General features: G+C 45.2%; 21 protein-coding genes across 39 annotated transcripts in view; 9 read left to right on the forward strand and 12 right to left on the reverse strand.

Annotated features, from left to right (window-relative positions):
* Window positions 1-206: 206 nt before the first annotated feature.
* On the forward strand, window positions 207-16,308 carry slc12a5b (solute carrier family 12 member 5b). 3 transcript variants are annotated; one of them, XM_067239171.1, is made up of 25 exons: window positions 207-236; window positions 397-537; window positions 3,500-3,646; window positions 6,634-6,688; window positions 6,993-7,123; window positions 7,800-8,047; window positions 8,206-8,417; window positions 8,611-8,778; window positions 9,165-9,263; window positions 9,456-9,513; window positions 9,765-9,939; window positions 10,422-10,540; window positions 10,652-10,750; window positions 11,053-11,172; window positions 11,580-11,684; window positions 12,125-12,293; window positions 13,228-13,423; window positions 13,548-13,717; window positions 13,939-14,070; window positions 14,171-14,278; window positions 14,708-14,833; window positions 15,193-15,407; window positions 15,695-15,709; window positions 15,927-16,060; window positions 16,217-16,308. In XM_067239171.1, the coding sequence occupies exons 1-25, from the start codon at window positions 222-224 to the stop codon at window positions 16,306-16,308; spliced, it is 3,249 nt and encodes a 1,082-aa protein (XP_067095272.1). In that variant the 5' UTR covers window positions 207-221. The 3 variants fall into 3 exon arrangements, with proteins under 3 accessions (XP_067095272.1, XP_067095274.1, XP_067095273.1); XM_067239173.1 differs by having other exon boundaries at window positions 15,220-15,407; XM_067239172.1 differs by lacking the exon at window positions 15,695-15,709 and having other exon boundaries at window positions 15,220-15,407.
* Window positions 16,309-23,618: 7,310 nt separating this feature from the next.
* rh50 (Rh50-like protein) lies at window positions 23,619-26,251 on the forward strand. The gene has a single exon (XM_067239174.1). It carries the CDS (start codon window positions 23,619-23,621, stop codon window positions 25,041-25,043), a length of 1,425 nt encoding a protein of 474 aa, XP_067095275.1. The 3' UTR covers window positions 25,044-26,251.
* Window positions 26,252-28,664: 2,413 nt separating this feature from the next.
* rbm39b (RNA binding motif protein 39b) lies at window positions 28,665-35,184 on the forward strand. 5 transcript variants are annotated; one of them, XM_067240084.1, is made up of 17 exons: window positions 28,665-29,048; window positions 29,417-29,471; window positions 29,749-29,802; window positions 31,011-31,060; window positions 31,173-31,367; window positions 31,775-31,840; window positions 31,939-31,992; window positions 32,091-32,208; window positions 32,323-32,475; window positions 32,629-32,766; window positions 32,917-32,982; window positions 33,093-33,297; window positions 33,425-33,514; window positions 33,647-33,782; window positions 33,898-34,003; window positions 34,181-34,259; window positions 34,369-35,184. In XM_067240084.1, the coding sequence occupies exons 2-17, from the start codon at window positions 29,421-29,423 to the stop codon at window positions 34,467-34,469; spliced, it is 1,662 nt and encodes a 553-aa protein (XP_067096185.1). In that variant the 5' UTR covers window positions 28,665-29,048; window positions 29,417-29,420; the 3' UTR covers window positions 34,470-35,184. The 5 variants fall into 5 exon arrangements, with proteins under 5 accessions (XP_067096185.1, XP_067096180.1, XP_067096184.1 ...); XM_067240081.1 differs by lacking the exon at window positions 29,749-29,802 and having other exon boundaries at window positions 28,691-28,721; window positions 28,919-29,048; XM_067240080.1 differs by lacking the exon at window positions 29,749-29,802 and having other exon boundaries at window positions 28,742-28,760; window positions 28,919-29,048.
* Window positions 35,185-36,161: 977 nt separating this feature from the next.
* On the reverse strand, window positions 36,162-41,738 carry pabpc1l (poly(A) binding protein, cytoplasmic 1-like). The gene is made up of 16 exons (XM_067240086.1): window positions 41,628-41,738; window positions 40,694-40,893; window positions 40,329-40,522; window positions 40,103-40,218; window positions 39,293-39,432; window positions 39,053-39,147; window positions 38,692-38,829; window positions 38,470-38,565; window positions 38,123-38,386; window positions 37,828-37,915; window positions 37,634-37,753; window positions 37,294-37,433; window positions 37,094-37,202; window positions 36,857-36,987; window positions 36,642-36,717; window positions 36,162-36,305 (listed from the first exon to the last, which is right to left on the reverse strand). Exons 2-15 carry the CDS (start codon window positions 40,887-40,889, stop codon window positions 36,655-36,657), a joined length of 1,890 nt encoding a protein of 629 aa, XP_067096187.1. The 5' UTR covers window positions 40,890-40,893; window positions 41,628-41,738; the 3' UTR covers window positions 36,162-36,305; window positions 36,642-36,654.
* Window positions 41,739-42,592: 854 nt separating this feature from the next.
* Window positions 42,593-46,329, reverse strand: LOC136945944 (14-3-3 protein beta/alpha-2). The gene is made up of 6 exons (XM_067240085.1): window positions 46,200-46,329; window positions 44,761-45,062; window positions 44,493-44,616; window positions 44,225-44,388; window positions 43,890-43,985; window positions 42,593-43,663 (listed from the first exon to the last, which is right to left on the reverse strand). The coding sequence occupies exons 2-6, from the start codon at window positions 45,052-45,054 to the stop codon at window positions 43,607-43,609; spliced, it is 735 nt and encodes a 244-aa protein (XP_067096186.1). The 5' UTR covers window positions 45,055-45,062; window positions 46,200-46,329; the 3' UTR covers window positions 42,593-43,606.
* Window positions 46,330-50,880: 4,551 nt separating this feature from the next.
* ognb (osteoglycin, paralog b) lies at window positions 50,881-52,916 on the forward strand. The gene is made up of 6 exons (XM_067239926.1): window positions 50,881-51,023; window positions 51,193-51,277; window positions 51,389-51,553; window positions 51,694-51,896; window positions 52,057-52,149; window positions 52,301-52,916. Exons 1-6 carry the CDS (start codon window positions 50,925-50,927, stop codon window positions 52,469-52,471), a joined length of 816 nt encoding a protein of 271 aa, XP_067096027.1. The 5' UTR covers window positions 50,881-50,924; the 3' UTR covers window positions 52,472-52,916.
* LOC136945847 (ubiquinol-cytochrome c reductase complex assembly factor 5) lies at window positions 52,556-53,873 on the reverse strand. Its single transcript, XM_067239927.1, has 2 exons — window positions 53,599-53,873; window positions 52,556-53,282 (listed from the first exon to the last, which is right to left on the reverse strand). The coding sequence occupies exons 1-2, from the start codon at window positions 53,750-53,752 to the stop codon at window positions 53,221-53,223; spliced, it is 216 nt and encodes a 71-aa protein (XP_067096028.1). The 5' UTR covers window positions 53,753-53,873; the 3' UTR covers window positions 52,556-53,220.
* A 736-nt stretch (window positions 53,874-54,609) lies between these two features.
* Window positions 54,610-57,307, reverse strand: LOC136946142 (coiled-coil domain-containing protein 71-like). Its single transcript, XM_067240368.1, has 2 exons — window positions 57,157-57,307; window positions 54,610-56,079 (listed from the first exon to the last, which is right to left on the reverse strand). The coding sequence occupies exon 2, from the start codon at window positions 56,038-56,040 to the stop codon at window positions 55,039-55,041; it is 1,002 nt and encodes a 333-aa protein (XP_067096469.1). The 5' UTR covers window positions 56,041-56,079; window positions 57,157-57,307; the 3' UTR covers window positions 54,610-55,038.
* Window positions 57,308-58,331: 1,024 nt separating this feature from the next.
* Window positions 58,332-61,071, reverse strand: kctd6b (potassium channel tetramerization domain containing 6b). 3 transcript variants are annotated; one of them, XM_067240377.1, is made up of 3 exons: window positions 60,971-61,071; window positions 60,163-60,278; window positions 58,332-60,056 (listed from the first exon to the last, which is right to left on the reverse strand). In XM_067240377.1, exons 2-3 carry the CDS (start codon window positions 60,196-60,198, stop codon window positions 59,370-59,372), a joined length of 723 nt encoding a protein of 240 aa, XP_067096478.1. In that variant the 5' UTR covers window positions 60,199-60,278; window positions 60,971-61,071; the 3' UTR covers window positions 58,332-59,369. The 3 variants fall into 3 exon arrangements, with proteins under 3 accessions (XP_067096478.1, XP_067096479.1, XP_067096477.1); XM_067240378.1 differs by having other exon boundaries at window positions 60,172-60,282; window positions 60,971-61,064; XM_067240376.1 differs by having other exon boundaries at window positions 60,163-60,282; window positions 60,971-61,064.
* Window positions 61,072-61,269: 198 nt separating this feature from the next.
* On the reverse strand, window positions 61,270-96,576 carry LOC136945512 (serine/threonine-protein kinase WNK2-like). Of its 5 annotated transcripts, none has more exons than XM_067239386.1 (29): window positions 96,474-96,576; window positions 95,238-96,055; window positions 84,566-84,738; window positions 84,104-84,324; window positions 83,846-84,003; window positions 82,540-82,628; window positions 81,807-82,026; window positions 79,634-79,913; window positions 79,399-79,514; window positions 78,100-79,020; window positions 75,869-77,314; window positions 75,695-75,733; window positions 74,953-75,141; window positions 74,257-74,727; window positions 73,782-74,081; window positions 73,587-73,636; window positions 72,815-72,977; window positions 72,603-72,719; window positions 71,381-71,551; window positions 70,923-70,974; window positions 70,502-70,600; window positions 69,447-70,177; window positions 69,041-69,095; window positions 68,846-68,907; window positions 68,031-68,677; window positions 67,565-67,794; window positions 67,082-67,309; window positions 63,983-64,287; window positions 61,270-63,874 (listed from the first exon to the last, which is right to left on the reverse strand). In XM_067239386.1, exons 2-29 carry the CDS (start codon window positions 95,883-95,885, stop codon window positions 63,542-63,544), a joined length of 8,514 nt encoding a protein of 2,837 aa, XP_067095487.1. In that variant the 5' UTR covers window positions 95,886-96,055; window positions 96,474-96,576; the 3' UTR covers window positions 61,270-63,541. The 5 variants fall into 5 exon arrangements, with proteins under 5 accessions (XP_067095487.1, XP_067095488.1, XP_067095489.1 ...); XM_067239387.1 differs by having other exon boundaries at window positions 67,577-67,794; window positions 79,399-79,517; XM_067239388.1 differs by having other exon boundaries at window positions 61,270-62,888; window positions 79,399-79,517.
* A 780-nt stretch (window positions 96,577-97,356) lies between these two features.
* Window positions 97,357-103,236, forward strand: LOC136946250 (ninjurin-1-like). The gene is made up of 3 exons (XM_067240534.1): window positions 97,357-97,498; window positions 101,123-101,360; window positions 103,094-103,236. Exons 1-3 carry the CDS (start codon window positions 97,454-97,456, stop codon window positions 103,234-103,236), a joined length of 426 nt encoding a protein of 141 aa, XP_067096635.1. The 5' UTR covers window positions 97,357-97,453.
* Window positions 103,237-105,039: 1,803 nt separating this feature from the next.
* LOC136945864 (caspase recruitment domain-containing protein 19-like) lies at window positions 105,040-108,663 on the reverse strand. Of its 4 annotated transcripts, none has more exons than XM_067239952.1 (7): window positions 108,540-108,663; window positions 107,815-107,888; window positions 107,311-107,478; window positions 107,025-107,181; window positions 106,632-106,700; window positions 105,951-106,016; window positions 105,040-105,840 (listed from the first exon to the last, which is right to left on the reverse strand). In XM_067239952.1, the coding sequence occupies exons 1-7, from the start codon at window positions 108,550-108,552 to the stop codon at window positions 105,725-105,727; spliced, it is 663 nt and encodes a 220-aa protein (XP_067096053.1). In that variant the 5' UTR covers window positions 108,553-108,663; the 3' UTR covers window positions 105,040-105,724. The 4 variants fall into 4 exon arrangements, with proteins under 4 accessions (XP_067096053.1, XP_067096055.1, XP_067096054.1 ...); XM_067239954.1 differs by lacking the exon at window positions 108,540-108,663 and adding an exon at window positions 107,994-108,097; XM_067239953.1 differs by lacking the exon at window positions 106,632-106,700.
* Window positions 108,664-108,795: 132 nt separating this feature from the next.
* Window positions 108,796-113,700, reverse strand: LOC136946005 (uncharacterized). Its single transcript, XM_067240170.1, has 5 exons — window positions 113,464-113,700; window positions 111,538-111,720; window positions 110,551-110,698; window positions 110,077-110,226; window positions 108,796-109,986 (listed from the first exon to the last, which is right to left on the reverse strand). The coding sequence occupies exons 1-5, from the start codon at window positions 113,534-113,536 to the stop codon at window positions 109,626-109,628; spliced, it is 915 nt and encodes a 304-aa protein (XP_067096271.1). The 5' UTR covers window positions 113,537-113,700; the 3' UTR covers window positions 108,796-109,625.
* Window positions 113,701-121,524: 7,824 nt separating this feature from the next.
* fgd (faciogenital dysplasia) lies at window positions 121,525-162,893 on the reverse strand. Of its 2 annotated transcripts, none has more exons than XM_067240176.1 (19): window positions 162,774-162,893; window positions 136,865-137,041; window positions 135,813-136,008; window positions 134,737-135,376; window positions 132,927-133,016; window positions 132,012-132,148; window positions 131,344-131,500; window positions 131,096-131,234; window positions 130,304-130,362; window positions 128,930-129,076; window positions 128,757-128,849; window positions 128,571-128,650; window positions 128,433-128,463; window positions 127,420-127,524; window positions 126,731-126,784; window positions 125,874-125,972; window positions 125,574-125,708; window positions 124,061-124,201; window positions 121,525-123,058 (listed from the first exon to the last, which is right to left on the reverse strand). In XM_067240176.1, the coding sequence occupies exons 1-19, from the start codon at window positions 162,793-162,795 to the stop codon at window positions 122,813-122,815; spliced, it is 2,748 nt and encodes a 915-aa protein (XP_067096277.1). In that variant the 5' UTR covers window positions 162,796-162,893; the 3' UTR covers window positions 121,525-122,812. The 2 variants fall into 2 exon arrangements, with proteins under 2 accessions (XP_067096277.1, XP_067096276.1); XM_067240175.1 differs by having other exon boundaries at window positions 125,874-125,975.
* Window positions 162,894-166,151: 3,258 nt separating this feature from the next.
* LOC136945573 (protein bicaudal D homolog 2-like) lies at window positions 166,152-209,572 on the reverse strand. Of its 2 annotated transcripts, XM_067239477.1 has the most exons (11): window positions 209,077-209,572; window positions 191,411-191,623; window positions 183,064-183,216; window positions 181,995-182,209; window positions 181,630-181,876; window positions 179,283-179,540; window positions 178,955-179,158; window positions 178,208-178,747; window positions 177,520-177,671; window positions 171,566-171,803; window positions 166,152-168,378 (listed from the first exon to the last, which is right to left on the reverse strand). In XM_067239477.1, exons 1-11 carry the CDS (start codon window positions 209,314-209,316, stop codon window positions 168,376-168,378), a joined length of 2,463 nt encoding a protein of 820 aa, XP_067095578.1. In that variant the 5' UTR covers window positions 209,317-209,572; the 3' UTR covers window positions 166,152-168,375. The 2 variants fall into 2 exon arrangements, with proteins under 2 accessions (XP_067095578.1, XP_067095577.1); XM_067239476.1 differs by having other exon boundaries at window positions 166,152-171,803.
* A 394-nt stretch (window positions 209,573-209,966) lies between these two features.
* Window positions 209,967-212,334, forward strand: adtrp1 (androgen dependent TFPI regulating protein 1). Its single transcript, XM_067240379.1, has 6 exons — window positions 209,967-210,138; window positions 210,374-210,523; window positions 210,643-210,744; window positions 211,131-211,246; window positions 211,359-211,540; window positions 211,768-212,334. Exons 1-6 carry the CDS (start codon window positions 209,974-209,976, stop codon window positions 211,791-211,793), a joined length of 741 nt encoding a protein of 246 aa, XP_067096480.1. The 5' UTR covers window positions 209,967-209,973; the 3' UTR covers window positions 211,794-212,334.
* Window positions 212,335-216,274: 3,940 nt separating this feature from the next.
* Window positions 216,275-219,306, forward strand: ptpdc1b (protein tyrosine phosphatase domain containing 1b). Its single transcript, XM_067239022.1, has 10 exons — window positions 216,275-216,284; window positions 216,394-216,559; window positions 216,641-216,721; window positions 216,817-216,935; window positions 217,135-217,272; window positions 217,382-217,934; window positions 218,040-218,400; window positions 218,583-218,765; window positions 218,928-219,038; window positions 219,172-219,306. Exons 1-10 carry the CDS (start codon window positions 216,275-216,277, stop codon window positions 219,304-219,306), a joined length of 1,857 nt encoding a protein of 618 aa, XP_067095123.1.
* Window positions 219,307-219,442: 136 nt separating this feature from the next.
* Window positions 219,443-222,381, reverse strand: fbxw12 (F-box and WD repeat domain containing 12). Its single transcript, XM_067239356.1, has 10 exons — window positions 222,225-222,381; window positions 222,054-222,091; window positions 221,737-221,906; window positions 221,520-221,644; window positions 221,176-221,382; window positions 220,906-221,070; window positions 220,593-220,803; window positions 220,307-220,485; window positions 220,072-220,202; window positions 219,443-219,961 (listed from the first exon to the last, which is right to left on the reverse strand). Exons 1-10 carry the CDS (start codon window positions 222,318-222,320, stop codon window positions 219,862-219,864), a joined length of 1,422 nt encoding a protein of 473 aa, XP_067095457.1. The 5' UTR covers window positions 222,321-222,381; the 3' UTR covers window positions 219,443-219,861.
* A 688-nt stretch (window positions 222,382-223,069) lies between these two features.
* Window positions 223,070-229,996, forward strand: LOC136945492 (protein Wnt-7a). The gene is made up of 4 exons (XM_067239357.1): window positions 223,070-223,343; window positions 223,854-224,080; window positions 226,542-226,813; window positions 228,746-229,996. The coding sequence occupies exons 1-4, from the start codon at window positions 223,273-223,275 to the stop codon at window positions 229,226-229,228; spliced, it is 1,053 nt and encodes a 350-aa protein (XP_067095458.1). The 5' UTR covers window positions 223,070-223,272; the 3' UTR covers window positions 229,229-229,996.
* Window positions 229,997-250,958: 20,962 nt separating this feature from the next.
* Window positions 250,959-270,205, reverse strand: LOC136945875 (fibulin-2-like). Its single transcript, XM_067239971.1, has 16 exons — window positions 268,867-270,205; window positions 263,340-263,457; window positions 262,653-262,782; window positions 261,506-261,707; window positions 260,752-260,967; window positions 259,704-259,811; window positions 259,026-259,127; window positions 258,004-258,135; window positions 255,879-256,016; window positions 254,136-254,279; window positions 253,879-254,007; window positions 252,753-252,878; window positions 252,459-252,575; window positions 252,248-252,376; window positions 251,955-252,078; window positions 250,959-251,843 (listed from the first exon to the last, which is right to left on the reverse strand). Exons 1-16 carry the CDS (start codon window positions 270,203-270,205, stop codon window positions 251,486-251,488), a joined length of 3,612 nt encoding a protein of 1,203 aa, XP_067096072.1. The 3' UTR covers window positions 250,959-251,485.
* Window positions 270,206-278,957: 8,752 nt separating this feature from the next.
* nup210 (nucleoporin 210) overlaps window positions 278,958-282,900 on the forward strand; it is a 20,534-nt gene continuing 16,591 nt past the window's right edge. For both annotated transcript variants that reach the window (XM_067240535.1, XM_067240536.1), the window contains exons 1-7: window positions 278,958-279,388; window positions 279,915-280,054; window positions 280,583-280,714; window positions 281,350-281,437; window positions 281,623-281,773; window positions 282,260-282,392; window positions 282,523-282,681. In XM_067240535.1, coding sequence (XP_067096636.1) covers window positions 279,234-279,388; window positions 279,915-280,054; window positions 280,583-280,714; window positions 281,350-281,437; window positions 281,623-281,773; window positions 282,260-282,392; window positions 282,523-282,681 — 958 coding nt within the window. In that variant the 5' untranslated portion in view covers window positions 278,958-279,233. The remainder of the gene's footprint in view (window positions 279,389-279,914; window positions 280,055-280,582; window positions 280,715-281,349; window positions 281,438-281,622; window positions 281,774-282,259; window positions 282,393-282,522; window positions 282,682-282,900) is intronic.

Consider the following 282,900-nt stretch of genomic DNA (forward strand, 5'->3'; position numbering starts at 1 on the left):
TTATTAACAAACAACCCATTCATATTCATGGAGACCTAATCATTTTACTTCCCTGTTGAAACAATGGGATTTCTCTTTCAGAGAGAAGACTACAAGCATATTAAACCCGTGTTGTGTGTGTGTGTGCTGCAGGTGATGGAAATCCCAAGGAGAGCAGTCCCTTCATCAACAGCAGCAGCACCAGTGATGTGGAGAAGAGCCAGCAGTATGATGGCAAGAACATGGCTCTTTTTGAGGTCAGATATACATTATCCATACTGGAACCCACTTCATGAAGGGACTGCATTTATGGTACACGTGCTACATGTAGTGCGTCAGACAGCATATTCAATTCTGCTGTATTGATGCATGTCTGTTTGTGTGTGTGTGTGTGTTTGTGGTGTGTCTGTGATGCAGGAGGAGATGGACACCAGCCCAATGGTGTCGTCTCTCCTCAGCAGTCTGGCCAACTACTCCAACCTGCCTCAGGGCAGCAAGGAGCATGAGGAGGCGGAAAACAACGAGGAGGGGGCCCGTCCGTCCAAGAAGCCCATCAAGGTACCTCCCCCTCTGCTCCGTCTGTCCTCTCTGTCCCCCATCAAGGTACCTCCCCCTCTGCTCCGTCTGTCCTCTGTCCCCCATCAAGGTACCTCCCCCTCTGCTCCGTCTGTCCTCTCTGTCCCCCATCAAGGTACCTCCCCCTCTGCTCCGTCTGTCCTCTCTGTCCCCCATCAAGGTACCTCCCCCTCTGCTCCGTCTGTCCTCTCTGTCCCCCATCAAGGTACCTCCCCCTCTGCTCCGTCTGTCCTCTCTGTCCCCCATCAAGGTACCTCCCCCTCTGCTCCGTCTGTCCTCTCTGTCCCCCATCAAGGTACCTCCCCCTCTGCTCCGTCTGTCCTCTGTCCCCCATCAAGGTACCTCCCCCTCTGCTCCGTCTGTCCTCTCTGTCCCCCATCAAGGTACCTCCCCCTCTGCTCCGTCTGTCCTCTCTGTCCCCCATCAAGGTACCTCCCCCTCTGCTCCGTCTGTCCTCTCTGTCCCCCATCAAGGTACCTCCCCCTCTGCTCCGTCTGTCCTCTCTGTCCCCCATCAAGGTACCTCCCCCTCTGCTCCGTCTGTCCTCTCTGTCCCCCATCAAGGTACCTCCCCCTCTGCTCCGTCTGTCCTCTCTGTCCCCCATCAAGGTACCTCCCCCTCTGCTCCGTCTGTCCTCTCTGTCCCCCATCAAGGTACCTCCCCCTCTGCTCCGTCTGTCCTCTCTGTCCCCCATCAAGGTACCTCCCCCTCTGCTCCGTCTGTCCTCTCTGTCCCCCATCAAGGTACCTCCCCTCTGCTCGTATGCAGACTTAGTTCTCATTTCTCTGATCTTGACACCGAAAAAAACACAAAGTCACAGATGTTGTTCCGGAGAACTGTTCTAAAAAGTAATCTACCGCCAAAAGGCGAGGTTTGTGATTGGGGAGATTAAATCTGCGAAGCCACTCACTGCGCTGACTCATCACTCCTCAGAGCCTTCAATCTCGGCGGAAGGCACAACTTCCAAACATCATTAAGCTTTGAGCTGATCACGGCTAGCAGAGTGTGTCCCTCCATCCTCTTCCAGGCGAGGTCTATGGCAATAGGTCAAATACGGGCCCCGTTATTAATGATCTTGTCCGCAATGTTTAGAGCTGGACTGAAAGTTATCGATGGCCGTGTGCGCTGGCCTTTTCTTTCCAGCCGTTACACAGCAGTTTGGTAATTTATCTGGCCTCAGCAGGGCAACGTTAGGCCCATTATCACCCATGGGAGCAGCGGAGCAGAAGACAGCTACAACAAGCTGCTCTCTCTGTCTGCCGCTCAACTTCCTGCTTCGGTCCGCTTCTTTCATCATTCCAGCCTGAATCCACAGCCAGAAGGCCAGAAGGGGAACAACATGATAAGAGACTAGAATGGGTAGATGTCAGGCTGAGTGGATGGGATGTATTTCCTACTGTAGCATGGTAAGCATGGTCCACGCAAGGAGGGTTTTGAAGCGTCACGCCAGCTTTGCTCAACAGCTTGACGTGTGATGTGCTGAATGTGGGCCACATGACTCCACTGCATACTAATACATCCCACAGTTTATTTTGGTAATAGTGTGTTTCCATCTTCAGAGACGTGTTTAGAGAACTAGTTTATGTTGAGAAAAGCTGATGCATATGTATGTATCATGGAAAATAGGGTTTCCAATTCCAGCGATCAGATAAACCATTCTAGAATGCTGAGGATTGGGTGCTTTATGTGCAAGGCCCTAAAATGATAGAGTCACCTGGAACTCTGATGGTCCAAGGGCAAAAGCTGAGCCAGACAGCCTGTCAGAGTGTCTCTACAGTGGACTACCTCTAGCTGTCTCTCCCCCATGGATACAGCAGACCTCCAGGGCAATGACATCCTTCTCTCCATGCATATTTCAATTTTCTCTTCATCTCACGGCCCTTCCCTGGGCTCCACCGAATTTAAATGAGGAGTTTCAGACGCTTAATCAGAATGTCAGAGAGACAGGCAAGGACTAAGAGGACAAATGAGTTCTTTCACTTGTGCTGTGTTTAACAGTGCCAGTGATGTCACATCCTGTCATGACAAAAACGAGAATGTTTTATGAACAACTGGGATTAAAACTGCCATCCTTTCAATCTAATCCTGGGAAATATTGGTTTTAGTGGCAACCAATGTAATGGAACAAATATTTCATCCTGCTCAGTAATGAGAAATGTCCCACATGAGTGGACAGCGGCTCGCACCATCTGACTGTGAGGAGGGGCTCTATATGACAGCACATTCTGCCGAGGTCCTATGAGAGTTGACACAGCCATTTCTCATCAAGTGCGTAGTTTAGGAACTGTGCCATGGGCAGACATTATAGAGATAATTACATTTATCTCCCACATATAGACAGACAGGGCACACCAGCAGAAGTTAATGAGGGCTTTTCTCCCTCTATCTTCGTCATTCGAAAATGGGTGAGTGCACGATGCGTAGACAGCCATAAACATGACGGGAGAGATGTGTTTGCACAGATAAGGTATAAACACATCTATTATATGTTCCTTGCTTTCAAAAAGACACAGTGAAGCGTAAGCCCGATTTTGGGCTTAATTGCCTCAGACGCAAAAGACCTTCCGCCATTTCAGAGCCAAAAACTTATCACCAGACCAAAATAATGAGGAAAAGGAGAAGACGGCCCTATCTCACACTGCCATTCAAACAGGTTAATGAGAGAGATGTTCCCATTCTGACTGAACAAAGAGGTTGTCATCCTCTCCTCAAATGGTGATGAGTCTTAGTGCCTGAATTGAGGAGGACGAAAAGGGTTGAGAGGATGTTTGGGGGGAGGGGGATTCTCTGAGCCTGACCCAATCTCATAATCCACAGCTAATTGGGGAATGATTCTATTTGTTCACTTCATGGCAGAGGAAGGGCGTCTTTGATCAGTCCTACTGTGTGTGACTGTGAGACTGGAGATGAACTGAATCTCGGTTGGGTTGTGTTTGTTTCCCAGGCTCCTCAGCTGGGCACTCTGATGGGCGTGTACCTGCCCTGCATCCAGAACATCTTTGGAGTGATCCTGTTCCTGCGGATGACCTGGATGGTGGGGATCGGAGGGGTCTTGGGCTCCTTCTTCATCGTCTTCATGTGTTGCTCAACAGTAAGTGCATCTTCTGTCCAGCATGGCCCACTCAGGGATGAAGGGAAGATGCCTGAAAGGTCATCTCCAACACTGACCAAGTGTAAACACTGCTGACACAAAACGTTGGAAAACGACGAAAAAACATCAAACCAAAGCAACGCATTTGAACATTTACTGCGTCATTCAAAGCCATATGCTTGGGAAAAAGTCAGATCTGACGTATGGTCTGCTTCAAATGCCATCTGAATCATCAGCATCTGTGGTGAGATCACACGCACACAGCATCACGTTGGTGCCTTCTCTCTCGACATGAGACCCAGTACTTTGGTAGGAGGGGAGCAGCATGAAAGCCCAAGCTCAACTATTTCCTACTTGTATGTTGGAGGCATATCACTTGTCGCTTCCAACATGGGGAAATGTGTCCAAACCTTTGACTGGTACTGTACATGTGATAATAATACATGGTCTAGACTCCAGCCATATGTTTCAGCAGTAATATGGGTACATGACTACTATTCCCATTCTGCACTACATTTAATCTTGTATTTTTGATCATCCTTTCACTATTACAACTGTGCACACCGTTACCTCTCCGGTACTACTGTATGTCTGTGTCTGTGTTTCCCCATATATCTCTATGTCTGTCTTGCATCTAAAGTTGGTCCATCATTCTCTTTCTATCTCATAGGAAGTACCTTTGGTATCTTGTGTATTGGCTTCTCCCTCTCTATGTCCTTCTCTCTTAACTCCCTCTTTCACTATCCCCCCCTCTCTTTCTCTCTCTCTCTTTCTTGTTTATGGGTGTTAGGATGGGCTGTGTGCCAGTGTGAGATAGAGTAAGGGCAGTGTGAGCTGGGCAGAGTAAGGGCAGTTTTCAGCCCAGATCAAAAGATCCTACATGCCATTCCCAGGTTCATTCTGTTTGATGTTAAAAGCTCTCACTGTTGTGTAAATCCCATTTTAATCCTATTTTGACCTGAGGTGGCTGTAAAAGCTTTCAAATACATTTACAACTCATCCTCTCATTTACAAAAAGTACACATATTTCACCCATTGGGGCAGCTTTGCTATTCCATCAGATACATTTATTTGACATCCTTATGCAATTTGGGCATTTGGGCAATTTCCAAATCCAAATGCCTTTACTCACAGTAATGGTCATATAAAAGACTCAAATCTGCATGATGGCAGAGAAGCCACCCTGAAGCACGCACTGATCAAACACCAGCACACAGCCCAGCTCCTCTGATCTGGCGTCCAGCCCCTGCTCCCTCCCCCTCTCCCATCCCCCCTCCCTCTCGGAGACAGCCTCACCTGCAGCCGTACACGGAGGTGGTGACCTGGCCTCTCGAGGGAGCCCTCTTTAGTGCCACCACAGGGAGGTGCTGTGCCAGTGTGTAACAGTACTAATGGAGTGGCCCACAGCACCACGCCACCACGCCTCCCTCTTTGTCCAGCAGTTAGTGGACATGCATGGGGAGAAGCCCTCAGATGACCTGAGGAGATTTGACAGCAGGGTTTTCATGCATGGGAGAAGAGCATGGGTGGCTGTGTTCGGAGAAGTGCTGCTTCAAAAAACATTGATTTTCATAGATGTATCATCAGGGTCACAGTGACAAGTGTAAATATAAGTAGCCTCTAACACAATGTCCATGATCATAGTGTTTCACACAGTCCAATCCCCTAGATCCAAGATGACTGCAAACCTGCCACACGTTCTCTCTGCTTGTCCACTACACATCCTGCCCAGTCGCCAGCAGCCACCCACTTATCTTTGCAGCAGTTTCACGTAGATAGCACTAAAACAATTAGGTTCTTATCAGTGATCCACAGAGACCAGGGTCACTTCATTAGGACCTGATTACAGAGTCACTTAGCACAGTCTCCAGCCTTGCCAGAAAAGGTAGGCTGGATCTGAATTTAACATTGATCTATGGACACCCCCCCCCCCCCCCCCCCCCCCAGCTGCAGGGCCCTGGAGACACATGCACATTGTGGTTATTGATCAGCTTCCATCATCTCTCTCGTTTTGTTCTCTCGTCCACTATCTCCCTCTGTTTCTCCCTCTCATCGCTGACTTTTTCTTTCACCTCCCTCTGTCACTCCTAATACATGTTTCTGTGGCTGACGGCAACTCTCTCCCTTTCTAGGATCTCTTTTCTTCACTACCTTTAAAACCACCCTTTTCTCTCCCAGCCTCTCATTCTGACCTATTCGGTATTTATGTCAGTCCAGCAATCTTTTCCACTCCCCTGGCTATTTCCTTCCTTCTTGGCTAACTATTGTCTTCAGATGATTGACTAACACTATATCATGTCCTCTCCTTCCCTTTGTCTTTTCCATCTATTTTCCTTTCTCCTCTTGTCACTTTGATCTACTTCCTCTCCCACTTTTTGTCCCATTCTTTCTCTCTCTCCCTCCAGTCTTTCACTGGTATTTTCCTCAGATTCTCATTCCTTTGATATTCTTCTCCCACTCATTCGTCCTGCCATTTATCACACCCACCTATACTTTTACCTCACTCTGTCTCTCTCTTCCTTCTTTATCTCTCTCTTTTCTCCGTCTCCCTTTGTCACTGCCTTGTGTCAAGTGAAATGCCCTCTCTGCATCAATGAGCATTAGCAGACAGTCTGCCTGCCCAACATATTCATTATTAATCCTTTATTTAGCGTAAGTCCTTGTCTGCTGTGTGGCTGGCGGACACAGCTGAAAGGATAGAACACACATAACAAGCTATGCAGGTTGCTCCCACACAAATGTAATGATTAGTCGAGCTTGTTATGTGATGATGTGTCACGTCACCTCAATCCACTTGGGCTTCTTACTGATACAATCATGAATACATTACTGAGGTGCAATTCATTTGAAGGTCACCAATTTGTAATAATTAGTCATCCATATAGTGCAGTGCAACGTTAGTTGTGAGGTTGGAGTGATATGCTAGAGGCTAACAGAGCTTTTCTCCTGCTCCATTTAAAAGGTTTTTTTTTTCTCCCTCCTTTTAGACCATGCTGACCGCCATTTCCATGAGTGCCATTGCAACAAATGGAGTTGTGCCAGGTAAATTGGTGTGTGTGTTTGTGTGTGTACGTGTATCCCAGGAGAGGTGTGGGTGCTACAGTGAAATCCTCGTGTTCTTTCAAGCCCATTAGGTTTTAGTGCCCTGTGATGAGGTGCCCGTTGCTCAGATGTATAGAAGTACTGGCCAGGCTACTGCAATGGCCTAATCACTGCCATACCACTTTATACTTATCTTAAATCACAACAAATACGTTTTCCAATTGAGTTATATTATAGTAGGAGCAATACAGATTACCAACAGCTTGTGTGTGTATACATGTGTGCCTATGTGTGTGTGTTCCAGCTGGAGGCTCCTACTACATGATCTCTCGTTCTCTTGGGCCTGAGTTTGGTGGAGCTGTTGGAATCTGTTTCTACCTGGGAACCACGTTTGCGGGTGCTATGTACATCCTGGGCTCCATAGAGCTTCTGCTGGTGAGGAACCCGGATTTAATCTGGTCTGCTTTGCATGCTATCTGTTTTTATTCCCCAGTTTCTTGTACAGAACTTTATTCTGGGGATGTTAACATGAAATATTTATGAACGTGGAGTAGTGATGCACACTTACATTTTTGTCAATTTGTAGGTACACAGCAAGGTTTTGGGGGAGAAGATAAGGCAGACACATAGCCACACTATTTACAAAGCACATTTAATCTATTCTAAATAAATTTATTTTCTTCAACAAGCACTCTACAGCCGTATTATTTATTTCTGATGTTTGTCAGAAAATAGTGCATTATTATTCAATATCTCTTTGATATAGCGAGTCAGTTGTTGGAGCTGTCACAGTCATCATTGCAACATAAAAGCTTTTCATTATTTATCAAGTTCTCACCCTTTCCAGAGATAATGTCTTCATCCCTCCCTCCCTCCCTGTCTTTCTCTCTTGCTCATTTTATTCCAAACACTCCTCACTCCCTGCTTATCGTTCCCATCTCTTCTAATAATAATAATTGATTTTATTTGTAATGCACTTAACATTTGAAGCAAATCTCAAAGTGCTACAGTTATGATTATAAAAGCAAGGTAAGAACATCAATATAAAATACAAATAGATAATATTCTTCTTCTCGCCTCGTCCCTCTCCCTCTCTCTCTTCCTCTCCCAGATCTACATCTTACCCCAGGCAGCTATCTTTAAGCTGGAGGGACTTGAGGGGCCCGAGGCCGAGGCGGCCCTGCTCAACAACATGCGTGTGTACGGCACCATCGTGCTCAGTCTCATGGCCCTGGTGGTGTTTGTGGGGGTCAAATATGTAAACAAGTTGGCCCTGGTTTTCTTGGCCTGTGTCATCCTGTCCATTGTGGCTGTGTACGCTGGGGTCATCAAGACTGCCATAGATCCTCCAGACTTCCCGTGAGTACATTTTCCTCCTGACCAAACTTACAAAGGAGGAAAAGCTTCTTGTAAATCTCTCTTTCTATAGGTAACATCTACCCCTATTTGTGGCTCTTGCATAACCATCATTTACTGGAACCTAGGGGCAGTAATGCTATGTCTGCTCTGCTCTACAGCATCTGTGTGCTGGGAAATCGAACGCTGATCTCCAAGGGCTTCGACGTGTGTGCCAAGGTCATCGAGAAAGACAACGGTACCGTCACCACAAAGCTGTGGCGCATATTCTGTGACTCGCCCTTCCTGAACGCCACCTGTGATGAATTCTTTGTCAACAACAACGTGACGGAGATCCAGGGTATTCCGGGGGTCGCCAGCGGCATCCTGGCAGGTGGGATCCCATCCAGTCTGGTCAAGCAGGACCAAATCCAATCACATTAGATCGTAATTAGACATCAAGCAGTAGTCATTAAAGGGCTTGTTAAGGGCTTTTAAAATACTTAAAGGATACTTTTTCACTATAAGTTCACTTATAGTTAACTATACTGTTCACCCTCAAAACATTTCCTCTCGTTGTGTTCCAGAGAACCTGTTTGGTTACTACCTGGATAAGGGGGATGTCTTGGAGAAACGTGGGGTACCGTCCGTAGCGGACCCTGATGCTCCCATGACCAACAGCAACCGCTATGTCCTGGCTGACATCACCAGCTTCTTCACCCTGCTGGTGGGGATCTACTTCCCCTCCGTCACAGGTCAGCCACAGTAGGCAGCCTTATACAATGACCACTGCTCTGAGCCCATTATGCCTGTTCCATATCTGTTCATTAGCAGAAATTCTGGGGAATACATGAGTCACAGTCCCACTACCAACAGCCACGCATAGAACAATATCTATTTTGTTGTTGGTCTGTGACATTACAGCAGGGTTAGTCTAAATTAAGCAAAATAAATCAAGCATAGACTTTGACAAGTTTTTTGTTGTTGTGGTACCTCATCTGATCACAAACTATCTGATGAATTTAGATGAAAAACTTTCCGATTTATACTGTGTGTATAGTAAAGATGGAAGGAAAAGGTGTCTCTGTCAGATGTTCGGGTTACACACATCCTGTTATCGTCCTGCCTGTCTATCTACCAGGTATCATGGCTGGCTCCAACCGCTCTGGAGACCTGCGTGATGCCCAGAAGTCCATCCCCATCGGCACCATCGCTGCCATCACAACCACGTCCATAGTGTGTATCTTTTATCATCAGGCTCATGAGGGGCCGTGGGGATGAACTTACTGTTCTCTGTAACCATCACTGTTCTTCTTAACTATTTCACTTTTTGTTTTTTGTTTTTTTACATTTGTAAAAGTAAAACATGTAGATTTGGTTGTAGTTTTGACCGAAGGGTGGAGGTCATTTCGTCCTTAATCGCTCCTTCCAGACATGTCTGCTGTGGTGCTGTTTGGAGCTTGTATTGAAGGAGCTGTCCTGAGGGACAAGTGAGTCATTTTTCTATTCCAAACTTCCAAAAGTATATCCCAAATTACATTTGTTATGATCTACTTGACCTATGCTCTTTTGTAAATCTCTCTCTTGGAAGTCGCTTTGGATAAAAGCGTCTGCTAAATGCATAAATGTAAATGTACTTCAAATTAAGAAGCTTTATGTTCAAATGTGCAGTAGGCATTACCAATTAGTACAGAAACATGTAAAGAGTCATTTGATCATCAATCCTCATGTTTTCCCTTAGGTTTGGTGAAGGGGTCAACGGTAACCTTGTGATAGGTACACTGGCATGGCCTTCCCCTTGGGTCATCGTGATTGGCTCTTTCTTCTCTACTTGTGGGGCGGGGCTTCAGAGTTTGACTGGAGCGCCACGTCTCCTCCAGGCTATCTCTCGCGATGGCATCATCCCTTTCCTGAGAGTGAGTACACACGTCCTGTACAACCATACCATACACACACACAGATTGTTCAGTACACACACACACACATACGCACACATACTAGACTATGGTTTACTCAACTTAGATAAGCTAATAGTTTCAGTAGAAAGCAGTGATTACCTATGCATGGCCAGACTACAGTCCGACCTCAAGTTGACGTGTTGTGAAGGGAGCTGTCTAGCGCCCACTGATTAAAAAAGGAGCAGCAGTCCAGGCAGAGCAACAGACCTGTCTGCACCGTTTGAGACAGCAATGATTAATGACCCTGCATGGGGGACCAATGTGACCTGAATGAGGGCTACAGAGGGGCTGGAACACCTCAACTGTATTTCAGAGCTTTGAAAGTAGCTAAAAGGTGGAGGGTGTAAATGTTTGCGCATGAAATGCCCGTGGGTCATACTGTGTGTGTTAGCTTTGTGCCCATGTGTGGGTGTCTAGTGTCTGTGTTTTGTGTCTCCTAGGTGTTTGGCCATGGTAAGGCCAATGGGGAGCCCACCTGGGCCTTGCTTCTCACAGCCAGTATCTGTGAGATTGGCATCATCATTGCCTCCTTAGATGCTGTGGCTCCCATCCTGTCCATGTAAGGCTTCCCTTGGCTAATATTCTTATTAAAGTCCCTTAATGGTTGTTCTTCTAATTACTGCCCTAAATCTGTATGACTACTGATGCTCAAAGTGTTTCTCCTCTTTAGGTTCTTCTTGATGTGCTACATGTTTGTCAACTTGGCATGTGCCCTGCAGACTCTGTTGAGAACCCCGAACTGGAGACCTCGATTCAAGTTCTACCACTGGTCAGTTAGTATTTAAACATGCTGTCAGAAATTACCGTTTTGTAATAGCTGTGAAATAGACTGATAGCTAAAGAGGGCAAACAATGGGGCAGATGAGGCTACATGTTTGTCACAATGGGAATTTGGAGACTCTATGATTTTGTTTATCTTTACTGCCAGCAACATAATAGCAACAGACTAAATATGACATATACTGTATATCCTGTCCCCAATCTATGTTCACTATTGTCACTATCTCCCTCTGGTGTGAATGTAGCAGCAGTTAGCAACAGACTGAGATTGTGACTTCCTGTCCCCTGCAGGGCTCTCTCCTTCCTGGGCATGAGCTTGTGTCTGTCGCTCATGTTCATCTGTTCCTGGTACTATGCCATCGTTGCCATGGTGATCGCTAGCTGCATCTACAAATACATTGAGTTCTGTGGGTGAGTGAGCTAGCTCTCAGCCCTTTGAGAATAACCTTGGACTATCAGCAGAAAAAAAAAAATATTATTGCATCAAACTAGACAAGCTTGGCTGCAGCGAGATAGAGACACTGTCATTCTCAGTTTGTCTTGCCATGTATCTTCATTCTGTTGCCAGTGGGTTATCACGTTTTATTAACTTAGTGGCACTGATGAACTTGGCTCCTTTAAGGAAAACACAGACTGGCTTTTCTGTTCAGCACAAACACAAATGAGCACGTATTATTAGCTAAAGACAAAAGGTTTCGACAAATTCTTTAGAGGTTAAGCAACAGCTGTGGACTGTTAAGCTGCTGTAAGCCACAGCAGCATGAGGATGTGCAAGCTGAGGGGCACCTTAACCTGTCTGCCTGTGGTGTGTGTGACAGGGCGGAGAAGGAGTGGGGAGATGGGATCCGTGGCATCTCCCTCAGCGCTGCACGCTTCGCCCTCATGAGGCTGGAGGAAGGGCCGCCGCATACCAAGAACTGGAGGTCCCCCCACACACACATGCATTAGACATTTGAATAATACATTTTGATTACTTTCCAAAGTAACCAATCATTTTTTAAACAGATAAACAGATCTGACTCAATAGTGGAGAAGAGGGTTGGAGTCATTTCAATATCAGTTTCATTAATTCTGAATTCAATTATTTCAATAATATAACAGTTCCATAATATTTGAGGTTTTGTTTTCAATATTTGACATAATTTTACATTTTCCCATTTTACTATAAACATGCTAAATAAAACTCACTTTCGAAGTTCAGTCTAACCCTGTTGGAGAACATTGTGTCGTGGCATTTTCACTTACATTAGCATATTCAGGTCAGTCCTGTCCTGTGCCATGCTGGGCAGATAATTTCCTATCCTTTTGCTGCACAAACCCATGTCCCAGTTGCAGTAGCAGTGTTTGTATTCCCTCTGGTTAGGCCCCAGATCCTGGTCCTGGTGAGTGTGGACGCAGAGCAGAACGTTGAGCAGCCCCGCATGCTGTCCCTGACCAATCAGCTGAAAGCAGGAAAAGGTCTGACTATTGTTGGCACCTCTGTGGAGGGCACCTTCCTCAACAACAGTGCAGAGGCCCAGAGGGCAGACCAGGTTAGTGTTCATAAGGGCACACACACATACCCTGCAAATCTTACACGGATGCACACATACACATATGCACAGACACACACACAAACACACAAAATGTAGCACGCAAACAGAAGAACGTGCTGGATAGGCATTCAGATAGACATACAAGACACATACAGTAATTACACCTGACATTTGCATACTGAAGCACACGTATTCCTGAAGCACACACATCCCTATCCCTCCCCACAGCCCTGTACACTGACCGCCATATCTCCCCGCTCCCCACAGCCCTGTACACTGACCGCCATATCTCCCCGCTCCCCACAGCCCTGTACACTGACCGCCATATCTCCCCGCTCCCCACAGCCCTGTACACTGACCGCCATATCTCCCCGCTCCCCACAGCCCTGTACACTGACCGCCATATCTCCCCGCTCCCCACAGCCCTGTACACTGACCGCCATATCTCCCCGCTCCCCACAGCCCTGTACACTGACCGCCATATCTCCCCGCTCCCCACAGCCCTGTACACTGACTGCCATATCTCCCCCCTCCCCACAGCCCTGTACACTGACCGCCATATCTCCCCGCTCCCCACAGCCCTGTACACTGACCGCCATATCTCCCCGCTCCCCACAGCCCTGTACACTGACCACCATATCTCCCCGCTCCCCACAGCCCTGTACACTGACCGCCATATCTCCCCGCTCCCCACAGCCCTGTACACTGACCGCCATATCTCCCCGCTCCCCACAGCCCTGTACACTGACCGCCATATCTCCCCGCTCCCCACAGCCCTGTACACTGACCGCCATATCTCCCCGCTCCCCACAGCCCTGTACACTGACCGCCATATCTCCCCGCTCCCCACAGCCCTGTACACTGACCGCCATATCTCCCCCCTCCCCACAGCCCTGTACACTGACCGCCATATCTCCCCCCTCCCCCCTAGGCTCTGAGGAAGCTGATGGAGACAGAAAAAGTGAAGGGCTTCTCACAGGTGGTCATCTCCTCCAACCTGAGGGATGGCACATCCCACCTGATCCAGGTTGGGGGTCTGGGAGGCCTGAAGCACAACACTGTGCTAGTCAGCTGGCCACGCACCTGGAAACAGCCTGAAGAAAACCTGCGCTTGAGGAACTTTGTCGGTGAGCTTGTTGTGGATCTGTTGGTTTAGACCTCCTGTCAGTTACCAGGCTTTTGAGAATAACGATCAGACAGTGAAAGCAAGAGATGTTCTCAGTATGGTCTATGTGTTCTTCCCGGATGCAGAGGTGGTTAGAGAGACAACGGCTGCCAGCCTGGCCCTGATCGTCCCTAAGAACATCGCTGCCTACCCGTCCAATGGTGAGCGCTTCACTGAAGGCCACATCGACGTGTGGTGGATCGTCCATGACGGAGGCATGCTGATGCTGCTGCCCTTCCTTCTTCGCCAGCACAAGGTGACCAATGGCTCAGCAGGAATTAATCCCACATTTTGTCACAATGATTAGGATGAGAATGATCATGACAAGATCGCGCATTATGGGAATATCATCATCAAGGGTTTGGATAAAGGATGAACGGAGAGATATACCGGATGTTAAGAGGATGATAAGTAACCAATGAGTTATTCTAGTTTTAGCAAAAGAACCACCCACCAGAAATGTTGTTGCATTGACAGGTGTGGAGGAAGTGCAAGATGCGCATCTTCACCGTGGCTCAGTTGGACGACAACAGCATCCAGATGAAGAAGGACCTGATCACCTTCCTGTACCACCTGCGTATTGATGCGGAGGTGGAGGTGGTGGAGATGGTGAGACTTCTCACATTCCCTCCAAATGACACATTTGGAAAAAAAGCTGTCCCAACATGGATTGACAGTGACGAATATCTATCCATCTCCCCGCCCCCAGCATGACAGTGACATCTCAGCCTACACTTATGAGAAGACTCTGGTGATGGAACAACGCTCGCAGATCCTCAAACAGATGCACTTGACCAAGAATGAGAGGGAGAGAGAGGTGAGACATCACCTGAAGTTTTTTTTACATAACTGAATGAAGATATAACTGGAGGTGACATTTTAATGGTATATTGTAGCAGGCTTCTGCTTAGTGTTGTTTGTTTTCAACCTCCCACCATCACATCTAATTATCAAAGCCACCAACCAAGGGAGGCAGCAAGGGAATGATTTATAATTAGCAAGTTAGAGTTGGAAATTAAATCTCTGTGCCTGCACTTGCCCGGTGTGATTGCTCTCATTAGTTGAAATAAAGTGACTAAAAATACTGTATATAAAGCTCCACAGGAACATCTGAAATGATGAAGCACTTTAAAGTCCTTGCTTTACCGTGCATTTCAAAAGTTTTCCCGAAACGTGGCCTCAAACGCTAATAACAGTTTATATTTCAACCGTATACATTTCCAAACACTGTTTCTTTGGTGACCAGATCCAGAGCATCACTGATTCGTCCCGTGGCTCCATCCGCCGTAAGAACCCGTCTAACCTGCGCCCCCAGCAGAGCACCAGCGAGGAGCCTGCTGGAGCCAGCCTGGCAGAGAAACCAGAGGAAGAGGTATTGAAAACCCCCTATTCTGTGGATGAAGCATCTCTCTGTAAAACCTGTACTCATTATCACACCTCATCTGGCTATCGTTAAACTGCTCACAAAGTCTCTCTCGCATTTCCATTGGCTGACTTGTATTCTCTGGGGTCTTTCTTGCTCTACACTGGACTGTATCGGCTGTGCTGCCTGACTGAATCCTCTGTTATCTGTCAAACATTCATGCTCTGGCTGTGACAGTGTCCTCTAGCTGGGGTATTCTTTGGGGACATGTTCCTCCACACCTCATGCGTTTGAGTTTCACCCGTACTGACAGGTGTCTCTTTCTCTCCTTCACCCTCTCATGGTGTTGTGCGGTGTCCCTCTCTTAGCCTGTCGCTGTCTCCCGCCCTAAACAGGTGCAGTTGATCCACAATAAGAATGCCACCCCAACCTCCACCGGCCCCACCTCCCCCACCGGGCCCCCAGGGGGCGCTGGCACACCAGGGCAGGAGGTGCAGATGACCTGGACAGAAGAGGCGGAGAAAGGGAAGAGCCAGGCAGCAGCCAACCCAGACAGCATCAAAGACATCTTCAACATGAAGCCGTGAGTGTGCTATTCACTCATCACATCAGTCCCCAGACCTGTACTGACCACACATTGAACTGACAGGAAGAACAGAAATACCATGCTCAAGCCAATAACAAGATTGAAGTGGATATTTTGTTTAATTTAAACAAAAAGCCATAAAATGAAACATGCAAAGTTTATATTCAAGCTTTTTTGCATGCCAGCATATAATCGTATATCAGATTATGCTCATGTAAACAGTACATAATACTGTATGTTCAATGCAATGAGTGACTGTGTAATTTTTTATGACACTGCTGCAGGGAGTGGGAGAGCCTGTAAGTATCACCACATCACGCCTTTTGTATTGTTTTACAAAGACACCAGTAACAAGTTGGAATACTGATCAATGGTCAAGTAGAGAGAAGATACTGATAAAGGAATTTACTTTTTAATTAGGGTCTGATGTATCCTAGCTAGCCTGTGTTTACTGTATGTCCATGACTCCATGTGTGTCTTTACCCTGCTTCCTGACTAACCTTCAACTGTCAACAGGAACCAGTCCAATGTGAGGCGCATGCATACAGCGCTGCGGCTCAATGAGGTCATCATGAAGAAGTCTAAAGAGGCCAAGCTGGTTCTGCTCAACATGCCCGGACCCCCTAAAAACCGCATGGGCGACGAAAACTGTATCCTGCTGCTTGACGTGTTTGATAAACTGCTCAAATATTGATATTGATAATAATATATTTCTGTATGAAAGACACAGAGCACACATGTAGGTGTGGAAGGTAAGTCAGTCAAATCCACATCTACATATTCCTTCACTCTGTTGTCTCTCCCAGACATGGAGTTCCTTGAGGTTCTTACAGAGGGGCTGAACCGGGTCCTATTGGTTCGTGGGGGCGGACGTGAGGTCATCACCATTTACTCCTGAAGGGACAATCTGACTGACATAATCCCGCCTCCCCCTGTGTCTACATGGGTTGTGCCCCCCCTTCCCCACACACACCACCTCCACATCAATCATCACATATCAGTCCACTTTGCACTATGTATCATGGTCATCCCCTGTACACACACCCCTTAGGCAGGAGCTATGTCCAGACAACAGATTTACAGACAACCACGACCAGCATCATATGGAGGCGTATATTTGCTCCGACCATTGTCTAGCCTATAGAGTTGTGCAATCATCTCACCTATATACTTCAATTGTCAGGTGATAGATAGAAGATCATTAGCATATAAGTTTTATTTTACAAAAAGCATCTGAGAGAAAGTAGGACATTTCCTTTCAGGAATGGACTCCCAAAGACCAACTAATCCCAACCTAATGGTAATTTCTGCTCATAAGGCTTTTGTTTTCAACTCTTTCTTCCTTGTTGAATGTTTCACCTGTCATGTGGCTGTTTTTCTTTTTTGAGATGTGGGCCGCTCAGTGAGAGGAATGGCTAGTTTAAAAGATTATAAGTGTTTATTTTTTACAATTTATTTATTCCTTTAATTTGACAGTACAACTCAACCATTTTGTCTGTGTTGTCTGTGCGTTTGTTTTATATGTAGCACTAATGTACATTGTGTTAAATTGGTTGTGCTAAGGATAAGGGAGGGGTCGAGAATTAATCAATCATAATGAACATGTCTTCCTATGAATTGTCGCCTTGGGGACAAGTTCAGTTGAGGACTGAGTATGGTATCTCATATCCGTCCACAGTGAGCAACTACGGTGACACAGCACAGAGCAACATGAGAGAGATAAAAACTTCTGGCTTTCTCCAAATATTAACATTCTTTTCAGTTGCTTTAGTTTTTCCAGAAGCTTTTTTATTTAGTATTTAAGATGAAGAATAGTGAGTGTGTCATTCTCAACAGTCCAAAAGAAGCAGTTTGAGATGCACTTACCATGTGTGATATGCAGTTGTCTCGTGTTCAGTGTGTGGCCCGAGGAATTGGGAGGATTGAGGCTCCCTGGCTTTAAAATGCCAAAGAGAGAAATGCCAGGTTTCAATTGAGGCTTAGGGAGTGTACTTTTACCAGGGTTGGGGTCATCTTTAATGAACTCTGTTAAAGAATATACACTTGGGTAAATTCATTGGGGTAAATTGAAATTGTTGCATGGTTGATCAAGTGTATTGTCATATACCACAAGTCAGGCAAGTTATGCGACTAAAAGAGAGGGTTGTTTCAGATATATTTGGTTGTTGAACCCCAGCCCTGGCTGTTCTACTGTGATGCTATGAACCTCTGTGGCTTTCATCTGTGTTTGAGAAGAAAAAGTCAAATGAATGATATGCTGCGAGATACACCGTGACCTCAACTTTTAACCCCAGTGCTGATCACTGTAAATAGTGTGCAGCCATTTGATATTTCTACCAGCGTCCTGCACCAACTGCTCCACTTCATCAGGGCCTGTAGACATGTTCACTGGTAGCTACATGTTCGTCTCTATTGCTATAATACAGTGGAGTACTGTGAATGTCTCAAATGTCTCAATATTAGTTATGTAAATAGTACAGTATAGCTTATTCATGAGAAGATAATAAATGATTTAAAAATTCCTTATGGAATTCGGCAAAATACATTATAACAATAGATTTAAAGCGTCAACTAATTGAAAGATACTTATTGACACTATTTGTTCAAATAGTAAATACATTCTTTTCTTCTTATTTGGTAAAAAAAAAAAATCCAATCTAGAATTGTGAACTCTACAATTTTTGCCAAATACCAACAGCAAATCGTGCCATATACAGTGAAGAAAAGTTTTATACCAACCTCTTTTTTAGTACAAGTCAAATGTCAAATGAAATGTGGAGTATGTGTAAGTGGAATTTAACAATGAAATTATAGCAGATTTTGAATCCAGCATCTATCTAAACTTTCATACAACCTTGTCTGTAATGGGAATAATGTTCAGACTGATTTTAGTGTGGCACAGTTTTTCTGGTGGTAAGTCATTCAACAATATTTATTAAAAAAAATATTTATTTGATATATATATATATATATATATATATATTGTATTTGTGAAGGAAATGCCTAAAGCATAATCCTTGTACTAATAATTTAATCATATTATTTTTGTAAACAAATATAAAGTATCAAGATGTACATATAGGTAGATCTCATATTTACAAGTGTTTCACATATTAGATTTATGCAAGGAGGGCACTGTAATTTATTACCATGTGGTAGAAATAGAGTATACAATATAAAAATATATCTTGATAAATATATCAATTATTTTTTGTATGCTATTTGTTTTGAGAAAAAAATACAATTATTGAATTGATGTATTCTTTAATAGATTAAAATATATTTAGTGCTTGGTGTTTGCTGTATTTCAGTGAAGAGTATACTTTCAAAACATGATGTATGAAATTTCAAATGCTGCTATACAAATTTATGTGTATATATTGAGCCAAAACGCAACAGTAAGGGAATCCATAGGAAATGGGTCTGAAGAGCAGGTAGACAGGGTTAAAATTACTTAAATAGCAAGCAGGGTCATTTGGCACAAGTGTTTTTTTTCCTCGCTGTCCTTGAAGTTTGCAACAACAAAAAAATTCATGATCTGTTGTTACAGCTAATCAACAATTGTAGTTGTAGCCACTGCTCAATGTCAAAATTAGATTGATGCCCCATTGTAACAGTCCTCAAAAGTGGACCTTGGACCTTGTAAAATTAAGAAAATATTTAGTTACAATTGCAGATCAAAGTAGGGTTGCTGTCGGTTAGGTTCGGTTGTATGGTTCAAGAACTTATGTACTTATGTGCTAATTACTGTAAATTGTAAGCTGAAACCTATGACTGACTGTGTTTGAACTAAACTTAATTTCTGATCATTTTAATTATAACCCCTGGAAATTAGGGAAAAAGGGAATCTGATCCCTCTATCATATTATTATGATAAACACATCTTCAGCCAGCAAATTACTTACAAAAATAATTGTGTCATGCAAATACTACCTACAATCAAAATAATATTCATATATACCTTTAGCTATACAGACTGTACGAGTATATTTAAGTAGAATCAAATAATGTAAATAGAATAACTGCGCATATGATTATGATAGGATATGTCAGAAAGTTTGACGTTAGAAACAATGTAATCATATTGTTGTTTGCATGGCATTTGTTGCTGTAGACTCATACAGTGTCTACTAAAACAGTTGGATGTCAAGCTATATCATGGAGGCACACAGTGTTGTCTCCTTTTCTCCACCTGGTAAATGACGTTGCACCACCGTGTTGTTGACCGCTACACTTGTCGAGTGATAGACTAGAACATACAATGCATTAGTACAGATTAAATTAGATATTCAATTTTACATTATCTTCATGATTCACATGCTACTGCAATGCGACCATTAATTGCACTGCTATTCTCTTGCTTTTTCCCAGTTGATTTTCTTTCCATAAGAGACCAATGGCGACTTGGGTTAGGGTAATTTATGGGCCACATTATTTCAGTCGACAGTGACTAAGCTTATTGTTAATGTTGCTTACAGTAACTGGTACATCACAATTTTTCAGGAAAAGAGTTACTCTAGAATAAATGTCTTTACAGATCAAATTTGTGTTCAAGAGTTGAAGACTGTAATCCGGGGCTTTATGCGATTTGAAAAAATGAAATTAGTTTTATACTAATTGTTCTAAATGTGAGTAATGCTGCACAAGATTTTGACGGAGATAGACTATACCCAGATCTCGAGTTAAACGATGAGTCTAATGTGGCTCAAATCTTTTGATTGGAAGTATATTATTACTATGTTTAAATGAATGTTATTACAAGTGATTTTGCTTACATGTTGTACAGATATATGTTGAGCTACGATGTTTCACAATGTTTCTCCTAGTTATGTGGTATTTCCAAGAGGCATAACGTCCCCCTAAAACTTAATGACTAACTGATCCACCAGCAGTGTGACTGTGGTAGTTTATCTTATCAGTGATGATCAGTAACTATAAACCAGGGCTTCCAGCATTGACAAAGATAAATAAGGCCTTTATGCAGTGGTGATCAACATGTTTGATGACCTCAGAGCTGAGAGTGTTACCAGAGGCAGAATTGCTGCAGAAAGCTGCCATCATTCAGGTGTTTCCCAACAATCGTGTCAAACAGACAAGAGTTGAACCCTATTGCAAAAAAATACATATTAATTAAATATAAAAGATGTCAGATCATTTGTATTCTTAAACAGGGTTTGAAAAGGGCTCTTCGATGCATGTATCCTTACCCTGTGTCATTGGGTTTTGCTGTGAGCTCCATACTTTAAAGTTAAGTTTGATAGAAAATCTGTTTTTAACCCTATTGAATGACATAAATATACTTGGCCAATTCCATTAATTAGTGCTAAATCAATTTTGTAATATTGGTGAAGGCTTTATGTTTGAGTCGAAAGCAGGTTCTGGCTTGTTCACTGTGATTGTTCTAGCACATACAGTATGTAGTATGCAGTGCAAAGTGAATCGTTATTATTTTCATCCTTAATGCATGCTAATTATGTTCTGTTATTGCAGATGTTTCTTCTTACTTTGTGTGTTTTGGCTCTTTAATTTGAATTAAGAGACTGGCCACTCATTATCAATAAAAAATTACTATTTTGTTCCCAAGTAAACTGTATGCCACAGTGCATAATATTTAAGTATGGTGTTATCATCAGAATAGGGGACTTACTGTACAACCATCACTATTTTTATTTTCTAAAGATATTAATATTTTGTGAAGCAAGAGTTAGACCCTTCCTTCTAGTAGCTCCATACTATACTGTACTAAACCTTCTGTGTTCACCATGACAAATTCTTCTCAAATAACTGTGCTCCATATTGATTCTTGATAAAGAAATATGGATTGTCTGAAACATTTCATAGTAAGAGAAAAATTCTGTAGTTAGCTTTTACTGAGAATTCACTTTCATTCCCTTGCAATTCTGGTTCCCTCAGATGTTACAACCGAGTATATGCATGTAGGTGTATTGTTTTCATTGCAGTCAAGTAAATCTCACCTCATTGTACTAAAGTTAATTAAGTCTCCATTTTTTTATGTTGAAGTGTGTGCAACCGTAAATTATTCCCACATCCTCCCAAGAAGTGCGTGCACGTAATGCGAGCAAGAACAAAAAACAAGAGCTAGTGTTTCTAAATCTTCACATATGATACTGTATTTATACTTGATCCATAAGAGCATTGTGATGCTCTTAAGCTTTTAAAATACATTAATATAGATCTAAAATAGATATCTTGACTAGTTATTAGAAGTTTTGTGTTCACAATTATTGGTTCCCTTCCCCAGGAATGGAAGATATATGATGTGTGTGTGCATGTGCACAACCATGCTTCTGTGTTTGTTTGTTTGTTTGTTTGTGTGTGTTTGTGGGTGTGCGTGTGCATGTGAATGTGTGTTTCAGTATTTGCGTGTGTTCATGCATGCATGACTGCATTTAAGTGTGTGTGCATGAATGTGTGTATGCATGCATGTATGTGTTTGTGTGTTTTGTTTGTGTGTCTGTGTTTGTGTTTGTGCACGCATACACACATATACATTAATATGTAAGGGAGAGTGCAGTGTATCTGTATGGGAAGGGTCAAAGATGGGACATCTGTAAATACATTAATGGTTAAGACCAAATTAGAACCTAGATGTTTACTTTGTGTGTCATTGCAAGTTTAATATTTTACAGATATAGAAATATGTATTATCTATTGTGTTAAATAATGATATATAAACAGTTGTTTTACCATGTTGTTTTACCATGTCAAATGCTTATACGTCTATGGCTAATGGTTTCCCAAAACCATTTTATAGATTTGTCTGCACAAAATGCAATAAATTAAAGTCATTTTACTACAGCCTCCTCGAAGAAGTGTTATTTGTTGAATCCCTTGTAAAGTCATGGCCAAAACTATTGGCAGTGACATAAGTTTTGTGTTTCGCAAAGTTTGCTGCTTCAGTTGTTGTGGTGTTGATTCACATTGTTTCTAGATAATTGTGCAGTGGTCAGATGCATTTTTTATAAAATCTTCATTGGCCCCCAAAAAACACAAAAGCACACATTTTACTGTTTTTGGGCCTTTGCACAAAATGTCCAGCTAACATAATTTCACTAATCATATCATTAGCACATGGGAAAATATGTACGAGAACTAGTCAGGTGAAATCACTCTCTCGTTATGATTGGTTAATAAGAGCAAACCGACTGCTGTAAAAAGGGGGACTCTTTGCATACATTTAATGTTTTTGCCAATAAAAGCCTTAAAAACTTACAAAATACTTATCATAGAAACCAAGACCCATATTTTTTATTTTGGCTGGACTTTGTTGCTCCAATTTTTGCTCCAGTCTTGCTATACAGATTTTCTCTTGATCTTTATGAAATTACATGTATACTGTCATTTCAAGAAAAACCTTAAACTGTAGGTAATATTAGTTGACATTGACATCAATAACTTGTGCATTACAAGTTTGAACAGGTTTCCATGCTGACTGTTGGGAATGTGTTACATCATAAATTATGGTTAGACATTGCTGGGCAATTCTTCTTCTTGAAGAAATGCTTCAGACATGGGCCATAAAGCAAAAGATATCAAGGGGCAGACTATAGTTTCTACAGTATGACTGGTGACAAACTAAAATGCTTTACAGTCTTAACACTATCCCCAAGTTGGCTTATGTTAACTGTAAATAATTGTGCTACCCTAGTTTAAAATAAAAACAAAAACAATTCATTGTTTTTGTTGCATGCAGTTGTAAATGTTTGACGCAAGTTGCAGAAAGAAAGGGCATACTGTTCAAAGTCCAACAAACTTTTTCCTCTTGGTAACAATAGTGTGATAATGCTCTTAGTGGATAATTCCTCCCCATGTGTTCATCAAAGAAGTATTATATTATGCTTTGTGAAAGGGAACACAAACATGAGCACAAACACAAAGGCACTGTAACCTCGGGTAGCTAGCTTACGAAGATCATTTGGATGTCAGATATGCAGTTTTTGTTCTTGTGATATTGTTGTTTTATTGGGGCTTTTACTCTGTAGTCACGGTTACAGACATGCTGAATTCTCAGAACTGGCTTATGAGGGCCAAAGTACAAATATCCGTTTCCTGCAAGACTGATTTGTCGTATGATCATCAGTCAGAGGGAAAGATCAACCAATGTCTTGCCTTCCTTATCTGTGTAGTGATACAGTCATATACAGCCAGTAAAGTAATGCTGCTCATTTGGCTGTCAAATTTCCAAGCATGAAGAAACGTTCCACCAGTCTCCGGATCAGGCTCCCTGTTCTAGTGCTTGTCCTGGAGGGGCTCCTCCTAAGTCTCTATGCTGCCTTTGTTACCTACGATGACCAAGCTAATGCCAGACTACAGAGCAATGACACCAACCCCATGGATAACACACTGTATCAAGACTACCCCTTCTTCGTTGACATACAGGTCATGATATTCTTGGGTTTTGGGTGTCTCCTAGCATTTTTCAGACTCTATGGCTTTGGAGGGATGGTTTTCAACTTCCTCACTGCTACCTTTTCTATCCAGTGGGCTATTCTAGTGCAGGGTTTTTTTCAGTTCAGATTCGATGACGGTAAGATCCACCTGGGAGTTGTCAACCTGATCAATGCTGAGTTTGCCTGTGCTGTGGTGCTAATTTCTTGTGGAGCCGTGTTAGGGAAAACCAGCCCTGTGCAGCTGCTCGTCATGGCCCTATTGGAGGTTCCCATCTTCACCATTAATGAATGGGTTGTGCTGGAGTACATACGAATCACCGATGCAGGTGGCTCTATATTAATCCACTTGTTTGCATGTTACTTTGGCCTAGGTGTCACATTCATGCTATACAGGCCGTGTTTAAATCAGGGCCATGCAAAAGAGAGCACCAGCTACCATTCGGACATCCTGTCTGTGATGGGGACCCTGATCCTGTGGGTGTTCTGGCCCTCCTTCAACTCTGCACTGACCCTGAAGGGAGACGACCAGCACAGGGCCATTCTCCACACCTTTATTGGTCTGAGCGCCTCCACACTCACAGCCTTCGCCCTATCTGCAATGCTTAACAAGAATGGAAAGATCACGATGGCTGACGTCCAGAATGTGACCTTGGCTGGAGGGGTGACAGTTGGGGCATGTGTGGATATGATGATATCCCCAGCAGCTGCTTATGCGTTGGGTATGATGGGCTGCACTGCCTGTATGCTGGGGTACAAATACCTCAGCCCCTTTTTGGCTCAACGCCTCAGGGTCCAGGATCAGTGTGGCATACATAACCTACATGGCCTGACCGGACTCATATCCTGCACTGCAGGGATAGCAGCCATACTGACCGCCTCTGAGGAAGTGTATGGGCCTAGCATGTATGAGATATTTAGTCATAGGGCACCCATGGAGGGGGACCCGAAGCTTCTTGAGCTACAGGCATTGATCCCTGGTTTGCAGCCTGGCCTGGGTCGTAGTGCAAAGGAGCAGGCCCTCTACCAAGTAGCAGCTGTCTTCTCCACAATTGGAATGTCAACACTGGGAGGCATTTTCACAGGATTTGTGTTGAGTCTGCCATATCTTGCATCACCATCAGATGACCTCTGCTTTGATGATGAGTTGTTTTTTGAAGTTCCATCTGACTATGACTCTCCAATGGGCCTTAATAATACAAACACTGAGGATGCTGTAGCTTAAAACAGCTAAGCAGTTCTCTTAGGCTGGTTCTTTACTTCCAAAATAATTTTTGATCTTATTTTTTAACAAGTTTTTACAGTTCAACGTAGGTATTAATTATGGACCATCAAGATTTATTACACAGGTGAAAACATCCATGACATTTGACTCAAACTATGTGATAACCACAGATAACTATGTGAACAACGAACAACAAAATTATGTAACCTCATTGTAATAGAATTTTGGGTTGTATGTAAAATGAATGTGTTTTAATTGTGGTTGAATTGTAAGCTCCTTTGTTCATTGTTAAGGAACATCCTGTGACTAGCTTACATTTTTGCAAAAAATGACTTAGGTTAAGAGGGGTGAAGGATTTAGAGAAATGTTGGTTAGGGGGCTAGTTTGACCAGGGAGGGAAATCCAGACACAAAGTTTGGGTGATTTAAGAGTTATGAGTTTTGGGGAATGTGTTGAAGAGAAGATGCATTACCTTTTCCTGTTAAGACATCCATTATGGAGAAGCGTGTGTTCAATGTTTATATTGATTGATTGTTGTTTAGAGAGACCAGATGCTTGACAATTCCAGGGCACTCCTTTAAATATCGAAGCTGAAGATATGTTAATCAGAACTTGTGAGACGCTGTTTGGGCGTGAGCTAATTCTGATGCCATCTGATCAGGGCATCAGTAACATGTTAAGTAACAATGTTTGTGTGTTAGTGTGTGTGTCAGTGAACAACAAAACTGATGTTTGACATGAAATTAGAAGGCAGAACTTCTTAAAGCAGGTTGTAGTTGCACCCATTGCCATACTTTGTCGTTGTGGTACCGTTTTAAATTAGACAATGAGTTACTACGACGTAGTGTTTTTTAACAGTATTTCCACGCAGGTCGTGTTTTGTCTGTTTGTTTTGACCGTCCTCTTGTCGAGTGACTGGAAAACCGAAATGCTGCCAAACGTCGGACTTAAGTGGACGGGGAATCTTCTATTTCAGTTTCAGTCGAACTCGTTTTGTCCTGCTAGACTACTGCCCAGTTCAAGCTGTGACTGCTCAATTCTGTGTGCATGTGTGACGCAGGTGCAAGAGGTTGCGTGTTGGTAGCTCAATCAATAGGATAAAACGGATGTCATATAAAATAAAATAAATCGCCATGACTATAGGATACATATTGTTACATTTTTGCACCGCGATGTCTTGTACCACGATATATTGTTACACCCCTATAATTCCCTCATAACTCAGTTTAACGATTGATTATCTTAAAACAGTCATACAAAAACACTTTGTGTACATTGGTGTACACAAAAATGTACACCAATATAATTTGATACTATAATCATGAATAAATAACTATTTCAACCAGCTGATATATTGTGTTCCTTATCTTGTTACACTGAATCCAGTATTTAGAAAGGTGAAAGGTAATTTAGGTGAAAGGTAATGGTCCGTAATGGTCAGAATCTGAGAAGCATAATAAGTAATAGGTAATGTAGCAAAGTATAGCAAAGTGCCATAGAGTATTCCTAAACTGGCATGCATTGGGATGGATGGACGAGGGTATTGATACCTAGATATCAATTAAATGCCATTACACATAGTCATTGTTTGGAATCTCCAATATATTGGATGGAAGCCAAAGAACAGATGTTCTCATTCAATAAGATTTTTCCACCGTGTCTTACAGGTATGTATGGAATACCCATTTCCGCCAGTAAAAAAAAAAGATGACAAATTAAGTCATAATTATGAGATACTAAATCGAAATTATGAGATATGTAAGTCATAATTATGAGATACTAAATCGAAATTAAGAGATACTAAGTCATAATTATATGAGATACTAAGTCATAATTATGAGATACTAAATCGAAATTATGAGATAGCCTAAGTCATAATTATGATATAGGCTACTAACTACAGCGTTTTTTAACGGGTAGTTCTAATAAATACCACTTTTACACAACATCTGTGTAAAAATAGGCTACACAATATTTTACTAGTGCAAGATTACAGTAGACTACATGTTATGCCACCGGTAACTCAACCAGTCGTGTGTCGGCGGGGCTAGCGAGCTAGCAGAGAAGATTCATGTACTGTGACGAGACAAGTTTAAAAACACACCCGGGACACTGGCAACATCGGGAACCCTGCACCAGTGGCGATTTTAGACCCTTTTTAGGGGTGCTCAAGCACCCCTAAATTTGATCTCAGCACCCCTAAAAATAATAATAATTTCAAAGTTCATGAAGAAAGGGACATCCTTAGTTTTTTCATTCATTCAATATTTTGCATAATACATAAAAGTATGAATTGTTATCCAGTGAAATTAGGGATTTATTTATAGGCATGCAAACTCCTCACCTTTTTGAAGCCAAAATGGGTAACCTACTGATTTGTGGCCGTGGCCAACACATCATTTTACCCATGCTTCCCAACTTTACAACTGGCTCTAGAACCAATGCTATACAAACAATGTCTTTATGGTTAAAAGAACATGACATTGTTTACAAGAGCACAGATTCTACATAGCCTCTTAATTTTGCTCTCAAAGTGCACCAGATTCATGCTTTTAACTTTAAAATGTTATACATTTTCTTCCGAGGAGCATGCCCCCGGACCCCCCTAAAGGGTCGGGGTTTCGCCGTATCCTTCTCATCTTTTCACCCTTGACCTGTTTGCATGCCTGTTATTAGCAAGGGGGCTTTGCACTTTTGCAAGGCACTGTATTCATGTCACATTGTCATTGGGGGCTGAGCACCCCTAAATGTCTGATCCTAGAATCGCCCCTGCCCTGCACCATTCATTATTATTTTAATGTAATCTTTAAATTCAGGTTCGTCACATTACGTAACTTTGTTCTGAACAGGAACGCCCGGCTTCATTGTTAAATGAATTGGAAGCCGACGCTCCGCGCCGCCCGCTCAGCTGTAGTGGACACTGTTAGTATCTCATAATTATGACTTAGTATCTCATAATTATGACTTAATTTTCTTTTCTTTTTTTTTTACTGGCGGAAATGGGCTTTCATAGAGGTAGCCTATGCCTGCCTACCTACGATGCTAAACGGGGTTGATAAAAACATTAGGTGCTTCTAGCATCCCAGCAGTAGGTGGCATTAAAGAGCCATGTTTCTAACAAGGGAGGTGAAATATTTGTATCTCTCTGCAATCACAATAGGATTCTCATCTTCACCAGAAGCAAAGCTGGCATTCACCTAAAAACTGCGTTATCAGTTAGGCTACCCTATAGTTTCAGAGTTCAAATCCATATCGACAACTTAATAATTCTGGAATTGGATAAAGGTATACATACTGAGTATATTGATTGGGTCAGTTTTCTTATTTGTACAATACCAGAACAACTTTCCATTCACAACCTGAGATTGTTAGAGTTGCATTCTCTATTTGACGTTTTAGAGTCCTACTTATTTTGATAGATGTAAAACATTGTAAAAAAGAAGAAAATAAAAAAGTATATTTTGTATATATATGTATAATAGTGTCCGTAGATTTTAATAAGGTTGTTTTCAAAACATTATATAATTGTCCAGGGGGTAATTACGCATTGATAGCGGATTTTTGGAAGCTGTCAGTTGACATGCCTGGTAAATTTACTTCTCGCGAGATGAGAAAGGCCGATTGCTGCGCCATTTCGTGTTGGACGAGGAGCTTTGCAGAGACTGGACATTGTTTACTGTGAGACAAAACTTCAAACTCTAATGACTAATGTCAAAGGTAGCAAAGACAGATCAATATATAACTTTGTATAAGAAAACAAATTTAACGCAAACAAAACGGAGGAATCAATCGTAAAGTTAAGATCCCGTGCCGAGGTCAAATTGGGCCTTGCTGATGCTAGTTTGCTAACTTGGTGGCGATCTTGTATAAGCTAGCTAGCAGGCCAAGGGAACGTGAGGTGAGGCCCTGCTGCATACCCGCTGCTTGGGTGGTAACGAAGAGCCTGACGACGGCGAGGACATTACTGTGGAATCTGTAGTGCTCGTCACGACACATTTTCCAAAGGTATTTAAAGCTAAAGTTACATAGATGTTTATACTGTTAGTGCGAAAGTAACATTCAAAGTCAGCTTCTGGCTAAGTAGTAGATAACTACAATTTACTTCCGTACTGTAGCTATCGAGCTAATCTGTTTGTAGTACTACTGTCTCTAGCTCTAGACACTGAAAAACAACCCAGTTTCTGAACCTGTCTTGAACCAACGTTTAGCTACGGTTTATATCGATTGAAGGTGGCATAACTTGAATAATCAAGCAAACGAAAGGCATACAAGTTTGGTAGCGAGCCAGCTAAAGTATATTAAATGAATTAATAAACGAACAGATACCTCCATAATCTCTAACGCGCAGATGTTTGACGTGTGCTTTCCCATAGGACCATGGCAGACGATTTTGATATTGAAGCCATGCTGGAGGCTCCGTACAGAAAGGTGGGTGGTTTTGAAGTTTCATTTTCATACAGTTTATACTGTGAAACCTGTAGTCTACGGTTAAATTACTTCGTGTTGCTGCTGTATGAATGTGGAGTGGTGTGATGCTTTCAAACATGATCCAGATTTTGAATAAATGCCCATCTATCTCTCTTTGTAGACTTGCCTAATGATATCTCACCTCTACTCCCATGAATTCACCTTTGATCCCAGTGTGAACTGTGAAAAAAGTAAGGTAGCAATTGCGCAATGTATTGATGTACTGTGATCCCCCTAGGACTTTAAAGAGCCTCATCTTAGAACATCCAATCACCTGTTCGATTGCAACAAGGTGAATGCAAAATGGATGATAAGCGCATTTTACCAGACATGGAGGCAGTATTCAGATTTTCTGTTGGCATGGTAAAGGTGTACAATAGTGCTACCATGTTAGACCTTACTATTTCATTGAGTGTTGTTTTGCAAATTGAGCCAGCAACTCTGCCCTGAACTAAAACCATAGGAGGCTATACCTTCTAGCTTTAATGTACACTGGAATGGCTCAAACAAAACATTCTTACAAGTTGATCTTATTTGTTCAGTACTGTTTCAATAGTATTGTGGTCTATTTTTTAAAGTTGTACACAATCATTAAGATTACAAAATGTTTTAAGTGGTATTTTATTTATTTGTCTTTGTTTTGTTTTTACAATTGAAGCAATTTATAATGAAATATGAATACTGCCTCTTTACCAAATTCTCTTGTAATTGTTTTCAGATAGGAAAATCAGCATCTTGACTGCATGCCTCAACACCAGTGCTATATGATTTCATTTAATTTGTAAAATAGAAACTTGTTTTTCATTATACATTTCAAAGTTAATAATTTCACCAGTAGGAGTAGTTTTTCCCGTCATGAAATTAAATCCTAAATGGTTTACCTCCATTCATCTGGCTCAGAAAAGCCATGGCCAGTTAACATTAGGCTGAACTAGTGGATTTTTTCTTTTCAGTTTTTCTTCGCAGTCTATATTACTAAGCAGTGTGAATCCCTGTTTGCTTCAGGGCGAGATGTGTGACAGAGGTGGCATCGAGCTCTTACAGTCCAAGAACGAAAATGGGTGAAGATCACTGGACTGACACCAACCACACAGGATCTCTTTTAGTGGCTGTGGGCCATGCATGATGGCCTCATTGGGCTTAGGCACAGATAGTGGTATTGGTACGACTAATCAGAATGAGTTGGGTTGAGATGACCAAAGTATTCCCCAAGGCTGACTAGTATGCCTAAATGTAAGATACATTCCCCGTAGATGTTAACTTGATGTTTGGTTGGACTGAGAACTGTACAAAGTAGTTATATGGGGGAGTGGGATGAAAGTCTAAAGGGGTCATTAAAAGACACCTATTTGTCCAGACATGAAAGTATTGTTAAAAGTATTTTTACTAAATGAATATATTCTGTATTTTCTCTTGCCCCTACCCCCTCCCCCTCTTACCCTGACGACTTGAATTGTTTCCTCTACGTCCTCATGATGTTCTTCTATCGACCCTGCTTAGGATGAGATCAAGTCCTCTAATGCAAATGGACATGAGGAGCGCAGTAAGAAGTAAGTGTCTTTCTGTCCATGTAACCATTTAGCTGTTGATTGTTACTTGCATGCGCCTCGCAAAAATTCATGATCACAAAGGTCGTCATGGTGATCTCATATTGTGTTCAAGGAAAAAGAGGAGCCGAAGTCGGAGCCAGAGCCCGAGCTCTGAGAAGAGAAGCAAGAGCAAGGACAGGAAGAAGAACCGCGACCGGAAGGCTAGCAAGAGCCGGGAGAAAAAACGCAGCCGCAGCAAAGAGCGCCGTCGCAGTCGTTCTCGCAGCAAAGAGCGCACTGGCCGCTACAGAGGACGTCGCAGCCCCTTGTACGTAACTGTTTAGAAAACAGCTCAAACGGCAGCTCTTAAGACATCCATACCAATTCTGTTAAATGTACAAAACAAACTGTCAAAGAATTTGGCTATATTACACTAACTTAGTTATTTCAATACAGTTTGTGTATTCCCGAAACTAGAGCTGAGGTTTGTTGTATACAAGAGATGGGACCCTCCCCTAAAATGCCTATGTAGAGAACACAATATGGTCACTCGCCATCCTGCTCTTGACAGGAATGTATAATGAGTCAAGTGGTAATTATGTTCTGCTTCAGCAGAGCAGAAAAACAGGTGCTGCTTACACCCCCATATTCATCTTAGGGGTTCCTGCACCTGAGCTATGCAGGCACACACTGAAAACCCAGAAAATACCACCTGAGCCTTGTTTTTTTCTCTAGTTTGGGTCCAAAGTTTAATGGTGGTCCAGGAGGAAAAATTGGCCCACCACATGCCAACAAACTAAGGTTTTTATGATTTAATTTAATAACTGAATTTGTCATGTTGGTCAATGGAGTTCGTGTTTCATGATTGGATAAACTAATCTTTAGAGATATTATTTCAGCCGGAGACGTTCCAGAAGCCGAAGTCCCTTCAGGAAAGACAAGAGTCCAGTAAGGTAAGAGACAGTCCTGTGCAGATGACCGTCCCCTGGTTGTCACATTCTCTACTGTTTGGTGTACCATGCCATATACTGAAGATTGATTTATTTTGAAGGCAACCAATTGACAACCTAACGCCAGAGGAGAGGGATGCCCGTACTGTGTTCTGCATGCAGCTTGCAGCCAGGATCAGACCTCGAGACCTGGAGGACTTCTTCTCAGCAGTTGGAAAGGTATGTTCTCAAATCTTAATTTGATCATATTTGATCATTGTTCGGTGTGTAATGGACTTGAGTCTGAGAAGTAGCATGCTCTCAATATGCTCATCTGATGTTCGATCTCTCAAGGTTCGGGATGTGCGCATGATCTCTGACAGAAACTCCCGAAGATCAAAAGGCATTGCCTACATTGAGTTTCTGGAAGCTAATTCAGTTCCTCTGGCAATTGGTCTGACTGGGCAGAGGCTTCTAGGAGTGCCGATAATCGTCCAGGCCTCTCAGGTGAATCAATGTTTTTCTATAAATTGCTTCTAATATCGGCATCATTAGCTCATGAGCTTGAAAATACAAAAAGCCACCATATTGTATCATCAGTTTGGTCTTACAATTCTGATTGAACAGCTAATGCTCATCACTATTTGTAACTTTCTGCAGGCTGAGAAAAACAGGGCCGCAGCAATGGCCAACAACCTGCAGAAGGGCAATGCTGGGCCAATGAGGCTGTATGTGGGCTCACTGCACTTCAACATAACAGAGGACATGCTGAGAGGAATCTTTGAGCCTTTTGGAAGGGTGGGTGGGAAATAGTCAATCTTCTATTTCAAGTTTTTCTATATTCCTGTGATATCATGCACCACTGTCCATATGGGCTTTCAGCCTCACAAAGTCTAACAATACACAGCACATAACCTGTATCCAAAATGGTTGTTTTGTCTTCCACAGATTGAGAGTATCCAGCTGATGATGGACAGTGAAACTGGAAGATCCAAAGGATATGGCTTCATTTCGGTAAGAATTCAAACTAGTTTGTGATTAATACAAGATCTGGATTGTTACAGTGTGTTTTGTTCTGCTTTATTTTGCACCGTGAGCGAGCCTCTTGTATTGGCACATTTCAGTTTGCAGATGCGGAATGTGCAAAGAAAGCCCTGGAGCAGCTGAATGGTTTTGAGCTGGCAGGGCGGCCCATGAAGGTGGGTCACGTGACCGAGCGCACTGACGCGTCCACGGCCAGCTCCTTCCTGGACAATGACGAGCTGGAGAGGACTGGCATCGACCTGGGAACCACAGGGCGTCTGCAGCTTATGGCTAGGCTGGCAGAGGGTAAGGCCCAAATGGTGCAATACCAGAAGATGTGGGATGTTTATTTGATCTTGAAGTGAGGTTGTTGTGGAAGAGACCAATCCTGCGTGCAGTTCAGGACCAACCTGTTGTTTGTGGGTTCTGCCAGGTACTGGTCTTCAGATCCCCCCTGCTGCACAGCAGGCTCTGCAGATGAGTGGATCCATCCCCTTTGGAAACATGGCAGCTGCTGCTACAGGTAGGTGTGATGGCTGTATGATCATAGCATGCAGCTTGTGTGAAATTGATTAAGTTAAAGCCTATGAAAAAGAACGCAATTAGTAATAAAAAAATCAAATCTTTGAATAACGTTGTCCACCGTCTCTTGAAGCTGCTGCTGCCGCCGCTGCTGCGGCCGCCACCCCTTCTATGAACCTAGGCTCCAGCATGAACCAGGCCATGAACCTCCCAACACAACCGCTGGCTACACACTGCCTGCAGCTCTCTAACATGTTCAACCCACAGTCGTAAGCGCTTTTTCTATTCTTTTAAACTGATGATTTGATTAGATAAGTTTCATCAAATGGTAATAAAACAATGCAACTCAGTTTGCCATTCTCTATTACTGTTCCTGTTTTCTAGGGAGAATGAGCCTGGCTGGGACATTGAGATCCAGGATGATGTCATCGAGGAGTGTAACAAACACGGAGGGATTGTTCACATCTATGTTGACAAAAACTCCCCCCAGGTGAGTCCTGACCACATCATGTAAGCAGGTAAACAGAAACTGCTCTCCTCTGCCCCAAACTTTCCTTAATTACAATTCCTTAAGTACAATGAAATGAAAATATTTTATATTAGTTCAGATGTTAAATAACATGTAGGTTTACCCACTGTTAATGATCAATTTTCCCCTTTCCTACAGGGCAACGTGTATGTGAAGTGCCCAACTATACCAACAGCAATGGCTGCAGTAAATGCTCTTCATGGACGGTGGTTTGCAGGTGTGTTTGAGCTTCACTCCAGTTTAGTGAATCCTTTTGAAATGGTCACATGAAGTTAGGATGTTATGTTAATCATTAATAATGATCATTTTGTTTTCCTCTTTAACAGGAAAAATGATCACTGCTGCATATGTTCCCCTACCAACTTACCACAACCTGTTCCCTGACTCAGTAACAGTAACCCAGCTGCTGATGCCAGCGCGCCGGTGAACATCAGTACGGAGACTGTTGCCTATCAATTCTAGAATGTACATACGTTTGAAAATTAAACTCAGTTGGCTCTGAATAGGCAGTTACAGCATTTTTCATTATTTGTTTGAAGGAGATTTCCTGTCATTCAACAAAGACTTTACATTTCTGTGACGGCACTTGTACATTAGTTCATTAGCTACTTTAGTGCAAGTGAAAATGTGTTGTAAAAGTCCAACAGTCAGGAATTTGATTAAGGAGTATCAATTGTACTGATGTTGTAATCAGAGGGAATGGAAAGTTTCCCATTTGAAAACTGCCACAAAAAAGTAACCAGTTTTGAAGATGTAGTTCCACAATGTGTAATTCTGACATACTGCTGTTGAGGACTACACTTTTTTTTTAAATGTCAGCCCTTTAGTGATCCTTTGCATTTAGAAGTTCAGATTGTTGTGCTTTATATTATTCAACGAGCAGGTGTGTTCATGAAAAGAACCTATAAATCACAAAATATGATTTTGTCATCAGCTGAAGGTGTTCATTTTGTTTGAGACCACTTTGCATTTATAACTTTTTGTAATAAAGATTAGACTTTGTACAGAACCTCTGATTAAGCTCTTCAAAATATGTAATCTGGGTAGTCAATGTGATATGTTCTGTTTCTTTTACTACTTTCAATAACTTCAACTGGAATAGAGAGCAATGTCAGATGTATTTGTAATAAAAGCTTGGTTTACAACTACTGGTCATCTTGTTTTTACTGAAATAACATGGACCAGCACCATGATCAGATGCTATTTCTGAAAAGGAAAGTTTGTTTAAAGATGATAACATGTATTTTCAGTAAAACAAAAGTTTTGTCCCCGATAAACATGTTGTCGAAGCTAATGAGGCCCTCTGAGAGTTGTTAAGCGACAGTGCCAGTGGAATGTCAATTACTAATTTTGGAGCGGCTTGCTAATTTCCTGCCAATTATTTTTCAGCCAATCTCTTTGGGATAGATGTGCCTTCCTCTTTGACTTATTTGGGGAAATCACTGTCAAACTCCAGTTGGATAAATGAGGGGAAGTTCAGACAAGAATTTGAGGGTGCCGTTTCTCATATTTGAATGTATTTTATAATGTTACCCATTGCACCTTTAAGACAACTTGTTTACTATCATCAGTCAGTGATCCTTGATTGGCCCCAGAGTTCCATTAGTTACTAACAAGTCCTGACCTTTAACAGCCTTTAATGAAAACTAATAGCTTGTTTGTGATGGAGTATATAAGGAACCAAATGTTTACTCATCGACAGGCCAGACCTACGGTCTCGTTTAACAAACGTTTTAACAAATCTCGGTTTACAAAGGCGTTTGCAGACCTGTCGAGGAGTAAATATTTGCAGTTTATTCTATGATTCAAGGAATGCTTTACTTCAGAATTCTACAACGGCTGTACAGAAATGTATCTAAATAGCAATGTTACTACACCTGTTTACTTTCTTTTTGCTATTTTTTAATTCTTGTGAAATAAAAATACAACATCTGTTATTAAATCTTAAATGTTTCTGTTGATGTGTATAGAACTACCGTAAAGCAGTATCCAATGTATATTATGATGACCTTATACTACAGGAAAAAGTAATCATTTAGAACAGTGGTTTACTGCACACACTTTATTCTTTTTTTTTTTTAACAAAAGAAAAATCTAACAACCCATTGCAAACAGCAGGGTGGTTTCTGTTAAACAAACATTGAATAATTAAATTGTCAAATAATCAAGTGACATTAAACATACACCAATAGTTCTTTTTTGACATTTTCCTCTTTTTTTTCCTTTTTCTTCTCCTTCAGAAAATCCTTGCCGTTTAGCAGTCCTAGAATTTAAACAAATAGCGTTAATACAACTGTATATATCTCCCAGTTGTAAAACGATATGCAATGTATTGCACCAGAAAGACAGGATACCATGGTGTAGTCAGATCTAATCGACTACAAATTTCCAAGAGGATACATAAACAAAATGATGTATTATCTATACACTCTCTCTCTCTCTCTCTCCAGCACCCCCCCCCCCCCCCCACACACACACACACACACACACATAAAAAAACCTTACTTTGTGATGACATGAAATGTTTCCATGTGTATGTGATCAGTAACTCTGATATGGTGTGGTGCTCTGGTTCTCTGAGGAGGTAGTGGCAGCACACCTGAAGGGGTCCTTTACTTCTTAGGAGAGTGTTCCTTGGCCTGGTGGGCCTGCAGCACAGCCACAGCTTCCTCCACCTTCACACGCACAGAGGGGGGAGAGAGAGTTGGGTAGGAGGGGGGACCGTGATGTAAGAGGTTTGAACTTGGAAAAGACCGTTCATGATTCTCCTCCAGCCACACTTAGCCTGGTTCACCCAGAGGACAGGGGGGATACCTTAGAATTCAGGGACTCAGGGGACTCCAGCATGTGCAACAACTCTGAGTTGTCAATCTCCAGTAACATGCCAGTTATTTTTCCAGCCAATTTTGGATGAAGGGCATGAATTAGAGGGTACAGTCGCTCACCTGTTTTAAAACAAAAACAACAGCTTATCCACCCATTTACAGGTTCTGCAACATCACAAGGTATTTAAGGTACTAATGGCTCAGCAGTGTTACAACAGGAACATACCCAGCAGCTGTTTCTGCTCCATGAGAGGGGCTGAAGCCAGCATGGAGGCTGTGAGAGGCTCCTGGCCCCGGACATGCACTGCCTGCTCCATCACAGGATAGGGCATAGCCTTAACACAAAGTACCAAACATTAACATGTAACAGACCCTGCTGGTGTACACATGGAAGCTATTATACATTGCCTCCTTAGGTGAGGTTACCTGTTGCATTGTTATTGGTGTTGGCACAGTGATGACCTGCTGGAGGTTCCTGACCCCAGAGGAGTACTTGTACTGGGTGCCTCTGACCATACCTCCTGACAGGCCTGCACGACCACCCGCTGTCTGGGTGCCAATATTTGCTTAAAATTAGAAAAAAAAGAGACACCTTAAAAACATGCAAAAGAGCAAGTAGTACTTGTACTCTGTGCAATGACAATTAAGTTGACTCTAATCTAAGACAGCAAGGGAGAACACAGAGCAGGAAGTGACAATGGGACTCATGGGAGAGTATGTTACTATATTTGTTGGTAAAACAAGTGGCTTAGAGTATAGATGTTACCCATTCTTTGTGTGTAGTTCATGATGCGTGGTGCCTGGGTGGAGGCCTGGCGGACACCACTGATGGGGGTGGAGGCACGCCGGGGAACAGCAGTCCTCACAAACTGGGCAGAGTAGGGACCTGTTGACACCAATTAACGACACATCCATGAGCCAAAACCAACACACACACACAGTAAAAAAGCTGCCACTCACCCTGTGGTCTAGGTGGCTGTGTAGTCCAGCGAGGCGACGTTCTTATGGTGCCCATCTGATTGGGATTGTAGAAAGAACGACTGGGAGGCTGAAGGACACACACAACACTTCAGAGACCAGGATAAAACACTGCCCTCATACAGCTATTCTCTCATATCGATAAACATCTTGAAAGTGTCCCGAAATGTTGTCATGACAACAAGTGTACGTAAGGAAAAAGCATTGAGGCTCCTCAAAGTGTCCCCACCTCAGGCTCTTTCTAACCTGGAGCACGATCATGACCCGTCCTGCGTACCTGAGGCACAGCAGACATGTAAAACCCTGGCTGCTGGTAGGAGTCGATTACAGGGCCAGGCATGGTCCTGACTGTGGCAAGTCTCTGCATGTACTTGTTGGTGAGGATGGCTTTGCGTTCCTCTTTGCGCTGGGCTAGAGCAACATAAAGTGGCTTGGTGGCAACGATGCGCCCATTCATTTCAGTCACAGCTTTTGTGGCCTCCTCAGGGGACGAGAAGCACACAAAACCGAACCCCTTGCTGTGTCCCCCATCCGTCATCACCTGAAGTAGGCAAGGGAGGCTCAGCATAACACATTGCCTTGTGGATTCTTCACAGACCTCCAAATGCAATTGGTAAGTGTTACCTTGGCGCTAGTAATGGTACCATAAGGGGCAAACTCCTTCCGGAGTTTCTCATCGTTTATTCCATCATCCAGGTTTTTGACATACAGATTAACCCCCTGAAATCAGAGACAGAGGACACAGCATCAACTATGCATGTTTGCATTTTAACTATACCAGGTGTGCTTGTGTGTGTGAATTAATGTATAGGTTGACAAGATCATTTGTGCCCCTTCCCAAGGGACCTGATAGCGTTGGATGCGCTCCTGTTTAATTTGTTCAAACTTGCGCTTGAGCTCCCCCTGGCGTTCAAGCCTTTTCTGAGCACGCCCAACATACAGCACTTTACCATTCAGCTCTTTCCCATTCATTTCCTCAACTGCCTGGAAAAGGCAAAACAAGACACTGGTAAATAGCTAGTCAATCCAATGCTACCCATTTTACACAGCAAGACAAGAAGGTAGCACTTATTAGCTTCAATCGAGGCTAAGAATTACATTTTTGTTTGTTTCTTTTTTATTTATAAATAAGAATACAATACTCTATACATGTGATTGTTTCTGAGTACTATCCACTCATCTTCTGTATCATCAGTTTGAACATTACCATTTGAGCATCCTCATGGTTTTCGTAATTTACAAAGCCAAATCCCCGAGAGCGTCCCCTTTCATCCACCATCACCCGTACACTCATGGTCCTGCCTAGGAGAGATCCCAACACTCTTTATACTAGCCACAGACTTCTTCACAGTGGATTGAATCCATGTTCTTGAAATTATATTGAAACAATGCATTTTTGTCAAAAAAGCAAATGACATAACTTTTTTTCCCCCATCAATGATCTCACCAAATTGTGAGAAGACCCCCTTCAGTCTGTCATCTGTGTAGTCCTCGCTGAAGTTCTTGATGTAAACGTTGGTGAACCTCATGGCTTTGGCCCCAAACTCCACCTCACGCTCTTTTCTGGACTTAAAGTGGCCAACAAAACTGAAGCAAGGACGAGAGAAGCAAAAAAACTACCCATTAGACAGATCATAACATTTATGTAAGAAGAGTAATTTTAACTGATCAGAAAGTGCATACTCGACAAACCACTCAAAATCACATAGATGCGATGACCTCCATGCCATTACTGTACAATCCCTGACAGTTTGTACCGAGGGCTTACAACATTCTATACTGGTAGTGAACTTACTTCCCCCTGATTATTACCTGGCTTTTCCCAATACCTTCCAAAGAAACACAAACTAAGAGCTTTCTGATTTGTCGGAAGGTTTTGACATTAACATTTCCACTGACCTAAATGGGGACAACTGACAATTTTTCCCCAGGACACAGGCCTTTGGGTCACCAATCCCAGATTCCAACTCACTACCTGTCTCTAGGCTGAATAAAAAAAAAGAATTAAACAATTATTTTATCACAGTTTAAATGATAAAATACTGAAGAATACTATACTTCCTACTCGCTTCTTTATACTATACAGAAAGTCAATGACAAAAAGTAGACCACTTGTTAGATACATTGACAACTGAAAAGCATATCAGTCATTCAGCTTTCACTAGCTCTGGCTGTTCCCAATTCAATACTCATTAAGACGGTGCTTCAATGATGACATATTAAAACAATAGAAGTTAAAAGCAGCATCTTCACTCACACTTTTCTGTCATTGAGAAGCATTCCATTCATAGTATCGATGGCACGATTTGCCGCCTCTTGTGTCTCAAAGTGAACAAAGCCGTAGCCCTTGGAGCCATTCTCGTCACACACAACCTATAATTACAAGCTTGTCTAAGAAGGAGCTTAAACAGTCATGCATCAAAAACTTCCCAATGATACCTGACAAAAACACACAGAGTGGTCAGATCTACTTTCAACCTTACCTTACAAGACAGTATATTCCCAAAGGCTGAAAAGGTATCATAAAGGGCTTTGTTGTCAATGGACTCGTCCATGTTCTTGATGAAAATGTTTCCCACGCCAGACTTCCTTAATCCTGGGTCACGCTGAGACCACATTATCCTGATAGGTCGACCCTTGAGGACCTCATAGTTCATTGTATCCAAAGCACACTCCGCTATAAAATAAATGCAAAGGAATAACAATCAGTGTCAACCTATTTTAGGTTAGGTCTCAAGTTAACAGGGCTTATGTGAAATATTCATAGGATTCAGTGTTCAAATGTTTCAACTTTATATACAGCATTTTTTACGTGTTTGTATATGGTACACAGTCAGAAATACTGTACCATCAGCTGGCTGCTGGAAGTTGATATATGCATATCCAAGAGATCTTCGGGTGATGATGTCACGACACACACGAATAGACATAATTGGTCCAGCAGGAGAGAACTTCTGATAGAGCATGGCCTCTGTCACATCAGGGTGCAGGTCCCCTACGTACAGGGAGGCCAGGGGGTATGCTTGTTGCCCACTGCTGTTCATCCTGCTTATGATAAATACAGGGAGTACAAGGTGAAGCTGTGTGACAACACAATGCCACCACAGAGGATGAATTGAAGTTCCTTTTTTTTTTTACAGCAGCTCTGTAGCTTTGTCGGTCGGTCGACGCAAATTGCATTTGCAGGTAGTTACTGCGAATTCGCGCTTGTTTAGTCTTTGACCTTTGCCCTAATAGCTGAACGGTCTACTTAGCTCACGCTCACTCAAAAATACGTTTTATTTACATTTTCTATAAACATTTTTAATTGGTAACAGTTGCCAACAAAGTTATCGACACATGTTCGTTGTCACAGACCTTAACATTTAACGCATCAGCTAGCAAGTGGTGTAGCTAGAATTTGGTTCAGAGCGTGAGGGGGCCTGTGCTGAGATTCAAGAAAGTAAATTAACTAAACTTGGATAAAGTAGAACACGATCTCGCCGCAATATTTGGTTGGCAAATATTTAATTAAATATTGCAAGTATTAAGGCCTGTAGAAATTGCGGTAGGGGGACAATGTCAGCAATGCCAGTCTTGCAGAAAACATTGTAGCTTAGTAGTAGTAGTAGTCTAGGCTAACTCTAAAACACTTCTGTTCTGACCTTGTTCGTAGCCAGCTAACGCTAGCTAGTTTGTCACGCCAAATCTAGCTAGCAAAAACACGTTATAAAAATTAATAGTTGAAACTAACAGACTTCACCCGTCGGTTAGCCAGAAGACTGTAGGATCTTGCAACTTACCTTACTGCGGTCGAAAGACTACTCGATTTTTTTATAAGCTCTTCAAAGTACTCAAACTTTGAAATTGTTTTTGTTTAATTCAATTATTGGCGTGAAGCACCTGACTTTTCACTCCGCAACCATCACCTTTCAATTTGAGCTTTTGTGATGCGTACCAGACCATTACTCCGCAAGGGAAAATAGTTCCAAATTGCGCTGTTTGAATTATATAAATAAGTAGGCTATGCGTTATCCTGAGTGCTTTCGAATGGAGTATCACCAGAACTTTCAATCTTACGCAACATTAAATAACAAATGAAGATGGAGACATATTCTGACTTATCTTAAACGAAACTTTATTTCACTTAATGGTCTTTGACACTTTCCTTATCATTACATGTAAAGTGAAACTATGATGGTTTTAAACGACAGCTACACAAATCTATAATTACACCAATAACCAGTTTCCATTTTATCTGTACTTTTTAGAGCTATTCTAATTTCTCACAACAATTGTGCACTGGGCAATAGACTGTCACAGAAGCAAATTTTAGCCATTAGACTGATCAGTAAAAACAAAGCAAGTTGAGATACCTGATATACAGACAGGCTCTGTTCAACACTCACTAACTGCATTTTTTTAATCAAGCATGAAAGATCGACAACGATGATTATGTTTTTTTTTCAGCTTTAGGGGGACATTTTTGCTCAGTCCATAAAAAAAAATGGTCAGACTGTGCTCTATAAGTGAAATGTTGTCTCCAGCTATGTGGAATGTATGGTGGTGTGTAGGACTGACACTGAGCTTCTTGCTTCTTGATGGGATGGGATCTCCAATCAGCAACCTTCACAATGATTTGTTGACAGCTACTTTTTTTTTTTTTTTTTCTAAGGGCATTTTGTATATTAACTTGAAGAATCAAACACTGCTATTTTAAATTTACACTAACAAAATGAAGCCATAACAGAAAGCCAGGCACAGAAACTTTGGAGAAAACAACCGCTTTAAGAGGAATATTTTGCAAGCAGGGTTGATACAGTGTGATAAGACATTCTCAATTAACATCGAAAAAAGGTTCAGTTAGTTTAGGTTTTACAGAAAGATGATAGTCAATCTTGCAAAATACATGGAACAACATTTAAGCACATACAATTTTCATTGTACTGAACTCAAGCACTTGATCTTGAACAGTGAATTACACCACTAGGACAATAATCCACACTTTAGTTCAAAGAGTACTGCCTTTCAGAAAGCCTAATACAATTCTGGTGGAATGTCTTATGATACAGGGAATCTAACATGGCAAACTAAGGGGTCCCTTAATCAACTTTGAAATAGTGAATTTGTGAACATGATTTAAGAGCAAAATGCCCAGATGTCAGTGTCACAATAGAGCCTGCCTCCTTTCTGTATGAGCCCACAGCAGAATTGCACTGTTAGTTTAATACAGGATTGTACGGTGTCTGAATTTCAAAAGCAATTGTGGAGTGGGGAAGAAAATGCAACACTTAGCATCACAGTGTTTGGTGAAAATTAACTGCCAGTTTAATTACCATACGATAAAACCTGCAAATACCATGACGAATCACACACAAAAATGATTGTTAAAAAAAAAAAAGGATGAAAAATGCACAACCAGCTAGGTGGGACAAAGGAATTAAGGAAGGACAATTAGAATTCACAACCACCACCCCCCACACATACATACACAATCATTCACACATCTCCCTCTCACATTCACACAAAGCCAACAAAAACAACAGCAACATGGACTTGCTACTCAATACAACATTATTTCACAAACAAAATGACTGAACCTGCTAACAACTGAACATTACCATGTCGCCTCAGTGACCTGAGAGGGGTAAACTAGTTGGTCAGGAGCAATTCAGGCTGCTTGTCATACAGAAGGGGGAGGGGCTGATGGAGTGGAAGGGGGATGAATATAAGCTGTTTATGTTTAAGATAAGAGTGTAGGTGGATTAACAGTGCAATTCCATTAGTTTTCCCCTTCTCCGGTCTCTCCCTCATCTCCCTGGTTTTCCGATGTCCACAGCTGTAAAGAGAGTAACATATCACTTGTTACTGATGAGATGACTACCCTAAGTAGTTTGGTTGAGTAGTATGTAGACTTCTTTTTAGTAAATTGGCACCCATGAGCTGTCACCAGCACCCTTTACCTATGTCACCAGAACTTCCTGCTACCTCAATAAATGTTTGAAATTCCCTGTTTGGGTGGAGTTTCACATGCCTTCAAACAAAAGGGCACAAACATAACTTACAGTCAGGTTGTCCCTTAGTAGTTGCATGATCAATGTGCTGTCTTTGTAGGAGTCCTCATTTAAGGTATCGAGCTCAGCAATGGCTTCATCAAATGCCTGAGAAGAGAGGTAAGAATACAATCTATGAATCAACTCGTGATAAGCAGTCTGCAAATGCAGCATTTTATAAATCCCAACAAATAAATTCAAAATGTGCACTCTAGTAGATTTCCAAAAGATAAAGCAAGTCACATTGGCTCTGCATTCTTTAAACAAAACTGTATGTGATATTGATTCTCAGGGGGAAAGATGAAGAGGCATGACTTGGCATTTTAAGAAGCTAAATCAGCACTCACCGTCTTGGCCAGAGTGCAGGCCTTCTCAGGATTGTTCAGGATTTCATAGTAGAATACGGAGAAGTTGAGGGCCAGGCCGAGCCTAATGGGGTGTGTTGGCTGCATGTCCTTCTTGCTGATGTCAAAAGCATCCTGATATGCCTGCTGAGAGTTGTCCATCGTGGCTGTAGAAAGAGACACGCAATCAGACAATGCAGTGATGTCATTCATTCTGCACATTGAGTATGAGGGCAAGTACAACATGTTCTAAAATAGCGTCTTCACTTACTCTTCTTGGCATCCCCAGATGCTACCTCAGAGAGGTATCTGTAATAATCGCCTTTCATTTTCAGGTAGAACACCCTGCTTTCAGCTGCAACTGCATTGACAATGAGGAACTTATCAAGAAGTACCTGAAAAACAAACATTAAAATTATATTTATAAGAAAAATTACCCATTCATAGATCAATATTTAGTACCGAAATTCACGAAGCTAGACCGACACTTCTGTCAAGATCACTGATGAACTGCATCTTAAGAAATCTGAAACTCTTACCAGCACATCATTGCAGATGTCCTGCAGCTCAGTCTCAATCTTCTCGCGATACTCTCTGGCCATTTGCTGCTTCTTCTCATTTCCCTCAGTCTTCTGCTCAATGCTGGAGATGACACGCCAGGAGGAGCGGCGAGCTCCCACCACGTTCTTGTAGGCCACAGACAGCAGGTTGCGCTCCTCATTGGAGAGCTCCCCACCCTGCTCCGTCACCAACTTCATGGCAGCAGCCATGTCGTCATAGCGCTCAGCCTGCTCAGCAAGCTTGGCCTTCTGTACCAGGTCGTTCTTGTCCATTCTTTCGTCTAAAAAGAAGAGATGGTTAGGAGCATGTCCTAGTTCTCGATTTGTCTTGTCTGACCTCTTCAACCTAAATACATCCAACTGCCTAATGAGTTCCAATGATTTTCAGATTATTAATTACACTCATTGAGATCAGTAAGACTCAGATTGGACATATACCTCACTCATTGAGGTATACACTCCCCTCTTAACATGTTTTCGATCTTGTGGTTTCTATATAGTACAACATTTCATAATGATATTGTTTGTATTTTCATTGGTGTTTTCTATAAGAAATATTGTAATAACATAAGCTTGTTAGCTAGCCTATATTTCCTTGTGTTTTAATGGTTCCCTATAGATATATACATTTTGACGGAACTAAAGCCAATCCATTGGCTTTAGTTTGCTTGCTAGCGGCCCAACCCCAATTGTAATCACCATAAAATCACACGCACTATTTTGATCTAGCAGCAAGCATTTTTTATTAAGATTAAATACTATCCTGTGCTAACGGCATTAACAACTAATGTTACGGTCTCGACAAAATGAAATAACGAGACCTATCTAGTTATCTAGTCTAGCTAAATTGCTAACGTGAGACGAGGCGGGTCAAAATAAGACATCGGCAATCCGCAGCGGCCTGTGCTCTCTCAGAGCCTGCTACCTAGCGAGCTGGATAGCTAGCGAGCTGGATAGCTAGCTAGTGCCAATGGAGCTGTCAAAAATGTGCTAACGGTAACGCTGCCTGCCTAGCTCTACCTAGCACTACCTAACACTCGCAGAAAATATTATGTCCGTCGGTTAGTTATACAGAGGCTAATAACATCTTGTCCGGTGACAAATATAATCAACTGCATTTCTTAGATGGCGTTGTAACCCTGTTCATATACATTTTTCAACAATGAAATCATTTCCTTTCGATTGCTTACATGGCCTACGTTAGCTAGCACGCTAGAACAAAGTGTCATGAGCTTAGCAGCCTAGCAAGTCCTTGTTCAGCCTTCACGAAAAGCGCTGTCTGATTAGCGACCTAGCTCGCATGATGGCTCGCGAATATAATGACGTCTAATATGGGTACATTACGTAAATTTAAAATGGGCACTTAACATTTACATTGTTACAATACTCTGCCCAGAGTATTATATGTTAAAACTTACAGTATTAGGACTTTAATTCCAGCTTTTTTTCTATGGACGATGCAACCTCCGTCCTCCGTCTCGCTCCTCGTATCGTTCAGGGCAGTACCACTTCCGCTACATTGGCACTTCTGTTTCCTCTAACAGTAGCTGGCCAAAACATGTCTCCCAAGCCTGTGAATGTTTGATTTTGTGCATGTCAAAATATACACTTGTTGTTATATTGTTATATAATGACGGTATAATGTGTAATAAATGACCAATCAAATCTGAATTATCTATATATTAAAAGGGGACTCCGTAAGTAAGATATGGGAACTTACAGAGCACATCGATCACATTTCCAAAATGTTGCAATCTATCAATCATTTGTTAAGGACTTTACGCAAAATATTACTTAAATAATGTGTATGCACCCAACCATCTCACTGATTGGTACGGAAGCATATCGCATTCATAAAAAAATAAAAAATAAATTCTAACTGCATATCACGGAATTACCCATAAATATCACAGAATTAGCCTACGTAGGCCTATTACGGAATTGCGAGAAAATATCAGAATTATGAGAAAATAGTCAACATTGTTTTCCAGTCAGATGAGAGGCTATTGTGGAGTGCACATCGAGACAACTTGACGTCTTAACGCTGCGTAAGTCGGGATTTTCTGACGGACAGCACACTCTGACCTACAAACATGGCATTAATGCATAAAATGTTGATAGTATGATTCCTGAAATAAACTTAAACCATTGAATTTGTATCAGCGGTGCAGTTGAATGTTTCTCATATGGCTTTACGTGTAGACACTACAGTCAGTGACAATGTTTTTTGGAATGTACTTTAAATGTCTTTACGTAATGTAAAAAAACTGGTGTTGTCACTGCCCATGGTTTACTTGGGTATGCGTAACAGCACCTGTCGAAAGACAATAAAACAAGGATTTCCTGCTTTTTATTACATGTGTAAGAAATATAAATACAACACATGTGTATTGTATGCGCCACACTGATAGTTGGGCATACGTTGATATCATGCATTGATAATGCACAATATCTCATAACTCAGTTGTCTGCATTAGGATTTGTAAACATTGGCTTGACATTATGGACACAAGTAAACATACTTGAACATTTCGTCTGAAGAGAAAAAAAAAAAACTGTTGCTTTGTGCATTATCAGGGACATCCTGTATTGTGCAAGAAGTGCATGAAGCACAGGCACCTTGCAGTTGCATGCCAGGAGGTTGTCTGTTGGAGATTGGGCACATATTCGCAGAGTGCCCTAATGGGAGGGCTTGCAACCTGTGTGGCGAGTTCTCCCACCTGTTCAGAGACTGTCCTCAGTCCTTTGCCAACAAGCCCTGGGAGGCTAGGGCACCGGTGGAGCCTGTAGTGGTGGTGAAGGAGGCAGAAAAGGAGGGAGAGAGTAGAGGAGGAGGAAGTGGCGGAGAAGGTTGGGGAGAAAGAGAGAGATGGCCAGGTGGTTGAAGATCCTGTTTTTAACATTTTAACACAGGTGGCCAAGCACGAGAGGCAGCTGGTGGAAATGGAAAAAGAGCAGGAAGAGAGTGTGAAGTGGACAGAGTACTGCAACCACACTTTTGTTTTGACTAAGAATATGTGTACACCTTCTTAACTATTGTAAACATTTCAAATTTCAAGTCAAACTTCAGTGAATTCACTATCAAAGTGCACAAGGTGCCCTAGTGACCACTTTCCCCTCTCTCTGGGACATCATGACGGTACACCAGCACTCAAAACCAGAATCCTAGCAAAGGCTTGGAAGTCCTTCAGCAGGTCCATTAGGGTGCTGGCCACCAGAGCCATCATCAGCTGGTGGTTAGGACAGTAGAATCAGGGCCCAACAAGTAACTTTTAAGATGAAGCATACCCGTAGACTATTGAGCCAGACATGTAAGGTGTATTAGTTTGTGGTGCAGTGCGTGTACCTTAATGTTGGGGATGACACTGAAGAAGTGGAAGATGATCAGCAGAGGCAGCAGGCCTTCATGGGATGGGTTCCTGTCACACACACCACCACACATGTGCAAACACACATACATGGTACACACACAGACACACATACACTGTTAAACAACATAATATTGCTCTACAGAATATGTGCCATTTTTCCTGAGCTTTCAGTGTCTTGACACAATGCTTTGTACCGTATGTTGGAGTGTTTTTCACCCAAACCACCACTAGAGGTCAAAGGTGCACTATTGCACTGAACTCACTGAACGTAGGATTGCTTCCAGAAGAAAAGGTGAATGTGCCAACTAAGTTGATTTTGATGGTGTAAACTTGCAGCTCTTTAAGACTTTCCACCTTTGTCTCTTATTGTATAAGACCAAAGCTATCAGGATTGTAGATCCCATTAGTAACTGTAAAGACTTGATTTCTCTGAGCCTTTCTCTTGGTTCTCTTTTTAATGCCATGCCTGCTATTTGTCTGGCCTAATTCATTTGGGTTGTGTCCATATACAAGGTCTTTAGTGGGAGTCAACCTCCAAGTGTATGCTAGGTGAGGAACTGGTCAACAAGGCATACACAGAACACTCTGTTTCGACAATAAAGCGTTGGGGTTTTCCACTACACAGATAGTAAACAAGCTGTCAATTTGATTTAAAAATTTATCAGTGCATTTAAATACATTATCAGCCATTCGCTGACTGGAACTAAAAGAAACTCAGTGATACAAAGCTATTGGTACTGTGGTCACTACTTTAAACAACTTATTGTGCTACTGTGCTTGAATTTTCTTTGGGATTGATAAAGTGAATTTTATTGAAAATAGTAACATGTGTAATTAAAGAACTGTATATAAAGCTCAAGGTGTGCTTGAGGTCACAGAATGGATGACACAAGCATTTAACAGGTTATTATGGTGTTTTATTGTGAATTACTATGAATAAAGAATTGTTTGTCAAACATCATAATACTATGGTCACTAACAATCAAGTACAGATACTGACAAACACACTGAGTACGAATTTGTGGATTGCATTAAAACTTCTCAGTAGTTCAACTGTAAATCTGAAGATTGGCAAGGCAAAATATCAAGTGTGGTCTTAACCTAGTTCATATCAATAAGTGCACACAATAAGTTAGTTAATTATAACGAATACAATCTCAGGATTAAAAATGCAACAATTTCAAAGCTTCAGATAAAACCCTGAGAATAACAGTGACAACATCAAGCTGCTAGAAATGTCAGAATATTCCAAAAAGGAAAATTGTCATTGTACAAAATAATTGACCACATAACAACTCAAAAATGGTTAGTGATTGCAATGTCAATCTATGACAAAACTACTTTTTGGAGGGATCATTTATTGTTTTGATTCACATTCACATTTATTGTGTGATCAGGATATGGACTCAAAAGGTACAAATATCTCACATGTATTAGTTTTTCCATTGATAGTTTTTTCCAACAGGAATTGTGTAACTGTAAAAATAATAGGAGTCAGATACAAATAGACCTCTAAAGTCCATCAAAACCAGACGTCCTCTCCAAGGAACCAAATATCCCTAAACTGAAATACATGGCAAGGTTCAGAGCAGAACCTTTCTGGGAAATACATTATGGAAATGTAATTTGTTACTTACATAACGTTTGAAGGCAAATTCCATGTGTTTTCCTTTTACCATCTTATCTAGTATCTCAAGTAGGACATGCACTCTCTACTCTGTGGTGGGATGTGCTATTGTATGCTTTGACCACATGGTAAACTTGTAATGCACTTTTATTATGTGAGTCTAAAAAAACAGTACTGTACAAAAGTCTGCAAAAGGCACCCAAGAGTCTTGACATGAATATTGTGTATATATTTCTGCAGCAGTATAAAAGTATACAGTTGACAACATTATTTGTAGTTTATTCCTAGTAGTTTCATTATTAAAACATTTTTGCTTTGCTTTTGATTCATTTTGTGTTAATGCCTAGGGCATTTCACAGTACTGTAGGTCAGTAGTTAAACCAAGACAACCAACTTCATAAAATACTATAGATTATATAGTAAAAGAGAGATTCTGTTTTGACAAAAAAAAAAAAATTTTCAATAACATCCATTAGAAGTAGGTAGATGAGGAGTTAGGAGGTGTTTTGATTCCTAAAAGGGAGGACTTGGTTAGAAGAAAGCTTTCCCTTGTTAAATGCTGTTTTTGGCAATAGTTCACTTCACAAAAAATAATTTGGTCCAAAATTCCAGTAATCATATCCCACTGCTCCATGCCTTAAGGTTCACATTCACTTCACTGTCCTACTTGTCAGATAAACAGTTCCAAAAGCCACATTTTCCATGGAACATTTTCCATCTATTCCTGAAACACACACAATGTGTATTCTTACAAAAGGGTAAAATGTCCTCTGTTCACTTAATTTGAACTTGTATTTACAATTATTTGCTTTCACATGGAGATTATGTTCTAAGACTAGTGATAGATTCTAAAATCAAAGTTTGATATTTTCTATCTAATTCTGTTTTTGTATGTTCAAAATAGAAAAGTACTGAGAGGCATTGAGATTCTGTACTCAGAGTATATTTTAGAACACTGCTAAACTTCCAAATTTTCTGACTACAGTGAGAGCAAGCATTGGGTTAACTTTAGTTTCCAAGTCTTATTCAATAGGCCACTGACAGTCTCTAATAAAAACTGTATGGAAAATGATTCTCCTACTCACAAGCTTTTAAAATCCCAGCCCACCAGACAGTGCTGTACTTCTCCCGTCCCAGTCAGAAACATGATGGACCACAGGACTTTGTTTCTCTCCATCATTTTGCTTCCATGGATGCTCTCTTCAGCTGCAAAGAACAGATTTCTTGAAGTTAAGAAACCTAAGGTAAAATATGCTTGTGATTTAAGTTAAGAATCTCTCTTTATTGAAACAAAACACTCTCTTTAAATACAACAACATCGCTTATATTGTGGGTTTGTAGGGATTGCTTTTTTATGTAAAAATGATGTCCCATTTGGTGATTTAGAATGTTTCCTTTTCTACAAATCAACAGAATGAGATTGTGACGATATCAGACTATGATACTCTGGGAGATTCCGACACAAGTCCAGTAGCAGGAGCTTCAACAGATGACAGTGGTAATTAATAAATACATGTATCATCATCTGCATCATCACACACAGTATAGGAGAAAAGTATTGTGATATATGGTTTTGGGATGCATTCATAGAACAAAATGTTGTTTCCAGAGCTTCCCACATGCCTCCTGTGTGTTTGTCTGACTGGATCTGTGTACTGTGAGGAGGTCTCCCCTGAGATGACTGCAGTTCCAGCACTGCCCAAGGAAACTGCCTATCTCTATGCACGCTACAACAAAATAACCAAAATAACCAATAAAGACTTTGCCGACGTTGGTAAATGAAATTCCGTGTTATACAGAATAGAATAGTCTGTGTGTTCTTTTTTATTTCCAGGACAATATGACTTTAAAACATATGCATTACTCAACTGAATTTAGGATAATTTCACTTATTGTCATTTGAACATTTTACAGCTACTCTGAGAAGAATTGATCTTACTGGAAACCTCATCTCTGAGATAGAAGATGGGGCATTTGCTAAACTGACCCTTCTGGAGGAGCTCACTCTTGCAGAGAATAGACTGGCCAAGCTACCCATGTTACCTGCCAAACTCATTTCATTCAATGCCAATTTCAACCGTCTTAAAACCAAGGGTGTAAAATCAACTGCTTTTAAGGTAAGCCAGAAATAAGTCCCAACTTCTGGAATTAAACTCTGAATGCAGTAACTTTTAACAGGCCGGGTGATGGCTGCCTTGCAATTTTAGTGATGTTTCGATGCCAACATTGTGTACCTTAAATAACCTGAGGATCTTTAAATCTGTGAAACTGTTACAGAAACTTGACAAACTGTCGTATCTTTACCTTGGGAACAATGAACTGGAGGCAATCCCACCACTACCAGAGAGTCTTCGCATCGTGCACCTATATGTGTGTTGACAATCCTTCTGATTCCATTACAATAACATATTTTGGTAGCATGACACATTTGTTCTGATTACATCAACTGTTCTGCAGAGGATAATATCTTATTTATATATATTTTAAAGAATTGTATTTTTCTTCTTGGTCTTTTCTACAGAGAAACAACATTGCTACCATATCAGATCAGACTTTCTGCAAAACAAATGACACTCATTACATCAGAGCCAACATGGAAGAGGTGCGACTCGACGGCAATCCACTGTTGCTGGCTGAGCATCCAAAGAGCTTCCTTTGTCTCAGGGCTCTGCCAATCGGAAATTACCACTGACATGACCATATAGGAGAAACCTGCTCCAATTTAAGGTTTCAGAGGAGGAGATGCACTGTAGAGGAAGGTCATGATTCATTTGAATGATTTAAACAATCTCCTTTTATTAAGCATACTTCAGAAAACACCTTGTTCTTTAATGAGTGAAGGTTGATCAGTTGAATAATAATCTATCTATATTGCTGTTCTATTGTTATGTTGAACTTGGCAATATATTTTCATGTTAAACGCCATTTTAGTTTTTGTTTCATTTGTCAAGGCATGTGAGTATTGCACTAGGTCCTATAATGTATTATTAATTGGCAATTAATATGTACATAAAGTGTGAAACATTACAAAATGCAACATTTCTTTATAGGTTTACAGTAGCCTTCAAACCACAGCTCCATAACTACTCCATTACTACTTTTGATTTTTCTTAAATAAAAATACACTTTTGTCACAATGGCTCACTAAAATGCATTCTCAGATACAATACAGCATGTAGACAAATGACAAACTGTGAAGCGGTGTTTTAGGCACCTTCACACTGGGTGTGGGGACACAATTTAGGATCCACACAGTTGAGTAATTGATCAACAAGACAATAACCTTTGGGATTTGGATTCCATACCACACTTCTCTCAGTCTCACAATGATTTCTCAAAGTCAGTCTAAGCAATCCAGTTACTTGCATTGAGACGCTTAAAGGACTGCAGGGTCTCGTTTTCCACCGATAGATCACTTGGCTGCTGATTCGGCAAGAAGTATCAATCGTGCTTAATCTTCGCCTCATATTGTCTCTCTGATTGTTTTCTTCTGTAAACGTCATCTGAAAAATCAAATGAAGAAAAGTATGTTATAAAATCCAAGGTCATATAAAGTGGATGGACACAATAAGGAGAGCAGTGGTCAGCTCCATTTGAGGATGGACAAGTACACAAACTACAATACATGGACATAGGTATAGCAAACGTTAGTTGCCAGTATGGTAATGCCAACAGTTTTAAAGTTTAAAGCCACATTTCAGGTGTCCAATACTTTTCCTGGTTGCTTTGACATATTCAAGGGTGCTGTCATTTCACTCGGTGTCTGATTAGTTTACACCACAGGTTGCATAAGGTATTGTGCAGCGGTATGTTACTTACAGAAGGTTTCCTTCCCAATCCTGACGTTAATCATGATCCATTCCATCCCACCTCCAACACAAAAAAACAACGGCAAGAATCTGTACATCCCAAAGCGACGTTTGCCTGGGACAAGACTCAGGAAATATTTTAAATTTTGGCTTTTCTGAAACATGTCTAACTCGACTGATTAACACACTTAATAATCACAAATAATAAAGTTGATAATTAATGGTCTCAAATGCCATGTGTATTGTGATTGTCCTTTGGTTTACAATCTAACTGCTACAGTAGCATCCGTTTGCAGTAAGTGACATAAGAAGGTTCCCTCGTTTTAGACCTCAATGTACGGGTTGAGCAATCGTTCACATCGACTAAAGCACAATTAACAAATTGAAAACCAAGAAGTATAGAATTATTTTGCTTTCTAAATATGACATACTTTAGGTTCATAACATTTCAATATAATTCGTATGAATGTTAAGATTATTATACACTCACTGGCCTCTGTGGAATGCCGGCAGGCCGGCAACATCACGGAGAGACCACGGCGTATAAAACTATGTATGTCATTGAAAACATCAACGTAATATCCTGGAATGGTTTTATTGGCTCGAACCGTTTGAGTCCAATGTTTGATGGTTCGTGACACTGCCCAGTGATGACAATAGGTGTGTTCGACTTCATGCAGCACCGGCGGCGCCGACAGCCGGCTGAGAATGCCATTGGCTGCTTCAAGTCACGAAAAAAAGTGTGCCTGGCTCCAAAAGTGTATTGTAATTGACGTCATTAGCAGGCGCTAAACTCGGGACAATTCGAATCGAATGATAGATCCTATTTTTGAAATATAAATTGTATGTCGTCTACATAGGGCACATGCACAGCCCTTTACATTTCAACCTGGGATTAATGTTGACCTCACAAGTTAGGACTTCCATTCATTTACGAAGACTAAAACTATGAAGTGCAAATTAAAGAGTAGCACGTTTTAAGTATGGAGTTATGGTACCAAAACATGCTTGACAATACAGATGTGGTAAAAAAGCTTTATTACACAAGTGTGAGGAGAAGAGATTCCATACCCAAAGTCTTCATAACTCGTTATACATTTTTTTATAATTGCATTTGCTAAAGATAAATTTCTTGTCACCTACAATTTAAAATGTTCCAAGAAAAACAAACAATCCAACAATCCAAGTCTATCTTGGAAGCTTTTACAAACAGTACATGAAAGACCATTTTTTATTTATATTTTGAAGTATCCTCCTAAACATTGTATTTCACAGTATACATAAAAATAATTTGCACTTATGGCTATTTGTTTGAGACACAAACCCCAGATCAAGCACAGCATGTTACAAATGACACATATTAAAGTAAGTATACAGGTTCTAAGGAGACACTGCATAGTTAAACATGAATTTAACTAAGTTACGTATACTTGACTGTAAAAACAGCTTTTCACACAGGATAGGCAATAAGTGGTTGAATTTCTATGACAGGAGACAGGTTGACTTGCAATATCTTCTGCGCTTTTCTCCTAACCTCATCATCAGTTATTGAGTCATCAATCTTTATGACTTTAAATCTTAAATTATTTTGTTTAACTTTAAGGTCTTCCTGTGTTTTAACCAGCCAGACTGGACTGGACTTCTTCACAGACAGTTTCTCTTCAGCCTCCTCAACCCACTTTCTTTTCTGGTCCCTCCAACAAGGCATTCCATTGCTTTCCCTCAAAACCCATCCATTCTGATGCACATGAGGTAGAGGGACTCTAGAAGCTGTGTCCAAATTGCGAGAGCACACTACAGAATATCCTCTTCGTAGAGATGCTGCTTTCTTTGAATTTATGGCACCATCGGATGGCTGTGCTGATAGAGGAAGATGGGAGTTCGACATAGTAACTCCTCCCGTCCATACACCTGTGTGAAACTGCAGTCTTGCTGTGTGGCCTGTAGAAGGCCCGCTTATGTTGGTAAGTTTCAAGCAAGTGGACATATTGCTTGGTCCAGCTACAAATGCATGTGGTTTTGAAACAGTCTGTTTTAGGGTCTCCTGTGACATATTTGTCAGGAGAATCTTGGGTTGATTTTTCAGGACAACTTTAGCTGCAGGACTTAATGAGGCATAATTTATTTCAGACTTGTCCACTGTTGGTTTACCCCTCTTTTTGCAAGGCTCCTGGACTTTTGGGCCTACAGTGTCAACTGTTTTATGCAGCTTGACCATAGGCCTAATTTTTGAAGTGCAAGATTTGTATCCATATACATCCTTGCTTTTAAGAATGGTAGGCTTGTTACCCTCACCTCTGAGTTGCTCAATGAAAGTGACCAGTTCCTTCTCATTTTGGGGGAGATCCACAGACATGGGACTGAACACCCTCAGAGCCTGTAGAAGAGTAGACTGTCCAGATGAGGTGATTTGTGACCGGGACTGGACAACTTTTTCTGAATCACAATTCATGGCATTACCACTCACGGGTCACACATTCTTGTTGTTCACCTGTAAGGAAATAAAAAGATAAGTAAAAAGATAGCTAAGATGTCAGTAGACATTATCTGGTAAGAGCAGTTCCAATTGTACTCTGATTGTTCCAATTACCAAAAATAGAGTTCCAATACACGTGAAATATGAATGTATTATTCCAGTATAGTAGTACATGGAACTAGTAAAGTCACATATGTGAAGTTTTCATACATCTAATAATAATAGCCTTAAGTTTGAGGTCACAGTTTATTTTAATGCTAGTTATAAAATAAAATATTTATGTAATTATTTTTATGTTGTGGGTCTTTATATTTTATAAACCATATATAATTTATATAGTAGAATATTTTTTTTAGAGAGAGACAGTTGGGGAGACTGAATAAGAAGGGAGAGAAGGCCATGTATAGCCAGGCCCGGAAGAGAACCAGGCCCCCTGCGTTACGGCCTTACAGTAATTGTACGCGGTGAGACAACTCGGAGCCTAAAAAAAAAACATTTTAAAAAGTTTTAACGCGTATCTACTTTAGCGCAACTCTGGTTGAATACGCATGTGACCACTTTCATAAAATATCTCAAATATAATTTAAATTCTATTAACAAGCTCATTCATAGCGTGCACTACATCACAACAAAGCGTGACTGTACGAAATGTAAGTGACATATGACAGGCCAGATACCACTATGTCGCCGACGAAGGCAGAGACATGTTTTTTTCTTGTACTTTTGATAATACTAATAAAATACCTAGCTACAATACTCTTAAATGTCCAACCAGACTAGCATAGCTAGTGCTAGCTAGAGAAGCGGGGACAGTCCAGCTGAGGTGAATAAATTAGCTAGCAAGGTTTTAAAGCTAAATAGCGCCCCTTGACTTAAATACCTCACGAAGAGTCAAATACATTTAAAATGTTTTTTCATTTTAAGCTTCTTTTCTAGCAGTCGAATATCCAAGTATTGGAATCACTACTTTTGTTATTCATACAACCGCTTCAACTGCGACTAACGTTACTAGCACTCGCTACACTTGCTTATCAGAGTTGGTTAGACAGCTAGCGCTTACTGTACTTTGACTAACATTCGCGCCACACTTACTATATTGGTAAATGATGTTTAGGTAAATTGTCCAGATTAATACTTAACATCATGCCATGGCTTCGATTAGATAAATATTTACGGAATACCAACAGAAAAAAACTAGCTCGCTCAAATGTTATAGCTACATAACGAAACAGCCTTTGTCTCTTTCTTCTATGGTTTTGTTAGGCGGATTGCTTCTAACTGTAAGGCGGATACACCGCCACCTACTGCTGGAGTGTGAAGCCAGTCACATCGTACCTGGAGTCAAATCCTTCTTACATTTCACAGAGGGCTTCACATACGCCCAATTAACTGCCTCTCACCAACCTAAACCCTCAAGGAAGACAAGGAAAAACACACAGTAAACTCAGAAAAAATGGAAGAAACCTTACATTTACATTTAGTCATTTAGCAGACGCTCTTATCCAGAGCGACTTACAGTAAGTACAGGGACATTCTCCCCGAAGCAAGTAGGGTGAAGTGCCTTGCCCAAGGACACAACATCAGTTGGCATGACCGGGAATCGAACTGGCAACCTTCGGATTACTAGCCCGACTCCCTCACCGCTCAGCCAACTGACTCCTGAACCTGAAACCTTGGGAGTAGCAATGCGGTGAGGGATCCCCTCTTCCAGAGACGGTTGGTGACAGAGATGTGCAGACATACGCTAAACATAGTGAGTAGACGTCAAGAGTAGAGAATAAAAATGTGCAAATGGAGGTTGAAATACAGACATCCAGAGTTCTGACTTGGCACATGTCAGTTTAGCCAGTGGTAGCCACAGGGCAGGGAGCGTGGGATTGGCACAGCATCACAGGACAGCCAGGTAGATGGACAGGAAGGGACCAGGAACTCTGTTATCCATCATAGGAGACTGATGTCCACTTGGCAACAAGGTCCAATGTTGGCAGACCGGCGGCCAGGCAGATGTTGACAGCTCAACCCCCCACACCACTGGGGAGGTGTGCGGACAGAGAAAAGAAAGCAGGATTAAAGAATGCAAAATACCAAATAAAAGTTACAATAACAGTAAGGTCCCCACTGGTCAAGTGTGAACTAGTGCAGCAGTTTAACTGACTACATTTTTGGGGGGGAATGTGAAGTATTTTCCAGAGAAGAGAAACTCTAAATAACAACGCCCTGTCCCCTGTCCTCTTCAAGTAGAAACACAACAAACAAACAAGGTCAGGTTTGCTTTATTTGTAATTTCACATTTTATAGTACAAATACAGACATACACTTAGCAGCAGTAAAACTCATTAAACAGAATGCTTTGAATGTTGTAATGGTGTCAGCCTCCTTAACCCTCGTGCTGCCTTCGGGTCACATGACCCAAAGGTTCATAACGAACCATCGTTGTGTTTACCCAATTTTACCCAATACAAAAACATATAAAAATTATTTTCTTTTAACCTTTGCAATGTGGGGGGTCTGAGACAGCCCAACGGTTAAAAGAAAATGCTTCACTTTGTTTTTGTATGTGGTAAAGTTGTCGCAATACGACGGTGGGTCACAATGACTGATGGGTCAGAATGACCCGAAGATAACACAAGGGTTAATTAAAGCAGGACGTTTGTTCCAGAGAAGGGAGAATGCCGTATATCAAAGTATAGAGATCAGAGAAACTATAGCACAAATACAACCAGAAAATCCCAGACTTAAATGCCAAAAATCTTAAAGAGGAATCACAGAAGCTCTGAGATTGAGTGTATGCATGATTCAGCTCCATGGAACACAAACAGGCTTGGGGTGACAAGGTCTATGACCTACAGTAAAAAAGCAATTATTCGGTATAATCAAAGAGATGCATGCCACAACAGGTTGTCAATATATGTTTACGAGACACAACAAAACATCAACCCTGATGCTAGTGACAATCAAAATTAATTCTGAAACAATACAGCAGGAAATATATAGATTACTCATATACATGCAAAACAGTTGGTGTTTTGAATGTACACCATGCAGATATAATGTACATACACCAGCTTACAATTTGTACTTTTTTTTAATCAATGGTTCTTCATAGTCTACATGGCTGACATAATTCAATGCAGAGATGGTATTCTTTCTTTTATTAATCAATTATGATATTTCTTTTTTATGTATTTTCAATGTATTTCTTAATTGAATGATCATGACTGTATGGTCACTTTTCTACTCTACTACTGCATGGCTTGACCTCTTTGTAAAACTTCAGGAACTTTATATAATTTACTAATTTGTAGTTAGTCTTCTGTCTTGAGAGCTGGCCTGCAAAATGTCCAATGATGCTCCACTGTGTTTTCATTGGCCCGCTCACTCATGTGATGCACACGAGTGTTCCTAATGGTGAAGCCTTGCTTCATTATGTAGTCCATGAGGTGAACTCTTAGGGATACCTCTTGGTGATAGTCACATGGTCCAAAAGTAAAGGATACCTGGCAGTCTCTGGTGTCCATCATATGTTTGTTCCATTTTGTGAAGTTGTTAGAGATGCCTTCAAGGAGGGCATGGACCTTGGTGGTAATAGTAAGCTGTGTAATAATGACAGCCACTGGATTTGAGTACTTGGACAACTTCCTAGTGCTGGACAATTCCACCACCTGCTCAAAGATGTCCAAGGGATAGAGTGGCTTGGGGTCATTAAGACAGTGGATTAGAGGCTCAATCTGGTAAAAGTCAGCCTCTTTTCTCAGGAGGTCTGTCTCTGTAAAATCTGCTGGGAGAGTAAGCTCTGACGTCCGCAGGAAGTTCAGCACATACCGAAAGAGAGTACCATCACGGTCAATAAAGTAGTTTCCTTGGGTATCACGTGTTGTAGGGAAATCGCCACGGAACATGGCTCCCAGCATCGAGTCTGGGTAGCGCTGCAGGGTAGATAGGGAGGTGGTGTACAAGTGGCCTCCCACATTCAGTGTTACAGGTTTAGTCATCTACAAGTTCGAAAAAAGAAAAAGAGGAAGAAAAGCAAAAAATAAATGAAGTCAAATTGTATTAATGTGCATTCATTTTGTGGTTGAATTATCTTAAAACACTTACATGACTTACCCTATGGCCCCAATCTCCATTATCCATTTGTACAAAGCAGCCCACCTCCAGGTTGGACCCAAAGTTAAGGTTGGTGATTTTAGTTCAGTCAACACTTGTCTTAAATACTACCTGCGTGAGAAGAGACAAGCTTATTCATTCAAGGCCGTGAGAAGTGACTTAGCAAGGGACCTACACCAGTACTATCACTCCGGATAGCAGCGAACCGTCATTTGTTGTTATTTCTCAAGAATGTATAGCCAACCTTCACCTACCACCGTATAGAACAGCATTCGGACATAGCTTGTTAAACATATTGAAAGAGACTACAGTTAATTAACTTTTAACTTCCGGACTTACAAATACACTAATTATGAGAAAAACGGCAGGTGCTATACAGTCCGACACTGTTCTTCTGCTCAATCTGCCTATTGACAATAATAGTCAATAGGCAGTTTAGCCAGCTAAGCTAGCTTAGCTGGCTAAACTAGTGTACGAGGTATACATCTGTCTTTTCATGGTATGGAGCAGTTCTAGCTCGCAATTATGATTGACCGGCAATATTGGGTTGATTTATAGCAGCCCCTACTTGTCAATGGAAAACATAGCTTGAATTAAAGCATGCACCACTAACAAATTTGCTGAATGATTATGCATGTTGTTGCCTGTTGGCTTACGTGGAAAGCTAGCTCACGAGTTGCAGCAGAGCGTTCCATCCCTGGTGTTTTTGCAGCTGTGTAGTGTAGCTAGTATTCTGAGCTAACACGGTTAATTTAATATCATAATATTGCCAACTAGTAAATAAAAAAAACAGTCTTACCTTAAACTCAAGAAACTCCGAAGACGTTGTAACAAACCGAGGATAGTCAACCGGGACCAGACATTACGGTACTTCGAATGGCAGCTGGAAGAAACGATACAGCTAGCCTAGCATCGCACCAACCCATTCTAAACATTGCAATAACACAGTCAATTTAGGGGGCGCTCATCTTAAATCTATATAGATGTGGTCCTCAATTGGCACCAATAAAGTGTACAGGAATTTTCTCTGGATGAAACTGCAGAGCATTATGAAATCAACAGACAAAAATACTAGCTATAGTAATAAATTGCGAAAGGTAAGCACAAAATAATGTTTATTTATTTCTTTAAACATGTACAGTCTTTCCAATTAGAATGCAGCTGACTGGGTTGGGTCTGGTAATGAACTGGGACATATACAGCAGGCAGAAGCTAGTCCCACACACTTTTAATGTTTGACTAACAATCAGAGCATATTCAAAAGAGGCAATGTCTGGATAGAAATGTAATGGGCATAAACTGTTCTCTTTGTTGTCTGCACTATGCATTGCATGTCTACATCCATGAACATAGCATCAATATGAATATACTGGTTTAGAGTTCTCCCCTCATCTGCTCACTAAGTGTGAGCAGACAGGGAGTTGGAGCAGTGAATGCCAGATACGACGAGTAACAGAGAACATAAATCTCTTACTACTAGAAGTATTTCACCAAAGCAGAGGACTCTGCATAATGCCCTATAAAAGTCCAATTCAAACCGAATTGATGGATTAATAAACATTGAAGCAAAATCCCTCTACAGTCAAAACAAACACAATTTACAAATATTACAGAAAAACTGTACAATTCACAGCTTGGCAAAATTGGGGTGCTGCAACCTTCTGATAGTGTTTTGGTGGAATGGGAAATTTCAGACTGGCTGTTATCATGATCTCTGCGCATGTCCGAATCTGAACAGTTTGCCATGCTCATCATCAATGGTCAGGGTGGCAAGCTGACTATGTACAAAGTGTTGGTAAACACATTTTCACAGGTTAAAATTGGCGGAGAACATGTGTTGTTGTGCAAATCTCCTCAATCAAGTAACTATCTGAATTTGTGTTTCATACTGAACAATTAAATCAAACACTCAAACAGCAAAAATAGTTCAAACAGCAAGGCCTTAATCAGTAGCAACCTGGTCAATTATACATAATTCAATAAATTCAACAAGGCAATATCACTGACATGAGCAGCCTACTGGGGGGGGGGGAGAAATTGGGTGGGGGGAAGGAATTGTTGTGTTTAGGTACCATGTTTGAAGTTTAATCCATTTAGCCAAAGTAGAATGCCTTAAGGGCAACCACTTCAGGCCCACTAGCAGCATCAAAACCAAGCTTCATGAGAAAACAAAAATACTTCAGAAACACAACATATTGCACACAAAGCAAAACCACCAATGTGATTAATAAGAGCAGCGATGAGCAAAAATGATCATGTTTTGCAGTAATAAAGTGTTAATCTGAAAATTCAGTTAAAATAAATGCAAACAAAAGCTATTATAGCTCCTATCACAGGTTTCTTGGGTAAGGCTTGTGGCAAGGCCATTACGTAAGCTTTTTGGGGAGTGAAATTGCACTTTCAATCTCACTCAGCAAATTTATCTACCTCTACATTGCTACATTCTTACTTTGACCACCATTCTGACCTGAACTACCAGTCATGTATGTTTTAGCACACTGTATATTACTCTGGGCACTACTGCTTTCCGACTGAAAGCCAACCCCTAACATTGCTCACTCTTCTTGTCTTATCAAATCATGTCCAAATGAGACTGTCCAACTAAACAAATGAACCTGGATACAACTTCATGAGTTCTGCTGTTTTCTGTTGTTGTGTCTTTTCAACTGCACACACCGTTCCCACAAGGCAACTGTACTTCTCTCCTCTATGGCATTCTGTCACAGGGGTGGAGAGTAAACATGGATTAAAATATCATGATTTATTACTTAAATAAGAGCATATACTGTGTTAATAGTGCAGTGCTACAAGGGCATTCATATGTAAACCAATGGGGGGGGGGGGGGAATGTGTCAGCAATGCATTAAAAACAAAGCAGAACTCAAACCACTGAATTAAACAACTCTGATGTGGACATGCTTAGTTTCACAGAAAAAGCAATGTTCAAGGCACTACATTCCTTCAGAGCACTTCACCTGACATACTGCCCTGTTGTCTCAAATCAGTGTGTTTGGAATCTGATGTATTTTGGAGTTAAAGGTTAACAAATCTACAGTGAATCAAATTGTAACACAATGACAGCTTTCTGATAATGATGGATATGGTGACATCATGGTGATATTATATCAAGTATGACTGTGTCAAAACCAGAGCCAAAAGTATAAGGTACTCAGACACTCACTGAACATGTATACTACATCCACACACAAAATAGACCTACAGTACATACAAGAAACTACAGGGGCTGTATGTAAAGGATATCAACATTCTCACAAGATATTTACAAGCTCACAGGCTATGTACAAGTGTTCCTCTGGTACCCCGAACATAGACTCAGAGCTGGACTATCCTGCTTGTAATGATTTACGATTTAGGTAGTTCTGGTGTTGGGGAAGGTGCTGTCAGGGCTATGCAAGGTCATGGGGTAGGCCTGCACCCCTGCATTGTCCATGGTAGGATAGGGTGGTAGCACTCCTGCAGTTCCAAGCAAGCCCACATGACTGGGCATACCAGACCACTGCTGTGGGTACAGGGCCCCAGTCACTACACCTCCATAGGAACCAGCCGGCACCAAGTACCCAGGCTGGAGCATGGCAGACTGGTGGGCACCCAGGGTGGCAGCAGGCATGACGGGGCTTAAAGCAGCTGTCAACGGGCAGGAAAGGGGCAACTGGAACTTGTTGGGTGCAATGTGGCTTCTCACCTGGTGTGACAAAGATCAGAAGTTTATCATAGGAAACAGTGAATGTTTTCACACAGTTGTGATTCAGTACAATGTGAATTAATGTGTGGGCCTCTTCATGCCAGGTACCTCCTGAAAGGCTCTTCCTAGGGGCATGGCTCTGCCCTCTAGGTCTTGCTTATGTCGCTGTTGCTTGATCTGGTTCAGAGAGGGCCGAGGTTGATTGGCTGCTGCAAGTGTCTCCTTTGTCCAGTCATCTACAAGCTTGTGCAGGTCATCTGTGAACATGCCTTTCTTGTTGTTGCTGTTGTTAGTCTGAACCTGAACGAGTCCAGAGATTGGTTGGGGGGACTGTGGTGGGCCAGCCCCAGCAGCTGATAATGGCTGAGGTGGATTGGAAGCTGTTTGAGCTGCACTGGCACTGTGAGAGGACCCTGGAAGACAAAGAGCTTCTTAATCTCTACCCACTTCAAACCCTTCCCAGTGAATCCATTGGCTGCTGTAAGGTCTACAGTTAGCCATTATCAGCCTGCAAACTCAAGCCCAAAATGACTTGTTTCAGTAATATAAATCATACAAGTCCTTTACTATGGAGTACAGGACTATCAATCTTTGAGAAGACCTCAAGGCCTCTGGTTGGCATGAGAAAACTTGTTCAAAGTAAAGGAAAAGCCTCCAAGTTGAATCCCATCCAAAATGCAGACTTTGCCAAGAGCAAATGTGCCGGTTCTAGACATAACAGCCAAAGGATTCCAGTATTGTTTAACCCCAACACATTATTGTTGAAGCCAATCGCCAATCAACAGAAACCATTGTTACTTAAAAATACAACCACAAGACATTATTCAGCATTCAAAGACACATTGGCCAAACATTGCCATGCACTATAAAACCAAAACAATGAGGTGACTTGATACTCTCGTTGTGAAACAAGGGCCTGACATTTCAACAACACACGCCATGATTGTTTCAGTTCCAAAATTGTGAGTAAAAAATACATGAAAAAATATAAATAAATAAAAGGCCATTCCAACAGAAGAAAAAAAGGTTGAAGACAGATAAAGTAGAAAGTTAATTAGATAGTTACTACTACTGTGCTCTTTGCCTAGACATAGTCGTTTCAGAGTGGACCCTATAAAGAGGCAGAACAGCACAAGACAGAAACAGTTAGGCTGGGACACACGGCACACCACATGGCTGTGGACAAGCTGCTTCAAAGCCACACACAGCTATCAAATCAGTTAAGGAGAGAGGAGGAAAGAGGAGGAGAAGGGGTGTTTAAATCAGTGAACATAAATGAGACAGGGCAGGGTGGGGGCGATTAGGCACACAAACTTGTGCAATCATTCCAAAACATGAGGAAAAGAAAAGGAAATTGAGGGGCCTACGACAGTGATAAGCTCTTGGATCTGGTTACATGGGGTTGGAGGAGGCTGCTTCAGCGTTGGACAGACACCCTCACATCCTGTCCTTTCAGATGACACTATCCTGTTCCTCTTTTGATTTCTCCAGTTGTCTGGCTTGAAATATATTGCCTTGAAATATTGTATTGCATACTGGAGTGAGTTGGACAGAAAACCTAAACGAACAAAGCTAGCACTTGAGCTTTGGTAGGGCTTAAATTGGACCAACTCAAACAAAAGCTGTACTCTATTTGAGGCTCAGAAGACACAGCCAACATAGACCTGATTCTCCAGCCTGGCCATGAAGTGACACTCAAATTTCCAGACTGCTGGAACGCTCAAATTCTGTAAAACAGTTTGTCAGTATGTAAAACATAAAAAGGACAAAACAAAAAATCAAAGCTAAAAGAGCACAGAGATAGAAGGCGGAGCACGACAGAGTCAGCACTCATCAACACATGCAGGTAGAAGAGGAGAGGAAGTGGAAGTAGAAATATTGATGATACAGCCCTTTTTTGTCCAGGAGAAAGTCTCCATCACTGCCCTGCCTTGCGCTTGCACCATGCACATCCACTCCGTCCAAACAGGATGGACACAGAGAGAGAGAGAGAGCTCCTTATGTACTCTGGCCCAGCAGGCTTTTCTGGGACAAGGTTTAGTTGGGACTGGGGAGAAAGGGGGCTGGTTGCTATATGGTGTATACCTGGCTGAGCCAGATGTTATAGAGTTGAGTAAACTAAAACACACACACACACACACAACACAAACAGTATGATACAAAAGCTTTGGCACGAGCACACACGCACGCACTCTGGGTCCAGATATACCCCTGGCCTGTCCATGTTTGGAGTGGACAAGCTTTAGCCTTTAGCATACATTATGTTTTTGGAGTCTGCTTGTTAAAGCCAGAAGCTGCAGTGCACAAAGCGTTTGTATGAAGTGCGAATTCAACCACAAATACAGATGCTTTAAAGGCTAGGGGCGAGGGGGGAAAAGACAGACAACGTGGGCTTGTGTCCAGGGGAAGGAGGGGGGGGGGGGGGGGGAAGAGTGAGGGGGGTGAGGAAGACGGTCCACTTCATGACAATATACAGAAAACAGGTCTGGTTTAGAGGAACGTAGAAGAGGTGAAACAAAGAGGGAAGAGGTATGAGATGAGTGGAGGAAAAGTAGAAGAGAACAAATACAAACAGATGGACAGAGACACGGGTCCACTGAGGAATCTAGTGCGTGGTTTGCTACTAGATTTATAGGTGACTCTCTCTGACGATTGGTGGTAAACCGTCCATCCTGTCAAAATCAATATAAGAGGGAAGAAGAGAAGAAACAAGAGAGAGACACTTGTGTAAAAGTGCACAGAGACTGGGATTCAAACCCCCCACCACCAACAGCACCAGCACAGGACGGACAAAAGGTCAGAGACACACAGACTCCGGGGGAAGACTCCTGATGTTCACTACAGGACAGGTTATCATCAAGCACTGAGGAGAGACCAGCTTTACCCTCTTCTCACATCAACTATGGAGGTGTTTCCAACAGATGGAACAGAAACCTTTTCTGCCATCCATTGTGTTGGGATGACATTAGGCCAATGCTTGTGTTAAGACAGGCATTATGAGAGGAAATGTGTCAGTACTTGAGAGAATAATTGTATAAAATGTGTGCCGTGTGTAAATTATTGAACTATAGAGCCAATATATATTTAATTTCAATGTCTTTCAAGAGTTGTTTTGCAATCCTGGTATCCATAAATGTATGTACAGTATGCGTATAACACAAGTTTCTTGGACTGCGCTTTGGAGAGGTTGTGCGAGTGTGTGTGTACCTTGGCCGGGACCTGTATTGGTAGTCATGCTGTCGCCGTGGAGTGCTGCGTAGATGTTGTCTGAAGAGAGCGAGCCCTTGAGGGAGCATGGCTGCTGGGTCTGGACCGGCTCAGGGGCTGGGATGGTAGCTGACGTGCTGGAGCTGCTGCTGCCACTGGAGCGGGTTGAGCCGTCAGACTGAACAGAGCTTTTGGCTGGAGAACCAGACGAGCTGGCTGCACTCTCACCTGTGGTGGACAGAAAGTAGAGCAGGATGAGTCAGCCAGCCCATATAAGCTTGTGTACGGGCGAATCACCCACTCCTAAGTATCCTTCCAACTCCCTGACTTGTTCCACGATCTCAGACTGGCAACCACGTCTCATTCGCACAGCAACTCACTACCCCGAGTCCTCGAACCTTCATTATTCACACAGCAGACAGATTTCACTTTCTCACCATCTCTTTTTCATGTTTAAGAACTCGGACCCCCTCCCTGACACACCTTTCCTCTCACCCGCGGTGGTGTTGAGTTTTTTTTTGAGCTGCTGCACCATGGGGTTGAGCAGCTTGCCCGTCTTTAGCTTGTGTTTGCTGGACCTGCGTCTACGGCCACTGGGGGGCGCCGCATGCAGCAGGCCAACACCAGGGGGCAGAGTTTTACCCAGCTCCTTATACAGGTGCTCAATCTCGTTCCTCTGGAAGGCTTGCAGCTCAGAGATCTCCTTCGTGTGTCTGTCGAGGAAGACCAGGGAGAGACAACGACAAAGCAGAGGGTGTGTCATTCACCTCTCGGACATCTCTATTGGCTTGACATCATTTCAAAAGGTTACCAACACAGCTAAACCAATGCAAGGTTTTACAGGCAACACATCTGTAGTTGTCTATGTGAGTGTGGGGGCTGTATTTCAATGGCCTTATTTTGACGCACTGTTTATGTGTGTAACTGCTGTGTGTGCGTTTCTACGTACTTTTCTCTGAGTCTTTGCAGCTCCTTTCTCATGTCTGCATCCTCAAACTCAGAGTCGTTGTCACTGCTGACATACGACGACTGAGCGTGGCCTCCGGGTGGCGAGGGGGCGTGGCCGTTCAGTGCCGCAGTCTGCCGGCTCGGTGAGTCTGAGCTTGGAGTGCTGTTGCTGCGGCCAGTCCGACGCAGGAAGGCCACCGCCCTCTTCATGAGGTCACTTCCGCTGTGCTCAGAGAGGGCGTGTGCCGGGGGTGGGTCATGGGCAGGGGGAGGAGCCAAGCTGCTACTGTCCTCCTCCCCCGAGTCAGAGTACAGGCGGAAGGAGTAATGTGTGGGGGTGTCGATGGTTTGTGCCCGAGGTATGTGGGTGGGAGTGAAGTCGGGACTGGAGGTGTCCCGGTAGAAGTTGGGGGGGGCAGAGTAGCGGTTGCTACTGTGGGGTTTGGGGCCAGCCTCGGGCCCTTCCTCCGCTGTCACCACTGAGAACCTGCCGACGGCCACACAGCCCTGGCCCCTCCTGGCCCCCGGCTCGTTGGGGGCGTGGGACCCCCCCGAGCCACTGGAGGGTGCTAGTGAGCTGTTTGAGCTCCGGCCCCTCCTGGTCTTCTCCAGACGACGGACTACATCCGGGGGGGTGGGGGGGACGATCTGGGGAGACGGGTGGGAGGACAAAAGAGGAAAACAACAAGAAAGGAAAGGACTTGTCAGATCATGATCACACGATGCAGTGCACTGAGATGCTGCATCACGTTAATATCGTTTGTACGTTCAGAATGCTGTGTAAAGGCTAAGGAGAGGTGTTACCAAGTGTCTTACCTGAAAACGGCTATTTGAGTCGTGTGAGCTGGAGTTGTCGTTATCCAAAACCTTGCCAGAGGCTGGAGGAGGAGGAGAAAAAAAAAATATATATATATATATATATTAATTCATACAAAAACTGCTCAACATACAATACAGGAATGCTGGAGCTGTCCAAACACTTGTTTAATGTAGTCAGTCTGTGTTCATTACCAGGTACTGCAGAGTCACTCAGGCCCAGGCTGTCTGCACGCTCGGGAATCTGAGGCTGAGACAGAATGGGACAAGGATCTAGTCAGTCTGTTCTAGGTGGGAATGAGACAGTGTGAACTCACTAGTCACGATCCTGCTCGGACCCTGGTCTGTCTGGACAAGTTTGGCCTCACACACAGCTAAATTGGCCCCCGTCAGGACATGCAGTTGAACTTGCGATGGGTGCAGAGCCTAATGGAGTAGCTGGCTTGTGTTCAGCACTACTCAATCTCCTCAGTTGTAAATGCTATATTAAGCTCACTGTGGTACATTAGAACGATCGATAAGGAACCAATATTACAGCAGGAATTTTAACAGAGAACTATCAGATCTCCTCGCGCACACACACACACACACACACACGTACCAGCAGCTCTCCCTTGCGGGCCGGTCCTCCCTCCCCGGTGGCCTGGCAGTCAGACACCCCATCTGTGCTGGAGCCCTGGGGGTCTGATGCTGTGCTGGAGGGCTGAGAGGGGACGTACTCCTGGTACAGCAGGTTCCTCAGCTTCTCATCCAGGGTCTTGATGGTGCGGTCCACAAACTCCACTCTGGGGGGGCCCTCTCCGTCAGACTCCCCTGGACCTCCACCCCCAGAGCCCCCTGGCTGCTGGGAGGACCCTGGGACAGCCTGGTGGGCTGGACTCTGGGGTTGGGAGGTCACAGTGCCAGACGGGATGGGGGTGGCATAGGGCTGCTGGAGGACTACTGATTGGTGGGAGACCAGAGGAGGGGGTGGTTCTCCACTGGGGCTAGCCTCCTGATTGGTTACGGAGGAGGCTCCACCTGCTCCCTTGTGGCCCAGGGTCACATCTAGAGACACGGGCGGGACGATGGGGCAGCAGGGGAGGTCAGTTACCATGGAGACTGTGGGGATGCAGGGCTCGTCAACAGAGAGGGAGTTGTGGCGGTCAACAGTGACAACAGTGGAGGCTTTGGCTATAGAGGGCTGGATGTGCTGCACCCTGGCCTTGCCCACCTGGGGCTCCTGAGGCTGGGCTGAGTCTGCAGGTGCAGAGGGGGTGGAGGACACTTGAGCAGGGACTGGAGGGGTGCTGGAGCTGGACTTGACTGAAGATGAGGCAGGACCTCCTGATTCTGGGATGCAGAGACGGATAGATAAGAGGGAGTGGGACCTTCTGTGCACGTCAGTCAACAACTATTACATCATCACTTGTCTTCCCAGCCCCCCAAACTCTGTCAGAGAAGACATGCCTGCAATGTAGCAGTGAGGAATTATACAACCGACCCCAGATTCCACAACACACACACACGTACGCCTGACACACGCATCTCAGTTTCTAAACACACATACATCACAAAAAGCTGAAGTACACCAACTATCATGCAAAATAATTCTATACCGACACTAGGATTCAGCACTTTCTGTTGGTCGGGTGTGTGTATTTGTCCGTGTCATACCCTTGGCTGTAGAGGCGTGGGCGGGGCTGGGTTCTCTGTCTGGAGTGGGCGTCTCAGCCACGGGGCAGATGATGAACCAGCGCTTGCCAGTGTGGAGGACTGCCAAGGACACAGAGACACACGGGCTCAGAAATACATACCAGCTAAGCAGGAAACGGACCCCAAGCAGGGCAATAGGAAGGAGGAGGCCAGAGCGATGATGGGGTGACAGAGAGAGAGACAGAGACATGGCGTGAATGATGGTGGCAGATAAACTGCCAAAGTCATGACGTCTTCTTTATCCTATCATCTCCTCCGCCTCCATCCGTACCCCCCCCCCCCCCCCCCCTCCCCCCAGGCTGCATCTGCTGCTGCTGGAGGGCAGCCAGGCTGAGGCTGACCAGACACACACTGAGGGGCGCGGGGAGAGCACAACACTCACCGTTCTGCTGGTAGACCAGCTGTGGGGAGTTGGGTGTTGCAGACTTTACACACTGAGGGCAAAAACACACATTTTATAAAGTGCATGGGAGACTGGTGCATCAGCGGGCTATCGATAGACAATAAAGCTTAAAAGGGTCTTCTTAAACAAAGTCACAGAGTTGGCTCTTATGGCAAATTGAGTTAGTGGAATGAGTCATATCAGCAACTATATTTATTTGTTTATTTTTTGGCAGGAGCCTTTGGCAGCTCTGCTCACAGTGTAATCCTAAGTGGAGGCGGAGGACGCAGCAGAGACCGTCTGCAAGAAATAACAGCTCTGTCTTTGCTGTACATTCTAGCTCCTCTTCTATGCTGCCTCCCTCCAATCTTCACCCCAATGCCAATCCTCCAGACGCTCTGCAACTCCGTCCCCTAAACCAGCTCCACCCGTGTGCCCCTCCTCCCTCATGTTCTCACCTCTCCCCCGAGGGGGCCAGCTCCCTGGCTCTGCTGAGGGCTGCTCCCCTGGTCGGAGCCCCTCTCCCCCTCGGCGTCCTCGCTCAGCATGTCCTCGGCCTTGTCCACAATGTCCTTCAGCTGGTCAATGAACATCTCCTTCTCCAGGGGCAGGATGAAGTCATTCTCCACCTGAGGGTAGGGAGAAAACCGAACTAGGACCACCGTTTCCGGGTCTTTAGGTTGTGGTTTTCCTATTTGAATCCTAGACTGCACTGCTGCAAGACATCAGAGGCCTTTCGGCTGGACCGCAGTAGTTGGCCAGAACGGACCCGTACGCTAGTATTTTGTACAGAATTTCTGATGCCAGAAGTCAAATCTCAAGATTTAGGGTTATTAAATATTCATCTGACTACAGGCAAGGGTTCCCACCCAAAATACAAGAGGGACTTTAGAGAGAGTGAGAGGGGGGGGGGGGGGGAGAAGGGGGTATTTTTTGCTGCAATGCAGAGAAGAACAATAGTTTCACTAGTCATGATGACAGAGCACCTCTCTCTCAGAGCACCTCTTTCTCAGAGCACCTCTTTCTCAGAGCACCTCTTTCTCAGAGCACCTCTCTCTCAGAGCACCTCTCTCTCAGAGCACCTCTCTCTCAGAGCACCTCTCTCAGAGCACCTCTCTCTCAGAGCACCTCTCTCTCAGAGCACCTCTCTCAGAGCACCTCTCTCAGAGCACCTCTCTCAGAGCACCTCTCTCAGAGCACCTCTCTCAGAGCACCTCTCTCAGAGCACCTCTCTCAGAGCACCTCTCTCTCAGAGCACCGCTCTCTCAGAGCACCTCTCTCTCAGAGCACCTCTCTCTCAGAGCACCTCTCTCTCAGAGCAGCTCTCTCTCAGAGCACCTCTCTCAGAGCACCTCTCTCAGAGCACCTCTCTCAGAGCACCTCTCTCTCAGAGCACCTCTCTCAGAGCACCTCTCTCAGAGCACCTCTCTCAGAGCACCTCTCTCAGAGCACCTCTCTCAGAGCACCTCTCTCAGAGCACCTCTCTCAGAGCACCTCTCTCAGAGCACCTCTCTCAGAGCACCTCTCTCAGAGCACCTCTCTCAGAGCACCTCTCTCAGAGCACCTCTCTCAGAGCACCTCTCCCTCACACATAGCTGTCTGGCATGGGCCTCGCTGTTTAACTACAAAACCTCGTGGGTGAGTCTTATATGATTGGACTCCCTCTTCCTGAGGCTGTACCATGTAGGTGGCGATCTCCTCCGGGGCATCTCCATCCAGGTCAAACTTGAAGGTGACCATCTTGTGGTTGTGAGTCTCCAGCTGGCATTCCACCATCTTATCTCCCGTGTTACACACCTGCACCAAAGGCAAGGCCAAGTTTCGCCCTGTTTATCACCAGCTAGGGAATCTTTAGCAAAAAAGCCTGTAGGTGTGTGTGTCCGGGTACTCACGTTGAGCATGCTGAGTTTGGGCCTGCTGGTCTTCTCCTGGCGTGAGGAGCGTGTGCGCGTGGATCTGCGGTGGTGCTTCCGGATCCTTCCTTCGCCCTTCCCGCCGTGCGTCCCCTCGTAGCCGTCGCTCATCTCCTTCCCCGAGGTGGCGTCTGAGTTCACACTGGGCCACACAGAGGAACCAGGTCACGTCACCACAGAGGCTGGAACGCTGGACACATTCCAGAGGATGACAACCTCGGAGGGCGCGTGTTATCGAGGCTCAAGGAAGAATTCACTCCCCATGAACGCCTCGGTAATGACCTCTAACAGTTGCTTTCGAAAACAAAGCTGAAGATGAAAGATACATGGGGCACAGAAAACACCCCGATACAGTTTCTGCTCTAGAGGATATTGTTTATTAAAATCTGATCTAATGGGAGTTTAAATAAAAGAGCCTAATTCCATTGAAACCCCAGAGTTTGTTGCACAGATCAAATAGATAACTTTGGCTTCCTCCCTCTTCATACAGCCACGTTCCCTCAGACACTCCATTCTCTGGACTAAAAGTGCCGTCATATCCATTGGACAAGTCTGGGCAGCTCTGCTACCACCCACTCACCATCTGAGAGAGAACCGCTGCCATCCAGCAATCTCTCCATCATCATAACACCAAACCTCTGTCTCCCAGTGGGCTGGGACATGCCCTCCACCCGAGCCTCAGAGAGCACCACCCCTTTCTAAAGCCACATGAATCCCTCACAGTGAGAGGCCCCGGCAGACAGACTCATACCTGTCATGGGTGTAGCTCTGTCCTGATGCTGGTTTCTCCGATGCGGCATCCTACAAAGCAGACACACAGTTTACGTCAAGGAGGGGGGGGGGGATTGTCAGGAAACAAGGGGGGTAAAATGAGGCCTGTGTGGAGTAGAAAGAGGGAAGACCAAGGAGAGACAGGGCTGAGAGGGGGCTGGAGTCGTCTCCATACCTCCGGGTTGGGCTCTGCGGGGGCCTGTCCTGTGGGAGCGCTGGCCTGGTTCTGCTGAGTCAGGCTGCTGCTGGCAGCTGCAGCAGATGAGGATGATGATGATGTCTGCGGCGCTGCAGGCTGGCTCTGGGCATGGACCGGATGCTGGGCCAGGTGTGGGTTCTGGTTGTGGTCCAGCTGGCTTGCTGCAGTGGTCGTGTCTTGTCCGACTGGCATGGGAGAGGGGAACACTGCAGGCTGGGTGGGGAGGGCTGAGGGGCCAGGATCTGGGTGGCTGGGATGGGCCTGCTGATGGGCCTGCTGATGAACCTGCTGCATGTGCACAAACAACTATTTAGATTAAGACACACTAATCATGTGCCCGGCAGGACACAACAGCACACAAGAAAATGCATTTTACAATCTGAGCAGTAGAAACAACAGTGCCAATTCAGGCCTCTTGATAACACACCGGACCAGCAGCTCATATATTTACCTGTCTTAGAGGCTGAGAGCTGGGGTCAGGTAAGGGGGCTGGCTGGGGGACGGTGCACCGCGGCGGGGCAGGACTGGGGTGTGTGAGCGGTGTAATATGCAAAGCAGTGGATGGGGCGGGGATGAGCGCGGGCTGCGGATGAGGAACTTCGGTTTGAAAGCTCTGTAGCAGAGCAGAGGGGTAGACCTGCTGCTGCTGTGGCATAGGGGGCACCACCGTGGCCAGCTGGGGTGTGGGGGAGAGGATGAGGGGCACAGGGGCCGGGGGAGCAAGGGCACTGTCCATGTGCAGGGGGGACAGGGGGGAGACCGAGGGGGGGAGAGTCTGGCCAGGAGAAAGGTAGATAGGAGCCAGAGCTGGAGCGAGGGAGGAGGCGGCGGAGGAGGGGTAGGGCTGGGAAGGGGGGCACGGGGGAGGATAGGAGGAGTCACACCCAGCCACCACCTGGATGGTGGGATATGAAGCGGGAAACTGGGGGAAGGAGAACAGAGGGAGAAAAATAGGCAAAAGAAGAAAGGAGGATGCTCTGGGTAAAGAATGTCTGTATACAGATACTTGACTAGAACTAGCTATTACAGCAACTCCAATAGCATCCGCCCCACCCACAGCCAAATACAACTGAAGTAAACATCAGTTCTGAGCAGAAGAGACCGGAGAGACGTCTGGGGCAGTGTTGAGGGCGGAGCGGAGGTGTACCTGGGCTCCATGTGGAGCGGGCAGAGAGGCGGAGATCTGCAGTGGTTGTAATTGTGGATGGACAGTCGGAGCCAATGAATGCTGGGGAGGGGCTTGTGCAGGCAGGCTGGATGACGATTGGTAGACATTCTGAACGAGGGTTGTCCCACCTGCACCATGCTGTGGCACACTCTGACCAGGAGGGAGACTCTGCACAGACAGACAGACAAGAGACCGAGACAAAAACAGAGAGAGAAGAGAGAAAGAAACAAAGAGAGAGACGGAGAAAGAAGAGAATTACAGCGAGGGGAAGTTGGATGATGGCTGAGATCCCGGTTATATCTCTCATTTGGACATCTGTTTTTCCTGCTATTCACCCGCCCGGCTCAGAATGGTTTCAGATTTCCCATCCTGTCCGTGCGGCTGGAGTCAGATAGCATCTGCAGCGCACACACAGCCACAGAACAGGCCTGCAGCGGACCCAACCGTTATTGTTGTTTTCATTACTCCTCCATTTCCTTCCAGTTTGGCCAGGGTTCAAAGACACCGTTTAGACGGCTCTACTCCCTCTGTAGAAACGGCTGACCCCTCACAGCTGGGCCTGACACAGCTGGGGCCAACACTAACAGACTAACCACGCTAGTATGAGCGGAACACAAAGTGTGTGAAACGCCGAGCACTCCTCTCTCTCTCTGTGGAAAAGGTACGATGTAGCGATGTGTGACGGTGCGTGTTGTGACGGTGTGGTGTCAATTGGTTCTACCTGGTTCAGGAAAGCTGCAGGGTAGAGATAGGGTTGGAACTATTGAGAAATACAAACACAGGGACAGAGAGGTGAATACCCAACTCAGAATGAAAGGGTGTGTGTGTGTGTGTGTGTGTGTGTGTGTGTGTGGGGGGGGGGTTTAGACAGTCAGTCGTTGCGGGCTCATCTCACCTGTTGGGCAGGTGGGAGGGAAGCCGGTTGGTTGTGCTGTCCAGTAGTAGCTGCAGGTGGCAAGCTCTGGTGATGACCAGCAGGTTTGTTCACTGGGTAGGACTGTGGGGCAGCCATCTGCTGAGGAGGACCAGGGGGGGGCTGATAGCTCTGGGCCCCTGCAGCAGGCGGTGTACACATGTAGCCTGCCGCTGGCACAGTCTGCTGGGGAACATGTGAAGCTGAGGGGGCGTAGCCCTGGGAGCCAGGGTTCTGTGGCCCTGCTAGGGGGGCCGCGGGGTAACTCTGCAGGGTTGGTGGTGGCAGGGCGACTGGGGCTGAGGAGGAGTAGCTCTGAGGCACAGGAGGCTGGCCTACCTGCTGGATGACTTGAGGAACTGAGACCTGCCCTGTCTGTTGGGCCTGTAGACTGTTTTGGGTGTGTTGAAAAGAAGGCTGTCCCATTTGTTGTTGTGGTTGTTGACTACAGGTCTGTCCAGTGGGCTGGCTGAGTTGCTGCTGGATCTGGGTCTGTGCAGCCGGATGGCTGTGCTGCACTGTGGCCTGGGCCATCTTCTGGCTGTGCTGCTGTTGAATAGGCACCTGCCCAGTCTGTTGGCTGTACTGCACTGGTGTAAAGTTAGCTATATTACTAGAGCTCGGTCCAGGCTGCTGACAAAGAGGTATGACTGGAGCTGGGGCTAGGATTGGGGCTAGGGCTGGGGCTGGGGCTAGGGCTGGGGCTACGGCTGGGGCTAGGGCTACGGCTGGGGCTAGGGCTGGGGCTAGGGCTGGGGCTACGGCTAGGGCTACGGCTGGGGCTACAGACTGTGTAGCTGCAACGGAGGCCTGGGCAGGGAACGGCTGTGGGGTGGGGCCCCTCGTGGAGGCTACAGATGCATAGCTCTGTGTCTGCTGTACAGAACCCACTGGAGTGGTGAAGCTCTGTGCAGTTGGATGCGGAGGCTGTGCTGCTGCTGCTGCTGCTGCACACGCTGCAGGTACAGACTGTTGGAGGGGTGTGGCAGTGGTCTGTTGTAAACTTGGAGGGTAGCTCGCTGCAGGCTGAGTCTGCCGAAGAGCGGGAGCCACAAAGCTCTGTTCGGACGCCGTCTGCAGGACTGGCGGCGCTGTGTAGCTATCCCCTGCCTGCAGCTGCTGGAAGGCTGCCGCAGAGTACCCAGCCGCCTGCTGCTGGCTCTGAGCCGGGTAGCTCTGCGCCGCCTGAGTCTGTGGAGGAGGAATGTATGGTGTAGAGTGACAGGCTGCAGCTGGGTCTGTGTAGCTGGCTGTGGGGGCAGCGTGCTGGAGGGCTGCTGCTGCTGAGAAGCCGGCCGAGGCGGAGGTGTGCTGGGCAGGCCGGGGGGCCGAGGGGTAGCTGTGTCCGGGCTGGAGGTGCTGCAGGGCCGGGCTGGAGCACAGCAGGCTCTGGAACGATGGATGGTTCTGGAGCACCGCAGAGCTGGACTGGAAGGACAGACAACGTGTTAGTACACAGACCCTCCAAATGCCAAAGCAATTACCTTTGCTCAGTTGAAATCCTCTATTAAGTATGAATGAATGTCTTCCTCGGTCTATTGTATTGACTTCTGAAATAATACCAGACGTAAATACGGCTATGAAAAACACAGGATGCCAGTTATAATGAACAATGGATAAATGCGTTTGAAAAACATCCATGGGAGAAATGAAAGCAGGACGAGACAGGTGGACAACAATAACAGGAGGGAGGGAGAGGGAGGAAGGAAGGGGAGGTTAGAGAGAGGACAGCCCCCATCCCACCCCCCTGACTGCTGCAGCCAACTGCACATCCTGGGTATGCAAGTCAAGGGAGGGGCAGAAGAAGCAAGCGGATCCGGCGAAGAAGACAGCTGTGCACATTTTTGCCATTGGGTCAGTGAAGCAGAGAGAAGACAATCATCAGGCCAGCTGGAGCTGGGAGAGGTGGTTAGTGTAGTGTTCATCCAGAGGCCCGGCCCCACAGATCACCATCAGACCCAGCAGGAGCAGGCGGAGGGACTAGAGCTTTCAACAGTGGTGAAAGGTCAGAGGGCAGCAGGGTGCCCTCCCGTGGCAGCACTAAGAGAGACAGCCCTGAAGAGGCAGGGGGGGCCAGAGAGAGCAGATCAGCTCCATGCAGCACAGAGTTGGGCCTCCTACAGGCGGGGAGGAATAACCTCTCTAGTTGGAGCCCAATAGAGAGCAGTGTAGACTACAGGGACTCCCGAAGCCCGTGGCTCGGTGTGACCTACCACTGCCATGGCCCCAGTGGCTCGCTGCTCCCCAGCACAGTAACTGGCCCTGCGGTCCTGGGGGCGGGCTGGGGGGGCCGTCTCCCCACCCAGACTGACGCCTTTCAGGAGACCCTTCAGACTGCCGTCTCCATAGCTATGAGCAGGCCTGTAGGTGGTGGGCAGCTGGAGCAGGGAGGGGCCCTGGTTGGAGGAGGCGAAAAGGGGGGCGGTCTTGCGGTTGATGATGTTGAGGAGGGACTTCTGGAACAGGGAGAAGTCTGAGCAGTCACTTCCCGCCCTGACCCTTCCCGAGCATGACGGGGTCGCCCCAGGGAGGTGGGGCCTGTGGGCGCACGCACACAGCTGAGGCAGCACGGCAACCGGGGAGGGGTGGAACCGCCCCTCCCGCGACCTCAGCAGGAGCAGGGAGAGGCAGCCCTGGCACATGTGGGACACGGCCGGGGCTTGGTGGCGGTGGGGGGAGCTGAGGCTGTGGAGCAGGCTCAGGTCAGAGTGTCTCCTCCCCCTGGGAACGGGCAAAGCTGGGCTCTCACGCGCGGCCTCCGACGCCTGCTCCATGGAGGAGTCACTATGACGACGAGATACTGAGGGAGGCGAGAGGTGCAAAAGGGGAAACGTCGCGCTGTGGGAGGGGAAGCCGTCTTCTGCCTCGGAGTAGCCCTCGGAGGCGCTGGTGTCTGATTGTTCGTCGGTTGGCGACGAGGCGGGGCTGACGGGCTCAGAGTGCTGGGACTGGAAGAGGGTGTGGAGGTGGGCCATGTGGTGGCCCCTCAGCGTGTCAATGACCGAGGTGCTGCCTCTTCGCACCCCCACGGCCAGCCCCGCCCCCGACCTGAGCTCCTGACCGGGGGGCCCCGGCCCGCCCCTCTCACATGACCTGGGCCGCTGAGAGGGCAGGCACGGGCCGCTGCGCTGGCGCTGATGTGGCACAATCCCCCACAGGTAAAACATGTTACTCAGTCACACGTGTACAAGCAAAACACAGACAACTGGAGGGGAATGGATACGGATGAACTGAAGGACCCAACAAACATGTGGAGTTTTAAAGATATACCGGATTTGAGGCTTGCTGTGCAATATGGGTTTGTGTGTCTATATTGGGACATCCGGTTCAACCATATGCGCATGTACAAACATGCATGAAATGCATCTAAATCAGGATTGATGTGCTCATGTCCAAATTGATGCGTGTTGCATACATGCATATTAAGGATCCTATATGTTCATGTTTATGTTAATGACCTGTGCGCGCGTTGAGTGCGCGAGTCTATGTGTATGTTGCTGGCAGACACCGACCTGCTGTGTTGCCATGGAGATGGGCTCCAGCAGGGACTGGTAGAGGACACTGTGCTGGCTGCTGTGGGAGTCAGAGTACACAGTGGAGCCCAGACCGCTGTCAAAGGTGCTGTCTGCTGCTGAGACACAGGGGAGAGGAGGAGGGGCAACTCATTACACACACACACACAAAGCCCATCGCCCACACATCAGGTGAACCACGCCCGCGTCACAAGGAAGGAGGGGGGGGTCTTACATGTGACAGAGGTGGTGCTGGTTGGTAGGTTACACAGCCGGGCGTGCTGGTCTGCCTCGGGCTCCTCTGGCTCCTGCAGGGGGGGCTGTTTTCCTTGTGTTACCCCACTGGAGGTGCCCTGGGGCGGGGCGCCGTGGGCCCCAGGCCCCCCCTCCGCCTGCTCCACCGGCGGTCCAGCTGATACGGTCCTCTCCCTCCTCCACTTTATCAAGGCCACACGGTCCCTGATGGACTTCCCGACAATCTTGGCGTCACTCTCGTGGAAGAAGCCAGACTCCACCTGACAGGGAGGGGGAGGAAGTGGGGCTTGAGCTCGAGTATTTTTAGACGTGAATGTGCGAGAGACAGAGTGCAAGGGGATGGAGAGGAGGAGGAGGGAGCGAGAGAGCGCAGGGAGAGAGAGCAAACGAGAACGACAGAAGAAAAGGAACAGGGCGTCTATTTTAAAGAGGTGAGTGGAGGAGTCCTCAGCAGCTGGGTTCAGGGGGTTCACAACAGACATAACACGGCAAGTCAGACCTTCTGCTGACAACAACATGGAGACAACCAAAGGAGCCTGGAGAAAACCTAACACACGACTGAACAACTTTGTATGAGTCTGACTGAACGGACCTAATTCGCCAATTGAACTTAAACAGGAATGGACAAGCTAAATATATGATGCACTCCATAAACAAGTCCTCAAATAGAAAATACCAGCATAATGAAAATGATTTATGTTGACTGAGTAGGGAAAGAGCATGACCGGAGACAAGAGAGCACACATATGAAGATGAAGTGCAGCTCCCATGGTGCCAGCCTGCCTGTGTCGAGTCATCAGAGCACGGCCAGGAGTGATCTGAGACTGGGAATGCTGACCGTGCAGCCCATTGTGTCGGGCTCGATGCTCTCTCTGGCCGGGGGCGATCGTTACTGCCATACCTGAAATGTCCTGCTGCTCTGACCAGCCCAGCGCAGGCAGATAGGAAGAGGGAGGAAGGCAGGTCAACCGACCTCAATAACCCTCGCGAAAAATAACAGCTGGATATGCGGTAGGGTTGAATGAATTATGGAAGCAAACTCACAAAGTAGCTTCAGCCCATTGACAAAATCTCCCTAAAACAGAACACGTTCCTCAGACGTGGAAAACTACTCTACCACCCCTACTGGGGAAATCTAATATGATATTGGATTTGGATAAAGGAGGCTGGAAGGAAAGATATTAAACATCTTTGTTGTTTCTAAATGAAGGACTATGGGTACACTCTGGCCACAAAAAGGTCACTGCTGAAACTCCTTCACTTCATCTGCGACTGAGGCCCAGTCTCCTTCGTTATGAGGCAGTCTCCTCTATGAGACGCAGTCTCCTCTATGAGAGGCAGTCTCCTTTATGAGAGGCAGTCTCCGTTATGAGAGGCAGTCTCCGTTATGAGAGGCAGTCTCCGTTATGAGAGGCAGTCTCCGTTATGAGAGGCAGTCTCCTTTATGAGAGGCAGTCTCCTTTATGAGAGGCAGTCTCCTTTATGAGAGGCAGTCTCCTTTATGAGAGGCAGCCTCCTTTATGAGAGGCAGTCTCCTTTATGAGAGGCAGTCTCCGTTATGAGAGGCAGCCTCCTTTATGAGAGGCAGTCTCCTTTATGAGAGGCAGTCTCCTTTATGAGAGGCAATCTCCTTTATGAGAGGCAGTCTCCGTTATGAGAGGCAGTCTCCGTTATGAGAGGCAGTCTCCTTTATGAGAGGCAGTCTCCGTTATGAGAGGCAGTCTTTCAGGCAGTGCCAGACAACAACCCGGGGAAGGAGAAGAACACATGAGTCTACAGACTACATGAAGCGTCAGTGTACAGTCTATGTATGCTGCCTCTCTGGACCAGGCCCTTAGCAACGTGCCTTATCTGATAGAGGCTGTCGGAGAACAACAACCAAACAGAAACGTAAAAAGGGTGATTAGAGGAGTCCTGAAAGTTCAGACTGACATATCGGCCAATCTGCATGTGGGCGCATTCCCTGATAGTGAGATAGGGGCAGTGTTGGCACACACGCTGCCAGAATCTACACTGAGCTCTGCTCCCCTCCAACAAATAGCAACTGGAAAAACATGGCGACATCAGAGGTTTGATAGCTGTGCCCATTTCCCCGAATGCTGAAACCAGTAGGCCTAAACTGAGGCTCCACGGTGTCTGTGGGAACATCTCACCATCTCCTGGGCCACTCCCTCCGGGACCTCCGTCTCCAGGTCGAAGGAGAACTCGATGGCGCCGCTCTCCTTGTACTTCCCCTTCAGCTTCTTGGGGTCCTCCACCCACAGCTTCAGAGCGATGGATGCCTTCTTCCCGTCGTCCTCCTCGGCCAGCTCCACCCTCACGCCCGTGTCCTCAGCGAAGAAGGCGTGGTTCAGCAGGTCCTTGATGGAGTACCTGAGAGAGAGCAGACCACGACAGACCATCTCCAGCACCATGCAGCCACATCATCGACATGCTCCGCAGAGCAGGGGTCGGCATGGTCATCATTTGTCTCAGGAGATTCAATAAGCCTAATCGAGTCGTGACATCCATGCAATAACAAGCCTGGAAATATGAGACATGTCAACCTTACAATTCTACCAACCAAAACGTTATGCCATACATGTGAAATGGACGACATAAGCCCTTATTCTAAGAATCCCAACGCTTTTATAACCTCCAGCAAGGGCATAACTGGCACCTAATCATCTCCCAGGATGAGAACTTGCCCAAAGGCCTTGCTTTCCTCTCGATATTAGAAACTCTTTATGTAAGAGAGTGGAGGACGTCCTACAGATGGGAGCAGATAGAGCCGTTGCTGAACGGCCGGCTGTCACCGTGGTGGCGTGGGAGCACGGGGAGGTGTCCGGGGACCAGAGGTCACCTTGGTGGCCTGGTACCGGACACTGTTGCATTGCAGTCACTCACCGCTCCTCTTTTTTCTGGCAGATGCACTCCCCAATAATCTCCTTGATTTCAGGGTCCATAACCTTGTTGTAGCTGGCAGGCTTCACCCCCTGGAGGGAAGAGGAAATGAAATCACAACATATGAGGACACGGCATAAGACCGTCGCAGGAACGCACGACAGGCCAGACCAAAGAGGCTTCTGAGGAGACAGGCACAAACCAGTCATGTCGTAACATGGTTTAAGTTTGCAGAACTCAAACTAGGGCACAATGTTTTAGGAAGTTCTATAAAGCATTAATTAACATGTTCTAAATCACAGCTAATAGCGCCACATTCACATGTGTCAACATCACCTGTCAGATTTTGAAAGCTTCAAACTTGACACTTTCCACACCTTTGGAGTAAAAAAGATGTCACTGTCACAAGACAGGCACTTTAGGGATGGTAATAGGTGTTGGGAGGAGCTTACTCTGGGAGTAGCATTAGAGAGCTATTAAGGCTTTATCATGGCCCTTTGATACGGAGGCTATTAATAGTGTGGTGTGGTCTCTCCAAGGTACTCAGATATACAGAACAGTAAACAGAAAGAAAACTGGTGCTGAGCTAGCCTGGTAGATCTAGTTGGTATTGACAGGAAGAGGAAGACGCAGAGGTGTTATCTGGGAGTGCTGGTGAGTCACACCAACGTGTCTGCCAAGTCTGCATCCAATCAAGATCCAGGCTATACTGTGGACCCCCGCATGAAGAAACTTGCTGATCTGGGGAAATGTTTTTCTTTTCTCAGGTGAAATGAAACAGAGCAAAGCCTCAAGGCCTTCTCTAGGAGAGGGGACGGTTTGGAGTCCCTGAGTGGGGACATAACCAGCGCTGGCCAGTAAGAATAGGAACAAGAGGAAGAAGTGCTTATTCTCCAAGACAGCAAACAAGTCTTCTTGATGGATAGGAAAAGTGGCTTAATTCTCTGCCTTAAATCCTGATCACATGTTGACTTTCAAAAACGTTACCATCTGATGGAGATTAATAAAGACCGGGTCATTCGAAGGTAAACCCTTGGTAACGAATGTCAAACCTACAAGAACAACATGAAGTATATCTGACCTCCGCCCAGCCATCCAGACTCACTAGATTCTTTGAATTATTGAAAAACAGAGGCACGCACACAGTCACATGCTATCCTGTACGTTCTCACATGACAGCAGCTTACTGACCTTATACCTTCACATTTTTGACGACTGCTGTTAAATTCTTTGACGATTTAACCTCTAGAAACAGCGCTACTAACAGTGTGTTTGTAGGAAGACTTGCAGGTGTGGTAGCTGGACTCACGCTGGTGACTTTGCGGTAGATCTGGGCGGCGTTCTGGCACTCGGAGTAGGGGTACTCCGAGGTGGCCATCTCCAGCATGCACATCCCAAAGGCATACACGTCCACTGCCTCGTCATAGTGCTCCTCGTACATCTCTGGAGCCATGAACTCTGGGGTGCCTGAGGGTCACGGAGGGAGGGGGGGGGGGGGGTAAAACAGACACGTTATGTGTACTCTCTCCTCACATGAGTTTGTCATAGGTCTTTGATTTGGTCTTACCAATAACACTCTTGGCAAAGGAAGCCCTTTTGAGGGTTGCCAGCCCCAGGTCTCCGATCTTGACGGAGCCGGTTGGGCCGGTGATGAAGATGTTGTCACACTTGAGGTCTCGGTGGATGATGGGCGGGGTCCTGGTGTGCAGGAAGTGGAGGCCCTTGAGGATCTGCCGGCACCAGCTCCTCAGCACCTTGGGCTTCATCACCTTAAACCTCTTCAGGTAGCTGCAGGGCCATGCACACACAGCAGGCAGGTTAGGGGCCAGCCTCAAATTACACATATTATTATTTTTTTTGTTGGGGGGGAATTAACAGTGTGTTTAAGATAGTTTACATTTGTATTTTTGTATTTGGACCTGTCCCTTTGCAAAGGGGACCAGTCCCTTAGCATAGTTTGTATTTGTTGTATAAAACCGAAGCAGATGTGTGTTTGCGTGTCTGTTGGTAATTCTTCAAGGACACTCACGTCTTCAGCGTGCCTGAGGTCATAAGTTCCGTCACCAGGACGATGCACTTCTTCCCTTTGAGGGGGGACTCCCAGAAATCGTAGAAGCGGACAATGTTTGGGTGCTGGAGACCTTTCAACATCTCCGCCTCCTCCTTAAAGCGCTGACGCTCAGCTTTGGTCAGTTTCCGGTCCTGGAAGGTTAAGGTGAGGGAAGAAGGGGGAAAAGAGGAAATCAACACCAGAGCCTATTGAAACCAAGGTGGGAGGGACTTGTTGCATTTGCTTTTCAAGAACATCCAGATGGGATCGTGAGTGGTTGCGTGCACGTGCCTCCCCTCTTCCCTTGATCCCTCGAGCTCCAAGTCTGTCTGACAGACATTTACAGCTCACTAATGGGATCATATAAAAGCCCCAGACGATCTCAGTCCCAGCTGAGGTATCCAGGACAGAGGCTGGATCTGGCAGGCAGGACCTGCGCTTCGACAGAAACCAGAAAAGAAAGAAAAAAAGGGCTCTTTCTGCTTCCTGCGAGTATGAATGAACAGTATGTGCCAGTGTAGAGGCTACTCGAGTGAGGAAGACTGGAGGACGACAGTCATGGCCATCCCTAGGGAGGACACAAGCATCTGCAGACACACCCTCATCACATGGGAGGGGGCGGGGGGGGGGAGCAAAGGTTGCAGTTTGTCGATCCCTCCTGCTCTCTTGCTTGCCTGCGCACCTCCCCCACCTCCGCAATCTCTTTCTCTCTCTGCTCCCCTCGTGTGAGCCACTCCCTTCAGCATACCCCCCTCCCCAGCCTTCTCTCCATCCCAACGCTCTTCTCTCCATCTTTCATCTCCCTCTCCATAAACACGTTGGAACGCCTCAGCAGCCTGGCGTGCGGCTGCCCAGCGGGAGGCGCGATGACGTCCTGCAGGAAGCCTGGGTCTCAACGCGTCCTTACTGTGATGCTGCTCTCAGCGCCAGCCCACGCTTATGTAACACATACATCGGAACATATACGGGCATTCACACACGCATAGCGTGTCCGCCCGCGGCACGGGGTCGCACAGCAACTCCAGCACGGACCATCACAGAGAAGGACGCCATTAAAGAGAGAATCTAATAAACATCAAACTGAGAAGGCCCTCGCTCTCCACTGACATATTTAATTATTCAATCAGCTTGTGAGGTGGGAAATAGAGGAGGAAATGAAAGAGAGTGAAAGACAAGTAGTCCAACTAAATGTAATTGTGTGCATATGTGAGAGGATAAAAATCGAACGGGCCTCAGAGAAAACAACAAATATAGATGTGCAGTGATGCAATAAGGAATGTGGTGAGGGGATGTGATAACGCGAGATGGAGTGCTCTATAGTGTGTGTTTGAGTGTGTGTGTGTGTGTGTGGGGGGGTGATGTTCTTCCTGCACTCCTCTCAAGAACTATAAATAATTCAGCTCTGCAGACAACCTAACCCAGCTCAGCCTGGAGGAGCTGAGCTGGGTTAGGCGGGGCGGGGCTGGGCAGGGCTGGGGCTGGGGCTGTCCCTAAATGCACTTCACTGTGATGGAGGATCCCTCCCTTGAGGCTGCAGCCCCCTAAAAGAATCCTGCACCTCCCCTCTCTCCACATTCTCCTTCTAGGCTCCTGCTGTCAAACCTTTCTCACCATCTAGGCATCATCAACCTATGCTTTTGCACTGCACCACAACATGGTATCTTGTACATTTGTATTTTTTGTAATATTTGTATTTTTGTATTTTTATATTGTAATTTACGGCAACTTATATTTATCCCACTTAGTACTGCTAGTTTATGTACCCTTAGTATAGTTAGTCCACATATTTAAATTTTAGGTATATGTTTATTGTATGCACCTTCCTGCCAAAGCAAATTCCTTGTCTGTGCAAACTTTCATGGCGAATAAATCCCTTTCTGATTCTGATAAAACCCCTCCCAGTCTCCCCCCCCCCCCCCCCCCTCTCCCAGTCTCCCCTCCACCCCCCCCCCCCCCCCTGAACCCACATCACCCCATCCTCCTCAGTTTCCTCTGCTTCTCTTCTCTGCTTTCCCTTTCAGCAGACACCGAAGCTTCTGCATAATTCAGGCGTCACGTGCCGACTCAAAGTGTTGCGCACAGCATGCTAAGATATACAGACACGCTAATGAACATCACACCAAACCACCAATAAGACTTTTCACCTATTGTGTACAAACTCTTCTCCGGGTCTAACAAGTCTGTCCAGTTCAAACAGCAGGTTCGTACAGAACGAGCTAGCCTACAGACACACGCGTGGCTGCAGGACACGCACCGCTGGATGCCCTGTTTCACGGTCCCCAGCACAGCCGCCCTCCACTTGGGCCACAGGCTCTGTCAAATGAATGGTGACATCAACATGAAGTCATCTATAAAACCGTGCTGCAGACCACTGCTCCTGACTACAGCTGCGTGTTTAACTCTATTAGTCAGAGACAGAGCCCACACCAGCACACTCGGACACAAAGACCAGAGAGGATGTGGGCCACACAGGAGAGCAGAGACCAGACCACATCAATTATCTGTGGAAAACTGACAGTAAGGGGAAATTGAGCGTTGCGTGTGGTGGCCATCCACATGGAAACATTTTCAATATGTATACAAATGTTCCTTGTGCTACATGTGGAGACAAATGGAGACCAGAGAGAAGGCATCCCTGTGTGATAGTGTGGTTAACTGACCCAGAGAGAGGCACCGTGTGTGATAGTGTGGTTAACTGACCCAGAGAGAGGCACCGTGTGTGATAGTGTGGTTAACTGACCCAGAGAGAGGCACCGTGTGTGATAGTGTGGTTAACTGACCCAGAGAGAGGCACCGTGTGTGATAGTGTGGTTAACTGACCCAGAGAGAGGCACCGTGTGTGATAGTGTGGTTAACTGACCCAGAGAGAGGCACCGTGTGTGATAGTGTGGTTAACTGACCCAGAGAGAGGCACCGTGTGTGATAGTGTGGTTAACTGACCCAGAGAGAGGCACCGTGTGTGGGGCTGGCCTGTCTGTCAGGACAGGCTGTCTTCCTGGAGCATCTATCATGGGGACATATTCCACACACTGTTCAGCTGACACATGTGCACCCACACACATGATTGATGTGGTTCTCTGCCAGAAACCTTTATGAATACTGCTGAGGGGCTTGTGTATTAAAGCTCTCTGCCTCCCCTACAGTGCTCCCCATGCAGAACAGGACATTCCCATATTGCTGTGTGAAGGCAATAAAAGGCACCACAGTGTAATTTACCAAGATGAATCAACCTCATCTCACACCGGAAATTAAGGATGTGGAAGTCTGGTTCACAAGATGGGTTCACACAGCACATAAATAAAACGATTAGATGCAATCAAGATTTGAGCCTAACTTAGTACATTGTGGACAAACTATGGTTTGGTTCTTATTCAACAATCCCAGCCTTCAGTTTGTAATGCCTTTGACCAGATTATTATTTTTCAGGCTACAGCAGAGATTGCCCAACATTTCACCTCTCCGGTAAGTATTGAGAGGGTATACCAGCACAAGGCAGACAGCCATGGTTGGGACACGGCCCCGGCATTGATCAACACCACGGTTGTTTAATTACGCCACCACAAACACACGCAAAAATCAATGGCCGACTTGGCCTTCCGTCTGCCCTCATCATCTCAGGATTGTGTGGCCAATCGCTGTTCTTCTCCTCTTATCCCTCAATTAGTCTGGCCTTCTCCTGGTCTGATCCCTCGCTAAGGACCCTCTGGTTAGCTGCATCTGTGATTAGTTGAATTTAAATAAGAACAATGGTATGAGAGGGATTAGACACATTCAAACATCTCTACTAAGAAACTTAATATGTCACAACATTTTTAACATGGAAATCTGGGCTTATAGTAATGCCTCTAAACACAAGTAGGCCTAACTATGCATATGGCTCCATTATTCAGGTTGAACCATCCAGAGGCCTTTCCTCACGACACCTCAGAGCAAAGGAGAGGGTTCTGTCCAGCGCTACGTCAAATGACTGATCTCAGTACAGTAACAAGGGAGCAGCACCGCAGTAACAGTATGGGCTGATCCTGGACCGGCTCCACCTCTGCAACATCCTGTCCCATCTGTCATCCAGTCCAGGAGGGGGGAGGCCCGAGGCAGTGGCAGCCTGTCTGCTACTTATCTCTGTCTCCGTGCTACGGCAGAGCAGCGGAGCCCTGGCACTGAAGCAGGGCTTCTCTTTAATTGGCGCGTTGGCACCCAGGGTGGCATGGTGAATTATTGAAGGCTGGGGATGAGATGGTGAGACTGCAGCAGTGAAAAGCCAACAGGAGAGGAGGAGGAAGGGATATTTTAGACTTGTGCACGTGGCCAACTACTTGGCCAAGGAGAGCACCGAAATGCTGACTAACCAGCAGGGCCCATTCCACTTCAGGCAGAAGAAGACATGGAAAGATAACAGCATCGTCACATTGAGGAAATGGAAGGCTTTTTTAAACAGGAACTGAAGCGTGTATGGGTGTGTGTTGTATACAAGGGCTACATTGCAACGGTGTTGTGCAAGTGAGTGTGCACGTGTGTGTGTGTGCGCTCACGTTTGCGAGAGATGTGATGTTGCGTGTAGCCAGGATTAGGAGAAGCAGGCCTCCTGTAAGCCTATTTCCTGTCACAGGCAAAATATGGAAGCTGACGAACAAGCGCTGCCATTGACAGAAAGACAACCCAACAAGTATGGGTGATAATAAGCTTTCCCTTTCCTCCACAGGCTAATGCTACTTGCGTAATGAGTTCAACAACCAAAGGGTCACCGTCTGAACAGTCTGATTACATCTGTGTCAGAGAGAGATAGACAGCTAGAAGGCTACTTGTGATAGACAGCGGGAACAAGAGAGGATAAGAAAGGTGTGGGGGGCATTTTAGACCCAAAGTCCTCCTTGTGAGCAGTGCGAGTTAGCAGGAGTGCCTCTTAACAGCTGAGGCAGGACTATCTCCTGGCAGACACATATGGAGTGGGGGGAACGGAGGCTTTCCTCTTCCTTCTCTGTGATAGCGAGCACAAGAGGGCGGCGCTAAGGCTGCACTCTCTCCAAAGCCTCTTCCAACACTCCTCAGCAGGCAGCATCTGTGAATGGGATCAAACCAACGACCCACCAGCCCACCCCCACCCCACCCCCCTCCACCCGCCACACACACACACACACACGCCTCTCCTGGGGGTGGCTTTTACCCTTTACCCACGCAGCCCCAAAATCGAAACAAAATGGAAATCAGAGCTTTGTCATTCAGAACAGTCAGTTCACGTGTCTCTCTAAGGAATACTCGGGGGGTAGGGTGTATGGCATGACTTACAGGATGTGATCAGTCTACCCATGCAAGGTGGCCCGCTGGCCAGTTGAGGTTGACTTTAAATGATCCAAATGGAAGCACTAGTCCTCATTCAAACTGCTCGATTGCTAACCAGCCACTACAGGTGGAGATGTGTCTGTCAGAGGAACCAGACGCGGCTAAACATGGACCATGACAGATGGTGGTGACATCCTCCAACTCACGCACACACACACACACACACACACACACACACACACACACACAACGATCCACATTAAAACCCAGAGAGGTTGTAAATAGAACTGTCCAGCAACAGTGGCTAGCCTAATAACTGTGGTGCCATGACGCCAAAGCTAGTGTGTTCGCCCAAGTGCTGATGACTGCTTTTAAGTCTGACTGAGACATCTGCTCCGGAACCACAATCAGCCGACTCAAAGAATCCTTCAGAATATAATGTACCCTAAACCTGTACAGACCAGCGTAGACCAGGGCAGTCCAGCAGCGGGCTAGCATCAGATAATTGACCCAGCTTTAAGGACAGAGCTCCCCGAGGTGTGTTCTAGTCTGCTGTGGGACTCGTCCTGCCAGAGGGGCTGGGGTGGCAGATTGAGCTGTCCTGATCTGACCCACCGCCGACGCCTCGCTTTTTTTAGGTGCTGCAGTGACGCGGCACAGAGCCAGAGAGGCAGCCTAGACTCAGCACAAGCCCCCCCGCACAGACTACACACTCCCCCACACACTCCCCCACACACTGCTACTGCTTAGGGGCTGGAGTTACAGGTTCTGCATGAAAACGTCAGGGATGCCATAGGTCTTTCACACATTAATTCTTTTAGCCAACAAACCGAGGGTTTTCGATACCTCAAAACCTGCCCTGATGCGCTGCAACGGGAGAGTGGGAAACATTCTTCTGTTCTCGGCTGCTACTGTTCAGACAACCGGTAGATTGCTACATTTACATTTAGTCATTTGCTGCTGCTTAATGTGAACACTAGTGTCTTACTAGTGTAGAATTTGTGTTTATGCTTCGCATCAATGACACGGGATCGTTTGCTGTTCAGGCCAGTCGATGCATCAATACAGAGACGGAGTGCACCACAACTCCCCACAGAGCAGAGCAACGTGACACAGACTCCCTGACCTTCCTGGACGACACCACTGAAATCACCCAACACCGACATGCATCAGCAGGAGGACTATGTCAATCTAAATACAGGATTATGGATTTGACTTCGGCCTGACACACTTAAACTGAATCCATTCACCTTATGCTATTATGTAAAGGGCTCAATGCCACTGACACCAACCATATAGGACCATGTCCCCATACCACAGGGGCTCAGACCAGGGTGCTATAGAGAAGTTCAGGAAAGGTACACATGGAAAGGGTTTCCATTATGCCACAGCTTGAAATGACTAAGGGGCTCAAAAACTCCTACTGAACCACTACTGATGCAACAGCATCTGTATTCTCATCTGCCTCTACAGGTCTAACGCTGTGACTGTTCTATGGGCTGGTGAGGAGGGCGTTTCCCAGGAGGCTGCTCACTGCACTGAGGATCTGCAGGGAGGGGAGGGTAGGGAGGAGGATGATGATGATGAAGGTTAGAATGGGGAAGGGCCACTGTAAGTGGTCTTGGTCTCTGGGCTCCATCATGCAACAGTAGCAGCACACACAACAGAGCATTGATCTGCAGAACCTGCTCTGCATTCAGCCTTGCATGTGTCGGACCCCCCCTGTCCCCTCAATCAACCACCATCTACTTGCCTCCCACCACTCTTCCGCAATGATGTCATCCTCATGGAATACATTATGTTCAGCCAAGAAGGATTAGATCCCGCTCATATTGTGCTGTGGCTGGTTATGCCGGGCGTGGCAACTCGGCACAGACTCTATAGGAATACACTGAACTTCCAAGCTAACTCGCTAATGTGTACCTTCGCATCATTTCGTCCTGTACAACTAGGTCAGCGACTGCTGCCATTTTGTCAGAGTCAGCGTGCGTGGTTGAACTCTACCGTGACCCATGTTTTGACAGGCGGGACAGGCTTTGCACTACACTGTTCAGATAGTATTCCCCCACACAACATACCTCAGCCAGGGGAGGTGAGTGGGCCGAGGGGGAGCCGGAGGACCAGCCGGAGGACCAGCCGGAGGAGACACACACATTCCTTGGTACATTCCTTGGTGCTAAATGTCATTACTTGTATGCAAATAAATCATCAAGTTTGACTTAAAGCATAACTCTTTGCTTCACTGAACTTGTAACTATTGCTAGCTGACAGTCTTTTTGAACAAACCAGTTATCAAGGTGAGCCTCTGGCACCACTTGCACAAATAAACTAGCTAGCTGCCTCAACTGTCAGACTTTGCCCACTTGTTTCTGTCCCAACTAAGCCTGGTTGGCTGTAGCAGGTCAGGGGCTGGGCTACTGATGAGGCCTGGGTAGAACTTCAGACCCTGCTCCCGCCCACTCACAGTTCCCCATGACCCACTTGGGCAACTCTGTGTTTTCCTTTCTCCATCTCCTTGATCACATGGGGATCACACACACAAACACAAAACAGGGTCTACACACCGCCAACACAATACACAAGTCAAGACCAAATGTTTGTACCACAAAGTGTGTGTGGTGACTGTGGTCTCCCCTAACGCTCGGACAAAAACATTCTCCTTCCATTGTGTCATTGTCGTCTCTGCGATCAGAAGCACAACAGCAGATTGTATCTGGATTGTGCAGAACATAAGCACTTGAGTGCACCACACTTATGAGGTGAGCTGTGTGAGTGTGGGGTCGTGTGATGCGGGACCAGCTAGCAGAAGAGTTGTAGATGACATTTACATTACATTACATTTAGTCATTTAGCAGACGCTCTTATCCAGAGCGACTTACAGTAAGTACAGGGACATTCCCCCCGAAGCAAGTAGGGTGAAGTGCCTTGCCCAAGGACACAACGTAATTTGGCACGGCTGGGAATCGAACTGGCAACCTTCCGATTACTAGCCCGACTCCCTCACCGCTCAGCCATCTGACTCCAGATGACAAGACAGAAGTCACTGGGGGGATCTCTCTTTCAACCTTTTACTGAGATGAACATCCTTCCATGCTCTAAGACCATCTGTGTGACGCAAGCCTGGGGAGAACGTGCAGAAAGAAAATGAGCGATACAGAGAGAGATACAGAGAGAAAGAGAATGAGAGATAGAGTGAGAGTGTGAGAGAGACCAGGAGAAACCGGGAGTGCACGGGGCCAGATTAAAACTTTCAGGCAGAGAAACCATGTGACCAGCAGGAGGAGGGCTGAGTGGAAAATCACAGAGAAACATCCCTCTTTCACCTACCTACAACAACGCTGCCACATACCACGGCCGTCCACTGGGCAACACATGCCCAGCATCACCCACATGCACTAGTACAAAGGGGAAACCATGTATGGCACTGCTCATTTCTACAACTGACAGCTGTGGGCACGGCTGTGTAGAGTTGAAACGAGGAACCTGGGGTTGTGAGGGGACAATGCTCCCCACGTCTTGGCAGAACCATCCAGACTGTGCTCTTTACAGGCCACCAGGGGACCCTGACAGCTGCAATACACATACATTAAACATGTTCACAATGCTCACTAAGCCTATTGTCAAACCCTTGTTAGGAAATCCAGAATTATTCAACTCAAAAACAGTATCAAACGTTTGATACAGCAGTCAAATGAGTAAATGCAGAAGCAAAGATAACAGAATCACAATACTGTATGTGTGAGAAAAGCAGAAAACCTAAAGTGGGTTGAATTCGGGTATAGTATAACTTCCATTACAGCTAACCTATTGTTATCTCCAAAGGCATTACTGGAGCAGTAGTCAATATGAAATGAGGCCTGTTTGATTTCTTAGTGAGATAGACCATTCAGAAGGATCAATAATTGTGAAGCACAACCATTTCTAATTAATTAAATGGGGCCTCATGTAAAATCAAAATGAGAGGGCTGCTTGAGTCCCTATCAATGCGTCTAATCAACTACAAAAAAGTAACAGTGAATGGGGCAGAATTGACAAAAACATACAGTGCAAGAAAGGGGTTTTAACAGACAGTTTGGAAAAATGCCTGGATTGCTAATTGAGTTCCATAGGTGCCCACTAGAGGCAGTGTTTTCCCATTAGTCGATGGGGAAGTACAGAAGAAATGTTTTTCTGGCCCACATCCTCTTGTCAGAGGATTTATTGAAAGAAATGTTTTTCTGTGACACAGTCATTCAATTCCTCTCCATGACAGTATTTTCTGTGTACATGATATCCATGCTTGTTGGATCATCCATCTTTGTCCCCAACCCGTGAGTCATGACATCATTCATCTGTAACGATGCTAGGCGGTGAAATCACATGACATAATTGGGCAGCGTATTTACCACCAGGTAGCTCACATTCCCACATACAAAACAAACTACATCAACAAGCTTCAGTTTCTTACACACAATTTCAGGCCACCACACTGCTCCCAGCATGCAACAGTACGTTCAGCTGTTTCCTGTCTGTGGGCATCCTGTCTCACAGAGGGAGGGGAGCCAAGGCCTTTACCTTTCACCACCTACTGCTGGGACCAGGCTAGGGAATGCACCTGCTGTGCTGCTACTGTATTACAGGATCACATTAGAAGTGCTGATCAGAGATTGACCTAGATCATACATTGTGGGCTACATTTTATACCTCCTTTTGAATAGCACCAATGCCAGACAAGAGCCAAGGTAAAAATGAGTGATACTGTGTCAGAGGACTTCAGTCATGCTTATTAAAGTTTCTTTAAGCCTCCTGGGAGAAAGCGGTCATGGTAATCCTGACCAGCAGTCTTTATAAGACAAATATAATGAGGGAATACCCTTGCATGGTCCGAGCTTAGAAGTTAGTTTCTCATTGTTCAAGAGACTCCAAGCACAATGTAATTTGGGACATTAGGTAGTAAAGCTTGTCAATCCACATCTATAAAGCCTTTAATATTTGTAGAAACCCCATTTACAACATATTGGCATAACCTCAACTGTGGTTGAAGTAATTAACAGTCTCCTGCCCGTGTCGAGCCTGCCTGACAGCAGAAGGGACATCCCGTGAAAGCCCTGCATCACCGGCTAATGGAAATTATTGAGGGAACCTCTCCCCTGTCATCCATCACACGTTTCAAAACATCCACACTGAGAAGATCTTTTTTAAAGGTCATATAGCGTACATTGGTTAAGCAGGTTTGGTTATGAATGTGTATGTTGTAACCAAACGTTCAAACAAAATAAGCATTTGCTTTACCTTTATATTGGGCTGTTTAACTACAAATGCTTACTTTGCATTACAGATTAAATTAAAATTGACAATATATCAATCAAGAACAAAAAGGATGTAGTTGGTATACCTGAAGCTCACACCAGGCAACCTCCACCCAGGTGTCAGTATCCAGGCCCTTGTACACAGTCTTGAAGGACCCTCTCCCGAGTTCGATATCGAACTTGAGAAACCTTCCCCCAGGAGACGTGGAGACAGCCTTCATCTCAGCTTCCTCCTCGTTCTCATCGCTTGCTGCTTTGATAGCGTTTTTTCCGCCGTCAATGGAGACAACACCCAATTTGTCTCCAGCTTTTTCTTTCTCATCGTCGGCGCTTGCACTCTCTGTCGCGCTATCTTTTTGACCACCTTGGCTCTCGGTGCTTGAGCCCTCCTGTAGTCCAGACCGTGTCCCTCGTGTCCTGTCTACTATTGTGCGCAGGTTTATGTTGAAGATTTTATTCCTGTTGTCACATTCGGGAGCCTCAAAGGCCTGCTCATCTGAGTCTGAGAACCATAAACTTCTTCTGATGAATCTCTGACGCACACTCCGCTGATAATTTGAAGGAGGGCTCGGGTCGCTTCCACCCCTCACGACTGTCGTAGTTTCCATATTATTGACGTTTCCATCGCTGATAGTCTCATACATATTAATGTTGAGTTCACACTGCGAGTTAGGAACAGAAGGATATTTAAATCCCAGGGGAGCCTCCGAATTGGACTCGTCCCCCGGTTCCATTGCGATTGTAAGGTTGAATCACTGATGTTTCCAGATAATGTTTGCCATGGCTAGAGAGTTCCCAACACGGAGACAGAGTTGGGGCTGAATACCTGCAGCGCCCGCTCGGTGACGCAGTTCGCCAGCATGGAGGTATCAAGATGCGCTGTCACTATGTGGCTTCATCCAGTCTGAACAGTGGCAAGCAAAACAATAAATGTTAGAGGTTTAGTACGAATAAATACTTTCAAATCAGACCTGGCTAGTTTTGCAATGATCATGATCCAAGATACCACCACTGCTGGGGAAGAACTATATTTGGAAAAACACGTTTAGCTAGCTTTCATTGCCTGCATTCTAACATGACATGAATTCGAGACTTTGATATGCGGTACTATACGGTACTAGCCAGTCTAGCAATCTAACACAATTCGACGAGATGCGCTCATCTACACCATGCTGCAAAATAGATTAAATTAACAATTACTAAGAACGGACAGGCAATTCAACAATCACTTGTAACATTAATAATACTTAAACTTTACGTTTAGGGAATACTAATGTTTGCAATGTATTCACACTGTAAGTAGCTAGTCACGCGTTACTTACCCATGCAAGTCGGACAGCGTCCCAATAGTGAGCGAGATAGCTAGCTAAATCCTGCTGGCTACTGACTCACTCACACTGTCTGAAACCTACTGTGAGATTGCCAGACTAGCTAGCCTGCCAGTGTAAACCGGACCACAACAACTTGGCTAAAACAGCTTTTGCGGAATTATTGACAACTGTTTATTTCCGTATATGACATTATACATTATGGATTAAACAGAAACAAGTGCTATTTTTTAAATGACCCACTATTAGCTCTCTACACTATCTTGCCGATGTATTACTAGCTAGCTAACGATAATGTTATGCGATGGAAACGCGTAGTTTGCGTGTAAATGTAGCTATGTATGGTTAGGTAGAAGAAAAAATCCCCAAACTAGTTAGCCAGCGAAAATTGTAATTGATTAACCATCATATGGATGTGTATCCTCAGCATTCAATCGGCGCAGTCAAGTTAAAAGCTGCTAGCTTGCTATCCATCTTCAAACAAATCAGCCGGCACGGTGTGCGTCTGTGACACTCACTCACAGTTACACGCCCCTGCCCTGGTAGCAATGCTGCACGACCACGGACCACCCAATGAAAGTGTACCTTTTAGCGCAAGTCCACTAATAGGCGCAATAAGCCACAAAGTAGAGCAAACATGGCATAATATCAATGTCATTCAAATGTTAAGATACTTTGTTAAGACAATATGGTCACACAGATGAGTATGTGTTACGTTACTTTTAAATGGATACACGAGCTCGTGTACTAAACATTACTGTAGTCTAGCTGATCTGAGACCAGTAGCCTACAGTAACTTGGCCATATTTCTTCCTGAAACCCACATAGCGACACCTACATCGCGCACATAGCATTTACTGTCACAAATGCCCGTCAGCAATTGTCATAGGCAATTATACTTAGCTACTTGCTATACTTTTCTCAACTTCACTATGTCGAAAAACTAGCTAGACTGGATAGCACTAGCCAGCAACATGGAAATTAACGGGAATGGAGATGCCGTAGTGGTTGGAAGAGAGGTGAGCCCTGTTAGAATAATCTCTTAGTGCTAGGATAGCAAACCAAGTTAAAATAGATGCGTTAGCCTGTCGCCACTAGTATTTAAACGTTCATATCATATTACCAGTGTGGCCGCCAACTTTGTGGGGTTTATTCATGCAGATGTATTTCGGTTTGCTCGAACAAGCTCGTTGCTATGGTTAGGATAAAGAGGCGGGTGTTTAGGAATTCATTCACAGACTTGCGTTCTCAACACTTCTGGAGGACGAAAAAAAGAGCATTCCTAATCTTACATTTCATCATATTATAGCCTAATACCGGATATTCACTGTGGATACATCATGTTTCAGTGTAGATGATTAGATAATTGATGGTCCACTGACACCCCCCATATAATGCAATGAGCCTGAGTAAAAAAGACACTAAAGGACAAGTAGGTAGCCTAAATGGTTTAAACTAATTAGAAATAAACTAGCTTATAAATACGATTTGAAACCTCCTATAAAAAGTGTCAATATCCTTTGTACAGCACTCGAAAAACATTTCGATGGTTTGCAGATGACCAGCAAGATTGGTTGCAGAACAAAGCCCACCCTTGGTCAAGTCTGGAGTCTGATGACAAGCTGCCTGAGTCTGATGACCACAGCACTGATGGCACCTGAAAGGCTTTGTGGAAAATGAATGGTTTCTTTGTGTTCAATCACTTGCATAAATGGACAATAATAGTGTCTTCTGCTCTGTTGTCCCTCTGTCTTAAGTAATGTTGTTTGCATTTCGTTTTTTGAGTGTCTGTCTCTGATCATTTGTCCTAGATCTGTTACTTTATCCAAATCTCACACTTCATATAGAATTACTGTTAGCTTGAATTTTTTGTAATGCAATGGTTGCAGCAGTCATTTAACTAGCTCTACTAGGTAATCAAGCTGCTCACAAAGCAATAACCACACACTTTACAGAGGGAGGAAATGAGCAGTTGGGTCATCAGAACATCCTGGCCCTAATAGCTCTATTTAATTAGACAGAGAATGCCAGGCTCTTGTGTGTAACTGTCAGAGAACTATCGAAGACCAAATGGAATATCTTCACGCTCAATAAAATAAGCAATATGTATCATTTACAATGTCTGTGGGAATCACTGAGGACTCAGTGGTGTTATTGCACCTGCATATCTTTTCTGTTGTAATTTGCACTCTGGCTATTGGGCTTGGCTGTCCAGCCTTGAGAGTATACAGTAGGTTTCAGTTGGTATGTCTTGTAGGCTAGCCTTCTGTGTTCAGAGGGCATTAAAACTAAAAGCCCTTCAGAGAATCATAGCGATTCGATTTAGTATTGTTGGGTCGATCCTTCCTCTGGAGGAGGGCCAGAGTTTGAGGTGAACAGAGAGAGGGAGACTGATGGAACATGATGGATGGAGGCCAGAAAAGTGCTGATGCAACAAGAAAGAATGCAGCACAATAATAATAGTCAAAACAAACATTATGTGACTTAACAAGAGCATGTTTCTTTAGCTTAGCAGTAATATTCCCCGTCTTTGAAGATTCTCTCACATTTTCAACAAAAGAGATTATCCCAAAATGCAGGCAAACTCAGTTTAACTGGCTGCTAATGACACTTCCTAAAGTAGCAGTTTGACTTTTGGCACCAAGTCAGTTAATATATTGATAACATTTAGTCGTTGTGTAGACAAGGGGTGTACCACATCTGCATGATCCGAGTTGCAAGGACACACCTTAGCAGTTAGGTTCTGCAGCATTTTGCTCTTGCCTTAGCTGTACACTTATGTAAATTTTGTAAATAAGACAAAGTAGCTGACAACAGGTTAGATAAGGAGACATTCCGTGATAAGAGGAAGCTGCTACTGCGGCAGTGACACAGTCCTATCCCCACTTTAGTCAGGATAGGGTGGACAGATGTTGAGAAGGACGCTTCTGCTCCTAGTGATCCCACATGATTTCCTAGTCTGTATTTACCTGGCTAACATGGGTAGAATTCTATCTTTATTTTAGCTCTTTGATGGAAATGACTACTGCAGCAGAGGAACCTACTGTCAAATCCTCTAGGGTATATCGCTTCGTCTGGCTACATTCCAGTTTTATTCCTCCGGTTTTGTCCGTGCATAATATTGCTATTAAGAATGATCTCTACTTGATATCTCCCAATCACACACACCACAAAGGGTTTGACTTGAATAATTAATTCCAAAATGAGCATCAAACCCCTATGTTATGATCAATAAAGACCAATCAACTTTGTTGAGACCATTGGTTATAGGACAAAATTGCAATGGACAGTGGCTGTGTGATTGATCACAGTGTTGCTTCTCTAGTGGAAAAGCAAAAAGTCAATTACATGCAAATATATTCCATGCTCTTTTATCAAGAGAAGTCCTAGTATTTGAAGACAGGAGTGTGTCTATTGAATTCTGTACTTTTAATGAAATGTGAGGTGTGTTTTACATACACCCACATTGGAAATGGGTTGCGGTGTTTCTGTTGAATTCAGAAATCATGCCACACACCACAGTCAGTCTGTCTCCTGAGGGCTTGGTGATTCATATGAGCTCTGTGGCAGATTAAAGGGGTTCCTTTTCTCTGCCGTCCTAAAACAGAGTTCTCTGCTATGTGTCCACCCCACTCAACCTCTGTGTCTCTATTCCTGGAGCGCAAAGGAAGATTGTGTTCACACAGCTCTGTGGATCATCTCACAGGCCAACCATGCACATCTGCAGGACGGGTGAGGAACACAAAGGAGAAATGTTGTCGAAAAGTTGGCTATATTCATTAATCCAGAGGGGAGGGGATTCCAACATGGGCAGCTCTCAATCATGGAATTCCGGTCAATTCATTCAGAATTCCAACATCTAATCATTGCATTCTACGTCACAATTACCGTTTTGTAGGTGCACAAAAGGTTACTTAAATCATGCTCAGAGTTCCTCTTATCAGTGTCTGTTTGTAAACACGTGTAGGGAGCGTTAGTCTACACTGTGTAAAGACAGGCATGGTTCATCGCCAGTGGGTGAAGGACAGTGTGGCGGTGCCTTAAATGGACTGATTAGGTCATAGTTAGCAATCTGCTCTCAGGGAAAGGGAGGAGTGTTGCTGGGTGCTGAGATACAGCGTTACATGTGTTCATTTTCACCCACTGTTGGCTTAATGCAACGTTAATGCAGTCGTTTGTTACATGTACAGTAGGAGGCCCATGCATTGTGTTCCACTACGTGTTAATGGGACAGGAATTGTCTCAGTGTCTCCTTCCTGTACTAATGTGATCTGTCCACATAGTTCATGTTTTCCTAATGGCTGTGCTGTCATGTGTAGATGCTTGTAATCATATCATCAGCAGTATTTCCTTATTAGCGTGGCCTACATCTAAAGTGTTGTATTACCACACAGTGTTTACTTGGTCTGTGTTGGCCACAATAATTAGTTTAAACCTTCTGTACATTACCACCACATGCAGTGTCTCTTTCTCCCTACGCTGTCGATCTTTGTAGTGTGTGATAATACCAGAATATTCCATTAAGGAAGGTAGGATCAGTGGGCAAGATGTTAAATCCCACACAATATTCTCCATTGTCCTTAATAAATGGTATCTGTCCTACGGTTGTTGTTATTGTTGATCATGTGTGTTTCTGCCCCCAGTCCCCCCCTACAGATGATAGGCGGGACAGGGCTGCTCACCTCAACATGAACCACTATGCCAACAAGAAGAGTGCAGCAGAAAGCTTGCTGGATGTGGCTCTGCTCATGGCGAACGCCTCCCAGCTGAAGGCTGTTCTGGAGCAAGGGCCAGCCGTCTCCCTCTACACCCCCCTCATCGCCCTCATCAGCATCTCCCTCTGCCTGCAGGTCACTGTGGGGGTTCTGCTCATCTTCAGCGGTGAGTAAATCAATAGTTGTAATTGAGCATAAAATGCAGGCTCTATTAGATAGAAGCACCGCTTCTTGATGGTTTACTGTGTAATGGAGTTGTGTTCTGCAATCTTCACCAGTCCAGTGTATTCTCTGGGGCTTTTCTTCATTGGTGGGAGCGTATTTACAACCTGCTCCTCCTGCCTAATGTTCGCCTCTCGCCTCTCTGGGCTGACCTTCTCTAAGGAGCATGCTCTGTCAAGTCCAATGTCTCCTGACAAACTACCCATTACCCACCGGACTCCAACTGTAGCCATAGCAACCCAGCCATGCCTGGGACCAGGTCAGGGTTTATTTGGTTTTAGTGCACCTGTCAGCATAATAACAGATTTGCATGTGTGTATGTGTGTTTGTTGAAGGGAGTTGTATGCATATATATATATATCTATGGTTGTATGTGTTTGAGTGAGGAGCTGTTGTTAAAAAAGTGTTCAAGTCATGACAATACAGGCCAATTCCTGCCTTGGTCATTAGCACTGGACAGATGCTTATATTACATGTTGACTGACATTCAGCGTGGTGTGTGAAGATGCCTTGAGGGAAATATCAGAAATCATATGTAAGAGTTAGATAACATCACAAAACAGCTCTTTTTAAATGGAAATTAATGGTTGAACCATGGCCGCCATGGTCCGCTACACAGGACGAGATAGAAGTATGTTGTATACTGTACAAGAGACTGGTGATTCAATTATAATGCAAATATTTTTGAACTAATGTTTTTATCCAACATACGGAAGAACATCCAGCAACATCCAGAAGTGAAATTGTGATGGTAGTTTGTATTTTAAGTAGGCTTCCTGGAAGTAACTGAAACAAATCTTGTTTTAATCATTAATCACTCTTTGTTGCTTTTAATTGGAACCCATTGACCAAGTCAGAGGATGTCTTTACTGTAGGTTCATTGAGTGCATCTATCTGACTTCTCTTCAAGCATCACGTGTCAGTAAGGTATAGAGCCGGCATGTGAGAGGCCCCACACACTCCCTCAAGGCCCTCTGACCCTCACACACCACCACCGTTGGATCCATCCCATAAATCCCCCTCCTCTAACTTATGCCTCTTCTTTCACACTCACACTCTCTCATCCTCCAACTCTATTGTCCCCTTTTACCAGTGACAAAATCTGTGACCTGCTGCCCCCTTTCCACCCCTCCTTTCCCTCGAGCCCCCGCCCCCCCACATACACACCTCCCCCCTGTCTGATGGAGTCAGTAGAGCGTGCTGTGAGTGCCCTACATTCCATCCCCCCCCCCCCCCCCCCAGGCAGGGCCAGACACACACAGCCTTGCACACACTAAAGATCCTCACACCGTTTAACCTGTGCTAATCTGCCTGACAAAAAAGGACTTCCACACAGCCAAAGACAGACACACACACACACACACGTCACATGATACACTCCAGGACATTTTATTACAGACACCATTCCCCATGTATCCCTACAGACACCACACTGATACAGTCTAACTACCCTTTTAGAGTTTCTTTGTCCTGATCACACACTTCCTAAGGTATGAGAGTTCAGTCAGGGACACGCAAGAATGGGCACTAAGCATTTACACAGTGCATGGAATGCACTATGCAGGTGTAAATCAGGATGTGACTATGTGCTTCTGGCTCGAGTCCCAGCAGAGCCAACATCTTCCATTCATTACTACACTGTCTTAAGTTTGACTATGAATCTTATCTCGTCCACAGTACGGTGGAACCTCAATGATGAAAGCAAACACTTCAGATTAAACCTGATGGAGAACCTGTCCACATGCATGGTCTTCATCATAGTGGTGGTCAATGTCTTCATCACAGCCTTCGGAGTTCAGAGACCAAACCAGAGCGGTTGACCCACTTAGAGCTTGACAGGTAGCATCAGGTTTACTGCTCTCTGTTTCTGTCTCTCTCTTAAACACACACAAACATAACAAACAGGTATTGTTTGTTCACATGATGTGTCGTACCACCCCTTTTCCTCCCAATAGGTCCCAATGACTCAGCACCTTTTAAACTCCCTGCTCTCTTGAACTTCCCCACAGCTCATCCCTGCTCCCCAACCTGACCCACAAACACACAAACAGTTCCAGTGCACCACAGAAACTTCCACTAGAAAAACACCTCATACAAAATCCAGCTACTGTTTATTTACCAGAACTCCTTTGTCCCCAGTCACAGCATGCTGGGGCAGCAAGAATGAGAGAAAGAGACTGAGGGGGTGTGTAAGAGAGGGACTAAGGGTGTGTGTAAGAGAGAGACTGAGGGTGTGAGAGAGATACTGAACATGTGTGGGAGAGAGACAGCTAGAGAGAGAGATGACAAGGTCAACTTGTATAAACATTGTGTTGGTTTGTGGGGGACAAACAGGAAAACAGAGACAACAGCAAGAGACACGTGACCTTGCTGTCTGCCAACTTCCCTGTCCCCTTGTAACCCCCAGCAAGCAGCATACACCTACACACCTATGCCTGCCCATACAGACACACTCACCGAACTGAGGTTTACATTTTTAATCACATTTATAAGGTGAAAGCCAAATGTCACAGGGCTTTTCCACACAGGGAGACATACTGTACATAAAGAGAATGTGTTTTGAGAAGCTGGACCTCTGTAAACTAAACACATTATAATTATACATACTAGAACATTTTAGTGTTGAGAGTGCTTGTGAGAAATAAGACACTCTGTTAGACTCAGTAAATCAGCATCAACAGCACACACATACAGATATAGAACCCCTCATTAAGACTGAAGCCTTGATTAAACATTGTCTCAACCCTGCCACCAAACCCTCCATTAGAACTGAACCATCTAGGATACATTTGCATACTTCAAATGTACTTCAAAACCATGTCCTAGAATTATTACAACTGACAGTGAAACATGTCTGTGGTGGAGTTATTTATGTTGATAATGCACTATTTTTATGTCAAAGTGACAGTCTATTCCTTCAACAGCTGACTCTGGTAACCGTGGAAACGCTCAGAAGTCCCATTTCTGAGACTGTGACACAGCTTCTCTCACAGAAGATGTATGAACTGATGTATGAACTATATGATTCTATGATGTATTCTGATTGCTCCTATAAAAAACACCTCTCTACTACCCTGTACAGAGCAGAGATATTCTCCATATGGAAAGGAAGAGACAGAGCTAGAAATGTGTGGCTGACAGTAGCATTGTCCTCAAGAATAGAGAATAGCAGGAATCAGAAGACCATACACCACCCGCAGAGCCGTAACTACATATAGGGTACCTGAAGTTCAGACCTCAGTAAAAAGAATAACATCTGTTCTACCGTTCTACTGTTTATGAAGGATTGTCAGCAGACTAGAGTGTTTAGTTACTTTGGCCTATCTGGTCATATTTAGCACCGATGAGACTGGGTTGCTTCCAATACAAGCCCCGAAGCAAAGAGAGGAGCACCCTCTAGTGTTCTCTTTTGGAATTTAATGTTCCCTCGTGTTTCAAGGTATGTTTAATAAAAAGTGTTTATTCTTATGAAAGGAATGTTTCAATTTTTTCCTTAATGTATTATAAATATTATGTTTCCTTAATGTGTTTCAAATGGTTTAAAATGCAACTACAAATGTCCCACTTAAAGCAGGTTAATAAACCTCATACTTTCTTTCAAAGGAGAGAACTAGTCTGGATGATAAATTGGAGACCAATTCAAATCATTTATTGATCATCCATGGTTTTCTGAGAACAGTGGATTTGAGATCAGAGCTGTCATCAGGACTCTCATCACAAAGCTATCCCCACACCATCAGAAGGCACTGAACGTTGTAAGTAAGCAAGAAGGTGAGGACAATTACTCTGTGTGTACAACATTCTATAACTGTGTTCAACGTACAGAAACAGGCAGTAGTGCTGTCGTTCATACTTGAGGGTGTTGAAACATTCATTTGAGGCATCCAAAGTTACACAGCAGCTTGTTTTGATGTGGTGAAAAAGTTCAATTACCAGGCATACAAGTAAATGTTTAGCCTTTTCAAGTTACCTAAGATTCAATGAATTAGATTAAATAGTGATACTGACCTGAAATGTGGTCCCTAATGCTCTTTTATCAGTAGTGTTCAAATTAGGCCCACGTTAAACTTTTATAAAGAGCATAGAGACACTGTTTGTTAAAACAATTATGTCCAATAAATCAAGGTTCAATTTGAATCTTTACCATTGACCAAATAAGTAAAATTATATTTACAAGTATGTACAACCTTCATAAAGTAGCACCTTAGAACTTCCTCTACTAGTAAGAGTTTGGCATAGCAAAGTGATATGTTTTGCAAAGGGACATGTTCTCCATAGTTTTCTTTTAAGCTTGTTTCTTAAATTGGCTTATATTTTTCTGGCTCCATCATCGGCGTATGATATGAGAACATCACTGGCTCCCCTGCTCAGTCTGAGAGCTGAGTACTGCAGCAATGAACCTGGACCCTTCATTGCCTTCACCTCTGCTGGGCAGGAAAGGAGAGAGAGGTACAATTGTGGGACAAGAGGAGAAAGAGTAAGAAGCATTGTCAGTTAGAGATCCATCAAGTTTCTCCTAGGCTGAATGACTCACCCCCACAATAGTAGAGCATGGCCAGGCCCACTGCCAGACTGAAACAACTTAAGAAGAACAACGGTCCTGGAGGAATAGAGTGAGGTTAGAGAAAGTTTAACAGTCTGGATATCTCACCAAATCTTACATTTTGCAGAAAATGAAGGAGACTGTATGAGTAAAACATGACAGAACAACATCTCTCTCAATCTCATGATTGGGTGTTGAAGCTTCATTAGCTGAGTACCACGGTTGACCCACTTCCCTGTCTCCAGTTACCTCTGACCCAGTGGTCCAGGAGAAATGTGCAGAGGAATGCAGGAGAGGAGGTTGTTTGGAGGAAGAAAGGGGGAGGGGGGGGTTGCCCCCCACACATTTAGTTGTCTGACCCATTAAAGGCCTGGCTCTAATTGAACCATGAATGACAGTGCAGTGGGCCTGCACCCAGAGACCAAGAGGTCACATGGTGATGCTGGGGTTTACAAGGATAATTAGACAAGCAGATTCTGCTGTATAACTAAACTTGAAGGTAAAGAGGCTCATTTTACTTACAAGATAAAACGGTTTCACTCTGCCTTACTAAGCTGTCATTATCTTATACCACAAATAAAATATTGTAACAGTTATCAGTTAATGTTGTGACAGTTATGATGTATCTGTCCATCGATAGTCTAACCCTATAATTATTATTATTAGATTTACCCCTGTCATTAAGTACATATCTCTCTCTGCGCCCGGCCCCTGTGTTAGTCCAGATTGGGTCTGCCGTCTCTAGAACAGAGCAGAACACAGTCAGTCTCACTACACCATTACAAACTCTTACACACGCCAACTTGCCAAGCCTACATAGGCAATACACAGTAGAAAAATACGGAACTAATCTACTTTGAGCATTAGTCAAGTCCATTGGCCCCTCTCTGTCCTAATGGGATAGCCACATACAGTGACACGAGGGGCGGCAGGGGTAATTGGAAAACAGCTTGTGGTACACAGATATGAGATGGGAGAGAGGGCAATGTGATTTAGAAGACAGGAAGATAGGCAGGCAGACAAACAGTGTTTGGACAGTATAATTGTCTGTGGTCAGTGTTGTACCTCTGCGCCTGACTCTGGTGGGTAGGCTGAAGTAGATGTCCTCAGCGTGGATGTGAAGCCCTCTGTAGAACTCATGACACGCCTCCTCGCCCTTCCCCTGCAGGTGCACCAGCAGCTCAGCCAACCGCACTGTGGTGGGGACCCTCAAGTTACGGAACTATAGCAAGACACACACGTTAAACAACAGGACACACACATTTGCATGATCAAATATGGACACAGCTGTCACATTTAAACTTGTGTTACTAGTTGATAGAGCAGGGTAAACAGTCCCCTATATACTCACTCTCTGGGCCTCTTTGTCACTCAATATCTGGGGGTAGATTCTGTTGAGCTGGAGGACAAGTTTGTCCACCAGTTCTGTGTCCATTCGCTGGTCTGAACACAGGGACTGGCTGTCTCTCTGGAGCTGCTCATGGTAACCGTCTGAGGTGCATAAGGGACAAGGGAAAACCTGTGTTCAACGTACAGAAACAGGCAGTAGTGCTGTCGTTCATACTTGAGGGTGTTGAAACATTCATTTGAGGCATCCAAAGTTACACAGCAGCTTGTTTTGATGTGGTGAAAAAGTTCAATTACCAGGCATACAAGTAAATGTTTAGCCTTTTCAAGTTACCTAAGATTCAATGAATTAGATTAAATAGTGATACTGACCTGAAATGTGGTCCCTAATGCTCTTTTATCAGTAGTGTTCAAATTAGGCCCACGTTAAACTTTTATAAAGAGCATAGAGACACTGTTTGTTAAAACAATTATGTCCAATAAATCAAGGTTCAATTTGAATCTTTACCACCAGTTCTGTGTCCATTCGCTGGTCTGAACACAGGGACTGGCTGTCTCTCTGGAGCTGCTCATGGTAACCGTCTGAGGTGCATAAGGGACAAGGGAAAACCTGAGTAGGCAGCTAACACAAGAAACTGATAGTCTAATTTCAAGGTCTTGAGAAGAGATTAAAATACCATGCCGTACCTTCAGTGCGTGCAAGCTCATAGGATCAGGCAAGGGCATTAGAGAGACCGATGTAATTGTAACACTACTTAACGCTAGTAGAAGTTGCTGATCTACAGATAGTCTACCATTCTTGTGTTGTTTGCATCGGTGCTTCCCTGAGAATACATGCCTAAGAGGTTTATCGTCTCCTTTTAGAAAGTTGAATAAAGTTTGTCACGCGAGGGCTGAGACGTTAAATTACGGAATATTATTTTTAGTGCGAGTGTTTAAATGTTCAAATTAGGACATTGTGTCGGAATTACTGTGGGCAAAGCAGATTGTTATCGAACAATGTATTATTCATTTTGTGCAGATTTAACCTTATCATGCGAAAATGTTTGCTTTAACGGTTGCTTTCAGTTAAATTGACGACACTAAATCATCATACTTAGTAAGTTGACACCAGAAGTTATTGAGAAATGCATTCAACAGGTCGCGGAAGCCAACAGTGCAGCGACTGAGGACTAAGTAGTTAGCTTTGGTCTGCTTCCTCATTTAATTTCCCGTTACAGTTCATGAACTAACCTGCCAGTTCCATGTAGAGAAACGAAGTCAACGACTTGTATACTTTCTCGGCCGACGGATCTACGGTAACTTCCGGCTCTCCCCAGTGACTAGGTGACAGCTCCAGCACTCAGTGCCACCATCGCCACCCAGTGATTACCCCGCCCAGTGACTTACCCCGGCCATAGCCGGACACGAGACAGACTGTCTAGAGTTTATTTCAGACTAAATTAATTTACGCTACAGACCTATTTTTTACTACATCAACATGGGGCAGTTGGCAGTGACAGAAAACACAACATTTTTATTTTAACAACATATTTTTCAAGCATGTTTAACTGTCATCCAAGGTTTACAATACAGTTTTTGTTGTCATTAGTAGTAAAAAATATATAAAAATGTACATTTCAATACAGTTGATGTTCAGTGTACATACTGTACAAAGTAAAAAAATATACAGCCAATCACCGGTTTTAACAAACCTACAATTTTACATTTGTATAGTCATGAGCCATTATCATGTGTAATTTTTTTTTATCACATACCACTGGTCCTATATATTTAGAATTGAAGATGTAAAAGTTCTGGTTCAGAAAGTAGAAATCCTGTCAGGTTTGTTCCACCAAATAACCAGCTGATGGCACCAATCTGCTCTAAGAACTATGCTACAGTAACTGGCAAATCTAGGTGATTGGATACATCTGGTTAGTGCATGGGTTAAACTAAAACATTAATTTAATACCTGAACCTGAACTATTACACCTCTGTCTAAGATTCATAATCACTACATTGAGTTCAAACAGCAATGCAGTAAATGATTTGTATGGAGAAAGATTTCCCATTCAAGTGCAAGCTTTTCCTTTCTAAAGGAGGGCAATGTCCCGAGGAATGAGATCTGCATTTACAGTAAGGCACTGGTCTGATACAACTATGTATCAAAATACACTGCCCTAATCTGAATGCTTTACCACAAATAGTCAAATGTAGTCAGTCATAAGGTCATTCACTCCTTTTGTGACACTTGGACGTATTGTGTTAAGTTGGTCCAAAATCTATAGAATAGTTCCCATGGTTACTGTCTCTGTGCTTGATCAACTGGCTGTGTCGTCACACAGATATGACCCGTATGGAGCAATCCTGGGCAGAGAGCAGCTGTCCACTCATCCGTCTGGAGTCCTCCAGAGGTGGACAAGTCATCACAGACGCACCCATCTCCTGTCCACCATGATGCCACACAGGACCTGAGATGGACGATAAAGCTGAGCTCTGGCCCAGGCCGCTGGTCCGAGGTAGACCTGGGTACTGGGGTGGGGCAGCGGTCTGAGAAGATGCTGGGTGCTGGTAGAGGCCAGAGTATTGGGGCAAGAGTGGCTGCTTGTACCCTCTGCAGGGGAAAGCAGCTGACGACAAGGGCGGTCCGAAGGTCGAGGCTGACCCAGTCACAGCGTAGGGATACTGTTCATAACACCTGTATGAGGAAGTACAGCGGAATAAACAGAGCTTTTAGTGAGTGTGTGTGTTTGTGTTTTTTATGTATGTATGTATCTACCAATCTTACCTGCAGTGTCTTCTATGATCACACAAGTTAGGGTCGTAGTTATCCCAGAGTGTCAGGGCCTTTTCTTGGGTGTTGTTATTATTGTTCCTGCCCTTGTGGCTGTAGTAGGAGGACCTGTTTCCCTCCATCTGGGGCCATAGACCCGTCTCCCTGGCAACACAGGATGCAGTTGGACTGGATCAATGCTCAGTGGTATTACATTTACATTTAGTCATTTAGCCGACGCTCTTATCCAGAGCGACTTACAGTAAGTACAGGGACATTCCCCCGAGGCAAGTAAGGTGAAGTGCCTTGCCCAAGGACACCACGTCATTTGGCACGGCTGGGAATCGAACTGGCAACCTTCAGATTACTAGTCCGATTCCCTAACCGCTCAGCCACCTGACAGCCGCTCAGCCACCACATATTACTCTGGGACAGTTACATTACAAGACCAGTATCATATCAGCAAAGTATTCATTCATTTTCTCTCACCTCTCCTCTTTTTTCCTCTCTTCTTTCTTGACACAGTCATGCAAACAGCAGGTGAGGAAGGCCATTGACATAAGAAGGATGATGGCTGCACTCACTATGGATGCCACCACCGCTACATGGAAGCCAAAGTTCTCATTCTGGGGCGGGGCTGCAGCATTGAGGGGAGGGACAGAGAGAGACAAAATAAGAGAAAAGAGACGGAAACATCTGAATCTCAACTCCCATCCTCCGTCAACTATAATCATTATCACACAAACTCTGGTGTCATGTTTTCAGGTTTTATAGATACACATGTTGTGAGAATCAACATCTGGATGTGATATTGCCTATTGACACTCGACACATCAATATATTTCAGGAATGATATTTTCACACTCCTCAAAATAATGAGGACTGAGACAGGGAAGTTGAAGGGGAGTTTTGCAGTCACCGCAGTTTTTCCACTGTGCACACTAACATTTAATTTAGGGAGTCAGGTGGCTGAGCGGTTAGGGAAGCGGGCTAGTAATCAGAAGGTTGCCAGTTCGATTCCTGGCCATGCAAAATTACGTTGTGTCCTTGGGCAAGGCACTTTACTTCTACTTGCCTCGGGGGGTATGTCCCTGTACTTACTGTAAGTCGCTCTGGATAAGAGCGTCTGCTAAATGACTAAATGTAAATGTAAATGTAATTTGCACCTTCCAAACCCTTTAGTACAGTCGTTTAAGAGAAGAACTTTCATTTTTCACAACAGAACTGAGCTTTAGCAATTCCATATATCTTTGCTGAAGCGACGGGTGTTTTCAGATCCAGTTTATAATTGATTGGCTGGCAGAGAAGACTCTCTAATGATATCACAGAAGTACGGTGGGGAGAGAGGAACAAACCACACAAACCTCACAGTTACTGTAAATTGAGCTGTTCAAATCAAATATAAATATAATGAATGTTGACATTTTACAAATATTGTGTACTATACTGTGTTGTTGGTGTGGGCTGCATACTCACGTTCACACCAGGGTGTGTCTCCAAACCAGCGGGTGCTGTTGGAGCCCCAGACACACACCACTCCTCCTACCAGTCGATGTCTGGGTGGGCAGAGAAGTGAGATCACTGTGCCCACACTGGTGCCATTACCCTGAACAATTCTCTGGCTACCCAGTGCTGGCAAGGGCATGGGGGTGCACTGGCCTTGAGGGGAAAATGAGGGATGAAGACAGATGAGCTAATGGCAAACAGAACCATGACTAGAGGAACATTTACACTTGGCTACAAGTATTTAGTAATGGACTGCTAGCTCTTCAGTACTAGAACAGTGGTTACACATCGTTCTCTGTGGAGTGCTGCCTAGCATTGCGTGACAACAATACACTGCTTTCTGCAGCCCTACGCATTGCTCATCTAATGCTGACAGCATCAAAGCAGGAAACGTGATAAATCATTAAACAAAATGCCCACAGGCCAGGTGGAAACGCACAGCCCATCTGGAACAATGTTAAACAGCTGGTTATTATACGCATCACATTAGAAGGGGAATGATACTACCAATGTGAACTATAGCCCTCACACCATCCTCAACCTCTCCCCACACTGTAGTCACGAACAATGGGTAAAGGGTGACTATTGTTTTGTAGGATGAGGAAGAGAAATCAGATAAGCTGCAGAGAAAGACGCTGATATCAGCTGAAGAGGATATAAGCTTGTTTCGAAACAACCTGCATTACTTTCCAAATAACACAAATGTCTAAAACCTACCTAAAAAATAGGAAGGGAATCAAGTTATTAACTATATGGTGAAATACTTCACTATACTTCTACAAACTGAAATTGCTGTAATGTGTATTTGCCGCCACAAGAGGTCCTTGATGCAAAATTACTTCTATGCAGACCACACCTGGGTTTTCCTATAAAATATAGATGCGGGCTGAGTGTGTATTTGGATAGAAAAATGCATAATCTCCAGGACTGGCAGACAGGGAAGAGTGAGCATAGCGGTGGCTTTCAGAACTATGACTCATAGATCGTTGATAATATAGACCAGACTGCCACTGTCAAGGAGAGAAAAAGAACAACCAAGATGGAGCAGACGGTGGTTTCAAGGCTACCCTCAACTCTGACAAATACACAGAAAACATCTGTCATTTAAGCTGATGCAACAATTGATGCCAGACACACTATTACTTGATGATATTTTGTCAGTTGGCTTATGAAACCAAGAGTAGCCATGTTGCCATGCTGCACACCACCTGTGTTGCTTCTAGTTCTTATAGTTCAACTGAACTCTCTCACTTCCTCATGGTTGACTACTGCTCTGTAACCTAAAATAAATGCCATACTTGTACACAATATAGAAGTAAATAGGTATTAAAGTAAAGTTACACACCCACTGAAACAATACGAATTAATTTCTGTCAAATATCTTTGGAAAAGGTTCCCCAAATCTTTATCTGAACAGAATATCAAAACAGTAAGGGTAATCTGCATTACAATAACTACAAAGTAAAAAATAGATTGATGGAAGTATGCATTTTTTCTATTTGCCTGTCTTCCCTAAATAACCACGTATATGTATAATAATGGAATGAATAGTTGGAGACTGCCAAAGTGAATTGTGAATTATACTAGCCTACAACATTTTCAAAACTAGAATGACACCTCCTTTGACACAAGGAGTGTGCGTAATTTCTCACCAGCCTCCAAACAGTTACACCGCACCTGGACAACTGGTGAAGGCTGTGGTTCATTGCAATTCATTGAAGTGCATTCAATTAATTAATGTTATCGATGCCATAAATGGCTACGACAAATGCAACATATTAACATCGAGACATGGTGTTATCAAAGAGCATTTTACATCGTAAACACAAGGAGAAATTAATCGCTATAATTTTTCTCTAGAAACGACCAGTTTAAATGAGTTGGTAACTGATTTACCGGAATGATTTTGTCCATGTATCGCGTTGTCGGTCCTGGGCACATCAACCGCTGAAGCTGTTGCTGATGACATGTCTTGCACAGAGCTCTTTCCAATTGACCTTCCCCCTGGACGCGCTTAAAACAACTACATACACGAGGGTGTTTGGCTAGACTTCGGTCCAAGATTCCAATCCCAGAGTCTAGTTCTTTGCGAGTCTCAAAAGTGAGTGAGTGCTGTGTTGTAGCAGTTGCTTCCCCTCCGACAATGATGTAGTCAAGAGCGCGCACAGCCCTCCCGCAGCCTTTCCCTCAACGGGCATCAGTACAGCACCTACGTTGCTGTGCTGAGCACATTAAGCACTTGCTAGAGGACTAGCTGTTGCCTAAGCCCTTGTCTGGGTTATAGACAGTCAACCATCTTTTAGCACTGTAAACACGGACACTAGCGTTTTAACACCATATTATTACTGTAGTAACAGTAGTATTGTGTCCACTATCAGTTCTGTGTTGTCTGCCACATCTTCATTCAACTTGATTTGATTTCATACCACTATGACAAGGAAAGGTAGTCATGGTAAATGTTTTGTGTATGTGGTAACTTAATTGTAACTTATGCCAGAGAACTGGCCGGCAAAACATTCATGGTGTGCAATTGATCTTCCACGGAGGGATTGAGTATTCATCTAAACAGATGTAAAATGAATGAACACAGATTATTACATGGCACATTTCCATTTACCAAGCAACACATGTGAATGTCAGAGATTTCACCAATAGCCTTCCATTATCCACTTTTAGCTCATCACACTATACATCAAGTCTGTACCAGTGTACACTAAACATTTATGCATTACAATTTAAAGAAATGTGTGTTCTCATTTAAACAGCAAAATACATGAGGGAAAGAGAAAGGTATTTCAATTGGTAAGTAAGGGAGTCTGACACAGGAAGCAGGACATGCAGAACTCTTTAAATAGAGGTGTGCTGATTAACAAAGCCTCACAACTAACCAGATAAGAGTTAAAAACAATCAGCCCAAAAAGGGATTTTAGTATCGAGAAATATTGGGTCTGTATGAATGTTCCCATTTAAATGAGCATAATCATCCATTTTCCTGAAGAAAATGTGAGGGAAACTACCCTTCTGCTTCTTATTGAAAGGGCTACATGTTTGTCTTTTTTCTTTGTGTGTCTCTGGGATTGCATTCATCTGTAAAAGTTCAATTAACTAGGTGATAAAGCAGTTCATTGAGGGCTTGGATCCTAGGAATCATCTCTTTCTATCATAATGCTCATCTGACAGTTATATTAATGGAACAAGCGTTCAGTAAGCCATGAGTTATGCCTTCGCAACAGAAAAAGTTCACCCAGACCAAGGAGGACTTTCTTTCAAAGTTAAACACCACAGTCAAAAGGAGATGTGTATAATCCATAACATGAAATGTCCACATTTCACACATGCGCACACATCTGCATATGTGATTTAGAGCAATGTACTGTATGTATTCAGCATATATTCACAGTAATAAGCCACACCTCGTTCCGGCTCTGTATCGACCCCTGGTCATTGCTAATGCAGGGCATGTATGGTGGTGGTCTAGGTTGGTTTGGCACGCTGATTTAGAGCAGGCTTCACTGGTGTTGGTAGTTCCAGTAACACTGTAATATCAAACTAAATATCTAAAATGGATTTGGCATTGAAGGTGTCCATTTCTAACTCCAACTGCTACCAACTGTTTTCAACTGCCAAGAAGGCCTACCATGCATGAGAATGAGCTGTGAATACTGTCCTCATGTTCTGTGTTGCTGTCTATAGCATGATGCTGTTACTGCACCTCTGTCCTTGTTCCCTCATAATAGGATTCCACAATGTAAAAGTAGTATTGAATGACCATGGGAAACGCAGCTCCCCTGCAACACTGCACCTAGCTGTAGGCGTGAGGTAACCTCAGCCCAGAACTTGCACGATGTAGCCGGACTGCTAAAATACTCTTGAAATTCACCTTGCGCACTGGCTTCTCTTTGAAGCTGGGCTGGGGTTAAGAGCATCCTTACCTGCAGATCCCATTGTTGAGAAAGAAAGCAGGAAAAGTTAGCCTAGCTACTTTCATGTACATCAACACAGGGAAGTCTCAAATATCTCAATGGTGGGGGAGGGGGGGGTGGGGGGTTGAGTTTAAGGAAAGCGGATTTACTGCAGTCAGGGTATTTGGTGTAGATGATGTGAGATGCCTTCAACAGCTTACTCAAACAAAAAAATCCCCTGTCTGAATGTTGAAGTCTGTAACTTTTCCAAAGGAAAAGGGAGATGGGGTCAGACAAAGCTACGATGGATGCACATTTTCACACAGTCATGGTTTATAACATTGGAACTCTCTCTGACTCTCTCTCTTCTCTCTCTATCTCTCTCGCTCTCTCACACGTACACACAATCTTCTCCTCTCTCCATCTCGCTCTTTCTCAATCTCCAAAACACTGGATTTTAAGAGAGATGCTTAATGAGTACGTTATAGCTCTTCCTAGACGGTTGCTATGGCAACAGTTGATTTGTTCTGACAAGCGTCTTTGTTATTATGGATTGGGCTCTCCATCCCTCTGTTATCTACTTGCAATACAGTAGCCTCGGGCATAACACATTTCCTCATTTTACTGTATCACTGAACACAAAAGGGTAATATTAACTTACTGTGATCGCTTGGATTCCTAAAGGCACAAATAAACACACAGAAACATGTACAGTGCACTGAACCACACCAAATCCTGCCTGCAGGGACATGTGCCTCCAGAGCTGCAGACTACTAAAGAAAGAAAATGACCATCGTCAGCAAACCTGTGCCATGAAAACTAAGGGCAAGAACTGTACTGTGGGGTTTAGGGAGAGCAGTCTGTTGTGGCCCTAGCTTGAAGGAGAGAAAAAAGAGGCAGGTAGAACAGGGACAAAGAGAGACAGTGGGTAAAATAAAGACAGCAGAGGAGAGATAGACAAGGAGAGATGAAAGGCAAAGAGAGAGACATGAAAAGACATTCAGCTGGAGGCTGAAAGATTCACATCGTAGACATTATACTATTAGCGTAATCTGACTGGTCCTCAGATCTTTGAGGAGAGGCAAAGAGAGAGATACATGCAAATAGAGAGTGCATGCATGCAACAAGAAAAAGGGAAGAGTAGGAATATAGCGATAGGACAAATGAGAGGACAGGAGGGTGAGAGAGAGCAGGTGAGCAGCCTTCTCTGAGTTTCCACCCTGGCCCCTGACACAGACTCTGCTGGGGGACACACACTCCATCACAGAGGTAATTAACTACGACAGTAGGGGGTACTGTGCATGCTGCCAACCAAACATCTACACACTCGTATGTACACAAACACACACACAAACTACCACACATTCTCACGTGCAAACACACTAACTGGGCCACATACTGCTGGGGGGGCTGGGGTGGTGGTGTGGAGAGGGAGTGAAGGTGCCCTCTTCAAAGAGTCCTGAGCTGTTTCCTCTATGTTGGTTTACCTAATTGCAAACACGACCAGAGCATCTAAGTGTACTAAACTGTATATATAATCATAACTCTCATATCTCGTCCTTTTTGTCATTGTCTAATCTTGAATACTGAATGTTATTGTTTTTAAAATGAGTACACACACAAACACGCATACACACACACACACACACACACACACACACACACACACACACACACACACACACACACACACACACACACACACACACACACACACACACACTGAGTATCCTCATTGTGTACCGGTAATCATTAAAGCTGTCATGACAGTTTCCTGCTTCTGCAGTTTTAGGAGACAACAACATTACTCTGGTTTGGATCTTGGCCACTGCCATTCAGGTTGCACCATAAATCTACATCTTGGGCATCAGATCCCCCTGCCAGGGAGGGTCGCCACGGCAAGCGAGAGGAGGAGCAGCCTTTCACAGGACAGAAGACTATTTAGCATTTCTGTGTTATGAACCTCAGCTCAATCTTTCATCCAGTGCAGGGCAGGTAGACTGGTGGAAGGGCGACACAGACGACACAGAACAGCAGTGGTGTTGTAGTGATGGATACAGGAACCAGGCAGGAAGTGGGAGGACAGCAGATGAAGCATTTTTGCCTCTACAAATGTTCCCGACAGTACAATATCTGAACATATATGAGGATATGAAATAACCAATGAGTGTCATGTATTACTGAAGGTGATTAATATGTAGTATGGCTGCAGGGTTTTAATCAAGGAACCACACTGGCAGGTAGAGAGACCTTAAGAAGTCACTCTTCTTAGAATGGAGTGGAACTACAGAATAATCTGACCATCAGGCTATTGTGAAAATAAATCTTCAAATACTAAAATGGATTTCTGTGTGTCCAGTCCAGAGAGGGTTTAGAGGCACCCTGCTGTCACTGTCGTACTGTAGAGATGGAGCCCTGTTTCCTGCTGGGCTATGAACACACAGACCCTACAGGGAACACTGGAGTGCAGCAGAGGAGAGGGGGAGGGGAGAGGGGGAGGTCACTGACTGACTCATCTGAAGGTCTGACACTGTCAGGTAAGACACTGACTCTGGGGGCTTGGAGAGATATACTAATATGTAGAAGTTCTTACTAGAAGAGAGCAGTACCAGTTTCCCGGATGGAGTGGAGACTCATACCAGCAGGATTGTTCTCTTTCAGAAAAGAGGTTCAAACCTAATCATCAAATTGGCTTGGTGCTGTATTTGATGTCCATGTTATCGGTTGAGTGTGTTTCTGTTTTGGTGACTGCCCAGTTGTGAGCACCACTCCCTGAATGGAGAGAGGTTGCCATGGTAATGCTGAGACTGCATCTGAGTATAGCCTAGTGACGGAGTGTTGAAATAATCGTGGTTATTTGAGTGAACGGGATGGTTCAATAACTCAATGATATATTTCCTATCCCCTCTTTATTCATCCATTTACCAGGCAAAATATTGCAGTTGTTTATCTATATCTCACTGGAATCAAACTAGTTAAGGTAAGAGACTGTAATGCAAACACTCCCAACACACACACACGCGCACACACACTACAAAATGTGTGTTTGTTCAAAATCTACAGTAGGACATGATGATCCAGATCATTAACTCTCAGATATCTGAAGCTTTCTTTTGTATTGTTGAGGTTTAGGAGGCGTTTTCCTGGTTTGTGTTGTTGCGAAGTGTTGTGACACACAGACATGAAGTTTCCTGTGCCATAGAGCCCTGTGACGGGAACCCAGACAAGTCTTGCATCTGAAGACAAGGCGTATTTGACTGCACCGTAGACAACATGAGTAAACCATGAAAGCGACAGGAAACGGTTGCAACCCTCTTCCTCTGTAATAAAAAAAGAGAAGCACTAGTGTACAGGAGTTGCTTCTTTGGGTGTGTGTTTGTGCAGGCGTGTGACGTGTTTATGACTAAATCTCTTCCTGCTGGAATAAAAAAGAGAATGAACATGGGTTAGTAAATCAATAAAAAAACATCCCCAACATCCTGTATCACAATTATCGTTGTCATCTAGAAATTACAAGGGACATTACAGGGGAGAGAAGTAATGGAATGACATTAGAATAAAAGTGTTTATAAACATAGCTGGTTGTAAATGTGCTATTTTCATTTTTTCCAGAAAGGTAGGTCAGTTGGTGTTTGTATTGGAGGGTTAGGAAGAGCAAAATGCAAATGTTTTCAGACACACATACACACACGCACACACACAGCTGGTAAGAGGCTTACGCTATGTTCCAGCAGCATCCATATTAAAACCATTCTCATCAGATGGAGGAGGAGAGAAATCCTCTAAGACCACAAGCCAGCCACCTCATCAGTATATAATGCTGTTGGCACAAACACACATGCTGCAAGAACATTTCAACATTTCACTGTTGAAATCGTCAACGTTTCAAAATGTCCCTTCCCTTACTTTTCCTTGAATGATCCTTTGAGTTACATTTACATTTAGTCATTTGTCTACAGTGATAACTCATTTGTCTTTAGTGTTGTGTGAGCAGGACAATGCTCTTGATGAATGGAGCCATTAAGACAGGCCTTGAGGCTTCTGTTAGAGGCCAATATGACACACCTTAGAGTCCCACAACAACCTTGCTGGAGGCTACTGAACACAAGCAAACTGGGTCTCCCTCTGACCGTGCGTGTTACAGCATGTAGAGAGACAGTTTGGGAGAGGGTGGGAAGGGATGAGTCTGAAACAGAGTGGCAACACTAAAACGTGAAAACAAAATATGCGATTAGGAACAACAAGTCAAAGACAGATTCCCTAGGCTGCCTCAAAAGCCCCCATCCTTCAGATTCTTCAAACTCTCTCTGTAGACTGGGGGGATAACTGCAAAAAAAAAAGCTGGCTTTACCAAAACTACTTAGAGCTTAGATGAAAAACAACATTGAAAGTACGTTTTCCTTTGAAGGAAGGGGGTGATAGGAGCTTATCTCAGCATGGGCTCTCCGCAGTAGCAGACACAATGCTGCCATCTTTTTCGGTTCTGTTCTCGCTGTCTGCGCGATTTGACAGGAACCAGCCGTCAGCAGTTTACACTCTATCTGCACCAGAACGCAGTTCACATACTGGACAGAGACAGCTAACAATACATCATTTTGGCAGTAAGAATTTGCCATCAACTCAATTTATCAATAGCTGTTGTGTGTCTGACATATCACAGACACATTCTCATTAAACTATCTTGCCTATGTAGGTACAAAGATAAATGTCACACAGTTCCTCTGTGTATGGAGAAAGAAAATGCTTAGAGTCCGATGTTTCATCTTCAGCGTCCCCTGATAGACCCCGAAGCATGTCTCTACAATTGAAACTCATGTGTGATTTAATGCACTCCCACTCTTTTGACTTAACTTCCCTGTTGCTTTAACCACAAACCACATACCTATTCTGCATAACCTGCACGTACCGTAGCTGTTGAAGACAAATACATTTGTCTTGAAGTCTGACGCATAGGAACATAGTGACTGACACAGAGACTTACTCACTCCTGTAGTTTACAGAAACATAACAAAAATGGGGACATAGCTGTATAATTCGGTCTGCCATAAACTGTGGCACTAATGAGTGAATCTCATATGATCGGTCCTGGGAGCAGATTTTGTTATTGGAGATTTAAGTATACCTATTTCTTTGTTCAAAGACTTGCATCCAACTTTGGTGCTACCACAAAGAGAAGTTAGTCCACATATTTAAATTTAGTAAAGTTAGTCCACATATTTAAATTTTAGGTATATGTTTATTGTATGCACCTTCCTGCCAAAGCAAATTCCTTGTCTGTGCAAACTTTCATGGCGAATAAATCCCTTTCTGATTCTGATTCTGATTGCTATTATATCTTAAGATAACACTTATTAATCCCCAGTGGGTACATTTGGGGAGTCAGGTGGCTGAGCGGTGAGGGAGTCGGGCTAGTAATCTGAAGGTTGCCGGTTCGATTCCCTGGCCGTGCTAAATGACGTTGTGTCCTTGGGCAAGGCACTTCACCCTAATTGCTTCGGGGAGAATGACCCTGTACTTACTGTAAGTCGCTCTGGATAAGAGGGCATAAGGGTTATGGGTAGAGACAGATTTGTTCCACATTCATCTATATCCCTTCAGTCTTGCTCCCTTTTTCTAATTTTTCTCTTTTTCTAATTCTCTCTCTCTCTCTCTCTCTGTCTCTCTCTCTCTGTCTCTCTCTCTCTCTCTCTCTCTCTCTCTCTCTCTCTCTCTCATGCACACACAACATGAAATGGCTCTTAATACTCCTGCATCCGATCCAGACACAAAAAAGGAATATCTGCTGGGGGTATTTCATATGGAGAGTCTGTGTAATGTGCGCTATCACTGATGAAGCAGGCAGACTGAGAGATCTCACTTCAGTTGCCACCTCACCCTAACACCAAGACAGTCAGTGTGAACTGATGCATGCCACTCAAGGCGAACCAACCAGCTGCATTTTTGTAAATGTACTATCGTGAAAGACACAAAAAAAACGTATCAGCAAAATCTATTGTCGTGTGTGTTTGTGCCTTTACATGTGTGTACACAAACTCACAGACCCACAGCATTTATTGTTAGACAGAATGGCACTGAATGAGCCATAGTCTTTTTTTATTGATGATATGCTTTGACTGCTGTGCACAATCTGGGTTAACACACGCAATACTGAGCCTGTTCACTTACAGTACGACAACCATGCCTCTCTGGGAGGAGGTGGGGCTGGCAGGGCTTCAGAGCACGGTACATACATATAAGTGGGTTTACATGCACATAGAGATCCATCCACCTTGGTTTGTTGAAGCTGGTGCAAAAGGACAGCAGGGTACAGAGTAGGGGAGCAGGAGCGTCTTACAGTACTTGTATCTTCGCTATGGTTTCTATCACATGACAGAGCAGGTGAGGAGTCTTTCAGGAAACAGTATCCTCTGATGGTGAACATCAAATCATGGTGGAGATCCCACCATCGGCCTCTGGTCCAGTCAGATGAGCGCTTTAAGATGACAGGACTGGGCTCTGGTAGGAGGTACTTGATGTGTGTGTGTGGGGGGGGGGGAATAGGGGTGGGGGTGTTGGAGGTGGGGGTGAGTTTGAAATGAGTTGATAATAGGAGCATCAGGTGGCCAGCCACAAGCGTTCACATCTCTTAAGTTAAAAAGGCTTTTTTGCTCTGCTTAGCTAACGACACACTATAGTTTACATACTGTACAATCCCCACTGTTTCTGTCCCCAGGGAGGGAGGTTGGAGAGCTGGCCCGGGGCTCTTACTCTAACATTCAATACTGAATAAAACACAGGAGCAACACACACAGTCCAGAAGGACAGACAGACAGGAGTTAATGCTTCACAACACAGTCACAATGTACAAGGTACTTCATCTTATAAAATCATACAGGGGCCATCTTATAAACGCCTTCAGCAATAATACAATCACGTTCAATCAAAGAGTCCTTTGCTTTTCTCAGACCATGGAGAACACTGAGAAAGTTCAGACAGAACCACACATACAACAGAGGTGAAGTTGCCGGCACAGGTATTTAAGTGAGTGTATGAAAGAGAGAGATGGAGAGAGAGAGAAAGTGAGATAGAGTGTGTGTGTGAGAGAGAAAGAGAGAGAGAGAGAGAGAGAGAAAGAGAGAGAGAGCGAGAGAGAGAAAGAAAGAGAAGCAGAAAGGAAGAAAGACGTGTATATGGGTGGGAGTGCATGAGTGAAGTGGCATGGTAGGGAATGAGTGGCCCCTTTTGAGAGAAAAATAAAAACAAAAAGTGCCATGGTAAAGTGAATTCAAGTAACTTGTGCTCTGTACACAGGAAAAGGGGAGGGGCAAGAAGAAGGAGGGCCCTGGGCCTCAGTGGGGATGATCCTATTGGCTCTTTCGGTTCTCAGTCAGGCTGACAGATGCGTCTGTGGGCATTTCCCCACGGGCAGCCCTGGAGAGAACCTCCACCCACTTGGCCTGGAGCTCTGCATCCTGGGCTCCAAACAGCAAAGCCTGCTGGGTGTGGCTCAGCCGGAAGGTGTGTTTCAATTCAGATTTTTCTGTTGCTGGCAGTGGGGCAGTGCTCACCTCAAACCCTGGCAGGGGAACTGCACGTGCCCCACGAGAATCCTGCAGAGACACAGAAAACAGACCAATTAGGGCGTAGCAGGAAACATGAGTCCAATCAGCTTGAAACTTCCTGGTCCAATATAACTGGACAGTAAGATTACTTTCGTACAGATAATCTAAACTACTGTCCAGCTGACCAGTGTTTTGATCGCTGAAGTGATTATTGTGACAGATTTCAACAAATGCCATCTCATGTCATCTTATCCTTCATCATCTCCTATCTTCTGCCGGGTTCTTCAATGAAGGCGTGCGCAGTAAGCTCTTTCCCTCTCTCCTCTCTCCCATCCCCCTCTCTGGTCTACTGCTTCTGTCCAATTTAGAAAATAATCAGTAATCCTAATCTATGGAACAGAGTTCTGACATGGGATTGTTTGCGTGGGATTGGAATTTTGGTGAGGCCACACAGCTCTACTGATGGCAGCACAGACTGTCGTTCTGTGTGCTGATCATCTGTTCATGCTAGCAGAAGAGTCACTGAACATCAACTGCGCAGAGAAGGATGAGAACAACTTCAAGGTTGTGGTTTGCTGCTTCAAGTGGAAGCCTCCTCAATCACCCTGTGGGCCATTTGCCAAACAGCCATGCAATGCCTGTTCTAACCCTGCCTGAATGAGAGCAGTGTGGAAGCACCTAGTGGGCCCCCTCTGGTCAGACTGAACGCTGCCGCCCAGGTGGAGTCCCTGAGGTCAGACTCTGGACAACTAAATCCCTCTTGGTCCGAATCAGCATTTTAGAGAGCAGACAGAGCCCTGACTGGACACACACACACACACACACACACACACAGGACTGTTAGGGGTGACGCTAACACTACACACACAAGGCTGCACAGGTGACCTATCCATGCAGCTAGACAGGTGACATGCAGGTTGGGCAAGAGTTGATCCGTCAGGCAGACTGAAGCATGCCCTCATAGACAACCTATTGCATAAAGAGACCTCTATGCACCCACATGTGACACACCAGTAGACAGCCCCAAGGGGGATTAGGGCTGACCCTTACCTGCCCGTTGCTCTGCAGGTAGAGCACCAGGGGCTCAGTCTTGGAGACCGCCACCCAGGTCTTGGTCCAGCTCTTCCCCTTCTCCTGCACCTGCAGGTAGCTACACAGCAGGAAGTTGTCCCCCGTCAGAGAGACCTGCCTCTGGAGAGAGACAAGACAAGATATGATTAATACCTGATTAATACCTCCCCAAATGACAAAAAAAAGCCTACAATGCCAAACATGTCATTCTATTTGGCTTCCAACTTCTGGATACTTAATACCTAATTCTGGGATAAAATCCCGTACTGTATTTAACTAGTTGTAGGCCTTCTAAACACCAACTGTATTCCTGGAACTGAAAATACAGATGTCATGTTAGGACATGTTAGTTTTTTTAAAATACTTTCATATACTCTTACATAACATTCATAATGTTGAGAATGCGGGACATGGAGAGATTTCTACACTAGCAGGTTGTCCTTTGTTGACCCTGCATGACTAATGTGGTGTAGAACTCCCCCAAGTGGTACTTAATGCCATCGCAACTTACTTTTCCAACATTTCAGACATTGTGGTCCATAATGCTCTGCCACTTACAATGAAAGAAGAAAAGGTGACATGCAGCTTGTATAGGTTGTAAATATGCATGTATCTAAGTGTGAGGGCCGTTGACCATAACTAAGACAGACAGATAGACAGACTGAGAGAGACAGACAGACACAAGACTCAGCTTCTCTATATAACAAGATTAAAGCAGCTGCTTGTTGCATCATGACACACAAACACACACATACATAAACACACACACACACACACACACACACACACACACCTGAAGCCTCCAGACGGTCCTGTCAGCAGAGTCCACTAAGCCCCTTATCTAGGTCCATGTCATGGTATTGGTCATCCAGTAGAGGTTACCTAATATGACTCTGTGTCTTGTGCCTGTATGTGTAAGTAGGAACATGTGCATATGTGCTATTGTACAACAATGGACTGTATGAGACGAAAGATGAATAGTGTTGTTTCTGTACATGACTTGATCATGACACAATGAGCTATTATATGTAGTGGTATACACTCAGCTCACTCACACTGCCAGCTATTCAATACTGGTTCACTGGTAGAGATGGGGCCTATTGAGTCATGCAGGTTGCTATTCATGTGTAGGTTCCTACATCATACTGTTACTCTGAAATGGTTGCTTTATAACTATGTAAGAGGAAAGAAAAAGTAGTCTGTCATGGGTAATACGAGAGAGGGTGTCTGCCCGTTTGCATCTATGCGTTTACATATGTCTATGCGTGTGTTTCAGCAAGTAAGCCCCAAGTGCTCTCTCTCTGGGCAGTGCCCCCAGTGTCCTGCAGGGAGGACTAACGCGATTGCGCCGCTCCCCCCAGGGTCTGGCGTTGTGTCAGGGGGCCCATGCCAAAGTCCTCTCTCTCCCCTCATACACTCTCTGCTGGGACGTCCTGCTACTGTATTACTCCTAGGTTGACAGTGGCGTTTGTGACTGTTTCTGGTGTCCCACCTCAGCAGCAGCTTTCCTCTTGTGCTCAGCTGGGGGCGCTGCTAGCCCCTCCAGACCCTGGCTGGCCTCGAAGCACTCTGGACACAATCGACATGTCTTGTTCTCTAAGGTCTTTGAACACTTCGCACAGATGGCCTGTGACGAGAGGGAAGCGGTGGGAAAGGAAAGAGAGAGAGAGAGAAAGAAAGAGGAAGAAGAGAGCAGCTGTTTAGACACATCATATCATTTCTGTCAGAGCCGTGCATATCTCTTATTACCAACCGCCATCTTAAAATGGGGTGAAAGTGTTAGTGTGCTCACCGCTCCACAGGATTTGCAGTGGTGTTTGCGCTTGGTGAAGTTGAAGCTCTCGTTGCAGCCCTTACATGTGGTCTTCTCCTTCTCCTTCTTTTTGGAACTCTTCTGGAGGACAGAGAGAAAGAGAGAGAGAGACAGAGAGAGAGAGACAGAGAGAATGCACGTGTAAGGGGGTGTTCACACACTGCCCAGTGTTCATTCCTCACACCGTATATCTGCCATTCCTCTCTACATCTCCCTCCATTGTCTTCATCACTTTCTCTCGCTCTCAACCCCGCTGCTATAAAAAGCTGGCAGGGGCGTTGATAGCAAAGCTAGCCGCCTAATCGTTACCACAGATGCATTGTGGGAGGACGTGTGAAATTCATGTCCTGATTGTGTTCTCTCTCCACAGAGTAGGTTTTTGCAGTTAAAGAGCATGAGATACTGTAGATGATGATATCTCCATGGAGAAGCCTGCCTAATGAGGACTGTGTCATCTCCCTGCTTCGCTGCAGGACAGAGGGTATGGATTTACGGAGGCTTTGTTAGTCCAGCCTCATAGTCTCAGACACAGCCTCTCAGACAGAGCAGAGATCGATGTGCTTCTCATCATGAAGACCCACTGTGTGTTCGTATTACACTGTTTATTCAATGGCCTGGCTCATCATAAGTGGGAATCTCATTAGCCTTGTTCTTTTGGGAAATAGTTTATCCTGGATCTTTACCACATTCATTCCAGTGGCCAAGGGAGAGATGATACTGTTCCAATCAAACTTCCTCACATCTGCTGTGCATCTTCTGATTGTGTGTGAAGATGCATAACATGTTTTTGAAATGATCAAGTTTTCCATGCAGCTGTGCAGAGCTGCAGTACCTACCCGCTCGTGCAGCCTCTCACTGTCTGAGTCTATGGAGGCGTTAATCCAGGGGCCCTGAGGAGAAAACACCACAACAACTGTCACCCATCTGCTGAAGCAATATCACCAACATCCTCACCATCATCCTGACATAGCTGTCAATGTACGATAGCAGAGTTATAATAAGTTATAATATAACTGGCCGCATGGGTAAACGTGAACACATGCGGATCATTAACACCCCTCCTGCTGTCAAGCTCATCTATTGCAAATGCCTGTCTGCAGTTAGAGTTTTCTTCCACAAGGTGGCACTTTGGGCTTACTGAGCCTGGGTCTCTGGTGCACCTCCAGCTCAGGCAGCCCAAAGTGGGTCAGCTGTGGACATGTATAAGAAAGATGTGTGTATACACAGCATGCATGGGGCTTCCCCTACAAGGTCATGAGACAGTGCAGGGACCTCAAGATAAGCACGCAAGTGTGGGGGTGTGACTCTCAGGAAACAGAGAAAAGGCCTCTTTATAGCGTGTGTGCGTGCGTGAGCGCGTGGAGTGACAGTCCAGCCATATCAGGGTAGTTATCACCAAAGACAAAGAACAGACTAGGACACATGCTCTGACCAAACCCTAGCGCCTTGCATTCAAATTCATAGGATTGGTGGAACCATTTGATTTTGAATGACGTTGATTCATTGGATTGAAAGACTGACTGACCGGTGAGTCAGGCGGATGGTCTTCCTCACGGGAGAAGGAGCTATTAAAAGCTTTATTGAACGTCTCGCTGTTTTGCTTGTGCCTCTCGATGGTGGCCAGGATCACCTGAGGAAGGGGGAGCGAGGGGAGAGATGAGTGACAGAAAGAAAGGGGGAGGAGGAGGAGAAACCTTTCAGGCTTTCCTGTCCTCTTCGTATTAATCACGCTGAAGCGTTCAAGTGTACAAAGCACAGGACCTGTGAGGAAGATACTTTAGGAAAGTCATCGGCTGAGTGAAACCTTACATGACAAGGGGGATGCCTAATCCTTTCTACAGTCCCGAGGGCAAACAAATGAGGGAGAGAGAGAGACAATAATTCGGGGCAGAGGGCCTTTCCCTGTCTGAAAATAGGGAACAAAGAGAGGGACTGTGCCATGCTATGGTCTGGTCTGACCCCACTGTAAAAGGATGACATCAGACCAACAAGTGCATCATGAGCCCTCTGCTCCAGCTACACAGTTTTCAGAGAGAAGGCTCCCTGGCTATGCTAACTACCCAACCACAACTGGGCACACGCTCTTCTCTCTTTCCTCCCTCTTTTTTAAATCCCAAATCCCTTGAAACCGCATTCCACTCTGCCCTTCAGTTTATTGAATAGTCTCTCTATTCTTTTCAGCTCTGTGGCCTACTAAATACCCTTTCAATCCAGTCAGCTACAGTGCATACACACTCCAAACACGCACACACTCAACTCATTCTCTCGCTCTCTCTGTCTTTTGTATCACAGCTCTCCTGCAGCCTCTGACCAGTCTTAATCAGCTTTAGCCAGCTTTAATAGGCTAAACGAGCAGTAATGAGGGGCTTTATTAGTGAATACAATTCCCTGATTCACACAACTGAGGTGTGGTGGAAAGCCTCCCTAACCCCATCCCCCAGGATAGAGAGTGCACAATTCCGAAAAATGGGTTTTAAAGTCTGGCGTAGGATGATGTGTGTGAATATGGATTTGACGAAAACAAACACGGAAATGTACCTGGATCCAGTCTTCTTTCTCCTCCGCTGCCCTATAGAGAACAGACAGGACATGAGCAGGACATTTCCACAGCTGCTTTTGGATAGGTCACTACGATGCTGTGACTGTGACTGGCCTTCTGAGTCTTCTGGGTCTTACCTGGCCTGAAGCTCCAGAGAGCGCTGTTTCCCAATGATGGCGAAGGTGTGAGGGAGGTTCTGCTTTGCGATCCCCTGCACCTGCAGACATACACCCGCAACGTGATCAACCCTCTACAAGTGAGAAAGAAGGTCGAAGAAAGAGATGGATAGTGATGAGGAGAAAATGAGGAGAGTGTCTCCTTACCTCCATGCCAGCGATGTCTATCCTCTCTCTCACACTGAACTTCTGTCCCATGAGCCTCAGCTTGGGCACACAGTAGAGAAGCATGTTGTTGAACTGCAGCAGGAACAGACAGAGTATCAGTAAGACTGTTTCACACACAACAAAATGCACATTATGATTCAACACTCTCTCACCAAGTAAAGGTATCGGTCCTGGGCTGTCCCATTTTTGGCCGACATCTTCTTGATATGTCCCTCCTTAATGAGTTCGTTGGCCGGGTTCACAATGTCCTCCTCTCCACCAAGCCTCTCGTAGACCTCCAAAAGTTTGTGCATCTTCTCCTGAAAACCCCAGAGAGAGAGAGAGAGAGAGAGAGAGAGAGAGAGAGAGACAGGAGTTAATGCTTCACAACACAGTCACAATGTACAAGGTACTTCATCTTATAAACGCCTTCAGCAGTAATACAATCATGTTCAATCAAAGGGTCCTTTGCTTTTCTCAGACCATGGAGAACACTGAGAAAGTTCAAACAGAACCGCACATACAACAGAGGTGAAGTTGCCGGCACAGGTATTGAAGTGAATGTATGAAAGAGAGAGAAAAGGAAGAGAGAGAAAGCGAGAGAGCGAGTGTGTGTGAGAGAGAAAGAGAGAGAGAAGGGAGACAGAGGACTGTGATGAACAGCAGAGGTGCACATACATGGATGAATGCAGAGGAGGCCAAATACTAACATGTCTGCAAGAAAACACAAGCAGCTTTGCAGATAACATCGTTTGTAGTTCAGAGATGAAGCAAGCACCACCAGATGGAGCTACAGTGCGCCTGTATTGTAAACATCCATTTTATCATGATCCTAGGATCCTAGGATCATCCTTGAAATAAAAGAACTTTTTTCCTCATAACAGGAGGAAAGAAGTGTGAGTGTGTCTGTGTATGTAAATGTGTGTGTGTCTGTGTATGTAGGTGTTTGTATGTATGGGTGTGCGTCTGTAAGTGTGTATGTTTGTGTGTGTGTCTGTGTATATAAGTGCGTATGTGTGTGTGTGTCTGTGTATGTAAGTGCGTATGTGTCTGTAAGTGCGTATGTGTGTGTATGTAAGTGTGTATGTGTGTGTGTGTGTAAGTGTTTGTATGTATGTGTGTGTGTGTGACAGCCGTCAGTCTTCTGCAAACTCTCAAACTAGCAGCAGGAAACAGCAGCTTCCTGTCTGTTCTAATGCAACCACGGCCCTCCCTCCCTCCCTCCCTCCCTCCCTCCCTCCCTCCCTCCCTCCCTCCCTCCCTCCCTCCCTCCCTCCCTCCCTCCCTCCCTCCCTCCCTCCCTCCCTCCCTCCCTCCCTCCCTCCCTCCCTGCCCCCTCCCTCCCTCCCTCCCTCCCTCCCTCCCTCCCTCCCTCCCTCCCTCCCTCCCTCCCTCCCTCCCTCCCTCCCTCCCTCCCTCCCTCCCTCCCTGCCCCCTCCCTGCCAGACAGAGACAACAAGCCACCACAGCGGTGAACCTGCAGAGGGCTGGGCCATGTTACAGTGATCCCAGTGAATGATGTTAACAATACAGCAACAGAATCTCACCATTTTCTTGATGGCGGCATTGGAGTGGTTGGCTGCAGTAGAGATGAGCTCCACCGCCTCTGCACCATCAAGCACACACCAACACACACGTTAGATTAATAGATAGTGACAATGACTTTCTATTAAATCAACAGTGACTAATAGGAGGACAGGACATAGTAGGTAGCCTGAAGATAAGCAGACAGTACTTTGTGTGCATTACAATACGTCAGACTACATGCTGGAGTCTATCTGAACCTGTGTGTGTGTGTGTTTGACAAGATGACAAAGTGTAGACTCCTTGCATGAGTCTTGTTAAGAGCAGTATACTGTACATTACCCAACATCAAACATACACAATCTGTCCCATTAATCACACACGCATAATCACACACACACACACACACACATAATCACACACACACACACACACACACACACACACACACACACACACACACACACACAGGTGTAACTCATCCAACTGACTGTGGGCCAGTAGAGCAGAGTACTAATGGGTGAGATCACCTGACACAGCCCTCTCCATCCTGGTTTACATAAACAGAGCAGACAGACAGGCCAGGCCAGGAGAGCCTGAATGTCACACTGACTAACTAGGGGCTCCCAGGCCTGGCGTGCCGAAGCTGTACATAGACACATCTACGAGGAAGATGCTGCAAGGCCAGAGTTCATCCAGAGGACAAGGGACATCGGGCTCTCCTCTCGGAACAGACACGCTAAGTCTAAAAAGCACCAGCATGTCCTATCTCACTGTTATGGGACGGTTTGATAGAATGTGCCCAGTGGACTCACTCTCGGCATCCTTCCTGTCGAGGGCGTCTTCTGGTAGCTTCTTCAGGTAGTCTTTGAGCAGAAGCTCGTAGCGTGGGATCCTTTGGACTGGTTCCAACATGTGGTGCTGCAGGGTGAGATTACCACACACGTCCTGCTTCTGCAGAGACAACACACACGTCAACCATCCATCTCATACTGTCTCTTTAAAAGTAGAATAATAAAACAGATAACTGGACAAACACACACACGCAGATGGTCAGACTGACCTGTATGTTCTGGACCACACTCTTGAACTGTGACGACCGCTGGGTCCAGGTGTTTACCAGGTCCATCGCACGGTCAAAGTTCTTCACATACTCTCCATACATCTTCATGAACGGAGCCAGCTTCTGAAGGATGTCACCAATGCGAGGCTTGGAGTCCCTAACACAAAGAGAACGAACATCAAAAAACGAAACAATGGAGGTGTCTAACATTCCGATCGAATGTTTTAGCTTTTGACTCTGATAATAGTCGTGACTTCAAAGATAGCATGTGTACATAGCATTACGCGACAAGTGAATAAACTGAATCTCTCTACAGAGAGCCCTAAAGACACAATACTCCACAAAGCCAGACTTTTGGCACATGCACATTGGTGGTACATTTCCTCTGAGCAGATGAAGAGAGGCAGAAAATGCCCCCATTCTACCAGCCCTGGAAGTCTGGCACACACACACGCACACACACACACACACACATTTTGAACCTCCACTTACTGCCCCAACAACACCCACCAACAGCCTGGCAACACCCTCCTACTGCTACCCTGCTGTCTGAGTTTTGTAGCCAACACACACACACTGACCACACTGACTAACATAATCACGGACCAACACTATCCCTGAGAACTATAGGTCCAGGTGACTGTCGATCAAATTCATTCAGTCCTTACCATTCTCCAATGATGCGTGTTTTGAGATCGGGAAGCAAGAACTTGTCATGGAAACAGTAGATGGAGGAGATGTTGGAGAAGATCCCAGTTATGACGTCCTGAGGGATTCCAGCTTCAGTGAGCTTAGTGCAAAATACCTGTATAGACATACACACACACACACGCACACACACACACGCACGCAGGACATAGAAGTATGAACACTCATGGATTTCTAGAAGAACAATTCCAACCCTTTGCTCCAGTAATATTCAGTGTGTGATGTTACAGTCTCATTATCATGGTCACTCTATGGACCTCCAACACCTCTGTTACCTTTCACTTCCCTGTCAGTCACATAACTACAGGCCTATCTGCACTACAGTTCCTATGGCAACAGTACCCCTGTGATGGAGAGTTTGACGACAACAGGAAGCAGCTCTGAGGTTGCCCTCAGCAACAAACCTAGCAGTTCTCCACAGTTTTATGATGACAGGTCTGTCTGTGTGTTGTGGCTTGAGAAAGAGACTTGAGAAAGAGGGTTGGAGGAGAAGGTCTGTCCTGATAATGTCCTATCAATCATCTTGGCTTGACATAATGATTTGTAAAATGTTACATTACCTCACATTATTATCCAGGGTTACTAGACCCGCACACACACACACAAACATTGGCACAAACTTACACATTTACAAGACACACAACTGTAAACACATCACCTCCCAATCTGGTCCCAATCCAAGTGTTAGCATTCAGAGGATCAGTGGGCCAGTGTTAATCCAGCTTAGCCCTGATCACAATCACTAACTCCTCTCACAGAGAGAGAGAGGAGTTCTGGGCCAGGAGCACCTAAACACACTCTCACACTCTAGTCTGACAAGGAATGTGTGGGTGATGGTGTGTGTGAGATGGTGTGTGACAGGCGGAGGAGGTTACCTGGTCCAGGAGGTTGAGCCTCTTGACGTAGGCCTCCTCAGTGTGGAGAAGCTCTCTGGCGATGTTCAGCAGCTTCTGGGATTCTGAGCACTAAGGGGTACAGCACACAGTACAGTCACACCCACTAGCACAACTCCTCAACACCAAAGACAGGCAAGCTAACAACAGGGTTCATTAACAACCAGGTACATTGTAAGTCTAAACAGGCAGACCAACTACATCTGTATTTTTCCTTCACCTGCATGCATGGTTTGCCAGGGTAATGTTCTTTTGTACCCATTCAAACTGGGTCAAACTTGTGTGTCACCATTTGTTGCAACATCAGCCACAGCCACTCCACTATCACTAGTGGTGGCTCGGGTTAAAGTTCAGTGAGTTGAGTTGTTCTAACTAGTCCACTGTAGTACGATGTGGGGTGGATTACAATATGTGATTGGGGAAGCTGGTTATATCTCGATTACAGTAATGATGTTGCATTCCATATCCGACACTGACAGACAACAGAGCAGGGGAGTGAAGAAACACAATCGTGACTGTTTTGCAACAGCTGTCTGGTGTCACACACACACACACACACACACACACACACACGCACACACACACACACACACACACACGCACACTGAGGAAATGGAAAGGCTTGTGAAACACATCTAGTACAGATACATCAACAAAACAGCCAAATGCCAGCTTTCTAAATGCACATTATACCAATACATCTTTGTAGAGGATACTACTTATGACAGACATAAATTATTCTCTGCCTTTTCCTGTAGCAATATGCATCGCCAAAAACCGTATCCTCTGTCACAGTTCTGGCATAAAAAAGCCATCAACATGTCAGCTGTAGTGTCTGAGCACCATCTCACACTCTCTCTCTCTCTCTTTCCCAGCTCTCTCTCTTTCCCAGCTCTCTCTCTCTCTCTCTCTCTCTCTTTCCCAGCTCTCTCTCTCTCTCTCTCTCTCTCTCTCTCTCTCTCTCTCTCTCTCTCTCTCTCTCTCTCTCTCTCTCTCTCTCTCTCTCCTTCACACACACACACACACACACACACACACACACACACACACACACACACACACACACACAAGCACACTTTTCCTTTGGGTAGCTATGCTGAGATCAGGAAACATTGGGAACCGGAGATCACATGCCCAGGAGGTACTGGGTGTGGGATGTCAGTAGAGGGTGTGGATGTGTGTGTGTGCACGTGTGTGAGACAGGGAGGGTACGGTGTGGTGCCTAATGAAGGTACAGAGTGTATCCTGCTCATGTTCTCAAACACATTTTCAAGATTTCTTTTCAGATCCCAATTCTCTTTGTCAATCTCTGACTAACACTTGAGAGTTTCCAACAATGTATTTTCTTCCGGTGCCAGGTTGTCAGATCATGTACACCTCAAGCAGCTCAATCTCACTTCTGGGATTGTGGTGTGGCTGGAGATCGATGGTCAGTGTCAAGGACAAAAGTCATGAGAAACAGTAGCTTGGATGAGAGAGGTTTCTGTCTGTTGCAGAGACTGTGTGGTTTGTGTTTAAGCAGCTGTCAGGGTCCTATTCCAGCCTACTGACTTCACACACTTAGTAACCAACTCAGACTGAAACTGTCAAATGGTGTGCATTTAGATGTAGACTTTCTGAACATCAGCCTTTGATCAAAATAGATACATCGGTTGGTTAGTTCCTGTCTAAACCTGATCAAATCTGTCTTAAGCTGCAGGTTGTTAAAATCAGTTTTAGAGAATAGTTTGGGGTGAAGAGCAGTTGATGAGATGAGAGGGGGGGAAGAGAGGTGTGACGGTGGGCTGCTCACCTTGCTGGCCTCTGTGAGTGTGTCTGCCTTGTCCCCTCCGTCTGCCTCTCCACTGCTCCCGTCATCCAGGTCGCTGTCCTCGTCCTGCGTCGAGTCCCGCTTGTTGCCCAGTGTGACGCAGGACACGCTCTCGGTTTCCGTGACGCTGTCGTAGCGATCCTCCTCATCAATGGCGTCCTCGTTGGGAAACACCTCCCCCTCGACGGTGCATGACGGGCTGTCGATGCCGCTGTCCCGGTTAGGAATCTTCCCATTCTGCTCAGTGGAATGCAAGTCCTGATTGTCCTGGAGCTCATAGGAGGAGCCATCCTCCTGCTCTGCATTGCCATGGCTACCGACAGCGTGGTTGTGGATGTTACCCTCAGTACAGTGGTCAAGGGCAACGTCGTCAGGGCCGTCAATGCGTAACAAGGCCAAGCGCGAGAGTTCCGTCACCTCTGTGACCTCATCAGTCTGCTTTGAGGAGCTAAGTGGCAGTTTGTCAGCAGGTGACCGTTCCCCAGGGTCCTTTGCTCCTGCTGGCTCTGAGGGGGCGTGAGTGGAGGGGTCAGGGCCGGAGGGGGGTGTGGCCTCAGGAGTGGCGTCCATGCTCAGACACAGGTGAAGCTGGTTCCGCCCAGGGACACCTATGATGGGAACCCTAAGAAAACACAGACACACTGTCTGAAACATCGTCTGATGCCCTGGATCACTGACATGCTTTGTGGTCTGCTATTAATATAATGTAGAGCTACTGGTATAGTACAATGGATAAGATGTAATACATGAATATAGTGTGCTAACAAGAGCCCCACTATCCAGCCACACATTCACACAAAGGGAACTAGGAAGTGTAAGAGATGAGATTGTTTAGAGCAACACACACTCAGACAGCATCGGGTACTTCTGACAAACTTCTAGAAACTAAAACATAATGACTTAGCGAAGCATAAGCACCTGTCATAACTTCACTTCTCAAACAGTATCCCGCCACACATACACATACCCCTACATACACACACAACTTGCGGAACAAAACATGAAGCTGATTAACTAACTGAGCGAGAGCACAAGAGGAATCCTCTGCCATACAGTACCTGGAGTTCTCAAACCTTTCGATGAGCAGCCCCACTTTCTGGGCCTCTTTCTGGATGCCCAGGACCGGGTGGGTCTGGCTCGGCTTGGGTTTGGGCGGAGGTGGGGGTGCCGGCAATGGTCTGGAGGGGGCCGGGGGAATCCTTTTGGGCTTCTTGTCTTGTCCGAGGGCTAGCAGGTGGGGGGGCTTAGGGGGAACTGAAGGTGCAGGAGCAGGAAGAGGGAGGAATGGATGAAAGAAGAGAAGGAGAGAGAGATACGAGATCAAGTCACCGGTGTAACCGAGGAACCAGTTCTTCGTCAAGTAATCCGGAGAGATCCAATGGAGAAAGGCTCCATTCCTGAGCCTGAGTGTGCTGCCTCTGCCTCCTCTATCAAACTCCCGTAACAAAAACAACCACGGAGGGTTACAGACCAAAAGCAGATCCCTGAAGAGTGCAGCCGAGCACGACTGATCTGAGTCCGGACTGAGCTGAAAGGGACCGAATCACTTCCTGCTTGCAGAACAGGATGCTGAGCGGAGCATGTGTAAGTCACTGTGGTTTCAGAGTAAGATAAAAAGAAACACCCTGACAAGCAAATGGCAGAACTATCCTAACACACACTTTGCACTAACTGTCCACTCACACCCTCAATGGAAAACGACTGCATGTGACAGGCTTATCAGGTTGTAGTATGCTCTAGTACTGGTGGAAATCAGGAAGCAGGTATGTTTGTCACAACTCTTTTGGTTTATCTGCTTCCTTCCTCTCTGTGCATGTGTATTTGTATGTTCATGTGTATGTGCGTGGGCTTTAGTGTGTGATTTTTATATGCTTACTGTAGTGCTTAATCATCATAATCCAGGTAGCATGTTACTGGAACTTAGTTGAGACATGGTGCTAACATGACTATAGTGTCTAAAGAATAATATGCTCAGTAAAGGGGATTGAAATCAGAATGGGCAAGAATGGGTAAAAGACAGATGGTTATACCTATATGATTGCCAACTGAGTGGGACAGAAGGGTGTCTTAGACACTGTGTCTGTACCTTCAGGGCAGGGCTATACTGTACCTTGGGGTTTCTGTGCGGCTGGTGCCTTGGAAATGGTTGTGGTCTGGGGCTGGGGGCGGGGCTTGGCTACAGGGCGGCCGTGACATGGTCTAGAGGGAGTGGCCTTCTTCCCCAGTCGCGGTGAACACAGGAAGTCAACAGACCCACACTGATACTGCAGAGAGGAGGCAGGGTGGTCTAAGGAGAGACAGAGGGAAACACAATATGAATATGCATACTCATACTAGCACACACACAGTTCTGACATTTTCGTGCCGCATCACCCTAGCGCAGTCCCAGCCCACCTAAGTGGAGTGTGTGTGTAACAGTAGGCGAGGAACGACCTTCAGCCCTCAGCCTCAGTGTTCGTATCAGACAGGCATGCGTAGGAAGCAGAGAGGTGGAGAGCTGCGGCCTGGATCGATCCTGAGACTGACATGGGGCCAGAGGACAGGATTCTGCTGCAGGCCAGGGGCCAGAGGACAGACTTCTGCTGCAGGCCAGGGGCCAGAGGACAGACTTCTGCTGCAGGCCAGGGGCCAGAGGACAGGCTTCTGCTGCAGGCCAGGGGCCAGAGGACAGACTTCTGCTGCACTGAGTCTGCCTGCCTGCTCTTACATTTACATTTAGTCATTTAGCAGACGCTCTTATCCAGAGCGACTTACAGTAAGTACAGGGACATTCTCCCTGAGGCAAGTAGGGTGAAGTGCCTTGCCCAAGGACACAACGTCATTTTGCACAGCCGGGAATCGAACTGGCAACCTTCAGATTACTAGCCCGCTTCCCTAACCGCTCAGCCACCTGACTCCCTGCTCTTACACTGAGTGTTTGTATGCGTGCTCTGTTTGAATGTCTGTGTATGTGTCTGAGACATTCTCCAGTGTGTCTGTATCTAATCTCTTTATTGTTGTTCCTCCCACTGTGAGACAAAATGTATTGTTTAGTGTTTCGTCTGTCGTGCATTCCCTCAGGAGGCTAGACTCGTCGACCACATGTACCAATTAGAAAAAGACCCAAACGGATGCATTATGGGAAAATGAGGCCTTTAGCTATTACATTCCAGTAGGGATCTGTCGGAGATCTGTCAGTCCGTATACAGTAGATCTTAGAGAACCAGTCAAGGGAAGTAGAGTGCAATGTGTGTGATCACAACAATGTAAGCACAGGGTAAAGGATGGAGAGGAAGCTTGTGCGTGTGAGTGTAGTCTCTCTGTCTTTGTTCTCAGTGCTCTCTCTCTCTGTGTTAGGATGCTGCTTATCTGATGTGGTGCCCCATTAGAGAAAAGAGATAACCCTGCAGTCAACTTTGATAATGTCCCTGTAAACTAGACACACACAGACACACACACACACAGACACACACACAGCTATCTCCTGCAGGCTTGTGGACAAGAGGGGCACATCTCTGAAGGATTACAGTGGAAATTGCATGGAGCCCCAGAGGAGTGTGACGGACTCTAATTTGGTGTGGTTGAGATGTGCTCCAGGCTAGTGAGACACAGCAGGCTCCCCACTACCAGTAATGAGGCCCGTTATTCTGGCTGATCCATAAGGCACCACCACGGGCTCTCTCACCAGCTCCTCCATAAAGAGAGGGAGAGAGAGATTTGCCAACTGCACATTTAGTAGGATCAGAGTTGCACCAGTAAAATGCTGATAAGAGTAAATGATAAAACGTTTACAGGGGCTCTATTTCACATTCAGATTTCCATAAGACATACAGTAACAGTTCCTGCATTCAGACAGATAAATCAATGTTCTGCCCAGCAGACAACATATTGACTATATGATTCTCTGTCCGTCCTGCAGGACATGACTCAAGATGGCTCCAGCCATACATCCATATATCCGTTATGGCTGTTATGGGGCAGTCGTAAAACAGACAGGAAGGTTAAGCCCCTAACAACTGACAGAACAGCCCAACAAGGAACTTTCTGACCTGACTCGGGTCACTCCTGGGAAAGACAAACAGTCTGAGAGAGCAATCAAAGAAAGACCATAGTGAGAAAGGTATAGAGGCCTGTAACCTATGGAAACTGTCAGCATGGCTACCAGACAGATCAAACAAGCTAACGGTTAACAGGAACTCGCCCAGAGTAGAGAGGAACCAGAGTCGCAACTCTACACAACCTGACGAACGCTAACAACCTCTTTCCCACACCCATAAAGGAACTAAGAAACCACACACACAATTTAAAACACACCTAAAACTTTCTAGATCTGTTCAGAAGATATATTTGAATAGAATGTAAAGATATTAGTCAACAAGAATAAAACAAAGTTACCTGCTCCGTATTTTGTAAATTGATGAAAGTCCTGCCCACATATAAACAGGAAAATCCAACACGCCTTTCCCAACAAAGAAATAATCCTCCCAACCGTCTCCGGAGGATTGAGAAAGGAAGAGAGAGAGAGAGAGAGAGTCCTAACTCCTATTGCCCACTCCCTACACACACACACCTGAACTCTTTAAAGCTCTGTCCTGATTATGTAACTATTGTCAGGTAAACACCAACTTCACCTGTCTGCGCACTTGCCAAACCTGCTCTACGTGACTAACTCTAGGCCCAGCTGATGTGTGTGCAGGTGTCTGTGTAGCTGTGTGTGTAGGTGTGTTAGTGAGCACGTATGAAAGAGAGAGAGACTACACCTCTGCAGGAAGCAATGACAAAACATGAATTTCCCTAATCTCATTCGTCATTCTTTCTTGATAGCAGGCTCGACTAAGATGCGTCATCATTTTGCAGTGTTAATCTTATCACCCCCAACTGTGGCCAAAACAATTAGATTAAAAATGTATGTTATCAAACAGGGAATATCTTATTTTGAAGACTATTTTTATTATGGGGTGGAATGTTAGCACCCCATCGCACCCTAGATCTTGTAACCTTGGTGACCTGTTGAGTCAGCTGTCCAGGAAAGAAGCAGCAACACCAAAACCAAAACCTGGAATCTGAATGACTGCATAACTACTTAAATGTGTGTGTGTCTGTGTATGTGTACTGAATGTACTGTATGTGTCTGTGTTTGATTCCCTTCAACAATTTACGAGGGAACTGCTCACTAATCTCAGACTATTTTTGTGACAACCCTGCCACCAATCTTGGCCATGGAGTCATGGCTGCACACATATAGCCCACTGTGCATTCTCTGTATCATTCTATTCATCCGTCCTCCTTCACAGACATGCACGCACGTATGCACACAGCTGTCAATCAGTGTCAGTCCTGGGGCGACCCTTTAAAATCGTTTATTACCCATCACCCCCTGAGTAAAGTCTTCCTGTCCCAGTGCTTTCTGGGAGATGGATCACTCAGACACGCCACAGACTCATCAGTCAGCCAGTACTCCCTGGACCCCAGAATCCCCTCACCCCATCACTCCCTACCTTGCAGGACCAGGGTCTTTATGTTGCTTTTCCCCTCTCTATCAATATGATATTAACTCTGTCTTTACCTTTCCACACTCTCTCTATCCGTCTCTCTCTCTACTCCCCCCATCTACGTGTCTGACCCCTTGCAGTATTGATCTGGCCTCGACTGTCAGTTATCCTGACACAGTGAGACAGAATCAGAGCAGGTCTTTCATCTAATGGCCGTTTGATTTATAATGGCCATCGATCTGCAGCCCCAGGCTGCTCCAGATCCACTGGCAGGTCACAGCGCCCTGAGATCCAATCTTATCTTCACTGTATACAGCTACACCACACTGATACATACAGAAGGCCATCCACTTAGTGCCATGTTTTACCTAGCATTACCGATAAAGACAAAGTGAGAAATACAAGTGGGGGGCAAAGAGAAAGATAAATGGATAAAGACAGAGAAAGAGAGAGATAAAGAGAGAGGGAGGAAAAAAGGAGAGGGAGAGACCTACTATTGCGGGGGAGTCAGGTGGCTGAGCGGTTAGGGAATCGGGCTAGTAATCTGAAGGTTGCCAGTTCGATTCCTGGCCATGTCAATTGACGCTGTGTCCTTGGGCAAGGCACTTCACCCCACTTGCCTCAGGGGGAATGTCCCTGTACTTACTGTAAGTCGCTCTGGATAAGAGCGTCTGCTAAATGACTAAATGTAATGTAAATGTAAATGTATTGCGGTACCATCCTGTATCCTCTTATCTCCCCAGGAGTCTCTCTGACACGTCAGACCTCCCACAGTTTGAGAGCCCCTTTGTCCCCATCGCTTGTTATTCTCCTCCTCCCCTCCTCTGTCTCTCCTTCCTGAGAGAGGGCAACAGTAACGAACACCCTCACCTTCATCTGCCTCTCATTCACTGCCCTCGTGAAAACCCATGGAATTACACTTAGAGACGCAAAGAGAATACAGCTGTAAACACACACACAAACACACACACACACACACTCAGAGGAATATTGGGAAACTACTGGGCCTCAGAGAGAGAAATGAAAACCCATCCTAACCCAACCCAAATGAAAACCCATCCTGACTGGGTTTGATGGAGATCAAACCCAGTCAGGATGCTCACTACTGCCACAAGCAGGCTGGTGATCCTCGATGACATCTACAACATCTCTGTGATACAACTCAGCTGGATAGTCAGGAAATATTCAGTAACATGCATCAATATAACTGTATCTATGGTGGTGAGGGGTTATCACAAATGATAACATTCCAGAATAGGACAGAGAACAGCTGTTAAAGATCCTGCATAATGAGCCCACTCTCCTGAATGACTATCAGCTGATATCTCAATGTGCTGAAGCTGACTTCAGGGATTGGGGCGATGCTGCCAGTTTACCACAGGGCTTATGCGTACACGCAAATCATCAGCACATCCGATCACATGTACTGTAGCAGCTGCTGGTCCAAGATTACAAGTGTAGACCACGTGCATGCATTTCTCCCCTTACAGCTTTGTGTACCGCCTCCTATTCCGACTGGTAGAGCCTCTCTGTGTTGAACCCTGATGGCAGCCATGTGGTTCTCTAGGAAAGGACTGCCTAAAGCTTTCATGGTATCATGGCTTCCAAAGCAGGCTCCAGAAGGGGGAGGGAGTGGTGAGTCATTCTGTCAGGCCCGTCCCCTCCCCTCCTCTCCTTTCCTCACCCCTCCCCTCCTCTCCTTTCCTCACCCCTCCCTTCCCTCCCTTCCTCTGGCCCTAAATCAGGTCAGTGGGCACAGCAGGGTAACCAACATGGTTCACAGACTAAGTAGGAGTATTTCACCAGCTCCCTGAGATTAGGAACCCTGGATTTGTGGGATGAGAGGGAGCAAAATTAGAGAGCGAGGGAGAGAGAAAGAAAGTCAGTGGGTGAATGAGAGAATGTGAGCGAGTCAACCGCAGATGAGAGGCAAGGAAAAGAGGTGATAAAAAGATATCAAAGAAAGAGAATATGGGAAAACAGAGGGAAATGAGTAAAAGATTAGAAAAAGAGAGAAGTTGCACTTTCAACAGGAAATGAAGACTATCAGTGGTACTGAAGTTCAGAATTTTAAGTAACTTTTAAATAGGTCTGTCTGCTTTCCTTCTCCAAATGATACCCTGTCACTGATGAGGAGGACTACGGGCATAAACAAGGCCTGACAAGTAGATATCAGAGTCACATACTCCCTGTGGAGGGCAGGCTAAAAGAAGCGATGCTAGAGCAAGGTCTAGATAGCTTTACTCTGGGGAGACCAAGAAATAGGGCATCACTGTGGCAACACACAAATGTACCATGCAATGGTGATCTTGCAGGTAGGTCACGGACACTGCCACACCGACTATTTTCACTTTCACACCCCGAAACTCTACTGTCTAATCACACTCTCACACAAAAGGCCATGCAGAGGACTCTGTCTCAGGGACCCAGTCTAAAAATACCCGGCTGATTGAGTGTGCTTACCATGGGGTGAACATGAGAGGACAAGGTCAGAGAAGGAACAGGCCTCAAACTGAAGGTCGTTACACCGGACCAACTACACAGTCATATCATAACAGAGGGCTGGGGGTCACAGGGAGTGCGTATGGAAACGACCCTCAGATGTAACAAACAGAAGTCAGATGATTGCTTGATAACAGCCATCCGCCATGTCACTGCCTGGAACCCCCCCCCCCCCACCACCACCACCCCCACATACAGTATAGACACACCATAACCGACGGCAGTCACAAGAGGACTTTTATAAGGCACCATGAAGAGCTAGCGGTACCGTACAGTACAACACAGTGCCCCAGCCTTGGGCTTGACAAGCTCCTCAGAATAGCAATTAGGCCCCAGCCCAGACAGGAAGACAGGAGGAGACACACTTGCCTGTGGAAAAGCTAGCCAACTGTCCCAGAGACTACAGGAGTTTGCCAAGCAGCTCTCAATGAAGCCTTTCACTGCTAAATGTTACAACTCCACCAACCATTTCAGACACAGGACCAGAACCCTGGAGTTGGAGCTGGTCCCACAGAGAGATAGTATGGAAGGAGGGAGGGAGGGAGCGAGAGAAACATCACACACACACACACAAATGCATGCACACACAGACAACACACAAGCACCTGTGAGGTCCTGGGGAATTACAGCTTAGCTGTTGGAAAATATTCCACCGCACCCTTTCCACTGTCCCAGTCTCCCCCAGTGACCGACACATGAGTCATCACTGCCCAACAAACAAGTCGCTCTCTAAAAACAGAACGTGGCCTATAATTTGCTGTCTGTGATCTTTCAGTGGAATATAATGAGGATTGATCTGTTGGATTTAAGATGGATGCCCCTGTTACTGACTAAGCATCCTTGAAGAGGAAAGGTATTGATTACGTTATCATATATTGATTGGCCTGATCAATTAATCGCTGTGACTAACAGAAGCATTTAACGAGTCCACCCAGATGACATGTTGATTGATTGATTGATGATTTCAATTACAAAGGATAGCCTGAAAGTGAAATTAAGCACAGTCACCTAAAAACCTTCATACACAAGCACAACCACACACAAAAGCACACACACAGACCCTCTTCTGGGTGCCTGCTCCTTCATGCCTTCAGACATTCGACTGTAGCTGAGACCACAAACTGCTTAACACTATGTTAACACTGTCAACGCTCCTCTCCTACTTCACCATTTGACAGCCCTTTCAAGAACTCCCTCTGCTACCACAATGACATTCTACTGACACCAAATACACAGCCCGACTAAACCAACTCTGTGTACCCGAGAGCCCAAATAAAACATGAACCCTACACTTACAATTCTTCATAGTCAACCTAAGAGCAATTCTCCCAGCCACAAAATTGCATTTAAAAATCCATGTGTGTCTCACAGACAGGTTGCACTGTGGGTAAGTACCAGTACAAATACATACACATGCACACCATCAACACATCTGCAGGAGGAAGTGGCATTTAAAGAACCACTGTATCAACCCTGGCCCCTTCATAGCATGTGACTGTGTATGTGGTGAGTGTGGGTGTTTGTCTCTGTGTCTGTGTGTGTGTGGTACAAAGAAGGAGAAGCAAGGGAGATGTCTAACACAGTAATAAATGGTCTACTGTTTTCTGATGTATTGTACCAAGGCTGCTGATATGGTGATTCTACGATGAGAATACTTAGAGAGACACCTATGTGGCATAGCTCGGTGATGGGTGGTGAGGGAGGGATGGGGGGCTGTTTGGTTTGGATAGGAGGTCCTCCCTGTTCCAGGGCAGGCCGGACGGGTGTCAGCATGTGGAGGGGAGCGTCCCTCAGTCTGTTGACAGTCTAACTGGCCCTGTGGGGGACCATGTTACGTAGATGCATGTTCAGACTGACGCCCTGTCCAGTCCACTCCAGTTTGGGCCAGGTTAGATGGAAGTAATAGGAGAGGTGTGGGTGTTGAGACAGGATTGGTGGATTGGAAAGAAGGGGGAGGGGCTCTCTGATGGTTTTCTAATGCTGCTGTGGTGTTCTGCTACACACTGGATTCTTCCCAACATACACACACTGTCAGAAAGGTCAGTGCACACTCAACATTACCATAGCCTTTTTCAGTTAGTTTGACGTCAGAGTTGTTTCAAATGTCCTCGGGTCTTTAAATGTAAAAGTTAGCGAAAAATTCTCCAAAATGGCGGATCTCAGCTAAACTGCTCCTCTTTCGGGCTCAACTAATTTTGAGAGAAGGCTGAAAATATATCCATGGTTAATCTGTCACATTATGAAATGTCTCTCCTGATGTTTGAAGGAGAGACATTGCTTGAGCTGAATAAGTTAATTTCAGCTCAAGCAACATATACACACACACACACACACACACATTCACACACAGAAGGCAAGGTCTGTTATAGAAGCCAGGTGTAGAGTAGACAGAGTCATAAAGAATACCATTTCCTCCCTAATGGCATCAATGTCTCCCCCTGTAGAGTTACAGTGTTGGGACTAGGGCTGGGACTGAAACTAAAACAGCGGCTGGGGCAGGAGATGTGGATGGGGCTGGGTCAGGGATAGGGCTAGGCAGGGGCAGGGATAGGGATAGGCTGGGGCAGGGATAGGGCTAGGGCTAGGCTGGGGCAGGAATAGGGCTAGGCTGGGGCAGGGATAGGGATAGGGCTAGGCTGGGGCAGGAATAGGGATAGGCTGGGGCAGGGGATGTGGATGGGGCTGGAGAAGGGACAGGGCTAGGCTGGGGCAGGGATAGGGCTAGGCTGGGGCAGGGATAGGGATAGGCTGGGGCAGGGGATGTGGATGGGGCTGGAGCAGGGATAGGGCTAGCCTGGGGCAGGGATAGGGATAGGCTGGGGCAGGAATAGGGATAGGCTGGGGCAGGGATAGGGATAGGGATAGGCTGGGGCAGGGATAGGCTGGGGCAGGAATAGGGATAGGCTGGGGCAGGGGATGTGGATGGGGCTGGAGCAGGGATAGGACTTAGGCTGGGGCAGGGATAGGGATAGGCTGGGGCAGGGATAGGGATAGGCTGGGGCAGGAATAGGGATAGGCTGGGGCAGGAATAGGGATAGGCTGGGGCAGGGGATGTGGATGGGGCTGGAGCAGGGATAGGACTTAGGCTGGGGCAGGGATAGGGCTAGGCTGGGGCAGGGATAGGGCTTAGGCTGGGGCAACTGTGAGACTGTAATGAATCAGCATACACAATGCAAACAGTTTCCAAGTGCAAATGTTTAATTTGATTCTTAAGACACTCTTTTGCACACACTTACTCCCATCTATCACAAGGATAATATGTGCTAAAATAAACCACCGACCATGCAGGCTTTGACTGATTCTAACAGGCTTGAAGAGAACAGGGGGGTGGATATTATCATATTATTTGGGCCCCCCGACAGTGAATGTATATTACAGTTAAAGCAGTGGCCCAGCTGGGGTAATTCTAATAACCACTTTCTAAATAGGAGCTGTCATATACTGTTACACATGATCGCTCACCACATTATAGTCCCATGTAGAATCTTTATGGAAATACTGGGAAAGAATGATGTCATTCTGCCTAGACAGTCCAGGTATCATGTTCTGCACACCTGTGGCAGCTCTGCCTCCCTGTCACACCTGTCACCTGCAACAGCCTCTCACCTGGGAGCCAGGCTGGGCTTGTGGTTGTATGTGTGTGTGTGTGTGTGTGTGTGTGTGTGTGTTGGTGTGTGTGTGTGTGTGTGTGTGTGTGTGTGTGTGTGTATGGGGAGGGGGGGTGGAGACAGGGGGGCTTCGTTTGGAACCCTAAGCAAAGGTTTGTAAGATAGACTCAGAGAGGAGTAAAGCTGAAATGGCGTTGTATAACTAGAGCACAGTCACATCTCACAACATTTAGCAGTCATCCTGTGGTCAATGTGGTTGAAACTTATTTGAATAATAACCTCTGTACTGTTTCCTTCTTCCATTGTTGCAAAAACAGACAATGGGAACCATTAACAAGCTTACATAGAAACATCAACATGACCCAGGAATCACCTCTTTAAAGTAAATGAAAGATAAATATAATCCCTTGCTTATAAACAGAATATAACCAATGAGTATGTTTAAAAAAAGCCTAACTAAAGCACATTGTACTCTCCTTCCTAGCCCATTCAGACCTATGTGTGTGAGTCCTACTGTTGTGCAGAGTTGCCAGCTTTACAGTAGATATTAAAATGCCCCCACCGCTGGTGGGGATGGGCAGCATTCTGCAGTGCCTATTCATCTCCCATTTCTCCCCAACTATGTGTGTGAAACACACCACAGACACACACACCGGCCTGCGGGAGAGAGGCTCCTTAGGTTCGTTAAATATCCCGTTACTCGCCGCTGGAATCCATCCCTCATCCTTCCCAGAGCTGTGAGGAGATGGGAGAGAGACAGAGGGGACTACAGAGGAGATGGGGAGAGAGAGAGGGGACTACAGAGGAGATGGGAGAGAGAGAGAGAGGGACTACAGAGGAGATGGGAGAGAGAGAGAGAGGACTACAGAGGAGATGGGAGAGAGAGAGAGAGAGAGAGAGAGAGAGAGAGAGAGAGAGAGAGAGAGAGAGAGAGAGAGAGAGAGAGAGAGAGAGAGAGAGAGAGAGAGAGAGGGGACTACAGACACAGCGCTCCAGCAGGAGCAGTAATACCTTGCGGCTCCTGGAAGCGTTTGAAGTGAGGAAGGCTTTTACAGCAGGAGACAGAAGCGAGGGTGAAAACGGGCCTGCCTCCTAAAGGAGGAGCAGGGTAAGAGCTGTTAAACATCCTGCTGGCTGAAACACAAAGCAGACGACAACCTTTGCGTCTCTCTTTCACACCACAGACACACACACAATACACCGCTATGCTACTTTTAGAGCCGAGACGGTGAGAAAGTGTGTAATGCTTCTAGTCTGATGCTGAAGTTCTGTTTCTTATAGACACAACATGCATGCTTCACTGACGAGAGCCCCTAACGCTTTCTGACTGGCTGCCCAAGCCTACATAAGCACACACACACGCACACATAGATAAAAGACCATAGCAACGCACATACAGACACACACAGACACACACAGACACACACACACACAGGGTCCTTGTGCTTTCCTACAGACAGAAGATTGGATAATCTGAGTGAAAGTTCAATGAAGGACACAGGATGGCCGCTACTATGACAACACTTTCCAGCTGGATCCTCAGCCCTGAGACACCACCAGCCCAACGGTTGCGAGCCCCCTCCCCCTCCTCAAAACATGCATAGACAGTCACACAGACACACTAACAAACATACACACTGTCTTAAAAAAATGCAATAGTTCACGTTGAGTCTTAAATGGCAACCTAAGAATTCAGACACAAAACCTCTTCATTATCTTGACATCTAATTTCTCAAACCATGGAGCCAAGACAAGAGGAAGTGAGTTGGGTCCTGATGGAGGACCCATGGTGCCCTAAGTGCACTATAAACCAAGCTATAGGTAATTACTGCTGTGGATGGCCAGACTAATCACTGTGACTGTTGGAACAGGAATGTGGGTGTATAGTGTGGTGCAGTGTGGTAAGGTGTGGTCCAATCTGCCTGCACAACCGCAGTCTCGTCTCCAAGGTCGTTCTCACCATTTTGGGAGGGCTCCTCCCCCTCCAATACGAGAGGGGAGTGGAGAAACATGTTTCTCAGAGAGCCTTCACAATTTGGATGTAACCCCCTCCCCCTGAAAACGATAATGGAGAAGCAGGAGCAGCTTCACCAGGAGTGATGGCAGGATGGTGCACCATAGGACGACAGCAGTGTGACAAGTCAAGCTACATTGGTGGGCTCTGCATGTGTTCTCCACACCCTGGGGATGCATCATGGGATGAATCCTAGGTCAACGTGTCACTGGCCAGAGCCACACCAGAGCCCTGACACAGTGTCTGGCTCTTACTAAGCCTCACACAGCTGCTGCCGGTCGTCATGGAAACACACACACTCCTCGACTCCTGAAGACAACCCCCTAGTCAGCTGAATTATTGTGTGCCAGGAGACTCGGAGGGCACAAAGCTGGCAATTACTGGTGGATAAATTGTTAATAGGCTGACCTGGGCTGTAATGTAAGTGATCTGTGCCTTCATTGTCACATGTTCAGTCGATGACATCATAAGCAGGGTCAGTGATGTGTCACCTTGGTACAACATGACCTCCTTCCTCCCTGTCCTGCCCTTTAACTGGGCTCACAGCCATTACTGTTGTCCAACAGTCCCAGGAACATGTTTTATGTGGTACGAAACTAGCTAGTAGAGAGAAGACTTCATACAGGCCATAAACACAAAGATAACACAAGAGTTCACTGCTCTGTCCACAACTCTGCTTCTCCATTACACAAGCATTCCCACACTCACCCCCAACACTCTGCAGGAACACCAACACTCATCCCCAACACTGCAGGAACACCAACACTCATCCCCAACACTCTGCAGTAACCCCAACACTCAGCCCCAACACTCTGCAGGAACCCCAACACTCATCCCCAACACTCTGCAGGAACACCAACACTCATCCCCAACACTATGCAGGAACACCCACACTCATCCCCAATACTCTGCAGGAACCCCAACACTCAGCCCCAACACTCTGCAGGAACCCGAACACTCATCCCCAACACTCTGCAGGAACACCAACACTCATCCCCAACACTCTGCAGGAACACCAACACTCATCCCCAACACTCTGCAGGAACACCAACACTCATCCCCAGCACTCTGCAGGAACACCAACGCTCATCCCCAACACTGCAGGAGCACCAAAGCTCTGGTCGTCATCCACAAGCAGGAACCATTCAATGGAACGAAGACAAATGAGGACGGAGCCAAATGCACATACACATTCTGCACACACAAACACACATACACTCAAAAATTCACTAGAATAACACGACAAGAATCAAGGGTGCAGAAAATGTCTCCCAGTGCAAGTTGCTCAATTAAAGATGCAGGCCAGTATCTATATTTCATACGGCAGTGAGAATTAGCCCACATTCAGCAGACAGGTTCTACACCACCCACAACCCAGACAGAGGCTCAAGTATAGGGGCCGAACACACACACACACACACGTCATTTGATACGATAGGTTCTGAGAAAACATAACCACACACACACACACACAAAGATTACAGAACAACAATACTGATTACTGGCTTACTTCAAAGAGTGTATAAACACTGAGGGCATGTGTATATATACTCACAACTACATCGTAAATATTTGGAGCCATATCAGAATCCACAGCACTCATTTCCACTTACAACCACATGCTCAAACATAACACTTTCTAAATCTTTCTCTTTCCAACACACAAACACAGAGACACAAGCAGCTCTGAAGCATCAGTAGAACTCACCAGTTAAGCCCACTCTGCCATCTGCCCTCAGTGTTTTCTCTCTCAGCCTGAAACACCCTCCCAACACACACCACGGTCCAGTCCCAGGGCTGTGTCCAGTCTAGCCTAGCGCTGTGTCCTCAGAGCCACGCGGAGGCAGCCTGGATGGTTGAGCTGTGAGTTCTCCAGTCAGACAGCGCGAGTCCACTACTCCAGGCTCTCTCTGACTCACTCTGCCCAAGTCTCCACCACGCTGTCTCTACACTCTACACTCCTCCTCTCCTCCCCTCCTCCTCCTCCTCCTCGTCTCCTCCCCCTCTCCACAAACGCACTGTCCTGGCCCAAAAATGTGCTCCTGTCCTGTGCTGTGCCTGTCCTGATCCCGGGGCCATTCACAGCGGCTGAGGGAACAATGCCTCCACTGCCGTCGCCGCCGCCACTCTGAAAGGAGGGGAGAAGCAGTTCTCAGCCGGCAATAATGCCTCTCTACCGTCACCATGGAAACTAATGACGACCGGGCGGGCGGGGGGAGAGAGTGAAAGGAGGGGAGAGGGAAGGCAATCACAAGAGAGAGAGAGAGAGAGAGAGAGAGAGGGAGAGAGAGAGAGAGGGAAGGGGGAAGAGAGAGAAAGGGAGAGAGAATGAGGGGAAAGGAGTGGTGAATGAAAAATGGGGGAAGTGTGTTGGTGCATGTACTCGTGTGACTGGGAGAACGAGTGGGGGAAGGTTTGGGTGTGATGGCTTTAGGTGTTGATAATGGGCAGCAACGTGATGACGTGAGAGCACACTGGTGTCTTTTTATTCCAGTAATAGGTGTGTAATGAATCATGGACTGGGTGGCTCGCCCTCAGCTCTGGACCCAGTGGGATCTCTGGTGTCTAGCACTACCCTGTGGGACCTCAGACAGACCGCTCACAGAAGCTAGCAGGGTGACGCGCACAAGCTGCTTCCTGCTTTCTTCGTATGCACATACGATTACGGGTGAGCCGGGTGAGGGGCTGGTCTGAAAGAACGGGTGACATCACCCGATGTCCACGTAGACGGTCCGCAATGAATCCAACAGATTACCATGGAAACTATGTCAGAGCAATCCCCTTTCCTACTTCATAACAGCGATCTAGATCTAAAAGCTGGGTGTTGATCAAGAGAAGAACAGAGTGAGAGGGAGGGACGAGAGGGGGGAGGGGGAGTCCTATTCGAAAATTGAGGGAAATGGAGCATTCAAATCCTCAGTAGGCTGATTCTGTGCTGATGGTGGCAGAAAGATAATCTAATTCATTTCACAGTGTCTGGACCTACCTGTAGGTTTCTAATAATACTATGTAAAGGAGTTTATTTCATGCATGTAAATCATGTCCTGCATCATTCACGGCAGGTGCTGTTCCTCATTGCAGTGAGGAGCTATAATCAGGGCGAAACATCTGCTCACACACTCAGGAGTCAAGAGGGGGAGAAACAGGTCATAAATAGCCTGAATCAAACATCTAGCCTTTTTTGGGAAACAAAACGGATGAATCCTGGTGGATAACTGGTCCTCCAGTTGAGCCCTGTGCCGCCTCCTGACACTGGGGAGAGGAATGTAAAGACTGTGAAGCACAGAGGAATGTTCAAATCTCTCGCCATCCTGCGAGCCAGCCACCTCCCCTTCACTTCTGCAAGACTGGAGATACCAGACCTGGCAGCTCACAACCGGGGAACCTCAGGCATCCATGTAGCAGGTCTCATAGGAGCACAGCCGCAGAACCTGCACAGTGCAAGCTGAGGACTCGACATGGAACTCGGGTATGATGGTGGGAACAGGGCTAAGGAATGTACCCTGTTGTCCCATTACCACAGCCTCTACTGTACACTCATCAACCTCAGTGCTGGACCATGTAAACTCACATGTTCTAGAAACAACTACGCAAGAATCATTATTACACTGCAGTGTGTGTGGGGGCTTACTCTGAACAAACTGTACACACACACACACTGCAGAGGGGAGAGTTACTATAGTATACAGCACTGTTACAGTCTAAACCTCAGGCTTCACACGCATCCGCTCCACTGACCAGAGTATAGCATCTGTCTCTCAACTGCCTGAAGGAGGTCAGCATGCACACACGCACGCACACACACACACACTATGCATGTACATACAGACCAACACATTACTAGACATGACGGACACATTAAAAGGTCACGCGATCACAAAGACAGATGGAAAAACATTGTTTCTTTAATTTAAAGGAATATTCTTCCCTTTTGGCAATATCTAACACCTTCAGGCAATATGTGTGTAAGAGAGAGAGTGTGTGCATAAAATGTGTGTGTGGTTTTGGCTGAGAGAGAATGTGAAGGAGAGCTAGGCACATGCACACACACACACACACGCACACACCTCATCCTCCATCACAAAAGGAAAACAACACTGTATTTGAGAAATGCCTAAACTTCAAAGACTGTGTAGCCTAGCCCTATTTCACACACAAAGTTTTAACTCTGGATTCCTGCCTCCCATGCTCACTGAGGACACAACCTAGTTCCAGTCTGACCTGATACTGAGCTCTGAGAACTGGGCAGATGAAGAAGTAAATGGATTTCTAAATAGCATAAATCTATCAATGAGCCGACGCCATGGCACACTCAGTCCGGCCATCTCTGGGCTCAGTGCACCATGTGGATGGAAGCCGGAAGGAGGACACTGGACCGTCGTCATGGAGACCCACCTCACATTCCAAAGCACTCACATTCCAAAGCATGTAGGCAGGACTCTTGGATTCTTCCAGAAAGCACAGAGGGGACACATGGAGACACACACACAGAGAGACCAACCACAACCCCCCACACACACTAACGCTCATGAGCTACTGCAGACTGCAAGACTATGCATGTCCACACACACACACAATATCCAAGCTGGCTTCAGTGGGGGGGAGAGGGCGAGGAAGGACAAAGCAACAGGAGGCACACACACACGCACGCAAACACACTCACTCACTCACTAATACACACATCACTGACACACACTTTATACTTACTGAGCAATTGGATCAGAAATTCTACATGTAACAGAAAGCAAGAGGGTTAGCTAAAGATTGGGAGACTGACATGGCATTGTGGTTAAGTGAACAGGCAGCCAATTGCATGTGTTCATTCAACTCCACTCCAGATAATGCACTAAACCCAGACATGAGTGTTGTGAGTCTGCCTTGGAGCCAGTCAGCCAGCCATTCAAAATCATTTCCTGCTCAAATTGACGTTGAGAATGACTTTAACCTATTCTCTCAAAAAAAACAACGTAAGATCGTTCTGAACTCCCCACCTCCATCCTCCCCGCAGTTAAGTCAAAGTGTCTCTTAAAAGAGTAAGAGATCATTAATATTGTATCCACTGGTGGGGCCTTTAATTTATTATTCATATTAAAACAGATTTGCTGGAGTGGAGGGGCCATATCTGAATAACAAAGAGGTTGGAGCGCTGGGTAATCCATCCAGCCTTGTGCTGGCTGACAGAGAACTATCAGACCTGCGGCTTCACTGGCACCAGAGGCCAGGCTATGCAGGATGTGTTGTAGTTGATGTAGATCTACACTGCTTCACCTGGCCCCAGGGCTAGAAGGGGATGGGGGGGGGGAAAGAGTGAAAGAGAAAGATAGGAACATGTAGATAAGAGAGTGTGAGGTGCACAAGAGCAAGGGAACAAAAAAAATGGAAAGCTGTGAAAAAAAGAGAGAAAACTAAGAGAGAGAAAAGCCGGAGAGTGCCCCAGGCTGTGACGGTTTAACGTTGGGGGACGTGCAAATCCCCTTCTGTGCCCCTCAACCCCCAGAGACACCCCCCCACCCTCCATGTGCCCCTCAACTCCCCCCTTCAAGCACTCTATACCCATCCCTACACCCTCCATGTGCCGCTGGTACCCCAGGGGATGGGACACACTGTCCCTGGGCCTAGCTGTGTAGTAGGGGAGGAGTGTGTCTGATCATTACTGGTGATCAGTATGGGACTGGTTAGAGCTGGGAGCCTGGAGGCATTTCAGGGAATACAAAGCATGAAATAAATACCATGAAGGCTTTGTGTTGGCTCTCACACACTGTAACTAAGATTGCTGCTGTTTATCTGCTGATTTTGAGAGAAAGATATAGTGTGATTTCCTGTTTTTAATATGTGCTAAAGTGTGGAGGTGTTGGGTTTTGCGTCGCTAAAAGATATGATTCCTGTGATGTTCCATTTCTGTGTGTTGTGGTCCTATTAAAGGTGTGAGCACGTGAGTGTGTGGGTGTACATGTGTGTGTGGGTGCATGTGTGTGTGGGTGCATGTGTGTGTGGGTGCATGTGTGTGTGGGTGCATGTGTGTGTGGGTGCATGTGTGTGTGGGTGCATGTGTGTGTGGGTGTACATGTGTGTGTGGGTGCATGTGTGTGTGGGTGCATGTGTGTGTGGGTGCATGTGTGTGTGGGTGTACATGTGTGTGTGGGTGCATGTGTGTGTGGGTGCATGTGTGTGTGGGTGTACATGTGTGTGTGGGTGCATGTGTGTGTCGTGAGATCCTCAGTGGGGTTTGGGCTTCTGATGAGCTGCAAGCTCATCTCCCTACAGTGCCCAGATGGCCTGTGATTACACACAGCTCAGTAGAGATTAACAGAGAGAGATACACAGAGAGACACACACAGAGAGTAGATAGAGACGAATAGAGAGAGAGAGAGAGAGAGAGAGAGAGAGAGAGAGAGAGAGAGAGATGATGCTGCGGGGTAGGACATCTGGCATAGAGCAGGTAAGAGCTGTAACCAGCCCAGCATCAACAGAAGGTAATACACACAACCACACACACACACGCACACCCAACTCAACATAGACTTACTCAAATCCAGTCACACAGGACAGATTTTCTCTACATGATCAAAATGCAACCACCCTTTCTCCAACATCCCCTCCACCATCTCTGGCACAGATGTGCCAGTGATAGCTTTGTATCTGCATGTGTGCATGTGTGTGAGGTGTCGTACTAAGCTAGGTTTGGTGCATATGCAGCCAGGCAGGGAGCAGCAGGTGATGGATGTGTCGCCGACTCTGGAAGTCTCTGAAGGGACTGTCTCTAGCCAGAGGCACACAGAGGCACATTTGTCACCAGCCAGCCAGTCAGGTGACATGATGGATCACTCCCAATAGGCCAGACTGATGAATGCACCTCACCCCAAAAATACCATTTAACTTCTACAGTTTACACTGAGGGGCCAGGGTAGGAGGCTCAATCTGCAGAGCATGTGAAACATTTACTCGAAAGAAATCATAAGCTACGGTAATATTTGAAGTAAAAGCCTGCCGGCTAAGATTGATTCAATCGTTTTCTTCAGACTTCTACTATAAATTGTTGACTCTAGATTCCTGCAGTATGATTGTGCAGACTTTGAATCCCACTCGGCGTGATTGGAAACGCTATGGAACAGGCTACACTGTCTGTCAACAGTGTGTGTTGACTTATGCAAGCTGAGAGAGTTGACAGAGAGTGTAAATCGGGGAGTCAGGTGGCTGAGCGGTGAGGGAATCGGGATAGTAATCCGAAGGTTTCCAGTTCGATTCCCGGTCATGCCAACTGATGTTGTGTCCTTGGGCAAGGCACTTCACCCTACTTGCCTCGGGGGAATGTCCCTGTACTTACTGTAAGTCGCTCTGGATAAGAGCGTCTGCTAAATTACTAAATGTAAATGTAAATGTAATGTAAAGCTTCTGATGTGTGTGAGCTCCCTCTCACTGCTCCAGGAGCCGCAGGCATGAAAGCCAGAGTAGCATCTCAGACACATCTCTGTCCTTGCATAAGGTGTGACAGTGACGCAAACCTGTGGCCCTCTTTTGCTGCCTTACTGTAAAAGACTGTGTTGTCGTGTGTTGTGATTAGGAATGCCCCACTGAGTGTGTCACTGGGTGTCACTCGCATGCTACGAGTGTAAAACACGTCTTACTGGGAAGCAACACAGCCAACCACAAACACATGTAGAGGAGCTGAGTGTATTTGTGTGTGTCTACAAGAGTGTGTGGGTTCCTTACCTTAATGATCCCACTTAATCAATGTTGACAAGCTGTGGTAGATAGAAGCTAGACTGGATACATGTGTTTTATATTTCACATCTTTTTTTTTTTACACAGAGGTAATTAATTACCACCGAAGAGCTAGATGCATGTGGAGGAGGTACGACAGAGAAAGCCCTTCAGGCATAGACAGTATCTCTCACACACACACACACACACACACACACACACACACACACACACACACACACACACACACACACACACACACACACACACACACACACACACACAAGCAGCTGCAAAGCTGCCTCAGGCAGTTTGTTGTCCTAATACATTTTAGCCTGGCTGGGTTGTTGTTAATCGAATGAACTGCTTGTTAGTGAATTGGTGCTTCAATGAGGGTATATGAGCTTGAAATATCTGTGGAGGAAATGGATGTGTGGAGGCCAAAGGAAGAGGATCCATCTGTGGGGATGTAGCCCTCATCTCCTCATCAGGGCCTGGGTGTTGCTACTGCCCAGTGATGAGAGCTGGGGCTGGGATGAGCAGGCAGGAGGTGGGCAGGGGGCTGGGAGCGGGGAAACGGACACTGGGGCAGAGAGTAGCCCGTGTCAGTCCCTGTGAGACCCCCAGGAGAGGAAGGAAGATCTAGATGGGGCCTTCAGATAGGCAGCACAGCACGGCCAGCTGCAGGCTTGGCACTAACTGTCATATTGCGAGGGTAAATGCAAGTCATCTTACAGGCTTTTGTCTGGCGCCCCTATCATATTATAAAAGGTAGTTGAAAGACTTTCTCCCCTAATAGGCCCTATCTAGTATCCCAAAATCATTAGAGAAAAGAAGTGAGATCTATAGAGTGTAAGAGAGACACGAGAGAGGAGCAAGAGAGTGTACTGTATGAGAGAGAGAGAGAGAGACAAAAGTATAGTATGACACGATAGATGGCTGACCAAGAGGGCTGACTATAATAGGACAGAGAGGAAGCAGAGCTAGCTGAGAATCTGTCTGCTGTTGTCACGGTGACCTTCGGAGTAAACCAGCCAGAGAGGAAGAGTGCTGAGACCTGGAACCTGAGGAATCCCAGTTCACGCCAGTCAGCAAGCTCACTGAGCATTATCTCCGTCTCAGCAAGGACAGGCTTCTCACAAAACTCTGTGTCTCTGTGTTCTAAATTCAAAAAGTTAATCTCAAGTTTCTCATAGAAGAATGGTATTCATGGTTGATAATCTATTGAAGAACATAACTCTATGTATTTGCACTGTAAAACTATACAAAGGAGACATTATGAATTGATCAATGTCATAATAAACTATCCAGAAAGACTCCAGAAAGACAGAGGATGTCATTGTCCACATTTATAGCTGCCTTATGGTGTCACCTAGTGGCCAAATAGAAGTTGCACAGGCCAAAAATGAAATTACAACTAAAACTCATATAGAATATTTCCTCACCAGTCACATGTCACCCTCAGTGTGAGACTAAATACATCACAGCAATTCAAATTTCAAGGCCATTTTCTTTTGTTAACCTCCACGAGGGCTCACACTCAACTCGAGTGACATTACTACTGAGTTGACATATTCTACACTGTGCTCCACTGTCAATCCATTAAAGGGTCCCTCTTCTTAGCCCATGGTGCTTCAGACTCACATACACCTGACAGGCTTGGAGCCTGTGGGGCAGAGGAGGCAGGCTGGGACTGGTGGGAGAGAGCAGAGCACTAGACCACGAAAGGAGTTCAGTTTCCATCAGACTGACAGGACCTGAGGCCATGCTCAGCACACTGAGATGCGTGTGAAGTGTGCAGCTGAGAAATTTGAAAAATGCTAAGCTGGTCTTGTTGGGTTTCAGAAAGAATAATACACAGTTGGGGAAAAGAGGGAGAGAGAGATAGAGGGGGGGAGAGAGAGAAGAGGAGTGATAATAAAGCTCAGAGCAGAGGGGTATAAACAGACTAGAGGAGAGGAGAGGAAATGAGAGGACTTAACATAGACTCCTTTGTTAGCTGCTATCAGCAAGAACAGTAAGGCCACATTTACAACATGGTTTAAAGCCCATGTCAGGTGAGAGGCTGTATGTCTGTGAATGACTGATTAGGGGTAAGACGGTGAGTATGTTTGTGTGTGTGTGTGAGAGAGACAGAGAAAAGAGAGAGACCACCATATAATGTTGTTGTTGATGATTGGAGGCCTGAAGTCAGCTCCACGGCACATTAACACAGGTGTTTCCTCCTCCACCTCTTTTACATCCCAGACTGCTCCCTCCCTCCCTCTCTCTTCTCCTCCCTCCCCCACTCCCTCCCCTGCCTCACCCCTGTGTGTACAGGAAGGTCTGCTCCAGAGAGTGGGGAGCAAGGTCCTCCGATGATCAGAGAGGAAGAACACAATGCTTTCAGTGTGCAAGACGGAGCACAACTCATAAACCACACACACGGCGAGAGAGGGAGAGAGAGAGGGAGAGACGCACACACACACACACAAAGGGAAAGAATAAAAATGGAACATGCTTTTACTATTAAGTTTTTTTTTTCTTTCCATATGACTTTCCGAGGAAAATCCCCCTCCCTTTATCATGGGGTTAGGTCCAACCCAGACAGACAGCACCAGGCCTGGGGAGCAGAGACACGCAGAAAGGAGTGTGGAGACACCCACTCTGTTTAACCGACTTCAACTGGCTCTCATCATTCTGTGTGTGTATGGAGGGACAACGGCTTGATGAGTAGGGGGTCTTATTTATTGGGTGGCACGGAAATAAGATACAATTAAGTCCATTTCTGGAAGACTCCAACAGTTGGTAACATTTACGGAAACTAGGTCACTTCCGCTCCCTGTGTGTGTGTGTGTGTGTGTGTGTGTGTGTGTGTGTGTGTGTGTGTGTGTGTGTGTGTGTGTGTGTGTGTGTGTGTGAATGTGTGAATGTGTGAATGTGTGTGTGAATGTGTGAATGTGTGTGTGTGAAAGTTAGAAAGTGTGTACAGTGTGTACAGTGTGTGTGGGACAGGATGTGTTTGTCCCAGCCGTACCCTACTGGAAGGGACCTCAAGTATAAACACAGTGACCTTCTGAGAAGACTGGAGCTCTGGACAGAAACATCCTAATATCAAACACTGCTCTGACAGAACTAAACACCTTCTCATAACTCTCCATCACAATATAAACCACACATCATGTACCTAGCCTCCTAAACAAGTGCATGTGGAGGGCAGACACGTGTATTGTCAGCACAAATTCCAGTTAAGAGTCAAGAACCGTCTATTGAGAAATGGGAATCAAGGTAACAATAGCTTTAATCACTGGTTCAAATGTGTCCCCTGTTGTGAAAACTATGATAATCCTCGAAAAGACTGGCACAACCAGAGATACAGATACACACAGCGAATCAGCTGTCAATGCCAGAAGAGCCTGTCAGGCAGGGTGTAACTCTGTCTGAGTAACTCGTCTAGCATTCCTCTGAGCTGTGAGCGGATCACTCTTCACCTTAACAACGCACCTCATTCCCCCACATCAGGTTCATGTTCATCCTCTCATTCATTCCCACCATGCGTCGTTTCAGCACATGTAAAAAAAAAAAGGTCTCACACAATGAACAGACCGTACATAACTCTGACTGCACTGCATATCAGAATAGAATACAAAGGACAAAAAAGAGACTCTTGTCACTCTGAATGTCACAATTTGACATCCTGTCATGTAACCAGTGAAGCAGAATTAGAGCTTTGCGTGCAAATCTCTAACACACAGACAAACCGCATACACACAGTCCATTCCACTAGCAAGCCCAGACAAGGGCTTCTGTTCCTTCCGGACAACAAGTAGAAAAATGACTTCTTTTTTTTATGGCCGGTCACAAAAAAGCAGCCCACTCCAGGGCTTCCTCTGGCTCCCTCTCTCTCGATCACACATGCATAGACCCACACAATGAATGCCATTTGAAAAATCATAGTGACACAGGGTAGGAGCCTGGAGCTTCTGGATGTCTGTGAAACAGAATCATGCTGTCCATTAGAGAGGGGAGAGAGAGAGAGAGAGAGAGAGAGAGAGAGAGAGAGAGAGAGAGAGAGAGAGAGAGAGAGAGAGAGAGAGAGAGAGAGAGAGAGAGAAAAGGAGAGAAAAATGAAGGGAAGAAGGAAAGAAAAAGACTGTGCATGGAACTCTGATGCCCAATCCGGTTGTTGAAAGACGAAGAACACTGAAGTAATTAAGCATGAGAGATTTAGTAGGAAACAGTAAAGGGAGTGAGAATAAGAGAACAGGGAGATACCCCACCTTCCTCCTGCTCCCCTGCTCCTCTCCTCCACACTCTGTTCACTGTTTATTTAACACAGAGGAGAGATGTTTACATAGGCTTGGTTAAACACAGACGGACCCAATCGCTTTTGTTAATAATAAATAACATAAACAGTCAGCCAGCACAAGGCATGCTGGGATGGCTGCCGTGCTTAGGCCATTGTCCTGCATCTAACCCACTAACACAACCCACATTCACCCTCTGCACCAATACAAGCTGCTCCTCACACTGTCAAACAGCCGGTCATGCAGGCAGGCAGGCAGGCAGGCAGGCAGGCAGGGAAGCGGACAGACAGAGGCAGAAAGACAGACAAGAGAAACAGGCAGACAGATGGAAGATGAGATGCGATGAGAGCGAGAAGGAGAGAGGGACAGAAAGAGAGAGTGACACAGAGTAAGCAGTGGATACTGTATAAGCTTCAGAGGGCTGATTGAACAGTGAAGTCAATGTGATAAGAAGAGCGGATGCACTGCCGGGCACATGAATGTGGAATCCAGAGCTGTGCCTCAGTAAACAAAAACAAAGTCTGTTTCACACTGACTGAAGAAGAGATTTTAGGATGCCCATGCCCCCTCCTTGTACACTGACATAACGATTCACCCAAACACACTCGGCTGAGATGGCTCAGAGGGGTTGTTTTTCCCACATGGAGGAAAGCGTTGGGAGAGGGGGGGGGGGGAGGAAAGCGTCGGGCATCAGAACAACTATGTTCATGTTTCATCTGACAGCTGAGGAAGGGGAGAGAGATAGTGAGATAGAAGGAGAGAGAGAGAGAGAGAGAGAGAGAGAGAGAGGGAGGGAGAGAGAGAGAGAGAGAGAGAGAGAGAGAGAGAGAGAGAGAGAGAGAGAGAGAGAGAGAGAGAATAGAAGGGAGGAAGGGGCAGAAAAATCTCGGGAGAGGGAGAGACAGTGTGGGAGGGAGGGAGGGAGGGAGGGGAGAGGTCTGCTAGCCTGAGAGAGACAGAGTGTGTGTGTGGGAGAGAGAGAAGACAGACTGCTGGTCTGCTGGAAAGCAGCCGGGAGGATACCAGATCAATCCTTCCCCCGAGTCCCACAACAAACACATCTTCTCCACCCCAACCTCTCATACCACCACTCCATCCTTCTCTCCCTCTCTCTGTCCCGACTGGTTAGTCTGTGTGCCTCTTTGTCTGAGCATTATCGTTTCATCTACATGTCTGTGCTAAGATTTAGTTTGTCTAATGCAGTTTAGGTTCTCACAGTAAGTCTATAGTACAGTTTGGCCCTCTTGGTTATAAGCCCTATAGAACACATGGCCTTTGCCTGTAGTTTCAGAAGTGCCAGTCAGGGGAGAACAATCCGACTAGTTTGCACCAATGTCATATAGAAACAACCTCTTCAGGACTATACATCTCTGAAGAGATAGCAGAGCCCTGACACTCGTATAGCTCAATAGCAAAGCTCTATCTTCCAGAGTGCTCACTCTTAGGTCACTCTTCACCTCTAATCTCATTGCACAGTAAGTGATCCTCCTCACCCAATGTGGAAACTCTCTCTCTCTCTCTCTGTCACACACACACACACACAAACACAGTTCTTCGCACACTTATAATGTTATTCCACACCATTCAAGAGATTCTCCTTTCCTGCTCCAGTTGGTTGCTGTTCTCCACACTCTAATCACATTCCTCAGTGTGAGGCATCAGGCATGGGGGATTCACATGGAGAAGAACACTGAGGCTTTATACATACACTCACACACACACACACACACACACACACAGTCTGTCACTGACTGCTGTCTGCATACTGGCCTCCTGATAAGAGCCTGCATATCAATCTCATGAGCAACATAGCAGTCCTCATCATAGCCAACTTCAGCATATAAGTGTACCTTCAGACCATACACAATCATCCTCATCACCATTACCACTGAGCGTCATGATCACAAGGTTTCATTTCCAGTCAACCTATAATATAACAAATAGCTTATTTGCCATCATTGACGCTGTCAAAGATATCACTGTGTGCGTTTGTGTAGAGAAAGAGGTCGACAGAAAGGCTGAGGACAGATATGTCTCAAATTGCACTGCACTGGGGTAATGATGACGTCAGGGCTGCTGCCCCTTGGGGTTTTGTATCGAACCCAACTTCTTGCCCCGTCAGCTGCCCAAGCTGTTGGCCACCCGCTTCTTGTGAGGCGTGGATAGTGACATTGGCATAAGTATCTGGTTCTCTTTCTCAAGAACATCAAGTACAAATGTAAGTGTATGCTTATACACTAATAATGAACCAACTAAATACATTTGGTCACACTTGGTGCTGCACATTTCTGATTTGAGATTTATTGGTCGAACAATGATTTACAGAGATCAAATATTGACAGATGTCTTTATTGAGAAACACGTAACTTTCGTGCGCAACATGAATGATTATAAACTATAATGGCACGAACCAAAATAAGTTATATTATTGACCTACCAGTTGTCGAAGCCCCCTGCATTTTGACGAAAGTTCTTATCCTGCTCCTGCTTTGCAGAAACCTCCCTCTTCCTGGCGCTAAGGCTGGATTGCAAACAGTAGGGAAGCGGTTTCACTCGACTATGACCTCAAACGGTGTTCCCGACTTTATTCCTCTTTTTCCTTGAAGCTGAGCGGCGGGACAGTCACGCACGCCACTTGTCTGTTGGAGACTCATGAAGTTTTTTTTTACTGATCGTAATTTGCTACAATAGAGCGCTGTACCATTAGCCCCTATTCTTTCCCTCTCCCCTCTTCAACGCCGTGGAACTCGGCCAGTCGGCAGCTGGAGAAAGATAATGCGCGCTCACTTTAAAAAAAGCGCGTTCACAAGTCTCATTCATTGAACCATTGAATAGTGTAGTACAGTAGAATGGAAGCCTACCACATCTTGCAATGAGGAAAGGACTCAAGATATGCCGAAATTCTGTTCGTCAGTTATTATTAGTTTTCTCTCCAGCTTGAAAGAATGTTAGTGGTCATATGTGAGCAATAACTCTGCAATATCTTTGTTTCTGACTTGGATTAAACTACACTATAATATAGTGAAAAAAGCCTCAGTCCAGTGTCCCTTCGGTCTGATTGTTGATTTTATAAACTACGTCATCAACATTAACAGCTTTATGAACCACAACAATAATCAACCGATTCTCAAACCGAGTCTCTCTTTCTTTCTCCCACCCCCCCACCTCTCTCTCTTTCTAAGTAACCCTTGTCAACTCAGCCACGCATCATTAACCACTTTGCGTCTGGTGGTGTCGCTGCACGCTCCTCATCTGCCTCAAATCAACAGAGACAGTGGGTCGGCATGCTGGCTGTCTGGCAGCTTGCCATTCAACTGTTCATTCACTGAGACCCAGGGGGGATTGTGTGGGCTGGACACACAAAGAGCTGTAAAAGGTCTAATCATGTTTTCATCATGAACTTAAATGGTGCAACTGTGCAATGTGCAAACATGTACAGTACCATACATTTGGTTCTAGCACAATATATGATAGTAGTTTAGAGGAGTTATCAGTCTCTAAAGAGAGAAAGAGAGAGAGAAAGACACACACACACGAAGACACACACACACAAAGCAACAAAGCATTTACAACTTTTTCCTACAATGTTTGGAAGATTGTTCTAAGTAGCCACAGTACTGCAGAAACTTTTTAGTAGTGGATGACTGAACTCCAGGGTCACGCATGACTTAGTAGTACATAGTAGGAGCCCAGAACCCTTGTTAGTCCCTCTGTCTCTGTAGAGATAGAGAGAGAGAGAGAGAGAGAGAGATAGAGAGAGAGAAAGAAAGAGAGGAAGCTGTCAGCCAGTCTAGCCCATGCTGGCCCAGAGAAAGGAGAAGCACAGCCTCTTCTGAACCCTCCGGTTCCCTGGGGCTGCTCTCAGAGCCACACCACAGCTAAATAACACTATGGACTATAGGAAACTGGAGAAGGGAAAGAGAGAGAGATAAAGACAGAGATCAAAAAAGAGAGAGAGGGGGGAGAGTGGCGATGGACAGTGGAGGAGTGGTATTGGAACATTACTTTCACACTAAATTCAGTGTTAATGAACGGTACAGTGTGACCAATCACCGAAAGGGCTTGTGTCTACATCGTTTTCTACCCCACCAGTCTTCACCTCATGCAAATGACAAATGTTGTTGCTTTTGTATCTATTGTCTGAATCCAAATGTGAACACTTTGAGATCGCTGCAACAGATTCTGGGGTGATACTCCATGGATCACGTGGCCTGGGAGGCTAGGGGAGAACACCCCCCTGTCCAGGCTCCAGACGATGAAGACTGGGAGGTGTTTCTGGAGTGGGACGTCAAACACCAGACATTCACTGTGGAGTCTGCTCAGAGATCACTAGCTCTGGCCCAACAGCAGCGTGAACACCAGGGAGCCTTTGTCTTTATAGTTCTTTACTGGAGACACAAGAGAGGGCTCTACTATACAGTCTGTCAAGCTCACAGATAGCTGTGTACTGCTTGTGTGTTTTCACAAAGTAAAGACACAAGACAGTAACATGGCTGTCTGATGAGCTGTGTGGAGCTCTTTGAAGAACTGCTGCACCACCTGATGTCTTCACTGCTCTCTCAGGCGTCTCATGAGTTCAGACTGTCACATGGCAGGAATGCTGTGGGCTGAAAGAGTAGAAGGGCGCTTTTGTGTAACGTTACAGAGTATTAACGCTCAGTCAACAAACACACGTGCCACATTCTTTATGTACACACAAAGTGTTTATGGGAAATACCTAATTAAGTTAAAGTTAACATGACAAATTTACTGCCAATCAACTCGTGAGTACGGTTCTCCACGATTATGTTATAGTGACACCAAGTGGCTAAAAGTAATACTACAACATGAATGCCATTGGCCACAGAGATTGCCTCTCATTTCAGTCCTAACCACAACCACCTAGCTATAACAGGGCTCTCAAGTGTCACACATTCACCGTGAGACTTGCATTTCAACCATTACTCACGCTCTTACGCAACATCTTGTATTTCGCGCTTGGGATGCGGTGGGTCTGGGTCTTTGCCCATGAGGTCACCTATTTTTATAGCTGTCGTCAGAATATGTGACCTCCCTGTTCTTAGCATTCAGTGAATGAATTGCATATTTATTGATTTTGTGCATGATCGCTCATGCACACACGCACACTGCACCACAAGGGATGCCCCACAACACTGGCATGAATGGGGCTTGTGTTTTACAATCCACTTCAGCTGGGTAAGTACAACGTTTGAGCCTAAAACATGTACACCAATCATGTACAGTTTTGTCTTCATTCTTTATCAAATGAAAACTCTGTCGCTAGCTAGCTGTGTGTTCTGTGGTCCTGTTCTCTCAGCAGATTCTGTGATACTGGAAGGAGCATGGAGCTATTGGCATTATTCCTCCAAATATTGGACAGGAAGTGGCTGAGTGATTAAAAGATCAAAAGTCATTGGCTTCATCTCTTTGTGGGTGTGTCTTTAATACACTGGTGAACACGATGTGATGAGAGAGGGGGAGGATAGAGAGAAAGTAAGAGGAGTGATATGGTGAGAAGTCTAGAGCAGAGAAAATGAAGGGCAGGGAATCAGAAGTAAATGGAGTGTAAGCCGTGTTCCTGTGTTAGTGTGAGATCATGGAGTCTCCCAGCCAGCTGGGCAGTGCCCCTCAGCTCCTGCTCTGCAGCTCTGCAGCTCCTGCTCTGCAGCTCCTGCTCTGCAGCTCTGCAGCTCCTGCTCTGCAGCTCTGCAGCTCCTGCTCTGCAGCTCTGCAGCTGGGAACGTCCTGCAGCATCTCACTACCCACTTAACCCTTTACATGACTGCTCTAGAAAAACACACACACGACACCTTAGGACTTTAGTCACATTTATTAAGTTTAGCCAGTATGACTACCTTTACACAGACAGACCATCTCTCTAGGGAAAACAAACAACACTTTTGTTGTGGGATAAATTCAGCAGTAATACATTAGACTACACTTTTTTTTCCTCTCAATTTCCTGACTTTTTCCAACATTAGCATCTCAAAGTTACATGTTTGTTTTCTACTCTGTGTAAAGGTCCCATGACTGAAAAACATGCATATGACATTTAGCTGTAATCAATATGTCACTAATCATAATGCACATTATTGATAAGAATACAGTACTGCATGACAATTCAAATAAATACCAACGTACAGATGAAGTCGTTATTTCATATAAAGGTATCAAACGTTCCATATGGACCAATACTGAAACACAGTATGACAATATAAAGTTTGCACGGCTAGTTTATTATCACAATGCTATCGCTTCCAGAAAACAGAAAACTTTTTCTTTTCCATACAAAACAGCATTTAAATTGCACTTTATAAACTTTTTGAGCTTCCCAACCATAATAGTATTTTTTATGCCTCAACAAGCAAGCATTGGCTGTAATGGCACGATTCAAGCTTGTTGATGCCAAATCTGTTTTCTGTTTCCTGAAATCACAATGCCTTAAAGTTGATGTAAAAAAGATTCAAGGATAAAAAAACAACAAAATAAAAAGATAAATGCACTCTGCACATTTTCAATACTATAGATAACACATTACCTTCACCATACAAAGCTAGAGATACGTCGTCATGTACACTGATCCACCCCAACATATTGCTCATGTTTTGAGCATTTTGTTCAATAGGAGGCCAAAGGGATTTCATTTGGTTCCCAAAATTGAATAAAATAAGAAAGGTTTCTCAATACCCCTGAATTTACTGTGGGGATCACTGACCTGTAGAATTCAATACAATAACAGATTTTTGGAGCTAATTTCAAAACATCATTTCACGCATGCAAAATGTATTCTCTTTGCATTTATTGCTGCTCACAGTCATTTTGAACCCAAACTCCTTACCTATAAAAGAAACACAAAATACTAGTCTAAAATTCTCCCTTGAAACAATGAAAGGCACTACTGGTCAGAAAAAAGACAGAAACCAAACCAAACCCAAAACAGGCGCTAGGACAGAGAGCCACGGCCCAAACTACTCCAAACAAACTGACGGCTTGTCTTTCAGATTCTTGATTCTTTTCAACCTAAACGATGTACCAGGATATGGCACGATAAACAAAGAGAGAATGAAGCAATTCCAATTTGGAATTTAATTGGTGCACTTGTAAAGAATTCTGAGAGCCAGTGATCCCTCTTCAGTGGAACGCCCAGGTAAGAAGCAAGGAAAAGCACATCATTATTCACTAAATGTTTCCCCAAGCCCAGCTTACCATTTAATCAAAGCGTTGTCAAGTTTCTTTGTGTTATTTTGAACTATTCCTAGGAATAATAAATTCATTAAAACCCCAGAATTCGCTCACCCTGGATTTTGTTTAGAACATGGCAGTAGAACATACAAAACAAATGTAACCAGTAACATAATATGAAAATAAATGCAATAAAATATATGAAAAACAGAACAAAAGAAGAATGATTACTCAAGTGTATAAATTCTCAGAAGCACAATAGTAGGACTGTGGTTTGTGGTGGCTTTAGGTGAGTAGCTAGTCTCTGTCTGAGGGCAGAGGCCAATAAGAAGGAAGTGTATTCCTATTAATCTGGGTCAATACTTGACTAAGTAACTCACAAACCATAGCACTACCAACCTTTCCTAGGTTAATAATAAAGTTATTTTACTATATAAAAGTGCACGGGTTAATAAAACAATAAACTAAAATCAAAAAGACAAGAGACAAAACAGCTTGTTGATTTACATTGAAGAATGACCCCATCTTCCCTAGCCCCTTATTGGAGGGTATACTGAACGGCTCGCAAACTCTGATCCAAATTTCACACGGAGGGAGAGTTTACTGTGCTTGTGAGCATTGGCTTCCAGCAGCAGCATGTGGATGACCATTCCCACACAAGTGACGTCAACAGTGATCCAAGTCATTAACGTCGCAGACAACAAAGAGTCTACTCAGTTGAAGGGATGTATCAAATTGGTTATGTGATTGGGTCTTTTAAGTCTTCAAATGGGTGTCTTAAGTCCGATTTGCCTATAGCCCTACGTCGTCAGACGATGAACCTTGTTATGGTACCTCGTCATCCTGGCAGAACAACATTACTGCAAAATGGAGAAAACAAAGAGATGAGCAACATTAGCATTTTGGTCAATTTAGATTTGTTTTACTCGGTCAGTGGCAGGTCAATCGAGTGACGAAATACCAGACTTTTGAGATTCAGTCATGGTTAGTCATAGCACATAGCAACTACAAAAGTTCCAACTTTGTTAGTTATTGTGAGACAGTCAACGTTTTGTCAGATGCTGCTATGTCATCCAGAATGGGTGAAAGAGTTTACTGCATTAGGAGGACTGGAGAGCGCAGGAAGCCAATAACTCAAAAGTACCATGACTTTTCACCCCCAAAGTATATACCATCTCCCAGTTAGGATAACAAGCAGGTTAATGGATATGTTTTAACATGCAGGCGTCAGCTTTAACCAATAAGAAATTGGAGTGAGTTAACTCAAAGGTGACGTGGGTGGAGGTAGGAAGAGTTTATTCAGGTGGCATGCTAAGATGACACCAGATAAACAGACACTGATTTCAAATTCGAGAAGAGAGGCGTAGGGGAGTTTTGCCTGGAGGGATCTCTCATCACAACCACATCCTGGGGGGTTAAGTCGACCTACTGCTCACTGAACATGGCTTTACAAGAGAGCTGGGCAGAGGGCCAGCTCATTTGAATCAATGTCCCTTGGTAAGATACCAGTCAATCCAAAAACCTCATATAAAAGGGGTTGTCTTTATCAAAACCACCCAAGGGTTTATCCCTCAGAAAGCCCTAGAGCTCATTTCTCCCCAGTATTGATGTCAGCAGGGAGCCTGACTCAGCTTCCTCGGCTCTCTGGCGTCACATCTCATGCCGCTCTCTCAATACTCCCAGTATCTATACTCAGCACATAACAGATATAAACAGATTATATCGCTGAACGAGAACAGAAGAGTGATTCGCCTCTGGGTAAGGTGTCTCTAATGTGAGCGATAGCCTTGTGGCCATACTGTGTGGTGTGTGAAGGCCTCGGAGGGCGAGCGCAGCCAAGCTCAAGCAGGGTTGAGAGCAGAGGTCGTCCTTCTTCTGAAGGACATCAGCTCCCTCTCTATGTATCTGAGAGGGGGCATCCTGCAAGATTAAAACCTGAATGGCATCATATCAAGAATATATAGTTTTGTATAGAGATTACTGGTAGTAAAAAAAGCATAATTCGAGTAATCTTGCAGGATTTCCTCACATCAACCCTGCTTTTAGCATCATAAAGCTAACAATGGGTTCATGATCCACAAGTGTTAAATGGATTTATCTAACAGAAGCCCCACACATTTTTTTGTTTGCCTATGCTAGCTTGCAAGGGTTAAAGCTTTTTTGGGATACTAAAACAGTACATTGGTTTGTCCTCTTGCACGCGACAAGTGGCAGCTCAGAAATGAACGACCCTCAATTTGCAATTTCTTATAAAAACATCAACGTATACACGAGAGTCGCTCACTTCAGTGCCGAGGCTAAGATACACACACACAGGCAGGCAGGTTTCTATGACACACGCGCTCCAGGAACGTTACCTGACAATATTTCGAGGATTTTTTCCTCTCCACAATCCCTCACTCTAGTTAAAGGGATAGGGGTGGTGCGGGGGAAACACGCTGCTGACAATCTGAAGGAGAGAAGATCGTCATGACGACCGCGTGACGAGGACACGGGTTAGAGACACGAGGGCAAGGTTTTGAGCCGTCTGGCCTATCCCCGCAGTTTGCTTAGGAGCTCATAAGAGGCTTCCCAGTAGGAGAGGAGTCAGGACACGGGGAGAGACGGAGAGGTCAGCGTTAGATCAAGTTCAGACACAAAGACAGGGCTTTACATCGATAGATATCAAGTGTTTGGGTCGACAGGCACTTTGCCGACTGATGTTGGTCAATCGGTTTAGTTTTCTGATTTCTGATCCAGATCAGGTGCCTTGAATTGTGCTCTTGGAGGATCTTTCTGTTTTCAGAAAACCATCATTGATCAAAACGACATATTGTATTTGTGTCTTATGCTTTTTCAAACAGAAGTTAGAACCTGAGGCACCTTTGCTGAAGTGCACTTAATTTGGGTGCAGAGATCGATTTATCTTGTCCTTCTCCTGTAATATGGCTCTGACATAATCAACCCGTACATGCTGGCTCACACGAAATAACTCTTCAGCTTCTCAGCAAACATCTATGTACTCATGGTCATTAAAATGTAGAGCCCTGTAGTACACACACCTGCGAACAGAACTGTTCAAAAGCTGAGGGCCATTTCAGCTGCAAAGCCATGCGATGTGACTGACTACGGCGTTGCTGTACCAGCATCACCTCTTCAAAAGATCCAGGAAATAGACACCAGTGGTCAAAGGTGCTCCTTCTGGTCCCACTTAACACATCAAATCGTCAGCCAACCCGCCGGAGATTGTTGAGTATCATTTAGAAATCCAGCAAATCACACTGGACTCCCCTAGCAACAGCAGAGGGGAGTTTGCATATTGTTTATTTTGCTTGTTTATGTAAACATTTATCAGTGACCTGATTAGAGGGCGGGTTGCTGGAGTGGCCTCAGTCCTGGGGTGCCAGGACTAAGAGTGAGAGACAAAAGGGGCTCTATCAAAGGAGCACCAACGCCAACTATGAGCATAAAGAGCAGAGGACGTCTACTTCAGTCACATGACTAGCAGAATGACGCCCTCTTTACAAGTCCCCAGCCCTGAACCTATCATGGTTACCAGGCAGCACACCTAGGGGTCAAAACACACAGCACAAAAGTTGCCACCTTTTACGTACAGCACCATGACAGCGGAAAGAATAGACACCCCCATAATATCCACAAAAACCCAATGCCAATGAGGCCCTTATATCAACATGCCATATATGTCTACTACAGTCCCAAACGTCTAGTGCACACTGTACATACATCTGCATTTCCCCAAGCATGGACACTAGCAGGCGTGAGCGAGGCCGTGGGCATACAGAATGTAGGTTAGACACACAGCAGGCAAGCAGGCTAGCCTGGGAGCTAAGCGAGCAAGTGGGGCTCTTTTACACTAAGGCAGGGGAGGTGTGGCCACTGGCCCCTCCCCTCTGTACACAGCAGTCCAATGCGGACATGGTGGCCGCCTCAGTCGCAGTAGATCTTGTACTTCTCGCTGCAGAAGACCACGGGGCCTCCCAGGATGCCGTTGGGCATGGCGTTGGACTCGGGCCGGCCGGAGCTGGAGCAGGTGAGACCCTGACTTACGTGGGGGTTGTTGGCGGTGCCATTGGCGGTCTTGCCACGGGCCGAGGCTTTGGCCCGTCCGGCTGTGCCCCCACGGCGGGTCTGCTCGTGGTCGAACTCCAGGTCCTCCAGGCGCTGGGTCAGGGCCAGCTTCTGCTGGATGGCCATGCGCAGCAGGGAGTTCAGGGTCTTCTTCTCGTCCTCGGCTGCTGCCAGCTGCCTCTGCATCTCATCCAGCTGGGTGACGTACTCGTCACAGCTGCAGGAGAGAGGGATGGAGGGAGGGAGGGATGGAGGGAGGGAGGGAGAGAGGGAGCGACGTTAGTGTCACATGCTCATCACATCTAGCGAGTCCTTCAAGTTACACTTGAAGGTCAGAGGAAGCAACAGCTGCCTTTTCACTGGATAACCTGTAGGTGGCAGAGGCTGCCTTCACAGCAAACAGAAAATAGTGATTGCACAGGGTGTGTTGAGGGAAGTTTTCTCCATACTGTGGCCTGGATTTCCATGCAGATCCCACATATTGCCTCACATCTCTTTCTAAGGCCTTGTCAATGGTATTCCAACCCAGAGACTCACCCTATGAAACCGTCACATTATTGCGACCTTTCCCCTACTTCCTCAGTGCTGCTTCTCTCCACCAGATGGCGCTCTCATAGCAGAGCCCTGCTGATTCCCCTGGCCTAGACCCTCTATGTTCTCATCTTGAGACACAATAGTAGCTCATTTCAGCCTCACAGAGTGTCAGTATATCTTTCAGAGACCCTGCGATTCATCATTTACCCTCCCTTCCTTCATAAGTGGTCCACTCTTCTTTTCCAGACCAGCTACTGATGACTCACTTACTTTGTACTGTTAATTTCCAAACACAGTATGCAGATATATTCAGAGAGTAACAGCTCTGATCATGCAGGCAGTCTGATCGTGTCTCAGGGTTGGGTTGATGCTTATACCCTTTGGGTTTGATTAACATTCATGAACGGGCAAGGCATCTGAACGCTGCTCTCAGGTCCTCTGTTGGGCCCTGCATGATAATATGAGGAGTGTTTGGTAGCGAGCACAGGGTTAATAATAGATCACACACACCGCGGTCCCCGAGGACATCCCACCTGTGTCACTCGAGGACTGGGCTGAGGAGCTGAAGATGGGGAGGTGCATGCGGAGGAGGGGATGGAAAAAATATAGAGAAAAAAGATCTGTGGAATGGAGGGGGCCTGACTGGCTATTTTAGGATAGCAGCACTGGTTAAGTCTAAATATGGCTTGATTTTCAATCACTGCTAATCTCTCTTTTCTGGATATCAAAGTAGTAGCCCTCCTGTCGTGATGAAACCTGTGTGCGTGCGTGGGCTGCAGTACTGTGTGAGTGTGCTGCAGTACTGTGTGAGTGTGCTGCAGTACTGTGTGAGTGTGCTGCAGTACTGTGTGAGTGTGCTGCAGTACTGTGTGAGTGTGCTGCAGTACTGTGTGAGTGTGCTGCAGTACTGTGTGAGTGTGCTGCAGTACTGTGTGCGTGGGCTGCAGTACTGTGTGAGTGTGCTGCAGTACTGTGTGAGTGTGCTGCAGTACTGTGTGAGTGTGCTGCAGTACTCTGTGCGTGCGTGGGCTGCAGTACTGTGTGAATGGGCTGCAGTACTGTGTGAGTGTGCTGCAGTACTGTGTGAGTGTGCTGCAGTACTGTGTGAGTGTGCTGCAGTACTGTGTGCGTGGGCTGCAGTACTGTGTGAGTGTGCTGCAGTACTGTGTGAGTGTGCTGCAGTACTGTGTGCGTGGGCTGCAGTACTGTGTGAGTGTGCTGCAGTACTGTGTGAGTGTGCTGCAGTACTGTGTGCGTGGGCTGCAGTACTGTGTGAGTGCGTGGGCTGCAGTACTGTGTGAGTGTGCTGCAGTACTGTGTGAGTGTGCTGCAGTACTGTGTGAGTGTGCTGCAGTACTGTGTGCGTGGGCTGCAGTACTGTGTGAATGTGCTGCAGTACTGTGTGCGTGTGCTGCAGTACTGTGTGAATGTGCTGCAGTACTGTGTGCGTGGGCTGCAGTACTGACCCTCACCAGCGTGTGTGTGGCCTCCCTCCTGCGAGTGTGTGTTCAGGCCATGCAGGTGTAAAAAGTAGGTCATGCAGTCGGAATGTAGAGGCAGGAGACTATATCTCTTTCCTCCATCTGCCGCCCTGTGCCTTTCTCCTCCACCCCTCCACCTCTATTATCTACCTCCTGCCATCTTCTTCGCTCTATCTTTCCATCCTCCCATCTCCCTGGCACGCATGTCTCCGTTCTTCCACAACGCTATCTCTGCTAAGGGCTGTCACTCCCTGCCTCCCTCCCTCCCTCCCTCCCGCTACCCTCCCCTCTTCATTCCTCCCTTGGTGCTGACACAGCAGTGACATACCTCAGTGATGACTGGCTGTCACACCTCAACAGAAGGAGTGGTGCATCAGACAGTCCTACGTTCTCCTGCTGTTCGCTGGTGTAAGACCCACAGCCTGGAACCTCACAACACTCCACATTCCTGCCTGCAGGGTTCGAACACACCCTGGATATAATTACACCCAATCTGCTAACGCCCTGTGTATGTTGTTGAGTTCCACCTGTTAATTGTGGCAGACAAAACCGAGGCACTACATCATTTTTGTCTGTTGCGATTCAGGCGGTGAAAACAATAATGCCTAGAAGTTACGCTCGACGTCATCTCATTGGTCACTGAGGAATGTGGTTGATTAGATAGTGTTTTGGCGTGTTTCTGGGGATGCTTGGGGCTTCATTAAAGGTGCACACCGCGGTTCTTCCATATGAATTCTGCCCCGTCTCCCACCCCAACACCACCACCACCATCAACAACCACACACATCAACCACGGCCCCTGCCTGTGTGTGCAGTCTGATTACCCGTGAGACACACACCCAGACAATGGGGATCAGCACTGCTTCATTAGACCCAGTGTGAGATCGGGGGGCTTCGCAGGGGGCATAGCGCCCTATAAGATGGCTCTGTCACACTGGGGGGGTGAGAGGGCGTGGGTTTTTTCCCGGGAAAAAAGAGGGAATGTATTCTGGGGACTTGGAGAACACAATGGAGGCCTTCTTGTCTCCAAAGTGATAAAAAGGGGTGCAGGGCCACAATGCTGGAGGATGGACGGGGGCCGGCTGGCCTTTTGTGGTGAACAGTCGCCCCATTTAGGCAAGTGAGAAACAGGGGCTCGGAGTCTCAGATGATCTACAGTACCCACAGGTCAGGAGGACACGAACACACAGACATACGAACACACACAGACGCACACACAGACGCACACACAGACGCACACCAGAGCCGGGAAGGTGGGAAACGTCTGACTGGACTTGATCTGTGGGTTGATCATGTATTGTGGGAGAGCAGACATGCCGAGGCATGTCTTAGGAATGCAAGGGCAAGAGGCTCACTGTTAACATGACACCAGAGACTGCAGCTGGAAACACAGACACGCACACATACTCTCTCACATACACACACTCAGAAACACACAGAAACACACACACACACACACTTAACATAAAACTACAGAATTCACTTTACGTGCTCAGGCAGAGAGAAAGATATTCTCTTAAGTGCTAAAAACATAAAAGATAAACAGATCTGGGCATTACGCATGTTGTCAATGTGTGAACACACAAAGGGTTAACACAAAGACTCCCACCCTCCCACCAAGTTCACTTCATTTTTTCTCTCCTCATCACTCACTCGCCACACATTTGTAACGAAGGCGGTCTGCCGTGTCTCAGAGATCTACCTCAGTTTGACAGACTTTGTCAAAGTTAGAATTACCATGAGAAAGATTCTCAAATTAAGCTCCTGTAGAGGGGCTGAAATGAAAGGCTCCCCCCCTCATCCCTCTTTCTCTCCCTGGGCCGGAGGGCCTGGTGTTTGGCTGTGAGGAGGAAGTGGGGAGAGGAGGGGGGGGAGGGTTGGGGGGGAGTGTGGGAAACGTCGGTCAGTCAGGTCCTCCTGCCTCTCAGAGCCTCTCAAAGAGGCTCTCCTCCTCATTCCCCTGCCCAAAACACCACTCCATGGAGGCTCCAATTTGCATACCAATAAACCGGCTATACATAGTTCCATAAACAGCCCACTACCCTAAGCTGCGGCAGGCTGGTGTGAGTCGGAGGATCTTCAGGGCACACTGGAGGAGTTGTACCGAAATTGCAGAATTATATAACGTCCATTCATGACACCTTATTGTATGGACCACTACTGTGGCCACATAGCCACAGTAACACCCTACTGTATTTGGAGTTAGCAAGAGGCAGTTGAAGCGCTCTAAAGAAGGCAGGCTGTGAAGGGCAGTTTTCAGCATCTTTGGAGTCTCAGGAGAGTCAAGGGAGATACATGTCCCTGACACTATCTAATCCAACACAATTACAGATAATAACCTCATCAAGAGCTGTTGGCAGGAAAGCCACGTGATGCTATTCTGAGAACAATATCAGTAGTTCATAAAATGGCTTCCTTGAAGTGAGAGCTGATTTGTTCCCCGTGTCCTCTGAGGGACTGCTTGCCACCCACAGCATCCGTTCATTTGGCTCTGCACTGCACCAAATCCTTTTGACATCATAACCTCCCTCTCATATTTCCTCCCCCGCCCAGTCTCCTCTGCCGTGGCTAATTGATTGGCTACAGCAGGTATATGGACCTACGCAGCAGCAAATGGACTGGGAGCATAGGTACAGGATTCCATTTCTCCATGGTTAAGATGGAGGGTATACACTACTCTCTCTCTCTCTCTCTCTCTCTCTCTCTCTCTCTCTCTCTCTCTCTCTCTCTCTCTCTCTCTCTCTCTCTCTCTCTCTCTCTCTCTCTCTCTCTCTCTCTCTCTCTCTCTCTCTCTCTCTCTCTCTCTCTCTCTCTCTCTCTCTCTCCTCTCTCTCTCTCTCTCTCTCTCTCTCTCTCTCTCTCTCTCTCTCTCTCTCTCTCTCTCTCTCTCTCTCTCTCTCTCTCTCTCTCTCTCTCTCTCTCTCTCTCTCTCTCTCTCTCTCTCTCTCTCTCTCTCTCTCTCTCTCTCTCTCTCTCTCTCTCTCTCTCTCTCTCTCTCTCTCTCTCTCTCTCTCTCTCTCTCTCTCTCTCTCTCTCTCTCTCTCTCTCTCTCTCTCTCTCTCTCTCTCTCTCTCTCTCTTCCCTCCCTGTCCTCAGCACAGCTGGAGCTTTACGGTAAGTAGAGGAGTCTTAAAAACAAAGACCTATCAGAGCACCGGCCATCTGCACCAAGGAGGTTCATGGGCCAAGCTGCTTTATAGACCCTCCTGTACATACATATAAACATCACTTTAAAACACAAAGTGACAGTCTCTACATCTGTTTCTATTTCTCTACACAGAACGCATAACCTGCGACAGTGCTGAGGCTGCTGTGCAGTGTGCGGTGAAGGGCGTAATCTGGACTAGGACTAGGAGGAGATTAGAGAGAAAACCTTTGGCCTGCTTCTTATAGGAATCAGGAGGCTTAGTGGGCGGTGAGGGAGTAACACACAGACCCCCATCTGATATCGTGAAGTCACTGCTCAAAACACTGTTTAAACCACAAGTTTATGACACAGAGATTATAGTGATTATATGTGAGTCATATGGTCAGAAACAACAGGAGCCATGCTCTACTGGCCCAGACTAAAAGAGAAAAACATGAACCTGCCTCACATTAGGGTCAAATCAACTACACTATATGGTAAATATGGATTACATTGTGGTGGTTAAAATAGATTTACTGTGGTCTACACCTTGTTGTTATGTGTGTGGTCTTATTACGATCTTAACAATTGGGCAGTTGGGCACTAAGTCTCTAGTGCTATTGTTGTCCCTCATGATGGCATGGTGGCTTTGAGTGGGTGGGCCAGCAGCAGTTGTGTACAGCGTGTTATGACAACTGCTGCAGGTTAAACATAGTGCCGGTGCCCCATTCCAATTGGTGCTCGTGTGTTAGATGTTGACGTGTCTTCAGACAGTACTGACGCGTTCTTACCGTGTGGCGAACATGGCCCGGAGAGAGGAGAAGGTGGCGGCGTCCTCCTTCAGGGCCTTGAGCTCGTTCCTCAGCTTCATCATGGTCTCAGTCACCATGGCCTTCTCGTTCTCATACTTGCTCTTCAGGTTGGCCAGAGCCACCTCGGCTGTCTGCAGGGGGGGACCACGAACCATGGGTCAGACCAATCTCTCATGGGGTAGGGGTGTGCATTTTCCCATGTGTATGTCATTAAACTATCTAGTTAATGACCTGTGGAAAACCCTGGCTGGACCCTAGCATCAGAGAGCTGGCTTTTACAGGTACAGGTGTGGTCATTTATTAGACACAGACTCCGTTCTGTTGACCAGGTGCTGTGAAACCACACACCCTCTTCAAAGAACTGACACTAGCAGCTGGAAACACACGCATGCATAGGCACAAGTCTGGGGTTATGAGTGTGTGTTTCAACTAACTCTGTCAACACTATCACACAAACTGAGCCGCTAGCATTCAAGGCAGTTGCTCCTACACCAGTGTGTCTCATCAATCTTAGCTGCCGTGCATTTTCTGAGACAGCCGAACAAGCTTCACCAAGTTTACGAATCCTATCGAGACAGGAGACTGTATTGACAGGTCAAGTTCAAACCGGTTAACGAGCCAGACAGACATAAGAGACACAGAAGAGACAGATATGACGCCCTCTGACCTGCTTGTTGGCCTTCAGCACGGTCCTCAGGGTGGCGATCTGCTCCCTCTTGGTGCTGAGCAGGGACTTGAGCTTGAGGATCTCCTCCATGCAGGCCTCCTTGTCTTTGTCTGCCACCGTGCCCAGCTCCAGAGAGGCCACGCGCTGGCGGGACAGCTCCGTGGTGCGGTCCACCGCCAGCTGCAGATGCTTGATTTGGTCCCGGATGATGGCCACCAGGTTGTAGACGTTCATGGGCTCGCGGCGCTGGTCGGACACGGGCGAGGACACCGGGGAGGGCACGGCGTCACCCGGGTCGGTCCTCCCGGGCTCGGGGAACAGGCCCTTGGTGAGCAGGATGGGGGAGCGGCGCCCGCGGCCCTCCGGGCTGGTGCGCCCGCCCTTTCCCTCCTTGTAGAAGTCGAGCATGACGCGGTTGGGCGTCTCGTTGTTGCACATGCACACGTGGTTGTAGAGGGTGGCCAGCTCCTCGCTGAAGGTCACCAGCTCGTCCTGCGCCACGCTCAGGCTGCCCTGCGACTCGCCCGCCACGTCGCTCACCTGCAGCCCCATGAAGGAAGACGGAGAGGAAAGGAGATTTGAGTTCAAGAGACATACCCTCCAATATTCATCCAATGACATTACTGTCCCCTTGCCTGGTTGTAGTAAGTTAGACTGCAGTTACACACACCATCGATCGACATCCTTATCAATACCAGGAGAGTAATCATCTTTGCTAATGGACGTTAAAACAGCAGAGTTCCTGACCTTGCGCAGCTCCTTCTCCAGCCTGGCCTTCTCCTCTCTGTCCACGTGGCTCGTCTTCTCCAGAGAGGCCAGCTTGTCACCCAGCGTGGTGACGTCACCCTCCAGGCGCACGCGCTCCTCTTCGAAGCGGGACTGGCAGGAGTGGTACTCGGCCTTCAGGGTTTTCAGCTCCTCCTTCAGCTCGCCCGCCTCAGACACCGCCACCTACCACCAACACGCTTCTCGGTTAGGTACTGACGGCAGGGCTATCCAGGCATTAACGGAATTAGCACCAGTGAGTAAAGTACAGTTTCTGAGCGGATTCTCTCTGGTGTTGTGGTTCCTTTACCTTGTACTTGCACTCCAGGATCTCGGGCCCGTTGATGTCCACCTCGTAGTAGTCTCCGTCCTCGTGGCTGTCGCGTTCCTTCTCGTTGTCCAGGGCTGACTGGCGCTCCTTGCTGGCCTGGAGCTTGCGCATGGCGCTGAGGTTCTCGGTGAGCCGGTTGACCTTCTCCTGGTGCTCTGACAGAGCGCCATGAGCCTGTTCCAGCTGCTTCTGGGAGTCCTGCAGGGTGGAGAGCAGGGACACCTTCTCTCGCTCCATCTGCAGAGACAGAGGGAGAGAGAGGGAGAGAAAGAGAAAAAGAGAGACAGTGATTAATGATTGCTGTATAGAGTGGTGGTGGAGTAATCATTTGGTGTTTCTTATAATAATCATAGGCAGATTAAGAGGGATGTAGCAGATTAGTTTTTCAATATCATAGATTACATCTTCTGAGAATGGAGGGGATCATCTGTCATGTAGTAACCCAGTAAGAGAGCTGGGATATGATCCGGCCTACTAAACCAGTCCCAGCACCAGTAGAAGGAACTGCCAAAATAGGGTCGAGGTGACCTTGAAAAGTCTGGAGTGGGTTCAGCTAACGCATGCACACGCACGGACACACACACACACACACACACACACACACACACACACACACACACACAGTGTGGGGTTACCACAGTGTTGTGCAGGCCTCAGCACAGAACTATTTCAGGAGTGTGAATAATAGATGAGTATCACAGTCCTGTTCCCCCTCATTCATTATTTACACTGACGAATATGCCTGGATGACAGGACTCAAAAAGAGGAAATGGTCTGATTCATATAAACCTCGACATACAGAGACCAGGATTCTCTAATTTTTTGACATATTTTAGCATACCATCAACCATGTATGAATATTTGAAATGTAGATACACATTTAAATATCATGGGAGAGTGCATTTAAAGTAGTGTAATACTCCCTCCATCCCCACATCAAGCTGTTGACTTAAAACCTTGACAGAAGTCTTGGTGAAGCCCATCTTGAGCAGAGTCTTGTAATGGAATGATCTAACTGAGGATGTTGGCCATGCTGAAGATGCCTCCTCCCTTCCAGCTGGGCTTCATCTGACAGTCTCTAATGCAGACTGACGTGACCTAAATGTGCACAAGGCCCATGAGCCACAGAGCCTACTGCGTTAAAGGTCAACCAACACGCATCACTGTACATGGCTGTACTTCTTTGATGGCCGTGTTGGATCTGATTGCACAGAGCTGGTACTGCAGTGGAGGAGTGGGGATGTCTTGCGAGGTCTGGAATTCAATACTGTCTGATAGATCGATAGAACAGGGAGAGGGAGAAAGATATCGGGGGGTCATGCCAGGCATCTGTGGAATGACCTTCCTGGCAGGAGGACTCAGGGGGCTGGTGACTCTGGTCTGGCCAGTGCTCAACACTGAGACTGAGGCCTCTCCTCTCCTGCTGCTACCTTCAAGACCCATCATCCCCATGTCAGTGATATCTCAACACTCGTGATAATGCTCATACCAGGGCAGCCCTATGGTAACCCCGGAGTCACACAGGAACAATAGGAAAACAGCAATGTGATTGGAGTAGCAGTAGGAGGTCCTAAACCCTAAACACATTCCTGCCCCACAGGTATCCAGTCCAGACTGGCGACCATGACGACGTTTCCGGCATGGGTTCCTTTTCAGACAGGTGGCAGGTCCTTTGGAGGAGTCACTGCCCCAGCGCCTTCACATCCTGCTGCTGTCTGCAGGGTGTGTCTCTCAGGATCAACCCCTCTCTGACAGGATTAAGACCCGCAGCCTGGTTCAGGTGTCTTAAAAGAACTCCCCTGTGGACCACCTTGCTCTGACACATGCTGACTGGCTGCACATTCCAATGGTGGAATGGTAATCTCCTGATAAAGCTCCTAGTTCTGTTTCATTGTTGATGCAACTAATGTAGGCTCAACCCTATTGTAAATATAGCCTATTGTCATGGTGTTTTATTGCTTTTGGTTTAGGTACTGGCGAGGATATTGATTTTCTTGTGGCCTGTCAGGACCGGTGCATTACTATGAGATTGATTAGGCTTCCAAATGAAGAAAAAAAACCCTGTCCTGAGGTTCTCCTTCACATTGACTGATGTGTAATAATACTGGGGCTCTCATGCTGCACCTCATTTACATACAATAGTGTTGAAGCTCTTTGTCAGGACTTTGAGCCCATTCCTGTCTTCTTTGATAATCAGTCTGGGATCCGGGATCAATAGATCCAAGAGGTTATATTCATCTCTGTCACCTATGTGACATGATGAGGGATGTACACACAAGTCCAGTAGTTTACTGGACTGCAGGTGCCACACAGCTAAAGTGCCTACCTGCAACAGCTGTTGTTTAAGCTTCTGAATCTCCGAGATGTTGAGTTCACTAAGCAGGTCGTCCACAAGGCTGGGGGCAGGGCGGAACACGTCGCCCTTCTTGGGTGTGGATGAACGGTTGTCCTCCATGATGGCGTTAGCCAGCTTGCTGAAGCCATTCTCGTAACCTTGGAGAGCCTCGTCGTTGTTGGGTTCTGTACCCGCGTCATCGCTGAACTTGAGACCGTCGAGGGAGATGCTGAGGGGGCTGCAGAACGACATTAGAAGAAGGTAGAGGAGAATACATCAGACCAATACAAACCGAAAACATGAAAAACCTCAACTGAAAACACCCATGGAGTGTTTCTGTTGCAGACTGACTGTACCTGTGGTACATGGAGTCTCCTATGCTCATGTAGTGGGAGAGCTCTTTCCTCAGGGCTGCCTTATGTTCACGCTCAGTCTTGATGGTCTCCAGCGCCTCGCCTAGCTGGCGCTCTGCTATCTCCTTCAGGCGGATGGCGTCCTCCAGCTGACTGTTCAAGAACTGGGTGTCTTCCTCCAGACGTCGAATCTCGTGCTTCAGACCCTCAAATTCCACCTGGGATGAGAAATATGTCAGTTAAAATGATTTTATGGGACTGGGGTATATGCAAAAAATGTACATTCTTTCATACTTTCATACCAGGCCATACTTTAATCTAAATCTGAATCCTTTAAATCATTTATAAGCAATTATTTGCATTTCATCTAATTCGATTTACCATTTCTTGCTCTATATATCCGCATAACAAAGTTAAATAATCCGATTTCTTTGTTTCTAATTTATAAAATAAAAGTCCCCTTTATCCCCAGATGTGGAGGGATTTGGGGGGCTTTACACTTAGATTTAGACAAATTTAAAGGAATTTCGGAGACTCAGCGACTTTTATAATTTGGGGAGTAGAGAAGCTTGTTGTATTTCTGTTTGGTGTGAATTAAATCCAGCTATCTGCTTTGTATAGGCTGTGTTTTGGTAGCTAGGGGTCAGGATTAACTGAAACTCAACCATTAAACTGGTTTAAAATCAGACAGTATATTTCCCAGGGTGCCAGACATAATCTCTTTATTCAATCTGAGCGTGGTTTTTCTTATCTAATTAAATCAGCATATTCCATGTTTCTTGGATGGGGGTTAGGGTGGGACACAGGCTAATAACTGTGGTGTGTCCAGATGACAGACAAAGCCTTGAGGGCTTGGAGGACCAGTATAGGGTTAAATAGCTCTAATGAACTGATTCAGCTAAATGGAGCTAATTGAAGGGGGGGGGGGGGTTGGGCTGCGTTCCTCCCATCCATCTTCCCATCCCCCCATCATTTAGTTTTACATTCACACATTCTCTAGGATAGAAGGAAATCCCGTCACGAGGTGATCCTGAACGCTTGTGATTGCGCTGGGGTCGGGTCTGTCTCTCACCTGAGTCTGCTTGAGCACGGAGACCTGTTTCTGCAGGGAGATGTTCTCTTCCTCCAGCTCGCTGTAGTCCTGCAGAAGGCGAGCCTCCCGGAACTTATACTCCTTGATGTCATCACGCAGCCGACTCCTCTGCAGCTCAACCACCTGGCTGTTCTGCAGGGCACGACAAGGGGGAGCACGGCTGTTAGTGGACCTGAAATCAACTTCACGAGAGAGGTTGACTGATCGGATGTGCTTGAGTCAGGGAGTGTTAGTACAGTAGGGTAAAGCTTCCTTTTGGCATAGGCGTGTGTCCCCATCTGGCTCTGTGTGTGTGTGGCCGGATGTGACCAGGCTCCAGGTGACTATGGGCCGTGGGCCACGGGGTGCTGGCTGCCAGCTCTGATGAGCACCATGGGGAGAGGAGCACGCTTATCTCCCAGATGGTGAGTGACGAAAAGCTCAGAGACTGAGAGGCTAATTCAACACAACCTACTTCACACACAGGAAGCGCTTATCCACACAAGAGAGGCTCATTTGGTGAGTTGGCGCCAACTCATTATTGAATGTAGCGGGAGTATTGACACGACCAACCCAATAACCTTGTGGTACGCTGCGCTGGATAGGCAGACGCTAGCAAGCGCTACAGCACTACAGATGCTGTGGTGCTGTACTGAAGAAGAGGTAATACACACAGAGCTGAGTGAAGCTACTTCCATCCAAGGAGTGGCTCCATTCATCAAATATAGAAGAGAGGAGAGAAGTGAGCTAACAGAGGAGATTGGCACCCACCCCTCCTCCACACACAGGCAGACCGGCACGTAGCCAGAGATCAGATAAAGCCTGCAGAGCAGCCAGCCTGTATCCTCACAGCCTCCTCCACCTCCCCGTTCTCTAGCTCCCTGCCCCCCCCCCCCCCCCCCCACCTCAACCTTCCTCTGTTCCCCTTCTTCTGACAGGAAACCCAAGAGTCCCACAGGAGAGTAGTCGATGGACATCTTAGCCAGCGGCTCTGAAGGGTAGGCCAGATAAAAGCTCAGCAGTAATGCGATACACTAAAGAAGTGTGTGTCTGTGTGTGTGTGTGTGTGTATAGATGACATGGGTAATGTATGCGATCGGATCTCTGTCTGTCTTTTCAGATCTGCTGTCGGCTATTTATGTAACGTGTGTGTATGTTTAAGTCTCTGGGACCATCTCGCGTGACATATGGTCTTTAATCCTTTCAGGTGACAGCGCAGTGGTGACGAAGGCGTCATTTAACACACAGTGTACGTCACTCCAGTCATTATCTCTCAGTGAACAGGTGTTGAGTGTGTGTGTGCACGTGTCACAGTCACTTTGTGTGTGCATGCAGTAACATGACAGTGAGTATCAGGCTTGTGTGCCTGTGCCTCTCCAGAACTGGCAAGGCTAACATGATGACAGAGGGCTAGTTAGTATCCCAACCCCCGACCATCTGGCCCCTCCCCTTTCTTCTTTGACCATGATGTAATCCTTGCTTCGGCAGGACCACATGATATCCTTTACCTACGTTTTGAGGATAGGACCCTTCACCTTAGTCTACAGGCCTAAACTAAACTCCGAAACAACATATACAATGACACATGAGATTTAATGAACCAATTTGTCTGTGTTCCTCTGTACGTTATTGGTCTCTATGCAGACGTTAGCTTCGTTTGCCGTTCATTAAAACAGCGAGGGGATGTGTCTCTCTGATAGCTGAGGCTTTGGAACGTGGCTGAATCCCTAGTGATGGACAGTACATGTAGCTCATTAGCTCTGTGTAATAATTAATTATGGAGCACAGCACCGGATTGAGGCTGGCATGTGAAGGCTAACTATGCATGAGGAAGTGCGCATGCCTAGTGGGGGTGGGGCCGGGTGCTGTCACTGCTGCCTCAGCCAGTGTGTGAATCCAAATGTTGGTGCATTGATGAATAATGAATGAGTTTACCGTACTGATCTTTCCAATGGGCCTATTATACAGACACTGGGATCACACCAGCTGGAGAGAGCAGGAGGGAGGCAGGTTCAAGTAATAGATAAATCAAGACACCTAATGGTCTATAAACTGATTTACAGTGTTTCCTCTGGTGATACCTCATATAGTGGACAGCGAGACAGTCTGTCAGACCTTTCTTCTCCTGCCCTGGGTCATGTGTCTCAGCTGGGGGTTCCGTGCTGTTTGGCCTAACTGAATACAGACCCCTGCAACCTGATTAGAATGCAAACTAGGGTTTTGACCTTCCACCCTGTTCTCCTCTACCCCTACGGGCCATACGGAGGCTGTTGTAGCGGGGGAGGGGTGTCTGGCTTGCTGCCTGACAGAAAAGGTAACCTGTATTTACTCAGAGAGGGTGTCGTGCCTGGGTAAAATGTTAATAACATTTACTCAGACACGAGGCCTCCCCAGGGGGTGTTTGTCGTAGTGTGTGGCGAGTCTTGAGGGATGTTAGATGAGCCGCCATTAAAGTGAGGTCCTTCATTAGCATTCAGAGCCCTGTGGTCCTGCTGTCACTACAGGGCCACACCAAGGCACACCCCAGCTGTGTCTTCCCTCAGCTGTCTGTCCAACTCACACACACACACACTCTACACCTGACCCAGGAGAATGTATGCCAGTGGGTGTTAGAACATGATGTTTGAGGACAGTCACACAGTTCTAAGGATATCTATTAAGTGTGCTGTGTGTTTGAATGAGTGAATATATAGGCCTTGTAGTGTGTGTGTGTGTGTGTGTGTGTGTGTGTACTGTAGGAGGCTCGTGTGTGAGTATTTTTGAAAAGCCCTTTACAGTGCTATAATTCACTCACTGTGGGGGATTCTGTGCTCTTCAACAGGACATGGAAATACTGGCTCAGTGGATTTCAGGGGTCAGAGAGACAGTCCTGTACTCTCAATGACAGAGCTGATTCAGTCCTACTGTGTGAAGAACACATCTTTCCCTGCCTCTAAAGCTCCTCTTTCACTGCTCAAACTGCCTTTGACAGCATTCCGGGTCTTTTCCAGCTTACCTCTCGGCAAAGCTTGACATTTCTCAATGTTTGAGCTTCTCACTTTGCTGCATTTGAAAATAACTGTAACTCAGTAAGTTACCATGTTAGGGCTTATCACAACTGTAGGTTAAGTTGCTTTAATAAGGTTCTGTAGGCTGGGATTGGTCTAAATACTAAAGATGATCAGGTGTGTATTTCTGTAAAAATCATTTTACTACCTTTACATTGCCTTCCCCGGAAAGTACAGTAGCAATTCCGAGATGGCAAAAGACAGGATTATGATATGATAGAACTGCCAGCTCAATTTAACTCTCTCCACTTCACTCTCTCCTTTTCTCTTTTTTTCCTCCTGCTCCGCTGACCTTCATTTCGCTCCCTCTACTGCGCCTTCACTCTTGCATTGACTCGCTCGCAACCCCCCCTCCCTCATCTCTGTGTGTCGCAAGCCTTTAGAAGATGTGTGTGGAACACGGTAAGTATTGAACGGTCATGGCAGAATTATTCCTCCAGGTTGAAACATTAGCCATATTAGACTTATCACAAGGAATGTCCGGGTGTGACACAGTGCTGAGCTGTGCTGCTCAGACACCTCGAGAGCCGAGGAGGCACATGGATGATGCCCTAAGGATGAGCCTGGCTGAGCCAAGGTCATGTCAGCCTCTGTTAAACCAGATTCAGCCCAGCACAGACCAGGATTACCTCAGAGAGAGAATCAAACATACAACCCCCACTATCCATTCACAGAGCAGAGCAAGCAGAGAAGCAGTGGAAATAGACATGGGGAAGCACTGACAATCCACCATCTACTGCCTGAATGAGGGAAAATAAATAGTCCATTATTCTTCTTACTGCAAGCAATTTCCACTCTATAGCAAAACCTTCCACACACCATTATGGTGTGTGGTGTGGTCCTTGATGATCCTCAAGGTCATGTACAGGGCTAAATACAACACTTACAACTCAAAGAAAGAGAATGAAATTCCTCTTCTATCATGTGGGCTACTTATTTGAATCTAACTTCACTTCATGTGTGAAGTTAGATCAGGCTGTGTGTCCGTGTTTGTGGATAAGCCTTGGGGGAAAAGATGTGCATGCATGCACATAAATATTAATGAGTTCAATGAGTGTGTCCAGAGGTCATATTTGCATGAGAGCTTTCTGGAAACTGTACACAAGAGCATACTTCTGCGTTAGTGTATTTCTGTCAGGGTAAAATTTATCTGTGTGTGTGTATGTCTGTGTGTGTCTGTGTGGGCGCATGCCTGACTGCTGTAGACTCACAATCAACTCATCGATCCAGGCGGAAACACCACTTTGGTGTTAGGGGACCAGGGCTTAAATGCTTGTGGCACAATTGAGTCTGAGTCTGTCCTCTAAATCACATACAAAAAGACAAACCTCATTAGGCCTGATAGGTTAAAGATAATCAAGAGATGCATGCTCTTAAGTGCTAAAAAAAATCCATGGTTCTGGCTGTGGGGGAGGGGAGTGGTGAGGTAGGACGGGGTGGCCAGATTACCCAGAGAACATCTGGATGGTTTAAGGCCCCTGATTTCACACCCGTAATTCTGGGTTGACAGAAAGGCTGCTGTCAACACATCCTAGACCACAAGGTCAGAGGTAACAGATTGAAGCTAGAGCTGTTGTCCTATAATACTCTTGTCCTATTTCCTATTTCCTGTTGTCCTAACATCCCCCTTTACTTGGTTTTTCTCTTTCCTGTCTCTCTTTCATTCTCATTACAGACCCAGTGTTTTTATTTACCTCTATCCTACTTTAATATCAAGGTTTCTCTCCTCCTTTATGTTCTCATCTCTCTACATCTATCCCTTGACACTTATTTTATTTGAATTAGAATACCCTTAATAATAATATTAATAATAATACCTTCCATCCCTCTCTTCTCGGTCTCCAACTCCGCCCTTCCCTCTTTCCTACAATACAGGAAGTGATCATTCCAGATAGAGGAGACAATAGCATAGCTGACACCCCTACTCCATGGGTTTGTCAGACGTTTATTATCTTTGGCTCCTGTCAGGCAATATTAAAGATGAACAGAGCATGGTCTGTCTTTTCATCTTTCAGTCCCTCGGCCTCCCGTGCAAAAGACTACAAATACTACCACTACAAACCAAATGAAGGGATGTTTGCAGGCTAAACAACATGCGTAAAGATTGCACATTGCTAAAGCAGATCATTGTCAAACAGAGGGTGCATTCACAGTCTGATAATCTGCCCATGAGAATTCTCATTCTGCCATGGAAAAAGAGCCACCTCAGATTGGGTTTATGACAAGAGAGGAGTTTAATGGAGTCACGCCCATTATGGCATGCCGCTTCACTATGTTACAGGCCCATTGTGAGGCGTTAATCCTGTTGTGCACACATTTCTACTGAAACATGCTTATGGCTGCCTAAGGCGATCATTCTGCCCAGTACCAGTGCCAATTTGCTGGGTGTCTATAACCTCAAGAGACTGTAGACGGTTTTATAGGCTGAATGACTGTTAGGGTACTAGACCTACAGCATGCAGCCAATGTGGGGGAGCTACAGAGAAGGTAAAGGCAGTAGTAGCCTTTAAGATATTTTCGTTTGTGGATCTGAAATCAGAAACAGAATGACAAGTCTATGACCCTGTCTTTATGTGACACCGACACACTGACCACATCTGAGCCCCTTAGTTTAAGACCGAAAGGAGTGACAGTCCTCCACCTCTTACTACACTTACAGCCCAATTGTCCACAGAATCCCATGACTGAGTAAGTGAGGAGAGTTTGAACCAAAATCTCCCCCTGACTAATCAGGTTTACCAATCTGTCCTAGAAAGCCACACAGACAAAAACTGCGGCTTGTTTACCGTCATTAGACCATTCAGCTTCTCTAACGGATTTTCTCTTTCTCTATCGTTCCCCCCCATCCTCTCTACTACCTCTCACTTGCTCGGTCCCTCCTCATCCTGGCTAATTTGATGCCTGCTTGACAAAGGCCCTTTTCAGAGTCCTCAGCCCTACCACAATGCCAGCCTCAGTGCCCCTGCTCCCACCACCCACCCGTCTGCCCACCAGCCACCACTCCCCCTCCCCCTCCCACTCTGTGACCATTGGAGGGGTGTCATTATATCCCCTACACTGCGAGATGTACACTCCAACCCCCTCCATCCAGCAAATTAGGCTTGGCTTTTGGCCATGGCACTGCACCAGTCTCCCTGTGTGGGTGGGTGTGTGCATTTACAATGGACTTGGCACCTGCAGCAGCGAGGCACACACAGGCCACCAGTCAAGGCGCCAGTTAGAGACCTGCACTGAAGGCACAGACTGAGATATGGCTTGGCAACACCTTCTTTGTGTGGACTGTGAGAAGTGGACTGGGTTAGAGGAATCGAGGCTAAAAGGAATCATGTGTTCAGAAGTCGAGGGGAGATTCCTACACTGCAGACAGAGGGCTTTTATCTTACACAGGGCTCTGATATTTGGGACTACAGACAGGAACTAAATTAAACACGTGAGCCATGTTGAGAGCAAATCTGGCCTTCATGTAGCCAGTCCCATCTCTGACTCAGTTCCACAGCGAGGAGACACTGGCCTACTTAATAGAGGAATCTGTCCCTGTCGAAAAGTCGTAGATCCTTGACAAGGAAATTCTGTTTCAAGGACTTTATTTTCTTTCTCCTAATCTCAATCCCAAGACGTGTGCTGCAGACATGTTGTCAAACAGACTGGGTGTCACCCTCCCTCAGACAGGGGGGCCCTCCAACCTGCCTCGTCCCTCCCAAAACACAGTAATCACCAACTTGAGCAGCAGAACGACGAGCTTAGCTAAATCTGCTAAGTACAAACAGTGGAGGATTTGGAGTGAGGGACTCAATCAGAGAGAGAGAGAGCGAGAGAGCGAGAGATTTGATGCACACTTTCATGTATTTTCATAGGAAGGCAGTGATACAGTCCAAACAGATATTAAATAACTTGCAGTTGCAGCAGCTGAAGCAGGGTGGTAGTGCCGCAGTGTAACTGATGACGAGTAACAGAATCCCTCTGCTGCTGTTGTCTCCTTGTAATGGATCTATCCACCCTCCCGCCTCCCGACTAAAGGTCGGTGCTTTTCAACTGCTCTTTATTATTCTAGCCTTCATCCACCCAGCCGGAGGAACACTGTCTTTCACATCAAACAGACCCATTGAGGGGAGAGGCCCCTTCTCCCTACTCTTCTCCCCTTCTACATCTGCCTCGCTAGGTTTTTGTCAAAGCCCCATCTCCCTGAAGGGGCTAGCCAGCCCTCTTGTTAATTCAATATCCTCACTGCATGTCTAGAAGAGATACAGTGCATGCGCACATACACACACACACACACACACACACACACACCAAAAGACAGACTGGCACACTGACTTACAGACACACTGACACTGTAGAGCTTATACATTTATTACTAAGGAGGTGAATTAGGTCTGACTGTAAATGTCATTAGAGTGAAAAGGTCAGACTGCAGTCACTGTGGAAAGTAGAGCACAGACAAAAACCTGTCTGTATGATGAGAAGATTGGGGCGGTGTGACAGAATAGTCTGTGCACAGGAATGTGTCAGTGGTAGTGTGTGTGTGTGTGTGCCTCAGGAGGGTCTGGGGGCGAGCTGAGTCTCGCTAGCTGTTATCTGGCTCAGGGTGTACGGATGACACTCAGGCCGCTGGTGGTTGCCAGATCTGATATGAAAGGAGAAGAGGCACGCTACTAATGACCGGGGAGGGCAATGAGGCACGTGCCGCGGGTAGCTCTCAGGGGCACCATTGCAGAGGTGTACTGCATCGAGACAAAAGGCTAAAGGTGGGAGCAACCTTTAGTCACTCCAGAACCTTTACTTGTCTGCCGTGCACAGTACACTGCAATCAGTGGAGAGTTCAATCATGTAGGATCAGGCCCGGTGCTGGACAAGGAGCCATGTTTCATCCTGCTCCGTGTCTCTACACTGTAAAGACATGCTAAAGGTTCCCAGGAGCTGCCGGCTCTCCTACCCTGTCATTTCAGCCCCTCCCTGTCGCCCAGGGCTGGGGAGGACCACATCAGAACCACAGCGATGGCGCTTGTTCAATCAGCCTGATCTCTGCTGACTCTTTAGAGAACCATCAGGGTGTGATTAGTCCTGCCTGGGCATGCCAAGCAGAGTTCTGTAGTTAGGTCTTCTGTCACGCACATCTGGATAAACACTTTAATATTACAGGGAGAGTGTGTATACGCCAACACTGTAAAGATAACGCAAACTATGTCTCAACAAGTCGGGACAAGTTCTGATGATTTGATGGATTCTGTATGGGTGGATGTAGAAGACTGTGTGCAACAAGTGATAAGTACATTGTGTGACAGACAGGCAGCGAGCCTCACCTCTCTCATCTCCTGGGTGATGGAGGCCAGGCGCTCGTTCTCAGACTGGGTGTTGGTGAGGACGTTGCGTGACTGGCGGACCTCCGTCTGCAGCTCCAGGACCCTCTGCTCGTAGTAGGCCTCCTTACAGGCCGACTCCTGGATCAGAGACTCCTCCCTGCTCTCCCCGTCCGCCGCCACCTTCCTGTGGTTGGAGTATGCCTGGCCGAATGCCTGGAGAGGACAGGGGAGGGGGGAGGGGATGGTTACAGAAACTGACAGGAACTGACAGGGTAATGGAGTAGGAACTTGTATACAAGGTGTATACTAGGTTTATAAACTACATATAATACTATGTAGAGATGATTATTAATTCAAAAACTGTTTTTAATCATTTAAATTCACAGAGGTGGTGAAATTAGGCTGCATTGAGAATGATTGAGAAGGAAGCATAATCAGACTATTTGAGAGGTATTACACTACACGGACTACCGACTTGTTCCTGACTCGTGAAGCCTACATTTCTATGGCAGCCATTTTTTAAATAAGTTTAGCTGAGGACAGAGGAGGAGGGCAGCACCAATCCCCCAAAATAAAGAACCCTGGAGAGATAATCAGTCTGCTTCGATCTGGGCTGCATCATTCCTCTCTCTTCCCCTCCCTCCCCCCTCCCTCTCTCTCCCCTCCATGCTGCCCGCAGGACTCTGGTCTGTACTGCACGGGCTCACCAGAAACTCCACAGATGGAGGACGAAAACAGGAAATGTAGAACAAATCCCGGTAAAGCAGCAGCATATTTAGGCTATCACTGGTAACAATGCAGGACCAACATCACTGTCGCTGACTCTAATGCTCTTACTGTAGAAGGAATTAAAAACTGCATTTCAACATTTGGTATAAGGTTTAATAAAGTGAGACTGGGATATGTTAACAAATACCTTGAGAACAAAAGGTTTATATTGTCTTACTAGTACAGTGAGATGCTTTCTACAGGCCTGGCCTCTTGCGATTGTCTCTGTGGTGAATGTGTGTGGTGGCCTATTTTACTGTTAATGGTTCTGTTCTCTCATCTATGACCTTAATTTGTTAATGGTCCACAAGGCACTATGAGTGGCTGCAAGGAAATGACAACCACCACCACAGAGAGAGGAGAGAGAGAGAGAGAGAGAGAGAGAGAGAGAGAGAGAGAGAGAGAGAGAGAGAGAGAGAGAGAGAGAGAGAGAGAGGGAGAGAGGGAGAGAGGGAGAGAGGGAGACAGACAATCCTGGAGTGAGGCCGAATCTAGGTTAGGTTTCTCCCTCTCTTACACCCTGTCCACCATAGCGACCCCCTCCATATCAAAATAATCACCATCTGATTGCAGATTCCTTTTTCAATCCCGTACAGAAATGATCCAGCAGAGATTTTCAAATCCTCATCAAGTCTCTCAGCATGAGCACAATCCCATGTCTGGATTCACCTGAAGCAATGAGACATCTGACCTTGTTTCGATCCCAGCTCACAAGCATGTGTGCTGAGACACATGCTTGAGTTTGCGTTTGGATTATACCTCTTTCACAGTGCTTCATACTAATCCCAACATCCTAAATCCTTGAGAGAAGGGAAATCTGTGCTATAAAATTACATTTCAGAAATTGACCTACTTTTTCAGGACTTGAACTAAAACGTGCCAAAGTAGTTCAGTGGGCTAGAGCCATAAATGACATCATGTCTCATGTGTCACGTGTTGACATTCAGGGAAGATTGTAGGCGCAGGACAGCTGATAGCTTTGTTGAACAGACAAACACTGACAACAGCATACTTCCCCTGCAGCAGGCCTGGAATAGCTCTAGAATGGTGATATAGTTCTTGACCTCATCCATGTGGAACTTTTCACAAGTCCTGCATGGTGAGGCTTCTAGCACAGAGGAGCGAAGCTGCACACACATTGCTAGGAATAACAGTCCTAAATATCTTGACCATGCTAGGAGTCAAAACACTGTCAAACGCCCTCCCTCCACCAATCAATCAGCCAGACCTCTCGTTGATTACAGCTTCCTGGGGGGGAGGGGGGGGATTAACTCAATCAGAAGCAGGGGAATCCTATCATTATAATCTGTAAGCATGGCGGGTATTGGGGGGACACTGGCCTAATCATTCTGATCTAGCCAGCCCTGTGCCTCAAACAGGGGCTACCCAGCCAAAACCCACTGACCCACCAAAGCTCCTTAACCCTTGTGCTGCCTTCGGGTCACATGACCCAAAGGTTCATAACGAACCATCGTTGTGTTTACCCAATTTTACCCAATACAAAAACTAATAAAAATATTTTTCTTTTAACATTCGCAATGTGGGGGGTCTGAGACAGTCCAACGGTGAAAAGAAAATGCTTCACTTTGTTTTTGTATGCGTTAAAGTTGCCGCAATACGACGGTGGGTCACAATGACTGATGAGTCAGAATGACCCGAAAATAACACAAGGGTTAATCTAACTCATGGTGTGGGGTTGGTTTTCAGGGTGGGGGAGGCCTAATCTCAGTGCGAGACCCCTGGCAACCACCCTCTATAATTCATCTGTTTACACAGAGAATGATTGTGGATTATCAGTTTGTAATGAAGCTAATCAAACACTTCATAACAGAAACAAAGGCCAACTGTCTGCAGAGAGACTGTAATGGTGAGAAGAGGAACCAGGATGACATGTGTTTTTCCTACCAGAATAGAACTACCATCTATAGCCTGTTGAATATCAATATGAGAAGATGAGCAATAGGGGATTAGGCCTGCAGTAGTACAGGGTCTGATTCCAGATGAGAGCATAATTTACGGCCCCATGCTGGGTTTTGATCCTTCTTGGCCCCCATGGAGACAGAAAAGCTCATAATCACAGTTAGCATCATGTGGTCATGAGACCATGTGGTCTGCTGTTTGATGGGGTGTCTTCTCTGATACTTGTTTTTTTGGTCTTTCCCTCCCTCCCTCCCTCCACCCGCCCCCTCACTGTTAGTCAGTTACTTCTTTATTTCTCTGTTGATCACTGGGTTTCAGACTCTGGAGCAGTCATGTGATGAACAGAAAGTTCCACGTGACTGAACTTGAAATATTAGGAGCTCATTCCCCTTGAAGACAGGGTCAGAGGTGGGATGTTAAACCTAGCAGAGGCGGGCCTGGAGCTACGATGAATACCCAGGTGCTTGGAGGCTTCCATGTGGTCAACTAATATGAGCAAGTCGAACCCTCTATTGTCTAAACCACACGTTGCCACGACAGAAGGTCCAAGTTACTGAACAAAAGCATGTTTGTCATGTGTTAGGAGCTTGTTCTGACATGCTGTGATAATTGTCTTTTCCTGTAATCTGACAATCCAGACCTCCAGGAGGGGCTGGGAGTCAGAGGGCATTAATTAGAGGGTATCAGGACCAGACAGGCCAGCGCTTGTCAGGCATATTTTTTTTTTTTTTGCAGGGACAGTGCACACCAATCAACAGAAAAACTGTAAATGAGCCAGAGTTAGCCAGAGAGGCTAATTTTCATAGTCAAAGGATCCCGTACACCATCCCTGTTTAGGACAAGGGGAAATACTAACTACTAAATTATGAAGGACAATGGTCTACAGCTCTGACAACAGAACCAATTCACAGAGGTTTCCTTGCTTTCCTTAGGCCAAAACATCCCCCACCCTCGTCTCCTGTACACCAAAACAGCAGGATGTGTTCTCTGACAGGCTTCCTCCAAATCAATCTCTGAAATGGTCAGAACACCATTTGAAATTCTATGTTAGGCTGTATGCTCTTCAGGGGAAGAGCATCTTTTAAGGGAGAGGGAGAATAGGGACGGAGACTTGCTAGTCCCCACAGATACATCAGGACCTTCTGAAGTGCAACATCAAACTGACACAAGCTTAAAAGTTAAGCCTCTTCTTCCCCGTCTGTGTGTGTTTCGTGTGTGTGCGCACGTTTGTGCGTTTGCGTAGTGCAGCAGTTAAGATGAAATAGGTCTGCAGCATTTGGATCGATATCAGAGTTGTTTTTAACCACACATTTGCCTCAAGACCCAGATCCCTTCAGACTCCACTGCGATCTATGCGATTTGAATCTGCTTCGCCCTATTCTTTGACCTTGCGTTGATCTGACCCCAAAGCCCTTTGACCCCCCTGTGGCTGAGCCCCTTGTTCCACCTTCACACAAGCAGAACAAAAAGGATCTGGAGAAAAAGCAGCAGGAGAGAAAGACACAGACTGGGAAGACAGAAAAAGGCCAGACAGGCTCTTTGTATAAACCCAGACAGGAGTTACCTTCAATGGGGACAACAGACACAAGACATGCAGTCCCCTCACTAAATGACCACAGTCCTGGGCTACAGGCTAACCTGTGTCAGACAGACTGTAGTCATCAGGCACTGTGTGCCAGTGAGTGCAGGAGTTCAGTGCTGCTGCAAAGACTTTGTTGGTACTGGAACACATTTGTTTCCCAGATGAGGAAAGGTTTGAAGAAGAGGCAGCCTACACTGAGAACAGCTGGAGGCTGCCACAGTGTTGGTGCTGTTGATGAATCACACATGCCCACTGAGCCACTTTCAACCATAGAGGCTGGCACTCCATCACCCTTCAAGGTGTTGTAGATGGAAAGGGACTTTTCTGGAACATGTTTGCAGGACTGCTGGGGTTTAGAGACGTGCCGTGGTGGCACTGTCCCTGTCACCGTGTATAAAGGAGGCAGGAGAGGTTCGGATGTGCTACTTGAACAGCTCATTATAAACGTAGTCTTTAAATTAAACGAGATTTCTAGACACAAAAGATCATTGCTTGAATCTTTCAGTTTGTGGGAGAAAATAAATGAGTTCAGAGTGAAGCCGAGCTCTGGCCACTGCATTGCAGTCGTCTTTAGGGCTGGATGTGGGTTGAATATGGAGAGAGCAGGCTGTCAGCAGATCTCTTCATCAAAATGCCTTATTGTGAGGAAAACAAACCTCAGATTGTTCAGTGGGATATCTCTGACGCTGACCATGATGGAGCAGCTAACAGAAGCTCTGTATGTGATTTTACAGGGCTAGCCAGGGCACGCTCACAGGCACAGCACCCACCCCTTCATCCCACATTACAGCCACAGAACGTGAGAGTCTCAGAAACAGTGTAGGAAGTAAGACCTCCAGACCTGCTGTAAGGAGAACACTGAACGCTATCAGTATGGCAATAACAAATAATAACATGGTCGTAAAACAAGACCCTACTGGCGTAGATCCACGTTCAAGAAGTGGTCCTAACAAAGTGGTTATGCATTAGCGGCAGCGTTGAGTTAGGGGTAACTGGGCTAGAGATGATTACTCAGCGGGTGTCAGAGGTGAGTTAATAATCGGAGAGTTGACCCTGCATGCCTGAGCCGTGCCTCAGCCAGGCCTGCAGAGAGGTCTGCTCACTGTCTGGAGCAGAGGAGGGGGGAGGTCAGAGCGCCTGGGCTGAGGGGAGGGGGATCAGCACTGAATGGCTCTTCCGGCGTCGTGCAGTGCTCCTCACATGGCTCGATGGGCTTTCACAGTAAACAGAAGGCATCCTCTCTCTTTCTCCTCAAAACAAGGCCTTACAATATGGATTTTTTCCCAGTGACCTCTTCACAATTAGTCCTGAAAGATTCAGGGCCTGGGGTTAAGCACAGTATAAGATCAAGTGGGTGCCATAAACACACTCACACACTGACCTATCACTTCAGGCTTTCACTCGAATTGTGAGGTCCATTTGATTTCCTAACAATAGAGTTAACCGTGTTTATACCACCATGTTCTGGATGCTTCTCCTGCACAGTTCCAGCGAGAAATGTGAAACACTTCATGTTTGTGTGTGTAGATCTCCATTTACAGTGAGAGGATTTGCTCTAACCATTGACGAGTTGGAGTAATGTCAAAACCAATGGTACTCTGACAGAGAGCTAATTATCACTTCTCTGGCACTTCTCTCTTGGAAAAGAGCGAGAAAGAGAAAGAGATAAAATCAAAGAAAGAAAGTAATGTTTTAGAGAGAGGCCAGACCAAGAAAAAGAACGACAAACAGAACAGGAGGGTGGGAAGATGAAAGGAAGTAGCTTCCCGACACCATGTGAGGTGTTTGTTCTCTGTTCACTGGTTCAAATCCGCCTCCTCTCTCCCTCCATGGAACAACTCACCATGTCATCTGCTCAACACATCACATCTGTTACCCTGACAACAAGGACTGTTCCACTGGCATATCACGCAAGTAATAAGGAAGTTAGAGCTTTCCTCCAACTCTGTTTAGAGCTGGACATGAGTCACCAAGCATGAGATACAATGTTTATATGGTTAACAGAAGCCATGCCCATAATTATTGACAATAAGAGACTGATAAAGATGGTGTACTATATGAGAGAGTTATCATCAAAAGTCCAACAATAGAGTACACAACTGAGGGTGAGAGAAAGAGAATCCAGGTCACAAGGAGAAAGGTGAGGACAGACATCTCTGCCTGGCACAGAGCCACACTGCTTCTCATCCAGAGTATAGCCAGTGGGCTAACATCCACACAGACATGCAGGGGCAACACACACACACCAATTTCATCGTCTTCAGTCCCATTCTCCCTGCATGCCCGGCAGCCAGCCATATACGGCAGCACCTGGTGCTCCATGTTAGGGCTTGCCCTGCTCCCGGAGAGAGGCTGCTCAGAGCTTTCAGCTGTGCTCTGGGGAACAGAAAGCTGCTTGCAACACACACACACACACACTCTGGGAAACACACAATTGGAAAATAACGTGGAGTGTTGTGCTGCCTGTCTGTTTTCTTTTCTGAGCATGAGACCGAACAGCCAGAGGACCAAGAGGAACCCAGCCTAGGATGCCTCACCACTCCCTCCAAACTACAAGTCAGCTGCCCAGGTTGGAGCACACCTCTCACCAGCCTGGAGGAGAGGAGAACCACACTGGAACTCGCCATCCTAATCAGACTCACAAGGCCCTTTTATATGCCTGACTGGCAAGTCTGCCCTCGACCACAGAAGACATCAGTGCAATTAGCCTCCTGAAGATCAATGCTGCATCTGCTCTCACGCTGATTCTCAGGCCCTCGCGCCAGTAAAGATTCTGTTTGGATTAATCACTGCTTTCATCAAACAAACTTGGTGAGGATGAACCAGCCTCACTCTCATCTTTTATTGAGTAGGCTACATACTGCAGTGCTCTATTCTGGGGCGTGTTTGGGATTCTATTATGCTGTGTGTGAATGGTGAAACACCTGCAGTGTGGAGCCCTGAACTCAGCATTACTATTACAGCTGACAGACCCTGCCTGAGTGTATCCTGGGCACCCCAAGCTCTGTGTGTGTTATTACAGGTTGGTTAAAAGCAGTCATTAGCTGCCCTGCCAGGGCCCTAACCTAACAAGGCCGTCTGTCAGTTCCTATTCACTGTCCTCTAAACACACAGGGGTCTCCAAGGGTGGACTTGGACAATGGATGGAATGGAATGTTTGGTGTAATCAGAAGGCCATTTTTATACCAAAGACAAAACAATATCACTTTGTATACAACCCATGTTACTCATTTACCTGAAATAGCATGCTTTTATAGAGGCTTTTTGTTGTGAAAGGCACTGTGAACCATAATAATGCAAATCAGGGACAGAAAAACCTGTTCTATTTTTCTCCCTTGAGAAAAGTCAGTTTTACCACTATTTTGCAAGACAAAAGGTGGACCAAATTTCTAATTTGTCAGTCTAAAAAGCAAATATTTGAAAAAGACTTGGTTGCCAAACCTAAAATAAGCTTACTGACTAGGTACAGTAAGATACCAGCTATAATTAAATTAATTATTTAATGCAGTCAATTGTTTGTCTGATAAATAGTCTCCAGAGTAGTGTAAAGCCCCTCTCTGAAGGGAGAACATCTATTCCATATCTCTAATGTAAACCAAGCACTAAGGCGTCAATATCAGAGCCTGGCTCGGGTTGTTATCATGGCTCATATCAGGACCTCTGGCATTTGCAATGCAAAGATGTGCTTATCTCTTTCCACCTCCTCCAAACGCAGTGAGATTTGTCTGTCTGTGTGTGTGTCTGTCTGGGCATATTATCGCTCGTCCCAAACCCCCCACCCAAGGGGAACGCCTGTTGTTATGGTTACCATACCAATTACAGTGACAGAGCACCGGGTGGCAGAGGAGGCAGGGCCAAGCGGGAGGGGTGGAAGGGCAAGGTGGGGGGTGATGAAGGGGCGGTACTGATGCAGATGGCTGTGTTCGAACCGAGTCCTATCGCTAGAGAAACACATCTTTGGTTGCAGAAGGTTTTCCCTCAGCGCTACAGTCTTTGTCTCAGCCTCGGTTGGCCCTGGTCCCCCAGGATTTCCTACCAGATGAACCACTTCCTGTGAGGGTGCCGGGACTCTTTCAACTCTAAACTATTTAAACAATTGTGGGACCGTCCAGGGGCTTTTCTCCCCTCTATTCTCCTCTCACCTAAAAGAGAGCAGGCTGGTTCCCACAGGAAACCCTGGCACCCCCCCCCCCCCCACACACACACACACTACCAGTTCTCAAGGACCCCTGAGAGACTGGCATATATCCAATTAAACCCCCTTCCCACTCCAACCCTGTTCCTCCTCTTTCCTCCACCCCCCTCAGACCCCTATTCCCTTGTTGACATCTCTGTAAAGCCATACTCCACCTTCAGTCTCTCTCTCTCTATCACTCTCTCACTCTCTCTCCAGCCCCTCACCTTTTCACTCCATCCTCTCCTAGCCTCTACTACAGTGCCAGAGGGCTGCAGACTGGTGGTCCCCTTTGCTCTGCTCCAAAACCAGGCCCTGCTCAGCCCAGCCTATGCCTGCCTGGCCGGGGAGGAGGCCTGGGGAGACCGAGGGGAGACACCCAGACCCACTAGCCTACATTCACTGAAGGCCTCGGGGAAAGGCAGAATAGAAGGTGCTGATGGAGCAGGGGGAGGAGGCGGGGATAGTGTGAAAGGAGGCCTGCAGCTCGAGGGATCCAGGGAGTGTTGCTGGAGCAGCTCTGTGGGAGCACAGCGGAGAGGGGAACGCCCACATGAAGCACACTTGAGGAGTGAAGAAGCCACCTCAAGCAGGTCATAATCACCATGAGAGGAAGTGGCTGAAATGACTACAGGGAAGTGTCAGAATCTGAGTATGGACTGATGACACCCATCTTCCCCTCCACCCTACATTTACATACAAGCTCTCCCACCACACCAATGAAGCTATCTGTGAAACAAATTGGCTAGGCCTAGGGCTACCTTCTACAATATGTTCCCTTGGACTTTAACTTGCCAATACGATTGACATAATGGTTGAATACGTTTCCAAATTAATGTGAGTCCCATGTGTTACTTTCTGGTCTCAAGCAATTAAAGTGCAAAGTGTTTGTATTTGACTGTGTGAAGCAATAGCTTCTGGGTATATGGCAGATGAATGGTTGGGTGAGAGATGGATTGACGGATAGAGGGAGGGAGGGAGGACTACAGACACACAGGGAGGGAGGGGATGCATGGAGGAGTGAATAAGAGTCTTTAATCATCAAGTCTGACACCTCATCCCAATATGATCTGCTTCCCCTGTCTGAGCCCCTCTGCCCAAGATAGGGGTGGGGCTATTCACGCCCACGGTGTGTGTGTGTGGACTGGGTTGAGGTCGGGGGGTGGGGTGGGGGGTACCATCTGTCCCCACAAACAAGTTTATTCTACTCAGTATTATGTTAATGAGCGTGGACGACCGACTGCCCCCTCCCCCACCTCCAGCCCCTCTTTTGTTTTTGGGCACACTCCCTCCCGCCATGGGGGAGTCCCGCTTACCCCCTCAGGGGCAATTCCACCCTTCTGTGCCTTGAGGCCTGCTTCACAGGGAGGAGCCCTAAGGAAGTGTGTGTTAGTTAGATTAGATGATAAAGCATGCTGATAGCAGGGGCTAGCCTGCCCACCTCGCATGTACGACATGTAATGCCTCTTCCTATGTCTGTTTCAGACTGTGGCCATCAGGAAGTGCAGTATATCAAGCGTCTGTGTACACGACCCACTGGAGGAAACCAATACATTCCACCCATCAAAACATCTTTCTGGAGTGTTCGTGGCACAAAGGGGAAGACAGTGATCCTGATCAACGATGTGATGTCTTGTCCCTTCTTCCTAGCCCCCTAATGACATCTGGTCTGGTCCATACAGACAGATTTCAGCTGTTTCCGGCTGCTATTAATACCCCCAGCTCTGCTGAGGTAAACAGGAAACAAGATCAGGAGTCAAGGCTCCAATTCAATAGAGGGAAGGAGATGGAGCAGAGGGAGACAGTGGCATAGAGGCCATGTGAGAGGGAGCCCATGGGCTGTTTGTCCTAGTTTGGTTCACACATGCAGAGCATAGAGTTTCTCTGGTGTAGACTTAAATGGTATCCTGGTAGTAGTTGCTACAAGTAAAGAATCCTCAGTGGTGGAGAGTGGGAGAAGTAAAGGGATATTATCTGGTTGGTTAAGGATTACATAGACCACATTCACTTAAAGCTTACAGTAGGTAGCCTGGAACCAGAGATCATAAACTAAGGGAGAGGTTAGAGGGGAATCTGATAAGAGGAAATCTACTGCTCGGTTCGTGGAACAATAAAGGTAAAACTAACAAAGACTAAGCTACACAACCATAAACACACACACACGCAACTACGTACATTGTAGTTGTATTCATCAGATCCACTTATATACTATAGACCAGATAGTAGTATTGCAAAATCATCCTGCCTATTACTTGACCTGCTGACTTGGGTTACCTAAACACCCCCCCAAAGACATGTGGGCATTGTTGTGATAGTATTCAAGATGTCTTTATGATCATACAGTAGTGTACGCCCATGTAGGCAGGGCTACGCTGTGCATCACCCACTCATCCTTCATCATTTCAACAATGAGTACGAGATAGAAGCCCGAGGAGAGAAAACAGGAGAATGTTTTTCGTAAGTATGGTAAAAGGATGATTCTTCTTGTTATAAAGAAAAATGTCCCTTTTTGCTATTGACAAATGTCTCAAAAAAAGTGTTTTTGTTCGGGGATTTGAGGAGGTGAAGGGTGCAGGAGGGAGAATGTCTGCCTGACGCTGAGAGGCCATGCTCTGCTGTCTGAACCATGACGTACAGTAGAGGATCTTTCACTCATGACCTCATGCTCGGCTTTTAGACGGGAGGATAGCCAGGTCTGTCCACAGTCTCCCACTAAGTAGATTACATAGGTGGAATAATGATTACTCTGGACTAGCATTACCACCACGCTCAATGTACTTAGGCTACTTGATTAATTAACAAAGTTGATTGAGTATAGGCCAAGAACTAGGTTGGTTGGCCAAACGTTAAAGATAAGTTATTAAGATATTTTGGGGGTTTACAAGTCAGCTGAGGTAAATTGGTTTACAGTCAGTGCACCAAATGGACCCCAAAGCTGCATAAATAATCATGTAAGTTCAAGACGATAGTGTCCATTGGCTATGTTGGTCAGCTCTTCAGTTGATTCAACCCAGATATGTGTGTATGTTCCAAGCAGAGGGGTCCAGAAATTGGGCAACACCTGGGCAGTTAAAAAGCTGAGCACAGATTTGTGGCCAAATCTCTTGACTCAAGCAGGAAACAAACAACTCAAACCCTGACCACCACGTCACCATGGCGCAAAGTAATCTGGATGGGTTTGTAGCTTACCTAGTTTACGCCCCACTGTCACTTCACTTTCAACTGAAGTGAAGGTATTTAAAGCAACACACACTCTGAGTAGAGTTGGAGATACTCCAAAGCTGATGCCTTCCTCGTCACTGATGTGATATGGACTTGTATCTCCTCCTCCTCCCCTGGGGGAGGGGCCTTGTCTGTATCATCAGGATACAGAACCAATAGGATTAGGAGACATTTCTTGGAATGATTAAGGGCTGCATTCATCCTTACCTATGCTTGACCCTCGCAGGTGCCCAGGCCCAGCTGACTGACCGCTAGAGAGGGAACCTGGGCAAGTCCGCTCTCTCAAAACAGAAACAAGCCAAGCGTCTGCTACTCCTACACAACCCAAGTTCTGAGCTCTACTACACAAACACTCCACTTATCATGCCCTTTACTTCACCTCAAATATTGACTGATTTTCATTCATCTTTAATCTCTATATCTATTTATCTATCTATCTCTAAGTCAATATGAACATTTTCTTTTCCCATATTCTCTCCATCATGGTCACAGCTGCATAATTGGGTCTACTCTTGACATGCATGCAGGGTGACTGACTGAGGATTATAATGTCTCGCAAATTTTCCTCACAGGGGCAGATTTAAATCTTCCCACTGAAGGGGAGTGTTATTTCATACATCTAAAATAGACAGTCTATCCCGATACCTACTGTTAGCTGTGGAAGTGGCAATGAAGAGGCCTTGTAAACACCCTGTGCAATAGACAGGCAGGCCAGAGTAGAGGCCAGGGCAGCAGCACACAGCCAGACAGGGCTGCCTGTCCCAGGATAGGCTGTGAGTGGCTGGACTCTGGGGCTGGCCCGGCTCCCAGACCTCCGTAAGCCCTATGCACAGCGGCTAGGGTTCATCCTCTTAGGCCCATAAGGGAGGGGATTTGGGACTTTATTTAGTGCCATTTAGAAAAGATTACCCCTTAATTGCAGAGCGGGCGTTAAGCAAGAACTGCCACTAATGACAGGGCTTGTTCAGAAACCCCCAAACAAGAGAGCCTGGGGAAGTACAATTTACAGAAGCACCTTTTAAAAACTGTATGCTGACGTCTACTGATTGCACTCAGTGACTCCAAACAATCTAAAATATCTTCCATTACAAGGGAATAGGGTGAGACATTCTCCTCCTATTTTGAACCGGCATCCCATGAGGATCATAGGTATTTGACACCATGCACAAAGTGGAGGGCTTAAAGTCACACCAGATATCTTTGTTGAAGAACATTGTCATTTGTTCTAGAGTGATCTGCTATTTAAAAAGGGGACAAAAGTGACCAATCCTTTCACATGTATCCACAATGGGACGCCTCTCTCAATCTCTTCTTTTGTCATATTATGTGTTCTGTGAGCGTTTAACCCTCCCTTCCTCTGTGACACCCAAGACCTGTTAACCCCACTGCTCTCGGTAGCACAAAGGCCAGCTAGCCGAGCACAGAGCGCTTAGGTTTTACTGAGCTTAACACTGGTTATGGTCCCGATTGTCCGGGAGAATTCCACAGTGCCATACACAGCTGCTGCTGCAACAACCACAAGAGAGGGGGAGTGAGAGACAGAGAGAGAAAGAGGGACGGGGCATGACTGAATGCCTTTACTGTGTTTTCTGACACAACCCACAATACCACAAGGACCCAAAGAACACCAGGTCTTTGTCATAGCAACAGTGTGTGTTTGTGTATATGTTACCTAAAGGAAGATTCAGCATTGCACAGGGAGCTAGTGAGAAGTGGATAGTGAGAGGGTTAAGACATACTCAATTGGCCAGTTATCTTTGTCGGGAGAGATGGGACAACTCGTTGTGACATGCCCACTATTCCTACAGTGGTGTCTCCTATCTTATGTGGGGAGTCAGTTGGCTGAGCGGTGAGGGAGTCGGGCTAGTAATCCGAAGGTTGCCAGTTCGATTCCCGGTCATGCCAACTGACGTTGTGTCCTTGGGCAAGGCACTTCACCCTACTTGCCTCGGGGGAATGTCCCTGTACCTACTGTAAGTCGCTCTGGATAAGAGCGTCTGCTAAATGACTAAATGTAAATGTAAATGTATCCAGCAGAGCCATCCAGTCTGGCTGCATGAACAGTTGGAGGTGTGGGGTATGATGTCACCGGTGAGTGGCTTAACTTAAGTATATCAACCACAGAGGCCTGTGTAGCCTGCTTCCCAGTAACTTCCGATTACGCTGACATTTGATGGATATACTGACAGAGCAAAGTCCACTACGGAACCATACCAGGGAGAGAAGTAGCATGCTCTTTTCGTAATGGCTCTTTCGTTATATGAAAGCTAACATCATTACAGGTATTCTATGATACAACAAGAAGAAAATGAAAAAACAGCTGACCAGTACTCAATGCTCATAGCATGTCTTGTAGCTGGCAAGTAAGGCACACTCTGCTGTACAAGCGGCCTTGGATGTGGCCTGTAACACAACAGTCCAACAGATGGACAGTCTAATCCAGCGTAACGGCAAGTCCAGACTATCATATCCTCACTCTAAGGGGTACCAAGGAGAGGTAAATACTTCCCCTGTCATGTGTGGACAGTGAGTGGGGTGAGAAGGGGGGCTGAGGGTGGCTAGAGGGTGCAACATGCCACAGCTATAAATGATAGGAGTCAATGCCCAGGCAAACATGTAGGTCAAGACCTTGTCCTCTATGGAGAGCTATGAATTGCTGAGATACTGTGACAGACCCAGGGAATGACAATATACTAGTGGTAGGCATGTAAAGCCTGATTAGTATGTCAGAATGAGAATCTAAAGGTTGACTAGCACTTAGCAGAGCAGCATTTGATACATGGTGCCAACATAACACGCAACACATCACTGGAAAGAGAGAAGGAAGCTAAACAGAAGAAAATCTGGGCTGTGGACAGACATGAGGACAATGTAACAACTACAATATACATACATGTCAATATACCTACATGTCAATATACCTACTACAGACTAGTGAGATCTAATTACTTCTTCATAACCATAAACCATGATGCAGTGCATTTCAGCCCAGCTAGGCCTACTGCTTAGCCTTAATGGGCTAGCAGCCTTTGCAGTCACACTCACACTCATACAGCAGCACCTGCTGAGCAGGCAGCACACCAGCTTTTAAATTAACGCAAAGAGCTGTGCCGTTACTAGGCAACACAAGAGAGCTGAATTCCTCCATCTTCCTGATTCCCAAGTCTTGCGAGGGCTAGTGTGTGTGTCTCTGTGGCCTCTCCTTCCCCTCAGGTCAGACCTCAACACATTAAAACAGCAGCAGGAGTTTGCTCACTGCCAGCGAGGATTTCTGACCTGATTTTACTTGCTGGATTGAGACAAAAGAGTAACATCTGGAGTAAACTCAGCCAATATGCACACTAACTACTTGGGTACTTTCCTCAATGCTGTGTTTGTGTATTGTGTATATGTTAGGAGTCTGGATAGGATCCAGTGTTGAGACTGCTCAGTAAATCCGCCTGCTCTATTGTTCCAGTCTGTTTAAGTCGTCCAAGAGGACAGCCAAAGACAAAGGACAACCTATCACGGTCACCAGGGTAAATAGTAGCCAGGTACAACCATGACTCCCATTGCCAAGGACAAAGAACATTACACATTTACCCAAACTCAATACTCTCTCTCTCTCGCTCTGTCCAACATCCACAAAAAACTCTCCCAAAGTGTTTGTATTGGGCAGCTGAACCATCTGCTGTCTCCAAAGAAAAGTAAGTGTGTTAATAAAATGCATAAGTGACATCTCAAGTCACAGGCTACAGCCGTTGTCTTTAGGCTGATGTCCTATCAGAAACTAGAATGCATCTGGGAGGAGGTCGATTTCTAAAACCTTGTTTGGGGCTCCGCCACGGCATATTCATTGGCCATATAAAAATCGTCCAACTGTATATCCCACAGCAAATACAGGAAGTCAGAGGGAAAAATGTGCAAAACATACTAATTTCCTCTCTAAAAAACATTTAATCCTGCCTCCAGAAAGTTCTAGAATGAGAGAGTGGGTTGCGGGTGTTTCTGCTGTCATGGTCACATTGTGAACCCACATCTATGACCGCCATTTAACCCCAAAAGCAAAAGACTGAACACAAATAACCTCCATCACTACCCTCCAGAATCCAATTGAAGCTGACAGGCTACACAGATGGGCAGTTGTTGCCAATACTCAAATGGAAAATTGTAGAATAGAATTTATTGATCCCCAGGGGGGAAATGCACTAAAAGAGGTATTCTATGCAGCACCTGGCTACACAGACTAAACATTAATCAGACTTGTACCAAGGTTGACTGCACAAATCATTGTAGTTGAAGGTGAGGTAGACTAGGCGAGCTATTACAACATCTATGGCATTGTGTCAGCAACATCAAGGACAATCCCCATCATGGCCATCAGATCCTGGCATGTAATAGGCCCCTCATGTGTGCCTTTATAGGGGAGAAAGCCCACCAGCCCCTACATGATCCTGTATAAGACTAAGCGAAAGATGAAACCTTTAGGCTATTAACAATAAGAGCTTACGTCTGGATGAACAACAGACAATCAAGATCAATGCCACTTCATTCACCTTTCCAAGGCTATTCCAGGGCCACAAGAATGGATAGGTTCCAGTTAAATACATTACCCCCTGTTCCTGAGATTACATTTAAGAGAATGCACACCATAGATAAATAGAACATATAAATAGGTGAACATAGTTGACTGAGTAAGGTATGTGTGACCAGTTTACCAGTTTAATCTGAGAAGTCAGGTGTGAAGGAGGTCTCAACTAGGCCTATTCTTCTTCAAACACAATTTGTGTCAACAAATTGAGTGTACAATTCTATCTTTCTTTGCAGGTATTGGACTGTTTTTGTCCATTTCTAGTCTGTTTCTTCTATTCAGAGTTTGGTCCCTGTTGAGATAGGCCTTGCCAAAGGAATGCATGAGAAAACAGAGCAACCAAATGCTAAGAATCCCCTGAGACACAACATAGAGAGAACGAGGAGGGGCGGGGGTCTATGAAGTCATTTTCTCCAGTTGTATGAGCAGTCCTATTTCCCCTTTATCTTTCTACCCTTACCCTTGTGGGAGGAGCTGAAAAGTACCAGAATCTCTGAGATGGGTTCCACATAGGAGGAAGTGACTCGCATTACCAACAATGTTATTCGCCACAGAGAAAAGAGGACATCCCCCTTTTCTCCCTTTAGGCCCTGAGATGTGCGAGCTACTCAGCAGCTGCAGTGCTTGCTTGGCTGTGATTCCCTAACCCGCTCTCTGTGTGTGTCTCTCTCTCTCTATTTCTCTCTCTCTCTCTTTCTCTCTTCTCTCTCTCTCTGGTAATCAGAATCACAAGGCAGAACGTCTGCCATAGAGGCGAGACCTCTGACTCAAGGGAAAAGAGGAAGGAAAATCAGATGGGATACAGACACATCCTTTATGCTTCTCTTTGCCCCAGCAAACTGTCAGCATTCCCCCAATTCCTGAACTGTCTAACCCGTTTGGCATCTGTAGGCCACTCATCCTGTTTCATTTTAAGGCGGGAGAATTCAAAATTCAAAAACCCATCCACACCTTTTTTTAACAGACTTGTTTTTCCTATTTAGGTTTGTTCATTTAGAACGCCTTTTACCACTTGTTAAACATGAACATGTATATTTGGTCAGATTGTGTATTTATAGGCTACTGGCAGACATAATACAGGCAGAACATGATCATGCATGACCCAAAATATTTACAAAATCACATGCAAATTGAATAATATATAATTATCAAAAGTTTATAACTAGACCGATTGGACAGATCTTTTGACTATCCTAATATGTGTTCCCAAAAGGGCAACTTCAGCTCCTTTTCTAAACACTTCACTGTAATTGAGTATTGCTATTTGCCAATGCCTACTTGTCCCCCACTGGATAGGAAAACATAAAACAGTAAGTGAAATATTTTGTGTACATTTGGAGGTTCAGTATATAATTTAAACTGTTATTTGATTCAGTTATTTCTGTAATTTGAATAAGATAGGAATGAAGGAATGAAGGAATGTATCCTACCTCTTTGAGCTGGTCAAGCTCCTGCCGCACGGTCTCGTGCTCGATCTCCAGGTCGTCATACTGCTGCTTGAGCTGCTGCTTTTCCTCCAGCACCGCCAGCCCGTACTCCGCCGCCTGGATCTTCTCATGGGTGGTCTCACTCAGCTCCCGGGAAAGACGCTCGATCTCGCCTCGCAGCCACTCCGGCCCTGCCTCAATAACCAGCATCGCTTCAGAATAACGGTGTTCCTCCACAGACATTTTTACCGGCGGTTAACGATGGTTTAATCTCGGCCGACGGTGATGCAAGATGACTTCTAGGATCCAACCTTGAAGGAACACTTAATGATTATATTCTTCGGTATTTAAACTGCATGGTTACTCTTTTGTTTCTCGTTGCCGCTTTAGATGTTACGCTTTTTGTCATACATGTATCTATGGTTCTTTGATTTCCTCCGGTAGGAGAGGCAGCTATCTCTTAAATCTGCTCCATGATTGCGTTCCAGTTTTCCTTCGCCTCTCGCCGGCTGCTTGTTAAAGCGATTGGAGGACCACTCGGTGGCTGTCAGATCGGTCAGCTGGGAAAGTTCGAAGATAATCACAATGCTTGATGGGAAATGTAGTAATAAAGTACCCACAACTGGATCAAGAGGTCTACTGCTAAAACTCGTATCCCATCATGCACTGTGCGTTTGCCTATGTGGAGCACGGAAGTTATTTTGCTCTGATTTTCATACAGACAGAAATTGTTGATAGCCGTGTTTCTGCTGCCATCTATCGCTTAAACTAGTAGAGCGTAGAGCAGTGGTGTGATGGTACTCCAAATTTCCGCCAGAGGTCGTCTATTCTCTCTTTAGTTTGTCCTCGTCCAAACCTTCACCTATTCTGTCAGTTCACAGTCCGCTACGTTACGTCAAAATGGCTCCAACGATGTCATGGAGAATGTATCTGCTCATTCATACAGTAATATTGTCTTGGTATGTATTTACCCTATCTGCGAATTGTTCATTAAAGATCACAGGGAGACACCCCGGTGCCAAATCATACGGTGGACGGTGGAAATATCTGACATTTCTTAATCTGGTAAGATCTACAATATAACCCCCGTTAGCAGATAGCATCCGTTAGCTAGCTTTAGGATAGCAGGCAGCTCACTGTAAACAACTTGCTATAAATGTTGTCGCGATGTAATTGTATGAATGCAAAACTTGCTAGTCATTGAATACAGCGTAAATATGCACGAAGTGTTGTCCCAGGGCTCATTGCAACACGTCTATAATGTCTTGTTAAAGGTGTTTCACGTTTTGCCACGACACAGGTGATGCAGACGATATTCTTCGGGTTATGTGTCTTGATTGACCTGTTCCACCTGATACTGCCAGCGAGAAGTTTGAATGGAGGTCTTGCAGTCCTCTTAGTAAAATTACGGGACATCATATACACTGTTTTAGCTTTTCCTATTGGGACAGTAAGTTTTCTTCTCTGTTTGAACAATTACTCTTCATCCCTATTCACTGTTGATATTAACCCTATTATGAGTCAACCTCAGTAGCTAGTTTGACCCTAACCGTTTTTTTCTTTCAACAGTTTGTGTTTGTATCTTTCTGGTCACTCTATACATATGATAGAGACCTGGTATACCCCAAATACCTGGATGACATCATTCCTGTCTGGCTTAACCATGCCATGGTAAGTATTGACCAGTGTGTGAACTTTAGACTTGAACATCCTAATGGCTTCAGTAAAAGAAAAGACTGCATTCATGCTTATTTTTTTAACAACACATGTATGCTTCTAAAAAATTCACAATACAGTAATTCAAAGAAAGTTGAATCGTTCCAGTCAAGTCCTTGTGTGTGTGTTATACACAATCTTTAAAATGTAAAATATATGTAAAATATTTCTAGTGAGTTCGCAATGTACAAGCTTGCTAATAATAGTTATATATTATTCCAGTGATATCATTTGCTCATACAAATATTGTAATATTTTTCTAGTGATTAAGTTATATATCATTTGCTTATTTCTTACATTCTCCTATGTTCTCTGTCTTGTCTTGGTTGTTGTGGTTACAGCACACTGTTATCGTGCCCTTGGTATTGGTACAGATGTATATCCAACATCACAAATACCCCAGCCGGTTCAAAGGAATACTAGGCCTGGCTCTCTTTGCTGCTCTGTATCTGGCATGGTGAGATTGTTTAAACCCACATTAGAACACCCTGACAGTATAACCACAGCTGGCCCTGTGCATGTATTTCTTTTTGAATGACCTGTCTTTCCCTGTGCTCTTCCTTCCTCAGGGTGCTGTGGGTGCACCACGCAGCAGGGATCTGGGTGTACCCCATTATGGCTCAGCTCAGCCCAGTGGGCCTGGTCCTGTTCCTGGGGGCTGCATGCCTCTCCATGGCCCCCCTCTACCTACTGGGGGAATATTGCAACCGCAAGATATGGGGCATCATTGGAGGGACTGCTCTTAAACATGGTAAAACACAAAATGTTTGCATCTCTGATATTCCCTGTATTGGGTTCTCTAATGTTTTCCCCCTTTACCTTGGATCAGTGGGTCACTGTCAATACAACCTCCCTGTGTTTGATTTGAGGGAGATTATGCTAAATGCGAAGTTTAACACCGGAGTTTTAATATGTTTGTTATATCACCCTTTGATTAACTGGACTGTACCCTCTCTCCCTCCTATCTCACATCGGAAGGTACTCAGAAGAAAAAGAGGAAGTGAGTGATCTTTGGCGTGTGAGCTGAGCGACCCTGCGGGGACCAGAGAGGCCTATATGTGTCATGTGGACAGATGGGGTGAGGATAGGATAGGACGGGGTCCAGCACTGATTACCCCCTCCAGGATGCACTGGTGGGGAATCTCAGGTCTCAGCCAGCAGGCACTGGTGCTTCGATGGCCAGACAATATATAGAACTGTACTTTGTGGGATACAATATTCTGTGTAATCAACTTTTATTGTTTTTGGTTGTTTTCTTATCAGTTATATTGCCTCACCTTCAGTGGAGCAAATTTTCACTGAAAGAAACACTTATTGCGATTCAATTTTCTTAATCTTTATGCTGTTTAGTACTGTCATTTTTGTTAAAGGGACTGTTCCTTATGTTTTCTTTGCTTTTCTACCTATATTTAATTCATAATAACCCAAACTTTAAAATCACTTACATGTCACTATTAATTAATATACATATTTTATCATGTCACTTGTAAGGAGAAATTACATTGATAATGTGAAATGAATTATATTTAATGAAACTGTAATTGTATGTCCATGTCTCCTTTTATTGACTGTGTTACCATAGGAGGGCATGGGGGGGCATTTGGCCAACAGTGCTCTGCAGGCAATGCTGTCAAGGGGATTATAATGTCAAAGAAGGATTCATCAGCTGCTTGTTAGCCTTCGATCCAATTTAGTCATTGCCCAAATAGAGCGGGTTACTGTGGCTGACAGCTATCTTAAACAACTAGAATTAATGTACTTTTACAATATTGTGGCTGTGAACAAACAGAAATATTTAAATAATCTACATTGGACCTTAACACAGTTTAGAGTATGGTCAGGTATTATGGTAATATTGTGATTCCACTGAAAGGTGTGGTACCTCCTAGTTCTTATCCCTGGCCTCTTTTTGGCAGGGCTGATGTCCCACTCTGATCTCACTCTCTCCAGGTAATTTTGTCACACAGATCTCTGTTGGACCGGAAAGCATTAGGGAATCTAGACTGTAAGACACCTGAAGATGTACTCCTGCAATTAAAAAAAGTGCCTTATCTTCACATGATGGTCTAGACTAGAGAAGTAGAGAAGTATGTCAGGCTTGATCAGGTATCAGACAACCACAATTTAAATAAACTTGTAATACTAAATGTAAATTAACAAAAGAGCAATAATCATTTATCTGAATGTATTTATTGTTAATGATCAACATAGAATCTTTGAGGAATAGATTTCTACATATTTAATATACAGTTAGGTCCATAAGTATTTGGACATTGACACAATTTTCATCATTTTGGCTCTGTATACCACCACAATGGATTTGAAATGAAACAATCAAGATGTGCTTTAAGTGCAGACTTAAAGCAGGTGTATGTTATTCCCTCATAAAGGGAGTTCGTTATTTCATTGACAAGGAGCAGATAAAAGGTCTAGAGTTCATTTCAAGTATGGTATTTGTGTTTGTAATCTCTTGCTGTCAACTCTCAATATGAAGTCCAAAGAGCTGTCACCATCAGTGAAGCAAGCCATCGTTAGGCTGAAAAATCAAAACAAACCTATCAGAGAGATAGCAAAAACATTAGGTGTGGCCAAATCAACTGTTTGGTACATTCTTAAAAAGAAAGAACGCATTGGTGAGCTCAGCAACACCAAAAGACCCGGAAGACCACGGAAAACAACTGTGGTGGATGACAGAAGAATTCTTTCCCTGGTGAAGAAAAACCCCTTCACAACAGTTGGCCAGATCAAGAACACTCTCCAGGAGGTAGGTGTATCTGTGTCAAAGTCAATAATTAAGAGAAGACTTCACCAGAGTAAATACAGAGGGTTCACCACAAGATGTAAACCATTGGTGAGTCTCAAAAACAGAAAGACCAGATTAGAGTTTGCCAAAAAACATCTAAAAGAGCCTGTACAGTTCTGGAACAACATCCTATGGACAGATGAGACCAAGATCAACTTGTACCAGAATGATGGGAAGAGAAGAGTATGGAAAAGGGAAGGAACTGCTCATGATCCAAAGCATACCACCTCATCAGTGAAGCATGGTGGAGGTAGTGTTATGGCGTGGGCATGTATGGCTGCCAATGGAACTGGTTCCCTTGTATTTATCGATGATGTGATTGCTGACAAAAGCAGTAGGATGAATTCTGAAGTGTTTCGGGCAATATTATCTGCTCAGATTCAGCCAAATGCTTCAGAACTCATAGGACGGCGCTTCACAGTGCAGATGGACAATGACCCGAAGCATACTGCGAAAGCAGAGTTTTTTAAGGCAAAGAAGTGGAATGTTCTGCAATGGCCAAGTCAATCACCTGACCTAAATCCAATTGAGCATGCATTTCACTTGCTAAAGACAAAACTGAAGGGAAAATGCCCCAAGAACAAGCAGGAACTGAAGACAGTTGCAGTAGAGGCCTGGCAGAGCATCACCAGGGACGAAACCCAGCGTCTGGTGATGTCTATGGGTTCCAGACTTCAGGCTGTCATTGACTGCAAAAGATTTGCAACCAAGTATTAAAAGTGACAATTAGATTTATGATTATGTTAGTTTGTCCAATTATTTTTGGTCCCTTAGAAAGGGGGGGGCCACATATAAAATGTGTTGTAATTCCTACACCGTTCACCTGATTTGGATGTAAATACCCTGAAATTAAAGCACATCTTGATTGTTTCATTTCAAATCCATTGTGGTGGTATACAGAGCCAAAATGATGAAAATTGTGTCAATGTCCAAATATTTATGGACCTAACTGTATATCCCTGTTAGGACCTACCCCTTTCTTCCTGAGGATAGATAGTACCTGAGTGTCTCTGGATACTTTGTACCTTTATTGATTGCTGTCAGCCTTTTCATTGACCTATACAATGTAACATTCATAGCCATTATTCCAAGGGTCTTTGTTGATGAAATGTATTCTATCCTGTGATTGGAACAGTGGAGCATTACTATCTATTACTACATTTTATCTTCATGTGATCCAGAGCCAGTATTGAAGATGAGAAATATTCTGTCAGAAGTTCAATTCAATGTTTTTCCTGCTAATGTTGGGGCCCTCCCCCCGTGAGTATTTACGTGGTAATAAGATTAGTACTTTAATCTGGGAGGAGTCAGAAATAACCCTCCTACTTCACCCCCTGAGCTACAGTGTCCATGTAGAACACACCTGGAGGCTTGCAAACATAGCTCCTTACACCTCTAAGGGATCCCTCTAGACCCCCTCCATGGAGATGAGGAAACTGCACTTTCATGTCTGAGGAAAAAGGCCACAAACCATTGAGAGCTGAAAGTCCAAGGAGTGTAAATGATGCAGTGGATGATGTGGCTGCCCCAACCCATCCACCAGAGATAATCTGAAGTCAATTAAATCAAGTGAGGCCATAGTGGGGGCTTGTCTGCTAAGCCTGACAGAGAAGAAGAAGACGGCAGACCGGATTGGTGATGGCTTGTGGAGTCTTTTTTTTAACATTTACATTTAGTCATTTAGCAGACGCTCTAATCCAAAGCGATTTACAGTAAGTACAGGGACATTCCCCCGAGGCAAGTAGGGGGAAGTGCCTTGCCCAAGGACACAACGTCAGTTGGCATGACCGGGAATCGAACTGGCAACCTTCGGATTACTAGCCCGATTCCCTCACCGCTCAGCCACCTGACTCCCACTTTGGTCTGAAGATGCTGATCTCACTAGTTCTGCAAGTTTGCCATCACAGGTAAATACATTTCACATTGAAACTACTGGATTCCTTACCTGTAAATATACCTCACAGATCGATACGGATTCCGTATCACATTTTGGGATGAGTAAGGCAGTCACTGCCTACAGCAGAACTGAACACTAAAATGGATTATGAGGAGTGGATTATGGTTTCTGCAAGTGTTACAATAATCTTTGACTGAGTCGCATGTTAAATATAGAGAAATAATGGTTGTCTTACACAATGCCAACAGGCATTCTCCAGTTTAACATTTACTTTGTCTGTTTTAAGACCCTGTCATGACAGTGGATGTAAGCCTCAGTGAGCCATCATACTACACTCCACCAGCAGACAGGAAGTGGAGGCGTCTGCCCCTTCATGGATTTTTGTAAGAATTAGAACATGAGCTGGGAGGCTGCATTGCTCTCAGTACTGTAGATATTGTTCATGGCTATGTTCTGTGGATGCTTTACATGCACACACGTTTATGTTAATTGATGAAGCTTATTTAATGTAATGGCCTTTATCAATGTACTTCATCGCAAATGTTGTGTTTATATAAGTCTGGCTCATGAGAGTGGACCTATATAATGTCTATAATGATTACGTCTGGTGTTAAATGAACACAGCTTTAAGTAAGGATATATTATATTGCAGACACCTGTAATTTAGGACAGAGGGTAAGGTTTCTATTTATACTGTAACTCGGTTAAGTCTGGTGAGAAGTGCCAGATTAAGCTTAAATATCTGTTAGTGGCACCCATTCTGTTAAACACCTGAGTTAAGCTGCATGGTGCAACGTAATAGGCTCACATAATAGTACATTTGGGGATAAACAAATGACATTGTAAGTGATTTATCCATATATTGGATTTAATTATCTGTCCTCCCTAACCACCTGGTTTGTAGTCAGGAGACCCCGGGCCAAGTACACTGTGGTGGGGGAGACGATACGTTATGTCATCCCTGGGCACATGCAGTGCACCTACTGGTGCGGGGGCCAGGCCTGCAAGTATGATGACCCTTCTTACTGGAGTGAGGACAAGCAGGCCATCAAAGGAATCTATTCCTCATGGTAAGACTACGACTACTCAATGCTTTTCAGTTCTAACAGACTGTTTTTCTATTATATTTAAATGTATTTCTTTCATTTTAGGGTCACTGATAACATAATTGCCATGGCCAGACCCTCCACCGAAACCATTGAAAAGTATGAGATCATCAACCAGTTTAGAAGGTATAGTAATATTCCAACAGAGGACATCGTGAGGGTACTATGTCTATGGGGTACTGTATCTGTAGAATGAGATCTGTATGTGTACATGTGTCCAGGTGTGGAGTCAAAACAGTAATAAACCTGCAGAGGCCTGGTGAGCACGCCAGCTGTGGAAACCCTCTGGAGCCTGACAGTGGCTTCAGCTATCGGCCTGAAACCTTCATGGAGAAAGGCAGTACGAGTAACACCTTTCATCCACTAGAGGGCATACTGAGCGGGAACATTAATGTTGAGTTGAATTGCAGGTTACAAGACAGGGTAACAGAGAACAACATCTGCAGAAGCTTGTTTTGTTTCATCTGTGGAGACAGAATGCTTATACGTTGCAGAATGCCACGTACTGCATAGATTCCTGAACCACTCTTGCTTTTCAGTATATTTCTACAACTTTGGCTGGCATGACTATGGAGTGACATCACTGACGACAATCCTGGACATGGTGAAGGTCATGGCCTTCGCAGTGCAGGAGGGCAAGATGGCCGTCCACTGTCACGCTGGTCTAGGGAGAACAGGTAGAGGACAACTTGGATGAGTATTCAGTCTCTTTATAAACACTTGATAACGAATCTGAAAACAGTCATGAATACATAAGCGATAGTGTCACTTTTCATTGTCCCCTAGGTGTGTTGATAGCATGTTTCCTGGTCTACGCTACCAGAATGTCAGCTGACCAGGCCATCATCTATGTGCGTGCCAAGCGTCCCAACTCTATTCAGACCCGGGGCCAGCTCCGGTGTGTGAGGGAGTTTGCCAAGTTCCTGGTCCCGCTCATGAGTGTGTTCTCCTGTGCTAAGCCCTGGGCTGACCCGGTCAGCTTGTCCCAGTACCTGACCCGTCAGAGACACATGCTGCATGGCTATGAGCGCCGCGAGCTCAGATACCTGCCCAAGATCATTGAGCTGGTTTGCAGGCTGCTGCTGGACATCGCTGAGAACCGGCAGGTCATAGAAGAAGACATCCTGGAGGTCCCTGACATCACCGCTGAGATGGAGAGGAACATTCATGACCTGGAAGATGACTTTAAGTTTGGGGGGGATGTTCCCCGTCTACCAGGCGCTCCCACCCTGCCTAGACATGCCAATGAGCCACCAATCTTTTATCATCGCAAGACTCTGAGCTACAGTGACACGGACCTGCGGCGCTTGGGCTCTGAGCTCAACCTGTTGGCCAACCCTCAGACCTCTCTCTCCCATAACGACTTGCCTGAGGCATGCAGCGCTTCTGAAGGAAACCTGACCGGAGCTAAGACCAGGACTCGTGTCCAGTCCACCACCAGCTGTACCTCTGCTGGGTCTCTCTGGGAACAGAAGAATATCATGACTCAAGAAGATTATTCACTCCTAATGAGGATTAAGCAGAAAGCTGTACAACAAAGTGAGTCCGTGGGTGACCCACTAAAGACATCCTATATTGGAAACTTTTTAACCAGGTGGAAAACCGAGCAGAGAAAGGAGTTGACAAACAAGGTTGAGCAGCCTCAGGGCAAAAGTGAGGAAGAGGAGAAGTCAGAGGTGCCCTTCATTACCATCCAGACAGAGCTGTCTCTAGAGGCTAGGAGGCTGCTGGTGGCCCAGGCCCTGGCTGTGGACCTAGAGAAGGAGGGAGAGGCCAAGCACAAATACAGGGTCTCTGTCTGGAAGGTAATACAATTGTTGTCACAAAAGCATCCATACATGTATTGGTCATCATGTCGCACATATCTGACATCCATTTACAAAATTGAGGAAAGGAAATATAACAAGCAACAAGGAGACAGGAAGTCTCCTCTAATTTCTACTTAATTTTATACAAAGTATTGGTGTGTTGGGGTGTGTGTGTGCAGGGGGAGTTGAACCTACAAGGGGCATGGGAGAGGCTGTACATGGAGCGAGACCCCTTTGTTCTCACAGGGCTCATGTGGGCGTGGCTAGAACAGCTCAGCGAGCCAGTCATCTCCGCCACAGCTGTCCAGAGTCTGGACACAAACAACTCAAACCCTCAGACTGTCCTGGACACCCTGGACCAGGTCAGCACCCTCTGTGGCCCAAAACTGCCTCTTGGGCTATCGAGCCCAGCTTGAACCTTTGTTAGTTTATTCATGTAATCTTGTGTTTGTAAGTGTCTTAGAAGAAGGATAGTGTCATTTGTCTTGTAATAATTATCTTTGGGCTGTTTGAAATCCCTCCAGGGCCCCAAACTGTCCCTACAGTGCATCCTAGACTGTATGGCTCAAATCCTCCTCATCCCTGAGGAGGTGGAGGCTGCTTTTCTGGACCGCACCATCAAGGCTTTCACACAGGTGAAGGAAACAAGCACACGCACTGTCAAATAAATGTATTTATTGTGAAATAGTTATATAGAAATGGTATAATAGTATACATTATGTAAATAATCTGTTATTGATTCTGAATCTGCTGTTTGTCCCTCTGCAGTTGGAGAAGAGCTCAGAGGAGGGTAAGGAGGTGTATAAGACCATGACAGAGATCCTCAGACTCGTCCTCCAAGACAAGAGGCTGACTGCCATGGAGGAGGAAGCCATGTTGGAAATGTCTGTCTTCTCTGATTAAGAGCCCGCCTAAACGGCTCACCATGTTCCAGAAAGAACACTGCCATCTACATTGTGCCTTCCTGTAAAGTTACTTTTTTTTTTATCAAAGGCTTATGCTATGTTGTCATGGTGAGCAGTGTGAAGAACAGTGGATCCACAGATGACTCTATATGTTTATTTGTTTGACCTCAGTGTTGTAATAAGGTAACATCCCAAGACTTGCATAACGTTTGGATGGTCTAGCATGCATGTGCAGCATTATACAAGCCTTATTCTCTTTGGTATTAATGTGTACTGTACTAAAATACCTCAGCTACAAACAAACCAGTTGTTATTAAGTATTGTCTAATGAATATGAATATATTTAAACCAAATAAATATTTCATCATAGTAACCGTTTTCAGTATAGGCTTACAAACCCAAATATTGCGAAGGCCTCCAAATTACAGTTGTATAATTCTGTCACACTTGATTAATGAATCTGTAAAGTCCATTTGTAATACAGATTTAATTGTTTGTCATAAAGACTTAGGTGGTTGCACTTAAGGAAGAACATCATGGAGGGCGATGTAGATCAGTTGCTGAAAGAATAGGCTTTCAGGACATCTCTTCCATCCACTGCCTCGGTAGAGGCTATGATGCTGGAGTAGTCACACACTACTCTAGTGAACCCTCTGTCAACCAGAAAACACACAGCAGACAATTCAAGATCATCCTTTAGTGAACATAGCTGAAGCTGGAATTGTGTTGTTGGTGTGTCGGATGTCTGCCATTGTCTCTGTACCTGGACATGGAGTGAGAGCCTCCCAGTAGGTGGTATCGACTGTCCAGAGTAAGTCCTTTGTTGCAGTCCCTGCTCCATGTCAGCACCCGCAGGGAGAGGTCCCGGGATGCAGTGACCACATGGAAACTATCCTGAAAGACAATGCTCTCCGGTGACATCAAACGTACATGTCTAAGGGGTAATGGATATGGAGCACAGCAATAGATATGAACCAGAAGTTAAAAAAATTCCCTACCACACAAATGGAGGTGATGGGTTCTGTATGGTCTGAGAAGCTGGCAAGCAGGGCTCCTGTCAGAGAGTAGACCCTTAGGACTTTATCTGCAACTACCACCAAAGTGCTGCCCTTGGCTTCCAAGAGTACATCTGAAGTTGTAGAGTTAATCCCCACATCAAATGACGCCACCTGCTGGACTGAAAGGAGAACCATCACTATGACAGGCCAAATCATTGAGGAAGACGTGCTTCAGAAATGACATCTGATGTATTCAGTCAGTGAATGACTTTAAATCCATAACTACCCTGAATTTCAGACTTGTATTTGTTTTTCTTCATGCTAATATCAAACATGGAGAGGGTCCTGTTGTGAAAGTTGTCTCTGTGATGGATGGTGGCCAGTCTGGCAGGCTGGGAGGGTATGAAGGCAACAGCACAGCATCCTGGGACTGCCAGGCACTGGCACTGAGGCTCCTCCTCCTCAGTGGGCGTCACCAAACTCTGACTGGAAATCACCTTATATTGACATCAAAGCATGGATAATAAATAGATATACTACGATTAGCATTATTACATTAAGGCTGATTCCTTCCATTAAGTATAAACATCAAGATCAACCTTTGGACTCAAATCATTGTTCTCCTTTGTTCCAGCCAACGTCCATTTCTTGTCTGGTGAAGTCTGAAGCAGGTTGACCTTGAATGTATCACACACCACAAGACCGGACAGCTTGGACAATGATGGACTACTAAGAGTATGCACAGCCCCTTGACTGGTCCCCACCTGGGGAAAAAAAACATGGTTTTAATGTTTTTGTGGTAATTGTATGTGTTGTTTAATAGGTTGTTTTCAGTTAACCAGATACTAGAAAATGACCAATTGACTCACTGAGACATAAGAGTTGTTGTCTATACTGTACTGCAGTAATGTGCAATGTGGGGATTCAGAAGAGTAGGAAGCCATTTCCTGACCAGTCTGCCCCTGCCAGGCTTTGATGACTCCAGTGGAGTCAGCTGTGATGATCACTCCATGACAAACATCAACAACAAGGCTTGCCATTGGACTCTGCAAAGGGCTGCACCATAACTGCTCTCCCTGGAAGGGGAGAAAGAACACTTATGGGGTAGAATGATAAATTACTAGTTATACAATCTCTTTAACAATATAACTCCACACCCTTTTTAAAATACACATACATAAACGGAAAATAAATACTTAGACTTAAGAAACACCTTCTGGACGTCCCAAGCCCGGACTGTACCATCAGAGGAGGCACTGCAGACCGTGGGGGTGCAGCTATAGAAGTCAAAGAGCTGAGGACTGTTGCCTTTAAGATAATCTAGCCCCACCACTCTGCCTGGAAAACAAACGAATGTCACTTGACACAAAAGTTTATAAACTGTATTTAGTCAAACAGAAACAACCCACATGAGTAAATATTTAGCCTACCTGAGTGACCTCGAAGGCTTTTGCAGCAGTAGTCTCCACTGGACCTGCCCCTCGTCATCTTCATCTCCAGGTGAAAGCGACGCAGGTAGTACGCCTTCCATTGCTGTTTACCACGTCCTGCCCCAACTACGGATATATTGCAGAAACCCCACCGTTGGAGACACATCTCCCTGAAATGAAACGTAAAATGTACAGCCTATTATTCTTCATGTACCCTATAGGCTATATTCATCTGAATCACAATGATATTATATGAACTATAGTCACCTATAACTTTAATGATGTGCTACTACGACAGAATGTGGGATACAACTTACCGCCACAACCAAGGAGTATCTGCTGCCTCGTGCCACTGCTAGATATAATAAACCCAACATAATTAAACATTAAAACCTAAGTAAATACAGGTTTATGATATTATGTAGACTACTTCCGCAAGCTTGCGGAAGTATTCTACATAATATCAGTGTCAAACATCTGATATTTACCTTACAGACACTTGATGTATTGATCAAATCATCGGCTTGAAGAAACGAAAAAATTTGAATAAGGCAATCATTCGTTAAATATTGGTAGCCGTTCATGTTCAATTACGGTTCGAAGGACAGACCAGAGAGCGACAAACATAATTTTTCACTTTTTCGATCAACTACGGAACGACTTGGAGGACAAAACTCCTCCCCTAAAGAATTATTTTGTTATTTATATTGTTGTCAAGGTGCTCATCCATCGCAGATTGAAACAGACGTTGCCTATATTTTAACAAAGTATAGCCAAATTATTCATTATAATATGTTTATTATTTTGCACTGGTTGTCTGGAAAATGTGTCCATATCACACCGTGAACAATTAATTCGTTGCATGTCAATGCACTGCATCACTCAAAATGCCTCTGTAGATGGCACTATTATAAAGGGTATGAGTTGTGTCTCTCCAATGTACCGACACAGTCTGCGCTTTTACGCATGCAGGTTCTCAGCTCATTGATTAAACCAGAGCATCTTTAAATTTGAGAATAAATATCCAATATATTTAAAATGATTGACAAAACGTATAATGTATGTCTGTGTCTTTTACAATAAGCGATGGTTGTTATGGCAGTGAAAACGAGCAATTAAAAACAGGTGCATTAATTTCCCACAATTTGAGTATCAGAGGGATTCTGTGGGATTCCTGAGAAGGGCCCCATGTGCTCTGAACACGCCCCTGATAGATGAACCAGATATATAGCCTAGATCTGCGGGTTGTTGAGAAACTGTGAGAAAAAGATAATCACGGCTCAACACGAGCTCATCTCTTGTGTTACCTGTGACACCCTCGCAATGACAAGACGACACAGCAAAGGAGCTACGTAAGGGGAGTTTAAGGATATCGTAACTATAACTGAATTGATTGTATCTGTTTTGGATATACGTTTACAATACTTACGTGGAGATACACTGGAGTTCCCTTAGCCAAGAGTAGGCTCACACTATCGGAAAATACCTATTTATCACTTTCTCTACTCGCTGTATGAAACTGAGAGTAGAGGCACCATGAGTCGAAGAACACGGCGTTGGATTTTTCGGGTTTTACTTTGCCTTGGGATTGTGTATTTAAAAATTGGGTAAGTAGCCTAATAATGAAATATTATGTAAGTGACACTAAATTGTGGTTTGAGGACAAATACGCACCACGTAGAATCTTCATGCATGTACTATTTCTGTATGTTTTTTGTCATTTTTAAAACTTTTTTTAAACAACGTTTTCTGTTGACAAAACCGGCATTAGTCCATTTATATCTATTGATGAGTTGTACATTTGGCTATCATAGCCTATTATAGACTAGATAGAATTGCTGAATTAACCCACACAAATTGTAGATGTAGCCTACGCTTCATGTGAATATTCTTTGGTTTATTTGTTCATTATACTCGAGTGTACTCACACACACATATTTCCTTAATACTCAAACTCCCTTTTGCAGCAATCCCCAAAACTTTTATTTAAAACTTCGCAATTGGGATGCAATTAATTTCGCATTTGAACGTTTTTCCTTCCTCTAAATTTACCCCACAAATGTTAAATTTAAATTAAGCAAATCAACTTTTTATTTTTTACTATTCTTCCTTCACAGCGGCTTTTCATCTGTGGTGGCACTAGGAGCTAGTATAATCTGTAACAAGATTCCCGGTTTGGCTCCTCGGCAACGGATTATTTGCCAGAGTCGCCCCGATGCCATTATCGTCATCGGAGAGGGAGCCCAAATGGGCATCAATGAGTGTCAATTTCAGTTTAAAAACGGGCGTTGGAACTGTTCTGCACTTGGAGAAAGGACAGTCTTCGGAAAAGAGTTGAAAGTGGGTATGTTGCCTATCATTTTTAGAAATTTGTATCAATCAGTTGCTATTCAAATCCTCACATCCCGAGATAACCGGAGAAATTGCTTGGCTCAACATTGTGCGTAATGAAAGCGCACAAGGTCATCTTGGATAACCTACTCAAATAAGAATTCACATGGTGCTTGGTCTTAAAGCCATAGATGAATTCCCTCATGGTCTAATGATAAAGGAGGGTACATGTTTTCACCACAGGTTTGTACCGTTGTAATAACCATAACCAATATGTCATATATTTTATTGTTCAAAGGATCCAGTGAAAAGTTTGAGTTAGTGTCATATAACACAGGCCTTGTCTTTCTAGCAAGTGGAGTTGTGAACATTTCTCGGTAGCTTATTTGAAGCCAGCACTGTAACAAAGCTCTTGTGAACATTGGCAGCCTCTCTATTCAGCCTTGCACAGTCTCAGGAGACGCATTCACTGGCCTTTATCCCCTTCTAATGTTGGGTGCTGTGGCTCTCACTGTAAGGATGTCGATCTTACCACGGGTATAAGTTACTTGGAGGAAAGCATCTAGGAAAAATTAAGATTTCTAATAAGATGTATTAAATTGCATGAACAAGGGAATATCAGTTCAGACCCTTAGCATAGATGGATGCTGACTTGGCATGGATGGCCTACAGTTAATATCAATGCATGTTACTCAGTGGCATCAATGTAGAGGCCATGTGGACCCATTTCTCCCCAAATATATGGGAGAAATGGGTCCTTCTGCCATTTCAAGTCTATTACATAATCCAGTTATGGTTACACACAGGGAAGATGGAAACCAATATAGCAGTACTGTTGTTCAAAAATACTTAACAAAAAATATAAATGTTTATGGATACATGGAAACATTTGGTTGTTTGTTAAGTGTGTGGCTCTGTTTGATGTACCTCTGCTGGGGTGAGGGGGATCATCTTTTCCTGCTGTTTAAGTGAAATGGTGGTCTTTCGCAATATGTTATACTATGAATGAGTGGTTTAGGACATTGAAGAGTCTGGCTTGGACAACCATGCCAAATAGATTGGTTTCACAGATCAGATTAGATATAAAGCAGAGTGGTCAGAAATGAATGCCATTGTTGCAGTGTAGCTGGAGTGGCTTGCAGCTTGCAAACCTGGGGAAAAAAATATCCAAAATGGGTGTTTTAGTCATCACAAATAGCATCTGTTTTTTTGTCATTCTTAGTCATTGTAAAAATACAGATGGTTTTTCTCTGGCAATTGTGATTCACATTAAATTCATAATATTTTGGGTCTAATTTGGAAGTTTGTTCTTCAGAGATAAAGAAGAGGTATGAGAATGGTCCTTTTTGATAATCACAATATCAACAGTAATATTTAGTTTAATAGTTTGTAGGTTTCAGTTTTCAGGTTTCCACCGGAGCCCAGTTACCAGGTATTCAATAATTAAATAATCATATGCTTTTATCCAAAGCACCCAAAACTCTTGGGGAAAGGTGAGCAGTCACACAACGGATGCATTAATGTGAGTTTTTTTCTCCAAGATGTTTATCAAAAACAGGGCAGATCCACATAGAGAATTTGGGTTGAGGAGGAAGTACAGAGGGATATATCATGTTTGTTTGAACCAAATTATACAAGAGGAGTGCGTTTACATGGAAATGATGGATCTAGCCATCAATTGCTTCTTGTTTACTTAGAGGGTATGTAGATAGGCCAACAGAATTATTTAGTTTCTATGAATATGCAGTTCTATCCTCCTCACTGTTGTCTCTTGCTGTAAGACTATTTCTATTGCCTTATTGTTATGACGCAGGAACTTGGTGAAGGATGTTCCCTATAAATCATGAAAGGTTAACTTTTAATTATTTGCCAATAAATCAAATCCCTCTGCGTAAATGATTTGTAAACTGGACTTGAGATAGCTAACGCCTCCATTGAGATCAGTGATGTTAACTCCCTATGAGATTAGAACCTCTGTACCAGCCTGTGATCAGATCAATAACTCTTCCTTCCCTACAGCCCTCTTATTCATCCTGCTATGTTGACTATACTGTGGAGAGATATTGTAGTTTAGAGGCAGGACAGTTTCCAGGTCACTTTACGGAATACTGCAGCCTTGAGTGATCTGTCAGTAAGACTCTGATGTAAGCTTCCACTCTGTTAATATTAAACTTCTTTCTGGGTAAATATTCAGATTCACTTCCTATTCTTTCTCTACCCTTGCTCATATGGTGATATTCAGTTAATTCAACCCATTCAGCATGAGATCAACTTATAGATCTCACAGAGATCTCCAAACTCCCAGCCTCTGTCTTACTAAGCAAGAACACAATCAGACCCTCAGCCAACAACATGTGAATATCTACCAATGAAAAACCAAACAGGAACATCAAATTCAGTGGCGATATTTGCTACCCTGGAAGCTAATGAATACATTCCACACCTAAGTCTACTGTGCTTGTGTTCCTCCCCAGGCAGTAAAGAGGCTGCATTCACCTACGCCATCATCGCGGCCGGGGTGGCTCACGCCATCACAGCGGCGTGCACGCAGGGCAATCTGAGCGACTGCAGCTGTGACAAGGAGAAGCAGGGCTTCTACAGTAAGGGCCAGGGCTGGAAGTGGGGCGGCTGCTCGGCGGACATCAGCTACGGCCTGGGCTTCTCCAAGGTCTTTGTCGATGCCCGCGAGGTCAAACAGAGTGCCAGGACACTCATGAACCTGCACAACAACGAAGTCGGACGCAAGGTACGTGACAGCTGCTTGTCTGTGGACTGGAACATTCTAGATTCAAAAAAACAGACTGGAATAAAGAGCCACGATGGGGCCAGTCGAACTTTGAAACTGTGCATGAAGTGAAGCAGTGCCAGTGAAGTAGGTAAAGACGGGAGTGTGGAGCCCAGAGTATGGGTTAATGACATGGATTAAGGAATGTATGGTAGTGCTCAGGAACCATGGCTGTTGTGATTTGTAATCTCCACCATGCTCCGGGACGACGGAGGCTGCCAGGGATCTGGGCACTGGGGCCAAGCTTAAACAGGCTGGGTAATAAAGAGGAGCTCTTAGGGGAAGTGGCAGGGTTTGATTACAGCCCAAATCTCAAGGCTGAACACAGATTGACACGGTCCAAGAAGGCAGTAGATTGGTCCCGTATGCTGGTTTCTGTTGGACCTGAAACCTGTTTCTCTAATATCATAAGCACGTATCATGGTGTCATTCATCAGGTTCAGCATGTAAGAAAATTGTTACTACTAGTGTTGATCGGAGATTTCAGTTTCTCTTATGGATTAACATTTTGTATGCATAAATCTAAAATTGCGGGTGGCTTGTGGCTTGTGGATGACCCCTGAGAAAGCAGAAATATATAGAGACTCGTTCACATTGTCAGATGACGGTTCCTGTGTGTCCATGGCTGCAGAACATTGCAAAGAGACTCAGACTCCAACCAGTCTGGAAGTCAAAGAACGAGCAGAATAATCTGCCAAACAGTCAGGGCGAGGCTCCTCTCTACCACACTGGAGTTACTGAAGAGGAAAGAAGCACCTCACAAGTCATTTCTGCTTCTCTCTCTCTCTCTTCTCTCTCTCTCTCTCTCTCTCTCTCTCTCTCTCTCTCTCTCTCTCTCTCTCTCTCTCTCTCTCTCTCTCTCTCATACACACACACACACACACACTCTTTCTCTCTCTCCCTCTTTGCCACAGAGACCTGATTCACACCGCCAACACGTACCCAGACAGACTGAAAAGACTGCTCTCACACATTGTGTACAGCAGTTCACTGCTGTCTTTCTGTGTGGGGCCTGAATTCACATTTGCTTATCTGGACAGCTAAATTGCCTCTCAGTAAACCGACTACACTCGTGGATTCAGACTATCAGTGGTTTTCCTTTTTTCCCTTCACTCTGGTAATAAATGGCCTCTCTGTTTTGATAGTTCTCCCCCTCCTTTATTTATGCTAATCAAAGCAGTGACACTGAGCAGGAGCGCGGTTCACAGCTACCAGGTCGAATACGAGCAGACAAAGGCTGTCACAAGTGTTGGTCACAGAACCACTGATGGATTAGGGACTGGGGAGCCAAGGAGTGGATGAGACAGAGGGCTTACAAACATGTTTTCTCAGCTCTCACTGGCCCTTTCTGAGGAACACAAGTTGACTTGTTTGTGAATCAAGTTGCATCAATGTGCAAATGTAGTCATCCTAGATGTGTTGTTGTTTTGGGACATAAAGAGGAAAAAAAACTACCTAAAAAGAGTGAGTGATGTTTGAGAAAATGAAAGCAGATTTGTCATGTTTTTTTATTTCCCTTGAAAGATACTTCTGGTTGTCATCAGTACAGGATCCAGTAATCCCAGTCACTCAGCACGTGGTGTTGACACTCCTGACGTTTCTGTTTGTGTGTGGTGATCACACACAAGGAGCCTGCAATCTGATACAGAAGTTTGGCTTCTGTACATACCACAGAGCTATGGTAGAGTTGGGTTCTCCCCAACACTGTAATTTAATTCTCCAATGTGTATTTCACATGAAGTGAGAATAATCACAAAAGTTTTACTTTGTTAGGTTGTGTCATTTTAGTTTGCAACATAGTTTTTTACACAAATGTACACATACACTCTACACTGTTTGTTTGTTTGTCAGTGTAGCTGTGAGTCTAACCTGTGTTGGTGGTTTGTATTCTAGATCCTGGAGAAGAACATGCGTCTGGAATGCAAGTGTCACGGTGTTTCAGGCTCCTGCACCACCAAAACCTGCTGGACTACACTTCCCAAGTTCCGCGAGCTTGGTTACATTCTCAAAGAAAAGTATGCCCATGCAGTGCACGTGGAATCAGTCAAAGCCAGCCGCAACAAGCGGCCTAAATTCCTCAAAATCAAAAAGCCCCACTCCTACCGGAAACCCATGGATACGGACCTGGTGTACATAGACAGGTCTCCCAACTACTGTGAGGCGGACACTGTGACAGGAAGTATGGGGACGCAGGGCCGGGTGTGTAACAAGACAGTGATGCAGCAGATCAGTGGCTGTGACCTGATGTGCTGCGGACGGGGCTACAACACACACCAGTACTCCCGCGTGTGGCAGTGCAACTGCAAGTTCCTTTGGTGCTGCTACGTCAAGTGCAACACCTGCAGCGAGAGGACAGAGGTGTACACCTGCAAATAAGAGTATTTATTGGTGTGTGTGTGTGTTAGCATGGACACAGGAACAACCTCTAGGATGCGGTTTTGCTTTCCAGCCATAGACAGAACTTAACGGAGGATGGAGCAGTGATGGTATTTGCACATGAGGCCCTCGTCAGACTCTTTAAGGATAAACACTGGGATGCCTGTGCTGTCTGCAAACAGGACTTGGTGGCTTCAGGACATGAACATTGACACAGTTTGTCTCATAGTTGTCTTTGGAGGGCCAAGGTGTTGCTTCTATCTAGAACTATAACAGGGCTGCGGGTATTGTATACACTGGCATGTGAATGGAGAGCAGGTAGATGGATACATACCCCAATGCTCCTCACTCATGCTGGATCAGATTGCTGGACTGTGCTTACTACTGGAGTTATCTGCTTCTGGCTAAATAGGATACTCATACCTATGCACAAAAGAAATTAAAACTGCCATCGGGAATATTTAACACAATGTATCTAGAGCAAATAAATGATATTAATTTATTCTATAAAACAACTACTGATTTTGTCATTTTGGAACTGTAAGTCTTGTTTGAATAGATGAGGAACTTTTCTTAATTGGAGTTTTGTGTTTTTGTATACATCCTAATCTAGAACATGCTATATACAGTAACACACTGGAATTGAATCAGCCTGGGATATGGTTTTAGACACATGTTCCAGATAAAGGTGGGGATGATGAGGCCACATGGTTTCTCTCTGTTTGCTGCTAGTCTGGAGAAGCCCATTTTTGTTAGTTTTTGTGCATCAGCTCTCCTGTACTCTGCAGGGACTATGTTGATGACAACGCTCACTTCAAGCTGACTGTTTAACAATAATAAGTCATAAAAACAATACAAAAAACAGACACATTTTCCACTTTTGGTAAATATTGGTAAATAGAGTATATTTTGTAAAAGCTTATTTTTATATGAATGTCTTATTTATACCATTGTATCTTTTCTGACAGACTTTGATATCAAATTGTTCCCTGACCCCTGTGTACAAATCATGTGAAACAGCTGAACCTGTATGTGCTAATCTGCTGCCACTGTCCTCACTGTAAACTGTGTGACTGAAAGTGTGAGTTAGTCTCCGTTGATATTTGGCTGTGTTTAAACTGCTGTTTTACTGCATTTCATGACTAGTATGGATGGAATACAGAAACAGGACAACACTAACAAGCCATGGCTCTGAGGGTTTGATTTCACTTCTGTAATACACTGGTATGGCAAGTCCCATTGAGGAACTGATAATGGTTTATACTGGCTGTACTGGCTATTGAGACTGAAGAGAAACACTGGGATACAATGGACATAGGCCTCTATTAATTACACATAAATAACACATTAAATAGATGTTAATTAACAAAGGCTTTATCTCTTTGAATGGTACACGACATACAAGTTCATTGTAGGGATTTATGCTGCCATTATAACACGGGCCACACATACTGTAGCCTAGAAAGGGAGAGGAGATATCATAGAGGGATCATGCAGATCAATCTATCACCACAGAGCTCATCCTATGGAAGCAATCTGTACCCCAAGAAGCCCAGAGAGAGAGACATTCTTTCAGAGGGAAAGTTATTCAGGCTTAATTGAGGGTCCATCTTGCAGACTGGGAAGCAGTTGAATGTGTTTGAGGAGAAAAGCGTTTGTGCCCTAATGGTAGGGTGCTGGTGTAATTGATGAGGCTGGTTGGGCTGGCTGTCACGGTGATGACTTGCTCAGACGGGAGGAGTGGGAGCTGTCAGGTGATAGATGACTTGCACATCTGCTTCATTCACTCGCGGGCCACTAGTTGCTACAACAACTCACACTGTGCCAGAGAAAATGCAAGGCAGTCTCCAAGAGAGGCAGAGCCGCTTGTCAGGGAAATGTTAACGATGCTAAAGCTCACAGTCGTTAGATTCCACTCCCATAGGCCTACACTAGAGGACCGGGGAGACACATCCAAGGTGTTGATGGAAAGTTAGGTTACCAGAGAGTTCTTGGAATAGAGAAGCTCAGAATGACACCTGCATAGTGCACATTTCCTCTCATATCTACAGTAAGGGCCTTGTTCACCACAATGAGGTCCAGCTTTAACAGTATACTGGTAGGTCAGTTTGTCCTGGGATGACCATAAGTAGCTGTTGTAAGCCCAGCCTTTACTGCAGGTTAATGTGTGGATACAGATGACCCGTCAGAATAAAGAGGACAAGGGTCTAAGAGGGATAATAATGGTGTATTCTGCTCTGCTGCCTGAAAAGCTTTCAGCTTTCATAATATTGATACAAAAGAGTTCGACATAAGAAGAGGCAGCTGCCCAAACAGCACTGGTTAAAGTTAAACCAGGTTTGTGTCACTCACATCACATTAAAGAAGTACTTAAATGCGTGTACAGCCCTCTTACATCTCAGAGGGCTTAATATGGGTCATCTATTTGCACCAATTCATTTTCACTTAGTCATGTCTTCAGTTAACCTTTCAATGACTTGGTCGAATCTCACGCTTGAGTACATGACTTGAATGAGCTGTTCTGAGCGCTAGTACTCTCTAACAGTTTAGTTGAACTGTTGTTGATTGATGAACCATTTAGTATGCACATGTGCTATTTTGCTCTTTAGTGAACCTATGGTGTACATATAAATAAGAATTTGTGTTCAACTGTCTGTCTTCAAGTCGCTGTGCTGGTGAGTCAGGTGCAGCTACCACAACAGAGGTTAAAGTCACCCCCCTCTGTCATCTCACCAACACAAACAGCTTTGTTCTTTGACATCACAGCATAAGCCAGACACCCTACAGGATCACTGAAATACTAATTATACTCTTAGCTCTGTTTACCCATAAACAAGTCCATATCATTGCCAAGACATTGAGGGGTGTAATTAATGTGCCTATGAAGTGGGGTTGTTTCACCCTTTGGAGTATAGTTTACAAACAAACAAATACGCACACGCACGCACACAGAGGCTGTTACCAAGCAAGCACCTGCAGTACCTGGAGATTGGTGGTAGTGTTGATTTATGGTAGCTAGTCTGGCTGGCAGTGTTGATGCTGGAGGCCTGCCATGGCTTCCCTATCTGCTTCTGTGACCTGTAGCATTAGGGCAGCCACTCAGTCTGCTCGAGCCAGCATTTAGCGTCTAAATCAATCATTTTTCATTCAAAACACTTATAAATGATTCATTCAAACAATTTTTCTGCAACCCAAAAAAATTTATGCAGACTTTTCTGAATGGTAATAAGTCAACAGATATTTTTTCTTGAAACTTTTAAGTATACATGCCTTCATTGGCTGAGATTGGAGTTTTATTTTGACATGTAAAAACGTGATTAATCTTTGCTCTGCTCTCCTTACATTCCAACTGCTGCATTGTTTCAAGTCTATGTAACCATTCAGATAATTTGTATCTTCTAAAGATACAAATTACAGGAATCTCTCTGACGTTTCTCTGTAAACAGACTGTTTGGATATAAACACATATAACAAAACGTATTCGATTTATTTCAAAAGATCTATTGTATTAACAATTAACAAATGGGACACTGTCTTAATTCCTAGCAACTTTGTGTGTCAGTGCAACAATGATCAGTTTCAAACATTTCACTCAAATCAAGACACCACTGAAGCCAATTATTTGGAGAAGACAAGAGAGAAAATGTGCTTTCCACTCTATCTCTGCCTCTCTCCTTCTCTCGGTCCATAAATCTTCTGACACATAATTCTGTCAGTCATACTTTTGTTTTCCTTCTGGTTGGGACATGCACAAGTACCTGAGCGCTGCACAGTAAATTGCAGAGCACAAGGTTGTCTTTATGTGATTCCTAAGATATGGGCATAGTGCTTTTTGTACACCTTCTTAACAGCCTGGTGTTTGAGGCACTGCGATGGAGGCTAGAGATAGCAGACAATATCCACTCCTCATAAGAGAGATCCTCCGCTGTTTGGCTCAAAGCAGCCCTCACTGGGTCTATCAGACTACCTATGGTCTATCTGATTTCCCATGTAAACACTGGTCAGATAGCCTCCTGGTATTGTTACTGGCAGCAGGGAACCAGAGGGAGTTCGGACAGAGGCCTGAACTGCTCTCTAGGGGGCTGTTGACGAGGCATCGTCCCCCAGAGGATCCTGGCTCGTTCAAACAGAGTCTGTGGTTTAGAAAGTTCATGAAATATGTAATCAAGGACTGTGATGCGTCTTAGGAAAATGGGAGAAATGAGACCTTTGAGTGCACTGCTTAAAGACCGCCTTTGATGCTTGTGCATGAGCTGTGGAGAATAAAGTTCTATCTCTAAAAGATCAGGGCACCCCATATGATACTTTTCAGTGTTTTCTTTCTTCCCCAGAGTGGTTTGAAACCGGGCTATGGAGGACCCTCATGCCTGCCCCCCCAGAAGACGTCACCTGAGCTAAGCTTACAGTAATCCTCCGATGTCTCGGGCGTCCTGACACGGGATGTTTTTAACAAAAACACCAAACTCACTCTAACCCCACAAGGCCCAATGGCTTTTGAGAAATATCACTGATCTTCTTCCAGCAACGTGCCAGACAGTCAAGCAGGCAACCAGCCAATTAGCCAGGTAGCTTACTACCTAGCCAGACAGTCCACCCTGATTTGCCCCTAAAACAATAACATTTCCTATCCTTAACCATTTCCTCTTGGTTTGACAGTGTAACATGTTCAAAACTTTCTACATTCCCCCAGAGGCTCATCTAGACTCCGTAGTTGCCGAATGATTACGAAACCTTAAAAAAAATTGTGTTCACCATACAAGTTCAACACATAACTTACAGAACAGGCAGGGATGGGGTGGAGGAGCAAGACAGCATCACCATTTAAATGGAAACAAAGCCAAATCTCCTTTCTTCATTTGTATTACTCATACTCCTCAATGATCTTCCTCAAGCTTGTCAATGTCACATTTCTTTGATGTTCAGGTTGTGATGTCTCCCTCACTGTGAGAAAAGGTGCACAAACAAGTCATTGTGCTGTAAACATTCTGTGTGTACTTTTCTGATGGTGTCATAGCTTCCAGCCTCTGTCTTTTGGCTAAGAGGTTCAGAGGGAGCTGCAATGCATTTTCTACTCTAGCATATTGCTGCTTGTCCAGACATGCTTCTAAATGTATCATTGCAGAAAGCCATGAAACAATTTGAACTGATGCTGCCAGTTGAAATAACTAAACCATGTGGTCAGGGCTATTATGTCATTAATCTTCTGCTGTTCAACTTATGATGTTCCAAGCGATAGAAACACTCTCACGTTCAGCTCAAATCAAGTCAAAAGATACCAGAAAATAACACTTTTGAAGTATAGGCCCAAACCTTCATAAAGGTCTCAAATGTGGACTGTTTGAAAACCTGAGATATTTCAAGGCCGTTGACCCCCCTGTCATTCCTGTTACAGTAGATCAATATGATACAACAAGGGAGGATGGATTTATAGCCCAGTTACAGAGCTGGTTCAGTAAATATGTCCAAGTAAAGATGACTAACTAACTTTAGAAGCATCTAATATTGCAGTGCACCATGCACAGAATCCAATAGACATGGAACTCTTGATCTGATACAATGAACATGATACTAAATGATGTTTTCTGTCCCTGACTAAATAAATGTCAGCCAATGTTGGCTGTAAACAGGCCTGACGACAGGCCTTAGTAGGGCCCTGGTGGTTGCTATCTCTGGTCAATCTCCCAACAGAGGACTAATTCAAAAAACCAAACCTTGAAAACTGACCATACATTTTCTTCTCAGTCCCTGACACTTTTTGAAGAACTGAGTTGAAGTAACATAATGGCCTCCGGTGTGAGAATAAAGCTAGAATGACAGTTGTAGATGATACTACAGTTCATCTAGGGGTCAAAGGTTGGTCTTTGGGGCAGGGAGGGGCCACAGCTGGAGTCAACTAATGTCATGGTAATGAGATAGCGAATGGAACAAAAGATGGGATATAAAGAGAGAGATGAGGGTGAACAACAATCTTTGTTCTTGTCCAGACACCAATCAGAGGATACTTTCCCCAGCCTTAATGGTTTTACAGGCGTATTCAACTGACCCAGGAATGGTTCAGGGGCGTGTGAGAGTCAACTTTACTGTACAGTAAATAAACAGATGTGGTTTACTACTGCAGAATGTTGAGTCATTGTTAACAGCATAGAGCTGATCACATGCTGTTCACTGGGATGTAGAGTTTGGCCTTAAAATAGAGACAAAATGATTGGGCGGGTTGGTGAGCAGCACAGTGGGCTGTGCCCCTTGACCACAGGCCAAGCAGGTGGACTGTGAATCTGGCACGAGGACAGAAGACCAGAAGATCTTCAAGCCAAGGACCAAACCCTGCCTGCCAGGCACTGACAGAAAAAAACATTAGGACACGTCACAGTGGTTCCTCTGCTGGGCCGGTGGAACAGTGAGGAAGGATGTTCCCATTCAAAAGAGCTCCCAAAGGGGGAAAGGCTATACTCTTAACACTGTCATACATTGTCACCTGTATCTCCCTTGGATGGAAAAAAAATTGTGACAGTATTGTCAGCCGCCACCGATACTGGTACAATCACTTCCATCATAAATTAGAAAATGTCTAAAGGGCTGGTGTCTAATAACAGGATCAGCAACAAAGGGATGTCTGCTACAACACAGTCTCAATGAGGGGGGAAGCTGTCTATAATACCTTTAATGGTGGCGGCCAGGAAGACAATGTAAAGGGGGAAGAGAAGAGTACACACCAAAAGGGTCCTCTTGTGTGACTGGTGACACAGGATATATGACGGATGTCTTTTCACCTGCAGGCGGCACATTGAAAAGTATAAAAGGCCTGCAAATCTATTCATACCGTGTCTAGGTTCTGAAAGTTACAGTGAAGAAAACCCCCAAAATTGGATCTTTGCCGTCATCCACGCACAATTCTCTTTGGGCCCACACTTATAACTGATCATCTGTTGGTGTTTGTAAGTGACGATGTGTACAGTGGCAATGGGAGGAGAGCCCAACTCCTGTACAAGATGCAGCTGCTGGAGGAAAGATCCCAGGTGAGACCTGAGCTGGCTCCACCAGAGCTGCTGCCTCCAACAGGTGGAAGCATGCTGCAGGTGGCAGGCCTTCAAAGGCAGTAGGGGAGACAAGTTAAGGCATCAGACAACTACTGTAGATCCTAGTTCCGAATACTGTAAGGAGGCAGCATGGACTATGCACTATGCATTTTTGAACAGACTGTGCATCAGTAATGACGAAGAGAGTAAGAGTTACCTTCTTGTCGTTACCTGTTGACATACCTCATGTGTTATGACTCAAATGTGTTGAATCAGTAATAAATAAAAACCCAATGAGAGCTCCTGATGTTGATGACTTGTTGTCCTTATTCATTGTACAGTACAAGTCCAGAAGAGGATTTTTCTTCCACCATCACAGTGAGTGTACATTAAGTAAATGTATATTTGTCAGTCCTCAAAGGAACACCTCAGGTAAAGACTTCTCAAACACCCTGAAGTGGATCCACTCCTCACCTGTATGAAGTCAAAGCAGGATCTTTCCAGAAGGATTAATCCCTAAATGTCTAATTAAGTGACTAGTCACAACAGGTAAATCCCACCTGTACAATGGTGATCTAAACAAGAATCAGGGCTCAGGGCTTGCCAATGCTGTGGAGGAGTATCGAGAATGGTTGGCCACTGAAAGCCTAATCCTGGTCCTTGAATGTGTTTTGTTCTCTCAAGGAAGCAGCAGCTAGAGAGAGAGCAGGGAACAGAGCTGGCGAAGTTAGGCCAGTGGTGTCTATCCAATCCTGATGTCCACTTCCTTTGATGAAGCAAAATGTAGCTGTTTAAAATGGCACAGTTTGTGTGGCACAGAGAACATTGAGGAAGAGTCGCCCCCTAGAGAGAAGGAAAGGTATTGTAGAACATCAGAAACGTATCCACAGCAATGTATGTGTGGGTTTGGGTGAACAAATCTCATTGAAAATCTCAGCAGTAATCTTCATGTTATTCTTTTGAGTAGCCCTCACTACAGTACTACCTATATTTTATTAACCATGTTGAATTCGGGTGGGACACCGCAGTGAAAACTGCGAAATAACACCGATGTTTGGGTCATTTTTATGTATATCAAAATGTTAAAACGTGACAACAGAGACAGTATTTTTTCTTGAGAAAAGACACATACAGTATCACCTCAGTGGGGCCCCTTCTTAAGTACTGGAGACTCACTGCTCCACTCTCCAGAGACGCCGGCAATATCCACAGTCAAACTGTCCTCAGGGCAATTCCATTCCTCTAATGTCCCTCTCTGTGTAGACTGCAGTTGTCGGCATTGGGTCATATGATGATATATCTGTGAACAATGTCAGTGGAAAAATTCCATAATCATGAACGCATTTACCTGCATGTAGACCTGCAGTACAGAGGGACAGGAGAGGAGGAGAGTGTGTCCTGACAGTGAAATGAGGAGCGAAAAAACAAAGCACCCAAGGACGTCTGGAAAGTCCCGCTGGGGACAGAATACATGTCCATTAAGCTCACTCAGTCAACCTCACTGATGAATTGCTGTACATAAAGACTGTGGAGGAAGGTGTGGCTGCTAGGTGAGGTTTAATGATTACAGGAAAGGCCAGAAGCTGGTCATTCTAAAGAATTTTAAGTCAGCTGTGGGAGCCTAATCCGCTGTCATCTGAACAAAAACTCTTTGAATGGGTGATTTAACAGTATCTGTTCATTTGCTACACTCCACCCAATACACAGAGCTCAGGCTACATGCTCACTTCATAAAAGCAATAACATACCTCAAGTGCTCCAAGGCAGAGATCAGTTCGAAACTGTACAGTGACAGATTCAGAGAGCCACAAGGTTCAAAAATTGAGATTAAGACTGAAAAGGTATGGTTTTGTTCACCGTATGTCTGTATCTGGATGACTGGATGTACCTCACAATGTAAGAAAGTCACGGTTCCCAAGCAGCCTCAGACCAGTCAGGCAGGTTTGCTGTAATTACATGAAAGAGATTGCAGTCCCTCCAGGGTTTTGGTCATATCTGGGAGAATGAGAGAGAGAGTTAGAGAGAGACACACGTAGAGAGAGAGAGAGAGAGAGAGAGAGAGAGAGAGAGAGAGAGAGAGAGAGAGAGAGAGAGAGAGAGAGAGAGAGAGAGAGAGAGAGAGAGAGAGAGAGAGAGAGAGAGAGAGAGAGAGAGAGAGAGAGGGAGAGACCTGTGCTAGCTGAGTGAACTGATATTGGTGGAAAGATAGTTGAAGGAGATTCTTCCTAAAAAATATACATGGCTGTTGTAGCACATATTATAGTTAAACAATATTTTAAAAGCATAATGCAATGTTAACCTATTGAAGCAATCTTACATGAACCAGAGGTTGTGGGGAGGAACGAGGAAGAGAGAGGAATCTGTCAGGAACGCAGTACCACCAGTAGTCTACCAGCTGCGTTATAATATCAACACTGCTGTTAACGCATCAAGAGAGTCATCATGCCAACCATGACAGTAAATCAGTCAGAGGAGGCCACACTCAGTCAGAGGAGGCCACACTCAGTCAGAGGAGAGGCCACACTCAGTCAGAGAAGGCCACACTCAGTCAGAGGAGGCCACACTCAGTCAGAGGAGAGGCCACACTCAGTCAGAGGAGGGGCCACACTCAGTCAGAGGAGGCCACACTCAGTCAGAGGAGGCCACACTCAGTCAGAGGAGAGGCCACACTCAGTCAGAGGAGGCCACACTCAGTCAGAGGAGGCCACACTCAGTCAGAGGAGAGGCCACACTCAGTCAGAGGAGGGGCCACACTCAGTCAGAGGAGGCCACACTCAGTCAGAGGAGGCCACACTCAGTCAGAGGAGGCCACACTCAGTCAGAGGAGGCCACACTCAGTCAGAGGAGGCCACACTCAGTCAGAGGAGAGGCCACACTCAGTCAGAGGAGAGGCCACACTCAGTCAGAGGAGGCCACATTCAGTGACAAGGATGCAAGGACTGACTGAGGGCTGACACATTCTTTGGGCAGTGTGCTCTTCAAAGTTCTTGCAACCCAGGCTGGTCTACAAGAGCATTCCGTTTCAAACTTCTCTTAGAATTTATGTATTTGATAAAATGAAGAAAGGAGCATTCCTTCAGTTCTGTGCCAACCTGCTTAAATGTATTTGCACAAAGAAGAATTATACCACGTGTAGGAAAACAACACTAGATTGACGGCGTTGGCAGGTTAATCCAGTCATTTGAAAACCCAGGAGCAGAATGATTTAAGATGGTTGTGGGTAAAGCAAAACAACAGTCAACATACTCCTATGGCTTAGTTAAATAAGCTGTCTTATACTAATACCCAACACTTATTCAGTACTGCTGTAAAAACAGGTTTACAGTGTATTGCATACTATAATCAACTAATCAAGTGACAGTATCCAAAAAGCCTAGAGGTATTACTAAACCTGCTGTGATCTGGCTCCTAGAGGCCTGCTGGTACTAGCTACTGTAGCTAGTTAGGTAGATATGGAATATACTGCACCCGCCTTTATGGGAGTAACATAAACTCCCTATGGAAAATGAAAAGATGATGGGGTTTCATTTGGCTGCTGTGGCTTGTGTTCACAAGTGCCAATTTCATTGTGGTAAACAGTTTTGTTTGTTTATCATTGTTTATCTTCTTCTTTTTCCTAAAGGACTTATGAGTGTGTGTGTTATTGCAGGCATACCTGTTGTCATGTCACATCTTTAGGACATGTTCCAACACCAACTTTACAGGGCATGTCATTAATCTGTATTTACTAGGTTGTACCACCTGCAAAAGAACCAATAGGCGCTTTATCCAAATATAACACAATTAAACAGATTGGTACATTTATATATTTAAAAAATATATATTTTTCTTAAGATTCATATTCCTTTGGGATCAACATGTCACAACAGAGTCTGCAGTCAGTCCACAATTGCACCTTGAAGAGGAAAACTTTATTTTGGAATAACAAACACTTCAAGCCAGCTCATTACCTCAATGAAACTCCTCTTTCCTAAGACAAGCCTCAACTCTTCATCACTAAACTACTCTACCCTGTGCTCATCCAACAATTTATTACCATGCCTAAAATCCACTAAAAGCAGACAGTGTGCATTCCTCAGCTAGTTTGTTACTCACGTCTCTGAGACAGACAAGGAGACTGGAATTCCTAAAACCAGCTGAGAGAGATGTCAGGTATGAGGGCTTGGATCCAACACCCTTCAATGGATTCTGCTCTCAGTCCACTGATAGCAGACTCACGTGAGTAGTTCAAAGCAACATGGCGGACAGTACACCATCATCTAGCTTTCCATGTATCACTCCATGTACTTCTATCAATGGACAAAGTTGACCATGGGTGTCTATCTCAGAGAAAACTGGAAGAGAAGAAAGTTAAAGTTTTCCTTCTAAATGGTATGAGAGAATTTGGAGACTAATCCTTGGTTTGGTAACATTTGTCTGTTGTTTGATAGTGACACACAAACACAAATCTATCTGTTCTGCCAACCTTAGATCTGCAACAGGTCTGCTTTACCTCATGTTCTTCTGTGGGAACAAGTCTGGAGCTAACCTATAGAGGAAGAATGTGGTAGAGTCAATGAGGTACATTAGAAAATTACACATCTACACTGGTGGCACTGACCATTTGTTAAAGTAGCCATGCTATAACTAAAAAATGAACTGAAACTGTTGATCATACAAAAGACATGTTGAGGTTGATAAGTGGTTGTTGTGATTGAGACATAACTCAGCAGCAAAGCTAAGTGGCGGTTCTCTAAGATGACAGATAGGCAGCAATATTTCTTCCAACATACCTGGTAGAACTTCCTGTGTCAGAGGTTAAACATGTCTTTCTGTCAGTAAAAAAAACCCAGTCAGCCACACTCCACACTGAGACTTGACTTGATTCTACCATGACAGGGTCACTTCATCTGAATGAACAATACGGATTTAAGATAATGAACAAGAGGTTTCTGCAGCCGCAACTTCAAAGTCTGGCTGCAATTCCCACAGATGGGCACTGTTTGTTTCAAAGCATCGACACTAAAAGACCTTTGAGGCCACCCAGAACTATGTCTCTCATAACACAAATATCATCAGGCCAGATAAGAGTTAAGCCAAAGTAAATAGGAGCTTGTTACCTGTGTTTGCCAGGAGACTCTATGGTAAGCCAAAAAAATCTTGGAAAGTTGCACAACATGGTTATCAGACTAGGTGCTGAAGAGTATCTCTCCCACCTGTAATTAGTACCAATGTGCACTGATGACCCTAGATTAAGAACACTGTTAATCAAAAGCAAAGGCATTCAAACAGAATGTATAGACCAGAGCAATATCACAGCAAGGACACTGCTCATCCTGAGGTTTCACAGTGGTTTCACAATGCTCAGAATTGCATTTTCTTGCAAACATGGACCAGCAGGGAAAGAATTCCTGTGTGTTTCTCAAGTGAACTACCCATTTCTGTCTGGTTCATTGCGATGCATTAGAATCTGAGTACAATCAGGTGTTTTCAGGATTCAAAGGAGATATGGATCTTCAGGCTCTGGCCACGGTACAAGGCCTTGTTTCCATGGATACAGCTGGCTCAGAGCAATCTGTGTGTGTGTGTGTGTGTGTGTGGGTATGTGAAACTGTGTGTGTACGGGTGCATGTTTAGTCCTCCTGCACCATACATGCACCACACACAGATCACAGGATCCTATACAGAACAGCATTGAAGGAAACGTGGAAAGGCAAGCTATCAGGTGCTATAGTTCTCTCCCTAGCATCTGAATATCATACACTCTGCAGATAACATATGCCTGGACATCTATATATATTTAGTGTGTGTGTGTTTGTGTGTGTGTGTGTGTGTGTGTGTGGGGGGGGGGGGGTGATGAGTGTTGTTAACCCTGTAAGACCCGATTTAAAATTTCAACATCACCTTTAGCTCTCCAAAAAACACATTTGCAAATACGATTTTTTTTGAATGAGCACATTTACATAACCAATGGGTCCTATTATCTTGCCTTGCAATGCTATTGGATACATTTGGTCTTTCAAAAAAAAAGAAATGAGCAATTAAAGAGCTAACGGTGACGTTGTAATTTTACAACAAGGGGTCTTACAGGCAAAATACCAAGGCAAGGTCTCAGGCATACATCAGTGCTCTGAAATACAATACACGATGCCTGAATGTATTTCTAAAGTGAAACCACCTAATCAACCTCACCGTCATAATGTGATTTGGGCAAAAAAGTTGTCAAGATTTTCTGGAGCACCCCCAAAAGACAATCCTGCTCACCTCAGATCAAGTTAATTAATAAAAAGAATAGATTTTGCTTTTAAATCTGATTAAGCAGAAAGGAATGCACCTCTACTGTCAGTTCAGCCTGAAGGCTTTGTCCTGCACCAAACATGTTTTTGTAGTTGAGAAAAAAACACTAATGGCATCTACTGCTGAACTTACTGAATGGGCCCTCAAGCTACTTTCAGTTAGAGCTGTCCTCTATGTTCACTGTATATTTCTGAACCACAACAAGAAAACAATCTAGCAGTATCCTGTGGAACTTACAGTATGCACAGACAGTGCAAAATGACAGACAGTACATTACACAGACAGAGATCCTGAAGCTCATATTCAAACCATCCAGTAGACTGGTACTTCTGAAACATTTTCACTAACAAAGACTGCAGATTGACAGAAAATCAGTCTGTAAGACAAGCCATCTATACTGTCTTTACTGGTTAACCCAGCCTTAATCATAACATTCACAGTTCAGTTGGTGCTTGGGTCAAAGCCATAACTAAGAAAGAGGTGGCACGCATGCACCCTGCCCGGGACTGTCACGATTAATGAGGCTTCCCTGCCAGAGAGTCCCAGAGAGAGAAAACAAGCTGAATGAAAGACCTGACTCTAGTGCAACAATAGGATTGTGGTTGTCAAATCGGGAATTCCCACTCTGGGTAATTAAGAAGTCTTAACCACCGATCGTACAAAACTGATTCATCAGCTGCTCAAAGACTGTTAATGGTGGGGTTTTCACAGCTAGTAAAAACACAATCAAATGTAAGATGTTGAGAGTATTACTAAAACATGAATGCAAACATATATCTACTGTATTTTTAACAGTTCCAACATTTCTGTGAGAAAAGTAAACGTGTCTTTTCAAAGCATCAATGCATTGCGTTAATTTTGGTAGAGACAAACAAGAGAGGCACACCATAGAACACATTTCCAACCATAGCAGTGATTATGGAAGAGGTGAGAGGCAAGAGGAATGGGAAGCAGAGAGGCTGCATTCATTTCACACAGCCTGGGGTGCAGAGAGGATATGGCAGTCGTTTTCATACTGGCAGCTGTTTGATCAGGCCTGTAGCTGGAGGTAGGATCTTAACTCCTCATCAGATTCAAAAGAGACACCGCTGCTCCTAAGCACTGCAGGCACTTTCCATTAAACACATCTGAATTACTGCTGCACACTGGGATGAGCCCCCAAAACCTCGAACTAGGCCTGGTTCTCTTCTACATTAAAAAAGAGGAGACAAAGTGACCTAAGTGACACGTGAGTGTAAAATGTACCCTTCAACACACCCCTTGCTCTGCTTTTACCACAGCCACTGACTGTGAAAGCTGGGAGGGATGCTTGCATGTCTCTCCAGTGTGTTGTTCATTATGGTTATCAGTGTCGTAGTAGATGACTGATATAGAAAGGTGCGTACAGTCAGCTGTGTATGTGTACGATACGACTGACTGCACAGGAAAGCGTCTCCATGGATTTGAGCCGAAGCTGGAAAGCTGATGCAGTCGCATTCCGGAAGGTTTATGATGTGAAACACCAAAGGCAAGGAAACAATGATCACATTCATGACATGTCATTCTCTTCCTCTTTTATCTGAGGAATTTGTTGGGATTTTTTCATAACATAATGTGTCCACCTCAACCAGAGTGGGCCTTTGTTAAAAGTCAGAGACTTGACCTCATTCTCACTCAGACAGAAGCAAAGGGAGGAGCTCCCTGCTCAGGTATAAGGAGTCAGGTGGCAGAGCGGTTAGGGAAGCGGGCTTGTAATCAGAAGGTTGCCAGTTCGATTCCCGGCCGTGCCAGATGATGTTGTGTCCTTGGGCAAGGCACTTCACCCTACTTGCCTCGGGGGAATGTCCCTGTACTTACTGTAAGTCGCTCTGGATAAGAGCGTCTGCTAAATGACTAAATGTAAATGTAATGTATAATGCTGTTCCCCTGCACAGCGCTGAGCAAACCTGGATAGGAAATACATCAACTATGACTGAAAGAAAGAGATACACACAAAAGGGTCACTTTTTACTTGATTGTCTCCATGCCAGACCACATTCAGTACACCATTCTGTTGTCATGTTGTGCTGCTTTTTTTACATGGGGAAGAGAAGGAAGCCACTAAAGGTTGTTCTGTGATATTTGTCATCCCATACGTACCCATGAACCTTTATGGACACCACATCACCCACCTCCAACTGCAACACTACCCCATTGGACCCACTGTCTTCACGATCTTCAGGATGATGGAAACTATCACCATTTACTACAATGGGATTGTCATTCAGGAACAGTCTTGATATATGAACTGCATGAAATTCAGGTTCATACACAAAATAGCATGTGAATCTGAAGAAATACATTCCTTTCGTGGGTGCTGTGAAGTAACCTATGGCAGAGAGAAAGAGTTCACCTTCTGGGTTAACAGTGATGTCAGAGAAGCTTTGCTTTGGGGAGTTTACTTTACTTTACACACTGTACCTGTAAAAGGGCTGTAATGATTTCCAATGTTTGTGAAGACATTTTCGTAGATCAAAGTGAAGTCACCAGACACAGTTCCCATGTTCCCATCACCAGATGCCAACAGCGAGGCGGAAAATGCTACTTTGCCAGCTGCGAAATGGATAAAGAAGAAATATTTATCTTTTTTAAACTCCCTTATACACACACTCACAGACACAAATTGCATGAAACTGCGTTTCATGACTTGTCTGATAACTGTACTGTAGTTGACCTGGGCTACAGTACCTGCTATGACCAACTAATTCCTTACTTGCCAGCTCTTCCTTTAAATCGTCCACCTGACTTTCACTGACTATCAATCTATGCTCCAGATCCTGCAGCTTCAGATACGTGGCTTCAAGTTCCACATTTTGAGCTGTGGACAAGCAGACAGAAGTAATCAAATACAGTATGTATTGCATGTGGGTACAGCATATTAATATCCGTTTGATTTCAATGTCTTACCATCGTTCTGCTTCTGCAGCTCTTCTCCACAGCTCTCAGCTGCAGTCACTCTGTTCTCCATCCACCTCAGGTCCAATTTCATTTCAGTCACTTTGTCTCTCAGAGTTGCAAACTCTGTCCAGATGTCAGGCCCGGCAGCAGGGTCCCCCATCTCAGTCTCAGTTCCGGGCCTCTCTATCTGATCTTCAACTAGTCTACCACCCACAGAATCCATGGCCACAGGAGCACTGCTGCTGTGGTTGTTGCTGTCTTCCTGAACCTGTACTCCAGACAGACAGCAGAACAGCAACACCAGTAAAGCTGAACAAGTCTTTAATTTGGTCTCCATTTTCCTCTGAACCACTAACCTCTGTTTGTGTCCATCTACTTTTAAACACAGAAATGGTTTGAAGGTTAATGAATAATAGGGGTCTGGCACCAATTGGCTGTAAACTTGACGTGACTGCCAATATTTTCTGCTGCTGTTGTGAGACTCTGTGCACCTGTTGTGGAATTTTGTTAGGTAAATACAGAGGAATGGGACATGAAAAAATTAGGGGTAGGGTAGGGTTAGGAGTAGAGAAGAAAACTCCACCTTTCTCATCATCCACTTGCACCACTCAGTCAGGACCAACAGACCCCCCCCCCCAACAGCTAATATAAGCAATATCAATCAATATACATTGCTTTTAATGCATGATTAAATCAGTCAGTCATAGTTGATGTCCAGCCATGTAACTGGTATCTCTGACTTCCTGTCCTCATGTGCCAATGTCCCTAGTAAACATGAGACCCAATACTGTACATTCCTGTTTACACCCTAAAAAAGCTACAGTTTCCAGACATCTGTTCTAATCCCTGGATACTGGAAAGTGCCACAGACTTCTTACCGTCCCAATTAAATGATGGTTGGTGGTTACTATGGAAAAAAGCACAGCACTGACAGTAACTGACTTATAAACACCAACTGTGAGAACTCTACCTCCCTGGTCTTGCTGACCTGTGGTCTGTTAGTCAGGTAAGGTTGTGACAGGCGTCCGAGCACAGCAGCCCCTCCAGTGAGTCTTCACAGGGACATTGCTAGCCTGTCTACGTGAGGTTCCACCTCTCTGCCTGTCTCTCAGTATGTGATTCAGTGTCATGGTCTTATTTTCCAAACAAAGGTCCCTGGGTCTGTGTGAACGCGTGCCCATGCAGCTCCTTCAGCTCCCAGTAACATGACATCAAGATTTAGGGAAATTTCCCCCTCTAACGAGATCATTATCTGGGCGTGTTGGATGTGATTCAAAAGACGGTGCATCAGTGACAAGTTCCACAATTAGACAGGAATAACAACAAATCAAGCTGCCTTTACAGTAATGTGTCACTGAGCATGCTGTATGAAGGTTGTGGGAGAGACATGATTAATGGTGATTGCTGCTTGTGTTTGTGAATAAGGATATTGACCAACCTGTCACTCAAAGAGTACCACTGCATCTACAGCTGAATTTGTTTTGCATCAATGTCTAATAATCTACACAAGCAGTTGTAAAGGTTATAATGGGTCCGTAGCTCTCGCTAATGAACTGATCTCCTCCTTGTTTGTTATCTTTGAGCAGCAGCCATCATAAATGATGCTGTGTCGCCTGAAAGCTCAGAGAATCCAGGAGAGGAGTTGGTGAACCCGTTCACTTTCTTCATTTTCTATAAATGCTGAATCTTGTCCAGTCATCAAGGATATTGCTTTAGGGGTAAACACAAACAAATCTATACATCCCGTAGACACAGAGGTTTTTGGAAGGAGTACACAGGGTTTTATGTTGGAGCCGGAGGGGCCAGAGATGAAGAGAGTAATAGTTAGACTGCGGTCACCATGGTATGCAGACGGTCATGAAAGCTCTAGTGTACCTGTTGAATCTTGCAAATTCATTTGCTGAATTGTGAAATTTACCCACTTCTCTGAATGAGGCTTGCTGAACCTTATGTAACATACCTGAGGGTTCATCAGATCAATACACATGAGCAACTGAAACTTGAGCCAATAGTCAGTTTATGTGTATAATCATCATCATCATTATCAGCATGGGTTTATAATTTTACACCAAGTACACTGTACACACTGGATTGCTTTTACTTGTGGGCTTGGTTGCCTGTCTTGTTTTGAGGCCAAAACTGTGTCAATTGTAAAGCTGTCAATTGAGTGCTTTTAAGAAATAGAAAACAATCTTTGTGTTGTCAAAATCCCTACATGCCACAGATGTCTGGCATTGCAGCCTGTCAGATCTGCAGTTAACAAGGAAACTCATCATCTCCTGCTTACCTCCCATTGGTCAGGGGTTCCATTGCCGAGGTGTCGACCTGTGATTAGGCCTCCAGTAAATCTTCCCACCCAGAGTGAAGTGGAGAGGCTGTCCCTAGGTCTGGCCTCTCCAGAGGGGATGACCCCACCCATGGATCTCCCTGTACACCCCTGGGCCTGGTTCCAACACGCTTTCTACTCTCTGGAAGACGGAGAACATGCCATACTTCTTGATGTAACCTAATTCCACCCTGATTTGAGAGTGGAGTCAGCAAGGATAGAGTGAATGATCAGATAGAGACTACATCCAGGAACATTTCACAGGAGGCTCAGAGTGACAGGCAGTTCTACATACCTTCTCTCGTTCTCCTCTCAGGCAAATTCCTTTCTCTACCTGTATCTCTCTGTTTCTGTCTCTCTGTCTCTTTGTCTCTCCCCCTCTCTCTCTACCTGTATCTCTCTGTTTCTGTCTCTGTCTCTTTGTCTCTCCCCCTGTCTCTCTCTTCCTCTGTCTCTCTCCTTTCCCATATTTTCTCCATCTATACACTCAATTCAATTTAATAGACTCGATGCGCTTCATGCTGCATACTCAGCAGACTCAGTCTATCTCTCTGGCTCTTTCTCCAGGGCCTCTCCCTCTTTCTGTTGCCCAGACCTGAGGATAATTACATCCCACTTATGTACTGTAGTACCTGTCTGACCTTCTGGCAGAGCCAGATCTAAATGCTTTGTCTCCCTGCAAAGACCAGACACACTGCAGGGCTCTGCCATCCGTTAGGTCCTCGTTTCATCCTCGCTTCCTGATGTGATTGATGTGTAGTGACCTTGGGAATCCTGTCAATATGCGCAAACTTGCACATAATCAGGTTGATGTAAAGCACATACTGCATATTGATACAGTGAGTCATTTTAATAGAGACATCTGTCACTCTAGCAAAAAAAAAGAACAACTTTAAAGATCAAATTCAAAGTTACAACAGAAGGCTGTTATAAGCCCCATATTGAGTAGGAAAAGGAGCATCTCAGTGTCTTTACCCCAACATTAACCAGCTAGCTGCAGTGTGTGTTGGAGAACAGATAGTCAGACTTGTCTAATGATGCATACTTCCCCCTATGGAAGGCAGGCGTGGCGAAGGCCTTGCTAGCCTAAGCTTGTCTGGAGCTCAGAATGCCCATTAATGCTGTTTCCCCCTCGGGTGGTGACCACCTGAGCTATCAAAGACAAGCGTGTCTGCAACATCCCCACCATCCCTCCACCCCACCATCCCTCCACCCCTCCATCCCTCCACCCCTCCATCCCTCCATTCCTCTCACCTCCTACCAGACCTATCTAACCACTCATACAGTGGTGTACAGTGGAGTATGATATTTCATTGAGTTGGTTCAGGCCACTGAACAACACAGTAGACAGCTGTTACGACCACATATGTCTGTGTGTGTCTGTGTGTGTCTGCATGTGTCTGCATGTGTGTGTGTGTTGTCCTCCTTCCTGCCCTCTCCCATCACTGTCATTCATGACATTCAGGTGCCCGTCTCCAATTGATTCTTCCCACCTGTCACCCTTCATCAGCGCACCAGTTTCTGGACCAATAATGCGTCCGGAAAGAAGCGCTGAAAGTGTTGGAGGAGCGTAGACTGGAAGGTTCAGCGGTAGAAACCTTGCCTGCCACGGAGGCCATAGCAATGGCCTAAGTGGAGAGCTTTTCTGCTTTAATAGCAACATGTCAACACTTGATAATGATTTGTACTCTGCCACCATGAAATTATGTGGTGATTCATGCCTTAATGAGTCATTATCAGTGGGTAGGTGTTTTCAACATAACATTTGAGTACCGTTTTTGAAGACCTCACTTGAAGAGCAAAACATCAGGGGCCTGCTGACCCATGACTGCTAACATCTATCTATCCCATTAATTTCTCTTTTCTATTTGTCAATTGTATCAGACATTTCAAAACTTCCTGGCATTGTCCTTTACGTAAACCATAATGTACTTTTTTTATGGCTTCCCCTTGTTGTTATGTGTGATTCACTGTCCCAGAAACACAGCACAACCTAATCTACAGCAGAAGATAAAGTTAATTGGGGAAAAGGGCCATTACTCAAGAGCAGAATGCTTCTGAGTACAGGAAAGATGGCACCTCAATGACAGGATGTGTCTTGAAGAGGAACTGCCAAGTACCACAATCTTAATCATAATATTTATAATGTGGAATGTTATCAATAATGCTTTTCTTTTGTAGCTTTAAATCCTAGTGGAAAACTTACATTTGATTTGATTTACATTATTCAGAACATTTATTATAGTTTTTGTACCTGATACCAACATTTCACAGTGCCCTAACTCAGTATATTCCCTGAGGGATTTAGAATTTGTGTTTTTGGTGTTATCTCATGCACTCTCAGAGCCAAACTTCAGACTCATATTGGACAGTGGAAAAAACAAAGTAGTGGAGTCTCTTTTTGTTGGAATGACCTTCGGTTGTGTAACTCATGGGGACAGGGAACAGATAACTGGCACACAGTTATGTTTGGATGTGTAATATACATTAATACAGTTGTCAGGGGGGCCCTCACACCCTTCCCCATTGACAATGGTGTGGGAGGTCCTGAGAGCGAGGGGCTGGAGGACAGTATGACCTTAACAAACCACTGCTCTTAAAACAGATGGGTGGCTTGCTCTTATTTTAGAGTCTGAAGGTTTATGGATAAAAATTCCATAATGCTTTGAGAGTCTGCTTCAGAGTGACAATAGCTATGGCTGTCAGGTGACGTTATCCTCTGCATGTCGGAAATATCATGTCCTGTAGGTGGGGGTGTTACTCTGTCTAATGGTGGTAAATCAAGCTACCTTATATCTGGTATGTTCCTGTCAACCCCTGCATAGAATAATGTATTACATAACTTAGGACCTTATCAGCTTTTATTACACATATGACACAACATACTATCATTTTTTTAATTATTTGCTGTCATAAAAATGTGCTGTAATTGCAGTAAAGACCTCATTTTGTCCATGTGTGGTATGAAACGGTAAGTAAATAGCAATGTATGTTTAATGTGTGGCATGTTCTGACACATCAGCTGCCATAGCAGACTTACATCTGACTGATTGGTTGTAGATTTGAATAAGAGCGGAGGTAACTCCCTGCCCTTCCGTCACATCCAGCCTCTTTCACTATTATAGGGACACTTTAGATACTTGTATATTGCTTTGAATACACGTCTAGACACATATATGTGTTAAGTATGGTTTTATCTTTTATTAAAAATAATTTGCAGCTTATGAAACCAGCAGAAAAAATATGATACATCCATTTGTAATGTGTCTAAATAAAGAGATAAAAAATACATGTCATATAATGTGGTATTAAATTAGCATAGTGGTACAACATTCTTCAAGAGACAACAGGGACCAGCAGCTGAAGGGAGATTGAATAGTGGTATGTAGCTGGCAGCTTGTATACCAGACCAGCCACACACAGAACGCTAGGCTGAAGAAGATGTCATCTTGCATAGTTCCTATAGATGACTGCATGTTCCAGTTAAACAGAACTGATCGGTAATAATATGTTTATTCTAGTGGGTGGAGACAGCACTTCCACAACATTATAAAGTGGACAAAAATTACCCAAACATGAATCATGTCAGAATCTCAGATAAAAGAGAGTTGCAGCTGGAATAGCATAAAACGACATAGATAACAACAGGTTCCATCTTGGTTTCATCAGTCAAAGTGTTGTCCTAAGGCTCTGAGTTAGGTCCATGTGGCCCAGTCCTGAGCGTTAAAGGGAGTTAGCAGTGATGAAGACGTAGATGCGGGCCAGGAAGGTGGTGAAGGTGCCTTGTCTCCACAGCTTCATCTCCACATCGACCAGGAAGTCCTGAGGCTCACGCACCTGCTGGTGCAGGTACACCGCTCCGGTGTAGGCGTTCAGCTTCCGCGTGCTAAAGTAGTTCTCCTCGTTGCCCTGGGTGATGCTGATGATGACGTTGTCTCCCGAGTAGGCGGGGGAGGGGCCTATGCGGAAGATCTGGGCGGGGATGAGGATGTTGGACTGGAAGCTCAGGTGGTAGTAGGTGATCCTCAGAGGGGAGTTCTGACAGTCCAGGTGGTTGGGACAGTTCATCCTCTCACAGCGCCTGGGGAGACACAAGCAGCTGATCAATACAGTCAACCAGCAGCACGCTGACACAAACCAGAGCCATGACATCACGCGGCCTGGGGCTGGGTGGCGGGGCGAGGTGGCGTACGTGTCGGAGACCCGGCGGTAGTTCTGAGGACAGTCGAAGGACAGGCAGCGGAAGCCTCCCTGGATGTTGTAGCAGGTCTCTGCCAGGGAGCAGTTATGGTTGCCCATCGTGCACTCATCTACATCTGGAAGCAGAACCACACAGGTAAACAGGGCTACTCAGGCGCTCTGGACTGTGGAACAGATCAGGATATCTAACCAGCCATGTTCCCGTACACAGAAACTCTATATTGATCAGATGTATGGATGTCAGATCTGAGCCGCTGGTCCCCTCTGTGTGTCCTGAGTCCTCACCTCTGCAGGAGTGTCCGTTAGGGGACATGGTGTAGCCGTACTCAGGACAGGCACACTGGTAGCTGCCTGGCACGTTGACACACTTGTACGTGCACAGGTGGCCCATGCTCTGGGAACACTCATCGATGTCTGGGGGGCGGAAGAAGATGAGTCAGGGTACATCTATCCACGAGGTGGTGTGTGGTGTGTGTGTGTGGTGTGTGTGTCTGACCTTCACAAGAGTGCCCATCCTCCCTCAGGTGATAGCCCTGTCGGCAGTAGCACTGGTAGGACCCATAGATGTTGGCGCACTCCTGGCTACATGGGTTGGTGAGGCATTCATTTACATCTGCAGGATACAGAAGAATTAGGACTTCTATCATTTGATCTCTGGCCAACTGTATCACTCCACTCAGATAACTCAACTCAGCAAAGGTAGAGGTGTGATGGTGGAAATAACAACAAATGCCTATGCACACATAGTACATACACAAATTGTACACGCACTTATTGTATACATACACACCTTCACAGTTCTTGCCATCAGTGGATAAGCGGAAGCCAACTGTGCAGGAACACTGATAGGAGCCTGGTGTGTTCTCACAGGTCTGGGCACAGAGGCGGCCAGGGTAGCGCCAACACTCATTCACATCTGACAGGAGAGGAGGAGGTGTTACACACACTGTCAAAGTGAATGTGCCTGTGTGCGTGTGTTTGTGTGTGTGTGTTTGCGTATGTGGTTGTGTGTTTGGCAGTGTGCGAATATGGGTGTGCGTGTGGTTGTGTGTAGTTATGTATGTGTGCGCGTGCGGGATTGTATGTGGTTATGTATGCATGTGTCTGTGTGGCTGTGTGTGAATATGGGTGTGAAGTGTGGGAAGCAGCTGCCTGCTGATAGTCTAAACACTCCAGTGGAGTCCATTATTATTAGAGTCACAACAGAGTGAATCAGCACACTGTCCTCTGCAGTGTCTGCAGCCCGGTGGAACAGCAGGAGATAAGACTGCAGCACAGCTGGGAAAGCAGCGCAGTCGTTTGCACACTCCAGAATACCAACTAGGAGAGAGAGGGAGAGGGAGAGGGAGAGGGAGAGGGAGAGGGAGAGGGAGAGGGAGAGGGAGAGGGAGAGGGAGAGGGAGAGGGAGGGGGAGAGGGAGAGGAAGAGGGAGGGGGAGAGGGAGGGGGAGAGGGAGAGGAAGAGGGAGGGGGAGAGGGAGAGGGAGAGGGAGAGGGAGAGGGAGAGGGAGAGGGAGAGGGAGAAGAAGAGGAAGAGGAAGAGGGAGAGGGAGAAGAAGAGGGAGAGGGAGAAGAAGAGGAAGAGGGAGAGGGAGAGGGAGAGGGAGAGGGAGAAGAAGAGGAAGAGGGAGAGGGAGAGGGAGAAGAAGAGGAAGAGGAAGAGGAAGAGGGAGAGGGAGAAGAAGAGGAAGAGGAAGAGGGAGAGGGAGAAGAAGAGGGAGAGGGAGAATAAGAGGGAGAGGGAGAAGAAGAGGAAGAGGAAGAGGGAGAGGGAGAAGAAGAGGGAGAGGGAGAGGGAGAGGGAGAGGGAGAGGGAGAGGGAAAAAAGAGAAAGTATCCCCCCCCCCCCCAAAAAAAAAAAAAAAAAGAAGACAAAAATGTCATGCATATGGGAGGTTTGTTTCTTTAGCACATACCCACGCACGTCTTCCTGAACATGTCGTACTGGTAGCCAGCCTGGCAGTCACAGCGGTAGGAGCCGGGCAGATTGTGGCACAGCTGCCCCTCTCCACACTGGTGCAGGGAGCTCTGACACTCATCCACATCTGACCGGAGAGGCAGACAGATAGGGGAGTGGGTTGGCTGGACTCTCCATGTCGGCTTCACGACAGTGGAGGCACTGAGGAAGGGTCAGTGTGTGGAGATGTTCATACTGTAGAGGCGCTCCTCTCACCAATGCATCTGGATCCGTCTGGGCTGGCGTGGTAACCACGGCTACACATGATGATCTTGCGCTGACAGCTGTAGGATCCCACTGTGTTGAGACAGTTGAACCCTGGGCTACAGGGCCGGCCAAGGCTCACACACTCATCGATGTCTGGAAGGAGGAAGAGGTGATGGAGAAAACCCAGAGGGAGAAGAAATGGAGAGAGAGGGATGAGACCAGAGAGAGAGGGGGGGAACACAAGGAGAAGAAAGAGAGAGAGGGATGAGACCAGAGAGAGAGGGGGGAACACAGGGAGAAGAAAGAGAGAGAGGGATGAGACCAGAGAGAGAGAGAGGGGGAACACAGGGAGAAGAAAGAGAGAGAGAGAGAGATGAGACCAGAGAGAGAGAGAGGGGGAACACAGGGAGAAGAAAGGGAGAGAGAGGGATGAGACCAGAGAGAGAGAGAGGGGGAACACAGGGAGAAGAAAGGGAGAGAGAGGGATGAGACCAGAGAGAGAGAGAGGGGGAACACAGGGAGAAGAAAGGGAGAGAGGGGATGAGACCAGGGAGAGAGAGAGGGGGAACACAGGGAGAAGAAAGGGAGAGAGGGGATGAGACCAGGGAGAGAGAGAGGGGGAACACAGGGAGAAGAAAGGGAGAGAGGGGGGATGAGACCAGGGAGAGAGAGAGGGGGAACACAGGGAGAAGAAAGGGAGAGAGGGGGGATGAGACCAGAGAGAGAGAGAGGGGGAACACAGGGAGAAGAAAGAGAGAGAGAGAGATGAGACCAGAGAGAGAGAGAGGGGGAACACAGGGAGAAGAAAGGGAGAGAGAGGGATGAGACCAGAGAGAGAGAGAGGGGGAACACAGGGAGAAGAAAGGGAGAGAGAGGGATGAGACCAGAGAGAGAGAGAGGGGGAACACAGGGAGAAGAAAGAGAGAGAGAGAGATGAGACCAGAGAGAGAGAGAGGGGGAACACAGGGAGAAGAAAGAGAGAGAGAGAGATGAGACCAGAGAGAGAGAGAGGGGGAACACAGGGAGAAGAAAGAGAGAGAGAGAGATGAGACCAGAGAGAGAGAGATGCCGGGAGGGAGGGAACCGCAGGGAGAAGTGGAGATGTACAGAAGAACGAGGAGAAGGAGGGAATAGGGCGCAGGCCCTTAGTCACGCTCTTAAAATCAAAGGACCACAGACATCACACACTCTCTTCCCCCTGAATAATTCAGTTATGTGATGTGTGTGTTGGTGTGAGTGTGAGTGTGTGTGAGAGAGAGATATTCTCCATTTTCTCGTTTTCCAACCATGCCATTCACACTTTTTAACAGTGGTTTGGGTCTGCCTCGACATGCCCCAGTTCCTGCCCCTGGGGGCTAATTCCACAGCATCAGTACGCACTGTACTGGAGCAGAACCGAGGGAGGGCAAGGGAGGAAGGGGGGGACTCAGGCTTTCATCTGCCCCACTGCAGCCCACACTGCTCAGGCCCAGGCCCAGAGCTGGAGCCCTCTGATCCCCCGCCTGGGTGGTATTTAACCCCTCTGCCCCCGGACCCCCGCTGGGTCCTCTGAGCTGAGCTGGGCTCTGGCTCACCTGTGGCACTGGTTTAGATTCAACACAGGTGGCATCAATCCTCATAAAACATGGAACGGAGGTTAGTTCGTTTGATGTGTGTTTCACTGTAGGATTTTACAGTGATCCCACGAATCATCATACCAGTAATGCTGCTTGTCCCACAGTGTACCTGGCGTGTGTGTTGTGGGAGACTCACCCATGCAAATCCCGTTCGTGCCCTGGGAGAAGCCTGCGGGGCAGCGGGGTCTGGGGTTGCACCGGAACGAGCCCTCCGTGTTTACACACTCAAAGCTAGGGCCACAGGTCTGGGTCCTCTCAGCACACTCGTCAATATCTGTGGAGAGAGAGGGAGAGTGAGAGAGAGAGAGAGAGAGAGAGAGAGAGAGAGAGAGAGAGAGAGAGAGAGAGAGAGAGAGAGAGACACGCATCCATGGAATTGCAGTATTGTAAGAGAGGGCTTTAGATGAACAGTGTATATGCAGTTCATGTTATAGCCACTGGGTGGCACTGTGGCTTAAGGTAAAAATGAAGTCTTAGTTCTTTGATTTACCTCGGAAATGATTGTACTGCTAGTATAATGGAATCCATTCCAGGTCTAGTAAACAATCAACTCAAAATGTTGTCCACTTCAGAGGATATGTAAGGAATGTTCCCACTACTAATTATAATCATTAACGTTGTCCGGCCTAAAGCTTATTATTTCTAAATGATGAATGTCTCCAACTAGTCAGGTTGACATATGTGCATTAGTCTTCCCCTATCTGTGTTGTGTGAGTGTGTGTGTGCATTTGACAGAACAGAGCACAGCATTTCCACAGAGCACACCTCCACCTGTCCACTGGGGGATTCCCCTCCTGTCAATCACCCTGACACATCTAGAGCTGCATGAGCCCTCATCACTGCAGGGACTCACATCTGTCAGAATACAGACTTAGAGAGACCGCCTCTGCTCACGAGTGTGTGTGTGTGTGTGATGAAAGTGTGTATCAACCTGTGTAGTGTAACGTTGTCTTATATTCACACAGACTGCCTCTATATCAGTGTGTGTCTGAGTTTCCAACCCCTCGTTAAGGGCTGGTCCCAACCAGCAGACACTGATTGAGCTCTCTGGTCCTGACGAAGGCCTGGCACAGCTGGCGGGCTGAGAGGCCTGACAGACGGAGGGAGTGGTCAGGGAGGGGATGAACGTGCCTGATCGTCAGGGCCTTCACTCCTAGTTATAGCAATAGCAAGGTCATTTGCTCATGACAAATCAAAGAAGAAGCTTGCTCAAAGTGCCCAGTGAAGGGCAGCAAGTTCATTCCCGATACAGAGGATATAATTATTCTCAAGGAAATTGGGTTGGAAATCCACTCTGAGAGCAACAGACAGAATTTCTTCCTGGGGTTGAGTGACGTGAGGTGTGGAGGGGGAATTCATTCCCTTTGCTGGGAGTTGGATTCATTTGCGAGGGAAAGCTGGGGAGTTCTGGTCCCTGAGTAAATAAATGATGAAGGACTTGGTGACACAACATGACTACATCTTAAATCTCTGGTACTCCTGAGCTGAACGTGTGAAATGGTATCTGTTGTGGCTATTGTCGATACATGCTAATTTGCTAATTTGTTAATGTGTGTATCTACAGTGGTTTAAGTGGAGACCTGCAGTTGTTATACCTCCACCTCCATCCCTATAAAGAGTGATATCTCTGCAGGAGTAAACAAGCTGTTAACGACCGCCTCATCTCCGAGGTCTCCCAGCACACAGAGGCAGCGTGAGTCTCGCACGCCCTACCACAGACCAGGCCATGGAGATCATAAGAAGCGCTGTGAGCCGAGCTACACTTACATCAACACAAGACTGGGGGGTCAGTTGGCTGAGCGGTTAGGGAGTCGGGCTATTAATCAGAAGGTTGTTGGTTTGATTCCCGGCTGTGCCAAATGACGTTGTGTCCTTGGGCAAGGCACTTCACCCTACTTGCCTCGGGGGGAATGTCCCTGTACTTACTGTAAGTCGCTCTGGATAAGGGCGTCTGCTAAATGACTAAATGTAAATGTAAATGTAGGACTGGTGCTCTTCCTGAGGCCCATGTCAGCAAACCAATACTACAGCATAAGGCAACTGTCAACTCCTAACAAGCACTGTTTGTGAAGGGACGCAGCACAGTAAAAGCCCACATTGGCAGGGTCGCATGGGGGGCAACTGTCATTGTAGGTTTGAACAATACTCTTTCCTCAGACTGTTAAGGTCGAAAACGTAAACGTTGTGTTGCTAGTGGCTCCAGGTGGGAGTGTGGCAGCATAAGTGCTTAGCCTCCTGGGTGGGCAGCTATGCAGACGTACCTTCACACATGTCGTTGTTGATCTGGAAACCCAGCGGACAGGTGATCTGCCTCTGACACACAAAACTCCCAGCCGTGTTCATACACCTCTCATTCAGCTGGCAGGCACGCAGGGACAGACACTCATTTATGTCTGAATGGTGAGAGAGAGAGAGAGAGAGAGAGAGAGAGAGAGAGAGAGAGAGAGAGAGAGAGAGAGAGAGAGAGAGAGAGAGAGAGAGAGATAGAGAGAGAGAGTGAGGAAGAAAGAGCAACCAGGGAAGAACGGATGAGGCAAAAAGATGAATTGGTTGGCCCAGTAGTACAGTGAGTGCAATTGTGACTCCACAAGAGTGGTTTGCATCCCAGTGTAATTCTCAATATCACTCAGAGACAGTCCCCAGGCAGATTAAACATCAGACTGTACCCTCACAGGGAGAGGGGATTGGGGGCACCACCACTGCGTCCAAGTCCCACACAAACAGAGATTTGTCACACTGCAGCACTCACAATGTCACAGTTCAGCACCACCCCCGACAGGGAAGCAACACAAGAGGATGTGACTTATCCTAGTTGTGAAGAGAAACCAGAGCAATTTGAGAGTGCGGTGTGGAGGACTGTAGGTCAAGCTCTCAACGAGACAGCTTTATGATCCAACATACTGGAGAGGGTCTCAACCAGGGTACTGCGATGTGGTGGAGACAGTGTGAGATCTCACATATAACAACAAATCTTACAGGGTCTGTGTCTCTGTCTCCTGTTCTGTGCTGTGGTGGGCAAGGGGGAATAGAGCTGTTGTTCACAGCAGACCTTGGGGCACTGGAGGAAAATAGGCTAGGCCGGGAAAGAATGGAGTCAGAGACAGTCCACACCAGACTGGGGCTGTTTGAAATTGGTGAGGGATGAAAGGATAGTGTTGATGAGTGGTACTGTGTGTGTGTGTGTGTGTGTGTGTGTGTGTGTGTGTGTGTGTGTGTGTGTGTGTGTGTGTGTGTGTGTGTGTGTGTGTGTATGGTGTGTTCTCATGCCCTCTTTCTTTCATACCTTGACATGACTGACCATCAGCCGTCAGAGAAAATCCGGGGAAACAGGAGCATTGAGGCCTTCCGGCCACTGGGGTGCACTGTTGCATACAGGGGCCATTTCCTTTATGGAGGGGCACAACACAATACATAACATCACACAACACAACAGTAGTCAGGGTGACACATGTCACAAGGGAGACGTCACCAGGACTGTGTATGAGAGATAAACACTTCCTGATTTACTATATCCTTTTTGCTTATTTCCTATTTCCCTTTGAACTCTGACCTGGTCCTTTTGTATTTCCTGCTTGGCCCTCGTTAGGACAGGTCCCCACCCTGGTGTTAGGAAGCAAAACACGTCCACCCCAAAGTCACCCCCACACGACAATGTCACCTACAGTATCTCTAACAGGGTGCTGCACTACCTCTGAACACGGAGTTACTCTCTAATCTCTGGTCTAATCAGTATGCTTGTGTGTGACATTTGAAACACAATTGCAAGTATAGAGGAAAGGCAAGTTAAGAGAGACAGGCCACCAGGGCTGAGATTAGCTGTTTGGTGTTTCTCATTTGAATCTAATTGGGCACTTCCACGTAGTGATTCCAGCTGGTGATTAAAAGGGTGAAGATGGAGAGGGAGGGAGATGAGGAGGTCTGCCAGGCCACATCTCTGGCTCTACAGCCAGCTCTGCCCCACCTTCACAGGGGTTCAGCTGGACAGGTGGCTGGGTGGTGGAGGGTGGGGATGTGGACCCCACTGCTGGTTTGTCATCCTCTCTCAGTCTGTTCTCTTCATCTACCATGTCTGTAGGTACAGTGCACATGTATACATGTATCAAAGGTAAAGGAACATTTGACAAAAAAGACTAATTGCACAGTAATCAACAATGGCCCCTTCCTCCTGTTATCTAGTCTTAGTGGTGGTTTAGGAAAATCTTGTGAAATGCCTTCTCCTCATTTTATATGAAACTAGATATACAGTCAGATGAAAGCTTCCACTTGGGGGTAAAGGTGGAACAGGAAAAACGATTGCCTGCAGACAACCCCATGTTTTTATTAGTGAGACTCAGCCCTCACTGTAATTTACTGAAAAGAGACCTCACATTAGACGCCTGTTGAGACAGGCTTCTGTGGGTGAAAGCCTCAGTTGATAAAGGCCTGGTTTTCTTCAGAGAGACAATCTAACACAACTTTAAAGTCTCACATGTCCTCAAGTATTTCCTCACATCTCTCAGTTACAAATGATGTACCGATAAGTGTGAAGAGCGCTTGTTATGGAGATGTCTGAGTCATACCACGTGTACAACTGCAATTCTAAAGGGAGTATCTGTTCTGACACTCCACTAGAGAGTCGATGCAGCTCCAGGAAGGAATAACCATTATCAGCTTCAACCAGCTTAACCAGACAGGAAGGAGCTGCGCTGTCCAACAGCACAATCATATGCTATGAACGTTAGGATAAATATAGACATGTTTCTACCTGCCACAAAAACACTCCATCCAGGTATTTATGGAGAAGTCCATTCAAATAAGTTGAACAGTTTTAGTTTGATGGGTACAGCATATATTAAAACAGTTCCCTTGTCCATCTTGTCTTTCTATATTCATCTGTGATGTTCAATTTGGAAGTTATAGGTTAAATGCAAACTCAGCCGAATGACTGTACTGTTTCTGTAGTAAACAGTACAGTGTCACCAGTGTCACCAGTGTACAGTATGTTCACCGTCTACAGTCTGACTGTCTACCTTGCACACATCTGCTGCCGTCCATCTGCAGCACGTAGCCAGGGAAGCAGGTACACCTGTAGGAGCCTGCTGTGTTCACACAGCCCTGGTGGCACAGAGTGCCCTGGTACACCTGGCACTCATCCACATCCTCCACCTCTGGAGGGCCCTCCGCTGTGTTCTCCTGCCCCTCCTCTCCGATGGAGAAGGCCTCCTTAGGGAACGGGCTGTCGGACACTTGACAGGGGGTGAGAGAGAAAGAGAGAGGATGGGTGGTCTGTGACATGCTTACAATAGCAAAACACCTCTCTATTAATCATGTCGACTTCCTCGTAGGTAATTAGATCATGTCGATTAAGTTGATGGCGCATCTTTACTGTCAAGGAATGTCTTCTGAGCACAATGATACGAACTGGAATCTAAGCCATTCAGCAGGCACAGTGAATACAGTACTGGAAAGGCAAGGAAAGACTTAAAACAGTGTAATAATTGTTTTGGTCTGTGGGCATGCAGTCCTGCTTTGCTCTGCTCCTGGGCTGCCACTGTGGTTTCCTCTTGTTTAGCTGCCCAGACCTCCAGACTACTGAGACTGTGTTACTCCACAACACAGATGGTTGTAAAATAAAGAGGCTCTTTGAGAGTCTTCCTGCTCTGATAAATGGTGTGTGTAACATCACTCTCTGGATGTGCCATGGTGTGTAAAGTATTCTGGTGGGCAGCATATTGGCAGTGCAGTATGTGTGTGTGTGTGTGTGTGTGTGCAGTGCTCCTCTACCTCTCACTGGCAGGGCAGTGGGGTCCAGGGTGGGCATCTCTCTGACCAGGGGCAAGCCGTCCTGCTCCTGCCGGGCCCCGTCCTCGCCCTCACAGCAGGTGAGGAAGACGTGGCTGCAGGGGTAGCCCAGGTACTGGTGGGCCTCACACCGGTGGCCCTCGCTGCGGAAACGTAACCCCAGAGAGCAGCAGCTGCAGCACTCCTGTAGAGGGCATGGGTCAACAACAGTACAGCATGTCAGACAGACGGCTGAGAGAAAATGTTTGGGGAGCGTTCTTGGTTGTATTCCTAATGCTGTGTCATGGTGCTCATTATCAAGAAATCCAAACCTTGAGCATCTCTTACTGTACATACAGTTCTTTCTCTCTCGCCCTGTCTCTCTCTCTCCTTCCACTCCCTGTCTAAAGTTCTCTTCAGGATACTGTTGAAACAGGGCAACAGCAAAACATAAAACTGAAATAGTGACCCCAGAGATGGTGGGTGGTGGTGCTTCAGTATTATATGACCTAAGTTATGTGCCGCCTATAGTGAGGTGGTGAAAGCCAATATTTAATGTCCAACTCCAGCCTTGAGTCACTAATGACCCCATACTGCTCTGGGGCCTCTGAGTGGGCCTGTACTTCCAGAAACACACAGGTCAGACAGGAGATGAATGATTTGTAATCTGGACTAATATGCTACAAATCCACATTACATCAACTTGATTTCACCCTACACTGACAGCTGTGAGCTATGCAGCTGAAGCTTCAGTTATGCTCAAATATCACCACTATGTTTCCAAAATACCGGGGAGTCCAAACTCTGAATGTAGCTCGTTTGATAAAAACAACTTGAGACATTTTCAAGTTCTGTGGTCTCCTTTAAGGGATCTTTGACTGTCTGTCTAGAGTAGAGGAATCTTTGGGCCTGTTTGACCATGAAAAGTTTACTAAATTGAATTATGGAAATTAAATCACAAGACCCTTCAGTAGTGTGTTCACTGAGAGTGGCTGGGAGGGTGGTTCCTGTAACTGCATTTAAATAAATGAATACACGTGTGGCAACCTCTTGGTTTGACCTAAGGTATTTCTCTAGGTTTGCCAATCACTTCTCATCACGTCCTGTCTGGCCTTGGCTGGACTGTACTGTACTGTGGGCAGCTACTAACCTTGTAAGAGTCTGCTCCACACTGGTCACTGGCGCCCTCGTCACACACGACTCCTTCTCTGGCTGCATTCAGCCCCGCAAAACACCGGCTTTCCTTCAGAGAGCCCAGACAGCACTGTCTCTGGGCAGTCCTGGCAGAGAGAAACACAGAAGAACGTCCTGTTAACCTATTTCTACAGTAGGTGTGACCTGGGAAAGCTAGCTGTAAATTAGTACAACTGCAGAATCTGTGCTAAGCATTCAGTTGGCAAAGCCTGTAAAATAAACTGTTTTTTAATTGGTTCTGTTACTGATGTCAAATATTTACAGTTTGAAACCATGATGACAATTATACTTGAAACATACAATACTATCTTGAAACAATATTGATAACAACATGGACTTATGTTTGTAAAACATTAAGGCCCAGTTTCCCAGACAGGGATTAAGCCGAGTCCTAGACTAAAAACTCAATTAGATCTCCATTGAATTTTCACTTACTTTAGGATGAGGAAACTGGGCTTGAATCTAACATTAACAAGACAAGCTTGATTCAAACCACAAATAAATGCCAACTAAAATCTCCCTGGAATCGCCAGCTACTTTTTTCTGCAATAAGCGCCCCCAAACCAATCGTTGCCTCACCAAAATAAGGGAAATTAGGCCTCTATCTAGTGAGACCTGCAGTCAGTCTCCCCTAGGGTCTTACCGACAGATGGAGTGTTTGTCTGCTCTGGGAAGCTCTGTGATGTTGCAGTGGCCGTTGGCTGAGGCCCACTTCTCTCCAGTCTCACAGCAGATCTCCACCAGCTCCTTGGCAGACACCGCTAGAAGACACACACACACACACACACCATACATAAAACGTAGTGCAGCAGTGTTTCTAAAGTAAAGAGCCCAGGTCTTTGTCCCCAATTTGACTTACATTTGCCTCTTAGAAATCTAATATTTTCTCTAAATCTGCCTTTGGTGAATACACATCCAACAGTATGAGGAAAAAGGATTTAATTATTTAAAACCTTCCCTTTCTGTTTCACTGGCACAAAGTTCCATGAAACCCAAGATACCATACAATACGCATCCAATGTAATGCTTCCAATAGTTTTTAGTTTGAAGTCTAATTAGTGTCAGTGCAAGCAAAGAAGTGACACAGTATCACTTTATTCCAAAGCCATCCAGGGAAAACATAGAAGGAAAACCATGTGATCTAGAACATGTGATTTAAAGTCAAGTATGTTGGGGTTGGTAAGTTCATCGCGTGACTATAACAATTGGCATTCCAACATTGATTTGTGTTGCACTGCATACTGTACTTGGAACATAACACCTGAAAATGCACTGAAAGCATGGGAACACAAAGGTGATGTGGGATGTGCACAGGTTGTGAGGACAGATTATGGTATGTATACATATAATTTGTTAGAGTCCTCTCACTACTGACATATATGGTCATTCTACAGGTATGTTCTCGTACAGAACCCCAAAATGGGTTACAAGTTAAGCGCTGTTTATGTGTGTGGCCTTTTCATCTGCTGGGTATAAGTTTCATTTGACTTTTGCCTGATTTGGACCGAGATTTGAGCTGAGTACAGCATGCCTGCTTAAGAAAATGCTGTGAAGATCAAGCAAGCCAATCAAAAACATATTTGCATAACATGTAAACCAGATAAGTAAGAAAACTTGCCTACCAAACATATTTAACATTTTTAAAGATAGCTTCTGTATGAAGTCACAATGGCACTCATGACATAAGTTGTATTTTGACCCACTTGTGACACAAGTTGTATACTGATTGTCTGCTCTGTCCAGTGTATTGCAGGGGCATCCTGTACCTTTTCATGCCAACAGCAAGCCAATCATGAAGTGCAGAGAAAACTGCAGTACTGATTGCATAATTTATAGCTTCAGAAATTAGAACATTTGAAACCTTAGAAGAGGTTACAACTCTTTGATGAATAAATATGTGTTCCAGACCCACAATCTCAAACGCTGGTATTATAACAGAGAACATCATTATTCATCCCATTCGCATCCTGTTCCTTTTCACTAGGTGGTATAAGCTCACCCATCATGAGAAGAGCCCCATGTGTCCTTCCAGATGGCAGGACGTATACACACAGCTAGGATCCCCGCTCACAACGCTCCCACAAAGGAGCCACAAAGATCCAAACACAAACAGACTCCTTTGAACTACATTCATTTTCACTATAATACCTCCATTACTGTGCATTGGGGCGAACAATCAGTGAGTCTGCATAGTCCACATCTCTTAGACAGACCTTCTAATTTCACCAGTAGGATAAACATGTTCCTTTCAGGTGTGCAGCGTAATGACAACCCTGGGTGCTTATTTCTCATGTTTGGAGTGAGAGGGATGAAGATGGGCTCGGGCGGTTGAGGTCCAACTCTCTTTGCTTGGCCTGTCATTACGTCTGTCTGTCAGAATGCCAGCATCAGACACACCACCACAGAGCCCATCCAGGACCTGTGACATCATCCTGTGTCTCCAGATGCACAACAACATAAGAACAGCTCCTGACACGTCCAGGTCGGACCGTAAATCGCCTGTCCCGCCGCACATAGTTCACCTTCCTAATGAAAGCTTGTGGATCATTCCCTTGGTGGAAAGGGTGATTTACAGTATGGTGGGGAGGAGGAAATACAGAAACAACAGATGTACATGTAACAAATCTTGGCTCGCTAACCTGACAAGTGCCAATATTGGAACGGTTTTGATTATATTGCCTGCAGTAAGCGTGTGTCGCTCTCTCACTGTCTTTTACACCTTTGACATTTGCCTGCAAAAACACAGTATCATGTGCTGGTTGCCATGCTAGGACTGTCCAGCCGCAGCTGGCCATGACATAATAGGGAGGGATCTTCTCCTATCACAATGACATCACTTCCCTCACAGCTGAATCATGTTTGAAGAGACACTGTATTGACAACTTTGATCCTAATCTCCATGACACGGACCTGGAGTGCATGGAACTGTGTGAGGCAGCTCAGTGAACTGTGGACTGAGGTTGGTTGTGCTTGGTGGTTCAGAGCCACGGGGACCGTCTCTCCATTTCATGGTTTCCCTCACCAGCCTTCAGTCTCAGTAGATATAGCTGTGGTGGGATGACTAGTTTGATGTTCAAACAAACTGTACACACACACACATACACACACAGTCCCCCCACATTTTTCAACAAATGTTCAACGTTGCCTGAGGGTCTGCTAGACTTGTTTCATGCTACAAATGTTCTTCAATTAGGAGTCAATTAGTTAAAGGCATTCTACTATAAAGCCTACCCTCCACCGTTTTGTTATTTACTTGAAAGGGAGGATCCATTATTTGTTCGTTTAGGGATAATTCCTCCTAAACTCAATTACGTTACCAAACATTGGAAGATCTCAAACAACTTGCATTAGCAAATGCATCAACATAGAGTTAGAAGGAACACTAATGCTCAGCCCGGGTGTGTCTGGATCCTGGGGAATGTGGTTTAACCATCATTTCAGTGACAGCGAGTCAGATGAATATGAGGCAGAGCTGTCCTGCTGTTATTTATCACCAATCCACTACTACTTATAGGCCATGTTTACGACCTGGTTTTCTACATATGGCAGTGCTGGTTTTAACCAGGAATGGCTTGGTGGAATGGTTGGTGGCCTCTAATAAGGACATGTTGCAATAAGGAGATGTGCCTGTAAAGTAAAGTCCATGAAAATCCCCCTAGATGAACCCAAAGGAGCCACCTCCAAGCTCATCCTTACAGTAACGGCAAAGATGAAGCCTAATGTGGCAAGCTCTGGAATTCACCCTCCTTCTCATGCTCAAGAAAATTATACTTCTGCACAGCCCACTCCCATGTGCTACATGTTGGGACAGTGGTAGTGATAAAAAAGTGATGTTCCTAACCCTCCAACACACATACTGAGAAACTACAGGAACAGGAAAAGCTCATGATTTTTTTTAAGCGTATGTCTTTAGTTTTCCTTTGTCTGTTTAATAGTCTAAGGCAATGCACTGCATGCCGTCTTCAGTTTTGCCTGGTGGTAGGCTGGCTCTTTGATGAGCAGAGTGTGGAGCTGTTCCCCAGCTCCAATGATTACTGGGGGGACTGGGAACACTAAAGGCTCCTGGGGAAAAGAGTAATCACAGCGGCTCACGAGGGACTAGAAAGTAACGTCTGGCAATCACGCCACAACAGTGGTCTCATTCATCACATGAGTATTATGGTGCTCTCAGGTACTCCCCCCTGGAACATAACACCACAGCTAGTCAGGCCAGTCTGGGAGAGCCTCACCCCTAACTCCACCTCCGCACACAGAGCCTGCTGCACGGGGTGGCTGGTGGAGGATGGGGTGCAGACGGAGGAAAGTTATTGACTGAAAAGAGGAAAAAGAAAAAAAAGTTGTTGGGCAGAGTTCCAAGAAAGAGCAGACCCATTTATGTGCAGTGAAAAATGGTTGTGTGTTTTTTTAGGGCATGCTTTCTGCTTTCCTCTCCAAATGATTTAGGCATCTTCCTCTAATGGTGTTGATAACAGCCATTACTCATGGAACTTATCGTCTTGGACAGTTCCTGCGCTGACCTTCCTGGAAGTCTTCCCTTGGACCCTCAGGTCCTTAACCATGAACTCTAACAATGTCACATAGCCCAAGAGACTTGGGAGAAGCTAGATAAGTCACTTCCACACACACACACTTCCACACACACTTCCACAAACAGAGAGTGTAGGGCAGTGTGGGTCCACGCTCAGTCAACCTAGCATGAGTGGTAATCTACTACTGCTAAATACTTGGACTTCATCCTAATAGTCTGATATGCAACACGAAAAACATGAGGGCCTCTGTCAAGACAAATCTGTCTGTTTCAGGGAATTCAAAACCAGCAGAGGATATTGACTCATGGGCTTTCACAAGACATTTCTGCTAAACTTGACCTCAGACTTGCGTCTGTAGGTACATTGTGCGAACGAGGAAAATGTTGCTCATGACAGCCAGAGTCCAGAACTGATTCAAGACTTAAAAGTCTACCCATGTTACATGGATTGTAGGTGACATTCAATTCTCATGTTAACTCACAGTGAAACATCCCATTCAGCAATACATACTATACATTCCTATGGAGGCCAGGTGCTGAAAGGAGGGAAAGATCCTAACAGGTCTCAACAACCAGCGTGTAGTAAAGCAGGTTGACTAGCCATGGGCTGGGAACATCACAGATTGCTGTTTGTTGCACCACAGCCACTTTGACTAAGAAGTGGTCAAAGTCCCCGATTTGTGACTCAATCCAAACTTTAAGTAAGTGTCTTAGAAGTGGCTGTCAGGATGCAAGCATGAGGTTAATACCTTTCCCTAACTCAGTTTTAAGTCTGAAAGTCTCATTATATTTCAATTGAGCATTGCAGATTTGATCTTTGTAATCTGATTTGGGTCATTTTCCAAGGGGGGACCTAGATTTCATAAGAGGATTATCAAACACATGAACTCAATGAAGGAAAATGAAACTGTGTCATAAAGGAATCATACAGTATCGTCTCATGATGGAGAACCTGATAACCCTTCACCCAGAGAAGAGATGTTCTACTTTTCTACATACTGCAAATTTCATTTTATCAATCTATCATCGGTTTTTCATCTGAGGATCTGCTGGGCATGTATCTGTGCCCTGAGGGGGCTGTTATCGTCCTGAGCACACTGTTGATCAGACATGAGAGACAGGCTAAGGTACAGGGGCAGGCCAGCCATCCCATCATTACAGCAAGGCGATGAGGGAGGAGGCACACAGATGAACATGATATGGAGGAGATATGAAAATAAAGCATTTATTCATTGTTCATGAACCGTTCGTAGCATTTTATTAAGGTAGCATTCTTCCATAAATCAAATTAAAGTGTCATAAATACAATTGATTGGTTTTTCTCTTATCTCTAGAGAGCAGGAAAGGGTGATCTGTCAAGGGATCCCACACTTTCCATGACCTATGGTTTTCCTGGACCAGAGCCAGCTAGCATGTAGACTGATTAAGAATTCCACACAGCAGAACACAGGACATGAGCAGGGCAGGAGCTGGAGGGTATCACATAATGTGATGTCATATGATGGAGTAAGATTCTACCACCTTTGGTATAGGCTCCTGAGCAAACTCTGTGGTAAAAATGTACAGAATCAATGTTTTACAGACTACTATGAGCTAATCCCTTTATCACACTGTGCAGTGATAATGTAATGTGCTGCCTCACCCTCGCTGTCTCCCTCCCGTTCTGGGGGCTGGTAGTTCGAGAGGGTCTGGGCCTGCCTCCCGGGCTGCTGCTCTCCCTCCTCCTGCAGCTTCACTGGAGCTCTGCTGGTGGGCTTGAACTGCACCGTGGGTATGGAGGCTGGCTGCTCCTGCTTCTCCTGGGGCCGGCTGGATTCCACGGAGACCTTCTCATGCCTCCTGTGGCCCTGGGATGCGTGGCCTCCATCCTGGCTGCGAGGACCCTCTATGTGTTTGGGATGGGTTGTGTGTCCCGCCTCCGTGTCGGAGCCAACGGCATGCTTTACTTCCTTCAGCGTGTGCTTTGTCTCTCGGTCTCTGCTGTCCATGATACCAAGTTCCGGTTGATGCCTGTAGATCTCTGGGGCCCCTTCCTGTCCCCTTGTTGGTGTTGCCGTTCTCGAGGGGGTCTGGTTCATGTTCTGGAGGCTCTCAGTCCTGGGATCCATCCTGTCCTGATCATGTGTCCCCAGTCTCTCTCTCAGCTCTTGCCTCAGGTCCTTATCAGAGATGTTTGGAGAGCTGGATTGAGGATAGGGGTCTGGCACGCTGGTCGATTCCAGTGGTTGGACAAGGGGTGGTGGGTTAGTGGATGTAGCTATAACCGGTGAGTAGTCATAATCCACCTTTTTACCAAGACTGGGTGGGTCCTCCTTGTACAGAGGTAAGGTGTTGCCAGGTAACTTGTGCAGTCTTGAGAGTGGGTCTAGAGGGTTGGCCTGTCTGTTGACATAGGGGCTGCTGCTATCTTTCAGAGGACTGCGGTTCTCAGTGGTGGTGGCTAACTCAGGCTTTGTCACACTCCTGGGGTCACAGTCAGGGATAGGAGAACACATCAGTCTCCCACCGTCATTGGGACAGTGACACACCTGACATGGGTGCATCTGGAACGAGTGGCCTGCTTCATACTTCCTGTTTCCATGGACACAGCCGGTGCGCTCACACTGCTGACAGCCATCCGCGGGTTGCGAGACGCTAATGCAGTTGGGCGGGATATCAGGACATGGGATGAAGCGACAGCTGATCCTCCCGCCACCCTGGGGACAAGAGCATTCCGTGCTTCCAAAATCCACAAAGTAAGATTCTCCTTCTGGAACTTTCCCCTTGCGGAAGCCTGCATGGACACAGTCATAGTACTGGTAACCTTCACATGCACATCCTGTTTTCACACAGGTGGCACAGCAGGAACCCTGCTGCAGGACCTCTTCGATGCAGCCCTGCAAAACAGGACAATCTACACCTGTACAGTCCCTCTGGCATAAACAGGCGTCCGGAGAAAGTATCAGCAGACATAGAAGCAACACAAGATGTTGAATGTTCATTTTCAAAGCCTATAGAGGTGATTTTAGGAGACCAATGTTTCTGTTCTTCTAATTTCTTTCTAGTTTCTTCTAAAGTCCACAGGTATAGAAATTATATTGCATAGGTGCACCTATGGAAGGAAAGGAATTGATAGACATTGTTATTAGTAAATGGAGTTGTAGTTCAGCCATCTGTAATTCATTGTGGTCACATTTTGTGCCTTGGTCATTTTTGCATGCTTTAAGATCAATCTATTGTGAAACCATAAGTCATTAACTTCTCTTTCGTGTTAAATTGACCACAGGCTGAATGTCTGTTTTTCCATGCCCACTCTCCTGGCAGAAACACAACGGGAGATGCATGCTGGGGTTTACATTACACATGGAAATATGGCTACAGGTGACATGGAAATATAGAGAACTCATTTAGTGGTTCTAAAAGAAAGGCTGAAAAAAATGAACCTTTCCCTCAAAACAATAGAATAAATGTACTAAATGCTTTGTAGAGGATTGCTTATCAGCAGTGATAAAAGCAAATACAATCTCATGGAAGCTCGTCTCTAAAGGAGATGTTTCTGGTAGATAAAGGGGGTGACAGATTTAGATAGAGATACATTCATGTCAGTGTCCTCCGCAGTACTGCTGATACAGGGAAGAAGTAAAGAGAGCACTGACGAGAGCTGACACTAAATGCTCATTTGTGACAACAGAATCTGTAAAACTGTTGATTTAAATGCTTGTGTCTTTAATGCTCAACTTTTTAACAAAATGAAATTTTGTTTGAGTAAGAAATATCTGAAATGTATGTAAGTATTAAAAGCCTATCTGATCTAAGTCAGTGATGTGACTTTAAATAAGAAAGAGCATACTGAAAACCAGGTGTTTTCTATTTAACTGTTCCTGTTTTTCTGCTTGTTCCAATCCTGGGAGACAAAGCGACAATTCAAGCACAAAAACCTGGTGAAGGAGTTAAAACATTTTATCAGAATGAAATACAGTTCACATTCAATTTATGGAACAGACTGCACAGACACATTTTGTCAAGAAAAAACTATGACCTTGGCAGAACAGCCAAAAACAATCCCATTTGCACCAAACTGTGCAAACTGTGAGCAGGTAGATTCCAGCATATGTTAAAGTAGTTCCAACATAGTAAAGTAGAAGAGGGCCAAGGTCATGTTGACATGTTGTATTTTCCTGAAAGCTCATGTGTACTTTAGTGTATGTAGGCAGAAACCTGCTCTGACATGTCTTTAAACCACCAACAACTCACATCCCTACATCTACATTTACTACCTCTGCTTTCTGTATTAGTGTGATCTACAACATGTTCAGTCTTAGTGTATAACATATTTAGGTAAATGAATACATTAGAAATATACCCCTATGTGAATACAAATGACTATGCTTAAACTTGCTTTTTTAAGCTGTTCTGTTGAAGTGACTTAAGATGCAAATGCACATTTGTATGTGAGTGATGAGTATGTCAGGGGCACTAATTGAAATACGGAATCATCCTTAGAGCAAAACCTAGTATGCTTAATAAAAACTAATTTGACTACAGTAGAGTAAAATTATGTCATGCTAAACTACTCTACCTCAAATTCAAAGCTTTGAGAGTGCTTCAGACATTGAATAAACGTTTTATTCTACTACCTCTCACATCTGTGGCTACTTCTGCCTCCCGTCGTTTTAGAAGGCCACCAAAGAAGAAAAGTTCTCTAAGGCACCACTTTGGAATCAATGATGCCTTTGTGTGCTGTTGGTACAAAATCATACAACCAGATATTGCACTCCAGTGGCATTAGCTCTCTGGTTTGGGGTCTTAATTATGTTGAATTCAGCATGAAGCATTAAAGCCTGACGCTCTGAACAATTTCTGCCTACAGGTTGGAGTCAGAAAAAGAAGCTGAATCTGGGATGAGAAGTTGAAGTGATTGTAAAACATCTAGCTTTATCTGCTGAGCTTGACAAGCCTCATTTGTTTGAATGAGGCGAGGCAAATTGTTTGTTGTACCATCAGCACAGACAATGTCGAAAAACGTTTTTCAAACGGTTTGTTTGACCGCTTTCTTAGCCCGGTACTGTAGCAAATAGTTTGACCCTTGTCACCGCGGTTAGACACAGAAAACCTTATGTTCCTACGTCAAACATGATAACAACCAGTAGCATGTACAAAACTTCAGACAAATTTGGCCGGATTATGTAGCAGCCGGTGATGTGCAGTTACGTGAGTTGTATTATGGCATACCATTAGAGTTTACAAAGGTATGTTTACAAAGGCAGATCACACTACTCTACACTGTCTATGGATTGTATAGAATAAAAAGGCATCTTTGGCTGTAATGCCATACACAGTCATGGGTTAAAATATGTGAAATAGTAAGATTTTGTCTCGGACTTTCGACTCAAACAAAACTGTAGTCTAGAACAATGGTGTTAAAAAATAATTACCTTACCTTGTGTTACAATTCCAATCCTGTCAAGTGTACGACTGATAACCTGCTGGACAAAAACTTGTCCCCAAAGTTTCTGCGCTCGATCTGAAAAGAGAGTGAGAGCGCTCCACTGAGGGCGGGACAAGAAAGTTTCCTTTCGCAAAATGGTTTGCCTTTAGAATTAAGTACATTTTGTTAGCAAAAGTAATAAGGCCTAGTTTGTGCTTGCTGAATTATTGTAGATGCATTTGCCGGTGATTTCATTTTAAATCACGCTCACGCTCATGCTAAATGACTAAATGTAATGTATATCACGAATCTTTATTTGTTTACACTTAGCTTGGGTTTGAGAGAAGCTATATATTACTTCCAACATTTAGTCTACATCGGTTCATCGCAAGCTTTTTGAGGCTGTATGGGATTTAGACTACTTTCATTTACTGAGTGATCCACTGTGTCTATGGTTAATTGTCTACGGTTAGCTGCTCACTGATGCAGGAATACAGCACTTTAGACAACAATCTCACTCTAAAATCTGATTCTAATGCATACCGTGAGGGACTACATCACATGATGACTTGACTTGTCACAGTGTCACAATGTGGGCTATTTTATTATCCGTTTTTAACAGTTCAATGCATTTATTTATCCTCCTGAGATATGTCCTTACTCAGTCCGATCTGAGGAAGCTTGATCCTGTGATGTAACCTGACCTCTGAACTAACCTCAGAGAAGCCTATTTGATCTGAGGGGTCATGCCGGGCAGCATGAAAACAGATTGAGACAAAAGCCTCCTCACTGAAAGGATAGATTGATCTGACAGGAACAAGGGGTTGTAAGGCCATTGGTTACATTGTTTCAGAAACAGTCCTTGGCAAATCAATGACATGGATGAGTCAGAGTCCCTGGAGTTACTTTTGAGTCTTGAGTAGGCTAGCATCCATGGTGAAACAAACAAAACAATATGGGGATATCACGCTTCTGGACTGCTTGAACATGTTTTTAAAACAAACTCAATCTGATTTTCACATTTTTGTGAGAAATATGTGGTCTGCTCCAAGAATCGCATTTATTAGTGACAACATAAAATTGGGTAATGCATTGCCGGCCCGTCAGCACACTACAAACATCTATGTTGTCTTGGGCAATTATCCTCTGAGAATGTCCACATGCTCGTTGTCCCTTCAGCTTCATACTGTAACAGGGACTGCACAGGGGACAACGCCATTGATTTTTCCAGTCCAGAATTTGACTGCATGCTCAAATGTGATCTCAGCCTGAGCTGTGCCTGGCAGCCAAACCTGTCTCTGGTCATTTTAATGACATACGCTAACTGGCTGTGGGGCTCGCTAACGCCCAGGGGAGCCTGGGGTCACTCTGCTCCACATTGAGCCCTGGCCACGATTACAACCAACACCCATAAGCTGTTGACCCTCAAAATGCACGAATGTAAAAGCACACCAGGGAAGGAAATTACGTTTTAAAGTTTGTGCTCTGAGACAGACATTTAATACAGATTATATAATACAGATAACAAGACCACCCACCACCTTGGTAATGAATGTAAGGAAGTTTAACTAGTTATAGCTTTGACATGCATCCCAGAAAAACTTTACCTTGGACCACCATCCAGACTGGGAATTATCCATTCTCAGGTCAGTCAATACAGTATAGAAAAGTACAAAACAAATGGATGAATCCATTTCTTGTATCCTCAATAACCACCAAACACTCATGTGCAGCTTCCTGTGTTTTATAGAGTGCACAACCTTGGACACCTTGGCTCCTGGAAGACGTAATCATGTAGCAGGCTGTGACCAGAGAGGCCTGCTCCACAGTAGTTGACCCACTGGGTTAGAACCAGACAAGCTCACTGCGGTAAAGCCTCTTAGCGCAGGGTAACGTGATCTGACACAAGCTGGTTTGGGAAAGGTAATTGCGTCCTGTTCTATTGTTATTTCTCATTCATGCATGTTTGAATGGTGACTTCTACCAATACTAATTCACCCAGACCACCACCCGCTGTCCTGCCTCTGGATAATCCATCTAATGGGACCAATTTCTCAGCTATATCTGGCCACTCTCCAGCACTCACCACCATTTAAAGAGCTTCATGAAATAATGCTAATAATATGCCTTTTTCATGTACTGTGAGCAGTATGAAGTAATTCTCCCCATGATTGCCAGGGCTGTGCTCTAGATTTAGTACTACATTCTTTTCATCCAATTAGACGTCATTGACTGTGACATCATTGTCTATCAGGGGCCCTAAGTCCAGCAGGTGTTAATGTTGTCTGTTCATTGCGTGACAATGTCCTGACCTCCCATCTCTGTTTGAACAGGTGGACAGGGTTTCCCCCAGCTGTGTCTTCTATCTACTACAGTCACATGGCACTGCTTTAAAGTGTTGTCTTATTGCCACAATCAGCTCCCTTCATGACTAATGCTACAAGGCTTTCAGATTGAGATCCTATACTTTCTTTACTTTCTTGTGACTCTCAGACAGATGCTCAACCAACACATAGAATATGCTACAATGTATGAAAACACTCTTATGAAACCGTTAACTCCTAGCAGACAAATTATGAGAAATGCTAGATGTGCGTTGGTCCATAAGGGTTGCAATCCCTTGCATCTAAAAGCCCATGTCTCTTGCAGACCAAATGTGTTTCCTATCAGAACTGTAGTGTAGGTCAGTGATGAAGTGAGTAGAGGAAGTCTTAAATGTGCCCCAGTGAAGACAGAGCCTGGAAGCTCTGCAGGGGGTAACTAGGGAAATTAAGGGTGTTTGTAATGAAAGTGAGGACCCACCTGTGTCTTGTAAAGAGATTTCAGGCTCTACAGGGAGGTTTAAGGTTTACCTGATGTTTAGAGATCTTTGAACTATGCCAATTACTATTTTGTCTGGACAAAATATCTGGAAATATATACAAAAACTTTGGTATTATTTTGTTGTTGTTCTGCTTCAATTTATATAAATGATCATACATTATTATGTATATTTTATTATTATTAATAATAATATTATATACTGTAAATAAATAAATATATATTTTTATAATCAAACAAACAATCGAGTATTTAGCCTATGTGTTGCCATTTTACTCATGTATGTGAAGTTAATTTAATGGACATTTTAGTCAAGTACCCACATTCCCTACCTAATTTTATCAATGCTAATGTCAAAGTAAATCCCCTGGGTTTTGAATGAATAAAAGTAAGAATACATGAGTGGGAACACATGGAAGCGTTTTTGGGAGCGTTTTTGTGATTATGCCACTATTATCCATGGGTATGAGTGCATGGAGTTGCAAATACAAAGCTTTTCAGCTCTTTCCACTTAATGCTTCCTCCATGGCACTAGCAAGGGAATTCAAAGCATGAAGTTAAAGACTTGCAAATGGATTTAACACCTTGAAAACACCATATGGAACCAGATGAATGTTGAATTGTGAGATCAGAAGGAAATAGAGATGCATATTAAAAATTTTATTCTGAATATATTATCCAATCTGAGACTATTGAGAAGCAGTCTAGCAGTAATGTAGTGCACATTATTCAGACTATTGTTTTCTTTGTATTCTTTTTGGAACACAGGATACTGCCCTGAGGCCAGGGCTAATTTCACTTCATTGTAACACCTTTTATTATGACTGCCTACACCACTCTTTACTGGGCCACACACTAAAATGACCCTAAAGCTGTGGTTCCCAAATTATTTTAAGCTCTCATCAAACCATGACAAACATGACAAAAAATAGTTTTTGTTAAAAACAGGAAGTAAACTTTTAAACAGCCTAGATAAAGAGATGAGGGCAGGTTGTTAAACGTTATTGTCCTAAGTTGTTGTGATATAGGAATATGGAAAAACATTGATTATATTTAAAATATCTGTAGATGTTATTTGTGTGTGCCAAGACACACACAAATCATTACTGTCAGTAAGTGCCAGCCAAAGACTTACAGAAGAAAGAAGAAAACTAGAGACACTGACTGTCTCTCCACCTTCAAGAAAAGGCTCAAGACGCACTTGTTCCGGGAGTACAACGGTACTTAGGAATGGTTCGCTTGACCCGATGTTAGTTTCCTCAAGGATCACAATGACTCTTGCTCAGAGACTTTTTGCTCTTGTGGTTAGTGGTAACTGATTTAAAATTGTTTGTACTCGCTGTGATATATTGTTTTTTATTATTTTTTTCTACAGGTACACTTGCACTTATAGCAGTTCATGTTGTTTAATTGTAACTTGTTTAACTACATGCTCTTATGGTTCTTCCCTTTGGCACTTACTTTGGTTGTTCACAATGTGTGCTTCATGTTTTGGCTACTCGCAATGTTTTGTGGCTATCTCGTTGTTATGATCAGTGACCTATGCACTTTGTAAAGCTCTCTCTTGGAAGTCGCTTTGGATAAAAGCGTCTGCTAAATGAATAAATGTAAATGTAAATGTAACTTGAACCTGGCAGCTTTGCTTTGAACAGTTTGACTGTTGTCTAGACGTGAGGGTCAGTACCCACGGGACCTGCTCATAGACCCTGAGCGTGACTTTCAGGGATTGTTTTCCTTTTGCTGAGACATTACATCAGCTGCTGTAAACCTCCTACCTGCACTGCTAACACATCAACTGTTTCATCTGAATCCAAACAAATTGTAACGTCCCAGCAGGTCTCCCCTTACTGTAACTCTAGTCTAATTGAAAGAAGTCCAACTATCCTTGACTAGTACTGTCCTCTTGCAGACATAAATAATCTGCCAAATATTTCTGGGGGAATTATAGAGTCATTTTGAAACAGTGTTCTTCAGGCTACTAGGGTGCTTGATTAAGGCATATTAAGTGATGAGAAATTACAGCAACGTATACTAAACTGTACTGAGCTGGAGAGTTGCCATTCTGAATAGTCATGCTTGAGCATAGCGCCACTCAGATCAAAAGGCAGTGATGTGATCTCATTGGCAATGTTCTCTGACTAGTACAATTTCTCACTTCTGGCACACTAAAAACATGTTTCCAAATCAGTGCCTGGTAATCAAGCTATAAACCCCTAAGTGTCCATTAAACCAGAAACAGGATCTGGACTGATCATTGTTCTAACAGAAACAAAGAACATCAAGACACATCAGTGGATCCCAAGTGATCTGAATTGAAACTGGGTGATTAAAAATCTGGTACCAGTCCAAAGGTGTATTAGCTTACAAATTGAGCAGCTTCTATGTCAACAAATGATTTCACATTTTCAAGACATGGAGGTTGATTTACCTTTCACAGCATGTCCGTTTTCACTACATTTATTTGCCAAAGATGGTGTCATTTTTTCCAACTTAGTTCTCTGCCAAGTTTGAGGGTAATGGTTGTCTTGTGAACTGTTCCTTCTCCTCTGCCATTCAATGGACAGTGATGGTCTGTGATGGTATCTGATCTTAAAATAAACACTTCTGATGATCTAACTTGTAAAAAGTTTGGCAGCTATGTCAGTATAGGAGGTATTTATTTTCTCTCTTCATCTGCACAACATGTGCATGAGTGTTTTAAACACAGATGGCATGATGATGATGATATTCAAAGTAAACGAACTCAGTCATAATTGTTACTACTGCATGAAACTCAGTGATTATAAACATCTTCTCTCAGTAATTAATTAGTAATTAATTAGTACTTTTCCAAGATGATAAAAAAGATGAGAACTATCTATTTTCAAGAAAAATGCACATAAAAGTAGTGAGACATCTTTTATTTTTCAAAGTTGAATTATTTATTCTATGAGGGAAAGGCCACTACTTAACTGTGTAACTGAGTGAGTGACACCTAGGGGTAAGAAGTTGTGCCCAAACAGTCTTACAACAGGCCTAATGCATCTATGGTGTTGATCAGTTGAGTACTCTCATCAAACATCTGTTTAGCATTTCCTAAAACACTTGAAAAAGTCAGTCAATTAATTTTTTTAAATAAATGAATATTGAAAAGCAATGCATTTAAAACTTGCAAAAAATGTATGAATACATTGACCCGACATGTAACAGTTCTGCAAGCCAACGTTCAGTCACATAGCTGTTCCGAGAAGGCAGAGTTCGAACTTCTAAGCAAAAAGACAAGACTGCTTCTTTAAGATACAGCGTCATCAAGTCAGATTTGACGTATATTTTACTCCCAGCATGCATGCCTGCAACTCAAAATAATTTCCAATGGCGGGTATTTCTTAAATCTAGTGAATTATTTTTATTTTACTGAACTTATCTCGTATTTCTTATACTGGGCATTTGAATGTAACGTTTTATGTACAGTTTTGTGACGAGAGGGCTTCAGAGAGAGCTTCAGAGAGAGCTTTCGATTTCAGTTGCACGCGACATTGTTTAAGCATGCCGCTACCGCCTTGCGTGACTGTCATAAATTTAAACTATGTATCAATGGCCTGAGTATTTACTTTAGGAAACGGCTACTGTAACAGTGTTTGATTAGTGTTATGTTGACTTACGGCTATACATTATGATTAGCTATGTTGTTTGGTGATGGGCTGGAGCTACTATAACAGCACAACTCGATAATTCTTTTTCTCTTAAATCTTGATTGTAGTTCAACCCTCAACTATCGTTGAAGTAATTTCAGATCTTTTGGCATGGCGACTCTTAGACTATCAGTATTAGGGCTATTGCTATCAATTATTTATACCACTGATGCCTCAAAATTAAATATTCCCAAAGTGTTATTACCATTAGCTCGAAGTACTAGAATTAACTTCACATTGGAGGCGACTGAAGGCTGCTACAGATGGTAAGTGCACATTTTCAGTGGCAAGTCCTGCTTTATTTATGTTATCCGACAGGAAATGCAGGGTTAACTGTGCTTCTGAACGTGTCGGATATCATATTTCCAAGGTCATGTAGGGACGCACATACAGTGCTTTTGCTGCAAACGCCTTATTTATGTTGTCTTGATGAACTTCCACGAACATTTTCAATCATAAATTGGATGGACGTGAACATGAGCACTCAGCATGCCACACGAACCCGTTTCCTGTCACATGGGAGACGTCTCTGACCCTGTATGACTGTAAACTTGTCATGAAGCACATGTTAATTTATTGTCTAACATAACAGTAATTGGATTACCCTTTCTTGTTCACATATGGAAGGGTGTTTTAACAACATTTCTCAGGTCAAATAAATTAGGTTTATCTGTTAATTTAAGGTAGGCCTATACTGTAATTCTCTCTTCTCTTGACAGTATAATACAGTACTATATATTCCTACAGTGGCTCATGCCGAAACATTTTTTCTTTTATATTTTATAACTCAAGGTCCTCCACAAGACCAGAAGTGGCCAGTATCCAGACTCTGAATGCAGACAGCAGCAGACACTGTTCCCAGAGAGCTGTTGTCCAGGCTCTCTCCACCCAACCATCCAGACTCACTAGCATCATCCTGGCTGAGGATGTTGGTATGTGCTCAGGGCTGCAAACTCTCACGGTTTTGTCGTGCGACACACACATTTCAACCATTTCACACGCTCTCACACCACACCTTATAGTTATGCCTTCATGCGTATTTTGTTATATTTTGTATTTTTTTATCCTATTATGAAAAGGCATGTTATGCATAGTACCATGACATTTAGACTTGAAGGATAGTTTTTTCTTCATATTGTTTAGTCTATTATTGACCTTGCTTGTTGCTATTTAATATTTGAAATGTTGTTTGACAAAGAGGGTAATCTGATTCTCATTTTGTACACAGACTTGTCTTGTCTCTCCCCTAGCATTTGGAGAACAATTGTTCACTGTATTTATATTTGCTTGTCATGAAGTATTGCCACTGGCCAACAAGTAGTTAGAGGTTGTAAATATACTTGTGTCCAACCATGTTGACCAACCAAATACACTGCTGTATAATATAACCTGTTGGGGTTTATGATACCCGTCTTAGTATCTCTGTGTGACTGACCTGTGTTCTTTTCTCTTGTCTCCAGTGACAGGGCAGGTGCTGCGCTGTGATGCCATAGTGGACATCATCAGTGAGATTCAGATCGTGTCCACAACCAGAGAGCTTCACCTGGAGGACTCGCCACTTGAACTGAAGATCAACGCTCTGGACTCGGAGGGTCAGTAGCATCACCTGCAGCCTCCATACACTCTAGCATCACTTATGACTTGGACAATGCCACTGCTCATGGGATTTACTTTATCTACAGTACTTGTCAGTGTGCACTAGTATGCACTATTAAATCCACTCTATTGTATTGAGTGATTGGCATAGGCTCTTCAGTGGTGTTTCCTAGCTGTAGTAAGGACAGTTATATCAGTAATGATTGCTGTAAGCCCAAGGCAGGCCTCCTGCCCTCAGGCAGCGTTTAAGTGTCTGTTTGTTCTGTTCCACTAGTTCCATTAGGAGAGGAGACAGTCTGCTCAATGAGCTGTAGCCTCAACCTGAGTCTTTCTGATGACAGCCCCAAGGCTAGCCTGTTGTTGTTGGCCTCTGTGTATATTTTAGATTTGTCAGAGTGCTGCAACAAAAGAAACACATTCCAAAGTGAAAAAGGATTATTGGCTTAGTTTTTCAGCTGCAGCTAAAAACTTGTGAAACCAGTATTCTCGGAATGTCGTCACCCCCAGTGCCCTAAGCCCTACAATACCATCCTGTAATACTGTTAAATCTGTTATCTGTATATCTACATAAATTATAAAATTATAGCGTTCATTTTTCCAATGTATTCATCCATCTGTTACTTTTGTGCAGGAAACACATTCAGTACTCTTGCAAGTCTGGTGTTTGATTGGAGCATAGTGAAAGATGCTGATGTGGAAGGATTCTCAGACTCATTAAGGTGCATATCGAATACTGTCTTATCTTCGTATCATGTCATATACTTTTTATTGATTGGTTGTGGAGTAACAATTATGTTAGCTCTACCAAAGCCTCCCAATAAAAACAGTTGGTAACTTAATGTGATGAAACATCCATAAACGTTATCAGAATTTTATATCTTGTCCAATTGGTTTTCTTCCCAAGGGTGCTTAAATTCTCTGAATCAACGTACACACCCCCTGCTTACATCTCTGAAATGGAGAGAATTGGAAAACAGGGAGATATCATCTTGGTTTCTGGGCTGAAAACGGGACACTCAAAGCTTAAGGCAAAAATCCAGGAGTCTCTTTACAAGGTAGGCTTCTGTTAAGTCTGTCCCCTGCTGTTGCACTAATCTGAACTGTAAAAGCCTGATATGCACAGTAAATCAGATGGTACGTGGTCCTCATGTGGTTTATTCTTAGATGTGTGAGAGGCATCAGAGAACTGGGATCCAAGCTACACTGAAATAGTTTTCTCTCCCATCACATGAGTGTGAGGTATCAAAGCTCCAGGGACACGGAGAGCTATAAATACTGAGATAGATGTTTCTATTCTGCCATGTTTATGATGTCAGCCAGTCTAGCTGTCTGCTCTCAGATCAGTGTGGAGGTGACCACTCCGTGATTATGTCATCCTGATGGAGCATTAAAGGCACTTTAATTCTGATGACTAAGGATTAATACTGAGTTTACTCAGTAAATTATAATAAATTATAATATTGAACAATATTATGATGGCATGTTTGCCAAATATCCGTACTTATCAAAAGCATTGTTTAACCATGGCGTGCCTGCCACAGGATGTGGGTGCAGCGGAAGTGCGACTGCTGATTCTGGAGAACATCCTGCTGAGCCCTGCTCATGATGTCTACCTGCTGGCTGGCACATCCATCCAGTACAAGGTTCAGAAGATCAGACAGGGCAAGATCACAGGTAGCTCTCTATACCATTGGTATCCTGCTATATCGCCGACTATCAGGTTACTTCATGAACTCCCAATGGCGCACATGTATTATACTTAAACTCACAGTGAACTTGTGGTTTGACTGCTGTCGTGTTTCAGAGTTGGCGATGCCCTGTGAGCAGTATAAGCTCCAGCTCCAGAACAGTGTGACTGCGCCTGATGGGGACCCTGACCTGCCTGTGGCTCGCCTGGACCAGAGCAGCTCCGCTGTCAGCGGCCTGCAGCAAGGACACATCCACGTGGTGCTGGACCACAAGAGTATCCTTCAGACCGCACACACCTGAGCTGATCCTGATTAGTTTGTCACTGAGACTGATTCGTGTCAGGTGTTGAATGACAGGCGTAGCTGCTCCCCCTTCTGTAGTGCAGTGCTGCTCTATGACATGTATGGTTAGTGTAGTTCTCTTTGTGTGTGATGCAAACTGTAGATTGAAGTGAGGGTGCTTGGTGGAGCAGACACAGTGAGTGGAATGAACA

This window comes from Osmerus mordax, chromosome 7 (genome assembly GCF_038355195.1).
Source record: "Osmerus mordax isolate fOsmMor3 chromosome 7, fOsmMor3.pri, whole genome shotgun sequence".
Classification (NCBI taxonomy): domain Eukaryota; kingdom Metazoa; phylum Chordata; class Actinopteri; order Osmeriformes; family Osmeridae; genus Osmerus; species Osmerus mordax.

Coding starts and splice junctions, on each gene's coding strand:
- slc12a5b (XM_067239171.1), top strand. Junction 538..3,499: donor CGTCCAAGAAGCCCATCAAG/GTACCTCCCCCT, acceptor TTTGTTTCCCAG/GCTCCTCAGCTGGGCACTCT. Junction 14,834..15,192: donor CAGAGAAACCAGAGGAAGAG/GTATTGAAAACC, acceptor TCCCTCTCTTAG/CCTGTCGCTGTCTCCCGCCC.
- rh50 (XM_067239174.1), top strand. CDS start 23,619: ATGAAGAAACGTTCCACCAGTCTCCGGATCAGGCTCCCTGTTCTAGTG.
- rbm39b (XM_067240084.1), top strand. CDS start 29,421: ATGGCAGACGATTTTGATATTGAAGCCATGCTGGAGGCTCCGTACAGA. Junction 32,476..32,628: donor TAATCGTCCAGGCCTCTCAG/GTGAATCAATGT, acceptor AACTTTCTGCAG/GCTGAGAAAAACAGGGCCGC. Junction 32,767..32,916: donor TCTTTGAGCCTTTTGGAAGG/GTGGGTGGGAAA, acceptor TGTCTTCCACAG/ATTGAGAGTATCCAGCTGAT.
- pabpc1l (XM_067240086.1), bottom strand. CDS start 40,889: ATGAACAGCAGTGGGCAACAAGCATACCCCCTGGCCTCCCTGTACGTA. Junction 40,219..40,328: donor GGAATATACTGTCTTGTAAG/GTAAGGTTGAAA, acceptor TTGTAATTATAG/GTTGTGTGTGACGAGAATGG. Junction 37,916..38,122: donor ACATGTCTGCTGTGCCTCAG/GTACGCAGGACG, acceptor TGTGTCCTTCAG/CCTCCCAGTCGTTCTTTCTA.
- LOC136945944 (XM_067240085.1), bottom strand. CDS start 45,054: ATGGACAAGAACGACCTGGTACAGAAGGCCAAGCTTGCTGAGCAGGCT. Junction 44,389..44,492: donor ATCTGGGGATGCCAAGAAGA/GTAAGTGAAGAC, acceptor CTCTTTCTACAG/CCACGATGGACAACTCTCAG. Junction 43,664..43,889: donor TACTAAGGGACAACCTGACT/GTAAGTTATGTT, acceptor CTCTCTTTACAG/CTGTGGACATCGGAAAACCA.
- ognb (XM_067239926.1), top strand. CDS start 50,925: ATGATGGACCACAGGACTTTGTTTCTCTCCATCATTTTGCTTCCATGG. Junction 51,278..51,388: donor AGCTTCAACAGATGACAGTG/GTAATTAATAAA, acceptor TGTTGTTTCCAG/AGCTTCCCACATGCCTCCTG. Junction 52,150..52,300: donor TTCGCATCGTGCACCTATAT/GTGTGTTGACAA, acceptor TCTTTTCTACAG/AGAAACAACATTGCTACCAT.
- LOC136945847 (XM_067239927.1), bottom strand. CDS start 53,752: ATGTTTCAGAAAAGCCAAAATTTAAAATATTTCCTGAGTCTTGTCCCA. Junction 53,283..53,598: donor GATTGGGAAGGAAACCTTCT/GTAAGTAACATA, acceptor TTGATTTTTCAG/ATGACGTTTACAGAAGAAAA.
- LOC136946142 (XM_067240368.1), bottom strand. CDS start 56,040: ATGAATTGTGATTCAGAAAAAGTTGTCCAGTCCCGGTCACAAATCACC.
- kctd6b (XM_067240377.1), bottom strand. CDS start 60,198: ATGGATAATGGAGATTGGGGCCATAGGGTAAGTCAT. Junction 60,057..60,162: donor GGGGCCATAGGGTAAGTCAT/GTAAGTGTTTTA, acceptor TCGAACTTGTAG/ATGACTAAACCTGTAACACT.
- LOC136945512 (XM_067239385.1), bottom strand. CDS start 95,885: ATGGAACCGGGGGACGAGTCCAATTCGGAGGCTCCCCTGGGATTTAAA. Junction 79,518..79,633: donor CAGCACCACCTCTGTCACAT/GTAAGACCCCCC, acceptor CCTGTGTCTCAG/CAGCAGACAGCACCTTTGAC. Junction 75,142..75,694: donor CTGCAGCTTTCCTGAACCAG/GTAGAACCAATT, acceptor CTGTCTGTGCAG/AGTCTCCCTCCTGGTCAGAG.
- LOC136946250 (XM_067240534.1), top strand. CDS start 97,454: ATGGAAATTAACGGGAATGGAGATGCCGTAGTGGTTGGAAGAGAG. Junction 97,499..101,122: donor CCGTAGTGGTTGGAAGAGAG/GTGAGCCCTGTT, acceptor TTCTGCCCCCAG/TCCCCCCCTACAGATGATAG. Junction 101,361..103,093: donor GGTTCTGCTCATCTTCAGCG/GTGAGTAAATCA, acceptor TCTCGTCCACAG/TACGGTGGAACCTCAATGAT.
- LOC136945864 (XM_067239952.1), bottom strand. Junction 107,479..107,814: donor GAATGGACACAGAACTGGTG/GTAAAGATTCAA, acceptor CGTTGAACACAG/GTTTTCCCTTGTCCCTTATG. Junction 106,017..106,631: donor ATATGTACTTAATGACAGGG/GTAAATCTAATA, acceptor CTATTCCTCCAG/GACCGTTGTTCTTCTTAAGT.
- LOC136946005 (XM_067240170.1), bottom strand. CDS start 113,536: ATGTCATCAGCAACAGCTTCAGCGGTTGATGTGCCCAGGACCGACAAC. Junction 111,721..113,463: donor ACATGGACAAAATCATTCCG/GTAAATCAGTTA, acceptor TTTCCCCTCAAG/GCCAGTGCACCCCCATGCCC. Junction 110,699..111,537: donor AGACACACCCTGGTGTGAAC/GTGAGTATGCAG, acceptor TCAATGCTGCAG/CCCCGCCCCAGAATGAGAAC.
- fgd (XM_067240175.1), bottom strand. CDS start 162,795: ATGCAGGGGGCTTCGACAACTG. Junction 136,009..136,864: donor AGCCGCACAGAAACCCCAAG/GTACAGTATAGC, acceptor CTGCACCTTCAG/TTCCCCCTAAGCCCCCCCAC. Junction 124,202..125,573: donor AGAGGAAAGCTGCTGCTGAG/GTGGGACACCAG, acceptor GTCTCTCTCCAG/AGGCAGGTCTCTCTGACGGG.
- LOC136945573 (XM_067239476.1), bottom strand. CDS start 209,316: ATGTCTGTGGAGGAACACCGTTATTCTGAAGCGATGCTGGTTATTGAG. Junction 182,210..183,063: donor CCGTGCTCAAGCAGACTCAG/GTGAGAGACAGA, acceptor TTCTCATCCCAG/GTGGAATTTGAGGGTCTGAA. Junction 178,748..178,954: donor TGGAGAAGGAGCTGCGCAAG/GTCAGGAACTCT, acceptor ATGGGGCTGCAG/GTGAGCGACGTGGCGGGCGA.
- adtrp1 (XM_067240379.1), top strand. CDS start 209,974: ATGGCTCCAACGATGTCATGGAGAATGTATCTGCTCATTCATACAGTA. Junction 210,524..210,642: donor TAGCTTTTCCTATTGGGACA/GTAAGTTTTCTT, acceptor TTCTTTCAACAG/TTTGTGTTTGTATCTTTCTG. Junction 211,541..211,767: donor AGGGACTGCTCTTAAACATG/GTAAAACACAAA, acceptor TCACATCGGAAG/GTACTCAGAAGAAAAAGAGG.
- ptpdc1b (XM_067239022.1), top strand. Junction 217,273..217,381: donor CGCTGGTCTAGGGAGAACAG/GTAGAGGACAAC, acceptor ATTGTCCCCTAG/GTGTGTTGATAGCATGTTTC. Junction 219,039..219,171: donor CCATCAAGGCTTTCACACAG/GTGAAGGAAACA, acceptor GTCCCTCTGCAG/TTGGAGAAGAGCTCAGAGGA.
- fbxw12 (XM_067239356.1), bottom strand. CDS start 222,320: ATGAACGGCTACCAATATTTAACGAATGATTGCCTTATTCAAATTTTT. Junction 220,804..220,905: donor ACAATGATTTGAGTCCAAAG/GTTGATCTTGAT, acceptor TGTCAATATAAG/GTGATTTCCAGTCAGAGTTT. Junction 220,486..220,592: donor ATACAAGTCTGAAATTCAGG/GTAGTTATGGAT, acceptor TTCTCCTTTCAG/TCCAGCAGGTGGCGTCATTT.
- LOC136945492 (XM_067239357.1), top strand. CDS start 223,273: ATGAGTCGAAGAACACGGCGTTGGATTTTTCGGGTTTTACTTTGCCTT. Junction 223,344..223,853: donor ATTGTGTATTTAAAAATTGG/GTAAGTAGCCTA, acceptor CTTCCTTCACAG/CGGCTTTTCATCTGTGGTGG. Junction 226,814..228,745: donor ACAACGAAGTCGGACGCAAG/GTACGTGACAGC, acceptor TTTGTATTCTAG/ATCCTGGAGAAGAACATGCG.
- LOC136945875 (XM_067239971.1), bottom strand. CDS start 270,205: ATGAACATTCAACATCTTGTGTTGCTTCTATGTCTGCTGATACTTTCT. Junction 254,280..255,878: donor CACGAACGGGATTTGCATGG/GTGAGTCTCCCA, acceptor TCCTCCTTCCAG/ACATCGATGAGTGTGTGAGC. Junction 251,844..251,954: donor TACCGCCGGGTCTCCGACAC/GTACGCCACCTC, acceptor GTGTCTCCCCAG/GCGCTGTGAGAGGATGAACT.